The sequence below is a fragment of the Hemiscyllium ocellatum genome, chromosome 15 (assembly GCF_020745735.1).
Source record: "Hemiscyllium ocellatum isolate sHemOce1 chromosome 15, sHemOce1.pat.X.cur, whole genome shotgun sequence".
NCBI classification, from domain to species: domain Eukaryota; kingdom Metazoa; phylum Chordata; class Chondrichthyes; order Orectolobiformes; family Hemiscylliidae; genus Hemiscyllium; species Hemiscyllium ocellatum.
Genome location: NC_083415.1, coordinates 37,738,060 through 37,984,907, shown reverse-complemented (window position 1 = coordinate 37,984,907; position 246,848 = coordinate 37,738,060). Strand labels below are relative to the sequence as shown.

General features: G+C 40.6%; 1 protein-coding gene across 1 annotated transcript; it reads left to right on the top strand.

Moving 5' to 3' along the window:
• The first annotated feature begins 19,787 nt into the window (after positions 1 to 19,787).
• On the top strand, positions 19,788 to 217,930 carry LOC132822752 (sodium/potassium-transporting ATPase subunit beta-1-interacting protein 3-like). The gene is made up of 7 exons (XM_060836053.1): positions 19,788 to 19,869; positions 87,226 to 87,363; positions 94,868 to 94,948; positions 162,926 to 163,123; positions 187,797 to 187,857; positions 214,121 to 214,205; positions 217,844 to 217,930. Exons 1-7 carry the CDS (start codon positions 19,816 to 19,818, stop codon positions 217,851 to 217,853), a joined length of 627 nt encoding a protein of 208 aa, XP_060692036.1. The 5' UTR covers positions 19,788 to 19,815; the 3' UTR covers positions 217,854 to 217,930.
• The last annotated feature ends 28,918 nt before the right edge of the window (positions 217,931 to 246,848 follow it).

Genomic DNA, 246,848 nt, shown 5'->3' with positions numbered 1-246,848 from the left:
AGAAGAAAAGAAGACACAGGAAGATTCAAGTAGAAGAATCGAAAGCTGCCTAGTTTTGAGATAATAAGTGTTGTTCTGTAACTCTTAATTGGGAGTTTTATTGGACTAGTATTATATAAAGGAAGGTAAAAGATAGGTTAGAGTAAGGACTTGTACATAGTTGTTAGTTAATTATTCTCTGTTATACATGATGAAATAAAGTTGAGAATTGTTACTTTAAATAGTTTTTGGCCACTCAATTTTTTACAGATTACTGCATGGGATAAATCTCTTCTGTGTTGCTGGTTTTAAATTAAGCAGGAGAGTTTACCCCTAGGTAGGTAAATGAAGCCATAGTTACTAGGAGCAGTTTCTTCTGTCTTTGTCTCTGATGTAATATTTTTGAAACAGAAAAGAATTAAACGAGAATAAATGGGAGTTAAAAAAAAGCCCCATACATCACCAGCTACAAACACAAATGTGGCAATGGCACCCTACACAGCAGTGAATAGCAACTGAGTGAAGATTCTGGTGACAGGGAATGTCAGGTTCACAGATGTGTCCCTGTAACCAATCCACCATCATTGCAGGACTTAGCAAATCGACTCTGGTAGAAGCCTGCATGAGACTTCATTTAACATGGAGACCTTAGGCACCTTCATTTTACATGTAATCTTAACAGGTTGGCGGTCAGATATTTTACCCAGTCAGATATCAGTGACATGTTAAGCCGTAGTTACTAGGAGCAGTTTCTTCTGTCTTTGCCGTCAGCAAAATGCATAATGTTCCAACACTTGTGATGGGACAGAGGAGGTTTTGGGCAGCTGCATCTGTGATTGAGGATATCTCTTCAGCATATCCTCTGACCCACGTTTTCCTGGAACCCACCTCCAGCTGGATCATGAACTTTATGGTCAAAGAAATAAAACTCTCCATTTTGAACCTTGGAATGTTCGAACATTCATGGATGACTCTGGTCTGACCATCCAAAAAGAAGGACTGCAATCTTAATCACACCAGATATCAACACCCAAATTGACATTACTGCCTATAGTGACAGCTGTCTTTCTGGGCAGGGGCAGGTGGAAAAACAGACAATGGGATATACCTTTTATTGAAATGGTAACACTGACAGAAACTCTCATGTTCATGCAGATGATTTTGCCATTGGTAGTTGGACCTTGCATGCATTGTCAAATTCCCCAACTGCATAAATGAATGGCACATAACACCTCGGCTCCAGCTTAGTCCTGATCAATATGCCACAGTCATCTGCACTTATGTTCTGATACTGGACTCAGATGAAGCTATTCAGGATAAGTACTATTTTGATCTTGGTGAAGTTTTCACTGCAATCCTGAAAGAGGGAAAGATCATCCTCCTGTGGAATTTAATGCCAGGGTTGGCCCTGACTCTAATGTTTGGTCAGGAGGTAGTGTGAACATTGGCGAGGGAAAGGCCAATGCAGATGATGTCCGACTGATGACAAAGTGTGCTTAGGATTGCTTCTTTATAACAACCTAGTCTTCCGCAAAAAGGACTGACATAAAACCACATAAAACATTCTAGATTAAAACATCAGCACATTCAGTATTGTGTTTTTTTTCAGTCAAAGTACTGAGTGATGTCAGTATTACTCAATCCGTGCAGAGGACTGATACATACTGGTCAGATTATCTACTGAGCACAAAGACAATGCAACAACCAAAGGTAAGAGGAAGAACATCAAGGTTGCAGCCTTAAAACAGCTCACAACTAATATGGAAGATCTTCATGCACCCTGCGCAATTCACTGTGATCAAAATAAGTGAGTTGTACTGGATGTCTGTGTCCAGATCATTGAGTTTGGGCATTGTCTGCACCAAGACTTGTTTGATAAAAATAATGCAGAGATGTGTCACCTCCGGAAAAAGAAGCAAGCAGCACCTTTTGCCTGTCAGACAACGCAAGATTGCAATTCAAGAAGACAGCATTCCAATCACTCAAAGCAGACACTCAAAGACTCATCTAGAACATGAAAAACAAGTGGTGCAAAGAGAAAGCCTGAAACATCCAACAGTAAACTGTCCACTATAATGTGTAAGGCTCTATGAAGTTCCAGGGCTATTTATAGACCATGGCCAAATGGATGAATCCCCTTTGCTTGCATGATGGGTATCTCCCTCTCTTAGGCTTACAATGCTGGAAAAATATTCCAACAATTCTTTAACTGTGAATTCACAGTGACAGTTGTTATTCCCCATTTTGTGTCCAATTATCGTGCAGTAGAATCTGTGGGTGAACCACCATTGATAGGGGAGCTGCAATAAGAAATCAAACTGATGGAATACAACAAAGCCTTCAATCCTGATGGTTTTCCAGCTGAAATCTTAAAAAAATGCCATTTACATCAGAATTCCATGCACTCATTCTAGGGATTTTGGAGGAAAAATAGTTATTTCCCAACTTCAGAATTATGTCAATTCAGATTATCTTCAAGAATGGAGATAGACCATGCTGACAAAACTATTGAGGCATATCCCTGCTGTCCATAGAGCAAGGCAAATGTTGACATAGGTTCTCCAGACTTGCCTACTCCCTGTGGCTGAGGAAATCCTGCAAGGTACACAATGTGGCTTTAAACCTTTCAGAGGAACCTACATTATGACCTTTGTTGCTGGGCAAATGCAATAACATTTTTGAAAACAAGACTATGAACACTTCATGGCACTTATTGATGATCAATGCATTTGATTAATCTCCTGTCTCTGCAGACTCTACTGCAGAGATAACAGTGTCCAAGAAAATCCATCGCAACCCTGCCAATGCCTTGTAAAAATTTGACTGCAACCTTCAATAGGAGATCTGAAATAAATGCCTACATATTCTGGACTAGTGTCAAAGAAGACTGTGTCAAGGAATCATTCAAAATGGTGACAACCTGTCTATCGAGCTGCATCAAGCCTCAAGTCCAGTTGCTTTAAAGATGAGGCAGGGCAGCAGTGGGGAACGGAATAAAAGGAAGCAAATCCTGCATTTGAGATACTGCTACCTTGTGATTTGAGGTTCAGGAATCAGTTTATTCAGTCACATAAAGATCCACAGCAGAATCTCAAAACTCTGTGCAAATGTCATCTTGGAATCAAAGGACAGACTTTGATATGAATATATATTCCTGTGCATTGACAATGCCATTTGGCCACTTTTATGCAATGACACACTTATCAATGAATGGAAAGAAATAGCAGAAATCAATTTACCAAATATGAAAGAGAAAAATTGAAAATGGTTAATATCTACATCCTTATCCAATCTCTGTGGTTTCTCAATCTCACACTGATGTGTGATTCTTCATTGTTCTTGAAGTGTTCTATAAAGCATTTGGTTGCAACAAGAAGCTACAGAAAAAATATGTTCTGCAGTGGTCTAAGAATGTGACCATAAATTTCTCGGGTCAGTGAGAGTTGGGATAATAGATTTTGGATTAGTGGTGCTGGAAGAGTACAGCAGTTCAGGCAGCATCCAAGGAGCAGCAAAATCGACGTTTCAGGCAAAAGCCCTTCATCAGGAATAAAGGCAGAGAGCCTGAAGCATGGAGAGATAAGCTCGAGGAGGGTGGGGGTGGGGAGAAAGTAGCATAGAGTACAATAAGTGAGTGGGGGAGGTGATGAAGGCGATACGTCAGGGAGGAGGGTGGAGTGGATAGGTGGAAAAGAAGATAGGCAGGTAGGACAAGTCATGGGGACAGTGCTGAGCTGGATGTTTGGAACTAGGGTGAGGTGGGGGAAGGGGAAATGAGGAAACTGTTGAAGACAACATTGATGCCCTGGGGTTGAAATATTCCGAGGCAGAAGATGAGGCGTTCTTCCTCCAGGCATCTGGTGGTGAGGGAGCGGTGGTGAAGGAGGCCAGGACCTCCATGTCCTCGGCAGAGTGGGAGGGGGAGTTGAAATGTTGGGCCACAGGGCGGTGTGGTTGATTGCTGCGGGTGTTCAGGAGATGTTCCCTAAAGCGCTCTGCTAGGAGGCGTCCAGTCTCCCTAATGTAGAGGAGACCGCATCGGGAGCAACGGATGCAATAAATGATATTAGTGGATGTGCAGGTAAAACTTTGATGGATGTAGAAGGCTCCTTGGATGGAGGTGAGGGAGGAGGTGTGGATGCAGGTTTTGCAGTTCCTGCGGTGGCAGGGGAAGGTGCCAGGATGGGAGGGTGGGTTGTCGGGGGGGCGTGGACCTGATCAGGTAGTCACGGAGGGAATGGTCTTTGCGGAACATGGAAAGGGGTGGGGAGGGAAGTATATCCCTGGTGGTGGGGTCTTTTTGGAGGTGGTGGAAATGTCAGCGGATGATTTGGTTTATGCGAAGGTTGGTAGGGTGGAAGGTGAGCACCAGGGGTGTTCTGTCCTTGTTACGGTTGGAGGGGTGGGGTCTGAGGGTGGAGGTGCGGGATGTGGACGAGATGCGTTGGAGGGCATCTTTAACCATGTGGGAAGTGAAATTGCGGTCTCTAAAGAAGGAGGCCATCTGGTTTGTTCTGTGGTGGAACTGGTCCTCCTGGGAGCAGATACGGCGGAGGCAGAGAATTAGGAATACGGGATGGCATTTATGCAAGAGGTAGGGTGGGAAGAGATGTAATCCAGGTAGCTGTGGGAGTCGGTGGGTTTGTAAAAAATGTCAGTGTCAAGGTGGTCGTCATTAATGGAGATGGAGAGGTCCAGGAAGGGGAGGGAGGTGTCAGAGATGGTCCAGGTAAATTTAAGGCCAGGGTGGAATGTGTTGGTGAAGTTGATGAATTGCTCAACCTCCTCGCGGGAGCACGAGGTGGCGCCAATGCAGTCATCAATGTAGCAGAGGAAGAGGTGGGGAGTGGTGCCGGTGTAATTACGGAAGATCGACTGTTCTATGTAGCCAACAAAGAGACAGGCATACGTGTGCCCATGGCTACCCTTTTGGTCTGGAGGAAATGGGAGGATTCGAAGGAGAAATTGTTAAGGGTGAGGACCAGTTCGGCCAAACGACTGTGAGTGTCCGTGGAAGGGTACTGTTGGGGACGTCAGGAGAGGAAAAAAATGGAGGGCTTGGAGGCCCTGGTCATGGCGGATGGAGGTGTAGAGGGATTGGATATCCATGATGAAGATGAGGCGTTGGGGTCCAGGGAAACAGAAGTCTTGGAGGAGGTGGAGGACGTGGGTGGTGTCTCGAACGTATGTGGGGAGTTCCTGGACTAGGGGGGGATAAGACAGTGTCGAGGTAGGTAGAGATGAATTCAGTGGGGCAGGAGCATGCTGAGCCAATGGGTCGGCCAGGGTGGCCAGGCCTGTGGGTCTTGGAAAGGAGGTAGAACAGAGCAGTGCGGGGTTCCTGGACTATGAGGTTGGAAGCTGTGGGTGGGAGATCTCTTGAGGTGATGAGGTTCTGTATGGTCTGGGAGATGATGTTTTGGTTATGGGGGGGGTGGGGTCATGATCGAGGGGGTGGTAGTACCTTGGGATAATAGATGTCCATCTTTCCTATGATCTTTCTTGCAACGCGAGAATGATTACGTTGAGAAATATCTTTAGGGATATAAGTAAACATTTCATGTTCCTGAATTCAAGTTGCTGAGATCAAAAGATATTGGTGCTCGAGTTGAGAATTGAAGGATAAGATAGGATTAAAACTAGACCATTCCAACTACATGTCTGAAAAATTCCCCGTGGGAAGTCTAAGCACGAATAGAATCAAATTGTGTGGAATTTGAAAACCAGTTGTCAGAAATCATAGCTTCATATGATCCATAAGCTGCATTAGGGATCACTAGGATTCAGTATTCATTGGTAGCTAGTTGAAAACTTTGTCTTCTGCCAGTTAAAAGAACAACAAACAAAATGGTTACTCCTGGAAAGCCAAGAGACGCTTTGGTCCAGTAGTGAATGAACATCTGTTAAAGTGTGAGAACAAGTTCAGGCAAGCAGAAATGTACAGTTGAGGTTGATCTGGCTTCTATTCAAGGAAGAGACTGATTTGTCAAACTTTCCTTATGGGTTCTAATGCTGGAGGGATTGGACATCCGTGGTGAGAAAGAAATAGTGAAGGCTAGGAAATTAGAAACTGTTAAAATGATGAAAAATGTTGGAAGTGGCATGGATGTAGGTGGGAGGGGATTGAACATAACAAAAATAAATCACTTTTCTATTTACTCATTCTCTAGAGCAGCAGTTAGCGATGAATTTAGTTTCTGCATTTACACCCTCAAGATTTTTTTTTCTTTTTTACTTATCACATTGCCATCTCCCTTTGCCTCACATAATCACCCCTTCTGTCATTTGAATACTTCTACCTGACACTCAATTACAGACATAATCTCTTTTCCATTACGCATCCATCCACAGCTCTCTCAGCCTCAGTACTTGCTTGAAGACTTGTTTTACATCAAGCATTTTTCTATTCTGATCATCTATCTGAAACATTAACTGCCTTTCTCTGTTACACAGTATGACCTGGCAAGTATTTCCAGCATTTTGTGTTTTCATTGGCCTGGTGTTTACTTAGGTTAGCTAGTGTTGTTTAGTTCATGCTAAAGAATGTATTATTAGATTCAGCTCTTTTGGACCAATGCATAGAAAAATGTAGAAGTTACATTAAAAAAACAGAATATATAGTCCAACCAAGCCATGTCAACATTTGCAATAACGTTCTAAGCACATTTAACTGTCCTGTTCCATTATCCAGAGATCTCCAATTCCTTAAGTATCTGTGTAATAGATTTTGTTTTGGTTCGTTGTAAATGTTTTGCATTTAATCTTGAATCCATGTCTTGAGCCTTTCATTCAAGACTTATCAACCACTGGAAACTGTCTACTTTTATCAACCCTGCCCTGCCCTGTTATAATAATGAACAATTACAATTACATTTCCCTCAAGGATTGAATGAAAAGAACATGGTTTTCAAGTCATGCTTTACATTTGTATTATCATATGTCAGGCCGTATCTTCATGAATCTACATTATGATATCTGCAAAGCTGCAATATTATTCTTATTATAGGAAGTCCAATACTGTACAAAATATTCTCACTGAGGTTTTAATGAGGTTTGTGTAATGTTATTATTATCTAACGAATTTTATGTTTCAATCAGCTTGAGATGAATTCAAGTATCCATCAGTTTTGCTAGGTCTTTGTCAATCTGAAGGGATGCATTTAATATTCACTGATCCTGTACCCTCAAATTCCCCTGCATGAGATCTTCTTCCATTTAGAATAAATTATTGCTGATTTTTTATCTTCAGTAAAATGTAACCACACGTGAATTCCACCTGTCAATTTTAGTCTGTTACCTTATTCATGTTCCTCTGCAGTTTCCTGTTGTTTTACCAAAAATAAAACTATAGATTTAATCTGCGCCATCTAAAATCACCTCCTCTAGGGCAATATCCAAATGAATATTGCCTTTAATTCCAAACTGTTTGTTCAATTTTTCTAACCAATTTTTATTCCTAATTCATTAACTTTAATTCTTCTCCAGTAATCTCTCATATCATACCTCACATAGAACATAGTCAAAAAAACTTCCTGGAGATCAATACACACTATAACATTTTTCATGCAGATAAAAAAATCACGCCGCCATATTATAGTCCAACAGATTTATTTGGAGGCATTAGTTTTTGAAGTGCTGCTCCTTCATCAGGTGGTTGCGAAGCAGGACCGTAAGACACAGAAGTTATCACAAAAGATCTTTTGATATAAATTCTGTGTCTTATGGTGCTGCTTCACAACCAGCTGATGAAGAAGCAGCACTTCAAAAGCTAGTGCCTCCAAATAAGTCTGTTGGACTATAACCTGATGTTGTGTGGGTTTTAACTTTGTCCACCCCAGTCCAACACCAGTACCTCCAAATCTTTTTTCATATATATTAAGTTGGTTATCTCTTCAAAGCTTTTAAGCTTCATAAAGTATGATCATCTCTTTTGAACTATGCTGGCTGTTTCAAACTATCTTCTCTTTATCTAGAAAATTGACAGTTACAATTAAAAATACTCAACATTCTCTTTACCATGCTAAATTAAATGTCTTGAACTAGTTTTGTTATCCTTTTCAAATATGGATCTTTTGTTGGTTACTTTTCACACATCTGTCATATTTGTTCGTTCAATTAACCCCTGAACTGTAACCTATAGGGCTTCCGCATTTCCTCCCTCAACTCTTTCAGTGTTCTACAATGTACTTCAGTAGGTTACAGAAATTTGTCTTCTTTTTATTTATTTAATTTATCAGTTTTTTTTAAAAAAATCCAAATCCACCAAAACTTTGTTCATCACAATCAGTTCAAAACTTACCTCCTTCCTTTTTTAGCCAGGAAAAATGTGAAGCGTCTTTTAGATATTTTTTATCATTTTTGATCATTCTCACATTGACAACTATCTCAATTAATGGGTCCCATTTAACTTTTAAAGTTCTCTTTTACTGATATGTTTGTAAAATCCTTTACGTTTTTGATACCTTTGTGAATATCTTTACCTCTCTGTACTAAGCATGTATGCTTTGTATTCTGGTTGTTTTGTAACTATCTATCTCTGATTTCTTCTCTGTAAGTATAAAGATGATTCAACCCTCTCAGCTGAACAGAAACCAGATAGATGGGTCATTAAAATGTCCCTTACTTACTTGCATGTACGTTACCCAGATTTCACTGATGAAGTTTCTGGTCTCTGGATAATTGAAGATCGGAATATCTGGCAAATTCCCATGAGAATGCTTCAGGAAGGCTTGCTCACTGATCTCATGGGAATTGCCCAGAAAGTTTTAACTACTAATGAGCAATTATTCCATATCCTGAACCCTCCAAAAAAAAGTCTCCAACTATGAGTTCGGGACAGACACCCAAGAGTTCCAATTTATTATCTGGATAGTCACCCAGGATATGTTAGCAGAATTAAAATGGAGGACACCTAACCAAAGCTAAGAGAGTTTATTTAATATGCCAAAGTCTGAAAACATCATTGGGTCCTGACTTCAAATCTAACTTACAGCTTTATCTGCCAGTCCAACAGAAAAGAGAAGGGGGAAATGGTATATTTTTAAATTTCCTTTTACTTAGTTTTATGGAGCTAGGGGAGCAACAATGTCACCACACGTCACATCATCACTATTTCAAGTACAAACTAATAAGGTCTGGAGACTTTTAGTGATTTAAAAAAGAAGAAACACAGAATGAAGGATTTTTCACAGATTATGGAAAAGGCAGTGGTGTTGGCTGAAGACTGTCTACTTGCTGAAGAATGAGACATAGCATGACAGAGGTCCCTCCCCAGCTGTTTTATGAAACTGATGAAATGGAAAATATTTCAGTAGCATGCCCAGGTGGATAAGTCTCTTGTGAGATGCAGGCAGTTGATGCACTGCAAAAGATTTTCTGTTCTACAGACTACCGCGAGCAGCATATAACACCAGCATCATATGAAAGCTAGACCACAGGCATACATATGGTAAGCATAGTTGTAGTGTCTGTTGCAACTGCACTTACTGATGTTGTTCAGTATTTGGAGGTAGAATGTGAAGTACAAGGGGATGTGGGATGTGTGTTTGTGTAGGGACATTAAAGCTCCAAAAATGGCATCCAGTCAGTTACCTAACATGACCATACACTCTTCCAAATGTAATCTGGGAGGCTTTACAGGAAAGTGGGGAACCCTTGTGGAGCTGTCAGGCAAATAATTAAAATACTCAAAAGAGGCAATTAGCTCAGAATTTATCTCAGCATTTGGACTTTATGGGTCAGTGCAAAGGTTTTCTGAATTGCGTGGAGATTGCCAGATCCTACCAAGAGTACAATGCAGGGAGTGCTACTTCAGTGAAACTGACAGACTTTAAATGGTGAAACTGAATAATTGCAGTCACCCAGAGGTGAAAGGCTGCTGATCAGAGCACTTCTCTAAGAGTATGCATTTACTGTGTGACATGATTTTTCCAAAGGTTTGGAAGTCAGTTTATCTGTCTTGCACTTAACTCACCCTGATCTGCATTTTCTTCTGTCATCCTTTATTATAGTGTGGGAACAACACATGCAAAAGTCCTTCGGCCTCTGATAAGGATCAAGAAAAGCAGCAACACCAATGGAGTAGAGTCCGTAGTTCTCATTTCCATTCTGTTATTCTTGAAGCTGCAGGAATTAATGTACAATTCAAATCTAACTTCTATTACAGTCCCTTGGACTAGAAATCCTTCCTTTGAATGGTATGGTGTATTTTTCTGCCTGTTTTCTAATTTATTGGGGAACCTCAAACCTGTATTGTAGAGCCATGGCTTATCTGAACAAATAGGTTTATAATCCAGACTTGTTCGTCCAACTCTGTGTGCCCATTATGATAAAACTTGTTTCTATGTTCTAAAATTGTCTTTTTGATCTCTCTATAGTTACTGTTATTCACCAGTGAAAGGACAATAATACGTTAATCACATCTCCTATGTTTCCAGGAGCTTCCAAATTTATCTAAACTTTGGTATTTTATTATGAATACTAATGTAAACAACATCATAAAATGAGCATTTTATATTAATAATGATAACATAGATGCATAGAGAAATGCAGCATGAAAACACAGTCTTTGGTCCAACCAGTCCATGCTGAACATAATCCCAAACCAAATTAATCCCACCTACATGCTCCTGGCCCATATCCCTCCAAACCTTTCATATTCATGTACTTATCCAAATGTCTTTTAAATGTTGTAACTATACTCATATCCGTCACTTCCTCAAGAAGTTCATTCCACACATGAGCCACCCTCTGTGTAAAAAAAGACCCCTATGTCTTTTTTAAATCTCTCTCCTCTCACCTTAAAAATGTGCCCCCTCGTCTTGAAGTCCCCCAGCCTAGGTAAAAGACAACTACCATTAACTCTATCTATACCACTCATTACTTTATAAACTTCTATAAGGTTGCTTCTCAACCTCCCATGCTTCAGTGAAAAAAGTCCCAGCCTATCCAGCCTAAAACTGGGCAACCAGAACTGGACACAGTATTCCAGAAGAGACCTCACTAATGTCCTGTATAACCTCATCATGACTTCCGAACTCAAAGAACTGAGCAATGAAGGCAAGTGTGCTAAGCACCTTTTAAAACACCCTGTCTACATGTGATGCAAACTTCAAGGAATTATGTACCTGAACCCTTAGATCCCTCTGTTCTACAGGGCTTGAGCTATAGGGAGAGGATGAATAGGCTATGGCTGTTTTCCTTGGATCATCGGAGGCTGAGGAGTGACCTTACAGAGGTTTATAAAATCATGAGGAGCATGGACAGAGTAAATAGACAAAGTCTTTTCTCCAGGTTGGGGGAGTCCAGAACTACAGGACACAGGCTTAGGGTGAGATGGGAAAGGTTTAAAAAGGAGCTAAGGGACAACGTTTTCATGCAAAGAGTGGTGTGTGTATAGAATGTGCTGCCAGAAGAAGTAGTGGAGGCTGGTACAATTACAACATTTAAAAGGCACCTCGATGGGTACATGAATAGGAAAGGTTTAGAGAGATATGGGCCAAGTTCTGGAAAGTGGGATAGATTAATTTAGGATATCTGGTCTGCATGGACGACTTGGACTGAAGAGTCTGTTTCCATGCTGTACATCTCTGTGACTCTATGACTATAACACTATCCAAGGCCCTACATTAATTGTATAAGTCCAACCCTTGTTTGATGTACCAAAATGCAATACCTGACATTACATATATGACTTTACAATGGGAATAGGTCTCCTAACCTGAATCTAATGTGTGGGTATATAAACCACATTACCTTCCAGGTTTGTTTTGCCTCAAATAACAACCATCAAAACAAAGAGATATTTAAAAACAAATATATATATTAAGGATACCACTCATCTCCTGCTGGTTTTATTGAGTTGACAATAGCTATACGTCTTAACTGAAAACCTCATTAATTTACCAATCTAGAGAAATATCTAACAGGGAGATTAATTAAAGAAATAACTTACTTGCATACAGCAGCATCTTGGCCCTGGTTGAGCAATCATTGACAAATGAATGATGCATGTTATTCCTTACACTTTTTATTTTGCAGTTACTTGCAGTAATTAGAGACACAGAACAGTGTGGTGCCCTCTACAAGTGATGTTGAATCTGAGAGAAAAGCAGGCAACATTGTGTCTTGTTATTCGGTAACGTTGAAAAATCATTACTGAGACAAGCAGAGTTTAAAAAGGAAACATACCTGAGAATATTTAATTCAATGCCAAGTCAAATAGAGAAAGTGGAACAAAGGAGGAAAAGAAAGGGAAGGGATGGAAGGAAAAGATCATAAACTAAACATTTCACTTTAATTGTTGAAAATCTCCAACATTCATTAAAAATTGAATGAATGAGATTCCATATTTGTAAACGTTAACTTCCAGTGTCAGAGAGGTTGATTGGTAGTAATTAAAACTTTCCACATGTTTAAAGCTCACTTACAGTTGAACAATATTTTTCGGCATGATTGGGGTACACTTAGTGGCCAAGTCCAGCAACTTCACAATCTTTCCATCCTTGAATGTCTTATCCCTCACAAAATATCCCTTGCAGTAAGCATGACATCCCAGTCACAAACCACCTGATTTCTATGTTTATCTGCACTTATATGGTCACTTGGTGTTGGTATCTGATTAATTCCTCAAGAACAATGAGAGATTATAGTCTGGATTTAGTGACAAAATAATGGTATGACTACTTCTTCCACAGAATGTGCTGAAGTGTTTCACTAATAGAAGTATTTCTGCAGTTAGCCACATCATGAATAAAAAATAGTCTCTAACTTCAGGATGCATTTCATTACCACTTCCCCACAGGAAGTACCTGAATAACAGCCATAAGTAAACAGGCGAGATTAACAACTAAAACATATACATATCATCAAATATTATCAAAATTCTATTTGTTGAAAGAATTTAAACACTCAATTGGTAGTTAAGAAATGTATTCATTAAGATGTATTTCCATACAATGGAGTTAAGAGATTGGTATTTGTCATCATGCAGTTTGATTCACTGTAGCTATGAAGTCCACAAAATAAAGTTGGAGTTTGTTTTATTTAACTGTGTACACAAATACAAATCTCCAGTTCCATGTTCTGTGCTGCAGAACGTTCACTTTTTTGGAGATAGGCTGTCCATAATCTGTTGGTGGAATAATATAGCAACAACTTTTTAAATACTGAATGTATAATGCTTGAAAAATGCATCACAAATAACTATTTTAATGCAATACATAATTGAGATACAGGCTTATTGTAGGGACCAGCTTACTCTGTTGAGTCATCAATATCTTGTAGTCTGCATGTGGGTGAATTCCTTTTTGTGTGTGTACTGAACATATTTGGATGTACAATTAATAACAGCTGTCACATTCAATAGCCAAAATTCTTAACCAGCCAGTAAATATGTTGCTCTGCTGCTTCACTTATAAATTAAAGTATGCTTCACCACCTGCACTGACAGCATGACCAAAATCTACCTGGCATTTAGATAAAAAAGCAAGATGGGTTTCTTCAGCTGGATATCGTACCATCTGTTCTGCAGCTTAATTGGGTAACAGGAAGGACAAAAAGTATGCAAAAAATAGTTTAAAGGTTGTTGGGTTTTGTATTTGTGTGCACAGTTAAATAAAACAATTTGTAACTTTAGTTTGAATTCTCAGTGAATGGGACTGCACTATGACAGTTCCTTAGCTCCTTTGTATGGGAGTACATCTTAATAAATCCATTTCTTAACTTCCAATTAAATGTTTAGATCTATTTTTGAAAAGTAGAGTTTAGATGATGTTTAAAGTGTTGATATGTGTATCGGATTGGAAGTCAGTTGCTCAGAATGAAAAGGAACAGATTTTCTGAATAGCATAGCAAAAGTAAGAAGTTGTTACTGATCACGGAAAACTACAAGAATAATATAACCATGATTATGTTTTAAAACCTTGCAATGTGTCTCACTCTGACTAACATTTTAACATTTTGAAATTTATCCACATATCATCCAAACACATTAGAACAATTAAGTGTTGATTTGTACCAAGTGGTTCAGAGTCTTTACTTAATACAATTGTATAAGAAGCCAAGAGCCATTAAATAGATAAAAGGATCATTATTTTTGGAAACTGTGAGAAGGAGTTCTTACAATGGTGTTATTGTATAAGTGAAAGAGAATGCTTATCAGTCCAAGTACAAGGCGAAAGAGATCTTACGTTATATGTTTTAATCGCCATGTTAATCTGCATTTGTAGATGTTGCAATTTCATGGGAACGCAATGCTGTCCCTGAATAAGTAGCTATTGCTCATTAAGGGATGATGTTAGCTTTCTTTGTTTGGCAAAAAGGAGGCCATAGCAGAATTAAAATGATAGCGGTGGATTTATTACACCAATCCTCCACCCTTATCATCCAGTGCATGTCACTCATGGAGTTTTCATGCCCAGGCAAAGCAAGTGCTTGAATCACATAGTTGCTTATGAATGTTTGCAAATATGTTTCCTTTGAAATATATAGTGCTCCAAAAAATTTTGATGGCTTTTAAGGTGGATTGTATGCTAGCAACACCCTGTTTTGCAAAATCTGGGACATCTGATATCGTGAAAAACAATAAAACTAAAGCTGTAATAGCTATTAAACAGTGTCAATTGTGTTTAGTTTTGTGCTAAAAATGCCAGAGGGAAACATTGAGCCCCCGAACAAAAACACACATTCCAACCTGAAGGTGTTTAGTTGATTTGAAATTGGATTTTGGGCCTCCCTTGCTATTTCTTTGCATGAACTGCTAGCACCTGTTATGCTTCTATAACACTAAAATTAATATTTTAATAATATCCTACTGACAACAGCATAACGGTGAGCATGTGAAGGGGGTTGAAGTAGCGTTGGGCATGCACTAATTATGGGAAGGGTGGAGGCATTGCTTAGACTGCGGGTGAAAGCTGAGGGGAGGGAGGTTCACCATTTCAGTCAATCCTAACTAACCTCTGCAATCTACGCATGAAAATAGCATAGACCTATCTTAGGAAGCTGAGGATGCTTGCAAACCAACCTTTGACAAATGCAGTGCCACCTGCTTGAGCGCTTTAGACACCAAATAGACATTTGGTTCCTCCACTATTGATGCTCAGAAGCAGCAGTGTACCCTAGCTACAAGATGCACTGCAGAAATTCACCTTAGACAGCACCTTCCAAATTCTCAACCACTGCCATCTAGAAGGATAAAGGGAACAGATACACGGGAGGAACACCACCTGCAAGAGTTTTTACAAGCCATTCACCATCCCAACTTGGAAATGTATCACAGTTCCTTCAGTGTCGATGAATTGCTATCATAGAAAACTCCCCCGAATGTGATTGTGGGTGTACCTACATCAAATGGACTGCAATAGTTCAAGAGGCAAATCATTTTAAGACCACCATTTTAAAGGCAACTAGGAACAGGCAATAAATGCTGGCCCAGCTAGTGATGCTCATATTCTGTGTATGAATGAATTAAAAAGAAATATAACATTTATTACCAAAAATTATTCTTTTTGCTTTTGTTTTCCAAAGAAACAATAAGATGCAGCAAGGATCAATTTCTACTCTCACTTTTATTTGGTAAATTTAATCATTCAATTTAAGAAAGGAAGCAGGGAGCAAAACAAAATTGTACAGATCATCAAACCTGTTTCCCAATGCAATTTATTTTATAGTGGTTACTATCAATTCTACGGTGATTTCTAGTGGGACCCAACCCAAATGCAGGCAAGATTTTCAAAAAGACCGCTTTATTAAATTTATCCCAATTCCCAAAGACAATCATCAACAGTGTGTTATTAGTCCACATACATTATTCAACTCTGATCAGCTGTAGCCAACAGAAGATTATAGAGATGAAAGTGGTAATTATCCATGCTGTGTGACTCTATAATTCTAATGCTTACTTTGGACTTCAGCTTTATACAATGGTGAACATGTTCTGAAGGAAAGAGGGAAGGGAAAACTGTTGAATAGATTGCAACTGGTCTTCAACTAAAATTACTAACCATCTATTTTCACATTTTGATGAGTTTGCCCATACATGGTAGTGTGGTATGCTCAAGCACCTTAGAAAACAAGTGCATTAATTTACTACATGATATATTCTCTTTTCAGCCAGCATTCTCTGTTGCAGTAACTATTGCTGTCACTCACTGAGGACCATTGATTGTTGGTTTCCATTGGTGAGGGATAATGAAAACTATTTTTCTCACCACAGACTGTAGATGTTATTACTATTTCAGATGAACCATCTAAAAAACCTGTTCATTATTAAAGCATCATAGAATCCCTAACTGTGGAAAGAGGTCTTTCAGCCCATTCAGCCTGCTCTGACTCTCCAAGAGCATCCCACCCAATCCAGCCCTTTCTCCATCCCCATAACCATACATTTACCATGACTAATCCACCTAGCCTGCACATCCCTGGACTATTATTTATACTACATTATTGATATATATATACAGAATGCAAAAGTTTCTGATATACATTTGATTATAATTTATTTTACTGCTTAGTAACTTAGTAACATGTATTTTTAATTTAAAATTAAATATTTTTGTTAAGGAACATGCTTTGTGTGCAGGGGAAGGATTAATGATGTCAGAGTTATTAATATAAGCTTTCCTCTAAGTACTGAACAGAAAACATTCTAACGATTCCAAAATATTATTTGAAAGATCACACAAATCCTGAAATTGAAGAGCAATAAGTTAATGTGAGAATGTCTATTTGATTAAAAATGGTCTTCCTACTAATTTATTAAAAACATTAAACCATTTGCTTTAGATAGGTTAACACCACCAAAAAATTGGCAGAGACAGGAATTTTGGATGAGCATATTGGCTAGTAAACCAGATTTAATTTCAGTGCCAGAGTATTTAGTGCCAATTTTGTTTCCTATCTCGTTCAATTGACATTGTCACTAAGGGAGTGATGGAAGAACTGGGAAAATATTTTCATGCAAAGGATTGTGGAGCAAGGACATTTTATCAGGGATAGTGCATGATGCAGGAAGCATATGCATATGATGGGCCTCAGCTACACTGCCATGTTAGCTAGCAATTAGTTACAATTGTGTTTAGCTTCAAGTCTAGTTTACTGTTCAGTCAACATTTATACACAAAATTCCAACTACTAAAAACATAACAAACTAAAACCCATATTTAACTTAACTCTAACCATCAATTGCTTATTTTAAATACTTCTCTGTGTCTCTCAAGTTCCATCCTTTGCACCAGTTGTGATGTCAGTATTTATGTATGAACATTGCACAGGTCATTTTAATTAGTGAGTGGATAGTAGAGTGTCTTAATTCAGACAAACAATAAAAGCTTGCATTTATTTATTGTCTTTATAGTGTAGTGACATTTTTACTTTTAAAGGAAGATATTCATTTTGCTTTTTAGATTAGGCAAAGATTCCAAAGTAAGTCTGGTATGTAGCAGAAAGTATGCATGTGACACACAGTGCACATGTAATTTTGTGAAGTTGATAATTTAATGTGAAAAAATGATTGGGGAATAAACTCTGAACATGTCTTGTATCAGTTTATTTGTATAGCATAATAGGAAAGGAAGTTGCTGCAGCATGCTTAAGAAGTCATTAATTTTGAATGGCCACAATAAAATGATATCTGTGCAGCATTTCAGTTTTCCTTTATTTGAAGAGACATAGACACCAAATAAATATACCATCCCTCCAATTATTCTCTCAAATTAACATGCCTGGCAACCAATGAATGCTAAAAAGCTGCTGAACAGAAGGCAAGTTTCTATTGCCCACTTCATCAAGCCTGACACTAGTCAGTGACAGAGAACTGAATAAGCCATCAAATTCTACAGAGCTGTAGAATTTTCAGGGGTTTCAAATTGACTGCATATATATGGCTATTAATTTAGGACTGGTTCATCCATAGGCAGAATTAAAGCCTGTACCCCCCAAAATTTTAATATAATTTTATTTTGAAGTGTTCTGCTCATGTGGGGATGGATGGGGGAGGACTGACCCTTCTGCTTTCTGTTCCAGCGTTCCCTCCTGGGGGCATATCAGTTGTGAGCACCTTGTATATGTGCTAGAGAGGGCGCACAACTGGCACAATAGTAAAGGGCATTCACCTTGATCCCATGAGCTATGGCAGTGCCAGTGGCAGACATATGGAGTAGGGGACTATCCGCATTTATGTCTCCTGATAGATTTCTGGGCTCTCCATATTTATTATGGTATTAGGTTGGTGTTACAAGGATTTCTTTCTTATTTTCAAGTTGATGTATAATTGACCTCAACAAACCTCACAAAACAGACACTAATGCTCCTTCTTCGAGAAGGAATTTCTTCACCCAGAGAGTTGTAAATCTATGGAATTCCCTGCCCAGTGAAGTAGTTGCCACTTCACATTTTTAAGCATTTTAAAAACTAAGATAGGTTTTTTCTGAACAATAAAGGAATTAAGGGATGCAATGAGAGTGTGGGTAAATGGAGTTGAGTCCACGAAAATATCAGCTATGATCTTATTGAATGGAGTAGCAGCTTTGAACGGCCAGATGGCCTACTCCTGCTCCTAGTTCTCTTGTTCTATGTTCTTAGGTCTACACAGTGCACCACATAAGAACAGGCAATTGTTGCAAAACCATGAGAGTTATTCCTGGGCTGAATTATTACACATTACTCTATGTAGGGATCATTGAGTAATGAAAGCCACCAGGGGGCCTCATGGGTATACTTTAAAATCCCTATTATTAAAATATTTTTGGAAGGATAATCAAAGCAGCATCTCAGAAATCTTCAAATTTGGAGAAGCTGTGAAGCAGGATTCTTCAATGTTCAGAACGTACAAATGAGGAGAAGTACTTTTGCTTTAAATGCATTTACCCTCTCGGGCTACGGTTGCTACGGTGACCATTGTCATTAGGAATAATAGGGAAGTAATGCAGAACACTGGAACTTTGTAAATCATGAATTTACATATGTCGAAAGTTTTAAAAAGTATAAAGGAAAATCCTCTGATATCTAAAGCAGGAAGATGCTGCAAAACAAAACCCACATTTGCACACTGAAGCTTTGGTGAATGTTAAATTTGAAACCCCTTCAGGCTGTATTTGGTAACTCAACAATTTTTCTATCCTTCAAACGAGTTTCTGAAAAGGTTTGGTCAAAACTCTATGCTGCATACATGACCAAAGGGAGTCTTTCAAGAAACATGCGTCGCGATTGGAATTAAATCAATCACTGCAGAAATATCCTGGCAAATGCAGGAAGCCTCTGTCACTGGCAACACTACATTTCCACTCCCAGTTACCTTGACATTTAGATTTGCTGGATCAAGTTTAAGCGAAATACTTCCTGAGCTGGTTAGAATTCAAGAGTTGAGAAAGCATATTCCTTTATTTCAGGTGACGTGGGTTGAGAAAAGTTTGGATTTTTTTTAAGTGAGGTGGTGAAATCAGAATAAACTGGGGTCGGGGCGGGAGAGTCTTTGAAACAAAACTTGGATTGATATCGATAATAACGGGGTAGCTGGTGATCTCATCTTTCTCCAGGAGATTGTTGTCTTTAACTGTACAACATCCGTCCGTTAGTGACCCTCCCTCTCTCTCTCCCTCCCTCCCTCTCTCCCAGCCTGGCACATTGATTGAACTGAACTTTCTCATCCACAAGACAAGCTCCAAGCTCTCCCTCCATTGAAAGCACCTTCCAGCCCAGCACTGGAAACTGTTCACGTTGTATTTATCTCCCCATTTTCGTTATGCTGCCGGACCAGCCTCGCTGACTGCTCTGTGTATCAACAACAAAGGGTTTTTTTTGTTCATTATTTCATCTCCGTTGTCCTATTATTTGAGGATGAGCTGTTGTACGGGACGGTGTACCCTCATCTTCCTATGTATCCTTCAGCTGGTGAGTGTAAAATCATTCTAAAAAAAAATCAACGTGGAGCATTGTCTCCTTGAGTAAGTTTGTCTTGGTCGGTAGATTGTTTTAATATTTTTCTGATTTATTTGTCAGAACTTTCAGACATTTGTCAATGTACTTAATGCAATTTCTTTAAACATCGCGATGAAATTGCAGTAACTCATGGTAAGGTATAAAAGCGGGTTGGAAAACAGTGGAAAGGTTTATTCATGCCTGCATATAAAAGTCTGAGTATGCCAGTGGGAAGCATTGTGTTACCAGAACCTTTGCAATACGATATACAGAGCCCTGTGTATCATGCCGTGGGTCAATGCAATGCAGCGGGTTATTGTGGCACAGCCAGTTGGGGTTAGTGCTGTCTTGTGTCTGTCCCGAGTTTGTCCGGGAGATCTGGCGCTTCTATCGAGTTGGTTGTTTCTCTCTTTTGTTCTGGCGAACCGAAAGGGGTGACGCAAGGATCCTTTTCAGCGAGAGAGGCAATAACAAACCCCGTTGGCAAGGCCGTGTCCGACTTTGTTTTGAAAGATCAACGGCATAGTATTTCAAATTCGTGCAGTTCACTGAGCTGACATGGCAGGATAGGCTCAGAGCGCAGCCCAGTGTACGGCAAGGTGCCTGCCTGGTCAGCGGCTCAGGCTTGGCCATTTGTCATTCCAGGCAGCGTGAGATAACACACGGTTCCACGCGTTTGGTACCAGGACTTTAATCACTGTTGCTCAGAGAGTTCATTCCTGCATTTACCTTCCCCCAACAACCACCCAAGAAGCATTTCAAACCCCACCTCGCACGATGCAATATCACGGTTCTCTCCCAGCGTTTCAAACCATCTGTAGCCACTTGGCCTTCCCAGGTTAATTTCACATCTTCAACACTAGCCAACGCTTTGAAGTGAGAATGTCATTCAATGGTCGGCTCATTGACAGAGAGCGATCTCAAAACCAAACTGATCACAAGGAGGTGATGAGAGAAATTGAAGAACTGGAAGTGAAAACCCTCTTGTTTAGTTAGTGTCTGTGGACAGAAAGGGCTTTGAACTGTTTTCCAAAGGGTCCTGTTCCCTGCTGTAAGGGCAGTGTCCTGGGAGAGACACATATTGGAAAGCACGGGAGTCTTTGAGAAGAAGAGGCAACATGAGCCACTTTGATTTGTGCCCTAAATATACCAACATTCACAGAAATAATGCGGCACCGAACTTGAATTCTCACTTGGAGAAACCATAAAGATGGTTACTGTAGAAAATGAAAATGTCACACCAATGTGCTGTGAGGTAAAAACACAACGTGCTGGAGAAACTCAGTAGGTTTGGCAGCATCTGTGGAGAGAGATAAAGAAGAGTCCGTTTGGACTGGAAATATTCATTCTGCTTCTCTCTCCACAGATGCTGTAAGATCTGCTGAGTTTCTTCAGCATTTTCTGTTTTTCTTTCAGATTTCCAGCATCCACACATTACCTTTATTAGAATGCACAGTGAAGATTTCATTTGTCCTGTCTAGAGGAAACTTTATACCTGGTGCTGGCCTTGACCTGGAAGTGCTTGATGCCACCAGTGGGTTCAAAAAATGGAAGTTGTGTTGATTTTTAGCAGTAACTTGTTTTTAACTATTTGATCATTAAGAGATATTTTTGTTAAGTTCATAAGATAGAGGAGAAGAATGAGGCCATTCAGCCCATCGAATCTGCTCCACTATTTGATCATAACTGATATGCTCCTTGCCTCCACTCTCCTGCTATCTCTCCGTATCCCTTCACCCCATTACCAATTAAAAATCTGTCTAACTGATTTATTCACAACCTCAGCATCGACCAGACTGTGGAGTAGTGAATTCCACAAATTACAGACCAAACCAATTCATGAATATATTCTGCACATCATCCTTGTATGTTCAATAAATGCCATATTCAGCAAAGAAATGTGTTGGAATTTAGTCATACTTCAAGGATATATGTACATATTATCTATAGTCTATAACTAAATTAATATTTAGCTAACTTTGTTAAACATATAATTTTATTGGGTAGTGTTGCAGTACAGATATCTTGAACACTTTCCTCGTGTAAAACATCTACTCTGCAGAAGACATTGGTTGCTACATTAAAATAAAAGTAAGAATGCACAGCCCCAAAATATTTTGGGGTAAAAAATGAGGTCTGCAGATGCTGGAGATCACAGTTGAAAATGTGTTGCTGGTTAAAGCACAGCAGGTCAGGCAGCATCCAAGGAATAGGAAATTCGACGTTTCGGGCATAAGCCCTTCATCAGGAATCATTCATCATCCTGATGAAGGGCTTATGCCCGAAACGTCGAATTTCCTATTCCTTGGATGCTGCCTGACCTGCTGTGCTTTAACCAGCAACACATTTTCAACCCAAAATATTTTGGTCATGAAATTAAGGCTGGAGCTGGATGACCATTTTTTTTAGATTAGATTACTTACAGTGTGGAAACAGGCCCTTCGGCCCAACGAGTCCACACTGACCCACCGAAGCGCAACCCACCCATACCCCTACATTTACCCCTTACCTAACTCTACGGGCAATTTAGCATGGCCAATTCACCTGACCTGCACATCTTTGGACTGTGGGAGGAAACCGGAGCACCCAGAGGAAACCCACGCAGACACGGGGAGAACGTGCAAACTCCACACAGTCAGTCGCCTGAGTCGGGAATTGAACCCGGGTCTCAGTGCTAACCACTGTGCCACAGTGCTGCCCAAATTTAATGTGTTTGAAATTCCTGTGAACAAAATTAAGTTATATTGTTTATTATTTAGCATATTATTTGTTTCTTGAAGTTTAGCAAGGCACATTAAAGGATTAAAAATGAATTTCATTAGCAGAAGAACATGTCTTTTAATATATTAGAAATTTTATTAATATTGTCTTAGATATAGCACTTCCTATTAAATGGATTAAATCGATTTCAGTTCAACTTCAGTCATCTTTTAGGATTTGTTTAAACATTAATTTTATTGATCTTTTCTGAACTTGACAGTTGCCCTGTGCTTAAATAAAGGCAATGTTCAGGAATGCTGGAGATCTGAAATAAAAATCAAAAATGTTGGAGAAACTCAGTAGGTCTGACAGCAACTGTGGAGAGAGAAAGAGAATTATCATTTTGAGTTCATTATGACTCTTCAGAACATTGCAATGTTAGCCAAACATGACGATTTTGCCATGCCCTAATATTTCAGGATTTGTTGAGCCCCGTAATATTTTCTGAAAACTTAATTGTCAGTATTCTGTGATCTGGCAGCCTGCTCTCATCAATAGTGATATAACACATAATATTGGGAGTCTGAGAGAATTGGAAGGAGATGAAGTGGAAAAGTAACTGATCAAAAGTCAACCAAGATTATTGCTGAATTCATTGGCTCATTATTACCAGGCATTAGTGGGGAGTCCACAATCAAGGGTCACATTCTAATGATACTGGGCAGGCAATATAGAACTGAGATGAGGAGAAGTTTCTTCACCCAGAGAGTGGGGTCCTTGCGGAATTCGCTGCCACAGCGAGTGGTTGAGGCCAAAATATGAAATATTTTCAAGAAGGAGTTAGATATAATTCTTAGTGTTAAAGGGATCAAAAAGAAATGAGTTGGATGACCTGCCATGATCATATTGAATGGCAAAGCAGATTTGAAGGGATGAATAGCCTACTCCTCCTCCTATTTCCAATTTTCTATCTTTCTATGTGAGCTTGTTTATTGTGTAGCTACATATTCTGGGTTAAAATTGCTCTTTTTCTGAAGGATATAATTTTCCCCTCATTACTATTGAACCTGCTAATAAAATTACATGACCAGAAATTGCATTTTGATTTTAATTAACGGACTGATTTTAGTGGAAATGGCAGGTTGGCAGTCCCGTTCTCTATGTCAGTGTCTCGGTCTGTGTTGAGAGCCAAGCCTCATTATGAACATCATCAAATCTGTCCAGTGTGAATAATCCACCCACTCCAGGCAGATGCAACATTTGGTAATCTCAGTGGTAAGAATTATGGGATAAGAATGTATATAAAAGTGCTCATGGTTATGATTGATGTACTTGGGAGGTGGCGTTGTTAGGTATTTTGTAGGATTCTGAAGAAATGCTCCTTTTCTACCTGTCCTCTGCCTCAGCAGTCACTTGACCTCAGATGTTCAGAAGGCTATTAAAATGATATATTTTGAAGGATCGAACGTAAAACAACAAGTTCTCTGTTACAATTTTATGTCCATTACTACTTGACTTCCAGGGGTAAGGGTCTGGATTGAGAACTAAAATTGGTTGCTGTAGGTTGCAAAACTATTTGTTATTATAAATCATTTTCAGGTTATTAATGGCAGAAAGTAAAATGGGCAATATCCCATATTCCAGTAGAAGATAGCCCTCACTGACCATTCACATATATTTGTCAGTATTTCAATCAATAAATGTTTGCCTTCAGTCTGGTGAAATATGTAGTTTGATACTGATAAATGTGCAACTATGTGTAAGTAAGCAAGGGATATCTAGGGCATCTCTGGGATTTGCAGTGGGAAGGAAGAGAAAGATGTCAGAATAATTTGGGGCAGGCACTTCACTATGGTTATGCCCATGACCAAAGAGAGTTCTTCAATATAATTTGTAAGTTGATTTATCTTCACAGTGTAGTCTTTCGTAAATCCTTCCAAATCTTTGAAGTGACTATGATGCTCAGTGATGAAATAACAAAAGCATAACATTGTGCACTATAAATATTGTGGTATGGCACAGTGAACATGCATGTCAGCATACATCATTGTCAAAAACATAACACATCATACAAACAAAGTTAAATCTCACTATTTCAAACTGCAGCACTTGGGTGACTATTGATCTTATTAAAATATATGGTTTCAAGAAATGTGAATGGTATTTAATGAAGTTGATGGGGGTCTTGGACTGAGTTCTGCCAGAACTCTACCCATTAGAGGCCCAGGATCATTGTGGATCCAGGCCACAGGTGGGTGATGGCTGAGGGGAATCATGGGGAATAACATGGTGAGGTTGGCAGCAAGATGGTTCAGAGCAGTTCTTCCCTCTCCAGGGCATCAATGTGGACTTCAATAGTTTCCTCATTTCCCCTTCCCCCACCTCACCCCAGTTCCAAACTTCCAGCTCAGCACTGTCCCCATGACTTGTCCTACCTGTCTATCTTATTCCTGATGAAGGGCTTATGCCCGAAACGTCGAATTTCCTATTCCTTGGATGCTGCCTAACCTGCTGTGCTTTAACCAGCAACACATTTTCAACTATCTTCTTTTCCACCTATCCACTCCACCTTCCCTCCACTGACCCATCACCTTCATCCCCTCCCCCACTCACCTATTGTACTCTATGCTAGTTTCTCCCCACCCCCACCCCCACCCCCACCATTCTCTCACTTATCTCTCCACCCTTCAGGCTCTCTGCCTGTATTCCTGATGAAGGGCTTTTGCCCGAAACGTCGATTTTACTACTCCTTGGTTGCTGCCTGAACTGCTGTGTTCTTCCAGTACCGCTAATCCAGAACCTCCCCATTCCATTGCTGAGCCTCATCTTCCTGTTGCCAGGTTCCTCGATCAGGCCAAGTGCCTTTGAATGAGAGACTCCCAGGAAGTCTCCAATAACTCAGAGAGGCTTGTGTCATGAGCTCCCAGCTTAGAGTCTGCCCTGTCTGCTCCTGGGTGAATATCAGCAGGAGTGGGCTGAGGACCTTAACAGGATAATTGATGGCAGGGTGAGAAGGCTGTCTGCTGAATGTAAATGTATTGATAAATACTTTTTTGTTATATTTTGTGTTTGTACTTTTACTAATCTTTTATAAATTATGACCTGTTTTAGAAACCAAATGCTATTAGAATTATAACTCTTTTAAAAGAAAGGTTTTGATTGTTATGGACTGAAATCATGTGGCTTATGATTAAACAGTTTACTATGTTTTCTGCTGTGTCTCTTCGCTGGGAACAGATCAATAATAGATCCTTTCTCTCAGTGGTGTATTGTCTAAGTGTAGGCTACAGCCTTATTCTAATTAAACAGAACAATAGGTGCACTTGCTTCAACCACGTCACTGAGTTAACACCATGTAAATACCTTGTGAATGACTCTTGCAACTGTCAGAATGATTCTTTCACACTGCCCTTGCTTATGCAACCCTAGAAAACCAATCTAATGAAACAGCGGAAAAGCTTGGATTCAAACAGCATCTGTCATAACTTCAGGAAGTCCCAAATGGATTCATAATCAAAGAATTTCTTTGGCTGTGAAATTACAATTGTAATTGAATTTTAATATTTATGCATATATTTTATTCATGGTTATCATACATCTAATGATGAGGGAAACATAGCATTAGCATTAACGTCTTTCACTGCAAAATCATGGGATATTGGAATTATTGGCAAGGGTACCCCTAATTATTTTTGCAAAGTTGGTGGAGAACCACTTTTATGAACCACTAGAGTTCATATGCTGTAAGCTTACCCATAGTGCTGAGAGATAGGGAGTTTTCCTGGATTTTGACCCAGAGATGATGCAGTATTGTGGATAAATTTTCAACAAGATGTTGTGTGAAATGGAGGAAAACTTGTAGTTGGCAGTGTACCCATCTATCTGCTGCCTTTGCCCTCCTAGATGATAAAGATTATCATTTTGGAAGGTCAAAGGAGCCTTTGAGGCTAGTTGCAGTGTGTCCTTTAGAAGTTACACCCTGCCATTGTATACATGGTGAAGGGAATAAATGTGATTGTATTGTCTTGGCTACTGGTGAGCCTTGAGTGCTTTTTGAGCTGTGTTCATTCAAAGAATATGGAACATATTCAATCAGACTCTTGACTTGTACCTTATAAATGGTGGAAAGGCTTGGGAGAGTCAGGAAATGATGTAGAATTCCTTGCCTCTGACCTTATCTTGCAGGTGCATTACGGTCAGTGTAATTAAGTCTTCTGGTCAATGTTGAGTTGTAGGATGTTGATGCTATGGAATCAGGAAATCTGTCATTGAATTTCAAAGGGATGATGGGCTGAGTTAGACTCACACAGAATGAAAATTGTCATTGCCTGGTGGCACTTACTTGCCATGTATCAGCCCAAGTCCAAATAATGCTAAGCTCTTGATTCATATAGGCATTGACTGCTTCATTTTCTGAGGGGCTGTTTTAAGCATGTATGATAAACCTGAGGTGTGACTCCTTGAAGAATTGACAAAAAACAAGGAAGTAACCAATAATGTACAATGTTCTCTTGTTTAGGGGTGGAATTTCTTCTTCTTAACCTTCCTGAGAGATAAACACAGGGCAAGCATTGCATCTTAACTAAGAATGACAAGACCATGGCAGATTCTAACTTTAACTGGTGGCAGTAAACAGACATTCCTGATGAAGGGCTCCGGCCCAAAACGTTGAATTTCCTGTTCCTTGGATGCTGCCTAACCTGCTGTGCTTTAACCAGCAACACATTTTCAGCAGTAAACAGACAGTCTAAGATCATAAGAAACTTAAGGAAAAGAAGTTGGCATTATGCTCCTAATGCCCACTTCACTATTTGATAAAACCATGGCTGATCTTTTATTTCCCAACCCTAATGTACATCTACTAGTTGGTTGTTAACTTGAAATATGTCTTGGTCAATTTATCTTCCTGCTATCTTCATTGGAATTCTACAACTGGTCACTTTTCATCACTTCTCAATGAAATAACTCCACAGAGGCTGAAATCCCATTATCAAGTCACCTTTTGTTCACACAAGAACAGTCTTTGACTCTAGTACTATCTCTTCAGAGACAATTCTCAGAGTGCCAAAATCTTTGACCCTCAGCCAGGCCTTCCTGATTTGACCAGATTAACAATTCCAATCAGGGAACTCATATTCTATGCTGGATGACCTCATTACAATCACTCTGAGTCCAAGAACATAGGCCAGTCCTTTTTCTTGGAGAGCCTCCTGGGGTGTTTTAGCATCGGGTCAGACTCCTCTGACTTGGCTTCCAAACAGGTGGTATCTACGCTAAGGAGCTCACCCCTTGCGTCAGGAGCACCTTGGTAGAATTTCACTCTTTTCTTCCAGTGGCAAAGGCATTGAGGCAGATACTTCCATTGTGTCCATCTCTGATGGAGAGGACTCATTAATGCTTGACAGAGGGGGTGAACTCATGGCAGCCTTTCCGGTTGTTTTGAGGAGTGGAGCACATTTTGCTCCCACACTGTTTGGGTATTCGTGGCTTTTATATCGTCCACGTGCATGTTCAGAACTATCGTATTTACCATCACTTTATACGTCACTGCTCTGACCTTGCGTCAACCATGCCTCTTATCCATGCAGGGCCATTTCCATGATTCTTACACCAAACTTTGTCACCTGTATCAAACTGTCTGTTCACTTCTCAGAGCGTTGAGTCCAGCATTGGCATACCTGATGTCATTGCATCCTCCCCACACCTCCGGGTCTAGAAAGATCAGACTTAGCCTGGTGCAGAGTCCTCTACTCATTAGCAACTCTACTGGTGCTATCCCCCTGTAGTTGCATGCAGACTGGTCCTATAATCAAAGAAGACAGGTTGATATTTAGTGAGGTGGTAGGCTGTTTCTTCAAGCCTGTCTTCAAAGTTTGGACTGCTGTTTCTACCAGGCCATTGGACGATAGGTGGTATGGAGCTGTCCTCATATATCAAACCTTATTTAGCTGAAATATTCATAATGAAATAATGAGATGTTGGAGCACTTCTTTACAAAATGCATAATTGGTATAAAGTAAGACATTTTTATTCCATGACGGCTTTAATGCTTCCTTTTGTAATGTTTTCTGAATTGATGTTTTGTGCATTATGTTTGCAAGTATTCAATAACAGACGAGTGAAGCTTTCTCCAGTCTGTCTTACTCAAAATTACTTGGTTGGAAAAAAATTATTTTTAATAAACAAAGCTAAACTTGTGTAGGAAATAATCATCGTTTGTTTTATTTCATAGTTGCTTCCCTGAGCTCATTACAGATGTTGTATTCCAAAAACTTTTCAGCATTTACAAAGTTACAAACTGTGTGTGACAACAATATTGGTTTAATCTTGCCTATCAAAACTAAACTGTTTTTTTACATGGCTTTAGAACTGAGCAGTAAACCAATTAGCAATAACAAAAAAGTTCAGAAGTCTGAAAAAAATACAGTAATCTGGAAAGTTTACATGAAACTATTTACACTAGTTCTCATTTAGCATAACTCAGTTGACATAAAAGCTTAGCACGTAGGGAAGCAAATAATTAGGAAAGTGGATAGCATATTTTCATTCTTATGGTTGGAATTAAAAACAAAAGGTATGGAAGTTATGCTTCAGCTATCCAGGGCATTGGTGATACCACTAAGGTACTATGCACGGTGTTATCCACTTTATTAAGAAATTTTGTAAATGTCACAGAGATACCTGGAATAAGGAGGTTGTCTAATGAGAAAAGATTGGATAGGCTAGGCTTGTATCTGCTGGAATCTGAAGGAAGGAAAGCTGACTTGATTGAAACATGTAAGAAGGGTTTGACACTGTAGTTGTGGAAAGGATGTCTCTCTTATTGGAGAATTAGGAATAAGGGGTCACTGTTTAAAGCTCAGAGGTTGCCCATTTAAAACTTAAATGATGAAAATATTTTTTCCTGAGAAAATGGTTGAAGCTGAGCCCTTGAATATTTTGAAGGCAGAAATGGATATATTCTTGTTGAGCAAAGGGTTGCAGGTTATCAGGGATAGGCAGGAATGCATATGTGAGGATACAGTTAGCTCAGCTGTGGTGAGTAGGCTCATGGGGCCTGAATGGCCACTCCTGTTCCTTGTTTGTATATAGGAATGTTCATATGTACAGTATATATATATTGAGACCAGGATTAATATCCAGAGCAAGTTAGTCCATGCAGATCAGTGCAAGATATGGCAAGGTCTTCCATGTTCCTTTCCAGAAAGCACTAATCAGACCAAAGCTGGATTACTGTGAACAGGTTTGGGCCCCTTAACCTTGGAAAGATGTACTGACACTGGACAGTCCAGACAAGGTTCACTGTTTGACTTTGGGCATGGAGGTATTATCTTATCTTATCTTTTGGGCTTGTACTCAGTGGAGTTTAGAAAAATGAGAGGAGACTTTATTGCAAGATATTAGATTCTTAGAGAGCTTCATAGTGTGGATGCAAAGAGGTTGTTCCCCCTTGTGAGAGAGTCTTGGACCAGAGGGGCATAATCTCAGAATTATGGATGACACATTTCAAACAGAGATAAGAAGGAATTTCTTCTTTCAGAGAGTACTGAATCTATGCTCCGAGGTTGAGACATTCAGTATATTCAAGGCTGAGACAGGTTTTTAAGCAGTTCAACAGTTATGGGTAGAGAGCAGGAAAGTGTGTTGAGGATTATCAGATCAGCTATGAACTCATTGAATGGCAGAGAAGATTTGATGGTTTGAATAGCTTCTTCTGTTCCTATGTCTTATAGTCTAACAGTACGGATGTACAATGCAAGAATAATATATGACTGAACATAAACCTGCAATGTGTACTTAAATAAGCAAGGTCAGCCATGTCAACTATCCCAACAAACTAAATGCAGTGGCCTTGAAGTTACATTGAATGAATATTAATGAATGCACTGTAATCAGTGTTATCTGTTATTTTGTTAACCTAAGTTAAAATAAGCAGAAAAGAAACATGGAAACATTGAATGGCTGTAACGCAGAAGGAGTCTCTATGGCCTGCCATGTCTGAGCTGGCTCTCTGCAGGAGCAACGCAGCTAGTCCCACCTCTTCCCCTGTGACTGCATTCTGTTTTTTCTTTTTATGTGTCTATCCAGTTCAATTTTGAAAAACACAATTACATCTGCCATCACCATAGTCTGATGTAGAGCTTTTCAGTTGATAACTCTCTGTAACAAGGGTTATCCTGTTATCACAGTTGTTTATTTTGCCAATCAACATTTTTTACATTAAGACCTCATCTCAGTTTAACATTTTAAAATGTGTTGCTTACATTTAACCTGTTGTCATGCTGCAAATAATCTCTCAAAACTTCATCAATAATCAATTGTACCATTATTGCAATCATTTTGTATTTTGATTTGGAACATAAAACGGGGAACAGTGCAGTACAGGAAAATGCCCTTCGTACATCATTCTATTCGACCATGTTGCCATTCTAAACTAATCCCAACTGCAAGCACATGGCCTGTTTCCCTCTATTCCTTGCCTGTTCACATGTGCTATAGTACCTGCTCCTACTACCTTCCCTGGTAGTGAATTCTAGGCATCCACCACACTCTGTGTAAAATAAACACTTTCTTCGCACATCTCCCTTCAACCTTTCCCCTTTCACCTTTAAGCTATGCCCCTGAGTACTTGATATTTCCACCCTGCAAAAAAGACTCCAAGTATTCACTCTATCTATGCCTCTCATAATTTTATATTTGTCTACCATGTTGCCCATCTGTCCCTGATGTTCTAGCAAAAACCATCCCAGTTTAACCAACCTTTCCTTACAGCTAATACATTGGAATCCAAGCAACATCCTGGTAAGTCTCTTTTGCATCCTCTATAAAGCGTCCACATCTTTCCTATAATGTAGAGACCAGAACTGCATACAATATTCCATGTGTAGCTGAACTAAAATCTTAAACTGCTGCAATATGACTTGCCAACGTTTACACTCAGTGTCCCAACTGGTGAAGACAAGCATGATGCACACCGTCTTTACCATCTTATCCACTTCTGTTGCCACTATTAGGGTGCAATGGACTTGAACCCCTTAATGTTCTTAAGGGTTTGGCCATTTACTGTATACTTTCCTCATGCATTTGACATCCCAAAATGCATCACTTCACATTTGTCTGGCTTAGCTCCACCTGCCATCTCTGTGTCCAACTTTCTAACTGATCTGCGTCCTGCTGCATTCTTTGAAAATCTTCCTCATGATCCACAATTCCACCAAATTTCGGGTTGGCTGAAAACTTACTAATCAGACCACTCACATTTTCATCTAGTTAAGTTTTGTATATTACAAATAGCAGAAGTCCCAAAACTGAACCATGTGGAACACCACTGGTCACAGACTTCTATTCAGAAAAACAAAAATTCAGTCAAGGTTGTGAGACAAGATATCTCCTGCGTAAAGCCATGCTTTCTATCACTAAAAAGTTAATTCTGTTTCCAATGAAAGTAAATGTTGTCCTTAAGAATCTTCTCCAATAATTTCCCTACCACTAATATAACGCTTACTGGCCTATATCCCTGGATTATCTCTATTGCCCTTCTTAAACAAAGGAACAGCATTGGCTATTTACCTTGCCTGTAACTAAAGAGGATACAAACCTCTCTGTCAAGGCCCCAGCAATCTCCTCCCTTGACTTGTTCAATTTCCTGGGATAGATCCCATCAGACTCTTAATTTTTTTTTAAGATACTCAACACCTCCTTCTTCTAATATTGACATGTCCTAGAATATCAACATATCCCTCCCTCATCTAGCTGTCATCTATGACCTTCCCCTCAGTGAATACCATTGCAAACTATTCATTATGCATCTCACCCACTTCCTCTAGCTCCACATATGAATTCTCCCCTTTGTCTTTGAGTGGACCTAACCTTTCCCTAGTTACTCCCTTGCTCCTAAAATATGCATAAAATACCTAGGGATTCTTATTAATCCTACTTGCCAAAGACATTTATTTGCATCCTTAGCTCTCCCAATTTCTTGTTTAAATTATTTTCTGCTTCCTTTATACTCCTCAAGGGCATTCATTGATTTCAAATTCCAAAAACTTGCTTGTGCTTCCCTTATCCTTTTGGCTAAACTTTTAATATCTGTTGTCATTCAAGGTTCCCAAACCTTGCCATCCTGGTCTTTTATGCTTACAGGAATATGCTAGTCCTGAAATCTGATCAACTGGCCTTTAAAAGATTCCCACATGTGAGGTGGGATTTACCCTCAAAAAGCCAGTGCCAATCTAATTTCTCCAGTTCCTGCCTAATACTGTTATAATTAGCCTCCCCACCCCAGCTCAGCACTTTCACTCTTGGACCAATCTTAGCTTTATCAATAGCTATCCTAAAACTTATAGAATTGTGATCATTGTTCACAAAATGTTCCCCCACTGAAACTTTGATTACCTGGACAGGCTCACTCCCCAACACATGACCCTTTTGCTAGTTGGACTATCTTCATGTTGTTTCAAGAAACTTTCCTAGATGCACCTAACAATTTCTGCCTTATCTAAGCCCCTGACATGAAAGGCATCCAATCAATGTTGAGGAAGTTAAAATCACCCACTACAACAACCCTGGTGTTTTTACATCTTTCCCTGATCTGCTTACATATATTTTCCTCTATGTCCTCCCACTGGAAGCTGACAGTATAAATGCGTCATAGTGATAGTCCTGTCCATTGTCCTCTCTTAGTGCAGCTATGACATTCTCTTTAATCAGTAATGCAATTCTTCCACCCTTTTTACATTCCTCTCTATCTCACCTGGGAACTTGAAACCTTGGAACATTGAGCTGCTAGTCCTACCCTTTTCTCAATCAGGTTTCTGTAATGGCTACCACATTGTAACCCCGTATATTAATCCAGGCTTTAAATGTCTCTCTTTTATGTGTTATAACCCTTGCATTAAAATAAGAAGCCAGTCCCACTGTGTACATTAACGTCTTCCTGCCTGTGCTTCCTATTAGACTTACTTGATTTAGCATTGACCTTCTCTTCAATCCCTCCACATGGTGACCTATTACTCTGTTTCCCACACTTTTGCCGCACCAGTTTAAACTCTCCTGAGTGGCAGTGGTAAACCTCCCTGTCAGGATATTGATACCCCTCTATTTTAGGTACAACCCATCCTTCTTTTACAGGTCCCACCTGCCCTGGAACTGATCCCAGGGATGCAGATATCTGAAGCTCTCTCTCTCCTACACCAGCATTTTAGCCACACATTCAACTGTATTATATTCCTATTTCTGGCCTCACTAGCACATGCCCAGGGAATAATGCTGAGAATACAACCCTAAGTATCCTGCTTTTCAATTTCCTACCTAACTCCCTAAATTCCATTTGCAGGATCTCATCTCTGTCTGTCTATGTCATTAGTACCAATGTGGATCACAGCCACTGGCTGTTCCCCCTTCTTAATATCCTGTGCCTGCTCATATAACATCTTTTACCCTGGCGCCAGGCAAGCAACACACCCTATCCATGCCTCAGACTATAGAGTCCCCTACCACTACCACTCGCCTGCACTCCAGCTCTCCTCGCTGTACAACAGAGCAAATCATGATGTCACGGATTTGGCTGCTGCTGTTGCTTTCCCCTGAGAAACCATCCTCCCCGACAACATCCAGAATGGTTTATCTGTTTGAGAGAGGAATGACCATGCGCATGCTTTATAGTTTTCTTGGTAGTCACTCAGCACTTTCCTGTCTGTCTGGTGGTGTGATCAACTTGTTAAATGTGCTATTCACAACATTCTCAGCCCCATGTAGCTCCATAATGAGTCCATCCACTCCATTAAAGTATGGGATTTAAAAGCTGCAATTAGTTTGAACTTACATGTACTTTCACAACAATTGCCCGTTTTCTTGTAGAAACATTAAAAGATGTCTGGCACAGAAGGAGCCATTTGGCTCATTGTCTCCATGCAGGCTAAAAAGTAATGACCCTTCCTAATCCACCTTTAACTTTAAACAATACCTCATAGGACCTTGAATGCATATCTAAATGTTTTCAAAAATGGTAAGGGCTTCTTCCTCAACTTCAGTAGGTCAGCATCTCCTTGTCTAGATGATTTGGAATTTATTTTTGTAAAGAAAGTGATGAGTTAGGTAAAATCACATGATCGTAAGGAACAATCTGATGTGAAGAAGATCTGATTACTTATTACATCCTAATGTGTATTTCAGATGAAATACTGGACACCTTTTCTCTGACTTTGCCAGGTAAACAGCACAGTTCCAGTCCTTAATAAATGTTTGTGCTCTGTTGATCTAATTGGATATTTAGCTGCCTGTTTATGAGTTTCCAGGCCTTTGCATTTAATTTAATTTTAGTACAAATATATTTCATTATGATTCTCTGCTCAGCTTTGGGATAACATTAAATTCAACCATAACAAGCCATCAGCTCATCATTATTGAATTGTATGTTTGACTCAGTAGGCAGTCCTCTTGTCTGGGAAGTGTGTAGATATAAGCATCAGTCAAGTGCTTGAGCACGTAATCTTGCCTCGCACTTAATCACAATACCTAATGAAATGCATCATTAAAGCTCCTGGCTTTCAGATAACCTGTTAAACTGAAATTATAATTTACATGATCCAATGGTTCCGTAGCTCAGTTGATAGCACCCACGGTTTTGAGTCAAAAGCTTGTGTTCAGTACTTTATCTTGTTCTATAAACCAAAACTGCTCCTTGCACACCGAGCCACTGGTCTAGAATGTATTGGGCTGCGGGTGTTTGTATGTATATTATTCCTGAGACCGCTTGTTCCTTATCTCTAACTTTTTATGTTGTGTAATGCTCCTTTATTTACATCTATACACAGTAGTTTCCAAATACTGTTCACTAATGTAATGTCTAAGACTTTTCACATCATATGTTCTTTTTAGATTGATGTCTTCCCTTTTGCTGATATTAGAGTTATGTGATCCGTTATATCATCATGATTTATGTGAATATCATTATATTACATTTAGGTCCTACTCCACTACTTGAGCACAAAAGTCCAGGCTGATGCTATAATACAGTACTGAGAGAGTTCTGCACTGTCAGAAGTGCTTTCTTTAGAATGAGGTGTTTAATCAAGACACTACCTGCTTTACTTGACAATTCCATGGCACTGATTTGAAGAAAAGCAGGGAGGCTTCTCTTGGGCATCTTCGTGAATTCTCATTTGTCAGTTCAAGGTCACTGAAGTGGATTATCTAGTCATATTCACACCGCTGTGTGTGGAAGCTTGTTGTATGCAATTGGGTGCTGCATTTCCTGTATTTCAACAGTATTAAAACTTCAAAAGTATTTCATCGGTTGCAATGGACCAATTTGTGCTCCAGGAGAGAATTTAGTAACATTGATCCTAAGTTAAAAGTGCTTTTGCACATTTAATTTTTGAAAAGAAAAAATTGTGTGGCACATGCTGGAAGTGTAAACTGATGATGCTGCAATGAGAGAACCAGCACACCTGGGACCTGAGTGACAGAGCAAGCAACTTTTGATCTCCTTAAGCAGATGGATTGAAAGATTGTCAACTTACTTGGACAAGGATAGAAAAAGAATGATAAATTACATCAAGTGAGGTAAGAAAGAGCAAGAGAGAAGATTGGTTTAAGAGTGAAAGACGAGAGATGAAAAGAGGAGAGCTTGTTTTAAAGGCTTTAACTTGCAAATCTTGAAAGAATGAAAACCCCACACTTAACACTAGTTACTTCGTAGCATCAAAAAAAATGTGGTAGTAATTTAACACTTACCGCATTGTTAAAAGAGTATTTTAATAGAAATGGATAAACTGTAACTGTGGTGAACTTGGTTCTTATTTATGGTGCAACTAAAGCAACATTATGTCATTCAAACAAAATGAGAAATTGCTGGAGAAACTCAGACGTCTGACATAATTTGTGGGAAGAAAGCAGAGTTAACATGACTCCGGACTCAAAACATTAAGTTTGTTTTTTCTCCGCAGATGCTACCAGACCTGCTGACTTTCTCCAGCAATTTCTGTTTTTGTTTCAGGTCTCCAGCATCTGCGGTTCTTTGTTTCATTTTATTATACCTCTCAATGTATTTTGATCGTGAGGTGGACAGCAAGATGCCAATTCTGTGAAATTAATTGTGGAATAGAGCAACTTCTATAGCTGTGTTTCGATCCCTGTGTTTCACTGTGCAACTACCTTTTGTTTGAACTTGCTGCATCATTTACACAGAAATAATAATGTATGCTATTAGCAACAGTGCTAATTTAACACTGCTTATCTGGCTATACATCTCATTTGGTACTTACAGGATCTTGCAATGTGAAAATTGACAACCATAAGACTTCAAAAATAATTAATTATATATATTTAGTGTTGAGGACATGATATAGGTTCTAGTTCTTTCTACCGTTACTTTAATAACTTCAGAAGCTAAAATGTATGATTTTTATTCGTAATTCCTCAGAGGAAGTGAAAAATGAGTTCTTACCTGTAGCTGGACATGTTTACCTTCCTTCTAAAATTTTGCAGTCGATAAAATGTTACTATCAATCCAGTTAGATGACAAACTCTCAGTATCAAATAAGCATGCTGATTATGTTAAGTAATGTATGAAATATTTCTTCATAAAGCAACAGCGTAGTGTGTTTAGAAATTACTTTTCTGCATAGTACCAGTCTTAAGGCAGATGGATTGAAGGATTGTAAATTTACTTGGACAAGGATAGAAAAAGAATGAAAAAAGCCTAGTTATCATATAAATCACTGAATGGCACTGAGTACAACCGTTTTCCTAGGATTCTATGTTAGACATTCAACAAAATTGTGTTACTTGTATTTGGATCTTAATTGAATAGAATAAAATAGAATGTCACATGTACTCAAGTACAGTGAAAAGTTTACAATGTCACTCCACAGGACACCATCTTCGGTACAAAGTACTTAGGTACAGACCGTAGATACAATACACAGAAAAAAGGGAAAAAGAAAGGAAAAAACAGTTATATTACTTACAGTTGTTCAAAGTATAAGTTAGAAAAATGAGAATGATGTTAAAAAGGTAAGCATTATAGTCTTTTATAGATCAGTGTAGGGGGCTTCCACACATGGTCGACCTGGGCTCACAAGCTGCTGGCTACCTGCACCAGTGCCCACTCGAACAACCGGCCAACTCCGCTCAGATCGTCAACCAGTTGGCCATCCCTGTATCGATCGGATCTCCAGCCTGTTGGCCATCCCTGTATCGATCGGATCTCCAGCCTGTTGGCCATCCCTTTATCGCACAGATCACCAGCCCGTTGGCTGTCCCTGTATCACTCAGCTCTCTAGCCCGTTGGCCATTGCTGTATCGCTTGGATCTCCAGCCCGCTGGCCGTCCCTGTATCACGAGGATCTCCAGCCTGTTGGCTATCTCTATATCACTCAGATATCCAGCCCAATGCCCATCCCTGTATTACTTGGATCTCCGGCCCACTGGCCATCCCTGCATCACTCAGATCTCCAGCCTGTTGGCCGTTCCTGTATCGCTTGGATCTCTAGCCAGTAGGCCATCCCATTATCACTTGGATCTCCAGCCTGTTGACTGTCCCTGTATCACTCAGATTTCCAGCCCTTTGGCCATCCCTCTATCGCTTGGATCTCCAGTCCATTTTCTGTTCCCGTATCACTTGGATCTCCAGCCTGTTGGCCGTCCCTGTATCACTTAGATTTCCAGCCCTTTGGCCATCCCTGTATCACTCAGATCTCCAGCCTGTTGGCTGTCCCTCTCTCACTTGGATCTCCAGCACGCTGGCCCTCCCTGCATCGCCCAGATCTCCAGCCCGTTGGCTGTTCCTATATCGCTTGGATCTCCAGCCTGTTGGCTGTCCCTGTATTGCTCGGATCTCCAGCCTTTTAGCTGTCCCTGTCTCTTTCAGATCTCCAGCTCATTGGCAATCCTTTTAGCATTCAGATCTCCAGCCCATTGGCCATCCCTCTATCGTTCAAATCTCCAGCCCGTTGGCCATCCCTGTATCGATTGGATCTCCAGCACGCGGGCCTTCCCCTCACTACTTAGGTCATCAGCTTGCTCTGTTCCATGGCTCCAGCTACTCTATCCTAGGAGAAAACACCAAGAGGGAAAAAGGGGAAAATGAGAGAACAAAACCAGGAAATAAATAGAAGGAGCAGAGGAGCTCCCATCGGTCACTTCAATAAGCCACGTAGCAACTGTTATCATCTAGTAGGGTCCAACAGAGATGCCTGAGAGCAAATGAAACTCGGGAACAACTGCTAATTATGCTTATTAAGAATGAATTCGGTGGACACTTGACTGAATGTAAAGGGAAGAAGTAATCCATGTGGTTGAAGATTTGTGATGTGTAAGCTAGAATAAAAACAAAGAACAATACAGCACAGGAACAGGCCCTTTGCCCCTCCAAACCTGCGCCGACACATTTTGCCCTTCCATACTAAAACAGTCTTCACTTACAGGATCTGTTTCACTCCATTCCCTTCCTGTTCATGTATTCATCTAGGCGTTTCTTGAGTGCTGCTGCTGTGTCTGCTTCCACCACCTCCTCTGGCAGCACGTTCCAGGCACCCACCACTCTTTGTGTGAAAAACTTGCCTCGTACATCTCTTTTAAACATTACCCCCCAACGCCATGAATCTGTGTCCCCTAGTAATTGACCCCTTCACCCAGGGGAAGAAGCCTCATACTTTCCACTCTATCCGTGCCATTCACAACTTCTAACCTTCTATTAGGTCCCCCCTCAACCTCCTGCACGCCAGTGAAAAAAAAACAGTTTATCCAACCTTTCTTCATAGCTATAATCCCCCATAGTAGGCAACATCCTGGTAAACCTTTTCTGTACCTTCTCCAAAGCATCCACATCCTTCTGGTAGTGTGGTGACCAGAACTGTATGCAATATTCCAAGTGTAGCCTCAATACAGTTCTATAAAGTTGCAGCATAACTTGTCTCCCCTATACTCAAGGCTCTTTCCAGTGAAGGCAAGCATGCCATAGAATAAAACTCGGACTAGAAAAGTATGTGCCTGGACTCTGTCTAACCATCGTTTAACCTCTGGTGGTTTGACAGTGTAGATACTAAGTTACAGTCCTCTTTATGACTTCACAGGCAGAAGAACTTTTCTTTCCCCAGAAGCCCCACTACATTCTCCTTTCTGGATGTGATAAAATCTTCAATAGAAGCAGATCAATTTCCAGCTTACATATAAAACAAATAAAACCTAAGCAATGCAAAGCATTCAATTTTTAATACAATTAGGATTTGAGGCTTTGAGCAAGCATGCAACTCAGCCTGTCACGGGCATTAGAGGCATGAGATGTTAGCAGCAGCTGAACTCAATGCTGTAAGTTTATTACCTGCCTGTTCATATATAAATGATTCTACATATTCCAATCATCATGGATCTTTAACAAAAGAATGGCTAAATGTATTTTATAGACGATGTCTTTTGATCTTCTGATGATTTCCCATTCAGAGCATTTTAAATAATTTTAGCATTTAATGTCCTCAGTATCTTGTGTAAAATGAAATAAATGGTAGAGCAAATTTCTGGATTTAAGTAAGAGTTTAATTTTGGAAAGAAAATCATTAGAAGAGGAAACACAGAATAAATGTTAATTTTCCCAATGACAAATGTCAGTAAATGGAAGTAGACTGAGAAATATTTTACCTTTAAATAAAAGTCTAACCTGTTATCAGAGAGCTGACATTTTACTGAGATTGAATGAAAATTAGGAAACAGACACATGCAACCTCCTATAATGCCTGTGAAGTCTAATGACTTATTTCATTAAACAATCCCATATATGAGAAATTTATGATGTGGTGGGGAGCGAGCAGACAGGAAATTATGTCCTTGTATTAACTGCAAAGTCACCTGAAGAGTTCAATACTGTAAGATTTTTTAGGAGCTGCATTTTTGCAGGCCAAGCCATGACTGTGACTAGGAGAATTTAGGGGAAAAAATAAAACACTTCATGTTGATTATGAATAGGACAGCACAGTACCATGAATGATATATCTTGCATTGTAAAGTTAGAGATTAGCATGGATTTCACAAATAATTTTAATCAAAACTTGTAACTGTTAATTAAACAATTCATATTTTGATGATTTAGTTAGCATAAATGTGCTGTCATATTTCTTAATATACAAACTTAGATAAATAGATCCAGCTTGTCCCCGGGAATTTAGCACCATTATATGTTGTGACATTGTTTATGGATAGTTTGAATACTTGAAGTGGCATTTTTGATCATTTCTGTAATCTTTCTGTAACCTGAACATTACCGTAATTTTTCATCTCTTTACTATGCAAGTGTGCTAAAACATATTTTTTTAGCATGTTAAAAAATAGATACAGACCTCACATTATGATTGTAATATAGTTAAAAATCACACAACACCAGGTTATAGTCCAACAGGTTTAATTGGAAGCACTAGCTTTCGGAGTGCTGCTCCTTCATCAGGTGGTTGTGGAGGACACAATTGTATAACACAGAATTTATAGCAAAAGTTTACAGTGTGATGTAACTGAAATTATACATTGAAAAATACTTTGATTGTTTGTTAAGTCTCTCATCTGTTAGAATGACCATGATAGTTTCACTTCTTTCATATGTAAAAGGAAAAACATCTTTTATAAATTACATTCTCAGGCTAACTGTAACAATTGGTGTCAGCCAGATAATATGTTGAAGATGTTAGCCCCCTGTGTTCCTTTGTGCCATAATGTTTAGACCGATTCTAATCTAAAAAATGAGTTAACAGAGTCTTACATGGATTCATGCTGTTTTAGAGCAAGAACAAATTCACCCCACAAACGTATATGTGTATGTTTTAGATCCCTTTATAGTCACACACATACACTTTCTCTCACAGACACACATAAGCCCCCACCCCAGACACACACACACACACACACTCCTACAGACACACACACTCCCACACTTACAAATGCACTCTCTCACAGACTTAGACCACTTTATGCTCACACACATATACACTCACAAAGCCCACCCCAGACACACACACACAACAAACCCACATGCACACATACACATATACGTTTGTGGGGTGAATTTGTACTTGCAGAGTTACATTGTACTTTGCTCAAAAACGGCATGAATCTATGTAAGACACTTTTTTAGATTAGAATCAGTCTAAACATTATGGCATAGAGGAACTAAGGGGGCTAACACCTTCAACATATTATCTGGCTGATACCAATTGTTACAGTTAACCTGAGAACGTAACTTATAAAAGATGTTTTTCCAGTTACATATGAAAGAAGTGAAACTATCATGGTCATTCTAACAGATGAGAGACTTAACAAACAATGAAGGTATTTTTGTATGTATAATTTCAATTACATCACACTGTAAATTTTTGCTATAAATTCTGTGTTATACAATTGTGTCCTCCACAACCACCTGGTGAAGGAGCAGCACTTCAAAAGCTAGTGCTTCCAATTAAACCTGTTGGACTATAACCTGGTGTTGTGTGATTTTTAACTTTGTATAGCTCAGTCCAACAGCGGCATCTCCAAATCAGATTGTAATATAGTTTGCATACCACTGTGTAAAATTATGTTAAAGTACTGTTGCATTTATTTATTCCTTCCCAAAATACCTTAGTTGCTATTCCCTCTTGGTTAACATGGAATACTTGATGGAGATGCAAGTATATTATTGATTTGTTTATTCTATCGCCTTTTTTCTTAAAACCTTCTCTTCTATCAGTCTCACACATACTAGTGAAAAATATTTAATGTTCATTAATTGCAGCAGTGAATTTGATGTTTTTGCTAAAGCTGCTTTTGATGTAGTGTTGTATTATGAAACTTTTATGCACTTGGACACTCCAGTAACCAATGCCTTGAACATGTGACCTTCAGCATGCTTCTATCCTGACTGGCTCTGGTGACAATGTTCAGGTTCCTGATGAAGGGCTTATGCCCAAAACGTCGATTCTCCTGCTCCTTGGATGCTGCCTGACCTGCTGTGCTTTGCCAGCAACACACTTGACTCTGTTGACAATGTCCAAGCTTAGTATCAAAGCTACTCATAACTATTCCTTTCAGCATAAATATTTTGTGAGATGGGGTGATGCTCATTCATTGCCACATGTGTGATTGAGATCTTTAAAATAATGAAGGGACTAGAAGATGTCGTGACTTTGAAGCACATTTAATATCATGCTTAGCTTTTCTATACTGTTGCAACAAAGCTCACTAAATAGTACTTGCCATATATTTGTACTTGCTGCAAAAGCCAAAAACTTGTTCCAAATGTCCATAATTCTTTACAAAAAGAGAAATTCCCTGTGTAGGCCATTTCCAAAGGCTTGAAAAGTCAGCCCCACAGTGTGAACTAGAATGTTAGCAGTTAGTGATTATCATGCCCAAGTGAACCTGAAGGATCTGAAACAATAATCTGGGAATGTTAATGTTCATTTATCCATGATGTTAGCTCACAAATTACCAGGTTTATTGAATTCACTTGACATATTCGAAGGATATGAAATGATGGCTTATGAGTTGTAATTTCAGTAGCGTTCCATATTATGTCCATTATAGGCACACTAGATAGTGAAATTTTGTGATCACCAAAGTAAGTTGTAACATAAAAGCAAAACACTGCAGACGCGGGAAATAAAAACAGAATGTGCTATAATTACTCAACAGTTCTTGCAGCATCTGTGGAGAGAGAAACTGAGTTAATATTTCAAATTGAATTTGATCCTTAGAGTCATATAGCCATAGACATGTACAGCATGAAAACAGTCCCTTCAGTCCTACCCGTCCATGCCGACCAGGTATTCTAAATTAATCTAGTCTCATTTGCCAGCACGTGAGCCAAATCCCTCTAAACTCTTCCTATTCATATACCTATCAGATATCTTTCAAACATTGTAATTGTCAGCCTCCATCACTTCCTCTGGCAACTCATCCATGCACGCACCACCCTCTGTGTGAAAAAGGTGCCCCTTACGTCCCTTTCAAATCTTTCCCCTTTCAACACCTAAACGTATGCCCTCTATTTCTGGGCCCCCCCCACCACAGGGAAAGACCTTGAACACAAATAAAGTTGCTGCTGGAGGATCCCGGAATTATTTGGAAAGGAGGTTTCTGAACTTTGAAGCAAGGGGAAGTTCTTGAATGAGGAAGAATTGGAATTATGATCCAGCAGTTTAGGACTATGGAGAAGGGGCTGTGAGGTTTGTTGAGTGGAGAGACTGATTTTCGAGCTTTGGGGTCAGAATCAGTCAGTGTTTGGTGTTGGTGAGATCTTCAGTTTTCAATAAAGTAGAGTCCAGATTGTTTGTGATGATTGAGCATCCAAGAGAATACTGAGAAATATGACAGAAAAATCCCAGGACAATGCTACAGAATTCCACAACCTGTGACTTGCTTACTCCAGGAATCCAGAATCAGAGCTTTTACTCTTTTGTGCAATATTAGTGAGTGTGCCAACTTAGAGTCTTCACAAAACATACATTTCCATAAAAGAAACTTGATGAGAAGCTCAGAAATATATTGCTCACAATCTTTTTTCCAGACTTTTATGTAAAGTAACCTTCCATTAATCATCACTCAGTGGTTCAAAGTAAGGCATTTTGATAACAGAGTTTGCAACACCAATCAAGAGCAATCCATATTGGATATATAATCTTTGATTTCCATTCTAGTTGTGAGCTACAAGCAAAGGAATTATGAATGTAGCTGTAATAACACATAGTTTTGCCTCATGAATTTTGTCTGTCTCAGCAGTTTTTGATAGGAATTATTTGACTGGGTGACTTTTTAGCACGGTGTGGATGGAGCATTTGAGTCAATGTCCAGAGTGATTCCAGCAGTCCTAACTTCACAGAAGCTCTTGCTTATCTTCATGGACACTTCATCCAAGCCCTCCCTTAATATTGTCATTATCCCTTGCAGCATTTATCAGTGCTTCAATCGGTGCCATTTAGGCTCTGGTTTCTTCCATTTCCATACAATAATCACACTAATGAAGACTTCGAATGTGTCACAGATCTCCTAAAGTTTGCTCTTCGGTGAATTAATGGCGGTGATAAGCCATAGCCCAAAGGAAGTGGAGGAGGCTTTCCTTGCTCAGGATAAGAGAACATCTGCTACCTTGCCACCCCTTCAACTAATGCCCACTATGATACCAGACAGCCAAATGATTAGTGCATGATTGAATCACAATTAATAATTTTGACTTCCAGCCAATAAACTACAAGACATTTAGATGTATGAAATTGGCAGATAATTATCCCATGCCAAATGTAATGACAGACTGTGATGCAGGAAGTGAAATGCTCTTATTGTAGGAATTGCATGCAGATGTACCATTTTTTCAATATCTAGACTGAGGAGAAAAACTGTGAAGTTTAGCAAATTTATCAAAAATATTTGCCAATTAAAAGCTGCATTGTGTATATGCAATATTGTAAGGCATGTGGAGCTTACAGAAATATATACAGCATTACCACTGCTTGATGCAATTGGTTTAGAAAAATATACATAGGATAAAGTATCTTACTTAAAGAATTTTGCTGACATTGAATTTAATGTCTTTTTTGGTTTGTCTAGTTTTACTAATTTTGTACAGCAGCAACCACTTGCATTGTATGGTGCTGTAAGATATTTTTGAAAAGGCTTAACATGTACAATAATTGACTGAAATTTAAGAGATTAGATGAAACACTGAATTAATAAGAAATATTTTGAGGTAATCTTTTCCAGGTGGGAAGGGAAATAATAAGTTGATGAGGATTATATTGGATGTTCCATGAGATAGGACCTAGAAAACTGTATGATTTGCCACCATGGATTTTCTAAGCAATTGTGAGTATAATCAGTATACAATGTACATCCCAGTAATGTATATTTAAACCAATGGCAGATTTTGGATAGATTCATTGCACATACCAAAGTTTTATGACATTTTCCTCAGATGTTGCTATAGCTGATTGATGTTGGAATGATTCCTGGCTGGAATCTAATGTCATAAACAACTTTTCGTTCATCAGTGCTGTTATCAATCAAGTGAATGTATTTTGTCTGTCTATAGTAGTCAGTGAAAAGATGCTGATATAATATTGCTGAACTTTATATGTGGCCTAAGGGTTTAAACCTGGAACAGACTCTCCAGGTAGAACCACCATCCCGATTCAATAAAAGACACAGCTGAACATTTTAAACACATATTGATTTTGTAACAATTGAGTTAGTGCCTGCCTTGCACACCATTAAATTTGTGGTTTGAATTGACACATTGCCATGCATCTGTGCTGAAAGCTGCTGTGCTGTCTGATAAGATTAATCAGGAATGAACTGACTATGAATTTAACACTTACCGCAGATGAGCATTTTAAGGAGATACTTTAATATATGCTTTCCGTCTATATTTTTGTGTGTGTGTGTATATGGTCTTATTAATATAATTTTACAGCAAGGATAAATGGGGAAAGGCATTGACTGGATTGCTCATCAGAGAGCTGGTATAGATGTAATGGACTGAATGGCCTCCTTCTGTGTTGCAGTAGCTCTATGACCTGATGTCCTTTTGGTCCTTCAGTCTTTCAAATAGAATAAGATTATATACTGGGCACGTACTTATTCAGCATCTCAATCAAGTGAAAATTCCTCATATGTAATCAAAGATTCACTGATAGAGCTAACAACTATGCTTGATCCTCTTTGTAACTGAGTATGCTTTTGAGCAAGGGCCACTAGATAACCACTAGGAACAGGGACCACATGTTTAGGTGTTCAAGTTAGTTGAAGGACCTCGACAATCATTCTGGCGACATTGTGGAGAGTTACCTGTTGACATACTGTCCTAATCCGACAGACTACTGCATTAACCTGCTCTTCTGATTGAATGAAGAGGTCACTAGCTGGAATCCCAGCCTGCCTTGAATTGACTTGATCAGAAATTGAATTTACAAGGATATATTTGCCAATACATTCCTCTGTTGTATTCCTGTAAGCGTCTGTATCTTCGTTTATTGCTTTCTCTATTGTATAAATATCTTCATACTAAAGCTTTTGTATTTAATAATGCATTTCTTCAGAACTGAAGATGCATGGAAGGCTGATGGGTTTTATACCATAGGAAGAGGTGGGAGGAACAAGCGAAGGGCAAATCAGGAAAATGTATCATGCAACAAAAAATGAGGGTGTGCTCATAGTTGTGCGGAAGTGATACAGATCAAGTGTAGGTGTTCATAGCAGAATATAGGTCAACATTTCTGAAAGCAAAACAATACAAACAACACACTGGGGTGGGGCTGTTGGTATCAGTATGGAGGACAAAGTTCATGGTCTGAAATTGTTGAACTCTATAGGGAGCCCAGAAGGCTATAAATACCAGAACAGAAACTAAGGTGCTGTTCCTCCAGCTTATTTTGGGTTTCAGTGCAAGACAGTGGCAGACCGAGGACAGAATGTCAGTATGAATCATAGCGTGATAGACTCATTCGACATGGAAACACACCCTTTGGTCCAACATGTCCATGCTGACCAAATCTCCCAAATTAAATCTGTCCCATTTGCCTGTGTTTGGTCCATAGCTCTCTCAACCTTTCCTATTCATGTACCTAACCAAATATCTTTTAAATGTTGTAAGTGGACCTGGATGCAGCATTTCCTCTGGCAGTTCATTCTGCATACAAACTACCCTCTGTGTGAATAAGTTGCTCCTCATTGCCCTTTTAAGTCCTTCTCCTCTCACCTTAAAATATTCCCCATAGTTTTGCCCTCCCCCACCCTAGAGAAAAGACTGTTGTTATTCACCTTAACCAAATGTTTCATGATTTTATAAACTTCTATAAGATCACCCCTCAACCTCCTATCCTATAGTGGAAAAAGTTCCAGCCTATCCTTATAACTCAAACCATTCAGTCCTCAAAACATCCTAGTACAGAGGAACCTGGTACTCAATTATCCGAATTTTGGATTATCCGGCAAGATCGCATCGTCCCGATGCTTGGCTAAAGTATGTTACCCAGCATTCGATTATCTGGAATTTGATTAACCGAACAAAATACTCCCTCCCTGTAAATCTTTTCTGAATCCTCTCCGACTTAAAAATATCCTTCCTATAACAGGACCATCAGAACTGTACACAGTACTCCAAAAGTGGCCTCATCATCGTCCTATACAACCTCAACATGACTTCCCAACTTTGATTCTAAATGATCTGAGCAATGAAGTCAAGTGTGCTAAATGCCTTCTTAACCACCCTGTCTACTTGTGACACAACTTTCAAAGAACTATGTACCCGAACCCCTCGGTCCCTCTGTTCAACAACATTATCCAGGACACTATCATTAACTGTATAAGTCCGGTCCTTGTATGTTTTGACCTAATGCAATAATTCACATTCATCCAAATTAAATTCCACCTGCCACTCCTCAGCCTATTGGCCCAATTTGCAATCTTAGATAACCTTTTTCACTGTCAACTATTTCACCAATTTTGGTGTCATCAGCAAACTTATTAACCGTGCGTCCTAAATTCTCATCCAAATCATTTTATTAAAGACAAACAACAGTCGACCCAGCACTGAATACTGCAGATCACAGGCCTCCAGTCTAAAAAACAACTCTACCACCACTCTCTGAATCTACTATCAAGCCATTTTGTATCCACTTGGTAAACTCTCTCTGAATCCAATGTGATCCAACTTTACTAATCAGCCTACCATGTGGAACCTTGTAAAAGCCTTTCCTAAAGTCCATGCAGACAACATCTACTGCTCTGCCTCACCAATATTTTGTTTGCATCCACACAAAACTCAAATCAACTTTGTCAGGCACAATTCCCCATGCACACATACATGCTAACTATCCCTGATCAGTGTTTGCCTCTCGAAATGCATGGAAATCTTTTCTGTCAGAATCCCCATCAGCAACTTACTCACCACTGATGTCAGACTCACTTGTCTGTAGTTCCCAGGCTTCCCCTCACAGTCTTTCTTAAATGAGGACACAACATTAGTCACCCTCCAGTCCTCCACAATCTTACATAGTTCTAGATGAGAGAATTATCTCTGCCAGAGGCCCTGTAATTTCTTCCCTAATTTCCCACAATGTCCTCAGATGCATTTGATCAGGGCCCTATGATTCATCTATCTTTATGTTTTTAAAGACCTCCAGCTACACAGATATCTTTCAACGGTTTTGTCACTCATCAGTTGGGGCTATTCTTCCAAGCACAGAGGGTGGGCCATAATCAGTCCTGGGCGGGTGGGGGGAATCTGCTGACTATAGTCAAGGAAGGAAAACCATGGGCCACCATTGTGGTAGGGAAACTGGGGAACTCAATTGTGGGGATTGAAGTCAATATGCTGGAAAGCAGAGGTGACAATCACTGTGGACACTCAACATATGAGAGTGAGAAATAATAGTGCATTGGAGGACATTAGTTACTGTGGGGATGGAGGACAGGGAGTGTAGTCACTCACCACCTTGGGACCGTGTATTGCAATATTTGATATGACTAAGCTGCAGGACTTAGACTCAGGGGATAATATTGGAATTGAGGATATAAATGGAAGGGTTGGGTGGGAGCATGTAGAAGCTCAGAATCGATGACATTGCCAGCGAGTGCAAGGAAGAAAGGAACATGAAGTGGCCACTTAGATTATTGTTGAATCTGTGACTCACTTTGCGAGTTACCTTCCATTCTCATCAGAACTTCAAATGTGTAATGGAAATAGAAATTTGTTGCAAGTACATCTGGAGTGCACAGATTAAGTGTCTTTTTTTCTCTGTCCAATCACACGGTCTTCACTTGTGTACAAAGTGAGGGCTTTCAAGGGATAATTGCGTTAATCTGGCACTTAGGAAGTACAGGGTGAATTCAGTTATAATCACAGCATCCTACATTGTGTCCAATGATACAAATCCTGCTCAAAGCAATCTTGAACATGTAATTGGTCATTTCAAATTGATCATAGTCATCTTTGTGAAGCAGAAGTAATCACAGGTGAGCATAAAGCCCTCACTGCAGACCATAATTCACACAGACGATCCATGGCCTGATAGGCTGTACAAAGTCATAGGACTGATTTCCTTTCACATGGAAATGAAATATTTCCCAAAAGATGTAACATGCAATGCTGGCTTTCTTGGGGCTGTGGCTAGGACAAGGAGGGCATTTAAAAAAGACAACACATTAATCATGGGTGACTTTAATATTCATGTAGATTGGTAAAGACAAATTGGCAGATGTAACCATGAGGAGGAATAATATATTATGGATCCAATCACATATCAGGCTGCTTTGGATCTGGTGTAATGAGGCAGGTATAATAAATAATCTCAGATTAAAAGATTCCTTAGAAAACAGTGCCCTTAAATTGGTATAATTTAACATTCAGATTGAGAATGATAAACTTGGGTCTGAAACAAGTAGGCTAAGCTTAAAATAAGGGTTTTTAAAAAGAAACAAGGGCAAAGTTGGCTGGAGTGGACTGGGAATGGAGTTAACCTGCAAGCATATTTGATGAATAATGGCAGATGCTGAAGAAAATAGTTCATGATTCACAATAAAGATGTTTCCCAGTGAGAAAGAGTGATTCTAGGAAGGAAATAAGCTAACTATAATTAACTGGCAAAGTTAAGAATAGCTTCAAATTGAAAGAACCAAAGCATATAATTGTAGTAAAGATTAGTGGTAATCCAGAGGTTTCAGAACATTTTAAAAACCAACAAAAGATTATTTAAAAAAGGGAGAAAATATACTATTTATGGTAAACTTGCAAGTAATATCAAGATGGACAGCAAGAGCTTCTTTAAATATATAAAAATGAAGAGAGTTCAAAGTGAACTTAACCTCCTCAGTGAATGGTGCTGAAGAAATAATAGGTAACAAGGAAATAGTGGAATAGTTGAATAAGTACTTTAAAATTAGCCTTCTAAGTAGAAGACACTCTAATACTAGCATTCCAAAAATACAAAATAATTACAGGAAACGTAAAAAGGCGTAGGATATAAATATAACAACTATCACCACAGAAAAGTTCAAGGGAAACTAATGGGGTTAAAGGCTAATAAGTCTCCTGACGGTTTGCATTCTAGGATATCAAAGGAAGTAGCTACAGAGATAGCGGAAGCTCTGGTTGTAATCTGCAAAGAATCCTTAGATTTTGGCAAAGTCCTGTGGCATTGGAAACTGCCAATATATTATCCATATTCAAAAAGGAGTACTCATTGACTCTTTCCATTGTGCTGCAAATTGAAGGGATACAACGAGGAAGAAAATGGCAGTGCCAGGAGGTACCCAGTCAGAGGAGAATCCACACATATGCCCCTCAGAAGGCTTCTCACTTGACATTCCAGAGGTAGTCAAACCCTCACTCCCCACCCTGCCAGCCTACTTCCAAACCTTGGATGTTGCAGCCATGGAGGATTCACTTGCTTGTGACAAGATGACCCTTAGCTTGTCAGGGCTGTTCTGAACAAACAGCCAGGGTTTCCCAACAAAACCCAGAGCCAAGACGCTCCCCTACCGAGCACATTCCCTCTCCCTCATCTGTAGAAACAGTAACGTAATGGAAAAGAGAAGAAGGAAACCTATTGATGCCACTTTGGTGGTAGGGTTAACAGTGTATTTACATTATTTGATACGTTTCTATAAATTTCACTGTTTGGACCTTACATCTGTTATATTAAGTATCTGTATAGTTTTGAACAGAACTTATGAATATGTCAAGTTTCCCCATGCCCCTGTCACCATGCCTTCTGTTCTGAGGATCAGTAGCTAGGGAGATGGGAGTGCAGCCGTGTGCTCCTCTCCAGCAGACCTTGTCAGTGCTGGGCCTGAGTCTCCATGGCAGTCACCAACCTGTTCATGGAGGCAGCCAGACGGTTGCTGACCCACTGCCCACTGCAGCCTCTGGGCAATGAAGCCTGTAGTGACCCACATCCCTGTCTGCTGCTCCTGTTCCTCCCTGTGCACGTGGATGAAATCCCTGACACCACAGGCTCCTCTCTGGCCTGAGGTGGAGCAGGTGTCTGGTCTTCTCCAGTCCTCTAGTGCCAGCAGCCTGGGGTGTTCTTCCTTTGCCAGCTGCTGAGGCGCTATACCAGTGAGGTGCTCACCAGCTTATGCCCCTAAACTTTCCAGGACTGACATTCCCACCGAGTGTGAATCTGAGGTGTAGGTAACCTCGCCAATGTTTCCTCTGAGGCTTTGGCACTCTAGTCCTCAGAGTTGAGAAGGTAATTGCTGGGGCTGGAGGGCAAACTGTTTTTCTTCACTGGACAAGCCAGTGGTACCTGCACTAGAGAAAGAAGGAGTTACTGCCAATGGTCAGCAATGGTGTGCAATGATTAGTTTGAAAGTGGGATTAGTGTGATAGTTGCAGTGGGATGAAGAGTAATAGCACAGGAACAACCTGGCCTTCTCATGGGAGGACAAAGATTTTCTCCTTGCAGGCCTTTTGGCCCTATTGTAGGTTGTCTTCTGCTGGCGTGAGCAAAAGGGAGGGATTGAGTGAGCTGAAAATGGTTAGCACTGCTGTTAGTGCTGGGGCAGGTGGGGGAAAGGTAAAAACAAGGACTGCAGATGCTAGAAACCAGAGTCTAGATTAGAGTGGTGCTGGAAAAGCACAGCAGTTCAGGCAGCATCTGAGGAGCAGGAAAATCGACATTCCGGGCAAAAGCCCTTCATCAGGAATACAGGCAGAGTGTCTGAAGGGTGGAGAGATAAATGAGAGGAGGGTGGGGGTGGGGAGAAAGTAGCATAGAGTACAATAGGTGAATGGGGGTGGGGATGAAGGTGATAGGTCGGGGGGGGAGGGTGGAGTGGATAGGTAGAAAAGAAGATAGGCAGGTAGAACAAGTCATGGGGACAGTGCTGAGCTGGAAGTTTGGAACTAGGGTGAGGTGGGGGAAGGGGAAGGTGAGTTCTCCAAGGTGAGTGAGTAGGCAACACAGCATTAGAGGTAGTGCAGGAGATTGGGGATACAGAAGTGAATGAGGCAAGATTAGATTAGACTTACAGTGTGGAAACAGGCCCTTCGGCCCAACAAGTCCACACCGACCCGCCGAAGCGCAACCCACCCATACCCCTACATTTACCCCTTACCTAACACTACGGACAATTTAGCTTGGCCAATTCACCTGACCCGCACATCTTTGTGACTGATATTGCAGGTAATAGTGACAGTGGCAGAGCATGAGCCTGAGTGAGAGGCAGGCACAGCAGCTGTGGTGGAGTAAGTGTGAGGTCAAAGAGACAAGAGTATGACATTTTACCAGTGGGGCAGTGAAGTTACTAGATCATCTTTCACCACTGCTGGCTATTCCTCCGGACTGAGACTTCAGGGTCTTGTGGCACAGCTCCTCTGGGGAGAAGGAGCCCTCTCCTCTGCACCACTCCAGGTGACTGTTAGAAATTGTTTGGCATCATCTTCCTCTTCTCTGACACATTCAGATTCTGTCCATTCCTGTGCAGGCAGCTTCATAATGCCAGTGCTCATCCGGGTGTACAGCAACCTTTTAAATGGGACACATGCACTAATGATGCCAACCTGTTGGCTGATATCCAGTGAGTGACACGTGATAAAGGTGGATAGAATCAGACATGAACGATGGTATCAGGTGGGATAGGTAATTCGTGAGATGCGTTTGGTAAGATACGGCAAACATTTCACTTGGCCTCATGGCAAGAATCACTCCAAAACAAAACTCAACACAACGCATGCTTAGTCAAAAAAATGTAAGATTCAATACTCCGATTCAGTAATCAGATGCAAGATTTTGCTGAACTTTTCAGCATTTGCTATTCTTTTTTCCAATCAATGTTAGTTCAGTGAAGTGATTATTTCTTGACTGTAAATTTGTTGCTTGAAAGGCAAGCAATTACGGTCTGTTCCCAGAAGCAAACAGAGCTATTTTTGTTTGCTTTTTCTCCACTCCTGCGGTTCAAAAAAAGTTAATGTTTTCAACAATTTGAAGGTTTTCCAGCATGTGACACTCTCACATTGGACAATGGCAAGTCGTTATACTACACTGGGTGTTAGGGAAAGAGTAGCTGTTCCTTAAACAGCGTTATAACATGCTAAGAATGGTAGTCAAGATTAGAGAGGTGCTGTCCATTAGAGCCTCATTCCTGATGAAGGGCTTTTGCCCAAAACATCGATTCTCCTGCCTGACCGGCTGTACTTTTCCAGCACCACTCTAATCTTGACTCTTATCTCCAACATCTGCAGTACCCACTTCCAGCTATGCTAAGAATGGGAGCCTATGTAGCTTGGTTCTTGTGACTATAGTTACTAACAGTTATCAGACAAGTGATAATGTAAAATAGCAATACATTTATGTATGGGAGATTCTCATAACAATGAAATGTCAACCATGCTACCCATGTGACCTCAGAAACTTTTCTTCTCATTACCCTCTCACTACATGTACTGTGAAGGCTATACGTGGATGGAGTGATTGACTTGGTGCACAGCCGGGCTTTAAATGTGGCACCAGTGGCAGGAATACCAGGCATTACTAGCATCGGCAAGTGGCACTAGAGAGGTCAATGAGGTGAGCAGCAGAGACTTGTGTAAGGTTTTTTTTTAGATTAGATTACTTACAGTGTGGAAACAGGCCCTTCGGCCCAACAAGTCCACACCGACCCGCCGAAGCGCAACCCACCCATACCCCTACATTTACCCCTTACCTAACACTACGGGCAATTTAGCATGGCCAATTCACCTGACCCGCACATCTTTGGACTGTGGGAGGAAACCGGAGCACCCGGAGGAAACCCACGCAGACACGGGGAGAACGTGCAAACTCCACACAGTCAGTCGCCTGAGTCGGGAATTGAACCCAGGTCTCTGGTGCTGTGAGGCAGCAGTGCTAACCACTGTGCCACCGTGCCGCCCACAATTTGCTAGAGCTCACAGAGACAAACCCTCTGTGAAACTCCCAAAATTGAGGCTTGGCTGATTTTCAGTAAATTTCAATCCAACGAGTCTGCCACGGCACTCCTGTTTGTGGATTTCGGGGAGCGGGCAGAAGTTGGCTATACAGGGTTAGTAGGAGAAAGTAAGGACTGCAGATGCTGGAGATCAGAGCTGGAAATGTATTGCTGGAAAAGTGCTGTAGAGGGAGGAAGAGCTTTTCCAGCAACACATTTTCAGCTCTGTACAGGGTTAGTGACAATAAGTGGTCAGCTGTGGTCAGTGCCAGTCCAATTGTGGAAACAATGGCATGATATTCACTCGTGGGGTCCTGCTGCCTTATTCATTTTCACTTTACAGTTTACTTCCATTCCATAATAGGGCATGATAGTAATCTTATTGGCACTCATTTATTTTGTTATTTTCCATGAATCAGGTATTTGTTATTGCAAGGAACATGAGTTTTAACAATTTTCATCAAGTTCAGGTGGATAGTTAAAGGAAATTTGAAAATTGTCATATATATGTGGAATTAAAGTACGATCATTTTAATGTGTAGATACCTACTCAACCAAAATCTTTTAACTTCCAATAAAAAAACTCTACAATAGTTAAAATATTACATTTCTAGGTATAATTGCAAGTTTTATTACCATGCGTTATTCTGCAATCAGTGGTTTTGTGACCTTTTTGAATTATTTAAGACATTGACAAAGTATTACACTTATTACATTTTAAAGAGTTACATCTGCACTACTTCTAAAACAAATTGTTGGAAAACTGGTATGATATACATAAAGTAGTAAAAAATGAGGTCTGCAGATGCTGGAGATCACAGCTGCAAATGTGTTGCTGGTCAAAGCACAGCAGGTTAGGCAGCATCTCAGGAATAGAGAATTCGACGTTTCGAGCACGAGCCCTTCTGATGAAGGGCTCGTGCTCGAAACGTCGAATTCTCTATTCCTGAGATGCTGCCTAACCTGCTGTGCTTTGACCAGCAACACATGATATACATAAATGCAACATTAAACAAGAATAAAATGAAAGATACCTAGGAATGTATGAGTAGGATTCACATTTACTTGTGGGGTTTCCTCATCTTCTTTTCCTTCACAGGATAAAGCTCTATCTGTAAGCAATTGCTCATTAATGGCTTCCATCTTGACAGGTGATATATACCAGAAAGTTGAATCTCAGTGCTATGTCATATCGACATGAGCTTCTTTTTATCACATTGATTTTCTTCCCTACACTTGTACTGTAAATTGTTTTATTCGTCCTGGCGAGCGTATTGTTCGATCTTACAGAGACATTGACCAGTTTTGACAAGTTTCTGGTGTCCACTTTTTCTTTCTTGTGCTTCAAAAGAAAGGCAATGTAAAAATGAAACATTATTTATTCATCAGCGCAGATGGGATAACATAATCCGAGAGTAGAGACGTAAATTTATAAAAACATTAAATGTACTCTTATTAATCATTGTTGAAGTCTTATCAAGGGGAAAAAAAGTTTTTTATTTTGACATTTATCTCATATTTGTACCTGCTCTTAGGTTACAGAAGAAGGACAACATTTTCGGTGTTTTCTTTGCAAGTCAGTTGTTGAAATCTTGCCCTTGAATTGGTGGCTGTTGTGGTTCTGTTCGCCGAGCTGGGAGTTTTTCTTGCAAACGTTTCGTCCCCTTTCTAGGTGACATCTTCAGTGCTTGGGAGCCTCCTGTGAAGCGCTTCTGTGCTGATTCCTCCGGCATTTATACTGGTTTGAATCTGCCGCTTCCGGTTGTCAGTGGCTGTCCGCTGCAGTGGCCGGTATATAGGGTCCATGTCGATGTGTCTGTTGATCGAATTCTTGGATGAGTGCCATGCTTCTAGGAATTCCCTGGCTGTTCTCTGTTTGGCCTGTCCTATAATGGTGGTGTTGTCCCAATTGAATTCATGTTGTTTGTCATCTGAGTGTATGGCTACTAGGGATAGCTGGTCGTATCGTTTTGTGGCCAGTTGGTGTTCATGGATGTGGGTTGTTAGCTGTCTTCCTGTTTGTCCTATGTAGTGTTTTGTGCAGTCCTTGCATGGGTGGGAGCTCCAAGGTGTGCATTTTCACTTCACCTCCCCACCTGCCGTACATCACCCCACCCCACCCTACCCCACCATGCAAGAGTCTTCTTCAAGTGATCCCAAGAAGTGTCCCATTGTTCAACAACTCTGGAAACTGAAACAAAGTAACATGCTTGAGATATACAAACAATGCAAAATACCAGTTCCTCTTTCCAGTGCACTGTACTCTCAGGAACATTCCCAATATTATTTACTGAAAATCTGGTAACTTTTCTCTTTCTAACCTCCAACTCATGATGAGATCAGCTAGTATACAAAACAAAAATCTTACAGTAGAAAAGAAACGGGGCTACTATGAGGCAATGGGACTAAAGTTAATTCCCTTCAAGCTCTTTGCCCAATGGAATTTTGCATAGAGCACCCAAGAAAAAAAACAATTTTTAATGAGTGGGTTCCTCTGTCTCCTTGAAAATGAATTGCAACTGTGAATTACAGCATGTCTATAAGGGAACGGTATTTAAGCATTGCTGCATTTCAAACTTCCTTTCAGTGCACAGTAAGGCCATCAATTCCTTCAAAATCCTGAAGGATGTAATCCCAGCAGATTCGCAGCTGCTACTGCGCTCCTTGATCGGAGTTTGCATGGGGTCATGAAAATTAGATAAGCTAAGTAAAAGTCTACAATGCCCCTTTGCCCATTTAGCCAATATTTGGGAAGTAATTGTCTATGTGTTCCTTCCCCAAATTGGATAATGCTCTATCACTGTCTCTTGGGTCAGGAGGGAATTCTATTTCTTTCAGTGCCCGCTTTTTTTGGTTTCTAAGTTGCTGCTATCACTGGAACCCTGCCCTTCCCTTTGAGCTTCCTGTGACCATCTGCAAATTAGTGTCTTTCAACTTAGAACCAAAAGCAGAGCAATGCAAAGGAGCTGAGTACTCTTGAGCCAACAGAATCTAAACGATTTAAATTAAGAAAATCCATTATATGCATCAACTTTAGGGTTAGGACATTTACTAATATCTAGGATGGGAAGCTATTTGTTCATGTTAGTAAATCAACATGTGCAGAAATATTTTTACAGATATTAATAGAACAGAAATTGAGAACAGGGACAAATTTTCTTTACTGTAGAGATATATATGTGAAAAAGTGATGTACATAATGGGCTGGATTTTCATAGAGTTGTAAAGACTTCTTTTCTAATCGATTCATTGTTAGCTGGTCTGGGAAAAGAGCGATTCACACAGAGGGAATCCTAAAACTCAGCAAGACCAATTGAACTCAGAGCTGCGTTCAAACAGACCCAACTTTGGTTTATTTAAGAACTTTCACCCAGAATATGGCAGTCCCATATTGTTGGGAGTACATGCAAACACCCCTGAAGGGCAGTAAAAGTTTATTCATGATCAAAAGATACTTAGATGTCTTTAGACTTGTATAAATCAAGCTGCAGATGACAGTGAAAGTATTCGCTAGAAATTCTTCCGTTGGAGTACTTTGATTGACAGACACGGGATGGGCAAATATATTAGCATTTGGTTCTTTGTTGGTATTTCCCATTGGGCCATTGTCATGCCATGATGAATACTTATGTAAAAAAAAATGACTGCAGATGCTGGAAACCAGATTCTGGATTAAAGTGGTGCTGAAAAAGCACAGCAGTTCAGGCAGCATCTGAGGAGCAGGAAAATCAATGTTTCCAACAAAAGTCCTTCATCAGGAATATAGGCATAGTGCCTGAAGGGTGGAGAGATAAATGAGAGGAGGGTGGGGGTGGGGAGAAAGTAGCATAGAGTACATTAGGTGAATGGGGGTGGGGATGAAGGTGATAGGTCAGGGAGGAGGGTGGGGCAAGGTAGCAAAGAGTACGATGGGTGAATGGGGGTGGGACGAAGGTGATAGGTCAGAGAGGAGGATGGAGTGGATATGTGGAAAAGAAGATAGGCAAGTAGGACAAGTCATGGGGACAGTGCTGAGCTGGAAGGTTGAAACTGGGGTGAGGTGGGGGAAGGGGAAATGAGGAAACTGGTGAAGTCCACATTGATGCCCTGGGGATGAAGTGTTCCGAGGCAGAAGATGAGGGGTTCTTCCTCCAGGCATCGGGTGGTGAGGGAGCGGCGGTGAAGGAGGCCCAGGACCTCCATGTCCTCGGCTGAGTGGGAGGGGGTGTGCGGTGAAGGAGTCCCAGGACCTCCACGTCCTCGGCTGAGTGGGAGGGGGAGACATGGAGGTCCTGGGCCTCCTTCACTGCCGCTCCATCACCACCTGACCCCTGGAGGAATAACGCCTCATCTTCTGTCTCGGAACACTTCAACCCCAGGGCATCAATGTGGACTTCACCAGTTTCCTCATTTCCCCTTCCTCCACCTCACCCTAGTTCCAAACTTCCAGCTCAGCACTGTCCCCATGACTTGTCCTACCTGTCTATCTTCTTTTCCACCTATCCACTCCATCCTCCTCTCTGACCTATCACCTTCATCCCACCCCCATTCACCTAATGTGCTCTATGCTACTTTCTCCCCACCCCCACCCTCCTCTCATTTATCTCTCCACCCTTCAGGCACTATGCCTGTATTCCTGGTGAAGGGCTTTTGCTACTCTTTGCTACCTTCCCCCACCCTCCTTCCTGACCTATTACCTTCATCCCCACTACCACTCACCTATTGTACTCTATGCTACTTTCTCTCCACCCCCACCCTCCTCTCATTTATCTCTCCACCCTTCAGGCACTCTGCCTGTATTCCTGGTGAAGGGCTTTTGCCCGAAACGTCGATTTTCCTGCTCCTCAGATGCTGCCTGAACTGCTGTGCTTTTCCAGCACCACTCTAATCCATGATGAATACTTGCCTGAATTTTAAAACGTGAAATGATCTGAGCTGTAGGTTCTGAGTTCACAGTTTGATTACAAATTTTAAGTATCTATTAAAGGATTCGTTGTCTCCGATGTGGGGTTCGAATAGACATTTGTTCTTGTATATCAGAAAAATCACGAGATTTAAAATCATAGAATGAGTTCTTTGACTGCAAAGATAGTGAGAGACAGAAGCAGCCAGTCTTTTCATTACTAAATGTAGGAGTGTGTACTGTATTAAGTTGTTAGAAGTTGCATTCTTTACTCATTTTTACATGGCTCCTGAGGTCTGTCTATAGTGAATAACTAAGGAAATTATATCTGGAGCATAAGAAGCCATTAGGAATGTGTGTGGGGCATGAGTTGACATTGAATTGACATGGTTGATGTGAGGGACTATGGGGTGAGTGGCTTGTATGTTGGTGGTAACATGGCTCAGAAGGTAGGATGAATCATAGGGGAAAGTGGATGGGTGAGGGAGTGTTAGGAGCCAGAGCTGGAGGGCCTAACAACTTGCAAAGTAACTGAGACAGTAATCCTGAGAACCAAGGCAAGCTTTACAGCTAACCCATCTTGGCATTCTCCACTCTCATGAGCCCTCACAGTCTGGGGTCAGTGGGATAGAGCCCTGCCCACATCCTCCCCCTGAGAAAACGAAGTGTCTCAGGGCATTTTTTAATGCAGCCAGGTACAGTTTGTTGGGTACCCACTTTAGTGGACAAAGTCTGGTCCAATGTCTCATTAAAGGTGAAACAAATGCAAGTGTAATCAAACCAGAATAGGTTATTCTGTGATAAGCATTACGACACATTTAACATTGACAAAATCTAGCAGGTCAGGCAGCATCCAAGGGGCAGGAGAATCGATGTTTCGGGCATGAGCCCTTCTTTAGGAGTTCCTGAAGAAGGGCTCATGCCCGAAACATCGATTCTCCTGCTCCTTGGATGCTGCCTGACCTGCTGTGCTTTTCCAGCAACACATTTTCAGCTCTGATCTCCAGCATCTGCAGTCCTCACTTTCTCCATTGAAAAAGTCTATCCAAGCACCACCTACAAATGTATTTTCCCAAAGGAGTAAATATTCACATGAAAGCTATTGATGAAACTCATGTGAAAAAGATGAATTTAATATATAATGAAAAAAAACTGTGAATCTTTTTAGATTTTAGAGAGCTTTGAATTGAAGTATTCGCAACAAATAAAAGTATGAATTTGATTTATGCCAATAATACAGAATTCAACTTGTAGTCATCTGCATTTGATTTTACATTGCATCATTAATATGCCAATGGACACATTAGCATTTAATTTCTCTTTACCTTTGCATCCTCATTCAACTCATGTTTTGGCACATGCATTCTTATTTTGTTATTCTATTCTCTTCTTTATCGCCTTGCCTTTCCTGTTGTCCATTCTCAACCAGGTATTTTATGCAGTTTGACCTCACACTCTGGAACACTGTTTTCTACATTGTCATCCCTCTCTTCTTTCACAAACTATTTTATAGTATTTTCCTTAATTCTGATTTGATCATCATTCCTAACTTTATTCCCATCACTGCTTGGCATTCTGAGTATCTGATGCAATTGAGATGCTATATTATGTTAAAGTCCTGGATTATTGCTGTCATTGTTTGCATTTTTTTCTTATTAAAAAAAAGCAGATTGCAAAGATGACCAGATCTATGTTAGAAATGTGAGGTTTATAAAATTATGATGTTTTGGTTGATATTTTTTGATTTATAAGATTATTAGAATTTGGGGCTCTAACTTTAAATGTAGAGTAAATAAAGGGGATCATGAATTTTGTTCTGGAATGTATCTGACCATAATCCTGGGTGGTTGTTAGAAATCAAAGGTGGACTCAGCTTACTGAGAGGGAGGTGCTAGGTATTTATGTTTGGAGGCAATGGTGGTAGTTTAAGAATCTACAATGAGTAGACCCTAAATCTCCCAAATTCCAGAAAGATGCTTTGATATAGAGTTATAAACAGTGTGCTGTAAAGTATATGTTTACTTTTAATATGAAAAGAAGTTGGGATCAAGGATAATCAATTAATATTTCTATTTAGGTTAGTGTTTCATATTGTCAAAAAGAAGAGAGCAGAGGAAACCATTTTTGAGGTGACCTTACAGGTTTCCCATAATCCCATGTATATCACAGACAGATGGCAGTGTTGAGTCTTGCCTGTGTCATCTGAAAGGTAGGTAGTGAGAGAGAGAGAAGCAGCCAGATCTGCACTTGCAGCAGAGAAAATGCAAGGAATACAGGTAGGAGCTCATGTTCAGGATGAGGATCAAGTTCATGAGTTAAAGGACGCTAGAAGATTTGTTTAATTTGGACCTGGAGGAGGGAATCTGCAGCTAATCCTCACAATATTTCTGAGATTAGAATCACCCAGCTAGGAAAGTCAATGGCAAGTATCCCTTTGGAAGCTGGGACCAGCTGTACCTGTTTGCAGTATGACCTGTAACTCTGAACAGCGTCAGGTGTGATAAGTAAAAATGGGGGTATTTAGTTAAGAATTTAAAATAACTGTTGGTTACTGATAATTCATAGTTATTTGTAAAGTAAAAGTTTGAAACCATGAAATCTTGGTGCAATCCTTTTAGATGAAAATTAAAATTTGTCTTTAAACAGTAATTGGTCTTAACAGAGATTGTACTGAACCATAAAGTCACATGACAGGAATAAGAGTAGACCATTCAGCGCATCGGGGTGTACTCCAACCTTAAATGAGACCATGGCTGATCTGATAATCTTCAACTTGATGGGCTGAATAGTCTAATTCTGCTCCTATACCTTATGGTCTTATGGCCTACTTTCCTACTTTTTTCCCCATAACTCTTGATTCCCTGACTGGTTACAAAGCTACCTGTCACAACCTTGAATATACTTAACGAACCAGTCCTCTGCAGTAAAGAATTCCCTCGATCCTCAAAAGAAATTCCTCATCTCTGTTTTAAATCGGTGACCTCTCATTGAAAGATTATGCTCTCTGGTCCTAGACCCTCCCATAAAAGAAACAACTTTTCCATATCTACTCTGTCAAGACCCCTAACAATTTTACATGTTTCAATAAAGTTGCCTCTCGTTCTTCTTAACTACTTGGTTGCTAGTTTTTTGTGATTTTTGTATAAAATCACCTGAATTCCTCTGTGCTGTAGGTTTCTGCAGGCTTTCTCTATTTAAATAATATTCAGCTCCTCTATTCTTCTGCGTAGTCTCACATTTTCCTACATTTTATTCCATCATCCAAGAGTTTTCCACTCACTTAACCCATCTATATCTTTCTGCAGACTTTCCAGTCATTCTCACACTTGTCTTTCCATCTATTTTGTGTCATCTGCAACCTGGCTATAGTGTATTCACTTTCCTCATCTAAGTCATTAAAATTTGTTGTAAATAATTGTGGCCCTGCCACTGATCCTGATGGGACTCCACTAGTTACAGGCTGTCAACCTGAAAATGCCCCCTTATCCAAACTTAGTGAACCAATCCTATATCCATGCTAATATAATACCTCTAACACCATGGGCTCTGACCTTAATGTGATATGCTATCAAATATGTGATATCTGATCGGGGTGACTTAACAGAGACATATAAAATCCTTTTGGGGTGGTGAGGGAATGACTCTTGACTGGGTGGATGTCAAAATAATGTTTCCTCTTGTGGGAGAATCTAGAAACAGTGGTCATAGTTTAAAAATAAGGAGCCATCTATTTAAGACAGAGATTAGGAAACTTTTTTTTCTGTCAGAGGATTATGTGTCTTTAAAATACCATTTGTCAAAAGGCAGTGAATATAGAATTGTTGCATATTTTAAAGCAAGGGTTTGATACATTCTTGATTACCAAGGGGTGAGAAGTTATCAGCAGCATGCGGGAATGAGTTTATTGATTGGTGGAGCAGGCTTGAAGGGCTGAGCAACTGACTCTTGTTCCTTGTTTGTATGGTTTGTAAACTTATGTTTCCCCTCTCCCAAGACCCTCTCGCCCCATCTAATTAAAACCCTCTCTGTAGCTGTAATTATTTCAGTCATAAGGTCACTGGTTCCAGCACGATTCAAGTGAAGCCCTTCTGACTGAAACAGGTCCCTTTTACTCCAGTAGTGGTGCCAGTGCTCCACAAGCATTCTTCCCACACCAAATGATGAGCCATGCATTAAACCCCTTGATTGTATTTATCCTATCTCAGGCGAAAGTGGGGATTGCAGATGCTGGAGATTAGAGTTGAGAGTGTGGTGCTGGAAAAGCACAGCAGGTCAGGCAGCATCCGAGGAGCAGGAGAATCGATGTTTTGGGCAAAATGAGGAAGGGTTTTTGCTCAAAACGGCGATTTTTCTGATCCTCAGATGCTGCCTGACTTCCTGATGAAGGGCTTATGCTCGAAACGTCGAATTCTCTATTCCTGAGATGCTGCCTAACCTGCTGTGCTTTGACCAGCAACACATTTGTCCATGCCCAGGCACTAATGTTGCATGTTCTACTTTATATTTTAACTACTACCTGTTACGAATCTTACAGCAGAACCTCTTTTCTAGTCCTGCCAATGTCATTGGTAACAATGTGGATGACACAGATACTACCACATACGTTACTGTATGCAATGCACTTAATATACTTTATGTACTCTAGTATCTATACTTACCTTATAACATTCCCTTATGTGTCCTTTCAGATTTATGACTCTCTGTGAGGATCTGTAATCTCTCCATCATGAATGTCTACCTCTGTTTTTGGAGAGTAAATATTTCCAACAACACTAACTAACATTTTCCTTGTGGAGAAACAGTCTTATAAAGTCTGGAGACTTATGCAGCAGAATAAATATTCAAACTATTCTTAAAAGCATTGAGCTATGTGCATGTTAAATTTATGATAAGAATTTTAAAATTTATGATTGCATGTTACAAAGCAATAACATTTAATCTAATTGTGTAAACAAGCCTTTCTCAAGCAGATGTTGCTTTCTGGAATTTATGCAATAGTTAATCAGTACCATATGGGAATCTAACATTAAGATTAACCAGATGTGGAAGTACCTGAAAAAAAAATCCTATTTTCAAGTAGCTCAATCACTAATATTTACTTCTCTGTGTTATTGTCACTGAAGACTTCATCATCAAACTGCAAGCAAACTGACGTGATGATAGCAGCAGGAAAGTCCCAGAGCATTAAAATATCAGAGCATTATTAAAGCATGTCAAATCCCAGCCAAATGGATAGAAAGAAACATGAGTAGATTAGATCAAAAGTTGAAGTTCTGGAATCAAAAGGATTGTGAAGTAGAGTTAGAGAGAAAAAGAGATAGCAAAATCTTTTCATATGGAAAGATAAATGAGAAAGTACAGACATTGATAAATAAGGCTCAGAAACCTTATCCTAGTAACAATTGAAGGACAACTTGAAGATAAAAACAGAAGCGGGAGAAGAAAAACCAGATGGATGGATAACATTGATAACATTGAGAGGTGAACAGAGAAAGGCTTGACAAAAGCTAGAGAAGAAGCAAGTCAATAGAAAGACCTCCACAAAAGCTATGTTGAAGCAAATGAATAATCATGTTAACTTTCAATCCGGTCTGTTTATAATCGGCTATCAGAATGGGTTGTAACAGTGCCAATATGTCTTTTTAATTTTTTTTGCAGGATGTGGACATTGCTGGTTATATCAGTGTTTGTTGTCCATCTCTAATTGCACTTGAGAAGTTAGTGGTGAGTTCCAGCTGAACCGCTGCAGTCAATGTGTTAGAGGTTCACCAACGGTGTTGTTGGGAAGGGGGTTCCAGGATTCTGACCCTGGAACAGCGATGAAACGGCAATATAACTTCAAGTTACAATGGCGTGTGGCTTGGAACCGGTTTGGATCCCATGACAGCAGATGGTGAAATGTGACTGCAAACAAAATCAAGAATTAGAATTTAAATCATAACCATGAAACCAATCTCAGTTGTCAGAAAAGCCCATTTGTTTTACTAGTGTGTTTTTGGGAGGAATATTGCTGTCCTTACTTGGTCTGGCCTATGTGTGACCCCAGAGCCACAACAATATGGTTGACTCCTAACTGCCCTTTAAAATGGCCGAACAAGCCACTCAGTTCTACCAAGCTTCTTAAAAAAGTCACAGTAAAGGAATTAAGGAAGGAGTGCCTGGCATTGACTGAGGCACTTAAAAAATGACAACAACAAACTCAGCAATATCCTCCTTACTAATAGGTAGGTGCCAAACTGTTTTCAGTTGAAGCAATCAATAGACTGACACAGCCATATTCACAGATTTATACCTTACAGATTATGTCCCAGAGAATACCATCACCATCTTTGGATATGTCCTGTCCTACAGGCAGGATAGACCCAGAAGAGGTTGTATAGTGGTATACAGTCAGTAGAGAGATTTTGCCCCAAGAATCCTTAATGTTCATTCTGGATCCCATGATGCGTAACAGCATCAGGTCAAATATGGACAAGAAAATCTCTTGTTGATTAATATCTACCCCATCCCACCTCAGCTAATGAACTAGTGTTCCTTGATGTTGAGCATAAGCAGCAAGTGGTATACAGAGCTAAGTGATCCTACAACCAACAGATCACCTCTAAGCTCTGCAGTCCTGTCACATCTAATCATCAATGGTGGTAAACACCAGCAAATTGCAACAGAATATATTCAAAGGATGAAACAATTTTCAAATGATTTTTCTGACCTTGAGACAGTGTTTGATCTTTCCAAGAAGAGGAGCTTGCATCAGGATATATTTCTAACAGGAACAGTAATTAGTCTCTCTTTGATTGCATGGTGTTCCTAATAAAACAGTTCCTTACAGAGTATCTGACCAGTGGTCTAAATGGAATAACCTTAATTACCAATTAAACATCTTAATTATGCTCCATCACTACTGGAAATGATGTCACCACTGGAAATGACATCACCGACCCAAAGAAATCCAAACATATTAATAGAAAGCAGGAATTATCAGCAGTGCTTCGCCTGGAGGCTCACTGAAGATGTTACCGAGTAGGGTGATGAAATGTCTGGAAATGAACCTTGCAGCTCAGCAAGCAAGCCTACATCCAGAACCTCAACCTGACCTACAAATCTATGCTCCAATCCTTTGATTGGCTATGAACAATGATAGAATCTACTGGCATGAACAAAACCATAAGGAAAGAAAATGAATAATATCATTGAAGAATTCTTCATTGCAGAACTCATGCTAATTTTTAAGGTTCAAAAGCAGTTCTACGTTTGCAAACATAAACATTATAATAGAATTTTGTACATAACAATGGTTTGCAAGTGCCAAATTACTCAAGGATAAAATATAACTTTTCTTTGGGTTTAGTATAAAAGATTATTGAAGATTTAACTTTATAACTTTAACAATATATTTCCATTTGCAATTTTATCCCATTGTTGTATGCCAAATATTAATTAACAGATATGTTCAATGATGTCCAGAGAAATGCTGCATTAATTCAGCTAAAGATACACCTCCCTTCTCAAAACAAAGGTGTTCAGGGTAATTAGAGTGACATTAGGTTTTAAGCGCTTAACCTATATCTATGTGGATAACCCAGTAGATTTGTCAGGAAATGTTCATAGGTACATTGTAATTATCTGAAGAAACCTTATGATATATTTGCATGTTGTAGGATAATTTCCTCATGAGGTTCAGTCTGGATCAAAATGAATGTTCTCAAAAATCACTGTAGCAGCTTTAGAACTGACTGAGCCAGCAGCCACCAATTGGCTTTACTTTTAGTTACTGAAGAAGATAAGGAAAGAGCAGTTTAATTGATGCTGAAAACTGTCAAATGTCCTGTTTCTATGTATAACATTTCATTAAACTTGAAGTTAGGAGGTCTTTAGTTTATAGCTTATCTTTTAGAGGAGTTGGAATTTATACAGTCAGCTGACTCTTAGTGAATTGGAGGTTCAGTGGAAGAATGGTCCTTTTATTTATTCTGCATTCTCCATTCAGTACTAATCTGGAACCAATGGCTGGAGTTTGGCTTTTAGTGAGGTGGAGAGAATGTTTATGGCTTGGCTGGAGTTCTAAGTCCTGTTTTGAAGACAGCACGATACATGCTTGGTTCACATGGGTAGTAGTTCAAAATGTAAAGAATTAGAAAGGGAGAACCTTTGCTTGTTAAATAATTAAATTACGGCCAGGTTGGTTTTTAAATTGTGGGCAAGTTTACAGAGTGACCTGGTGGGTCCAAAAAGCTCCTGAAGCTTTGGAAACCAAAGCCTCATTTCACACCATATTGAATTTAATGCCATGTTATATCAAACCCAAATACTGTGAAATTATCTCTCCAAGGAGCTCCTTACTGGAATCAGGTCAGATTGTGGTTGAACGTACATTGTGTAAGCTTAGTATTTATACAAAGCTGGAATCTTTTTTGTGATCAGTCAGCTTACAGCTGAATGAAGCTACATCTGCAAGTCTTGTTTGATACCATAAAATGTGGCGAGAAGTGCACAAGTAACAGCTCCAGAGTTACCTCACCTTCAATGAAACTGTTGTTTTTGCCTGATTTATTTGATTTTTCTCTGGGTTTCTGGGGGAGGGAGTCTGTATTCTATGCACTGTTTCTTATCTAATTGGACTGTCTTGTATGTATTTGTTCCTGCTTCTTTTGTGATGACTGAAAGTGAGATTTGAAGTTTATCCTCATTTCCTTGAAAACTGTTTGAAAGGTGGGATTTGGGGCCTGGCTTTGCCACTCCTTTCCCTTGTAAATTGCTGTTTCTCTGCATACAGCTGTTAACATGCTTCTAATAAGCATGTTATATTGTTATATTACTTGTAGATTTTCTGTCGTATCATGGGTTGGGAAGTGGAGCAGGTCCATCAGCAATACAGTCTTTGTATGGCTGCAAATCAATGTGTCAGAGAATGTTACATGGAGCCAAAAGGTGGAGCAATTGAACTAAGTAGGACTAAGTAAATAAAGGCCAAATTGGGGCTGTCCTAGACCTGGCTGGAAGATGTGTCAGGGCAGACCGAGAGCTGAATGGAGCATTGGGGGGACCGAGAGCCAAAAGGAGTGTAGGGGCAGGATGCCTTAGAGTGGCAGAATGTGGGAGTGACAGGTGGTTTGTTGGGTTGCCGGTGGGAGGGGATCTGTATTCTATGCACTGTTTCTTATCTAGTTGGACTGTCTTGTATGTATTTGTTACTGTTTCTTTTGTGAAGACTGAAAGTGGAATTTGAGGTTTGTTGTCATTTCCCACTTCCTTGGTGTACAGAAGCTGAAAATGCCACAATCAATGTTTCACGGTGGGTGGGTACATTCCAAAAGATTATGTCGTAGGCAAGGATGTTCTTAAGATGAGGACATGAATGGTAGTATTCTTGGGATAGAGACTGAAATAGAAGCCCTGGGGAGCAACAGGTCAGTTGTTGGAATATGACTTCAGTATGTTTTTTTGATGTAATGGATAATGAAAGTGCTGATGGGACTGTCATGGACACTTTACTGGAGAATTATATCCCAAGAATCAAAAATTATATTCTGTAAAAAAAAAATTGAATTTTTTTTATCATTTGCTGAATTTGTCTGGTAGTATCAAAACTGAACTGAAAGATTCTGTTTCATTTCTACTTGGACTGGATGTAACCTGCAATACAGTATTTTTAACATTGCCCAGTCAGTGCCTGAGCTCCATTAGTGAATATAAACTTTGAACTGAGAGAAAAGCTGTTGGCTGTTTGGTGAGTTGTGATAAGATCTCCCACGTGTTTCCAAGGTATTCACTAATGAAATTTGATGCTGTAAGGTTTGAGCTCAAACTGACCAAAGTAGTCTTTATCAGTACTGTTGGTCCATCTGCCCTGACTGGTATCAATGCTGACTTCATTATGTAGATTGGGAAACAATTGAGTAAGATAGGAAGCGTACTGCCCATCTCCTCTGACAGTACAATTCAATGAGAAACTTTGCTCAAGAATGTCAGTGACAATTTATTGAAAAGGTGGGCATGAACTTGTAAATATATGGTCTTGATGTTTTGATAGCCCGATTCACGGAAGCAGTATGGACTGGCGCTGTGCGTTGAGACTAAACTGAATCTTTGATGTGGCTGATTCCATGGGAATTGCATGGGAAATTCAATATTCTGATGAGCAGTCCCCATGCCTCTGAAACCCTCCAAAAGCATCTACTATAGGTGGAGAATTCTGAGTGTTCTGACTAATGTAATCTTAATAGTAATCCAGGAAAAGTTAGACGATTATAAACCTGCTGTAATTCCTGGGCAACTAATTTAGCAGGACAGAACTTGTGTATTCTGAAAAAAGACACAATGAGTTGAAACTTACTTTTTTTGACTAAATGCAAGTTTCATTGACTGTTTTACCAAGATTTCTCACTGTGTCTTGCCAAGATCACCTCCTTAATTACCAATCACACCTCACTGATGTCCCTCATGTTCAACTCTGGCCCCATAGAGCCACAGAGTCATACAGCACTGAAACAGAATCTTTGGTCCAACCAACCCATGCTGAACATAATCCCAAACTAAACTAGTCCCACTTACCTACTCCTGACCCATATCCTCCAAATCTTTCCTTTCCATGTATCTATCCAAGTATCTTTTAAACATTGTAATTGTACCCATATTCACCACTTTGTCAGGAATTCATTCCATACAAACCACTCTCTGTGTAAAACATTTGCCTCTCGTGTCTTTTCTAAACCATGATCTAAGAATAACTCACCGCTCAGTGAATGTTCACTGAAAGACCAACGTCACTTGCACTCACACCAATTTTAAAAGCCTGATGTGCAGTCGGCCTGACAGTTCAGAGCTGCCTTGGCAAAATTTCTGACATTTGCCCCAGCTGTGGCCAATGGGGGACATCTGGTGCCCTGCTTTTTGGGAAGGGACCCTGAAATCCTGTTGGATGGGGTGGTACACTGATGGGTCTTTCTCTTCTTGTACTGGAAGCATGATACTAGACCATTCTAGCAGGACATTAGCCAGGATAAGAGCAGCATTAGCTGTTTGGAGGAATGCCCAGCACTGTAGAAAGAAGGCCAATATCACTTTCACTGCCAAAGTGCTGCCATCTTGTCTCTAATACCTTACATTCCCTCTGCTACTATACCAACCTCCCATCAATGATCATCCTCCCCAACTCTCACCCTTACCTGCGGTGTCTTCCCTTACAAACCTGTCACAGTCCCCCAGTTCCCTGACACCATTAACACTGCATTGCTTTCTGTGCTGCTGTGTTCAGCTGATGCCATAACCTGCAGCAAAAGCTACGTCACCCACTTTCATCTCCCTTAATACCTGCCTCCCTCTCATTCCCAAGGAGGAAAACAGCACGTGTAAGGGCAGAAAGACTGAAGATGGTCAGTGAGTATCCTGACCGAGAGGGCATCCTGACTCTGACTGCCCTAAGTAACTGTGTTCAACCCCTGGGCTGGTGTCAGATGCTGTCCTTGAGTTACTGTGCCTGGGCTCCCTGAGCAAAGGCTATTCTTGTTGACCTGACTGAAGCCTGCTGACAACAATAACAAGCTTCCTGTCTATGTGTTTGAGCTAAATAGCAAGGCAAGTTGGAAGTAATGTGAGCCTGGTGTTTTTAACGGAGAGGGCAAAGTGCACAAAGACAATGCAATTGAAGGTAGCAATACCGTGGACATCCAGAGAGTAGTGAGCACTGAGACAGAGTGAAGACCCCAGAGAAGCCTGGTCCAGTACATGAGCTGGATGCATGTCCCTGAGCAGTGATAGTTACCGGTGCAGCATTAAAAGTGCAGAAGTGTCTGGGAAATGGACGAGTGATGTGCCATGAAAGTGGTACATATCAAATGCCGATGTCTGTGGCCATACAGTGTGTATGCGCTGAGATGTTGGTGTGCAGTATCCAACATGGAGGTTCTTATGAGCAAGCAGCAAGCTGAGGGCTACAGGTACCCACTCCACTCTGATTTCGATGGCTAGATTTCTTCATTTCTGGTTTGTTTGAAACTTTTGGTAAGATGGAAAGCTGAATATTAATAAGGTGTTTAACAAGCAATAATCCCCTGACTTGGCAATTCATGGATTGCTGCCTGGCAAGAAACTCATTACCCTGCTCGGCAAATCATAAAACATAGTGTCAGATCTTTTCACTGTCAAAGTAGGATGTCAGACTTGCCATCTGATTTTGCCACAAATCTCCCCATAGCTCACTTTACTCAGACTCCTGTAAGATTCATATATTTTGTTGAAATACTTCATCTTGCACTTAACAGGGCATTGTTGAAGAATACAAGTTTGAAGGGAAAACCAACATTTGCACTGCATGAGAGAAGTGCATTGGAAAGTAGGCTATGATTGGTAGAGGAGATAGTGAGGTCCTGATGAAGGGCTCCAGCCCGAAACATCGATTTTCCTGCTCCTTGGATGCTGCCTTCTCTGCTGTGCTTTTCCAGCAACACACTATCAACTATGATTGGCAGAGGCATTGCCATGGAGAATGTACCCATTAATGTTGATTTCAATTAATAGCCAGGTTTGTTTTAAAATTTTAAATAAAGCAGATGATTCTGATTGGTCAGGGCATTGCCTTGAGACCTGACCAGCGAATCACCTTTATTGCTGAGGTGAAACAGACAATGTGCAGGTACATGTTTTTTCTGATTGCAAGGAACTGGGTGCTTGTATTAATATGTTGCTTCCAGTATGCACAAATACACCACACTGCCAACTTCATTACAATCCTAACATGGTTGTTAGTGTAATTCCTTACACATTCAGGATTATCCAGAAAATGCTGTTCAATTGCAGCATCACACCTAATATTAGACAGTGTGTTGTGAATTTACAAGTGTGGGCTGGGTTGGGTGCTTGTTGCGAACAGATGAAGGGACATGATGTTGATTTGATTTGCCAGGCTATGGGACGTATGGGCTGCATACCTGGCACTGAAATTCATACACCACATTACTCATATTTATGAAAGGCAGAATGTCTTTTTGGCTTGACTGCATTATCCTGTTACTAATGAGCACAACTTTTGTTGCTACTGTATAGCAGCAGTATGAAACCTCTAACTTCAGCAGTTGCTCAAACCTTTCAGATAGATTACCCTAGAAGGGTATGGTGAGGTGGACTGGACCCTTGTCTCAGGGCCAAGAGTGACCACTTGCCTTCATTGGTAAGGAGACATGTTGGGAATCCTATAGTTTCATGCATTCCAAGATTGACTTTATCAGCAATCTTGTAAATATGGCCAAAGTCATTTCTTCACCATGCAAACCTGATCCTGAAATAGGGCACATCCAAGCCATCTGAGCGAAAAATGGCCACCCTGTTCAGATCATTTGTGACAGTATATCACGCAAACTCATGGAAGGTCTGAGGATGGTCACTCTTGGTCCCTCCTCTCCCAGACATGACAAGAGCCAACGTCCTCACACTGATATGACCCTCCAGAACCTGATGCTACCTGTCAGATCAGTGAACAACAACCCAACCCACTCATTCATCTACTTGGCATCTTATCCACTTGGCACACTACCTACCTCACCTAGCTGGTACAAAACCCACATCACCCGCTGAACATTCTAACCCTTCACCTACCTGGCACTTTAACCCATCAGCCTTTTGCTACCCTAACCCAACACTTATATCCTTCACCTTTCACAGGAGCTGTCAAAGTGTTTGGCTGTGTTATTGAACATTTAAGTTACTGAACACAACATACTGACTGCTATCAAAGGAGATGGGATTCCTATGAAAATCTTCTTTGTTGCTGGACTCATGGAATCTTTGACAGGTTTCTACTGGGACAAAAAGGAGAAAGTGAGGTCTGCAGATGCTGGAGATCAGAGCTGAAAATGTGTTGCTGGAAAAGCAACATCCAAGGAACAGGAAATTCGACGTTTCGGGCATAAGCCCTTCATAGCCCTTCTACTGGGACACCCCTGTCCAGGAATCACTGGCACAGAAGATACCAAAAGATAATTAGGCAAATTTTAATCACATTGGGGTAGGAAATGGCAACAATCCTGATTGGAATATCAATATATTGATTTTATCTAATCCAATGCATTAAAGTATTGGCAACTTACTTAGCTGTTGAAACAGTTAATGCCTGTTATGCAAAAATTGTGGACTTTGCGAACATGTGTTTGCCAAGCCAGAGAAAAAATATTGTAGCACTTTTTCATACTGCTACACCCAATCAGGTACTTTCCTGGTGCAAAAAAAGTAAATTAGACAACTTTTTACAAATCAAAAAATGAAACTTGGAAATAGGATCTACTCTTTCTTACTGATATTATTAGTTCTGTGAATGATCTCCATGTGAAACCTCATAGAAAAGAATTTCAGGCAAAGCTGAAACTAGTCTTTCCTTAAATGGAAGAGAAATAATTCCATACTTTCCAGGTTAGCTGCTTTATGCAGCTGACTATCATTTAAAAAGAAATATGCTGCATAGCTTTAAAAATCTTTGGAAAAATTTAATGTTGGATTTGCTGATATTGATGCTTCAAGCCTGACCTTTCAGCTTATGAGAGATCCATTCCCCCTAATATTGTCTGTTTGTGGAAATTAGTGGAAGAGGTCTCTGTCATCAGGCCTGGAGTGGAAATAGACCTGGCTATTCAGCAAAGTAAATGGCTATGGCTAACTGTGCTGAAATTTGGGCCTAACGTCCAAACTGTGGTCAGATATCCTGTTTTGAGAATTGATGTGAACAACTTACGCCCCATACTTAACCATTTGATTTAATATTTTCAGCAATTAGGTAAAATCTAGGTGGTGCTTGAAGCGGCTAAACAAAATTCTAGGACTACCCAAGGTGGAAAGTCCAGAGCTAGATATAGTTTAAAAATTAGAAACAGCACATTAGTACGGTGAGGTATCGCATCTATGTGCAAAAAGTACAGTAGTAATTTGGAACTCTCTTCTACAAATGAAAATTGATGCTAGAACATTTGTTAATTTGAAATCTGATATTGGTGAGATTTTTGTTTACCAAAGCTTTTAAGGGACACTGCCTATGTAGATTTAGGTCAGAGAGCAGTCATCATCTTATCGAATGCCAGAATATATTTGCAAGTCTAAATGGCTGACTCTTGTTGGTTTGTTTCTGAACTAACATGCTGTGTTTGAAAAATCCAGGCCAGAATGCTAAAGTCTCTCACTGAATGCTGTTAGTTCTTTGTTGAGTAAATATATACATGGGAAATATGTTTATCTGTATTCAATTAGTGTATATAAAGCATGGTTAGTACAATTAATGTGTGGTTAATACAATGTCACCAATCCAATGATTAGTCAATGTTTTCTATTAGACAATACTAATTTTAATGATGATTTATCAATTTTAAATGTAATCTAATGGTGGTTACCCATGGCTTTTTTGTACGATATTAGATGCTATTAATACATTTTCTATAATTTTACTTACAATTCCTTGTGAATAAAAAGTACTTGTAATTTTTTTAACGGCTTTGGTATCTTCAAAGTTAGTGTGAAACATTGTTTTAAAATCAACTAGTATGTTTTTCATGGCGAAATAATTATGTTATGTACTCATGTGAAAATCAAGTTTCTGTGAGCACATTTTTAGTGAAAAGGTATGAGGTTGACTTTTTCAGGAGTAATACTTTTGTGGGGTTGAAAGTCACCCTTTCACCTTGTCTGACAACACAGAGTTGCCAGGCCAGAAATGTTTCTTGCCTGCTATTCTTCACAAAAGTAAAAACAGAAGGAATCAAAAATATTTTTGTCACTGAATTTTCATTTAAGCAATAATAATTCCCTTGAGACATAGGCAATTTTTGTATGTTAAATTTAAATGTATTAAGTTCAGCAAAAGCGATATTCAAAATTTATATTATTGCAATTTTTAACAGAGTACAGATAAAACATGCTACCTAGCAGTAGAACATTCATTAAAAACAATAACATCACCCTCCTCCTCAATTTATAAACCAAACGACTTATCTCAATCTGCTTCTTCATATGAATCATTAGCATCGCCTTCATCAGCAAATATTTTGGAATCACATCATTCCACAAATAGTTACCTTCTGTCCCATTCTGCCTTGGATATCTTAGATTTCTTGAATAGCTTAACAACACTCTCCATATTGTGGAGGAGGTTGGTTAGCTAAGTTAGTTGGACAGCAATACTGTGTGATGCCAACAGCATGGATGCTATTCCCCTATTCACTAAAGTTACCAAGAAGAACTCTCCTTCTCAAACTCTCTCTTCACTTAAGGCATGGCCACTGTCAGGTTAAGTCACCACAAGCTCTCTGGAATGAAAGCTGCCCTGTGATCTGCAGACCTATGGGGACTTTACCTTACCTGGGGTTGGAAATTCCATAAAGCCATCTTCATCCATCCTTTATAGTGAACATGACTGACAACTCCTTTTTGGATTGCTGTTTTGGAACAGTTTTGAGGTGGAATATTACCATTGACTTCAGCTTCATCTCATCAGGCTTACATAACAGCACAATGTTAATCTACACTTTTCATGGCCAATTGTATTCACCATGACTGTTTTCTTTCCAACCTTGCTTGCATTTGACTAGCTGGCTTGCCAAAATTCATGAGTGTCTCATTGATGTTCCAAGTACAGTTTATGTGTATCCATTATTTTGGCAATGCTTGATTATAAACTGCTGAAATGTGATAAATGTGACATCAAGTTTTTCTGGGAAATCTTGGTCTTTTGTCACAGCACAAAATTATTTATCCTTACAAATCAGATATAACATCTAGGGGTGGCTTTGAAATCCACAAAGCCTATTTTTCTGGTTCGTTTCAGAATAATGACTGTGATAGACTTGTAAGAAATGAATCAAGTCTAGTGATTATTATTGAAGCTTTTTGCAATTTCATCTTCCAGTTGTTGTCACTTGCTGGACTTACCCCTCATTGTCAGGCAGCATCCAAGGAACAGGAAATTCGATGTTTCGGGCATAAGCCCTTCATCAGGAATCAGGCTTACCTCTCATTGTGCTTAGATTAGATTACTTACAGTGTGGAAACAGGCCCTTCGGCCCAACAAGTCCACACCAATCCTCCGAAGAGCAAACCACCCAGACCCATTCCCCTACATTTTATCCTTTCAATTGACACTACAGGCAATTTAGCATGGCCAATTCACCTAACCTGCACAAACACACTCCTTAGCAAAAAGGCAAATTCAGATACAGATTCTCACATGCAGTTCTCCAAACCAGGAGGACAAAATAAAGTCAAGAGAAATTTCAGAGGAAGTAGCTTCTAGGAGACATTCACTGAAGCTCCAACTCTTTTGAGAGGCAAAAGACTTCTGCTTAAAACTAAGCCTAAAGAAAACCAGAAATCCAGAAATCCTGTGAGAGATCTGTGAGAGCTGGCCACACACAGGCTGCTTTCATTGTTCCAACTTTAAAAACAAACCCAAGGCCTCACAAATTGTTTACTTCCTTAGAGACAGTTTGGTACCTCTGCCTTACAACCTTTCTTCAAAAAAAAACTTAGGATAAAATGACCTTTTACAGTGACAGCATTGTCACACATTGGACCGTGTTTGGGACCGGATCTCCAGCTGGTTTCATGATGCTGCTAGGAACAAACATATAATCTATTTAATGTTGAAACTAGGGTTCATCCCTGGATTTTGACCTAGATTAGATTCCCTACAGTGTGGAAACACGCCCCTTGGCCCAACAAGTCCACACCGACCCTCCGAAAAGTAACCCACCTAGACCCATTTCCCTCTGACTAATGCACCTAACACTATGGACAATTTAGCATGGCCAATTCACCTAACATGCACATCTTTGGACTGTGGGAGGAAACCGGAGCACCCGGAGGAAACCCACGCAGACACGAGAGACTGCAGTGCTAACCACTGAGCCACTGTGCTGCCCCGACCTACATTGTATTAAAACTGCCAGTGCAAGTATCCTTTTCAATCACCTTCGAAGTGGGCTGAGGAGGCAGTAGTTTCAATTAAATAAACATTCTGCCAGCTAATAGTACCAACATCAGTTTTGCCTACTTCTTCTGAACTAACCTGACACTGCTGCTGGCAAATAGATAACTACAAACACTAGAGAATGAATAATGGATGACATAGCTCAGAAAGGATGAATCGACACAAGGTTCCTCATAACTAAATTGAATGCCTGCAGTGTATCAAAGTATAGATGTTAGTGAAAATGCAACTATGACGACAAAGACATTCAATTTTACTTTTCACTCTGTTTAAAACATCAGCCTAATATAAAGTTCTAATGAAGTATGCACTTCTAGGACTCAAAATGACAGTTATAATAGAATAAAGAGCTGAAGATCTGAAACAAAAACAGAAATTGCTGGAGAAACTCAGCAGGTCTGGCACCATCTGTGGGGAGAAAGCAGAGTTAATGTTTCCAGGCTGGTGACTCTTCAATAAAACTGATCAGAACTTCATGAGAAAAAGTGGCATTTATATTGAAGGTGAGGTTGGGGGTGGTTGGGGGAAAGAGGTGAATGCATAGGTGGAGTTGGAGCCCTGAGATCGAGAGATACAAAAGGGTTAGGCATTCAGGGGATTATTGATAGTAGGCCAATTCTATCCTTCGATGTTTTTTACTCACTCCCCCCCCCCCCCCCCCCCCCCCCCCCCCCCCCCCCGCCTGCCACCATAACCTTGGTCCCATCGTGACTTGAGTTTCTTTCAGCATAGCCAACCTATTCTCATCCACCCTTAGTCCTGTTATCACATGATGTGAATTGCTTCACCACAGCCTACTCATTCTCTCCTGCTCTCAGCTCTCATTATCACTTATTCAGCTTCTCTTCTGTCCTGACCAGTTGTCAATAATCCCTTTGCCAGCCTACGCTTTTCATATCTCTTTCTCTCTCTCTCTGGGCTCCGTATCTACCTATCTGCTCACCTCACTACCACCACTTTAAGCATCAGAGTTTATTATTTTACCCAGTGGGGAGAAATTCTCTGGGTAGAGCAGTGACTTCTCCACTTAACAAAGGGAAACATACACTTTGGATACATTTGGTTTATGCCACTTTTATCTGTTACAAGCCAATTGTATTATTAATTAATTACATTGACATCCAATCAGATTAATCATGTGACTGCAGATCAGTGCATTGACAGCATTTGGCTGACTCATGTTCTCTAATGTTTACCAGATCTCCTCATTATTTATCCTTGGGCCTTCACAAAACATCTTATTCATTGAGTTTCCAGGCTTTAGCTCCTGTACTAGTTATTCTGTACTCCCCTGCTAATACCAAAGGGGACTTCCACTACCTTAGGCTGCATATCCATGGGAATGCAGTTAAATTCCTTATATTCTTCCCTTTTCTTCCATCCCATGACTTTGGACCAGCCTGGTACGGAGGCTTCTATCAGTCAAGGATATTCTTTATCAAACTGTCTTTATACAAGCAGCAGCTGCATTTTTGCATCGTGTTCAACAGGGATTCTTTTGTATGTGTTTCACAAGATCCTTTGTGTGCTGTGCTAATCTTGTTACCTTGGACACACTCAGAGTCAGAATCATACAGCATGGAAACAGACCCTTCGGTCCACACTGACCATGTAAACTAGTCCTTCTATGAAGGCATCTAATTACTCTAGCTTATAGTTTGAATTGAAACAGCAGACTATGGAAGCTGCTATTTCAGATAAAAATCTTCCTTGGCCAATTTACGGTGCTTCTAGCACAGGCAGCCCTCACACTCCACAACATCAACTTCACCATAAATACCACTTTCTTGCTAGCTGCTATCAGCTCCAATGAAGAGTCACCGGACTTGAAACTTTAACGCTGCTCTCTCCCCACTGATGCTTCCAGATCTGTTGACTTTTGCCAGCATTTTCTTTTTTTCAAAATGACAGTTGTTGGTATTACACTGTAATGTCCCTTCGACATTGCTTTTAATGCCGGAATTAAACTGCTTAGTTGAAATGACTTAACCATTTCACAGAAATAAAAGATTAAAGAAATATGTACGTAATTTTTTCCATTGGAAATATCCCCAGGAGTAATTTATAGATTCATTAGTTTGGGGGATCAAGGAAGTAGCAGAGGAATTAAACAGATATTTTGCATCATTCCTTATGGTGGACGATACTTTGATCATTCCATTAATACTAAAGAATATCAGGAAGGAATTAAGCAACATCACCATCACTAAAGAAGTAGTATTAGGCAAGCTATTAAGGCGAAAGGCAGAAAAGACCCCTGGCCCTGATGGTTTACATTCCAGGATCATTAAAGAGGTAGCTACAGAGATAATGAATTCATTAGTTTGTAATTTTCCAAAAATGTTGAATTCTGGGGAAGCACCAGAGGATTGGAAAACTACCAATGTGATATCCCTATAGAAAAAGGGAGAGAGGGAGGCAAGCAATGTGTAACTATAGGCCAATTAGCCTCACATCAATTGTTGCAAATTATTGGAATCACTTATGAAGGATGTAATAGCAGAACATTTTGAAAATCATAATCTAATCAAATAGAATAACAATGCTTTCATGAAAGTAAAATTATGTCTGACTAATTTATTAGATTTTTTGAGGAGGTCTCAACCAGACTGGACAGTGGAGAATCAATGTGTAGGTTGTATTTGGACTTTCAGAAGGTGTCTGATAAAGTACCTCACAACAGTTAAACCATAAGATAAGAGCCCACAGTGTTGGAGGAAGTAAATTGGCAACGGATAGAGAATTGGCTTAAGGGCAGGAAACAGCACGTGGGGAATAAGGAGTTCTTTTACAGGTTGATTACATGTGACCAGTGAGATTTCACAGGGGTCACAATTGTTTACAAAATAGTGACTTAGGGGAAGGAAGTGAATGTAATATAGTAAATATGAAATTTGCAGTTGATAATAAATAGATAGAAAGACAGGTTGTGAGAGATTACTTTAAGAGATTAGATTACTTACTTACTTACAGTGTGGAAACAGGCCCTTCGGCCCAACAAGTCCACACTGACCCGCCGAAGCGCAACCCACCCATAGCCCTACATTTACCCTTACCTAACACTACGGGCAATTTAGCTTGGCCAATTCACCTGACCCGCACATCTTTGGACTGTGGGAGGAAACCGGAGCACCCGGAGGAAACCCACGCAGATACGGGGAGAGGGATACACACAGTTTATAGAGATATATTGGTAGGTAAGTAAGTGGGTAAAAAAATTGGAAAATGGAATATAACATGGGAAAATGTGAAGTCGCTCATTTTGGAAAGGAAAAGTTGTAATATAAAGAGATTTGGGGGTACTTGAACACAAAACATTGTGAGCTAGCACATAGGTGCAGCAGGTAATCAGGAAGATGAATGGAATGTTGGCCCTTATTTCAAAGGAGTTGGAATATAAGATTAGGGAAGTCTTACTGCAAAGTGTTGGTGAGACCACAACTGGAATACTGTGAGCTGTTTTGGTCCTCTTATTTATGGAAATATATCATTGCATTGGAGGCAGTTTAGAGAATATAGTAGAAATTAGATTAGAATAGAAATATATTGTCATGTGTATTTCTACATGAAAAATACAATGAAAGATTTTATAAATCACCCCGCAATGGTGCCTATATCATTTGCAGAAATCATACATAATAATTGTAAAAAAGTAAAACTAAGATAAAGTTCATCACAGTTCCTGGGCTTTGCAAAAGCCAATTAAGGAACTATAGAATATCCTGAAGGTGCAGCGGGACAAGACCGTCACGCCAGGTCACTGGAATACTGGGCTGGAAGCCTCCACCAAAGAAGACCGTCATGCTGGGCCAAGACTGCATTTCTGGATGAGACCACCTGCCAGGCCTCTGTAATGCCTGGACTCTGAAGATGAAGAAGCCCTCCACATGGGGGTGAGACCGTCATGGTGAGGCAAGACCACCATACTGGGCCGAGACCACATTTATCATCCTTCAGGCACCTGGGCCTAGCTGCAGACCTGGAGCTTCAGCCTAGTCCGCAGATTAGGATCTGGGTAGTCAGCCTAGGAATTGTACCTTGCTCGCTGGGAGACCCTGGGCTGGGGTGGAGCATTGTCTGGCTCGTCCTGGCATTGATGCTGCTTCACCCACCACTCTCCCGGCTTAAAAGAAAATAAAACTAAGAAAAAAGAATACAAAAAAAGAACAAAAGCAAAAAGAAGGAAAAAAATAGAAAGAAAGCCTAAGGAAGTGAACAAGTTCCAGGCTTAGCCTCCTCCTACCCTGCCACCATCTTGAAAGATCCCTAGGATGATCCCTAGTATGGATAGATTGTCTTCTGAGCAAAAGCTAAACAAGTTAGGACTCTACTCAGTAAAATTCAGAAAATCGAGTGGTGATCTCATTGAAACTTATTGGATTCTTAAAGAGTTTTACAGGATAAATGGTGAGATGATGTTTCCCCTCAAGGGAGATTCTAGTATCTAAGGGTACAGTCTCAGGATAAAGGGACACCAATTAGATGAGGAAGACTTTCTTCTCTCAGAGGGTTGTCGGTACTTGGAACTCCTTGCCATAGACAGCTGTGAAGGTAGAGTCCATGAATGTAATTGAGGCTGAGAGAGCTAGATTCTTGATCATTAGGAGAGTCAAAGGTTATGTTTGAAAGGGCAGAAAAGTGGACGTGAAGTATGTTGAATCATCAAAGAGCCTACTATTTCTATTTCTTATGATCAAAGGCTTGTCCACCTTTCCACCTCTACCCTGTGTGTGGCACGTAGTTCTATCAAACATACTCTCCACCGATAGTGCAGGATGGGTAAATTCATCCACACACTCATGAGGATCCAGGATCTCAAACTGATGCGTGTTGATAGTATGTTTGAGCTCACACTGAACATTTTGATTTCCCAATGGCTACTTGTCAGCTTGTATGAGGCATTTTGCTGTGTCAAGCCCATGCTTGTTCATTGGACTTGCCTCGGCAGATCCAGTTCTGTGATGCATATTGGAATGAGTTTCTTGATTGATAGAGTGCTCCCAAGGCTGTGTTTTTTTATTTACCATCTTCACCAACCACAATTCCACAGTGGATTCTTTGGATGTTAAAATTGCATCAGCCATCAGTCTTATCTAATTATTCTGTTTGACCTGAAACAAACCCATATCATCAAAGTTATTGGAATCAGTCATTCAGATCTGTATTTACACCTTTTTGAAAATTTCCCTTACTGAGATGAAAGTTGTTTAGGGGTTATCCAGTTTAGGGAAATGAAAATATGCTCAGATCTAGGAATATTCAAAAGAAGTGTATTTTATGCATTTGGGAAGAGAGTGAGAAAGAGACAGAGAATTGATGGATTTGTAACTGCAGAATTGGAAGGATTCCTCTCTCTTTCTCACTCCCTATCCCTTTGTTACTCTCAGGCTCTCAAAAACAGCACCTGATGACTTACTGAGAACTCGAAGTTATCTATAAATTTTGCTACTTTAGAGGGTGCAAGTCATCAATTAATAAACTGCAGTTCAGTTTAAACCTTATTCCTGAGGGACTCTCAGGACTTTTAACTGTATATTCTTGATTTTCCATTTTGTACTGGATGGTCCCATGTTTTTAGATTTTGTACTGATATTTGTGTGTGTGTGATTTTGATGTGTTTTTTTAAAAGTTTTCTCATGGTTAGTAGACAATAAAACTTTCTGTTTCTTTCACTCAAGAAATGCTTGTACTGAGCTCCCTCATTCTTGGATGAGCAACCTGGGTTTCATTTGATGTAGGATGTGTTGTGTGCTAAAAATAGTTAGAAACCTAGAGCTAGAAACTGAATGCATTAAAAACAGGGGCGTCAATTGACCTCCTTGTCTGGTTGTGACAATTATTCAACGATCAAGAGAAATAAATGGGGGTGGCATGGTAATTTAGATATTAACACTGCTGCTTCACAGTACCAGGAACCCAAGTTAAATTCTGCCCTTGGGTGTCTGTGTGGATTTTGTACGTTCTCCCTGTGTCTGCATGGATTTCTGCCAGGTGCTGTGGTTCGTTCCACAGGTTAGATGGATTGGTGGTGCTAAATTATCTGTAGTGTCCAGGGATGTTAGTTGGATTAGCTATGGGAAATGGGAGGTTATGGGGATGAGGTAGGGGCCTGTGTCTGAGGAGAATGCTTTGTCTCGATAGGATGTTATTTGGAGGGTTTGTGCAGACTCGTTGAGCTGAATGGCCTCTTTCTGCACTGCAGAGATTTTTTTTATTTCAAAAATATACTTTATTCATAAAATATTCATAAAATAATTTGATGGACTGTACATTAGGTAATGCCATACATATGTCCACATTTACATACACAGCTCTTTCCCCACCGTGCCTTGGCGGTAGCTGCCCCAAGCTTCAGCACGTCCCTCAACACGTAGACTGGACCTTGGAATGTGCCAGTCTGCAACACTCAGTCAGTGTTAACTCCTTCAGCTGGAAGATCAACAGGTTTCGGACCACCCAGAGAGCGTCCTTCACTGAGTTGATGATCCTCCAGGTGCAGTTGATACTCGTCTCGGTGTGCGACCCGGGGAACAGGCCATAGAGCACGGAGTCCCGCGTCACGGCGCTGCTCGGGACGAACCTTGACAAGTACCACTGCATTCCTCTCCAGACTTCCTCTGCATAGGCACATTCCAGAAGGAGGTGTGTGACAGTCTCGTCCCCCCCGCAGCCGCTTCGAGGGCAGCATGCGGTGCGGCAGAGAGTCCGGGCGTGTATAAATAATCTCACAGGTAGAGCCCTTCTCACCACCAGCCAAGCCATGTCTTGGTGCTTGTTGGAAACTTCTGGCGATGAGGCATTCTGCCAAATGGCTTTGACAGTCTGCTCAGGGAACCACTCAACAGGATCCGTCCTCTCTTTTTCCCGAAGGGTCTCAAGGAAGCTACGTGCTGACCACTTCCTGATGGACTTGTGGTCAAAGGTGTTTTTCTTCAGAAATTTCTCCACGAAGGACAGGTGGTACGGAACAGTCCAACTACTTGGAGCGTTCCGCGGCAGCGAGGCCAGGCCCACCCTTCGCAACATTGGGGACAGGTAGAACCTCAGTACGTAGTGACACTTGGAGTTTGCGTACGGGGGATCCACGCACAGCTTGATGCAGCCACACACAAAGGTGGCCATCAGGGTGAGGGTGGCATTGGGAGTGTTTTTTCCCCCATTGCACGGCATAGTGTCAGTAAATTTGAAACAAGTTTGGTATGGCTTTATAGACAGGGTATATCCAAGTGATTAAGCAGCATGTTATATAGGGTTATTTTAACACAATACCCAAATGCTAAAATTGATTAACAATAATGAGATCATTGTTAACAAACATTCTCTAGGTGTTGAAGTGTAATTAAACACATTCACCCAAGTGGACTCAGAGTGGAAATATAGCAACAAGCTCTGTCCGAAGCACGTGAACCAATGAGAAGGAAGGGGATGGTACCTCCTTTGGGAGGTGCTCTCTGTGCATTGGAGATGTCCCCTTTAAAATACCTTCCACTTTGAGCCTCTACACTTTTTCTCCCAAATTCATCCCACCCCTGCTCCTGCCAGCACTTTGTCCAACCCTCAGCTTATTAAATCTACCTGCAGTATATTATTGTTTAAAGTTGATTAATTTGTAACAGACCTCTTTTCTGCAAGGTTGAGATGAACAGTAGAAACTCAAAAATTCAGTCCGTATCTACAGATTGTGAAATGTTCTATTTTTGTCTGCATTTCTACATTCCCTTGTGGCAGAGGACACTATTTTGCTTTTTGAAAATGGATGTATTTATCAAATAGCGATCAGTTTAGATTTTTATTGATCTGATTTACTCTGTAATTTGAAATGGTATTACAAAGGTGCACATCTATAGTTTTCATTTCAGATTACTCAAACCAATTTTGTAACTCTGGAATTGTTTATTGTGGATTAAATGTGTCATCAAATATAAAAAGCCGATTTAATGAATATCTACAAAAATTTCTAAAATTGTGTTAGATGAGGCTTCTTGAGTAGAGTTCAAAATCTTAATTTTGTCTCTCAATCATGGGTATGTGTCTAACCATTTTAGGGCCTGGTAATGTTACAGAGCCATAGAGATGGTCAACAAGGAAGCTGACTTTCGATCCAAATTGGCCATGCCATTCAGATATCCCAGTGCACGATGGCTCAGTGGTTAGCAGTGCTGACTCAAAGCACCAGGGTCCCAGGCTCGATTCCAGCCTCGGATGACTGTCTGTGTGGAGTTGGCACGTTCTCCCTGTGTCTTTCAGGGTTTCCCCTGGGTGTTCTGGTTTCCTCCCACAGTCCAAAGATGTGCAGGTCAAGTGAATTGGCCATGCTAAATTGCCCACAATGTTAGGTGCATTAGTCAGGTTAATCTTGGGAGGGTCGGTGTGGACTAGTTGGGCCAAAGAGCCTGTTTACACACTGTTGGGAATCTAATCTAATCTAGTCCCACCTGCCAGCACCCGGCCTCTATCCCTCCAAATCCTACCTATTCATATACCCATCCAGATGCCTTTTAAATGTTGCAATTGTACTAACCTCCACCACTTCCTTAGGCAGCACAGTCCACACACACACACCACCCTCTGCGTGAAAAAGTCACTTGGGTCTCTTTTATATCTTTTCCCCTCTCATCCTCTATGCCCTCTAGTTCTGGACTCTCCCATCCCAGGGAGTCTAGAATTTACCCTATCAATGCCCTACATGATTTTATAAACCTCTATAAGATCACCCTCAGCCTCCAATACTGCAGGGAAAACAGCCCTAGCCTATTCAACATCTCCCTATAGATCAAATCCTCCAACCCTGGCAACATCCTTGTAAATCCTTTCTGAACCCTTTCAAGTTTTATAACATCCTTCTGATAGGAAGGAGACCAAAATTGCACACAATATTCCAAAAGTGGCCAACCAATGTCCTGTACAGCCGCAACATGACCTCCCTACTCCTGTACTCAATACTCTGACCAGTAAAGGAAAGCATACCAAACGCCTTCTTCACTATCCTATCTACCTGCGACTCTACTTTCAAGTAGCTATGAACCTGCACTCCAAGATCTCTTTGTTCAGCAACACTCCTTAGAACCATACCATTAAGTGTATCAGTCCTGCTAAGATTTGCTTTCCCAAAATGCAGCACATCACATTTAGCTAAATTAAACTCCATCTGCCACTGCGCAGCCCATCAGCCCGTCTGATCAATTTCCCGTTGCAATCTGACGTAACCTTCTTCGCTGTACACCTCCAATTTTGGTGTCATCTGCAAACTTACTAACTATACCTCTTATGTTCACATCCAAATAATTGATATAAATGACAAAAAGTAGTGGACCCAGCAATGATCCTTGTGGCACTCCACTGGTCACAGGCCTCCAGTCTGAAAAACAACCCACCACCATCACCCTCTGTCTTCTACCTTGAGCCAGTTCTGTATCCAAATGGCTAGTTCTCCCGGTATTCCATGAAATCTAATCTTGCTAAGCAGGCTCCCATGGGGAACCTTGTCGAACGCCTTACTGAAGTCAATATAGATCATGTGTACCGCTCTGCCTTCATCAATCCTCTTTGTTACATCTTCAAAAAAAAATCAATCATATTTGTGAGACATGATTTCCCCTGCACAAAGCAATGCTGACTATTCCTAATCAGAGCTTGGCTTTCCAAATACATGTCCCTCAGGATTCCCTCCAACAACTTGCCCACCACTGATGTCAGGCTCGCCGGTCTATAGTTCCGTGGCTTGTCCTTACCACCTTTCTTAAATTATGTTGTATTTAATGCACTTTGGGATAGTTTTTTGAGAGATGTGATACTGTATAACATTGATACAAGTTCTTACTTGTTTTTATAAAGAGTGGTTGATAATAATTGACTCATTTTTGTTCTCTCATTTCCCTTTAAGCTTGCTGCTTTGGAGAGACAGATCTTTGATTTCCTGGGCTATCAGTGGGCTCCCATTCTCGCAAACTTCTTGCACATCATTGTTGTCATACTTGGCCTTTTTGGTACAATTCAGTACAGACCTCGGTATATTATGGTGGTAAGTAAAGAACATCCAAATTTTCATGATGGTGAGAACTCCAAACAGCCACCATTACATGGACAATAACATTATTGATCTTAGTGTAGTGTTCAATGTATTAGATTTGTTATTCATCACCTTAATTTAGAATTCCTACTGTGGAGTCAATCCAACAAAATGCTTTATCTCTTGAAAAAGCATACCAATATGCAGGTAACATGTTGCTTATAACTATTTGAATGGTTGGAAATTTTACGCATTCAAATTTCTGATGTGTGCCCACAGAAACATGCTTTTTGTATCCCTTTCCTCCATGTCAATAGTTGATGACAATTTATAACAATCTTGTGCTTTTATGACCATCAGTACTAATATTTGCTTTCCATTGAAAATTTACTAAATTGATTACACTTGTTAGGCCTCAGTTGGAGTATTGTGTACAGTTGTGGGTGCCACATTATCGGAAAGACACTGAAGCACTGGAGAGAGTGCAGAAGCAATTGACCAGAACGATTCCAGGAATGAGTAACTTCAGTTATGAGGATCGATTGAAGAAGTTGGGACAGTTCTCCATGGAGAGAAGAAGGTTAAAGGAGATTTGACAGAAGTTTTCAAAATCATGAGCAATAGATTAGATTAGGATAGATTAGACAGGGAGATGCTCTTGCCTATCATGAAGGAATTTATGTTTGGAAGGGCATGGGTTTAAAGTAAAATAAACAGCAGTGATGCGAGCAAAAATGTTTTCACACAGTAACCAGTTAGGGTGTCATATGCACTTCCTGGAAATGTGATGGAGGCAGGTTCAATTGAGGCATTCAATAAGGGTATTGAATAATTATTTGGATGGTAATGGTGTTCAAGGATATGGGAAAAAGGCAGCAGATTGGTGCTAGGGAATAGAACCTGTGTAGGCATGATGGACCAAATAGTGTCCGCTATATTGTAACAATTCTGTCATGTTGTGAATTGAAATGGGATTATAAGTGTTCTGCTTGATGTTCAGTCAATGTCACTGGATTACGAGCTTGATAATGTAATCATAATCTGGCATTTTTCAGATTGTGAAATCCCTTCTCCTATCACTTCCAGTACTCTTGTAATTTATCTATCTCCCTCACATCTTTCCCAGACATTGAGGAATCAGTCCCAGAAGGCAGGGACCTCTCATAGTATTTTGGAAAGTTGTGAATGCCCACTCACTTGTCAGTCATAATTACATTTTCCACAACTCCCATTTCTGTCCACCCCTCCCTATCTCAATGCTCTCAGTCCAAAAACATTACTCCCAACAACAAAAGCTCCCTTGTAGTATTCTTTTTATATGTGAAGTGTCACCTCTTCTATAATGTCACACACCACATACAATCTTCCATCATTATTACTACCACATTTCAAGAACCACAGAAATCTTCCCTCTGCTCCTTCCCATTTCCAACTCTTTCTCCTATTCACCCCATATCCCCTTCCCCCTCATTCCAATTTCCCCACTCCCTTCCCAACTCCCTGTCATCCTTTTTCCTGTCTTCTGCCTTTTCCTTCGCACTGTCCCTCCTTCCCTCCAGCCTTATATTCCACATTCCAAGTCAATGATATATCTACATTGCTAATCCCAGACTACTGAAGTGAAGGGAAGACCAGCACATATGACGGACGACCTTATCTAATATTCTTATATAGTTATAAAACAATGGAGCAAGAGGGAAAATCTAGAAAAGAAAATGCCTAGAGATTTTCTATTAAGAAATTAAAGTGATAAATGTAGAGCCAATGTGTGAAGGCAAGAGATTTCAATTGATGTGTTGTTCAGGGTTTACTGAATTACTAAAGCAGTTTGAGAAAGTTCCCAATTGTGTTTTAATCATGAAATGGCTGTTTTTAGCTGCAGTTTTCCTCCCATCAGTGGGCATCAATGATTGTGCAAAGCAACAGTTAAATGACTTAAACAGGCCAGACACTTTCTGGATCATTTTCCTGTTGAATGGGGAGTGAGAAGGGGCTGGAGAGCATCAGCAAATGAATCCCTATTGTAAAGAACTTCCTGTCTCCTAAACTCTGCATTCTACATTTTTACAACCATTCATTGGCCTAACGTTTCCGTTCCGTGAAGATGGGGTTTGATGGTTTCACTGGGAGGAAATTCCCAAAATGTGCTGGTAGCTATGTCAGCACTAGGTCACATTTCTGCAAAAGATCCAAAGGAATTTGGATGTTAGGAATCTAAAACAAAAACAGAAATTGCTGGAAAATCTCAGCAGGTCTGGCTGCATCTATGGAGAGTTAACATGTTGGGTCTAGTGACCCTTCTTCAGAACCTGAAACAGCAAATACAAGAGCAACATTTTTGCCAAGAGAATGATGAGTGTATGGAACTCCATTCAACTAGGAATAGTGGAACCAAATAGAATTTAATTGGAGAGTAGATAAACATATGAGGAGAAGGAAATAGACGGTTATTATGAGGACACAGTCAGATCAGGAAAGATGGGAGGAGCCTCATGTGGAGTACAAATGCTGTCACAGACCGGTTGGAGGATTATGTACATTCCTGATGAAGGGCTCCTGCTCGAAATGTTGATTTCCCTGTTCTTCAGATGCTGCCTGACCTGCTGTGTATTTCCAGCACCACTCTAATCTCACCCTTTGAGCCTGCTCCATCAATCAATAAGATCATCTTTATATGGATTTAGCTCCACCTAGGCACCCTCCCACCGTATCCCTTAATTCCTTTATTGTTAAAAAAAAACTATCTTAACTTTACTACTTCACTGGGCAAGGAATCCATAGATTTACGACTCTCTGGGTGAAGATGTTCCTTTTCAATTCAGTCCTAAATCTGCTCCTTCTAATTTTGAGGCTCTGGCCTCTTCTCTTAGTTTCACCTGCCAGTGGAAACATCCTCTCTTCTTCTATCTTCTCTATTCCCTTCATGATTTTATATATTTTGAGAAGATCCCTCCTAATTCTTCTATATTCCAATGAATATAATCCCAGTCTACTCAATCTCACCTCATAAGCCAACCGTCTCAACTCCAGGATCCTCTGCACCATCTCTAGTACTAGTACATCCTTTCTCAAGTAAGGAGACCAAAATTACACGCATTACTCCAGGTGTGGCCTCACTAGCACCCTATATAGCTGCAATGTAACCTCCTTGCTTTTAAACTCAATCCCTTTAGCAATGAAGGACATAATTCCATTTTCCTTCTTAATTACCTGCTGTACCTGCAGACCGACCTTCTATGATTCATGCACAAGGACACCAGGTCCCTCTGCCGAGCAGCATGCTGCATCTTTTTAACCATTCAATTAATAATCCTTTTTACTGTTACTCCTGGCAAATTTTGTGACTTCACATTTATTAACATTGTATTCCATCTGCCAGACCTTTGCCAACTGAGTTAAAGTATCAGTCCTCTATAAACTTTGCTCTGCCTGTCATCTTAGTGTCATCTGTAAGCTTTTAAATATTGCACATGGTCCCCAACTCCAAATCATCTGTATAAATTATGAATAGTTGTGGTCCCAACATTTATCCCTGAGGCACACCACGAGTTACTGATTGCCAACCAGGATAGCACTCATTTATCCCTACTCTTTGGTTCCTGTTAGTCAACCAATCCTCTATCCATGCTAATATTTTACCTGTAACACCAGAATCTTTGTCTTATGTAACAGCCTCTTGTGTGGTACCTTGTCGAAGGCCTTTTGGAAATCTAGGTACACCACATTTACTGGGTCCCCATTGTCCACCATGCTCGTGATTTCCAAAAGGTTAGTTAAGTATGACTTGCCCTTCATGATGCCATGCTGCGTTTGTCCAACGGGACAATTTCTATCTACATGCCTTGCTATTTCTTCCTTGATAATAGACTCAAGCATGTTCCCCATTAGAGAAGTTCGGCTAACCGGTCTATAATTCCCCATCTTTTGTCTATGTTCCTTTTTATACAGTGGCATCACATTTGCTGTTTTCCAATCTGCTGGGACTGCCCCAGAGTCCAACGAATTTGGAAAATTACCACAAGTGCAGTTGCTATTTCTCCTGCCATCTCTTTTAGTACCCTAGGACGCATTCCATCAGGGCCAGGAGACCTGTCTACCCTAAGCTCCATGAGCTTGCCCAACACAACCTCTTCCATAATAATGATTGTTTCCAGGTCCTCACATACCTTGGTCTCTTTGTCAATTACTGACATGTTGTTCGTGTCCTCCAGTGTGAAGACCGACACAACATACCTATTGAATGCTTTGGCCATTTCATCAGACTCCATAACTAAATGCCCCTTCTCATCCTGTAAACAACAAACATTTACTTTAGCCACTCTTTTTCGTTTTATATATGTATAGAAACTTTTGCGTCTATCTTTATATTCAAGCTGATCGGAGATGTCCTGCATTCTGGATTAGTGGTGCTGGAAGGGCACAACAGTTCAGGCAGCATCCGAGGAGCAGTAAAATCGACGTTTTGGGCAAAAGCCCTTCATCAGGAATAAAGGAGATGTCCTGCACCCTGGCACCGGGCAGGCAACACACCTTGCAGTACTCCCAATTTGACAAAGGATATTATCTATTCCCCTAAATATAGAGTCTCCTACTATATATAGAATCCCCTATAACTATCACTTGTCTTTTTGCTCCTTCCTCTTGAATGGCTTTCTGCACCACAGTGCTGTAGTCAGCTGGCTCATCCACCCTGCAGCCCTTTTCCTTATCTACACAGGGAGCAAGCATTGCATAAGTGTTGGATAAGGTCAACAGCTGAGGCTCCTCCACTCCTGAACTCAAGATCCCCCTACCTGCCTCACTTGCAATCATACCTATTGTCCCTGATCAATGACTGAATTTGAATTACTTAATCTACCGGGTGTGACTGCCTCCTGAAACAAAGTATCCGGGTAACTATCCCCCTCCTGGATGTGCCACAGTGTTTGACATTCAGATTCCAGCTCATCAACTCTGAGCTGGAGTTCCTCCAAGAACAAACACTTGCTGCAGATGTGGTCTCTGTAGTTTCGCAATGGGATCAGCCAGCTCCCACATCATATAGGTACAGCACATCACCTGCCCAGCCACCTCTACTTAGTTAATTTATATAAATTTATGAATTAATTAGTTTCTAATACTGCTCTGCTATGCTCTTTTTTCAAACTTACTGCAGATTTCCTACAGCCAATCAGGTCACAGCTTCCCAGTAAGTTTTATACTCAGTCCCCGAGTTCAGTGAGTTTTATACTCACTCCATGCTGCTGCTGTACTGCCTTCCAACCAATCCCTGCAGACTAGGCCATGCTCCCTGAGTTCAGTGAGTTTTATACTCACTCCATGCTGCTGCTGTACTGCCTTCCAACCCTTTCCTGCAGACTAGGCCGTGCTCCCTGAGTTCAGTGAGTTTTATACTCACTCCATGCTGTTGCTGTACTGCCTTCCAACCCTTTCCTGCAGACTAGGCCGTGCTCCCTGAGTTCAGTGAGTTTTATACTCACTCCATGCTGCTGCTGCACTGCCTTCCAACTACTCCCTGCAGATTGGCATATTCCACATAGCATACCATATTCCACATGAGCCAGAGTTGTCATATTTTGTTTCAGTTTGGTTTGTTTTTCTACATTCAAATCCTTACCTGCTCTTCCACCAGATTTAATAATGGGGTGCCCTTTTGCTTCTTATATTTTGTGGAGACGTACACATTGAAAATGATCAATGCCCCAGTCTACAAATCCTGTGCCCAGGGGCCTCAGTCAAACTTGGAGCCCCTAGTGAAACTCACAATTACACAGAAAACATAGCATACCAGCTTGGATCAGGTCTATCTATGTCTAGCACATTGGGATATGATTTGTTTTATCATTAATGCAGCGTGCAAGTGTTCTGCAATCATGTTTCTTGGTATATTTTTACAATATGTTTGAGTTGTAAAGGATTGGAAGAGTGTTGGGTGAAGATGAGGAGCACCTCCATGTTCTTGAGATTAAGAGTTCTTCCTCCAGCTCTGGATGTAAAGTGCCCCAATAGACTTCATGAAGAAGAGAAGGGAGTTTTCCCAATGACCTGGCCTGTAACATTTATTAACTGAAACCACTAAAAGAAATTAACTATTCATCTATTTCTATAGTTTATATACAATTTTCCAATGTATTTGCACCTTCATGCTTGCTAAGAAGTGAAAATGACTACATTTCGAAAGTAATTCCTTTGTTGTGAAATGCTTAAATTCTTTTGACAATGTGAAAGGCACCAAATGAATGTGTTAATGTGGCTTCTATCATCTTTCACATAAACCAGAGTTGTCATATTTTGTTTCAATTTGGTTTGTTTTTCAACATTCAACACCAACCCTTTCCAGGTATGCAGAAAACATTTGCATTGATTTTCTTGTTAAATTTGTTAAGATTGAAAACCTTAAATCCATTTTGTGAAGTTCTTAAAATCAACATGAAAGTTTATTATCAACCATGATAATGTTACTTATAAGATTTTAGCTCAATACTTGAGCATCTACTCCAAACTCAGGGAGAGCTGTTATTGTTCCATTTTGAATGCTGAAAACAAAGTGCTTTTGATTGTATTTTAATCTGTAGGCTTTTGTCAAAATAGCCACAGTGAGGGCCAGAACAACACAGATCAGCATTTCTCCCAATGGAATCAGTTTCATTGCAAGATCAGAAATTTGCGCAGATTTTCTGACACAATTACTAAGTGTAAAGAAAATTTATAAACTGCAACAGAAAAAGAACACACCAGCTTTCATTGTAATGAGGAATGTATCTTATCTTGAATCTAGAAAAGCACAGTTATAAATAATTGAATGATGTTATGAACATTTGGAATTAAAGTCTAATTTGGGCTGCTTTTGTTGATGAAAATATAAAAATGCAAACATTCTTCTTATAATCATTGAAAATGATGTCTTCCATAATAATCTACAACTTGCAAGGAGAGTGATCCAGTGATATTGTCATTAGACTTTAACCCAGGCTAATGCTTTGGGGGACATGGGTTCAAATTCATTGTGCCAGATGGTGAAATTTGAATTCAATTAATAGACGTGGCTTTAAAAAGATTGGGTGGCAGGCAGAAAACTATTGAGGTTCACTAGCATTTATTTGGGAAGGAAAATCTGTCATCCTCACTTGTCTGGCCTCCATGTGACTCCAGCCCTCCACGAGACTCTTAACTGCCCCCCAAATTTGCCTAGCAAGCCACTCACTTCAATTACCTCCAGACAATGAATTGTTGGTAGGACCACCTTCCATAAACCAAAAAGCAAAAGAGAATTTTGAATTGAATTTTCAATGATTGCAATTCCAGCTGAACAACATTGACAATTATCCAACTCAACACTGCAGTACTAACTTTGCAATTATCATGTCTTTCAGATCATGTCGGATTACTGTACACCTGAGTACAAATGAATAATCATTATTTTCGCACCCATAAATGCAGTTGAACAATTTGATTTGTGATGTTCATTCATAAGTCTGTGAACATAACGCCAAACGTTTTGCTTTTATTTCTCTAGTACGCAGTCTGGACAGCACTGTGGGTCACCTGGAATGTATTCCTCATCTGTTTTTATTTGGAAGTAGGAGGTCTTTCAAAGGTAGGTTGCTTACTTAATCCTAGGCTAGAAGTATTTGAAGATTGTAGCTCACTATCAAACTCTTTAAGCACTTTGTAGCATAAAATGAAGTGATTGTGCTGTCCAGTTGGTAACAAAAGGTAAAATTAAATGCAAGATATTTTGAGTAATGTAGCTGTTGGCACCAACATGTTGTCTTTGCACCGTTAGATTTGGGTTTGAATCTACTACAGACTGACCTTAAACAACCATACATATTAGTGGATTTGTTTCACAAGCTTGAATGTTGGATGATTTCACTTATTTGGTGAAATATCAGCATGTCTTTTCTCAGAAATTGAAATGGGCTGATACAAGACTACTGCTTTTAGAAATTGGGGTTAAAGTGTACATTCACTGATCCTACCATCCCAGTGCAGAGCTGTGTTTGAAGAGGATGTAGTTTGAACTCAATATAGTGCTGATTCTCTGTTCTTCCAAGCCTTTGAATGCAACAATATGGGATTGATAAATGTATCTTAAAATTGCCCTACAGAGTAGGTGGAGTTTTCCCCTCGTATTGAATCTAATCTGATGATCATTCATACAGACACTTGACTATATTGAATAAATAGTCTGTTTTATTAATAGCTCTCCTGAATAGAGAGAGTAGCCAAAATTAATCAATTAGAAATCAAGTTATTTTAATTATGCTCTGCAATAATGGACAAATAAATGTTAACCTTTGTAATATCTCATAACTAACTGTGAAAGAAAAGTAAGTACACACTGAGCTCATTTAGAGCTTTATTGATCATCAGTGGGAAAAGCTTGTGTGAATTAGGAATTGTTTGTGAAATTCTATTTCTGTGTCAGGAGGGAGAGTTTCAGGTACTTAGGCTCATTCTGGGGAAGATGGGACCTGTACAAACAGGATGGTCTTCACTTGAACCAGAGGAGTACTAATATCCTGGGTGGGAACTTTGCTGGTGCTATTCGGGTGGGTTTAAACCAACTCAGCAGGGGGGAAGGGATCGTGAGGTATAGTTACAGTGCACAGGAGGATGAGAGTAGGGAGGACAGGAACAGGATTTCACAGTCACATGGATGTGCTGGCAGACAGCAAACTGGTTTGAAGTGTGTCTACTTCAACGGCAGAAGTATCCGAAATAAGGTAGGTGAACTTCTAGCATGGATTGGTACCTGGTACCTCGATGTTGTGGCCATTTTGGAGACATGGATAGAGCAGGATGAGGAATGGATGTTGCAAGCTCTAGGGTTTAGATCTTTCATTAAGCACAGGAAAAGGCAGTAAAAGAGGGAATGCATGGCCTTGTTAGTCAAGGATATTGTAACGGTGGCTGAAAGAACTTCTGACGAGGACTTGTCTACTGAGGTAATGTGGGCTGAGGTTAGAAACAGGAGAGGAGAGGTCACACTGCTTGAAATTTTTTATAGGCCTCTGCAGAGTTCCAGGAAGGTGGAAGAGAGGATTGGCAAAATTATTCTGGATTGGAGTGAAAGGAACAGGGTGGTCATTATGAGGGACTTTAACGTCCCCAACATTGACTGGAAATGCTATAACTTTAATACATCGGATGGATCAGTTTTTGTCTAATGAGTACAGGAGGGTTTCCTGACACAATATGTTGAAGGGCCGACAAGAGGGGAGGCCACACTGGATCTGGTACTTGGTAATGAACCAGGCCAGGCATTTGATTTAGTGGTAGGTGAGCACTTTGGACAGTGTGACCATAATTCAGTTACCTTTAGTTTAGCAATGGAAAGGGATAGGTACATGCCACAGGTTAAGAGTTATCAATGGGGCAAGGGCAATTATAACGCATTTAGGTAAGAATTACGATGTATAGAATGGGGTAGCAAAATGCAGGGGATGCAGACAATGGAAGTATGGAGCTAGTTTAAGAAACAGACATTGCGTGTCCTTGATAGGTATATCCCTGTCAGACAGGGAGGAAGTGTTAAGGTAAGGGAACTGTGGTTTACTACAGAAATTGCATCTCTTGTTAAGCAGAAGAAGGAGGTTTATGTGTTGATGAGATAAGATGGTTCAGATGAGGTGATGTAGAGTTACAGATTAGCTGGGAAGGATTTAAAGAGAGAGTTAAGAAGAGCAAAGAGAGGACACGAGCAGTCTTTAGCAAATAGAATGAAGGAGAACCCCCAAAGTTTTCTATAGGTATGTAAGGAATAAAAGGATGACTAAGGTAGGAATAAGGCCAGTCAAAAACAGAAATGGGAAGTTGAGTGTGGATCCTGTGGAGATTGGAGAGGTGCTAAATGAACATTTCACTCAGGAAAAGGAGAATATTGTAGAGGAGAAGAATGAGATACGAGATATTAGACTAGAAAGGATCGAGGTTAGTTACGAAGAGGTGTATTAATTCTAGAACGAGTGAAAGTAGACAAGTCCCTTGGGCTGGATGGAATTTATCCAAGGATTCTCTGGAAAGCTAGGGAGGAGATAGCAAAGCCTTTGACTTTGATATTTGAGTCGTCATTGTCTGCAGGTTTAGTACCAGAGGACTGGAGGATTGCAAATGTTGTGCCCTTGTTCAAAAAGGGCAGAAAGATGACCCTGGTAACTATAGACCAGTGAGCCTTACTTCTGTTGTAGGAAAGGTTTTGGAAAGGATTATAAGGGGGAAGATTTATAATCATCTAGCAAGCAACAATTTGATTTCAGATAGTCAACATGGTTTTGTCAAGGACAGGTCGTGTCTCACAAACCTCGTTGAGTTTTTTGAGAAGGTGACCAGGCATGTAGATGAGGGTAAGGCAGTTGATGTGGTATACATGGACTTCAGTAAAGCCTTTGATAAGGTTCCACATGGTAGGCTGTTGGAGAAAATGCAGAGGCATGGGATTGAGGGTAATTTAGCAGTTTGGATTAGAAGTTGGCTTTCTGAAAGAAGGCAGTGAGTGGTGGTTGATGGAAAATATTCAGCCTGGAGTCCAGTTACTAGTGGTGTGCCACAAGGATCTGTTTTGGGACCACGGCTGTTTGTCATTTTTATAAATGACTTAGACGAAGGCATTGGTGGATGGGTTGGTAAGTTTGCAGATGATACTAAAGTCGGTGGAGAAGTGGACAGTGTGGAAGAATGTTGCAGGTTACAGGAAGACTTGAATAAACTGTAGAATTGGGCTGAGAGGTGTCAAATGGAGTTCAATGCAGCTAAATGTGAAGTGATGTACTTTGGGAAGAATAACAGGAAGGCAGAGTACTGGGTCAATGGAAAGATTCTTGGTAGTGTGGATTTGCAGAGGGATCTTGGAGTCCATGTGCATAGATCCCTGAAAGTTTCCACCCAGATTGATAGTGCTGTTAAGAAGGTATACGGTGTGTTAAGTTTCATTGGTAGAGAGATTGAGTTGCGGAGCTGCAATATCATGCTGCAACTATACAAAACGCTAGTGTGGCCACACTCAGAATATTGTGTACAGTTCTGGTCGCCATATTTCGGGAAGGTTGTGGAAAAGATACAGAGGAGATTTACCAGGATGTTGCCTGGTCTGGAGGGAAGGTCTTATGAGGAAAGGCTGAGAGACTAGGGTCTGATCTCATTGGAAAGAAGCAGGCTAAGAGGGGATTTGATAGAAACATACAAGATGATCAGAGGATTAGATAGGGTAGACAGTGAAAGTCTTTTTCCTGTGATGATGATGTCAGCTTGTATAAGTGGGCATAACTACAAATTGAGGGGTGATAGATTTAATTCAGATGTCAAAGGCAGGTTCTTTACTCAGAGAGTAGTAAGGACGTGGAATGCCCTACTTGCCAATGTAGTTAACTCAGCCACATTAGGGAGATTTAAACAATCTTTGGATAAGCACTTGGATGATGATGTGATAATATAAGGGGCCGAGCTGAGAATAGTACACAGGTCGGCACAACATCGAGGGCCGAAGGGCCTGTTCTGCGCTGTATTGTTCTATGTTCTATGAAATGATTGATTTGTGTTTTTATTTTCATTTATCAGATGCTTTTAAAGGATGAAGGATGCCACTAAAATTATTATTTTAGTAGATTAATAATAATTTCCGGTGGATTCCGGTCTGTTCTTTGACTTTTGAAATCTGATTTCAAATCCAATCCAGAAATAGGTGATGCAAGTCTTCCTCTTCTGCTTATTAGCTTGCAGTTAAAATGAGTTAGAGTTTTGGGACAGTTGCTCAAAGCGGCCCTAAAGTTGTCATTGATTGCAACGTTAAATAATGTTGTCACAGACAAGGAGGAAATTTTGGGACTAAGACAGATTCTTGAGGCAGAGCAGATTGTGTTGTCATGCTCATCATTCTTGACCTGGAAGTACTTGGTGCCTGAAACATAATCACAATGAGTTATTCCATTTTCCAACTAGTCATCTTGAAGGGAATACATAAATTTTAAGAATTTTTTTTTGTCCTCCTCCTCCTCTATTTATGTTGTCCTGTATAATTCCCCATTATTTGATATGGAGAAAGAAGCACTTTGCATTTGATTCAAGTCTGCATGATATTATAACCATTAGTTTTGAAGTGTAGCCACAAGCTGTTATTAGTAAGGTGAACAAATAATCTGTCCCACATCATCTGCTATAAATTCATCTGTGAACAGATGAATTTGTTTTCAGTTGGATGTCCTTTGTACATTAGAGAATCCCTGTATTATACTACACTTTACCAATGTACATTGATAAGTCACTGCGCTCCTGCTATCAGCCTGCTTTGCTTTTCTGTTCTTGTGCCAAATAGCTTGATATTAAATGCTACTATAGGTAGGTATACTGTGCCATTCCTGTTTAGTGATAAAATATGCCTGAGCAATAGAACAATTATCAAGTAATTAAAGTGTAACGTGTTGGTACAGATTAACTGCAAAGAGGTGATTTTATGATATTGGGTTTGTGCTATGTAATTATGTCCATTTATAAAACACATCATAAATGTGGATGTCACTTGCCATGATCTTCTGATCAATAGAATAAAAAATCATATGTTCTGAATTGCTGAGTTCCTAATATCTACTCTCAATGGGTAACCCTCCAAGCTGACAGCATTAATTCGTAAAATTATCATTTTATTCTTTCAGCCAACTGCTTATCTTAGATAATTGGATGTGAACTTTCCATTAATGTGAATGAAACAATGAAACCAAGGTTTAATTATATGTTAAATAAAAGTAATGTAATATGCAAAGATGGGGATATTGAATTCCTATTATTAAAAAATGTCAGTGCCACAGTGCGGTAATCCTATGCTACAATGATTTCTGAATACATATGATTGAAAAAATACAACCAAGAGAAGCAAGCTGTTTGATGTTAAAGCAACAGGATTATTTTTACTGGGTAGGTAAATACTGACAGTTCTAGCAATGCAGCTGTCCTGACAAAGCTATGCCTTTATTGAAAGACCTTCTGTCACTCATGATACTTATGCAGTTCCAGATTCTGTATGCACAATAGCTGGTGAATAAGGATCCTGTTTCAAATAGATTAGTGATCACAAATTTCCTACCTAAGTTATAATACAATATAATACAAACGATACCTGGGCAATCCTGTACTTTGGCATCCTTTCTTTGAGTTTAAATCAACATTGCATTAAATATTCATTTCCTCAAACCGTAATAGACTCATAGAGTTATACTGCACGAAACAGTCCCTTCGGTCCAACTTGTCCTTGCCGACCAGATATCCCAATCTGATCTAGTCCCACTTGCCAGCATTTGATCCATATCCCTCTAAACCCTTCCTATTCATGTACCCATCCAGATGCCTTTTAACTGCTGTAATTGTACCCCCTCCTCTGGCAGCTCATTCCATACACCCATCACCCTCTGTGTGAAACAGTTGCCCATTAGGTCCCTTTTAAATCTTTCCTCTCTCACCTTAAAACTATGCCCTCTAGTTTTGGACTCCCCTATCCTGGAGAAAAGATCTTGACTATTCATCCTATCCATGCACCCCATGATTTTATAGATGTCTATAAGGTCACCCCTCAGCCACATTTAAGCAGTCTTTTGTTTTGTAGCTACTAACACACCTTCTATGATGTTAAAGCATTTAACTGGAATCCATTTGTGAAATTTTCTTGGTTACTTTTTCTGGAAAATGACCTGGCATTGTAAATTCCAGGTGTATGCCTTGATTCTAATTCTGAAACTGCTGGACTCCATATTGCGATTTTTGCATCTCTCCATTATTGGCAGCAGCTACTGGGAGTAGTGGCTGCTGGCAGTGATGTACCTGAACCTGTGTCAGGGGCTGTCATTGAATCCCTGGTGAAAAGTAAGTGAGGGTGGGATAGGAGCTGTGGTAAGGTGGTGAAGTGCAAGACAAAGCAGAGAAGGCATGGCTATTGAATACTAACAATGGCTGCATGAGCTCTAATTGGGCATTAAGTGCTCATTTAAGGGCCTCAGTTGATTACCAGGCTGCACACACCAGCCAGGATCTTCCTGACAATCATTATCATTGCCCACCATTTCCAAATTCACCTCTGAGCAGGAGGCATTAAAGTCCACCCATTGTACACAACAATAGGATAAATGTAACTTCTCTGGAGGCAGAGAGCTTTTAGTCATAACATATTTCTTCAAATAGAAAAGCATTCTGCAATATCCTTTGTTGTCAAAAGAAATTGTAGCATTCAGCCATCAACTTAAAAAATCCAGCAAAAGACCTTGAATCTATCCTTGTATATTAACTACAGGAACAACCCTGATAGTTTCACTTGTATTCATTCAATGTATAACACAAATTAATCTGCTAAACACAGACAAAATAAGACACTGCACTATTGTTCTTCACAGACAAAACAGTTCTGTTCATCTTAAGTATTCAGTGAAACAGTTAACTATTTTGCTGCCTTCTTGGTGCCAGGACCTTCTGACATTCTCAGTTAATACAAAGAAAAGCGTTTTGTTTCCTTTCAACAATCAAATGGGGCTAAATTACCATCTATTCAACAAATACAAATGGGGTGGTTTCAAGCATTTGATATATGAGAGGACTTTTATTGACACTCAACTATAATTCAAATAGTTTGCTTCCAGGGCAATATATTTAGCCCTTGTTTAGTCATTTCCATGTTAGGCAGGGAGAACATATGAGCAGAACCTGTTCTGTACTTTTACCAAGAAGTTCATTTGCCTCAAAAACACCAGGAATGCCACTCAGAAATTCTTAAAACACTCTATAAGAATTGTATGTCAAATTGCTTACTCAGTTAAAATTTTGATGTGAGTGTTGAAAGATTTGCATCTTTGTTTGGATCATTAACTGTGAATTTTATAGGCTATAATTTTTTTGTCACTTCCTTAACAGGATGAAGATATTATTGTAATGGTGAGGCTAAGGGCATTTCTTATTAAGGCACAAATCAGTTAGCAATTTTTGGTGGGTGCACCTAAGCACTAAAATCCACAATTGCTATCTGAGACGTGCTGCACTTCAAAATGACACAAAAATAATATCCCAGCATTTTCGTTTCCTGTTCAAATGTACTGGATGTATGGGCTTCCTGTATTGATATTGTAGCTACAAATTACATGCACAACAAAAATTTTTGTTTCTCCATTCTAGTCTAAGACTCCTTCAAACAGCATAGTAAATATTCATTACAGTGCACATGAATATATGTAGATTGAGTTGATGGCAAGGCATCAGTGATAAACAATGCAAAATACAGAACAAGAACTTAATATGTTCTCACACAACATGTCATGCCTGCAGAGGTTGGACTTTTCAGACAAGAAATAATGAACACCATTGTTAGCAGAAAAAAAGTTTTCTTTATCTGTGATTTAGTACAGGTATTAACCTATTACAATTTAAATTAATTAGTACTTCTGCTGAAATACAGGACACATAATGCTGTATGACCACATTAAACATTGTCTTCTAAATTGTTAACAATGAAATCAAAGTTTTAGATTTAAGTTTATTTGAATTTTAGAAAATTTTATCCTGAGACTGACAAAGTTGTTCTGGCATAACATTACAGAGCTCTTACTGGGATATTTACATGAACCATAAAATTTGATAAAAAGTTAATTAATTTCTTTTCACTGTTTATAACAAACATAAAGTAATTAAAATGATTGGTTAACCATATTTGATGAAAGTCCTGAAATTTCAATAATTAAGTTGAAATTATAATAGTTACTCAGTGCAGATGGCTGCCACTTCAATTGTTAAGCAATTGATGGATTTGTAGAACAGTATTTGAATTTGCAATGTCCTCTATAAATTTCTATTACTCCCACACTCCTATGCCATTCACAAGGCATATTTTGTATTGTGAACTTCATTAGTTAGTTCACAAAACACCACAAACCATGAACAGTTTCATGGAACTGATTTTGTTTCTTAATGAAGTGCAACAGAACATAATGCATATAGCAACATAAACACTGGAGCCAGACTTGTCAACACCCACAATTATGGCAGCAAGGTACTGTAGAAGATGCAAATTATTTTTCTCTCCTGTGTTTCTGTACAATATTTTGCCTGTACAAGGAAGTGTGTTTTAAGTATAAACAAAGGTTCTAAATTATGCAGGGTTGTTTTTTTTTAAAAAGATGCTTGCTGTTCTATAATAGCTTATCTTGCCCTCAAAATATCTCAAAGTACTGGTTATCCAGTCAAGTAAAATATATCTGACAAGCAACCACAGAGAAATGATGACTTGGATATCAAGGAACTTCCAAAGGTTTGTTTAATGAGTAACAAGGGGTCTTTTGCATTCATATAAATGGGGAAATATGTAGATTAGATTACTTTTTTTTCAGTAGATTAGGTTACTTACAGTGTGGAAACAGGCCCTTCGGCCCAACAAGTCCACACCGACCCGCAATCCAATCATACCCCTACACCTAACACTATGGGCAATTTAGAATGGCCAATTCACCTGACCCGCACATCCTTGGACTGTGGGAGGAAACCAGAGCACCCGGAGGAAACCCACGCAGACACGGGGAGAATGTGCAAACTCCACATAGTCTGTCGCCTGAGTCGGGAATTGAACCCGGGTCTCAGGCGCTGTGAGGCAGCAGTGCTAACCACTGTGCCACCGTGCCACCATATCTGTTACTGAAGCAGTTTCTCATTTATATACTGAAACTTGATTCTATACACTCAAATTCTGGAGCAAGAGTAAATTCGTAAGGAGAGAAATTACAACGTTTGTGAAACTGGAGCAAAAAGATAGTTTTTCTGGGTTATGTCCTAAACCACACAAGAAGCTGAAGTATGTCAAATGCCATTTTGGCTTTAGAGATTTTTCAGTGCTCCTCATGGCCTCGACCCCTCTAACATGATACTGAGTAGCCTAAGAACTGTTTAAGTATTCCTTTTGAAAATTGGCAAGTGCCCTGGCCTCCAGCAACCACAACCATCTTTGTTTGTGCTATCTATGATTTCAACAACTGGAGACTTCTCATTAATTCCTATTGAGTTCAGTTTTGCTAAGGTTCCTTTACAGAACACTTAGTTAAACGTTGCCTTGATGGCAAGGGAAATCACTCTCACCTCGCTTCTTGAGGTCAGCTCTCTTGCCTATGTTTTGATCAAGGCTGTAACAACGTCAGGATCCAAGTGGCCTTAGTGGAACTCACATTGAACATCAGTGAGTTTATGAATGTGTAAATGTCACTTGATCACTGTGTCACTGATACCTTCCATCACTTTACTCATGGTCAAAAGGAAGTAATTGGCCAGATTGAATTTGATCTGTATTTTGCAGACAAGACATAGCTGGGCATGTTTCCATAATGTCAGGTAAATGCCAGTGTTATAGATGTAATCATTAGAGGCATGGCTAATTCTGGAGCTTAAGTGTTCAGCACTACTCTGAATTGTTGTTCGGGCCTCTCACCTTTGCATTAATAGTGCCTCCAGCCATTTCTTGACATAATATAAATTGATTCGACTGAAGATTAGCATCTGTGATGCTGGGGAAGAGGTAGCCACAACCATCATCTGGCTAAATGTGGTTGAAATGCTTCATCAATCTTGTCTGTTGCGCTCACGTACTATGATCCCCTATCTTTAAGTCTTCCGTGAGTACAGTGTGTTGATGTCAGCCTGGAATTCCCTAATAAATGTCAGCGAGGAAAGAGGATGAATTCAGCCAGGGGTAAATTTAGAAATGAGGGAAATCTACTGCTGATACTCATCAATTATAGATGTGGCAAACTAAAGGAGGACCTGAGTAGGTTAGCAAATGTGTCTCAAAAGTGTAGGAAAACAAAATAAAACAAAATAAAATTTTATTTTAGAATTAAGATCGTGTAAAAGAATTGCACCACAAATTGTAAGGTATTTAAATGAATTAGAAAATATGCAGATATGTAGGTCAAAATGCGTGAGAGCAAAGTAGATAAGGTAAGTAATCTAACTCTTAGATAACTGCTAAGGTCATCCTCTGAGTCACGTCACTCACTCTCACAACCCCCCTCAACCCCAACTCCCTTGTTCCTTACAACTTCTGAACTCCGAAAAACACCCCCTACTCCTCCACCACAACTAGACTCTACCAATCCAACATGATTTCACACCCTCCCCAGATCTGACATCATCCCCACTGGTGCTGTTGGCTTGACACCGCACCCTTGTCACCTCCTGATGGCCTCTCCCACATTTCATCCCATGCTGGCTCCAAAACTCAATACCCACCTAGCAACCTTGATACTGTACTCACCTGGCACCTTCACCCGTTAACTAACTGCCATTCTAACCTCACATTTAACTTACATCTTTACCTTTTCACAGCAGCTGTCAAAGTGTCTGACAGTGCTGCTGGATGTTTAACTCTCAGAAGATAACAACTGACTGCTGTAAAAAGGGACCTAGTTTGACTTCCATTGTCTATCCTGTATAAGTGGGAACTATTTGATTTCATGTTCTGCAATTCTGAGGAAGCCAGGATCTGAATTCCTGGCTAGAAATGTGAAGCTTGTTTTTAATGGAATAAAATAGGCACCGAGTGGCAATCTGACTGTGATTGCAATCTAGGCCTTAGTTTGGAATTGCCAGAAAAGAATCTTCAAAATGCTTCAGTGCAGAGGGATCTGGGTGTCTTTGTGTATGAATCACAGAAAGCTAGTATGCAGGTAAAGCAGGTAAGTGAAATTTTTGCATTTATTACAAAGAAATGGAGCATTAAAGTAGAGAAGTGTTTAGATTAGATTCCCTACAGTGTGGAAACAGGCCTTTCAGCCTAACCCGACCCTCCAAAGAGCAACCTAGCCAGACCCATTCCCCTACGTTTACCCCTGACTAATGCACTTAACACTGTGGGCAATTTAACATGGCCAATTCACCTGACCTGCACATTTTTGGACTGTGGGAGGAAACCCATGCAGACATAGGGAGAATGTGCAAACTCCATATAGACAGTCACCTGAGGTGGGAATTGAACGCGGGCCCCTGGCACTGTGAGGCAGCAGTGCTAGCCACTAAGCCACCATGTTGCCCCAATGCACAAAGCGTTGTTAAAACTGCAGGTGAAGTACTGTTACAGTTTAAGTCCCCTTACATGAGGAGGCAGTTTAGGGAAGTTTAGAGATATGTTAGATAGAGACAATTAGGATCAAATGAATCTCTTGAAGAGTATAAAGAGTGTGGGGCATCATAAAATGGAAATCAGGAAGACAAAGAGGGAATATGGGATAGTCTTGCAGGTAAGGTTAAGAATAATCCAAAAAGATTCTACAAGTATCGTAAGGGCAACCAGAGGGAGAGTAAGGCCCCTTAAAGATCAATGATGTCATCTTGATGCTAAATCTCAGGAGATGGGAGAGATACTAAATGAATACTTTGCATCAGTCTTTACTGTGAGTAAAGAAATGGAGGGTAGAGAACTCAGCGAAATAAATATTGATGTTTTGAAAACCATTCACTTTACAGAAGAGGAAGTACTGGAAGTCTTAGAAAGCACAAAGGTGGATAAATCTCCAAGACCTGATTAAGTGTATCCCAGGACATGGTGGAGAAGTTAGGCCAGAAATCGCAGGGGTCGTTGCAGAAACATTTATAACCATGGGTGAGTTGTCAGAGGACTGGATGGTGTCTAATGTTGTGCCTTTATTTAAGAAAGACTTTAAGCAGAAACCTGGGAACTATAGACCTGTGAGTCTGATAAGGGTGGTGGGTACGTTGTTGGAGGTGATTCTGAAAGATAGGTTTCACATGCATTTGGAGAGGCAAGGACTGATTAGTGATAGTCGGCATGGTTTTGTGTGAGGGAAATCACAACTTGATTGCGTTTTTTAATCAAGTAACCAAAAGCATTCATGAGGGCAGAGCGGGAGACATAGTTAACTTGGACTTTAGTAAAGCCTTTGATAAGGTTCCACACGACAGACTAATTATTAAAGTTAGATCACATGGAATTCAGAGAGAGCCAGCTAAGTGAATACATAGAGGGTGTGGCAGAGGGATGTTTTCGGATGGAAGGCCTGAGACCAACGGTGTTCCACAGGGATCGGTACTGGGTCCACTTTTGTTTGTCATTACTCGAACTGATTTGGATGAGAATATAGGAGGCACGGTTAGTAAGTTTGTGAATGACACAAAATTGTTGGTGGACAATGAAGGATGGAAGGTTTGAGTTATAAAAACAGGCTGGATAGGCTGGGACTATTTTAACTGGATCATAGGAGGTTGAGAGGTAACCTTATTGAGGTTTATACAATTATGAGGGGCATGGATAAGGTGAATATCAAAGGTCTTTACCCTAACATGAGGGAGTTCAAAGCTATGGGGCATATCTTTAAGGTGAGAGGAGAAAGATTTAAAGAGGATGTAAGGGGCAACGTTTTTACACAGAGAGTTGTTAGTGTGTGGAGTGAGCTACCTGAGGAAATGGTGGATACAGGTACAATTACAATGTTTGAAAGACATTTGGATAAGTACATGAACAGGAAAGCTTTGAAGGGACATGGCTGAAATGCAGGTAGGTGGGATTAGTTTAGTTTGGGAACATGATCTGTGTGGACAAGTTGGACCAAATAGTCTGTTTCCATGCTGTATGACTCTATTAATTCCAGCGATGAAAGGCTTGTCTTATGGGGAGGCGCTGAGCAGTTGAGGCCTATACTTGCTAGGGCATAGAAGGGTGAGAGGAGATCTAATTGAGATATACAGAAGGGGATTGGCAAAGTAGATGTAAAGTAGATGTTTTCTCTTGAGGACAACCTAGAATGAGAGATCACTGTTTTAGGATAATTAGTGGCAGATTGAAGTTCAAGATGAGGGGGAATTGCTTCTCTCAAAGGATTGTGAATCTGTCAAATTCATTACCCCTGAATAAGTTAAAAGAGGCAATAGACAGTTATTTAATTATTAACAGGTTAAAGAGTTATGGGAAGCAGGCAGGAAAGTAGAGACTAAGATGAGATCATTCATGATTGTATTAAATGGTCTCAGAGGACTGGAGAAGAGCCAGAGTTGTTCCCTTGTTTAAGAAAGACAATAAGGATAATTTATGAAATTATAGGCCTGTGAGCCTTACGTCAGTGATAGGAAAATTATTGGAGAAGATTCTTATGGGCACAATTTACTTTCATTGAAAAAGACTGGACCTATTAGGGATAGTCAGCATGGCTTTCTGCAGGGAAGGTCTTGACTCACACACTTGATTGAGTTTTTTTTAAGGAAGGGATAAAGATGATTGATCAGAGTAGGGCAGTGGAAGGTGTCTACCTGGATGTTATTAAAGCATTTGATGAGGTCCCTCATGCTAGGCTGGTCTAGAAGATTAAGTCACATGGTGTGTTGGTAAGTTGGATACAAAATTGGTTTGGTCATAGAAGATAGAAGTAATTGTGGAGCGGTGTTTTTCTAATTGAAGGTCTGTGACCAATGGTGTTCCACAAGGATCAGTGCTGGAACCTTCACTAGTTGTAATATATATATAAATGACTTAGATGAAAATATAGGTGGTCTGATTAGTATGTTTACAGAAACATGAAAATTGGTGGAGTTGGAGATAGTGAAGAAGATTATCAAAGGATACAGCATGACACATATATACCAATTGTAAGATTGGGTGGAGAAATGGCAGATGGAGTTTGATCATGACAAGTTTGAGATGATGCATTTTGGAAAGTACAGTGCAAGAGGAAAATATGCAGTAATGGCAGGACCCTTTGGAGCATTGATAGAGGGATTGCGAGTGCAAATCCACAGCTCCCTGAGAGAGCCAATACAGGTGGATACGATGATAGAGAAGGCATATGCCATATTGGCTTCATCGGTCATAGCGTTGGGTATAAGACCATAAGACCATAAGACATAGGAGTGGAAGTAAGGCCATTCGGCCCATCTAGTCTCCTTGCCTAATGGAAACAATTTCCTAGCGTCCACCCTTTCCAAGCCATGTATTATCTTGTACGTCTCTATTAAGTCTCCCCTTAATCTTCTAAACTCCAATGAATACAATCCCAGGATCCTCAGCCATTCCTCATATGTTAGACCTGCCATTCCAGGGATCATTCGTATGAATCTCCGCTGGACAAGTTCCAGTGCCAGTATGTCCTTCCTGAGGTGTGGGGACCTAAACTGGACACAGTACTCTAAATGGGGCCTAACCAGAGCTTTATAAAGTCTCAGTAGCACATCTCTGCTTTTATATTCCAACCCTCTTGAGATAAGAGACAACATTGCATTTGCTTTCTTAATCACGGACTCAACCTGCATGTTTACCTTTAGAGAATCCTCGACTAGCACTCCCAGATCCCTTTGTAATTTGGCTTTACTAATTTTCTCACCATTTAGAAAGTTGTCTATGCTTTTATTCTTTTTGCCAAAGTGCAAGACCTTGCACTTGCTCACGATAAATTCGATCAGCCATTTCCTGGACCACTCTCCCAAACTGTCTAGATCCTTCTGTAGCCTCCCCACTTCCTCAGTACTACCTGCCTGTCGACCTAACTTCGTATCATCTGCAAACTTCACTAGAATGCCCTCAGTCCCCTCATCCAAATCATTAATACATAATGCGAATAGCTGTGGCCCCAACACTGAACCCTGCGGGACACCGCTCATCACCAGCTGCCTTTCTGAAAAAGAAGCTTTTATTCCAACTCTCTGCCTTCTGTTAGACAGCCAATCCTCAATCCATCCCAGCAGCTCACCTCGAACACCATGGGCCCTCACCTTGCTCAGCAACCTCCCATGTGGCACCTTATCAAAGGCCTTTTGAAAGTCTAGATAGACCACATCCACTGGGTTTCCCTGGTCTAACCTACTTGTCACCTCTTCAAAGAATTCCAACAGGTTTGTCAGGCATGACCTCCCCTTACTAAATCCATGTTGACTTGTTCTAATCAGACTCTGCTCTTCCAAGAATTTAGAAACCTCATCCTAGGTGATGGATTCATAAAAGTTATGGCAAATGTTGTAGCTGTATAAGACCCTAGTTAGGGTCATATTTGTATTGTGTGCAGTTCTGGACATCACACTATAGTGTTATGATGATGTGGGTGTACTGTACCTTTAAGAAAATTAAAAACTAGCAGAACTACCTAACAACACCAAGTGTTTTGAACAAGATACAATGTAACTTTTGATCCAGCAGCTAGTGTAGCTGGTTGCCCAGAGACAAAAACAAATTTGAATTAGGCCAATTAATTAAAAACCCCAAAATACCAAACTCCAATCAATTTTGAATTTAGTATATTGACAATATTAAAAGCCAATGACACAATCTGATGCTTTGGGGGTACAAGACCGGGAAAACATGAGCAGTTGAGAGAGAACTGCCAAGCCACCAACATCTGCAGACTGCCCAGAAAATTAGCTCTCTTCAAGGTGCCTTTATTGATTAGTAACCTGTGAAACAGAAATCCCTGAGAAGAAGAGAATCTGCAGAGGAAGATATCAAGAGAAGATTCGACAGTTGCCTGGATTTGAAATTTGGATTTTTGGTCAATCTTACTCGGGATTTTATCGGGCTAGTATTATAGAAGGGGAAGTAAAAGAGAGGTTAGAGGAAGGATTGTAAATAGTTGTTAATTAATTACTCTTGGTTATACTTTAAGAACTAAAGTTGTTAATTTTACTTTAAGTGGTTCTTGGCCTCTCACATTTTCACAGATTACTGCACAGGATAAATATTTTTTGTGTTGCTGATTTAAATTAAACAGGTGGGATTACCGTATTGTAACAGTTTGGGAACTCGTCACTGGAATTTGAATGGTTTGGTTGCGGGTGGGGCGCTTTAGTCCATGATTGGAAGAGTTTAGGTCTTGGATTTGTGATTTGAACTGGTTTAGATAGATTTGAATAGATTTGGGGGCATGAAACATCCCAGCAGGTTTAAGCACTTGCAGGTGGGGGTCCTAGATCTTTAAATAAAACATAGGTGAGACAATTTGTATAATTTCAGTGACTTGTGGTTGGTCAAATTAGAAGTGAGAGAAATAGCTCTTAAAGTTGCTAAAGATGTTCTGGGATTTAAAGGTGATTCTCAAATTTGACAAGGAAGTTTAGAAGGAAAGAAAAAGGCCATACTTTTAGAATAAGCAAATAAAGTAGATTTAGGTTTACCCATGGATAAAAGTAAAGCTGAAATTGTAAGGGAGGTACTTAAACACTTAGGTTTGTCAGAGAAACAGCCAAGTGCAGAAGAGGTACAAAAACTTAAATTACAATTGAGCAAAATGGAGATAGAAGATAACTAAATGGAGAGAGAAAGAGAGAGAGAAGATTCTTGGCTGAGCAGAGTGAAGAAAGGAACAGAGAGAGAGAGAGGGGAAAAAGAAAAAGAAGATTGTTAGCTGAGCAAAAAGAGAATTTGAACTTGAGAAATTGTGACTTAGTCAGCAAAGTCAAGTTAACAGTTTGGAGATTAAAAGAGAAAGCAGTGATAAATGTTAAAACTCTGCCACACTTTGATGAAAAAGATGTTGAAGCCTTCTTTATTTCATTTGAAAAATTGGCGAGACAAATGGAGTTGTCCGATGGTTTATGGGTAATGCTGGTTCAGACTAAATTGGTGGGCAGAGCTAGGGAGGTATTTTCTGGAAGAGCACAGTAGTTCAAGCAGCATCCAAGAAGCAGCAAAATCAACATTTCGGGTAAAAACCCTTCATCAGGAATAAAGGCAGTGAGCCTGAAGCGTGGAGAGATAAGCTAGAGGAGGGTGGGGGTGGGGAGAAAGTAGCATAGAGTACAATAGGTGAGTGGGGGAGGGGATGAAGGTGATAGGTCAGGGAGGTGAGGATGTAGTGGATAGGTGGAAAAGGAGATAGGCAGGTAGGACAAGTCCGGACAAGTCATGGAGACAGTGCTGAGGTGGAAGTTTGGAACTAGGGTGAGGTGGGGAAGGGAAAATGAGGAAATCGTTGAAGTCCACATTGATGCCCTGGGGTTGAAGTGTTCCAAGGTGGAAGATGAGGCGTTCTCCCTCCAGGTGTCTGGTGGTGAGGGAGCGGCAATTCCATCTCAAACATCAAAAACTGTAAGTACAACAAACTTTTATCTACCCACCTCCATAACCAGCGCTCCTCAAACATTCCAGAAGATTCCCCTGGCCTCGGAAACTACTCAGATGCCATTAGCCATGCGGCTGATGCAGCTGCCACCCCCATGCTGATTGATGATGTCACTTCCACTGCCCATCATGGCCACTCCCACAACCACTTCCACCCCTCACAAATCCTCATGCATCACACGTGACATCACTTCCACCCCTTACATCATCGCTGATGCCACACACTCAGTGACTTCTGCCACCCCTACTGCCATGGTCACCACCACTTCCGTCTCCACCAGTGCCACTCACCTGCATTCTGCTGACACGCCCCCCCACAGACCCAACTGTCACTATCCCCATCCCCCAGAACCCTGAGGGGGACACTACCTCTGCTCATGACTCCACCCCCATTCCCCCCCACCATCACACCCACTCCAGTTACAGGTTCCGCCCCCCCTCCCAGTTCCACACCCACACCAGATCCCAGCTCCCAGCCCTGCCGAGTTTTCACCATCCCCCCAGACCTCCCCCTCACTGAGGATGAACGATCAGTCCTCAGCAAAGGACTCACCTTCATCCCCCTCCGTCCACGCATCAATGAAATTAATACATGCCGGGACGTCGAACAATTCTTCCGTTGCCTCTGCCTCCGAGCTTACTTTCACAGTCAGGATTCCTGCCCACCTTCCGAGGACCCCTTTGCCCACCTCCAACACACTGCATCCATCTGGACTCCCCGCGCTGGCCTATTACCTGCCCTCGACCTCTTCATTTCCAACTGCAGCTGAGACATTAACCGCCTCAATCTGTCTACCCCCCTCCCCCACTCCAACCTCTCACCCTCACAAAGCACAGCCCTCCAATCCCTCTGCTCCAATCCCAACCTCACCATCAAGCCAGCGGATAAACGGGGCACAGTGGTAGTCTGGTGCACTGACCTCTACACTGCTGAAGCCAAACGCCAACTCAAGGACACCTCTTCCTACAGCCCCCTTGACCATGACCCCACCCCCCCCCATCACCAAACCACCATCTCCCAGATCATACAGAACCTCATCACCTCAGGAGATCTCCCACCCACAGCTTCCGACCTCATAGTCCGGGAACCCTGCACTGCCCGGTTCTACCTCCTTCCCAAGATCCACAAGCCTGACCACCCTGGCCGACCCATTGTCTCAGCAAGCTCCTGCCCCACTGAACTCACCTCTACCTACCTCGACACTGTCCTATCCCCCCTAGTCCAGGAACTCCCCACATGCGTTCGAGAGTTCAGCTCCCCACACATGCCCTCCACCTCCTCCAAGACTTCCGTTTCCCCAGCCCCCAACGCCTCATCTTCACCATGGATATCCAATCCCTCTACACCTCCATTCGTCATGACCAGGGCCTTCAAACCCTCCATTTTTTCCTCTCCAGACGTCCCCAATAGTACCCTTCCACCGACACTCTCATTCGTTTGGCCGACCTGGTCCTCACCCTTAACAATTTCTCCTTTGAATCCTTCCACTTCCTCCAGACCAAAGGGGTAACCATGCGCACACATATGGGCCCCAGCTATGCCTGTCTCTTTGTTGGTGACGTAGAACAGTTGATCTTCTGTAATTACACCGGCACCACTCCCCACCTCTTCCTCCGCTACATTGATGACTGCATTGGCGCTACCTCGTGCTCCTGCGAGGAGGTTGAGCAATTCATCAACTTCACCAACACATTCCACCCTGACCTTAAATTTACCTGGATCATCTCTGACACCTCCCTCCCCTTCCTGGACCTCTCCATCTCCATTAATGACGACCGACTTGACACTGACATTTTTTACAAACCCACCGACTCCCACAGCTACCTGGATTACACCTCTTCCCACCCTACCTCTTGCAAAAATGCCATCCCGTATTCCCAATTCCTCTGCCTCCACCGTACCAGTTCCACCACAGAACATATCAGATGGCCTCCTTCTTTAGAGATCGCAATTTCACTTCCCACATGGTTAAAGATGTCCTCCAATGCATCTCGTCCACATCCCGCACCTCCGCCCTCAGACCCCACCCCTCCAACCGTAACAAGGACAGAACGCCCCTGGTGCTCACCTTCCACCCTACCAACCTTTGCATAAACCAAATCATCGACCAACATTTCCACCACCTCCAAAAAGACCCCACCACCAGGGATATATTTCCCTCCCCACCCCTTTCCGCCTTCTGCAAAGACCGTTCCCTCCGTGACTACCTGGTCAGGTCCACACGCTCCTACAATCCACCCTCCCATCCTGGCACCTTCCACTGCCACCACAGGAACTGTAAAACCTGCGCCCACACCTCCTCCCTCACCTCCATCCAAGGCCCTAAAGGAGCCTTCCACATCCATCAATGTTTTACCTGCACATCCACTAATATCATTTATTGTATCCATTGCTCCCGGTGCTGTCTCCTCTACACTGGGGAGACTGGGTGCCTCCTAGCAGAGCGCTTTAGGGAACATCTCCGGGACACCCGCACCAATCAACCACACCGCCTCGTGGCCCAACATTTAAATTCCCCCTCCCACGCTGCCGAGGACATGGAGGTCCTGGGCCTCCTTCACCGCCGCTCCCTCACCACCAGACGCCTGGAGGAATAACGCCTCATCCTCTGTCTCGGAACACTTCAACCCCAGGGCGTCAATGTGGACTTCAACAGTTTCCTCATTTCCCCTTCCCCCACCTCACCCTAGTTCCAAACTTCCCGCTCTGCACTGTCCCCATGACTTGTCCGGACTTGTCCTACCTGCCTATCTCCTTTTCCACCTATCCACTCCACCCTCTCCTCCCTGACCTATCACTTTCATCCCCTTCCCCACTCACCTATTGTACTCTATGCTACTTTCTCCCCACCCCCACCCTCCTCTAGCTTATCTCTCTACGCTTCAGGCTCTCTGCCTTTATTCCTGATGAAGGGCTTTTGCCTGAAACGTTGATTTCGCTGCTCCTTGGTTGCTGCCTGAACTGCTGTGCTCTTCCAGCCGCACTAATCCAGAATCTGGTTTCCAGCATCTGCAGTCATTGTTTTTACCTAGGGAGGTATTTGCCTCACTGTCAGATGAAGGATCAAGAGATTATGAAGAGGTCAAACAGGATATTTTAAGTGCGTATGAATTGGTACCAGAAGCATGTAGACAGCGGTTCAGAAACATAAAGAAGGAACCAGGTCAGACTTATGTTGAGTTCGAAATAATTAAACATATTTATTTTGATAGATGGGCATGTGCTTTAAAATAGATCAGACCTTTGAAGCTCTACGAGAGATTATTCTGCTGGAGGAGTTTAAAAACTTACTTGCAGAGATGGTAAGAATTCACATGGACGAACAGAAAGTTCAGGAAGTGAGAAGGGAAGCAGAATTAGCAGATGAATGCATGTTGGCGCATAAGGTATGTTTCCACTCAGAATTTCGTCCTGTGAGGGATAGAAGCTGGGAGTAAGCAGATGCTATGCTACGAATTCCAGAGTAGAAAACATTGGTAAGAGTTTACCACAGGTTAATAAAGATGCCTAAGAGGGTAGAGATGAGTTGAAAGGCCTCAGGTGTTTCCACTGGAGTAAAGTGGGACACATAAAATCACAGTGCTGGTTGTTAAAGAAAGGCACCATGGGAAAAGATGTGATAAAAGAAGCTAAAAGATGTGTTAAAAGTCCCGACTCAGGCGACTGACTGTGTGGAGTTTGCACATTCTCCTCGTGTCTGCATGGGTTTCCTCCGGGTGCTCCGGTTTCCTCCCACAGTCCAAAGATGTGCAGGCTAGGTGAATTGGCCATGCTAAATTGCCCGTAGAGTTAGGTAAAGGGGTAAATGTAGGGGAATGGGTCTGGGTGGGTTGCGCTTTGGCGGGTCGGTGTGGACTTGTTGGGCCAAAGGGCCTGTTTCCACACTGTAAGTAATCTAATCTAATCTAAGTGAGTGAAGGTAGTAAAGGAGATTCCAAGAAGAGTTGAGGAGCTGCAGGAGAGTGCACAGCCTAGGCAGGGGCTGGGAATGGAGTTAGTACCTGATACCTATAAAAACCTCATCTCTGTGGGCAAGGTTTACTCAGAAAGAACAAGAGAGAAGGACAAGAAGTTATAATTTTAAGAGATATAGGATCTAACCAGTCACTGATCATAAAAGATGAGTGAATATGCACTCTTTCTGATTTGTTACCTGAGAATGTGGTAATTTGTGGGATAGATGGACAGAAATCTAGCATTCCCCGATGGAAGATCAGGTTGGAGTGCCAACTCAAGACTGGGGAAATAGCAGTGGGAGTGATTGGCAGAGTGTCAGTTCCAGGAATTCAGTTCATTCTTGGGAATGATGTGGTAGGATCCAAGGTAGGAGTGATAGCCCTTGTTGTGGAGAAGCCCAAAGAAGACCAAGAAACTGAGGAGTTAAAACAGAAATATTCCAGTATTTTCCCAGACTGTGTGGTAACCAGATTGCACTATTATAAGTCACAGCATGAAGCGAAAAGCATGAAGAGAAAGATGAAGGAGTTGAGGTTCAGTTAGCAGACACACTGATGCTTTGGGGGTTAAGACAGGGAAACATTGAACAGTTGAGAGAGAACCGCCAAGCCTCCAACATCTGCAGCCTGCCCGGAAATTAACTTTTTTAATGGTGCCTTTATTAATCAGTGACCAAAACTGAAATCCCTAAGAAGAATATCTCCAGAGAACGATACCAAGAGAAGAATCGACAGCTACCTAGTTTGGAAATTTGAATTTTTGGTCAATCTTACTCAGGGGTTTTATCAGACTGGTATTATAGAAGGGAGAGTAGTAGATAGGTGAGATGAAGGAGTTGTAAATGGTTGTTGGTTAATTACTCTCTGTTGTACTTTAAGAAATAAAGTTGTTAATTTTTACATTAAATAGTTCTTGCTCTCTCAAATTTTCACAGATTACTGCACAAGGTAAATCTTTTCTGTGTTGCTGGTTTACATTAAGCAGGAGGGTTTACCCTGTGTCGTAACAATAGGCAGGATGTGGAGGCCTTGGAAAGAGTGCAAAAGACATTTACCAGATGTTGCCTGAACTGGAATGTATTAGCTCTAAGGAGAGGTTGGACAAACCTGGACTACTTTTGCTCGAGTGTCAGAGACTGAGTGGCACCTGATAGAAATATATCCAATTATGAGAAGCATGGACAGGATAGATAGTTGGAGTCTGTTTCCCAGGTTGGAAATGTCAAATACTGTTTAAAGGAGATGTGCGAGGTAAGTGTTTTTGCACAGAGGGTGGTATATGCTATAAACATGTCACCAAGGGAGGTTGGAGAAGCAGGTAGGATGGCAAAATTTAAGAGGCATTTAGAAAGACACATAGAGATATATGGAGCACATGCAGGCACATGCGATTAGTTTAGAATGGCTTCATGGTCTGGCATGGAATGGAATCTGGAGAAGCATCACTGAACCAAAACATTAGTTCAGCTTTCTGTCCACAGATGCTGCCAGACATGATGAATTTTTCCAGCTTCTGCAATTCTTTAATTTTTTTTGTTAGAATGGCATCAGAGTCCGTACAGACATGATGGGCTGAAGGGATTGTTCCTGTGCTGTACTCTTCTATGTTCTATGTTTTAGAGCCACTCTCATCCTGGATTCTGGAAGATCAACCAGGAATGTGAATTCTTAAGGATATCTTCAACTCTTCCCCCTTCCATATCTAAATGCATTGCAACATGAATCACATTGGTATTGTATCCTAATGTTGATGATCTATTCTTTAGGTAATGTGAAATTTGAACATGTAGACTGCCAAAAGGTCATGAAGCAGGGATTCTTTATCACACTGATATCAAACATGAAAGGAAACTAAGGTAAAACAAGGAAAATAGAGTATTTAGATGGAATTAAGCCTGTGGTCTACATCCAATTGAGGAATCATATGTCTCATTCTTTCCTGCTTTAGGCCTCCTTCCCACAATGATACCCTTTCCTCTAGGAAAAATTGTTCTGCTCATACTGCCTTGCCCTGTTGTCTTTTACTGTTGCCATTTACTACAAGAATTAGGGGGCATAGTCTCAAATAAGGGGGAACAGATTCAGGCCTGAGTTGAAGAACTTCTTCTCTCAAAGGGTTGTGAATCTTTTGAATTCCCTGCCCAATGAAGCAATTGAGGCTACCTTGTTTAATGTCTCTAAGGCAAAGATAGATAGACATTTGAACAGTAAAAGAATTAAGGGTTATGGTGAGTGGGTGGGTGGGTAGGTGGAGCTGAGTTCATGAAAAGATCAACCATGATTTAATAAATGGCAGAGTAGGCTCAAGGGGCTAGAAGGCCTACTCCTGCTCCTGTTTCTTATGTTCTTATGTACTGGAGGTCCCAGCACGACGGCTCGAGCTCTGCTGCCTGGTGGCCCCCATCACCACTTACTGTTGGAGTTCTGTTACATTGAGTCAGTAATTCTTTTTTGTGCTCTTGGAAATAAGTATAACTGTTGACAGCCTGACCTTCTCAACTGTTTTCTGGGACTTTCATGACTCAAAATCTACCCACTGTTAGAAAAGAGGCTTCTGCCATTGCAAACACTTACATCTCCTTCCCACTATAACTTTCTGGACCCCCTTTAACCTGTAAAAATCAAAGCTGTCAAGCTTGATGCCTGGTAGACTTGAGATCACATAACCCAACCCAATGCCCCTCCACCCTGCTCCCCCCATCCCACCCACCCTATACATTGTACCTTAAATTAAAGACAGGGTTCCAAATTATACCTTTACCAGGTTTACAAGATTTTTAAAATAGCATTTACCTTTGATGTTGTCTTTTCATAATTCTCAATACTTGGATCACATGTCACATGGCTCTTTTCGAGCTCTTCCTGTATATTTAAATTATTTTCTGAATAGTTCAGGAATTTATGTGTTTTGTATCACACGCAACTATATATGTTACATCATTTCCTATTCATGTAGGTAAAACTCAATATAGGTTCAACTGATGCAGGCGAAAGTGAGGACTGCAGATGCTAGAGATGAGAGTCAAGGGTGGGGTGCTGGGAAAGCACAGCAGGTCAGGCAGCATCTGAGGAGCAGGAGGATCAACATTTCTGGCAAAGGCTCTTCATCACAAATGATTCGAAATGATTCCTAATGGAGGGCTTTTGCCCGAAATGTTGATTCTCCTCCTCCTCGGATGCTGCCTGACCTGCTGTGCATTTCCAGCACCACACTCTTTACTCATCTGATGTAGGTACTATGAATGTCTTTGTACAACTCAGTCTTTAATATTCTTTTGTGAATGCTTGCTATACCAATCACATTCAATTTCTAGTCATTTATTGCAATCGCATTTTTATTCATGATGCACCTATTTTAATAATATATCCTTAATTTGAAATCACATTTGCTGTTTTTAGATCAATGTGCATTATTTTACAACTCTCAATATTAAACACCATCTGGCAATGCTGGATTAATCTCTTTAAATTTTCTTCAAAAAAATTTGCATTTCCACATGGTTCTCATCTCTTACATTTGCATATATTATACTCAAAATCTTCAGCATGGGCATTTCTAAAATATTTGGAAATCATTGGAGTGCTGTATTGGTCTCAGGAATCAATTCCAGACATTCACTACACTATGAGAAATGAAATTCCTTTGCTGGTCAGTTTTGAATGAGTTACTCTTAATCTATCACTATGTCTCCAATTTGAGGTTGCTCCAACAGTGGGAACATCTTCTGAACATTTACCCTGTCAAGCCTCATTAAATTCCTGTATTCTTAAATCAGGTCACCCCCACATTCTTCTTAACTCGAGTGAATAAAGACAGAACCTGTTTAGACATTCTTGATCGGTTAATCCCCTCATCCCTGGAATCAACTTAATGAATCTCTTTGGAACAGCCTCCAATGCTTAAATACAGGGATTAAAACTGTACACAGTACTCCAGGTGCAGCCTCACCAATTTCCTGCATATTTCTCACACAGCTTCCCTTTTATAAAATTCTAGCCCCCTAGCAATAAAGACCAAAACTCCATTTGACTTCTTAATTACTTGCTGCACCTTCATGCTAACCTTTTGTTATTCCCAGAGCCAGAGCCCTGTGCGCTGCACATTTTGGAGTCTATTTCCAAGTGTGCACTTGATTTTTCCCAACAAAGTGTATGAGCTCTCCTGCCCTCCTGTTCCAGAGCAACCTCAGGTCCCTCAGTGCTAAGCAGGGAGTGAGTTGTCATTTCGTCTCGGTCACGTCCTTGTTGATAATAGCTGAGCACACAGAGTGAGGGCTAGTTCCTGATTTACATTATCAAAAGTGGTATGCAAGTGACCTTTAAGGTAGTACCAATGGCATGAATGCAGGTAGGCCTCAGCAGTAGAGAGCAATTTTGCCCTTCTGGGTATGCAGTTCCCCAGGTAGGGTGATCAAGAGGCCCATTGCATAATTTCTGAAGTGATGGGCAGAAGATTTTTTTTATTTCGAAAATATACTTTATTCATAAAATACTTTGATCTGTACAATTGATTATCTCTACAATTGGTCATGCCATACATATGTAAACATTCCATTTCTTTGCATACTGAGACAGAGTAATCATTCATATTTAGGTCTGTACGATTACTCTCCACATATTTAGCTGGGGGGTGAGCGGGGACCCCTTACTGCGTCGGCCCCCTGTGCTTAGGCAGGCAGATGTTAACGGTGGTCTTTTCCCACCGCGTCTTGGCGGCAGTTGCCCCAAGCTTCAGCACGTCTCTCAACACATAGTCCAGGACCTTGGAATGTGCCAGTCTGCAACACTCAGTCGGGGTCAACTCCTTCAGCTTAAAGATCAACAGGTTTCGGACCGCCCAGAGAGCGTCCTTCACTGAGATGATGATCCTCCAGGCACAGTTGATGTTCGTCTTGGTGTGCATCCCAGGGAACAGGCCTTAGAGCACGGAGTCCCGCGTCACGGAGCTGCTCGGGACGAACCTTGACAAACATCACTGCATTCTTCTCTATGCAGACTTCCTCTGCATAGGCACATTCCAGAAGGAGGTGTGTGACAGTCCCGTCCGCCTTCGAGGGCAGCGTGTGGTGCGGCAGAGAATCTGGGCATGCATAAAGGATCTCACAGGCAGAGCCCTTCTCACCACCAGCCAAGCCATGTCTTGATGCTTGTTGGAAAGTTCTGGCAATGTGGCATTCTGCCAAATGACTTTGACAATCTGCTCAGGGAACTGCTCGATAGGATCTGCCCTCTCCTTTTCCTGAAGGGTCTCAAGGACACTACATGCTGACCACTTCCTGATGGACCTGTGGTCAAAGGTATTTTTCTTCATAAATTTCTCCATGAAAGACAGGTGATATGGAACGGTCCAAATACTCGGAGCATTCCGCGGCAGCGAGGCCAGGCCCATCCTTCGCAACACCGGGGACAGGTAGAACCTCAGTACGTAGTGACACTTTGTGTTTGCGTACCGGGGATCCATGCACAACTTGATGCAGCCACACACAAAGGTGGCCATCAGGGTGAGGGTGGCATTGGGGGTGTTTTGTTCCCCCATTGCCAAGATCTTTGTACATTGTGTCCCTTCGGACCCAGTCCATCTTTGACCTCCACATGAAGTGGAAGATGGCCCAGGTGATTGCGGCGTCACAGGTTTTGGGGATTGGCCAGACCTGTGCCACATATAACAGTACTGAGAGTACCTCACACCTGATGACCAGGTTTTTCCCAGCGATGGAGAGCGACCGTTGCTCCCACCTGCCCAGTTTCTGTCTCATCTTCCTGATCTGCTCCTCCCAGGTCTTGGCGCACGACCCAGCCCCACCGAACCAAATACCCAGCACCTTCAGGTGGTCGGTCCTGACAGTGAAGGGGATCGAGGATTGGTCGGCCCAGATCCCGAAGAGCATGGCCTCGCTCTTGCCTCAGTTTACCTTGGCCCCCGAGGCCTGCTCAAACTGGTCACAGATGCACATGAGTCTGTGCACGGACAGCCATGTACAGGGAGGCCTTAACCTGCAGGCCCGTGCTGCTGGGAATAGTCACCCTTCTCAGGCTCGCATCCTTCCTGATGGATTCGGCAAATGGCTCTATGCAACACACAAACAAGGCAGGAGAGAGAGGGCAGCCCTGCCTGACTCCAGCTCTTACAGGGAAGCTATCTGATTCCCATCCATTGATTGAGACTGCACTGACAATGTTGGTGTAGAGCAGTCTGATCCAATTACCAATTTCCTTCCCAAAGCCCATTTTGGAGAGGACATCCTCATATATGTATGCGATATCCTGTCAAAGACTTTCTCCTGGTCCAGGCTGATGAGGCAGGTGTCCACCCCCCTGTCCTGCACGTAGGCAATCATATCTATGAGGAGTGCGAGACTCTCAGCGATCTTCGTGCCCGGTACAGCACAGGTTTGGTCAGGGTGGATCACCGATCCCACAGCAGACCTAACCCGGTTGGTGATGACCTTTGACAAGATTTTGTAGTCTGTGTTTAACAGTGAGATTGGTCTCCAATTTCTGATTTCCTCTCTATCCCCTTCTGCTTGTAGATGAGGGTGATGATGCCTTTCCTCATGGATTCACTCATAGCATACTGACATACACCCCCAGCAGGTCCTGGCCAATCAAGTCCCACAGAGCAGAATAGAGCTCGACCGGTAAGCCGCCGCTTCCAGGAATTTTATTCTTTTCAAAGGACTCGAGGGCCTTGGTCAGCTCGTCCAGGGATAGCAGCTAGTCCAGCCTCTCCCGTGTTCCATCGTCGAAGATCTCCGTGATAGAGACAGGAACGACTGGGACGCCGCGCTGTCGGTTGGCTTCAGGCCATATAGACTGGCATAGAAGGATTTACTGATCCTCATGATGTCGGCCTGAGATGACGTTACCGAGCCATCTTCTTCCTTCAGGCTGCTGAGCACGGAGCTCTCTTTGTACACCTTCTGGAAGAAGAAACATGAGCACGTCTCATCCTGCTCCATGGAGCAGACCCTGGACCGGAAGATTATCTTGGAGACCTCCGAGGCAAAGAGCGAGGCTTGCTGGCCCTTCACCTCCTTGAGGTCCTCCGTGACATCGACCCCCATTGTCTGCAGCAGGAGATGGTTCTGCATACTTTCCTGGAGTTGGGACAGTTTTCCCCACCTCTCTCTCACCTCCTGAACACCTTTGAGGATGAAGAACCTCTTGATGTCCCCTTTTCATCAGTCCGCTGGAGAGTCAAGGAGGTGCTTCACGGTTTTCTAACCTGTGTAATCCCTCTTGAGCTCCTCGATGTTTCCTGGGGTCAACAGCTTAGTGTTCAGTTTCCACGTTCCATTACCAGCCTGCTGCTCATCCTGTAGGTGACAGTTGGCCAGCAGGAGGCAGTGGTCCAAGAAGAACACCAACTTGACGTCGGTGGTTCTGACCGAGAACGCTTGGGACACAAACAGGTAATCTATCCTTGAGCGGATAGACCCGTCTGCCCGTCTGCCGTGTATCTACGCTGCGCTCCGTCTGCAGGGGTGCTGAAGCCGTTGTGCAGCATGGCATCTTTTACTGTGTCCATCAGGGCTCTGGACATGGCGTCCAGTTTACTGTCTCCCCCCCCCACCGGATCGTCCATCTGCATCAATGATACAGTTGAAGTCTCCTGTCAGAACGACTGGCCTGGATGTAGCCAGCAACAGTGGAAGTTGCTGCAGGACAGCCAAGCGTTCACTCTTACTTGCTAGGGCATACAGGTTGATTAGTCTCAGGGGAGCGTTTTTGTATGTAACATCAGTGATGGGGAGGCACCCGCCCACCACCTCCTTAACCTCGGAGATAGTGAAGTAGCCTCCTCACAACAGGATACCCAGGCCGGAGGCGCGGCTATCATTGCGCCCCCCCCCCCCCAAACAAACGTCGGTGCGGCACGGTGGCACAGAGGTTAGCACTGCTGCCTCACAGCGCCAGAGACCCGGGTTCAATTCCTGACTCAGGTGACTGACTGTGTGGAGTTTGCACGTTCTCCCCGTGTCTGCGTGGGTTTCCTCCGGGTGCTCCAGTTTCCTCCCACAGTCCAAAGATGTGCGGGGCAGGTGAATTGGCCATGCTAAATTGCCCATAGTGTTAGGTAAGGGGTAAATGTAGGGGTATGGGTGTGCGCTTTGGCGGGTCGGTGTGGACTTGTTGGGCCGAAGGGCCTGTTTCCACACTGTAAGTAATCTAATCTAAACTGATGGCCCATGGGCCCACAAGCTCCAGTAACTGCTGAGGTGTGGTATCCCACACTCCTGCAGAAACAGGACATCAGCTTTGACGTTAGCCAGGAAGGCCAACGTTGAAACACATCACGCAGCAGATTTTATGTTGCGCACATTAATACTTGCAATTCTTAGCCCCATTTTTAACAGGTTGCGAGGTTACCCATGTTCATTTGCCACTGGTCCTGCCCCTCTGGGGTAGCTGTCTGCATCCCCATGGTGAACACGAACTGCTGGACCCTCGCGGGGCTGAGGTAGCTGTCCAGCTCCTCATTGGGCCCATTTGCCTGCTCCGGTGTCATCGGACCGGGACCAGAGTCCACGCTGTCTGATTCTATATCTGACAGCGGGGCTGTCACAAGGTCGCTGCTCCCAGTAACCTGAAGCTGTATGGAGGTGGGGCCCTCCTGGATTTCACCTGGTGGGGGTGGTCATTTCCCATTGCCTCAGGAGGTTCGTCCTTTCTTGTTTGGCAGGTGTTGCCCTTCTTTCTCCCCGCAGCATTCTGTCTCTTCTTTTGGTGACGACCCTCCTTGTGCCCATCCTCACCCTTCAAAGAGCTGTCCATGTCTTCCCCGTGCAGCTGCTGTTTCCCCCTTTTCTGGGAGGTTTTGGCGGCCTGGCATTTTTCTTCCTCCTGTTTTGTACCGGAATCCATTCCTCTGCCTCCTTCTTTCCCTTATCCTCCTCCTCCTTCTGTCCTGTCGGAGCTTTGATCGGCAGCTGTACCTCTCCGGTGGCTGTCATCTGCTCCACTCCGGCCTGTCCTTCCTTTTGCGTGCCCCCAGACACCGTTCCCTTGATGGTTAGTGGTGCCTTGCTGTCTTTTTGCAGCACACCCCCGGCCATCTGCACGTAGTTGGCGGCCCCTCATCTTGGGCAGGCCTTGTATATGTGGCCCGCTTCCCCGCACAGATTGCAGTTCTTGGCCTCCCTGCATTCTTTGGTCGGGTGGCCCTCCTTCTTGCATGTTCTGACAGATCGTGACCTTGCAGTCTGCCGCCATGTAGCCTGACCTCCCGCAGATTCGGCACACTTTCATCTGCCCTGCGTACGTCAGATACCCTATGCTCCCTCCGATAGCAAAGCTGGAGGGTGGGTGGAGGATGTTCCCACTGGCATCAGCCCTCAGGGTTACCTTGACCTGTCATTTGCTGGTCCAGATCCCGAAAGGGTCAACCACATCTGTGCTTTCTCCCTCAACCTGCACATATCTTCTCAGGAACATCAGGACATCGGTTGCTGGAACAGAGGGGTTGTACATATGAATCGTAACAACCCGACTCCTTTGTGCAGGAAGCACACACAAAGGGACTGCCGACAAGATGGAGAACAGAGGCTCCTCATCCTTTTCCTTGAAGATCTTTAGGAGCTGCTCGCATTACTTCACGCTCCTGAAGGTGACGTCAAAGTATCCTGCCCCAGGGAAATCCTGCAAGTAATACACGTCCACTATGGTGAACGCACAACACTTGAGCAAAATCTTCTTGACAAACACCATCCGATCGACTGGTGTAGGCTCCTCCACCTTCTTGACAATCACCCTGACTATGTTGCAAATGCCCTGGCCCGGGTTGCGGGCAGCTGCTGTGGCCATAGCTCTGAGGTTGTCTGGTCCCTGAATTAGCGTTAGGCCGAAGCCAGCATGAAGATCCACCAATAGCAGGTCAGCACAACCAAATGATCCTCCAACGTCCGATCACGATCCAGCGATGATCTCCACTAGCTCTGATGACTCGCAACTCGACCCCTGTCCTGATAAGAACAGACACTTGATTTAGACAAAAGGAGTGATGAGCAGAAGATTGCATGAGAAAAGCTGCCGTGAATCTTACCTAACAAAGCACCTTAACTGCATGAGGGAAAATACCACTCAGGACTAATCTTTCAGGTTAAGTTTTTATTAGAACTAGAAACAGATTGACATTCAAATTTCTTTAAAACAGTACATGAATGAGGGGGCAGGAAAAACAAAGGAGAAGGGATGTGATGGATGGAAGGGTGGGGAGATTAAATTACAAAAGATTTTATAATGCAGCATCAAAAAGATGGATAAAGTAAAGAAATAAAAGGTGTGTCCAAATGAGGTGTGAATTGCTGCCAAAAAATCATTTGATCACATGACGAAATGTTAAAGAAACATATAAGTCTGACCAACCTGTTGTCGAGTGCCAATTCAAATGCTATGGTTGTTGTTCCTTTAGGTTTAATAGGATTGATTTCTTTTTGAAGATATGGATGAATTCTTCTCGTCCTGCTTCATTGTGAGTTCAAACATCCCATAAATCAACGCAATACAGAGGGTCATGTCACTACATGACTGCATAACCTAATAAAAGAGATGGTGAGAATGAAAAAGTACTCACATGGAGGGAGAGAAGTAAAAAAATACCTGTACTTTGAAATGAATGTACTGGAGTGCTGTTCTGATATGCTCGGCTAGTCAGGCTAGTATACATCATTTACGCATTTTACTGATTTCTCCTTCTGGGTATCCCTGAAAACCAGAAAATAGCTTCTAAAAATCAAAAGGAGTCATCAAGATAAAACTCCAGAGAAGCCCCTGGTAAAGAAAAAATATTTTGTGCCCCACCTTTCAACTATGCTGGGTGGAAAACCTGGGTGGTTCAATCATGCTGGATCACACCTTAAATAACAAACTGATGTCTTTGTAATTGTGGGTTTAAGTTGTGTTTCTTGACCTGATGAAGAAAGCAGGTAGCAGGAATCAGTGGGGGAGTTACAAATATGCCTCGCATACCTCCCATTTTGTCCTGATGCAGGTTTGCTCAACATTGGGAGATGAAGATTCAGCCTTTGGTATTTATATCTGGTGAAGGATTTACTTGCAGCAGAGGTAGTACAGTATAAATCCACCAGCTTAGTTCTGGTGAAATAGTTGTCCTTTGTTGAGAGGCTGAGTAAATTTGACCTGTGCTCTTTGGAGCTTAGAAGAATGAGTGGTGACCTGATGGAATATTATTCTGAAGGAATTTGACACCGAAAGTAGACAATGAAAGGGTTGAATCTAGAACATGAGACTACTGTCTCAGAATAAGGGTTCAGTAAGTTAGGCCTCAGGTACAGAGAATCAATTCATTCAAAGTGTCACGAAACTTTAGAATCATTCAGGTCATTGTTGATGCTCCATTGTTCAACATTGAGATATTTTGTTTGTTAGGGAATCAAAGGAAATGAGGAGTGGGAAAATAGCGTGAATGGGAAATGGAAAGCCAAGTTATGGTTGAAGATCTGCGATGGTCACACTGAACAGCAGAGCAGGTTCAATGGGCTGTATGGTCTACTCCTGCTCCTGTTTCCTATGGCCTTATCCAATAGCAGCAGACAATTCTGATCAAGAATTTCAAATTCAACATTGTATTGGATATGAAAAATATCGTGCTGGAAAAACACAGCAGGCCAGGCAGCATCCGAGGAGCAGGAGAATCGACATTTCGGGCATAAGCCCTTCTTCAGGAATGAGGCTGGTGTGCCAATCGGGCTGAGATAAAAGGTAGGGGGAAGGGAATTTGGGGGAGGGGCGCTGGGAATACGATAGGTGGAAGGAGGTGAGGGTGAGGGTGATAGGCCGGAGAGGGGATGGGGCGGAGAGGTTGGGAAGAAGATTGCAGGTCAAGAGGGCGATGCTGAATCTGGGGGTTCGGACTGAGATAAGGTGATTTATCAGGTGCAGAGGATAGAGTAAATAATGTGTGTGGAGGTGCAGGTGAATTTGCGATGGATATGGAAGGATCCATTGGAGCCTTGGAGGGAGGTGAGGAGGGAAGTGTGGGCGCAAGATTTGCACTTCTTGCGGGTGCAGGGAGTGGAGGTTGGGTTGGTGGGGGGTGTGGACCTGACGAGGGAGTCGCGGAGGGAGTGGTCTCTCCGGAATGCTGATGGGGATGGGGAGGGAAATATATCCCTGTTGGTGGGGTCTGTTTGGAGGTGGTGGAAATGACAGAGGGTGATACGATGTATCCGGAGGTTGGTGGGGTGGAAGGTGAGGACCAGTGGGGTTCTGTCCTGGTGGAGATTGGAGGGGCGGGTTCAAGGGCGGAGGTGCAGGAAGTGGAGGAGATGCGGTGGAGAGCATCATCGACCATGTCGGAGGGGAAATTGCGGTCTTTGAAGAAGGAGGCCATTTGAGTTGTTCGGTAGTGGAATTGGTCCTCCTGGGAGCAGATGCGGCGAAGGCGAAGGAATTGGAAATATGGGATGGCATTTTTACAGGGAGCAGGGTGGGAGGAGGTGTAATCTAGGTAGCTGTGGGTGTCGGTCGGTTTGTACTAAATGTCTGTGTTGATTCGGTCGCCCGAAATAGAAATGGAGAGGTCTGGGAAGGGGAGGGAGGAGTCTGAGATGGTTTTATTGGTTTAGCGGATACAGTAAATGATGTGTGTGGAGGTGCAGGTGAATTTGCGACGGATATGGAAGGATCCATTGGGGCCTTGGAGGGAGGTGAGGAGGGAGGTTAGGGATTGGTGTGGGTGCAAGTTTTACACTTCTTGCGGTAGCAGGGAAAGGTGCCGGGAGTGAAGGTTGGGTTGGTGGGGGATATGGACCTGACGAGGGAGTCGCGGAGGGAGTGGTCTCTCCGGAATGCCGATAGGGATGGGGAGGGAAATATATCCGTGGTGGTGGGGTCTGTTTGGAGGCGGCAGAAATGACGGAGAATGATACGATGTATCCGGAGGTTGGTGGGGTGGAAGGTGTTTTTATCGGGTGCAGCAGATTCTGTCTTGGATACTAAACCTTAACACATATAGTTATAATTTTGTAGAAGCTCCATCTGGCATAGTAGACTAATGAAATAAACAACATTAAAAACATGTTAGATATGCAGATTTAGAGTTTGCATACTAACAGACTCACTTCTTATAAATAACAAACCCATGAAAAAGACTGGAAAATGTCCATGTCCAGTTTCAATATGAAAGCGCCTATAACTTAATTATTTCAACTAGTTTGCTATTTCAAATGACAAATTAAAATGTCATGTTTCATTAATTTCTCAGACACATTTAAGAATAAAGTAATCCCTCACATTGCTGTGCCAGATTGAGATTTGGTGGTTTGGGAATTCTGGCCAATGTGAACAACATTAAAGGGAATTTTATCCCTCAAATTCAGCAATATGTTAAAACTTTTAAACACCTCAGACCCCATCCTCAACCCATTTTAAACCCACCCATTTTGGCTTGAATGAAAATGTGGGAAGGAAATCCACACTCTTAGGGATTGGTTGGCTATTTAAATATTGCAGAGAGGCTGTCAATGTCAGCGGTAATCTGCCATACAGGCTCAATTCTGGTTGCTTAGTACCAGTGAGCAGCTGAAGGGAGTTGAAAACAGCTTTTCTGAATAGATAAGTGCCTCACAACACTGCTGGAGGGCCAGGAATATATCTCCCTAGTCACCAACTCCTGCATACAGTAGGATCTATAGCTTCCTCTGAAGTGCTCCCTGACTGGAGGCAAAGCCAGGAGCCATCAGGCTAATGCCCAGTAGGAATCCTGGCAATAGAATTCAAATGTTTTGGAGTTAAAATTCAACAGTATAGGGGAAATCCAAACTCCTTGGATTCTGCCCCCTCCCAATTTCCTCTAGTTGTGTTCAGCTCAATATCTTATGGAGACTCGTCTTAGTGGAATGCAAATATGTGCAGCAGGTACTGGTGGTTGGTATGTATGTAGCTATATGTATATAACCTGTATCAGATTTTGGCTTTGGAGGAAGGCTATTGAAGATTAATTACAAAAATAATAAGATTAAACTATAAGGGCAGGAAACAAAACAATGCAATAATACTATACAATATAATGCAACACATGAACAGACACTTCGGCCCACTAAGCCTCATCCTTATTTAGACCCGCTACGTATCACCCATACACAGTTTCTATCCCTCTCTTCACCTTCTATTCATGTATCTATCAAGATACGCCTTAAGCATTGCTAATGTGCCTGCTTCCATCACCTCCACAGGCAGAGCGTTCCAGGCACATACCACCCTCTGTGTGAAATATTTTCTCCACACTTCTCCCCTAAACCTTCCTCTCACCTTGAACCTGTTCCCTGTTTTAGCTGACTTTTCCACCCTGGGAAAAGCCTCTGACTATCCACCCTATCTATGCCTCTCATGATTTTGTAGAACTCTATTAGGTTGGCCCCTAGCCTCTGCCTTTCCAGTGAAAACAATTTGAGTTTATCCAACTTCTCTGCATAACTAAAATCCTGCAGACCAGAAAATATCCTGGTAAACCTTCTCTGCAGCCTCTCCAAAACATTCATGTCCTTCTGGTCGTGTCTGGCCGATGAAGCCAAACATGCCGTATATCTTCCTGACCACCATTATCCACCTCTGTTGCTAATTTCAGGGATCTCTGGACCCGAATACCCAGGTACCTCTATATGTCAATGCTTCTAAGGGTTTTGCCATCTATTATATAATTTGCACTTGATTTTGACCTTCCAAAACACATAACCTCTCATTTGTCTGAATTAAATTCCACCTGCCATTCCTCTGCCCAAATCTGCAGTCTATCTATCTCCTGCTAACCCTTTGACAATCCTCCTCACTATGTGCCACTCTGCCAATTTTCGTATCATCCAGAAACTTACTAATCAGATGATCTACATTTCTTCCACATCTTGTATATATATTACAAACAAAAAAGGTCCCAGCACTGATCCCTGCAGAACACCACTAGTTACTGATCTCCATTCTGAAAAGCACTCTTCCATGGGTACTCTATGTCATCTACGACCAAGCCAGTTTTGTATCCATCTAGCCAGCTCACCTTGGATCCCATGACACTCTACCTTTTGTACCAACCTGGCTTGAGCTATCTTATCAAATGCCTAACTAACTCCATGTAGGCAACATCCACTGCCCTTCCCTTATCGATCATTCTTGTCACATCCTCAAAAAACTCAATCAAGTCGGTGAGACATGACATTCCCTTCACAAACCTGTACTGCCTGTCACTAACGTTTTCAAAAGTGAATGAACCCTGTCTCTTAGCATTTTCTCCAACAGATTTCCCACCACTGACATCAGGCTCACCAACCTGTAATTACCTGGATTATCTCTGTTCCCTTCTTAAACATAGGAACAAGATTGTCCATTCTCCAGTCCTCTGGAATCTCACCTGAGGCCAAAGAGGATGCAAAACTGTTTATTAAGGGCCCAACTATCTCGTCCCTTGCTTTCCATAGTATCTTGGATAGATCCAAACTGGCCCTGGAGACTTGTCTATTTTAGTACATTCCAAGATACTCAACACTTCCTCCTTCATTATGTTGACCTGCCCAAGAGTTTTGACACACCTTTCAACAACCTCAACATCCCTCTCTTTGGTGAATACTGATGTAAAGTACTCATTAAGGATCTCACCCATTTCCTCTGGTTCCACACATAATCTCTCTCCTTTATCCTTGGGCAGGTGTACGCTTTCCCAAGCTACCCTCTCACTCATAATAAATGTATAAAATGCCTTGGGATTCTCCTTCATCCTGCTGGCCAAGGACATTTTGTAGATTGTTTTAGCCCTCCTAAATCCCTGTTGTAGCTCCTTCCTACTTTCTCTGTATTCTTCAAGGACTTTGTCTGGTTTTAGTTGTCTAGACCTTAGGTATGCTTCCTTTCTTTTAACTAAGCTGATAATTTCACCAATCATCCAAGGTTCCTGAATCTTGCCATTCCTGTCCTTCATTTTCACAGGAACATGCCTATCCTGCATTCTAATCAAATGGTCTTTAGAAGACTCTGACATCAACTGTTATACTTCTTGCATGGAAGCAAACACAGGCCAAGCCTCTAGTTCTGTGGAGATAGAAGGCTTTTCTGAGGATAAAGATCTTACTGTTGTGCTTAAAATGATGAAAAGATGCGATAGGGTAACAGAGAAAATATTTACGTCGATGGGAAGGTTTCCAAAAAAGGTGTCGTAAATTAGAACTAGTCCCCTTCAGAAATGATGTCAGAAAGCACTTCTTCACACAGAAAATTGTGAAATGTTTTGTTTTCTGTGCAGTACAGGCAGATCATAGCATACAAGCAGACACAGATCATAGGAGGGGTTGTGAAAGTCTATCGGGTTGTGAAAGTTTAGAGCTCTCTTTTGTCTCAAAAGCTGTTCATTCTACCTAGTGGAAGATGTTGAGATTGAGTTTTTGATAGACAAGAGCATTATCTATTGACAATGCTCCATCTTAGCCATGATGCTCAGATGAACCAAAGAACTGAATGGTTACTCATATTCCGATGCTGATTCTACAGTACAGGCAACTCTGTTAAAACTGAGGCTGCAAAATAAGACACAAACACTTGAGTTTGAATTGCGCCCCATTACTTCCTGGTTCTACAGATAAAACTGGGTGATTGTAGTTAATTGGTTACTTAACAACATCCTGGTTATGGTAATGTAACAGTTATTTTGTTGGCTGGTGACTCAGAGATTTTAAACTCAAATTATTCCATAAACAAGATGTATTTTTGTCACATAAAAACCCAACCTGATGACTCATGTCCTTTTCAGAAGAGAATCTGCCGCCCACATGTGCCCTGGCCCACACATGACTCCAATACACAATGGACTCTTAATGTCTTCTGATTACCAAAATGATCTTAAGAACCTTCCTTCAGCAACACATGTAGCTTTCACATTTAAATTTAAAACTGAAAACCCAAATTCCAAAAGGCTTACGCATTATTGTTAGGTTGTAATAGACATGGCAACTGCCTCATAACAGGCATACATGATAACAATAGGTTGATGCTCCCACACACCTAAATACCTAGACTCTTTGGTTAACAGTAAAGATTAATTAAATTAAACTTTAACTTTGTGTCAACAATTTGGAGTATCAATATAAAGAGCTGAATCTTACTTTATTTTAGGTAAGTACAAGTTGGATTGAGTTTCTGGAGGAATTTCCATCCTGAGGGCGAGCAGACTTTCTCACCACATCTCATCAAACTTGTCTCATTGTTTATCAACCCACGCCTACGGCATTCTTCCCAACCAGGTTCAGTCCCATCGTAGCGTGTATGTTCCCAGAACAACTTGCCATTTGGATATCCTAGGACTGATTAGCATCCCTTGTACCTGAGCCATCGTGGATTGTCAATTGTGCACATGGATAAGCAGTGTCACTCTGTCGCTCCCCTGCACAATTCCTGATATTTCTGTGGATGTGGCAGGCAGGGGGAAATTGGCGGTCTGTTATTTTTTGGGAAGGTACCTGGAGGTTTTGTTATTCGGGATAGTGCAGAGGTGGACCTTCCTCCTCCACCAGGACGAACAGACGAGTCTATGACACAAGACCGTGCCAGCCTGGGCTGAAGTTGCCCCCCAGTTTGAGCACTGTCAGCTGTCTGGGGAAATGCACATTACCCTAAGATGAACTTAATTACTTTTTCCATTCTCAGTGTAAGTGCTGCCAACTTCTCTCTGATACCTCACACTCTACCTCTGCTACTGTAATCAGCTTTCACCAACGCTCAAGCTTGACTATTTTCGCCATTGCCTCCAACATCTTCCTTCACTTACTGTTACTCACCCTAACCCTCAACTCCATGCATGCCCAGTGCATGGCCTACTCTCACTCGGGACAATTCCCAACTGCACCAATAGCAACAGCCAAAACAACCAATTCCATTTCCCTTGATACATGCCTCTTTCTCCTTTCAGGAAGGAAACAGACTCCAATAGGGCAGAAAGAAGCAATACATATGATGGGCAACCTGACATTCCTCACATCTTAATGTGGAAAACATCCTGACCTCCAAATGGCTGATTGACTGTTTCCAAGCCCATGAACTGACATCAGAGGCACCTAGATCAACTGTGCTGGGACCCCTGAGTGAACGCTATCCCTCCTGACTTGACTAAGGACTGCTGATGACCATGACAAACTTACTTTCTTTGGGTCTGTCCCAGATGGTAAGGCCAGACAGAAGTAATATGACCCCTGTGTCTTGGCTAAGGGGGCAAAATGTATAAAGGAAAAGAAAACAATACAAGGCAGGAATGCTGTGACCGTCCAAGTAGGGCTTGTGTGAGCAACAAATAGCCCAAAGATGTAGCCTGGTCCAGACCATGGGTACCTGTCCCTGAGCACACTGTATCCTTGCCAACGGATAATTGCCAATGTAGTCTGAGGTGCAGCTCTGAAGTGCAGAAGTTTTCTATCACTCAATTGGAGATTTGCCGTGAGGATTTTCAGAGGCTAGCAAATATCGGATGCCAATGTCCATGGACATGGAGTGCGTCTGCTAGTGTGTACGGAGCATACCCTGCGATGATGGTGCCTGATGTCCAACACTGAGGTTGCTCGGAGCAAGCAGTGAGTTGATTTACCAGATAGATGCTCTGATTTCCATGTCGAGCTTTGTGGATGTTTAGCTTGCTTAGTGAGCTTGGTAAAACAGAAAGCTGAATATTAATATTAGGGGCAGCATGGTGGCTCAGTGGTTAGCAGTGCTGCCTCACAGCGTTGGGGACCCAGGTTCAATACCACCTTCAGGTGACTGTGTAGTGTTTACACATTTCCTTGTGTCTGCGTGGGTTTCCTCCGGGTGTTCTGGTTTCCTTGCACAATCCAAAGATGTGCAGGTTAGGTGAATTGGCCATGCTAATATGCCCATAGTGTTCAGGGATGCCTAGGTTAGGTGCATTAGTCAAGAGTAAATATAGGGAAAAGGATCTGAGTGGGTTATTCTTCGAAGGGTCAGTGTAAACTTGTTGGGTCAAAGGGTCTGTTTCTACATTGTGAGATTCAATTCTATTAATGAGATGAGTTGCGCTGTGAACGTGGCGTTTAACAATAATAATCTTCCTTAATTGGCAACTCACCACGGCCTAGCAAAAGATCCCACTGTGCCATTTGTAAAAAGCATAAAGGATGGAATGAGTTGTTCCTGACATTTAGATAGGCATTGCCAGGATTCCTGTCCAATTTTACCACAAATCTCCCCATAGCGCACATTATCCAGATCCCTCTATGATTCCACCTATAATGTCAATGTATGTTGTGCTACAGGTTCAATGTTTACATTCTGCTGAGTTCTGCTGTAAGGACGATTTCAAGTAGTACCATATGGCAGATTGTAATAGGGCCCTGAATGATATGGACCAAGACAATAAATCTGGGACAACCATGTAATAAGTCCAGACAGGCCTTTCTCTAAGTCAACAGAAACAAGCTACATTTTCTAACTAAGTTCAGATGTTGAGATGAGGTTCTCGTTAGGCATTGAGAAGATATCTATTAACAGGGATCATCACTAGTTACTGGTGCCATCTAGTGCACATGTCAGTGCAGTAATATGCAGCTTTCTATCCTACCACTCACCACAAAGAAACAAGACTCAGAAAAACATCCTGACAGGTATCTGGTGATTCAGCTCATTACTGCACACTGCCATCTTCGACACCTGGCATAAAAATCTCAGGGCATGCTCCAGAGCATTGACTGCACTCATCCACCTATCCTGCCAGCCTCAGGACCTCTTTGTACCTCTCTGATCCAGAGATAGGAGGCTTCTGCATTTTAAAGCTGCATTTCAGGATAGATTAGCCACTTGCAATGTGGCTAACATTTGCAAGGAAATGGTGTTGGAGAGACTGTTAGGTCTGAAGGCTGATAAGTCCCTGGGACCTGATTGTCTTCATCCCAGGGTACTGAAGGAGGTGGCTCTAGAAATCATGGATGCATTGGTGATCATTTGCAAATGTTCTATAGATTCAGGATCAGTTCCTCTGGATTGGAGAGTGGCTAATGTTGTCCCACTTTTTAAGAAAGGAGTGAGAGAGAAGACAGGGAATTATAGACCAGTTAGTCTGACCTCAGTGTTGGGAAAGATGCTGGAGTCAATTATAAAGGATGAAATTACGACATATCTGGATAGCAGTAACAGGATAGGTCAGAGTCAGCATGGATTTATGAAGGGGAAATCACGCTTGACTAATCTTCTGGAATTATTTGAGGATATAACTCTGAAGATGGACAAAGGAGATCCAGGGGATGTAGTGTACCTGTACGTTCAGAAAGCCTTTGATAAAGTCCCACATAGGAGGTTACTGAGCAAAATTAGGGCGCATGATATTGGGGGCAAAATACTGACATGGATTGAAAGTTGGTTGGCTGACAGGAAACAAAGAGTAGTGATAAACGGCTCCATTTCGGAATGGCAGGCAGTGACCAGTGGGGAACCGCAGGCATCAGTACGGGGACCGCAGCTTTTCATAATATACATTAATGATATAGATGATGGTATTAAAAGTAATAGCAGCAAATTTGCTGATAATACAAAGCTGGGTGGCAGGGTGAAATGTGAGGAGGATGTTAGGAGATTACAGGGTGACCTAGGTGAATGGACAGATGCATGGCAGATGCAGTTTAATGTGGATAAATGTGTGGTTAACCACTTTGGTGGCAAGAACAGGAAGGCAGATTACTACCCAAATGGAATCAAGTTAGGTAAAGGGGCAGTACAAAGAGATCTGGGTGTTCTTGTACATCAGTCAATGAAAGCAAGCATGCAGGTACAGCAGGCAGCAAAGAAAGCCAATGGCATGCTGGCCTTCATAACAACAGAAGTGAAGAGGTTCTTCTGCAGCTGTACAGGGTCCTGGTGAGACCGCACCTGGAATATTGCGTGCAGTTTTGGTCTCCAAATTTGAGGAAAGACATTCTGGCTATTGAGGGAGTGCAGCGTAGGTTCACGAGGTCAATTCCCGGAATGGTGGGACTATCTTACGTTGAAAGATTGTAGCGACTGGGCTTGTATACCCTTGAGTTTAGAAGGCTGAGAGGGGATCTGATTGAGACATATAAGATTATTGAAGGATTGGACACTGTGGAGGCAGGAAGCGTGTTTCCGCTGATGGGTGAGTGCTGAACCAGAGGACACAGTTTAAAAATAAGGGGTAGGCCATTTAGAACATAGTTGAGGAGAAAGTTCTTTACCCAGAGAGTGGTGAGTGTGTGGTATACTCTGCCCCAGAAGGCTGTGGAGGCCAAGTCTCTGGATACTTTCAAGAAAGAGTTGGATAGAGCTCTTAAGGATAATGGAATCAATGGTTATGGGGATAAGGCAGGAACAGGATACTGATTGAGGATGATCAGCCATGATCATAATGAATGGTGGTGCTAGCTCGAAGGGCAGAATGGCCTACTCCTGCATCTATTGTCTATTGTCTATTGCTGAAACAGGGAAACGCACCTCGCTTAGGCTTCAACTAGGCTATAGCTCAGGGCTGCTCACTTGTTCTCTTAGTATTTACCTGTTTTAAGCATACCTTGTTGCTCACAGCATGTCTGCCTTATCTTGCCTTGGCATTTTGTGCTTTTTTTCCTCCAGCCAAAGGTAACAGACTCAATCGTACTTGTATCTTGCATTGTTGTTTCTTGCAGGCACAAAGCAGGAAGCTTACTGTGATTGTTAGTAGTTCTCAGTTAGGTTAAGGAAGACAACTTTCAGCCAGAGAGCTCCACAACAATAAGCCAAGGGCAGTCTCCAATACAAGTTCAGCTGACAGAGCCCAATCTCTTGACTACTCGGGATATTTAGAGTTGGAATTCCAGCCTTGGAGGTGAGGAGTTGAATGTTGGAAAACTCACCACACATCTTGGTTCTTACTACCATATAGTGGGCTGAAATGAGAGCAAAGGAGGGATTGAATGAGATGAAAGTGCTGGCACATCTGTTAGTGCTGGTGCAGGTGAGTAGAGTCTATACAGAGTTAGGAGCGGGTAGGGTTGGAATGTGACAGTGTGTGAGGGAAGGTGTTGCTGTGGATGTGAGAACAGTAGAGAATGACTCTTAGTGGCAGGCGGGTACAGTAGCAGAGATCGACTGAGTGTTGAGTTCTTTCATTTATGGTGAGTTGCAGAATTGAGCTAGTATTGGATGTGAGGGGTGCCGTTGGATCAGGGTAGGGAACTGGATTTGATTCACTAGCAGGAGAAAACATGTTAGGCCTTATGGAGAGAAACCCTCCATGAAACTTGTTAAAAATAACGCTTATCGAAAAAAAAACTTTTAAATTCAGCCTATGGGAAAGTCATTTTAAAATTATAAATAGTTAATAAGTTAAAAATTTAAGAATACTAATCTAAATTGTAAGGACTGGAAGCATGCAAACTGAAATCCATGGCTCGTCCAAAGTAAGAGAATTGTGCCCCTTTAACATATGAAGATTGTTAGGGAAAAACAGTGATTAATGAACTTAGATATCTTCCACACTCTCATTCATATCTAAAGAGGTATCAAAGATGCAATACATTTTTGAGTTTCTAGTCTGCAGAATATGTGTGTTTAATGGCTGTTTGATGTTTTTGCTAAGAGTTCAAGCAACCAACCAACTAAAGAAAACATATTCATTTGTCGGAAAAGATGCTCATTACCCTCCTGAAGGGTGTGTAGTGTGTCTTTGGGAAATTATTTAATTTTCTAAGTGGATAATATGTTATATTTCTGTAGCCAGCTGCAACTAGACTAAAAAGGTAAGGATATTTCCTGCAAATTCACTGCCCATGTAATATGATGTCTGTATTCTTCTCATTGGTATTCAGACCCCAGGTAAAACACGCACGGTAGGTTTTCATGGACTGTGTTGTGAATAGTAATGGGTTATTTGATGAATTACATTTACTAGAAAGGTCATAAGAGGTTGAATGCATCTGAATTCAAGGAGACTGCCACACTGTTTGGTGGTATTCCACAGTCTATCACTTGTATTAGAAAATATTAGATTGATGTCTATTCTTGCTTTGACAGTGGTCCTTTCAAAACTCATTAAATTATTTTCAATCTTCAAACACATGCTGTACATACCAATATGTGATGTCAGCCCTCAGAACAAAGAAGAGGGTATCTTGTCTGTAGTTCACATAACTTTGCTCCAATTTTGAAAGTTCCTGTTTCCTGTGTCATTTTATAGTCACAAGAACTGGCAAACAAATTGTTCCCAGTGATCTGCTAAATAGATTAACCCCTCATTCCTTTCGTTGGTATATGTGTGAGCTTGCGGAAGGTGATTGTTACATTTCCTTGAATGGCTGTTATTCTCCTTCAAAGTAGTTGGGTCTATGTTAAGCTCTTTCAGTGTTTCTATAAGGCATTACACCCTTACTAAGATTCTGCTTTGACTGAGAGAAAATTTTAAGACAGCTTCTGTTTTGCAGTAATTGTTGCTGGACATTTCAAAAGTATTAAATCATTTTCAGTTCCTAAAATAGATCATCAACACTGTGGGACGAATCTTCCCATTCCTCGAATGTCATGAGCAATGGCAAAATAGTTGGGAAAATATGGGAGAATTTGGAAGAAATGTAATTCTCAATATTGAGAGAAAGAAGTCCAATTCTAAAATCAAATTTTGAACAACAAGATGAGATTCTAACTAGTGAGCAGCAAGAGAGCAATTGCATGTATTAACGTACAATTAATACTCAATCTTGCCTCATTTCTCTGCATGTTGTGGAGGAGCTGGTGTTGGACTGGGGTGAACAAAGTTAAAAATCATACAACACCAGGTTATAGTCCAACAGGTTTATTTGGAAGAACTAGCTTTTGGACACTGCTCCTTCATCAGGTGGTTGTGGAGTAGGACCATATGACACAGGATTTATAGCAAAAGATTACAGTGTCATGCAAGTAAAGTTATATATTTAACAAACCTCGATTGTTGTTAAGCCTTTCATATTTTAGAACGGGTTACATGTTTCAATTCATTCTTTTAGATTGGATTCCCTACAGTGTGGAAACAGGCCCTTCAGCCCAACAAGTCCACACCAACCCTCCGAAGAGTAACCCACCCCCTCTGACTAATGCACCTAACACTATGAACAGTTACATGGTCAATTGACTAACCTGCACATCTTTGGAATGTGGGAGGAAACCCACACTGACACAAGGAGAATGTGCAAACTCCACACAGACAGTCGCCCAAGGCTGGAGTTGAACCTGGGACCCTGGTACTGTGAGGCAGCAGTGCTAACTGCTGAGCTACCGTGCAGCATTCTCAAGATAAGTTAAGGTTTTACAAAAAAAGGTGACATCTCAGCTCAGACAATGCCTTAAGGGTATATCCCAACCTTGACTCTGACTGTTCTATTTCCAATGTGGAAATTACAAAATGTTATATGGATATAATAGAATAAAATGTATCTGTAAATGGAATTCTGCAAATACAAATTCACCCTATAGACTTATATGCGTGCGTGCGTGCAGGAAAAAGAGAGAGAGAGAGAGAGAGAGAGTGTGTGCATGTGAGTGTGTGTACATGTGAGTGTGAATGCATGTGAGAGGGTGTGTGTCTGTGTGTGTGCAAGTTTGGTAAAGTGTATGTGTGAGTGTGATGGGGTGTAAGCCTGTGAGAGGGTGTGTGTTTGTGTGTATGCGAGCTTGGTAAAGTGTATGTATAAGTGTGATGGGGTGTAAGCCTGTGAGAGGGTGTGTGTTTGTGTGTGTGTGTGCGAGCTTGGTAAAGTGTATGTGTAAGTGTGATGGGGTTTAAGCCTGTGAGAGGGTGCATGTGTGGGTGTCAGTGTGGAGTGTGTATGTGTGCATGTGTGAGAGAGAGTGTGTATGAGAGAGGTTCTGCGTGAGTGTGTAAATATGTAAGAGTGTGTGGGACCGATTCTCACATACACACTCTCTCACATGCACCCACACTCACATGCATACTCTCTCTCTGTCTTGCACACAGTCAACGCAGCCTTTCGTACTTTGTAAATTCCACTTTGGAAATAGAACCAGGCAGAGTCAAAAATGGGAAGCAGACAGACTCACACTCTTAAGGCATTGTCTTGTCTGAGTTGAGATGTCACCATTTTGTTATAAAACACTGTAATCTTTTGCTATAAATTCTGTGTCTTTTGGTCTTACTCCACAATCACTTGATAAAGGAGCAGCGCTCCAAATCTCGTGCTGTTGGACTACAATCTGGCGTTGTGTGATTTTTAACTCATTGATATGCAATTTTCAATTTTTTTGTGTGTTAGAGAGAAACTAGAGATGAACAATTCCTAATATGTAAGTCAGAGTGGTACATGGTGACTCCGTGTCACTGCTTGCTCCTCTGAACCTACGTTTTGGTCAATAGTCACTGACATCTGAGGGCATGTTCATGGGCACTGATCACTTGCATGCCCTTATCCACAGAGGTTGGCATTGGATAAATGCCAGTCTCACCAAATAATCATGGCACATTTTCAACCAACTTACAATACAGCCCTTCACTTCAATGCTGTACTTGGTGCACACTGGCACTTTTCATTGGCACACTGCTGCCAGGATATTTTGCACATGGGGACAGGCAGCCAACTCATGGATTGGACACGGGTACATCTCAGTGCTCATCACTAACTCCCCTCCATTCATTCATTCTGCAGCTACTTGGATGAGCATGGCATCTCTGCCTTTGCGCTTTGCTCTCTCATTCAGAGTTGAAAGGCTCACAGTACTTATGTGTTGCCCTGTTGTTTAGCACAGACACAAAGCCAGGCAGCTTCTCATGGTTGTCTGTGGTTATCAGACAAGAGGATGGATATGGTACTGTGTTGAATCAATGTTACACCTACACCATGTGGCAATGATTTATATGGAAACCACACAGCATATACATCAGCCAAATAGCTATGTGACAAAGTCTATTGGAATAGTGTTCAGTCAAGCCAAGGAAGAAAGCCTTCACTCAGGGTGTTTTGGAAAGTAACATAAAGAGCAGCATCCAATATCAGGGCTTTTATACAGACAGAGGGCCATTTGGGGTGTCCACAATATGAGGGTCTCAACCAGCTTGCCATTGACAGAGGAGCTTGAGGTAATGTTCGGAGATTAAACAATAATTCAAAGAAGTGTGAGGAGGTTCAATACTGATTGGCTGACAGGGAGTGCAAAGAAGAAGGGAACATGGCGGTTCGTGTTGGGCCTTTTGTTAAACATCTGAGCCAGTGACTCATTGTGAGTGCATCCTTCACTGCTTTTCATACTTGTGTGTTTTGTAAATGTGCAATGGACATGGAAAATGGCTGAGACAACACCTGGTATGGGTGGAATAAGCAATTCTTCTCTACCTTAGCATGAAGGCTCTACCTGTCAGTGATATGAGACCCTTGGGGTCAATTGCATTAATCAGGCACTTACACAACATAGGTCAAAAACATCTGTAATTGTAGCACCCTGCATGTATAACTCATAGAACATTACAGCGCTGATCTGTGGAACCAATCTGAAGCCCGTCTATCCTACACTATTCCATTTTCATCCACATGTTTATCCAAAGACCATTTAAATACCCTTAAGATTGGCAAGTCTACTACTGTTGCAGGCAGGGCATTCCATGTCCTTGCTACTCTCTAAATAAAGAAACTGCCACTGACATCCGTCCTATATCTATCACCCCTCAATTTAAAGCAAGGCCACATGTGCTAGCCATCACCATCTGAGGAAAAAGCAGCCCAGGTCTGCAAATTATCTATGTCCCTCTGTAACCTGAAACATCCTTCAGTACAACTCCACTGACCTTAGTGTCATCTGCACATTTAGGAACCCATTGTTCTACGCCTTCATCCAGGTAATTTATAAAAATGACAAACAGCAGTGGCCCCAAAACAGATCCTTGCAGAACACCACTAGTAACTGAACTCCAGGATGAATATTTCCCATCAACCACCACACTCTGTCTTCTTTCAGCTAGCCCATTTCTAATCCAAGCTGCTAAATCACCCACAATCCTATGCGTCCATATTTTGTGCAATAGCCTACCATGAGGAACCTTATCAAATGCCTTACTGAAGTCAATATACACCACACCAACCACTTTACCCTCATCCACCAATTTGGTCACCTTCTCAAAGAACTCAATAAGGTTTGTGAGGTACAGCTGACCCTTCACAAAACCATTTTGACTCTCCCTAATCAAATTATTCCTATCTGGATGATTATAAATCCTTTCTCTTATAACCCTTTCCAACACTTCTCCCAGCAAAAAAGTAAAGCTCACTGGTCTATAATTTCCAGGGTTGTCTCTACTCCCTTCTTGAACAAGGGAACAACATTTGCTATCTCCCAGTCTTCTGGCACTACTCCTGTACACAATGACGACATAAAGATCAAAGACAAAGGCTCTGCAATCTCCTCCCTCTCTTCCCAGTGAATTCTAGGATAAATCCCATCCAGCCCAGGGGACTTATCTATTTTCACACTTCTCAGAATTGCTAACACCTCCTCCTTATGAACCTCCATCCTGTCTAGTCTAGTAGCCTGTATCTCAGTCTTCCCCTCGACAACATTGGTATTTTTCCAGTGTGAATACTGATGAAAAGTATTCATTTAGTGCTTCCCCTATCTCGTCTGCCTTGACGCACAATTTCCCACTACTGTCCTTGATTGGCCCTAATCTTACTCTATAATTTCTTTTATTCCCGATATACCTAAAGAAAGCCTTAGAGTTTTCCTTGATCCTATCTGCCAACAACTTCTCATGTCCCCTCCTGGCTCTTCTTAGCTCTCTCTTTAGGCCTTTCCTGGATGACTTGTAACTTTCAAGCACCCTAACTAAGCCTTCATGTCTCATCCTAACATAAGCCATCTTCTTCCTCTTGATAAGAGATTCAACTTCTTTAGTAAACCAAGGCTCCCTCACTCTGCAACTTACTCCTTGCCTGACAGGTGCATACTTATCAAGGACCCTCAGTAGCTGTTCCTTGAATAAGTTCCACATTTCAAATGTGCCCATTTCCTGTAGTTTCCTTCCCCATCCTAATCATCCTAAATCTTCCCCAATCGCATCATAATTGCCTTGTCCCTGGCAATAACTCTTGTCCTGTGGTATATACCTTGCCCTCTCCATAGCTAAAGTAAACATAACCAAATTGTGCTTAAAAATGTGTTGCTGGAAAAGTGCCGCAGGTCAGGCAGCATCAAAGGAGAAGGAGAATCGACATTTCAGGCATAAGCCTTCTGCTTTGATGCTGCATGACCTGCTGTGCTTTTCCAGCAACAAATTTTTAAGCTCTGATCCCCAGCATCTACAGTCCTCACTTTCTCCATAACCAAATTGTGGTCACTATCACCAAAGTGCTCATCTACCTCCAGATCTAACACCTGGTCAGGTTCATTACCCATTACCAAATCAAATGGGGTTCACCTCTTATTGGTCTGTCTATATACTGTGTCAGGAAACCCTCCTGCACACATTGGGCAAAAACTGACCCAACTATTTGGAGGTCTATAGAAAACTCCCAACAGGGTAACCTCTCCTTTCCTGTTTCTAATCTACTCAGTAGACGAGTCCTCAAATATCCTTTCTGCCACCCTAATACCGTCCTTGACTAACAATACCACACCTCCCCCTCTTTTACCATCTTCCCTGTTCTTACTGAAACATCTAAATCCCGGAACCTGCAACTACCATTCCTGTCCCTGCTCTATCCATGTCTCTGAAATGGCTACAACATCGAAGTCCCAGGTACCAACCCATGCTGCAAGTTCACCCACTTTATTCTGGATGCTCCTGGCGTTGAAGTAGACATACTTAAAACCATCTTCCTGCTAGCCAGTGCACTCTTGCGACCTTGAAACCTTATTTCTGACCTCACTACTCTCAACCTTCTGGAACTGGACACTACAACTTAGGTTCCCATCCCCTGCTGAATTAATTTAAACCCTCCCAAACAGCAGTAGCAAATCCACCCCCCCCCTCCCAGAATATTGGTATCCTTCTGGTTCCGGTGTTTGTAGAGGTCCCAACTACTCCAATTATCCAGGTATCTTAAACTCTCCCTTCTGCACCATCCCTGTAGCCATGTGCTCAACTCCTCTCTCTGCCTATTCCTTGCCTCGCTAGCATGTGGCACGGTAACAAACCAGAAATAACAACTCTGTTTGTTCTAGCTCTAAGCTTCCACCCGAGCTCCCTGAATTTCTTCCTTAAATCCCTATCCCTTCTCCTACCTACATCATTAGCGCCTTTGTGGACCACGACTTGGGGCTGCTCCCCCTCTCCTTCAAGGAACCCGAAAACATGATCCAGGACAACATGAACCCTGGTACCTGATAGGCAACACACCAACCATGAGTCTCTCTTGTTCCCACAGAACCTCCTTTCTGTCCCCCTAACTATGGAGTCCTCAATAACTAATGCTCTACTCACCTCCCCACTTCCCTTCTGAGCAACAGGGACAGGCTCTCTGCCAGAGACCTGTACCCCATGGCTTACCCCTGGTAATTCATCCCCCCAACAGTGTACAAAACAATATACTCGTTATTGAGGGGAACAGCCACAGGGTATCCCTGCACTCTCTGCTGGCTCCCTTTCTGTCCCTTGACTGTAACCCATCTGCCTTTTTCTTGTACCTGAGGTGTGACTACCTCCCTGTAACTCCTCTCAATTACCCCCCTCCCCCTCCCGAATGATCAAGAGTTCATCCAGCTTCAGCTCCCTAACATGGTTTTCAAGGAGCTGGAGTTGGGTGCACATCCCACGGATGAGGTCAGCAGGGTCACTAGTGGTGACCCTTACCTCCCACAATCTGCAGGAGGAACATTAAATTGTCCTAACTATTCTAAATTCCTAATGAGATTATCGAAAAATAGTTACTTTATCATTGTGGCGCACAGAACTCTTTTTTTGGTTGGAGGAAGAGGATGGGTGGGAGACACTACTTAAGTAGTGTTTCAGTATTGCAATCACCCAAAAATATTATTTCACTTACTCAGCAGTCCCATGTCCACTCCTGCTCAGCGTGCGCTTCACCTATTCATGAGGTAGTCCCCTGGTCAGTGTAGGCATCTCCGTGAAGCAAATATAATCAGAGGTGAGCATAAAAGTGCCACCTGCCAGTCATAGTTTATGAAGAGAATCCAAGATTTCAAAGGTTAACCAAGGAAACGGAGCTGAATTCCCCAAAGCTTGAACACTAAGTTTTCACCACTGTGGTTTTATACGCAATGGTGCCTTTCTTGTGTGATGTGGAATAGGGGGAGACGGGAGGGTGTCAAAGAAGTAGTAATAATACAGCACCTACAATTTGCTATTGTATTTGTGCAACATGGCATATGCTTCATTCATTGGAATAAGGTTCTTGTGTCAAAAATCTATGTAGCCGAACTTCACCTCTGGTCAGAGCTTGCAGCACAGTCCAGTCACAGTAGTCTAGCTTGCTAGCAACGAGGGATATAATAATCTCTGAAGAGCTGGGATGGTGGCAGCAGTCTTTTGAGGAGGAAGGTAAGGACATTAACATCAGCTTCAACTTGATAGAATGATGCAGAGCAGGGTGCAACTCACAAGTCAATTCCTATCTGTTCATAGAGCAGATGTGATTTTTGTTTGTTTATTCTTTATTTTGGCTATTGTTGAATAAGAGTGAATGTTTTGAAGGTTTTTCACATATTGAACAATGAGAAGATGTGAAGCTACAATGGACATTGAGGTAAAGTTAGCACTCCCTTAGATAGGGTTCTGAGATGGGATGACGGTAAGGAAGGGTAAATCATAGAATCCCTACACCTTGGAGACAAGACCTTCGGCCCAGCAAGTCCATACTGACTCTCAGGGGGTATCCCACCCAGACCCAATCCCCTATTATTCTACATTTACCCTGACTGATGCACCTAACCTACATATCCCTGAACACTATGGGCAATTTAGAATGGCCAATTCACCTAACCTGCACATCTTTGGATTCTGGGAGGAAACCCAGACATGGGAGAATGTACAAACTCCACACAGATTGTCGCCTGAGGCTGGAATTGAACCTGAGTCCCTGGCACTATGAGACAGCAGTGCTAACCACTGAGCCACCATGCCACCCCAAACTGTAAACTGTATAACTTGGATTTTCAACAGCAATTTGTTCAGGAATGTGCACTTACATTTGCCGTGAAGTGTCAGCTGTGCCATCCATGTGCCCAAGAAACATTTCTTTCTGGTTCCCCTCCCACTACCTTCACAGTGAAAGGCTTGGTTACATTGACCAAAGTGGCACCAGCTCTGGGAATCCAAATCCAGTGAAAAATACTTCTGTCTCCAGATGGTGGTAAAATAGGACAAGCATGCTGCCATAGAGTTGAGGTGCAAGGTTAGTGAGGCGGGTTGAGGAGAATAACATGAGAAATTTCATTAGGGCTTCTGGAGAGAAATGATCCCTGAAACCTGCTAAAATTGATGGCTGATTTCTGATAAAATTCAGCTAGTTATGACTAAAGGTCACTTACCTGAGGCATTAAGTCTATTTCTGCAACCTTCAGCCTCTGTATAGTTTACCAATGTAATTATGTAAGGGATACCACCATAAATGGCACAAGGATGACTCATCTATAATGTGTATATACAAGATTATCAGGGTTATCACTGAAACATTCACTGTATTGTCTAAAATTTAACTACATCTATATACTGATATGAAAATCAGATTGTTACTTATCACTGAACAGTGGTGATAATCCAAATTGATTGGAAAGATACCTGTCTTTACAGTCAGTGGGTGTTGTGATCAATATTTTTGAGTCGCCTCAGATGTTAATACATATAGTTTGAATCATTGTGTAATTTAGATATCCTGGATCATAATTAATGTCAATGTGATGACACAGTAGTTCCACTGATGTTTAATTAGATTCCCCGAATATTGAGTTCACAGTTTTGCTCAATCTTTGAAGTGGAACTGTAATTAAGCTGAGACTAGAGACTGGAAATGAGTATGGTGCAGAGATTGTTCTCTGTTTCCAGTAAGGTTTTAAGAAAACTTATTAAGATTGTACATTTTGTAAAAGAAAACCTTATACTGTACAGATTAAAATAAACAAATAATTAAGCGTTAAAAGAACGATCTTGCATGGAAGTAGTTCCTTATCAGATCTATCAAACATCCCAGGGTGCTTCATTTGGAATGAATTACATTATGAAGTTATTGTTGTACAGTGAGTAACCTTAGCAACTAATTTATGGACGCAAGGTCTCACCCCTAGCAAAGAGATGAATGACCAGGTAATCTGTTTTTTATCGAGTAAGGAATATAGGTCATGGTTCCCAGTACTTCTTCAATTAGTACCATGGGATCAAATGCATTAATTAAAATCAGAAGAACAAGAAGACAGCAGATCAGCATAACCTCCAAACTGAACGACAGCACTTCTAATAGTGCAGTAGTCCATTGATTTGTCAGCTAACATTCTGTTCTCAAGTACCAAAGCCGTCCTTGATGCCAAATTCCAACTGAACTAAACCAACATTTACTTATTTTTAACTTGTATGGCCTTTCTGTATATTTATTGAAATCTTGTTGAGTGCTGCCTCAAATCATTAAAATGAAGAAAATTTAAATGCAGGCTGTTCATATTGAACTGGAAATGGCAATACAGTTTCTTCCTTACAAAGATGAACATTCTGAGTCTCTGGGTATATTTGAACAACAGGGTGGTTTGTGTCACAAAAATAGAAGTTGCTGGAAAAGCCCAGTGGATATGGTAGCATCTGGTGAAGAGAAATCAAAGTTAATGTTTCAGGTCCAGTGTCTCTTCCTCAAAACCCCTCAGGACTCGAAATGTTAACTTTGATTTCTCTTCACAGCTGCTGCCAAACCTGCTGAGCTTTTCCAGCTACTTTTGTTGTTGTTTCTGATTTTCAGCATTCGCAGTTCTTTTGGCTTTTATGAAAATAGTTTGCGTTCCGCTTTCCAGCTTATCCACAGATTATTTAAAATTAATTTGCTAAAATTCAAAAAGGCTCAACCTGAAGATGCTGGTAGGTTCAGAGAGATGATATTGTTGCTGGCCATTTCTTTGTTTTTAACTTCCAAAGGCCATATTTTCTGGTGTACATCAGAGCCTTGATGCCAGATCTGCAGAAGGCACTAGCGTCTCTCCATGGCACCTTTATATGCCCCACTGGCACAACATTTCAGGAGGTGGTATCCTAATTGTCTTCACTGTTAGATTTGACATATTAGTGATAGCAGGCAGGCTTCCCAGGCTGTAGACACAATCAGAGTGCCCACTACCATATCAGTCAGAAACAGGCTGGGGAGTGGGAGGGTATCTAAACATGGAGGCACATGTGATTGCTCACAGTGAATTAGTGAAATAAGGAGGTGGGAAGCTGGTAGGAACATTGGGATGGTAGGTTTGCTTGCCTATTAACTAAAGATTAGTGGATAAGGCCGTGGTGTTTCTGTATTGTTCTGATGACTCCATGGTGTGATGCCGAGACTATATGAAATGGCCTCAAAGTGTGTCTTTAATTGCACCCTGTGGAATGGAAAACCAGCCCTGTTTCCAGTACAGCCAAGGGAATGCCTCCAGTGTGTGAATGCATTGGGGAGTCTTTCTAACCCTGCTCCCTAACCCACAAACAGCCTCCAATCCCATCTTCGTGAGGCTAGGCCAATCCAGCCCAATTGTCCTGATGAAGGGCGTATGCCCGAAACGTCGAATTTCCTGCTCCTTGGATGCTGCCTGACCTGCTGCGCTTTTCCAGCAACACATTTTAAGATCCAATCCAGCCCAATTGTCTAGTTGTAACAAACACTAAACTCAACAAGAAAATGCCAGGAGAATCCTTATTACTTTCGTTGTTATCTTAAATCACCCAACACAATCTTAAAGAAATTGTAAAATTGAATATGTTTGACTTTGCAAACAAAGGCAGCATTTTCCTTTTGGACTGTTTTATCTTTTTGAATTTAAACTGGCATCTTAATGTGATCTATTTTAACTCTGGTATTTTTAAAAATACTCCTTCCTTATCAGCATTGTTCTTTGCATGTTTTCAATCTTTCATTCTGGTGTTTAGAGCAATTTCCAAAACATGAGATTCTTTTTGAAGAGAGAATTTGCATTTTGACAAGTATCTTATCAAATGCTCAGGATGTATTTCTCCTGAAACACTTCAAATCCTAAGGATTAATGTTTCGATAAATATCAGTGTAAACTGGTTTTGACACAGCTGCTATAGTTTAGCATCTGCTGGTTTGTTATCAATTGAACATCTGGTTTAAGATAATCTTGAGCAGAAAGTCTTGCGATGCCTGGCTGTTAAGATTGCAGAATGCTGGAATTTTATTGCATGTGCCCCGGCTTTCAGTGCTACAAAGCAATTGACTTTCTCAGTTGGTCTTTTCTACCAGTAGAAATTTCATCAACTGCCAAAACCTGCCAAATTAACTTTGTGTTTGCCTTTTAATCAATGGTGCTGCTGTGGATCTCCAGCACCTGATTCAAGGTCAGCAGTAAAATAGTAAGACTGAGATGGTCATGTTTTATTGTGAATAGATCGTTGGCAGTCCCATGGAAGCTAGCTGATTAAGGAAACTTAGAATGTTATGTTGTAAGCTGATTGATTATGCTTAGAAAGTTATCTTAAGTATTTTATTATAACCAGTAATGCTGATTTCTATACATATTTTAAAACATGAGTGATAATATTTGTGTATATTAGTACATATATTATGACTAATGTAGCAAAATGTTTTGCAGCACATCCATGTGATTCATGTCTTTTTATTACCTGCGGCACAGGCAGGGTTACTCCATGTCTTGTATCAATTGCAGTTATAATGGTTACTGTTTAAAAAGTGGAGTTGCCGTATTCATACTGGACCATAGGGCTGTTCTGTCATTAGAGAGAAATGATTGGTGTGGTTTAATCTGTGGGTCACCATCCCTCAGGCAAAAGACAAGTTGAGAAGGACCTTTGTGGTAACCTCAGCCAATGCAGGAATTAAGTCCACATATTGGTGTCACTCTGCATTAGAAACCAGCCAATCAGTCAATTGAGGTAATTGGCCCCCTTTTTGCCTGTAAACGTATATTTATAACACAAGTTTAAATGTGAGCATCAAAATTGCATTTGTCGGCAGAACAAAAAAAATCCTTTAACATGTTATCAGTCCAGAAATTAATAAGGTATTTGTGAGCGAATGTGAAACACATTTATTTAAATTTGTCTGTTATTTTAACTTGAGTTTGCTTTAAATCTGCTAATATTGATTGCCATAGTTTATAAGTTTGTATAAGTTGAAAAACAAGATTAATACACGCACTAAGTTTTAAGGTATGATTGTTGTTGTAATTTAAATAGATTAATTTTAATGTATGGTTGTAGAGATAAGTAAAAAAAATGTGCTTCAGTCTCATGGAAGAGTCTCAGTTAGGTAGACACTGACAAAACATTTGAGGAGTGAATCAGTTCAGAGCAGACGTTGGAACCATGGCAAATTTCTTAGAAGTACAGACACAGATTGTAACACACATATTTTCTCTTTGCTGTTCTCACTCCATATGAAGTTGCTAAGATATCAAAATCGTCCATCTGTTCAGTGATTATCTGAAGACACTGACAGATGCCCTCTTACGCCTAATTATTCATCATATTTCTTGCCAGCTGCTCAGTCCAAATGAGTTTTGTTAATAATTCAAGGACATGTGGCTTTACATCGGCTGTCATAAAATATTACAATCTTAACAAATTCTTAACAACATATTATGTTGAGAAAAGTTGTAATATGTTTTCATGGTTGTATCGTCAGTCCATTCTGCAAGAGAGAAATTAGTTTGGAAATGCTGGTAAACAAAGCTGCAAAGTAATCGCTGTTTATTTTTTAAAATTCTAACTGATTAGTTTAACTAAAATCTATTTTGAGCATTAAAGATAATGAACTCTACAGTGTACCTCCCTTGAAACCTGTATTGCTGAAGGTAAATCATTAATTAATGCATTGTTTTTCTAAATAACAAGCAGTCTTAGCTTACAGAGCATGCTCCCCAAGCAGGCATGGAAATACTGTTTATAATTCCCATGAGTGGGCCTGATATAATAATTCATGAGTGAAGAATTCATAAGTGAATTTTAAACTCATGCTCCCCAGAAAAGAGCAATTTACTTTTCCAAAAAAAACATAAGTATAAAAATGTATTTATTTAAACTGACAAGAGTGTACAATATATGCAGGTTTATCGAGTCAGTGAAGCAGCAGACATAGCTAAGCTTCTTTGTAAGTTGGATGGACGGACTTAGCCAAATAAGCATGCGTAGGAGGCTGAGAAATTGCCTGTATTGTTGCCAGGCAGCAGACTTTTATACAACACAAATTATCCTCTTCTCCCAACCATTACAAAAAGAGGTTAATTTTAACCGTGGTGCTTTTTCTCTTGTGGTTAAAAAAAATGTTTGCGAACACTTTATTTAATTCCTTATTAATCTTCACTATCATCGCTTTATTGCATGTTGCCATCCACGCGTTACTTCCTTCAGTAAAAAGTACTAATAAAGTTGTGCATTTAACCCCATGCAAAATGTCGTGTGGCTGTAAAGTAGCTATTGACAACTCATTGTCTTGCTTCTGTCATTTCCACCTGCTTCTCTTTAAAGTTTGAGTAACAAGCTTCTTAACTAAATCCAGTTTCATATTGCTAATGTTTGATTCTTGGTTTTGATGTTGTGTTTGCTGATTGGATATTACAAATGGGATGTTGACAAATTCTTTTTCCTGGAGTTCTGCAACAGAGTACGAAATTGACATTTAACTTGGAAAGACCTTTCTTCATTTAATATTATCTTACCTTTTGCTGTGTTAATTCTTCTTTATAATTAATAATGAATAAAAATGTATTAATATTTTGAGCCTAAATAAAATGTACTCTCGTGTTCCACTATAATTCATTAGTTTCTAATGCAAGAAACAAGAATATTTTAATTAATGAATGACCAGGAACTGCACAACACCTGATCTTTGGAATGCATTGAAGTTCTCATCATTCAGTTGTGTATATATTGTAAAAATTCCAAATACAGAGCTATCCAGGCTCATTTTTCACGGTATTATTCAAGGCTGGATTACAATTTAAAAAATTTCCCCTGGTGATTTATTTTATTCTTTTTTTACTAGATTATGTAATCTGCTGTTGTTTCTCTGTGATTTTTTTTGTGGGTGAGTGCCAGTGAACACAATAATGTTTAAAGGAGTGTATTAAACATTTGAACAGGGAACTTTGTAGAATAGAATTTTTTTAAATCTCTCTGGTATCCTGACAATTTTTCCTAGTATTACCCATGTATTCTTGCTCCAATGATTAATTCTGCAATTATTATTTTCTCCATGAATTATTGTTATTTTCTTTTTTGCTTCCTATCAAATTCTCTTTCCAATTAATGATTCTTGATTTATCTCTTATGATCCATTTCTGTTTTGCATTTGCTTTTATCTCCTGTATAATTTCTCCTTTACTGTCTTTAATATTTCATTCTGCCCATGCTCTCTCTATTTATGGATGTCGTATTCTGTAATATTCATTTGAATCTTTTTGATACCTTACATTATGATCTGTTCCTATTTCTTTCCTCATTTGTATTCATTTCTTAATGCCTGTCTTTCTTGTTTTCTTCAGTTTGCTAAATCCATTAATCCATCAAAATTGCATCTTGGCCTCTCCAAAATATTTTATTGCGCCAGCAGACTCATTGGGGTTATTACAATAAGTGATGGAAAGGGAGGTTCAAATGCAATATAATACATGTTTTAGAAAGGGTATATAGACCCAGAGAATGATTGCAGCAGCCCTGCAGACAACAAATTTGCTTTTGTTTTATATCAAATGCCAGTTGAGTTCTTGCAAGAGATCAAAGCCGAACCCAATCAACAGTTTATTTCTTCATTTGAAGCTCTTGCTCGACTGAAAACAGTGAGGGAGGGATTTTAATCCTACCCTGCTTCAGCAGTAACCAGAAGGGTTGACAGTTAATAAAACCAGAAAACGTTGGAAAAACTCAGCTGATCTGGTTGCATCTATGAAGAGAGAAGCAGAATTAACATGTTGTGTCTGACTCAGCCATTGGACTTGAAACATTTACCCTGTTTCTCTCCTCAGGTACTGCTAGATCTGCCAATTTTTTCCAGCACTTCCTGTTTTTATTCCAGGTCTCCAGTGTCTGCAGTATTTTGCTCTTATTTCAGGTTGACTGTTAAAATTGCCAATGCCTCTTACCTACCCTAAAGTCACTGATGAATTTAGATTCTAAGTGGCTGAACTAAGCAGACACTAAGTTCATTTGTCCAAATCCTGGTGGCGGATAATTTTACATTACTGTATGTATGTTTAGTCCAAATGATTTTAATGGAATCTGACTGCAATTTTAACTTGCTAGCTTGAAATGGCCAGACCATTCAACAACAAAGTTGATCAGGTTGAAAGATGCCCATAAAAAATTAGTTGTTTTATTTCATATTTATTTATTGCTAATACTACACTGCATGCCACTAGGAATACTTTACCATTCTGCTGAATACTCATTTCTCAGCTCCATTCTCAACCACTTCCTCACAAATGCAAATACTGGTGTGACAAATTCAAATGAGAATTAACTGATCTCACCTAGGACTCTCCAGCTTGTACAGATTTCCACCATTTCCCTATGAGTTTTCAAATCCCACCACTGCTCTCCCATCCCAGTCTGGCTTCGAATTTATGGCCCATGTTTTTTAGATTTATTGCTTACTTTTAGAGCCTGTTTTCTAGAACTGTTGGACATCGTGCAGTCTTCTTGTTGAAAATGAAAACAACTTTGGAATCCTTAAAAATAATAAATTTTGATAGTTTGGCTCCTGATTGGTAACTTTTCAGATTTTTAAATGTTCCATTTCAGAGTTACTTAACAGTCAGTGGAAGAGGTTGATCTTGTGGACTTGAGATATGTGTATGATTCATTTGTGAAAGGGTTCAAGTCTAATATTATTTTTATAGGGCTATTGAATCATGATGAAATTTAAGCATTCCATTTGACATACATGAAGTTTTTATGTCTTTTGCTTTCCAATGATAAGAAAATATTGCTGAAAAAAGGACTCACCTTTGTCAAAGTTTTCGTGTGCACTTATTAGTGCAATTCATGAGAGTATCAATTCAAGGGAAAAACATATATACTGCCTGAGGTAAATGTGTTGATTGGTGGACTCTAATTGTTTGAGATATTGCCATGGAGAAAACACCAATTAATTTTAATTGAAAGTTATCTGTCAGGTTTTGTTTAAATTTAAACCAGGCAGGTGTACTCTAATTGGTTAAGACATTGCCCTGAGAAATGTACTAATGACTAACTGCAGTTTATTTTGTTGAGTTAAAGCAGACGTGGTCTGCATACATGTTCTTACTGCCAGCAAAGAACAGGGCCCTGTATCTTTCACACTATGAGCCTAACTGATTGATTGCCAGTCTAATTCTTTACACATTCAGGATTTTCAAGCAAATGTTGTCCAATTGCAGACTCACATCTAATGTAAACTATGGTATTGTGAGTTTCATGCGCGTGGGTGAGTTGGGGACCTCACCAATGCTTAAGTTCTTCACTCCCAACAACTATTTGAATAAAACAAATATTGTGGAACAACCTCTCACTTTATGTGCTGCAAGTGCTCTCAGGTCTATAGAGCATAGCCTTTGGGCACTGCTAGGTTGTGCTGGTTTTCCAAGTGCATTTCTCCTGAAAATAGCCAGATCACATCATAGATCATGACATTTTGAGTAGAAGTTGCATTGAGTATAGATTGAAAAGCTGATTCAAAAATTCACTTGCAAAGTCAACCTCACACACAAATTGGTCATGCCCCAGATCAAAATACCAAGATTGACATGTTTCTCCTGATTTGCCTGTCTAGCAGCTCGAAGAAGTCTCAAATTAAGCTTGTTTTATCTTATTTCAAAGATGCATTTAAAGTTTTCAAATATTAAAACATATTTAATTCATAAAGGAGCTAATGAGTGTACACTATTGAAATTAATAAATCAGCATAGATTTTTAAAACTATATTCAGTGACTTAATACCAGATTATTTGCTTGGTGGACTAAACATGTTTATTAAAAATGATTATTTTTGGTAGAAACATATTTTTCATGGTGTTAATTAATCTGCACAGGTTATCACTCTCAATACACCAAGGAATATTTCTTAATGTTGAATAACAAAATCAAATACATCCAGAAAAAAAGAACCTTATTTCTGTGTAAGAGATGATGCAAACATAGTGATTTCAGTTCCAGTAATGATGCCTGTGAGACTATATTTTTCACATAAATGTTGAACATACAGGATAGGGAAGTGATTTGGTAAGAGCACCAATGATAGATAATTAGTTTAAAATGACAACCATTATATACGTATTTATAACCATTGTATACTTAGACATAGAACATAGAACATTACAGTGCAGTACAGGCCCTTCAACCTTGAAGTTGCACAAACCTGTGAAATCAATCTGAATCCCATCTAACCTGCACTATTCCATTTTCATCCATATGTTTATCCAATGACCATTTCAATGCCCTTAATGTTGGCAAGTCCACTACTACTCTCTGAGTAAAGAACCTACCTCTGACATCTGTACTATATCTATCAACCCCCCCATTTTAAAGCTATGTCCCCTTGTTCTAGTGATCACCATCCAAGGAAAAGGGCTCTCACTGACCACCCTATCTAATCTTCTGATCATCTTGTATGCCTCTATTAAGTAATCTCTTAACCTTCTTCTCTTTAATGAAAACAGCCTCAAGTCCCTCAGCCTTTCCTCATAGGACCTTCCCTCCATACCAGGCAACATTTTAGTAAATCTCCTCTACACCCTTGCCATTGCTTCCACATCCTTCCTATAATGTGGTGACTAGAACTGTACGCAATACTCCTGGCTGCACCAGAGTTTTGTACAGCTGCAACATGACCTCATAGCTCCGAATCACCAATCGATCTACCAATAAAAGCTAACACACAGTACGCCTTCTTAACAACCCAATAACCTGGGTGGCAACTTTTAAGGATCTGTGTACATGGACACCAAGATCTCTCTGCTCATCCACACTACCAAAACTCTTACCATTAGCCCAGTACTCTTTATTCCTGTTACTCCTTCCAAAGTGAATCACCTCACACTTTTCCACATTAAACTCCATTTGCCACTTCTCAGCCCAGCTCCGCATCTTATTTATGTCCCTTTGTAATCTGCAACATCTGTCTGCAGTGTCCACAGCTCCACTGACTTTAGTGTCATCTGCAAATTTACTAAACCATCCTTCTATGCCTTTATCCAGATAATAAAAATTGACAAACAGTAGTGGCTCCAAAACCGATCCTTGTGGTACACCACGAACAACTAAACTCCAGGATGAACATTTCCCATCAACCACCGCCCTGTGTTTTCTTACAGCTAGCCAATTTCTGATCCAAACCACTAAATCACCGTCAATCCCATGCCTCCATATTTTGTGCAATAGCCTCATGGGGGGGAGCCTTATTAAACGCTTTACTGAAATCTATATTCAACATGTCAACTGCTTTACCCCCATCCATCTGTTTGGTCTCCTTCTCAAAGAAGTCAGTAAGATCTGTGAGGCATGACCTACCCTTCACAAAACCGTGATGACTATCCCAAATCAAATCATTCCTATCTAGATGATTATAAATCCTATCGTTTATAATCCATTCCAAAACTTAGCCCACAAAAGAAGTAAGGCTCACAAGTCTATAATTTTCAGGGTTGTCTCTAGTCCCCTTCTTGAACAAGGGGGACAACATTTGCTATCCTTCAGTCTTCTGGCACTATTCCTGTAGACAATGACGGCATAAAGATCAAAGCCAAAGACTCTGCAATCTCCTCCCTGGTTCCCAGAGAATCCTAGGATAAATCCCATCTGGCCCAGGGAATTTATCTATTTTCACACTTTCCAGAATGGCTAACACCTCCTCCTTGTGAACCTCAACCCCGTCTAGTCTAATAGTTTACATCTCAGTACTTTCCTTCATTTTGTGAAACTTTGCTGTTCTTTGAACTCAACAAAGAGCCAGTGAAATTACATCCTTAACCATTTTGTAGATATCTTAGAAAGTGACTATTTACTTTTTTGAAGTGTTAAGTTGATGGATTTATTGATTCCGTCTGGATTATTATCAGGTTTCATAATACCAATTCATGTGAACTACTAGCGGAAGATATGTCCCCATAGTTTAGTTTAAAAAAAGCAGTTTGGTGTCCTTGATCAAGAGATGAAGGAGTGAATGTTTACACAGTTTTATCTTCAATATTAGTGAATATTTGTAAATTAAAATGTAACCCTCATATGCAGCAACTAACTTACATTTTCATGAAAACATTGGGACTTCAATTTTAAATGTTAAATATATTCTGGAATTAATTTTACCAAATTATTGGGCATAATTAGCTGGAGTAAACTATTATTTTTAATTTTACTGTAGAGAATTTTCACTAAGATGGGAATTTAAATGATCACACGCAGTCATGGAATAAATTCTTAATAATGTTCCGAAGTAAAGGCGGTTGTCTGTGTATGTTACCTTAAAGCAAGTTCACCCTTAAGGACTCTATATGCTGTATGTACAATGCTATTTCTCTCCTGGCAGTTGTTTTCTCTTGTTTGAAAGTTACACTCAGAAATCAGTTCTTTGCTGTAATGTCTGCTTCATACATTTAATGTGTCTTACTGTTTTAAATAAATTAACTCACCAATTTAATCAATCCCTAATGATCAATTGATGTTTAGACTATTATCATTTACATGATATTAACCTGCTGTCTTCACAATGTAATAGTGATAGGCTAATCTGATATTCAAATAACAAATTGAAGCAGCAATTCATAATTGACAGGAAAAACCTGGAGCAATTGTTATGGCAAAATGGCAGAGCTTTGTATTTTGAGGTTTACTGCAGAAGCAAAGATGTTTGCAACATGCCAAACAATTCATCCTTTACCTTCTGATCTCAATATTATCCATACTGAAACATTAATATTGCCATTTTGAAAGATTAGGGTAAGATTGGACTACTGTACTTAACACTGTGAATCCTGTATTTCACCTCTATTGTTGCTATGTTGTCATGTTGCTATCAATCCTAAATATAAATGACACTAATTGTGAATGATAAGTCCCATAATTTAGGATGTAAACATCTTTGTGTAATGTACTGATCAATAAGATTAAATTGAGGTTGTTGTTCTATTGTAGCAGGAAAGAACTAGGATTAGATATTTCCCAGTAGTAGTCTATTGGCTATCCTTCTAATAATCCCCAGAACATCTAAAGTGGTTCTCTGGACTGGATGCGTTGGCCCTGTTTCCTCTCCATAGATGCTGTCAGGTCTGCTGAGGTTCTCCAGGAATGTCTGTTTTTGTTTGTTTCAGATATCCAGCATTTGCAGTTCTTTGTTTGATTTATTTTTATCTAAGAATCTTGAAGGCTAGGACTCATTAGCACTTGGCCATAGACAACTTGCCCAGGGCAATTTGCCAACTCCCTACCATTACAATATTGAAAAGTACACTAACCTTCAGCCCTGAAGAGAGTAGAGCAGTGACAGACAAGGGGTAACATTTTTTTAATGATAAGGCTGATTTTATGGAGGTCAGAAAAGTTCAGATAATCCACTTCCAGCTGTTCTAACACGGTGCATTTGTGTATTACGTTTGTCTCCTACCTAATTCAATGTGGATTCCTGCGGTCGGCTAGGGAATATGCAACAGCCATAATGAAAGAAGAATGGTATCATAAAATTCTTCCCACCATTTCAGAGCACTGTAGTCCTATTCCTTCCCAGTGAGAAGCCTTATAATTTGTAATCTTTAGAAGAGTCATTAGTTTGACCTGTGACTAACAGGTGTGATGATACTGAGAAAAGTAATTATTTGAGTCATAGCTGATTAATTTAAATGCAGTTCTGAAATACTGTCAGAATTGCAGTGCAACAAGTAAACTAAAATTACTGAAATAGAATTTAAGTTTATTCTCAGATCTAATCAATGCAAATGGAAAAGGAACACAAGACTAAAATTCGCAATTGCACATGTTGTGTACAGAATATCCTGTGCTAATTAATCAATGTAATGATGTTTAATAAATTGTTAGGCTATGCTACCTTTTCTGCCTGTGTGCAATTATGTGTGTTCCCTTATTTCACTGAAACACTGAAATAATGGTGAGATAATAAGTGGGTTGGGAGTACTGACAGGGAACCTCACTGCGTTTTTCCACCATTAACTCAAAACTTTGTGTTTGAATTTGGTGGAAGTTTGAGCAGCTCATGGTATAATGAGGCAGTGAAACATCTGGGGAAGCAAACTGGAGGAGCAACAGGGTTTCTTCTTTACTAATGAGATTTCAGGATTGAAAAAAGAAAGCTAGAAAGAATGGAAAAGTAAATGCAGAGTGAATTAGTCAAATTAGGTAGTGTAATAGAGGGAAAGAAAGATTGAATTATGATGAACAGAAAGGAAAGTGAAGTGAAAAGTTTGACTTAGCTTTTTTAAAAATCTCTAGCAATAATTAACTACAAGTAGGAATGAATTTGAGTCATTCAAATTGACCCAGCCTGGACTAAAGATGTTGTCAATACATTAACTACTCTCACATTGGCTTTCATAAAAAGTAGTTGCAATCCATTCCATACTTACATTTCAGTAGTGAATTTACTGAATATTTAATACGAAATTCCAACAAGTTCTTAAGAATTACTGGAGGATAAGAGCAAGGTGTGGTTTGTGTAAAGCAAACAGTGGAGAGGCATTAAGTGACCAGTTTAATGCTTTGAATTTGCTGATTGGTTTGCATTGTTAGTAACAGTGTGCATTTTTAACCTGATGTTATTCTTTCTGCAAAATGTTGCCCCATTTCTCCAGTGTTTCAACATAGTATGGCATATGATTTGAAGAAATTGCATAGAAATTGCTGGCATATATTTCAGTGATATAATAACTAGATTTGTTCCAGGTCTGATCTCAGGGTTGTGCTGTAGCAGATGATCTGAATTGGGGCATGGCAATTGGCCACAGTAGTTCTGTGTTTTCACTTGTGCTTGCCATACCGTGACACGTATGGCAAGCTGTATTTTTATAGATAATGAAGGGGTCAGCTTTGGAATACTCCACAGTTGGATAGCCTCCCTGTCAAGAATCATACATGAAAACTGATCACTTGGGTAAAGCATTGGACGGGGAACATCATTTCTTAACTCCCAAAACAGAGTCATTTGCTTCAGAAGAAGAGGATGAACCTAGGAAAGCAATAAAATACTTTGTATTAATGATTTCTGCCATTATTCATTTGATACTGTTAACTCCTTAAACATTTATGCAAAACTAATATAAAGAGGATTCCTAAACCATGTTTATTTTTACCAACATTTCCTACTCTTGTTCATGGATTCATTTATTTATCACTATTTGGATACTTTATATCAGTTGGATACTTTATATCAGTTACATGTTTTATTATATTCACAGCACATATATAAGGAGCATCATCTGCTGAATGACAATGCAGCAAATATAATAGTTTAAAATACTTTATATTTTGGACGATATTGAATTGCAATTAAAAGCATGTAACTAAAATCATTATTAGTAGTTCACTCTGAATATTAAATTAGTGAACCCCTCTGTCAAATTTAGCATGAACTGACTGCAGCATCATTGCTGAGGCAATGAGTGTGCTTGATATAAAAAGCTGCAGGACATTTGTGCAACACAGCTGACAGCAGTAACACAGTTAATGATGCCATCTTTTGATTGACAGATCTGTTTTGGTCTCTGTGAGTTTTTTTGTTGCTGGAATGTACAAGTCATCACCAGTTATTTCAAACATTTTTGTGAAGTTTATTATAGAAACCTAAACATTTACATAATAACCATCTTCCAGTTAGTTACAATGGCATGGAGCATATATAACCAAATGTAACCAAATGGTCTTGAAATGGCATTGAGGTTCTGAGTGAATATTTATAACACCAACTGAGGAAGCAGTTCATGTATGTATTATTAATCTTATTAGATATTTGTGATTCAAATAATATAGTTCACAGCCATTTAATGGACTCAGAATTAAATACTATATCTGTGACGTGAGACATATTAATAAAAAAACTTATGTGAAATTAGCAAATAAATCTCACTCATTAAAAAAAAACATTTGTAACATGCACCCACAATAATTGGTTGGTAACAGTTACAACATTAACTTCATGCTTGTGGATTGTAGTTTACACAATGACTACTGGCTGTGTTATGGAGGCATAACTTTTTTTTACCAGATTTATCTCACTTTATGGATTGAACCTATTGACATTCAGTATGTGCTTAGAATGTTGGAGGCTGCAAATAATTAGATAACATATTTGCTGTTGTTCTGGTAAAGGGTCATATGTGGAGTAAGGACTGATTCGACTATCAATATAATTTTTACTGATTGTAACCAGTGTTGTTCATAATTTTTATTACAATAATTCAACTTTTGTTATGTGTTTAATATCCAAATATATGCTTCTTTTTATACAGGAGAGTGACCTACTGACATTCAATATTTCTGTGCACCATTCCTGGTGGAGTGAACACGGTCCTGGCTGTGTTAGAAGAGAGATGCCAACTGCCTATGTGAAAAGTTTGGATGGCCATTCCTATATCTCTGTGATGGGTTGCATTATTGATTATCAATATATCGAGGTTATTCACAGCTCCTCTCAAATATTGTTGGCAGTAAGTATGGCACTTGATGACTACAACACTCTCAGATATTCACACATAGCATTGTGCTGCTAAGTAATGTGGTAAAATCTCTGTGATCCTCTGAACAGTGTGAGAAATATGTTTTCCATGCAGTCAGAACTTTACCAAATCATAGAAAAATATCAAGAATTCTGTACATCCTCCAAGTTATCTGTCACTATACAGTCATACTCCATATATGGGTGGCTCAGTGGTTTGCATTGTTGCCTCACAACACCAGGGACCAAGGTTCAATTCCAGCTTTGGGCGACTGTCTGTGTGGAGCTTGCACGTTCTTCCCATTTCTGCTGGGTGCTCCAGTTTCCTCCCCACAGTCCAAACATATGCAGATTAAGTGAATTGGCCATGCTAAATTGCCTCGCAGTGTCTAGGGATGTGCAAGTTACGTGGATTGACCATGGTAAATGTGAGGTGGGTCTGGATGGGATGCTGTTTCAAGGGTTTGGTGCAGACTTGATGGGCTAAATGGCCTTTATCTGCACTGTAGGGATTCATATGAAGTCCACATAATAAAGTGCACTGTATAACTATATGATTCCATTGCATTTTGTTATATTATTTATAAACATTCTAAATCATAAAACATTTATAGCAATAGTCCTGGTTTCTTATATCCAATTTAGTTTGATCTATCTCATTGTGTCAGATTCGTAATTAAATCAATACCTAATTATAACTCTGCTTACTAAATAGTTCCTGGCAAATAAATAGATGATAAGCAAGAAATAGATTATTTTCTATTTTGTTAGTGACATCCCTGACAGTTTGAAGTATGCACGTTTAATTGCCAGCTTTGCCAGTTTATGCTACAATTTATCTTACCGTTAAAATATTTCTACTTACCAAGAGAACAATAGTTAAAATTTTAGCAAAATACTGTCTCAGAAAAGAAATTGCCAATGGATTAATTTTCCCATGCAGCTTTCAGAAAATTACTCTGAATACATAAACAGCTGAGTATATAAGTTAGTTAGCTGAGCTTTGAAGGTTTGTTTTCAGATGTTTTGTCACCATACATCATCTGTGCGAGTCTCCGGTGAAGCACCGGTGGTATGTCCTGCCTCTCTGTTTATAGGTCTTGGTTTCTTAAGGTGGGTGATGTCATTTCCAGTTCTATCTGATGTACAAACAGGAAACTTGCCACCAGGATACATGAACACCAACTGGCCACAAAAAGACATGACCCACAATCACTAGTATCCTTACATACAAAGAAGGACACCACTTTAAGTGGGACAACACGCACAACTTAGGACAGGCGAAACAAAGACATACATGAGAATTCTTAGAGACATGGCATTCTAACCAGAACTCCATCAATAAACACATCGATTTCGATCCTATCTACCTTCCCTTGAAAAAATGAACCGGAAATGACATCACCCACCTTAAGAAGCCAAGACCTATAAACAGAGAGACAGTACATGCCACTGGCACTTCATCAGAGACTCTGACTGATGATGTTGTCTAGTATGGTGACAAAACATCTGAAGACAAACATACAAGCTCAGCGAGCTAACATACATACTTATCGTCAACCTGAGCTACAAATCTTCTCGAAAATCGCTAGAAATAGCTCTAAGTATTTTATAAAAATCATATCACAACTATTTAATCCCTAATTAAGACATATATTTGTATTCAATGCAAATACCTTATAAATCTTGACTGAATGGGAGTTGTTTGTCAAGCTGTGAACTGACAGCCACCCCATTGCAATGATGATAGTTTATGAAATGTCATGCAGCACAAATCCAAAGCAGGGATGATGGTGAGCATCAACATTGATGCTAAGACAGCAAGCAAGCAGCCCTCAAATCTATGAGGTGGGGATCTGTCCCTGCTGGCAAAGTGTTCTGGCAGTGGCATTCCAATGAGAGATATCAATGTGTTCTAAGTACAGCATTGAAATGCAAAATGGTACTGTCAGTAATTCAGAGATATACTGTGAGGGTGTGGTGAGACTGCTATGCCTTGGATGCCAAAGTTCCCTAATGAGGGGTCCGGGTGGTTTATGCCCATTGACCATTCTCTGAGATATTGGTGCCTAATATGCATGATTGAGGTCCAGGGGAGCAGGTGGTGGGCTAGAATCATCAGATACCCATTCTGATTTTGATGCCACGAATTGTCGTCATTTAGTTTCTATCCAGTAAGTGGGAGAATGTGAATCTGCATATTAATGAGATTAGGTAAAAATAAGTCATTTGCTGCTCACTGGGTTCGAGAATCTCAGTCAGTACGTGGTTAGAATATTGGGTTTGTTTTTCTCACTTGGATGCTTTTCACTGATCATCTCAGATGATTTTCCAAACTTTCTTGCCAATGCCACACTATTCTGGGGTTGGGAAAATCCTGCATCCATGTGTCTGATTTTAATTTTTTTCCTGGTAGCAATTGAATGCCTTTATAATGTATACAGGACTTTGCCAAAATGTACCTTAATTCATCACTGAATACTACTGAAAATCAAAATTTATGCCTTTGCTGGTTATGAGATCTTGCTTTATGCAAATTCATGATGATGCTTGACCTAGTCCAATAGTAAATTCAAGGACATTGTTCCAATTTATGACAAAAGCAGATGATTTCTGTTTGGCAAAGTAAGCCAAGAATTAACTTGAAATCTACTATCATTGAAATATTGGTATTTTCATTAATTTTGATTCAAACTTACTGGAAATTAAATACTAACATGGAAAATCTACGGTTTTGAATCAGGCCATTTGACCCAACAAGTCCACACCAACCCTCCAAAGAGCATCCTACCCAGACTTATCCCCTTACCTTATCCATGTAACCCGGTGTTCCCATGGCTAAAAACCTCCACATCCCTGGACACTATGGGCAAGTTGACTTGGCTAATCCACCTAACCTGTACATCTTTGGACTGTGGGAGGAAACCAGACCACACAGACAAAGGGAGAATGTGCAAACTCCTTATAGACATATGCCTCAAGCTTGAATTGAACCCAGCTTGCACTGTGAGGGAGCAGTGCTAACCACTGAGCCACCTGTAATCCTGAAAATGGGGTTGGGGATCAGGATATGTGATGAACCAAGGCCCATTCACTTTATTGCAAGCATTACATTCAATTAGAGATGACATGGGCACAGTCTGTAGCCAGTGTTATCCAGTGCTATTCACTGGCTTGATATTGTGAGTGGCTAGTGGTACTTAAAGGCACTCTTTATCTGTTAAAAGTAAGCTATTTGCCACTGTAAAAAGTAGTGGATCTCTTTTGTGAACTGGGCAATAATGTATGGCAGATTGGTTGTATGGGTGAGAGAACAATACCAAAGTTTTATAATAATGCACTAGAGGTCCTGGTATATGTGTTGAGCATAAGAAACAATTTATGTATCAGCTAGAGGGCTGGAGGCTCTTGGGATGAATGCTCAGAACAAATGGGTAAAAGTAACAAGAGTGGCCAATCCTAGACCTCTCCAATAACAAGGATGCAGTGCAGGGAAGTGTTTACTGCTTTGCCAAAGTGATTGGGTTCAAACATTAAATGGCATGTCTTACCAACTGTACATAACTGTCAATCAATCTGTACTCCAGTAATTACCAGAATTGCTGAGCCACCACCCTGGAGGAGTGCCATTGGCTTCATGACGCATGAATCTGTTGTCTTCTGTCAGGGTGGCAATGTTTCTGCTTCACCTGTGCTGCTTTAGCAGATCAGCCCAAAAGCTGCAGTTGAAATTATCCTTCAAAATTATCTGCAATTAAAGCTGGAAAGTCATCTACCTCGCATGATGCAACCATTGAAGAAACAACTTCTACAAACACTCAGTATTAGGGTGCTTGTAGTAGTTAAAGACAGTCTCCTTTAAAGTAAGGTGTTGGTTGCTGTAAAAGGTGGTAGATGTCTTTTGTGAACTGAAACTGTGCTGTAATGTATGGCTGGATGGTTGTACATGTAAGAGAGCACACACTCAAATACATAGAAGAGGTATTGAGGAAGTGCACAAGTGTGTTTAGTGTAGCAAATTGAAAGGCAAATATCTTACAAAAGCTGCCTGGTATCAACTGGTACTGAATAGCATTCAGGGCCAGGAGCTCTTGTGCAGTGTAGTGTCCCTACCTCTGAGCAAGGTGACCCACCTACCACCTGCTTGAGAGGTGTCTAATAGCATCTCTGAGCAGGTTGAGTAGGAAATACCTTCAAACCACAATGTGTGAAACAACCCCAGCAAAATAAGATAGAATTTAGGGCCACCTTTAGCACTCACCTTTGAAGGTCTGAATTGCTCTTAATGTGCTTTGCATGTAAATTAATCAACTGGAAAACACAGATGATTCACTGGTGGTGGTTTGGTGATTTGGTGATGCAATGAACCGATGAGTTGTGGTAAGAACATCTGGAATCTAATAGACCTTGGGGCCAAGAAAAGGTCCTTGTGGCACAATGGTAGTGCTCTACCCTTGAGCCAGAAAGTCTATGTGCAAGTCCAACTGCTCTCGAGCTATGTCATAACATCACTGAACAGATTGGTTAAAAATGTCTAGAATTGGTGATTTGCATTATGATTGAAGTGATATGTATTTGAAAGCTTGGATTATTATTCCAAGTAGTTGTAGAATTGCTAACACTATGATTCTTACAGTGGAAATTTTGCAGGAATAGACTTATCATAAAGAACCAACATCTATTACATGGCACAGTCCATTGTATCTTCAAATCCAGCAGAGGGCAGATCCCGTTTCCATCCAATTAATGTACTTACGGTTGCATTTGGTTCAATTCCATGAGTTATGAAGGAGTATTATCAAATGTTATTTCTTTACTGTAAGTCTTAGATCATTTATAACAGCAGCATAATAACTTGAACGTATATATCATTCTTTACATTCAAAGAGAGATATGGAAACAGTAATACCTATCATTCAACTTTAATTTTAAAAGCATAAAGCTCCAAATTGGAAATTTGGCTTATGCCCGAAATGTCGATTCTCCTGCTCCTTTGATGCTGTCTGACCTGCTGCGCTTTTCCAGAAGCACATTTTTAAGCTGTTCCCCAGCATCTGCAGTCCTCACTTTCTCCTATTCATTTTATGTTAAAATATTGGATTTTAATGTTATAGATTCCTTTTATTGATATGTGGAAAATTAGTCTTTTTCCCATTGATATCATTTATAGGCAAGCACTTTTGAATAACTAATGTGTAACCTTTTTCCTTCTGTATCTCTACGTCTATGCCAACAGTTTTTTGGCTTTCATGGTCCTGTTTTCATTACAATTCTTTGACATAATATTGGATTATATTCAGATCATTCTCAAGGTCCAGAATCTCACCCCAAAAATTTGACACCATCTAAGAATAATTTTTAAAGCTTGATGCTGGATCGCAACAAAGCAGAACATAAAGCAGGAATACTCCATTAAGCTCCTCATGCCTGTTCTGTCATTTAATTAGATTGTGACTGATCTGTATAATCAATCCATTTGTTCCACTTGACTCCTATCTCTTATTACCCTTATCAAACAAACATCTAACAATCATTTTCAATTAACCTGCCTCTGACCAGTAGGGGAAAGTTCCAAGCTTCCACAAACTTCTGTATGGCAAATACTTCCTGAATCACTTACCTATAAATTTAAGATTTAGAACCCTGGTTATGAAAACATCGACCATAGGAAATAATTCATCTCTATCTATGCTTTCCTATCCTATTATTATAATGGGTGCATAGCAAAGGATCTGGTCATTCAGCCCAAGCCAATGTTGATGCTTCATTTGAGCTTCCTCCTGTCTTTCCTCTTCTAAATGTTTCATCATAAACATTTACTCCCTCTCCTTAAATATTTGTCTAGCTCCCCCTTAAATACACCAATGCTATTTGCTTCAGCCATGCTCTTTGATAGCAAATGCCACATTTTTACAGCTTTTTGTGAGTTCCTCAATGATCTCTTGCTAACTGTCTTATACTGATGGCCTCTAGCCATGTGCTCCTCCACATGGAGGAAACTTTCGTGTTGACAATCAAAATATCTTAGAATTCTAAAGACTTCTATTAAGTCATCACTCAATCTATTTTTCCCCACAAGAACATTGTTGAATATCCCTTCATCTTTTTAAACAGAGTCATAGAGTCATAGAGATGTACAGCACAGAAACAGACCCTTCACTCCAAGTCGTCCACGCTGACCAGATATCCTAAATTAATCTAGTTCCATTTGCCAGCACTTGGCCCATATCCCTCTAAACCCTTCCTATTCATGTACCCATCCAGATGCCTTTTACATTTGCAATTGTGTCAACCTCCACCACTTCCTGTGGCAGCTCATTCCATACACGCACCACTGTCTGCAAGGAAAAGTTGCCCCTGAGGTCCCTTTTAAATTTTTCCCCTCTCATCCTAAAACTATGCCCTCTGGTTCTGGACTCCCCCACCCCAGGGAAAACACCTTGTCTATTCACCCTATCCATGCCCCTCATGATTTTATAAATCTCTATAAGGTCACCCCTCAGCCTCCGACACTCCAGGGAAAACAGACCCAGCCTATTCAACCTGTCCCTATAGCTCAAATCTTCCAACCCTGGCAACATCCTTGTAAAGATTCTGTTTTCTGAACTGCTTCAAGCTTCACACCATCGTTTAGATAGGAGGCAGACCAGAATTGCACACAATATTCCAAAAGTGGCCTAACCAATGTCCTGTGCAGCTGCAATTTGACCTCCCACCTCCTATAATCAATACTCTGTCCAATAATGGAAAGCATACCAGATGCCTCCTTCACTATCCTAACAACCTGCAACTCTACTTTCTGCACTCCAAGATTTCATCATTCAGCAACACTCCCCAGGTATAGAAATCCTGCCCTGATTTGTCTTGTCAAAATGCAGCACCTCACATTTATCTAAATTAAACTCCAGCTGCCACTCCTTGGCCCATTGGCCCATCTGATCAAGATACCATTGTACTCTTCACTGTCCACTACACCTCCAATTTTGGTGTCATCTGCAAACTTACTAATTATACTTCCGATGTTCACATTCATAACATATTTAACTATCTTAGGGGAAATAGTGGTGTTGTGATGATGTCACCAGACAGATACCAGGGCTACTTCTCAGTGTAGTGCAGGTTCAAATCCTGCCATATTAGTTGGCTGAATTTGAATTTTGATTTAATTCATCTGGAATAAAAAGATAATCTCAATAATAGTTGACCATGCCAACGATCATCAACTTTTGTGAAACCCGTCACCAATACCCTTTAGTGAAGAAAATCTGCTAATTTTATGTACTATGGTCTTACTGTGACTCCAGACCCACAATAATGTGGTTGGTTCCTAACCACCAACGACAATAGCCTAGCAAGCCATTCGGGATCAAGGGTGGTTAGGATGGACAACAAATGTGGTTTTGCCAGCTATGCCCCTGTCTCATCAAAGAATAAAGAAAAATAATTCGTAAATTTAATTACTTATTTATCTTCTATACTTGAGGGAATACAAGCTTATAATTTAACTTTATAGTTAATTTACCTTGACTTTATAAGTCTATGTAACATTCTGGTGAACCTGCATTATGTTTTTTCCATGGCTAAAATATTCTTTGTCACAGTACTGGCTCTCTTACAGGGTTACTATGCCCTTGATTTTTTTCAAGGGCTTGTAAAAAAGCCCAGGCTCCGAAACGGCTGAGTTGGTGCAGAGATTAATGATTTATTGGAGCCCTTGTTCTTTATCCCTAAACAGATGATATTGCAGGCCAAAGGCTTTCATGTTTTTGAAATAGCTTGCATACTGAAAGGGGAGTAGCCAGTCCTGGCAGCTGAGGGTTTTGGGGCAATTATGTGTGTGAAGAAAGGCTGCTGGAATCAGTCACAGTTGAGACTGGAACTTTGATCTCTCCTTCTGCCCTTCTAACTTCGAACTGTAAGCCCCTGTTTCATTTTGACTCTGTGTTTAAGGGGTTTGTTTATCGGGACTGTTGCATTAATTTTTTGGATCAACATAATTAAGCTGGGTTTGGATAGGATAGGTTAGGTGGTATTCTGTTTTTTGTTCTTTGTGTTTCATTCCATAATTTTGTAAATAAACCTTGTTTGTTTAAAACTGGCAGACAACCCAACTAATGTACACTGGGAATATCCTAGCTAAACAAATAACAAAGTTATGGTCTGGGCTACCTGCTTAAAAAATGTTTTGAGGAGGTCTGGCCCTAGTCCATAGCACCTTCCTGAACCAAAGATACTCCAGAGCTGCTGAAAACAGAACTTGCAACTGCAGCAAAATGTCCACCTTGTTTATACCCAGCATCCTTGAGATTAAGGTGAACATTCCATGTGCCATTTGTATAACTTTGTATCTGTCCAACAATTTATTTTTGATCATGGACTCATAAATTCCTCTACTCATCTATGATTGAACGGTTCAAAAGTGTAAGTGTAAACATCCACTTGCTAGCCATTTAGCTGACCTACACATATAAGATATGGGTACAATGAAATCGAAGTCTGTCCCGTCCCTAGATCATTTGTTAGAAAGAAAATTCAGCTGGAGCTGAATTTGTCACAATTACAGCACATTGGAAGATGCTGAGTCTTCAATTTGGTACCTCTCCATCTGGTCAGAATATCTGACAGGTAACATGGCAAGGGAAACCTAAAAATAGTACCTTGTTTCCCAGATTTCCAAATGGATCTTTGAACCTGAAGTTACCTGTCTATACACCATGTTTCTAACCATATTTTTCAATGCAAGGTCTTATCACTGAATGGACCTTCATGAAGGGCATGGCTGGCTCATCAAAATCAAGACTGGACGGGCACCTTCACCTAATGCTGCATATTGTATTAGTCCAAAGCCCGCTCAAAGGGCAAGACATGTTAAGGTGATATTGTTGTAATCATACTTCAAAGTGTTACTTTATTTCTATGAAACTGTAGCAGAAGACAGCTACTGGCAGCTGTTAGACTACACATTGAGTAGCTTACCTGTAATAGAAAATGGATTATAATTAATAGATATTTGAACCAGAAATCATTACAAAAGAATGCTACCTTGCTCACGCTATGTTATAGTACAATCTGGAGGAAATCCTAGCTGACACATGGGTTCATCATATCAAATGAAGCTCAGTTGTCTCATTTCAAGAATTAAAATATTCTAATAGTTTAAAGTCTTTAGCTTTGTGTCATCTGATGTGTAGTGAGTTTTTTCCCCAACTTTTTTCTGCATTTTTATTTTGCAGGAACCACTAACTTATGCCACAGTACAGTTCCAATATTGCTTGTAAGCAATCAGCATTTTGCCCAAAGGATATGCTTTATGTAGAGAATACCTAGATAAGTATGGAAGGTATTTGTCTGGCTGGAAAGCTATAGTGTTTCAGTGGTGGTTTACTTATCTCTGAGCCAGTGGACGTAGGTTCAGATCCCACCTGTTCTGGAGGTGTGTAGTAGCATGTCTGAACAGTTTTATTAGAAAGTATGTTATTCCTCTGGCTGGCGGGCTGTTGTGGCACAGTGGTAGGGCAACTACCTCTGAGCTAGGGGGTCTGGGTTCAAGTGCCACATGTTCCAGAGTTTGTGATAACAGTGCTGAACAGGTAGATAGGAAAGTATCTATTCCACTGACTAAAGGTTGACCCATCATCCTCCTTGTAGCCCATGACACCCAAGGAGACAACTTATAGTTCTTCAATAATGAGTTGATTGAACTCAGCTAATTTAATACAACATTTTTGATTAATTCGAGGATTGTAGGCTTTGCTGGGCTTGCATTTATTTCCCATTCCTAGTTTTCTTTGAGGGTGGTGGTGACCTGCCCTTTGAACCCCTACAGTCCATTTGGTATTGGTACATCCACACTGCTGTTCCGAAGAAAATGACTGCAAGATTGAAGGAACACGACATATTTCCAAGTCAGGATGATGAGTGGCTTGGAGGGGAATGCGCAGAGGGTGGTGTTTCCATGTGTTTGTTGCCCTTGCTCTTCTAAACAGCAGTGGTTGTGGGGTGGATGGTGCTGCTAAGTAGCCTTGTTGAATTTCTGCAGTGCATCATGTCGATGATAGAGTCAGACTGCCTTTGGTCGAGGAAGTGAATGTTTGCAGATGTGGTGCTAATTAGGTGGGCTGCTTTGTCCTGGATGGTATCAAGCGTCTTGAGTGTTGGAGCAGCCTAATTTCTGACTTGGGCAAAAGTGAGGACTGCAGATACTGGAAATCAGAGTCTAGATTAGAGTGGAGCTGGAAAAGCACAGCACATCAGGCACCATCTGAGGAGCAGGAAAAAATTGAGAATACCTAAGACAGCTTATTAAGAGCTCAGCTACCATTCCTTCATCATAGGGCAGGCATCCCAAGAGATGATTGAATTGCTGTGTATCCATTGAATATTTAATTGATAATTATACAGTTGAAATGGAGGAGTTACCCTACAATAAAGTACCTAAGGAATCCTTGGTAATATAAAATGATGCACAGAGTGTGTGAAATGATTTAGTTATCTTCAATAAATATATTTTATCTGCAAATTTACAATTCTTAAATTATACAAATTGTTTCAACAGAGTAAGGAACATTGACCTAATATAAAAGGTATTGTCATGTCTGGTATTTAGTGACATGATACATTGGCTGACCTAATGTATAATTTTATTTTTTAATTAGAGAAAATAAAGATCACCTGGCATCTCAAGGTGTTTGAAAGCTAGTGGAATATTTTTGAAAGGTAGCCTCTTTATACCTCATGGTATATTGTAGCACAGCATGCCCCCTTAGTCTAGAATGTGTTAGTGCCTGGGTAATCTGCTTTTATGAAGATTGTTTGCTTGATAAATGTTGGCCAGGGAAAAATAAAAGTGGACCATATAGTCAGTATGAAAAAGTACCTTTTTAAAATCAAATTCCTTTGGAGGGCAAGTTACTATGATGTGAAAAATTTCAATGCTCTCCTACAATCATTTGCAATTTTTTTTTATTTTAGCTGTGCACAATCAATTACTCATTTTTACGAATGCACATTTGGCTTGAAGCTTTCGATAAAATACTTAATTGCTCCAAATAAGAGCATGTTGCCTTTTGGAAGAGTTTTCACGGAGGTGTAATTGATTCACTGCTTGTACCCAAAGCCTCTTTCATCATGATCACTCAAGACTTATACAAAATGCAGCAGACATTTGTTTGCAGCTGAGGAATTTGTGGCAAGTCAAGTATCCACCCTGAGTCACATTGTGCTGATTTCCTCGTGTGATTGCCTGCTGGCATTGTATTTTCTTGTACACAATGTGACTTCATTTTGAACACAAATACAGTGCAAATCAGCTGGGAAATTTCAGATTTCTTTCGATCCGATGCTATGAAAGGGTTTCGATTGCAACAATGACCACCAACATCATAGTATATAGGTCAATGCTAGCTACCTAGGCAACAGTCACAATGCTTTCATTTTAAAGCGTTTATATGTGCAGGTTCGTTTTGAAGACAAAGGTAGGTGAGAAGGTTGCTTTCTAAGGGAGGAATGTTCCCCTCCCCTGGGCATTGAGAATAATGGAGAAGATAATGAGTTAATCAGGCAAGATTTCAGAAATCAGATTCATGTTGTTGAGTTAAACTGTCAGAATTAAGTCCTCCCTCCTTCAATGGAGAAACCACTTTCTCATCATCAGGTGGCGAGAAGTTTATTTACATGTATTTGCATCTCATTCATTATCCTACACATTGGAATTAACTTCCCGTTCCAATAAATTTCTTTCCATGGGAGATACTTGGCACTTCAGAATCTCGATTGCATAACCCAAGCTTGTGCCTGTCGAAATAAAAACAGAAAGAACTTTGGAAAGTGTAAATCAGAAACAAAAACAGAGATTGCTGGAAAGCTCAGCAACATCAGTGGAGAGATGTGAGAGTTAACGTTTTAGCTCCAGTGACTCTTCCTCCGAACTGCCTGTCAAAGTGAGTCCTCTACTTCCAGTCCAGGTAGTGGCATGGTGTCTCAGTGGTTAGCACTGCTCCCTCACAGCACCAGGGACCAGGTTTCAATTCCACCCTCAAGTGACCGTCTGTGTGGAGGTTGCACATTCTCCCTTGTCTGTGTGGGTCTTCCGGGTGCTCTGTTTCCTCCCACAGTCCAAAGATGTGCAGGTTAAGTGGATTGGCCATGCTAAATTGCTCCATAATGTCCAGGAAGGTGCAGGTTAGCTGGATTAACTATAGGAAATGCAGGGTTACAGGGATAGTGTAGGAGGTTAGGTCTGGGTAGGATGCACTTTGGAGGCTTGATGTGGACTTAATTACCAAATGGCCTGCTTCCACACTGTAGGGAGTCTATATGCATGAAATTTGCATGACCAGGCTCCTTTTCTTCACTTACACTGGAATCACTTCAATTACATGAGGGTCTTCCATGTTGACTGAGGCACATTGTCTCTATGGACCAGTACCCCAGCCAACTAGGTGACCGTATTCCACTACTGCCAAGCCCTTGGGTGGCCCTTCAGTGGACAAGGCCAGGCAGCAACTGTTCTCTCCCAGGTAGCAATTAATCACAGAAGGATATCCAGGAGCATGTGGCTGTAGGCAACGGTGAAGAGTGAAAGTGAAAGGGGAGTGAGAGGGTAATATGAAGGTACCTGGCCTGGTGCTGTGACAGTGTCAGCAGTAGTGCCTGTGCCAGCAGTGTACATAGCAAACACAGTGCATGTGCTTGAAGAAAATGTGATTTGTATGTAGCAAAATGGAGACATGCTTTTTGAAGTGGAGGGAAGTTGATTCTAGTAAGTTAGATAGTACTGCCACAGTCAGTTCAGGGGCTGGGCAACCTCTGGACTGGGGGTTTGGTCTTGGTCAATCAGACAACTAGTCCAATGTAAGTCTGTGGATTAGTGATGTTTCTGTCCAGAGATTGGGCCATGGTCAATCCTGGCAGTTAAATAAAATCAGTCGGGCTTTGTTGGTTGCTCAGTCAGGATCCTGTTGCTCTGGCTGTTTGGGGTTCCACACCTCTGGCCTGGTCTTGTAGCCATGGTATTTCTGTGGCTGCTCCAGTTATACTTCTACACAATAATACTTCAGTCATTGATAATGGGGGATTCAGCAATTGTAATGTATACCATTGATAGGTTAGATTCTCTTTTGTCACTTGGCATTTACCAGCCAAGTTTGAGTATTGTCCAGGTCCTGCTGTATGTGGACAGACTGGTTGGACCAAAGGATCAGTTTCCGTGCTGTATGACTCTAAGACTTTTCATTATCTGAGAAATTGTGAATGAAACTGGACAGTGCACAACCATAACTGAATGTCCACACTTTATGACCATTGTTTGGAGTGTAGATCTTTGATAAAGCAGCGTAAGGTGTTTGACCCGAGAACACTACTCTGAAGAACTCCAACACCAATGTCTAGAATTGACTGAATTGGATCTGACAACCCTAGCCATCTTTCCTTGTACTTTATGTGATAGTGGAAAGTTCTCCTCCTGGCTCTCATAGATTTCAAATTTCCTAGTTGATGCTACATTCAATTAAAGGCTGCCTTGATGTCAAGAGCAGTCACTCTCATCTCACCTGTGGTATTTAGCCATTTTGACCTCGTTTGGAACAATGTTATAATGAAATCTGGCACTGGTGATCCTGGGAGAACCCAAAATGAGCGTCAATGGGCATGCTACTGGTGAGTTTGTGCTGCTTGACATCATTATTGATGACACCTTCCATTGCTTTGCTGATGATTGAAAGTGGACTGATGGAGTGGTAATTGGACACATTGGAATTCTCCTGCTTTATGTGGCATGATTGATTGCATTGACTTAACGTGTTGAGAAAACAACTGGTGCAAATATACAACCAATCAATCCATGATACGTATACTGAGGCTCCAAAGCACTGTCCTTTTCTATCACTAACTTCACATCATTTGATGCAAGAGAAAATTAAACAGTGTCTATTTCCAGATTTTATAAGGGTGCATCAGAACCTGTCCCCTTGCTAACAGTAAAATACACTTGCAGCAGTGGTATTTTTGCCACTGTACCAGGCATTGACCCATTACCTGAAACTATCAATTCAATTTTAGCCAACTAGTTAATGCATTTTTTAGCTTGAAATTAGTATGCATTCAAGTTTTAGTTGGCCTTTTATAATTAAGTCACCATCATTAGCAACAAATTCTGTTCTGCAAAATTTATCAAGTTTGAGGTTCTACAAATACAAAGAAAACAAATCTGTAGCTGAAATGCAAAAGGAGACTTGAGAGTAATCACAATAATTATTAATAAGTAGAACATTGGATTAGAGATTCATGTGACGGGCCTGTAATTTATTTGGAAGATCAAATAATATAATTGTTTCAGTGCCATGATATATATTTCCGGGTAGTGTTGGAAATGTGCAATTATGGCTCAGCTGTCACTACCTTCTTTATTCTGACTTTGTGGAAGTGTAATCCATGTCGGGAAAATGTAAATTGGCTAGAGATCAGATAGGAAAGGATGCATAGTAGTGATACAGCTAGGACTAGACAGCTTGATATAATCAGCTGCAAAGCAACTTGATGGTTTCAGTGGTGCCTTTGTGCCTTTAAAAATATTTTAGCTTTATTTAAATTTCATAGATAGCAGTAGACCTTATGGGTAAACTCTTTGGATAGAATCATCAAATTTTACAGTGCAAAAGGAGGCCATTTGGACCATTGTGTCTGGAAAGGTTCCAAAAAAGAGCGACCCAGTCTCATTCTCCAACCCTCACTTTCAAATATATAACCAGCTCTCTTTTGAAACCTCCTATGGAATCCTCCTCTGCCAAGCAGTACATTGCAAATTCCTACAACTCTCTGAGTAAAGAAATTTCTCCTCATCTCACTCCTAGTTCTCTTGCTGGCAATCTTGAAATTGTGACCCCTGGTTACTGACATAATGTAATATAGGAAATCTAATCATGGAACAGGTCATGACTAGGTAGCTTTACTTTATGCTTAAATTCTAATAGTCACCGAGGGCACCATGTCAAGGAGTGAATATCAAAGGAATAAATGTGCAAATATACACCATTGATGATGAGACTTTCATGCTCGACTTGCACATCTGGAATTACTGCCTACAACTTTCTGCATTTGAAAACTGCTGGGGTGGACAATCTGGGCAGAGGCCCTGTGGCTCCCCAATATATGTTGCTGGTGCTCTCCAGTACACAGTCATCACACACATTCATAGAATCTGAACTTGTGGGCCAGATTTGCAAAGTGGGTTTCAGTATCCGACACCCGCAGGAATTCTAGTTCTCCCACCCTCAACAGCGTCACTCCTGCGATAGTATTTTTACAGTTAATCAGTGTAATTGCCACAAAGGTAAACTTGGTTTCAAATGTGAGAAGTTGAATGTCTCCCAGAGGCAGGAACTATGCCTGATACCAGTAGCTAAACCAGACAGCAGCCATTTTGAGACCTGTGGCCACCTTGCCAATGGGAGCAGATAGTTCTTCAGAGAGTCAGTCAGAGTCAATGAAACTGGTTGGGGCCATACTTAAACTGGCGGAAGTCAGTCCCACACTAGTCGAGGGAGAGAAATAGGGGCTCTTTTATGTATATGCAATGTGAAGGAGTTAAACTTAAGGATGTTTGTCCAGATTATCAGTATTGTGTTATTTTATCCCTGAGTGCAAGTGACCCATTGTGGGTCCAAAGTTATGTTTTTTGGGATTCCTGATCCATTTCTCCACCCACTCCCCCCCAAAAAAACACACATTCCTTTAAAAATACTACTTAAACTATTGGTGTGAACCAGATGGGCCAAATGGCCTGCTTCTATACTGTTGGGATTTGATGATTCTACGAGGAAAGGATAAAGTTTTATTTAATCAACAAGTCCCTTCTTTCATAATGTTCATCTTGTACTGGTCTTTTTCAAATGTTATTGTAAATAACACACAATTTAACAGCAACTGGGGTAATTCGAGTTTCAGAATAATTCTGTTTCCTGATTTACTGCAGTGAGGAAACTTACTGTACCACAGTTCTTAGTTCCCTGGCAACTGGGAGCTAGACTTTGTGCTAGGTATGACAGCACTTATTTCTTTTTGTGAGTTAAGAATGTGTCGTTTCAGAGGTCAATATTGAGAAAAATTTTGGCTTTCTAGAGTACCTAGATTTAAATTGTCATGAACAAGTGCAGAAAATAAGCAAGAAAGCTAGTGGAATGAAGGCCTTTGTATCTACAGGACTAGAGTTCAAGAATGCCGAAGTGATGCTGTAGCTTTGCAAAACCCTAGTTAGGCCCCACATGGGGATCTGGGCACCACACGTTGGAAAGGATACATTGGCCTTGGAGGAAATACACGATAGGTTTACGAGAATGATAGCTGAATTCCAGCAATTACTTTATGAGGAGAGATTATACAAATTGGGCCTGTTTTCTCTAAAATTTAATAGATAAGGAAGTAATCAGATCGAAGTTGTCAAGATATTAACAGTAAAAGACAGGATGGATAAAGGTTTCCACTGGTCGAAGACTTTAGAAATAGGGAGCACACTCTGACAATTAGGGCCAGACCATTCAGGAGATACATTAAGAAACACTACTATACATAAATGGTGGTAGATGTTTGGAACTGTTTTCCACAAACAGCCGTGGATGCTGGATCGGATGTTAACTTTAAATCTGTGATAGATACATTTTTGTTCAGCAAAAGTATGAAGAGATATGAACCAAAGGCAGGTGCATGGAGTTAGACCACAGATCAGTCATGATCTCACTGAATGGTGGAACAGGCTCAACGGGCTGAATAGCCTAATCCTGTTTTTGGAACAAATAAACTTTAAAAAACCCACAAATTTTAATGGACCCTGTAGGAAAACTGAGAGCTTTGCATAACATGTGTCAGAATATTCAGGTTTGACAAATTGAATTTTAAAAATTCAATTCTGTTCTGGACACACCCCATATGAAGCTTCTTAAGAGGTTTGAGAGGTGTTAATTGGCACGTGTGTTTTATTGTTCAAGTGTAATTTGTAGAGAGTTTGCAAGAACTACACCTGATGTTGCCACCAGTAAATTAAACAGCTACTGTTTATATAAAATGTATAAGCAATTCAAAAGTAAAAGATTATAGGTTAGCAATCAAAAATTCTTGAGATTGTTAATAATAGTCTAAATGCTTCCCAGAAGTTCACTTTACTTTTTCTGTTGCATTCCATGGGTTGGGGTTTATAAAAACTCAATTTGGGGAGTTTCGTAGATAGTTTGTCTCCCAATTCTCTGCTGCTCACCTTATTAAGTATGTACCATCCTTTCATTGTGCTTGCATTCTCTTGTACTGAGCAATGGCAGAAATATTCAGTGCCGCTAGGATCTTCCTGGATTCCTGGTACCATATTTAAAGCCCAGCTGCACACTGTCAGCCATGGAGAGCCCTTCACAGTGTACATAATGGGAGGGAAGTGAAAAAGAACAGCTTCTGAAAGTTTATCAGTGACATGAGTCACACTTAATTGGAAATAGATGTTCACGTTTGTAAATGTATTGCCACTTTACATTAGCAACTGCCTGATTGACTGTCATTGTAACTGTAACAGCAAGAATCAAGCTAAGAATCCACCCATCCTTGATACTATAGCATGTGTTCTAGTCTGTTGTGCTGAGGGTGATGTTCCTTCTGCTCAATGTCCATATGTTCTTCCTTTGTTTCATTGCATCAGAGGATAAGAAATAGGTCCAAAGGCAGGCAATTCAGCCTCACATCATTTAATGAAGCCATGGCTATCCACATCTTGGCCTCAACTCCACTTTCGCTCCCACTTTCCGTCACCCTTTAAGTCATAGACAGATTTTTACTCAGCAATCTCTTCCTGAATTTATTCAATATCCTTGCATCCACTGCTCCCTAGGGTGGTGAATTTCACACATTCATGATCCATTTTAGAGAAGTAATTTTTTCTCAGCTTTTTTTATGTCAGCCACTCATGAGTCTGAGCCTATGAACTGTCATTCTAGATTGACCCATAAGAGGAAAACATCCTCTCTATTTCAAAATTGTCAATCTCCTTTTTCATTTTATATGCCTCAATTAGGCTTCCTTTCATTCTTCTAAATTCTAGATGGTATAGACTTAAACTGCTCAGTCTCTCCATCACATGTTTTACTTGACCAAACGTTAACTTATGATTCTTATATTTTTTTAAAAATTCACTCATGGAACATGGTCATCGCTGACTGGCCAACATTTATTGCCCCTCTCTTTATGCCATTGGACAATTTAAATCATTTAATTGGTCAGGATGAAATTTCAGAATCTTGGTCTTGAAAGTCCCCCTTGTGTTTGCTTTTCGCCTTCCTCAGGAGATAAAATAGATCAGAAAGAAATTCTGAAAGAGGTGATCCAGTTTGACGCACTCTCAATGCCATGTGCATCGTCTTTGGCATCCTGCTTTTGAGAATCTAGTTATTTGGCAAAACCTCATCATGGGAAAATGAGACAAAGCTGTACAATCTGTCACAAATTACATTGGCAATAGTCTTAATACATTTGTGGGTTGAAGGTTGAGAAATTCCAGACAGGTCCGCAGTGGAACTTTGGATGCAGCCAATTGCATAAAAACTGAGAGCAGTTGTCACCATTATGATCGTCAGGATAGGATGGCCATCTACTCCTTCAGGTCACAGGTCATAGGTCCCACTCCAGGGAGGTGCTATAGTTCTGTGATGGAACATTCAGTTATGGACCAGGCCAGAGCCCCTCAAAACATTTCTAGAAGGTAGCCCAGACCCTAACTTTGCTCGTTATTTTAAACAACTGTAAGGTGGATATTCCAGGAGAAATGTGGCTGGTCAAACCATTCAGTTTTAAACAAAACTAAGAGTTCATTTGTAAGATTACTGAATGAAACACAAGCAACAGAAAGCAGAATATCGAATAACTTAACCTCTCTGAAAACCCAACAGATCATCTCAACTTAATGTTGCTGTTCCAACTACTTGAAACAATCCCCATAAACCTCCTTGGCACAAAAGATAAAAATCAAACACAGGTTCTTACAGGAAAGAGGTCAGGGAAAGAGTATCAGCCTGGACCTGCTTCTTTGGGTCCAGCAATGTTTTTTTCACAATACTGTTAAAAGTCAAACCAAACCAGAAAAAAAGACTGAGCTGAGAGAACTGGCCACTCCCCTTTTATTGTACAATTGTTCGTTTTTAACACTTGAAAGCCTACTGCCTGAGGCAGTGTCTATTAGCTATAAATAAATTAGCCCTAAAACCCTTCATCCCCAGACTTTTCTGAGTCTGTGTTGATTATGACCTCCCTTAAAAATAAAGCCAAGAACAGCATAACCTTGTTAAAGAAGCAGCTTTGTCACAATCTTCAGCTTGTGACAACAATGTGTTTTGATCATGTGGAGGAAATGGCATTAAGGATGAGAGACTCTGAGCCTTCTGCACATTGTCCACACCCTGAGCGGTCTATCAGCTCTTTCTGTGGAGGTTGTCTGACTGTTGCTAGAGATTGCTGCTGGTCTTGGGCTTTCTTGTACATCTGTTACTGTATTTCTCTGCAGCTTTGTGGCACAGCAACCCACAGTGATAATGAATCCATATGGCTGAATCCATTGGTCACATTTCCAATGAGACTGTTTAGGGAATATCAGAAGCAGAACAGGTTCTTAATAATGTGAGCAGTCAGCATTAACATCATTCACACTGATGGTTTAGTGTAATTCTCCCTGCAGTGGGGAATGCCTCTACATGGAGTTTTGACATAGGCACTTCATTCTGAAGTCTAAGCAATACTGTATAAATACTGTAGGAGGTTAGAAGGGTTATGTAGGATTAATTAGACCTTGTTCCCAAACACCCCACCTCCATTCCATTTCACAGGAAGGCAGAATTTCATATAAGGGTATGTCGTCAAACACATACAGTTCAAGATGTGAGGAATTCAGCTCCAGGCTTCTGAGCAGCCTAAGACACCTTGAATTGGCTTTGAGAGTTGTGATCCACAGGAGCCTGCAGTTACTTATACATCCCAGAGATGATAATGATCAATTTTTAATTAACTAAGACATGGTCAAGACCGTTGGTGTCCAGGATTTGTATCCTATATTGTTTCGTACTGCTTGCATTTCACATGCAGCATTCTATGGTTATAATTGTCTACAGTTAGTAATTTGTAAGTGCCAATTATGTGATTGTCCCTCGACAAGGCCTCACACGGCTCACAAAGACAGCCTGTATGCTCACACAGGAACCCACTCTGAGCTTGGTGACATCCATTTTGCATTCCCATTGTATATTTGTGATTTGGATCAGAATGGAAGGCAAATAGGTGTGACATCGCAGAGTGAGTTCCAGGCTCAGCCTGGTAATATAGATGATCTCTCTTCACCCCTCCCCCCCACCCACCCCACTACTTCTAAAGTCGTCTTGTTCCTTTCTTCCTTGCATTTTTTGTTAACCCCATTAGTTCCAAGCTTCCATACCTTCCTACCCAACTCTTCCAGAGATGTCCTACTCTTCCAGTGGTGTACCCTGAGTGCTGGGCACACAGCTTAGCCATGCCAAACACCATGGTTCACTGTCCTACCATCGAAACCAGAGTAATAGTGGCCATCAATGATTCGTCCTCTCATAGTAATCCATGAGCTCCAATGTGCTATTGTCACCTACCCTGATATATTGAGCTGTTGTCTCTCATGACTGTTGTTCCTCTGCATCCCAGCTTGCTACTTCCAATTTCTAAAATTGGCTCCCCAACTTGCTTATCATAGTCTTGGACTCTGATTACCCATGACCTTCAGGAAACAGAGTCCCAAGATTGATTGGGACTCACTCTCTGACTGACCACTCCCCTTAGACTATGAGACATTGCCATTGGTTAAAGCACATGCAACATATTTGCTGTGTAGGTAGCAGGCACATGCTATAGGTGTGACATTGATGTAGCATGTTGCTGTACATCGACACATTCTTCCATCCCCTCTTGACTGATGATTGTTGACAACTATGACAAGCTGCCTGGCTCTGTGTCTGTGCCAGAAGGTAAGGCAAAACAGGTACTTTGAGTTTGTATGTTCTGAATGAGGTAGCAAAATGTACAACGGCAAGGCAGAGAAGCTGTGAGTATCGAAGTGTGCACAAAGCACGGTGGCTCAGTGCTGCCTCATAGCACCAGGGTCCCAGGTTCAATTCCAGCCTTGTGACTGTCTGTGTGGAGTTTGCAAATTCTCCCTGTGTCTGTGTGGGTTTCCTCTAGGTGCTCTGGTTTCCTCCCACAGTCACAAAGATCTGCAGGTCAAGTGAATTGGCCATGGTGAATTGTCCATAGTATTAGGTGCATTCGTCAAAGGGAAATGGGTCTGGGTCTGGGTGGGTTACTCTTCAGAGGGTTGGTATGGACTGGTTGGACTGAAGGGCCTGTTTCCACACTGTAGGGAACCTAATCTAAAATAATGGATTGAAAAAAAAGAGGTGCATTAGTTAGGGGGATTGGGTCTGGGTTGGTTACTTTTTGGAGGTTCGGTGTGGACTAGTTGGGCCGAAGGGCCTGTTTCCACACTATAGGGAATCTAATCAAAAATAAGTGAAGAGCCCTGAGGTGCACCCCTCTGAAATGAGATGGATACATGACCCTGGGTGCAAAGCATTCTGACAGTAGCATTGCAATTAAAGGTATTGATGCACATCCAAACTGCAGTAATGAAATGGAAAAATATTTCTTAAATGAGTCAGAGGTGTACCATGATATGGTGGTGAGATTAGTGTGTATCCGATGGCAACCTCCATGGAGAGGGAGGATTCCATACAGCATTCCCTGAGACATGGCGGACTACTGACCAAGTTATAGGCTCCAAGAACAAGCTGGAGCCACTAGGGACCTGTTCTGACTTTCATGTCAGGAATTGCCACTGTCTGTTTTTTTTCTGTTTTATCGGAGAATATCCAGTGTGATAAAGATAGGCAGTAATAAGATATCAATGCTTGGAAAGGAGCCTCTCACCACCCACTAACAAGATACTGATCTCACTGTACAAAATTGGGTGCAAAACCTTTGTTCCTTGATGTTGAGAAGGTCATTGATCAGACTTCAACACATTTTCCCAACTGGCATGACATTGTTCAGGGGCTGGGAGAATTCCATCCACACAGACAGATAAATGCCCCATATATAACAGAGTGGAGCGGACATCCAAGAAGAAGGAAAGGAGGGGCATGAGGTAAAAGCCTAGTTAAAGGGATGAGTTTTTTGGTGACTTTGAAAATATGGAAGGAGGTGAGGAATTGCAGTGTTGACATTTGAGGGAGTTCCAGAAGGCAGGGAGTAAGGAGTGAGTACTAATGGTGGATATTAGTGATAGGCCAGTGATAGATGAGCAGAAGGTGCATGGCTGGGCTGAGGCTGATGCCAGGAAATGGTGGCATGTCCTTGTCTGTCTGTCCTTTGAAAAAAGTAACTCCTCTCCTCTGCACTACCCATAACCAGGAACTCCAGATCCCTGCCAGAGAATTGTGGCCCCATTTTCGTTTTTTCTGACATGTTCAGACTCTGTCAGCAAGCCGGGAAATTTTGGAATGCCAGTGCTAGTCCGAGTGGACAGCAGCCTTTCAGAGCTGAAATGCATGCCAGGGATGTTGGTGTTCCAGCAGATTTCTGCTGAGTGGTGACTGGGGGCGAGAAATGGATGTGAGAAATGCCAGAGTGGTGTGATAGATGATGAATTCAATTAGTTTGGTAAGCTGCTGGATGAGAACTTGATAGGCCTTCAAAAAACTTAATACAATGCGGACTTATCAAAAACAAAGTAAGATTCCACCCAATGTTACAGTTGCAGATCTCTTTTCAAAAAAGAACTTTCTGTTTGCAGTCACAAATTTGTCCTTTGATAAGTCTTGTATTCTTACTAACAACTTTGGTTGCCCAGATTGTCCTGCTCAGAGCAGCACTATCATCGGGAAACATTAAAAAGCACAGACCATTTTAGCAACTAAACTGTGTACATTTAGTGCAGATCTTAGGCTGTAAGAGTTAGGAGCCAATTTGTGGAAGCTGCCATGGACATTTACACAAAATAATCAAAAAGGCTAATGAATGCTTTAGGTCTGGAGGAATAGAATACAAAGGTATGCTGCAAATGAGCAAAGTCTTAGTAAGGCCACACTGGAGTATTGTGAATGGTTTGGAGGACCACTTGTAAGAAAGGATATATAGGCCTTGCAAGGAGTGTAATGTAGATTTACTGGAATGCTATCTGATGCCAAGGGTTCAATTATGAGCAGAGCTTACACAGGGCATTGGTGAGGCCACATCTGGAGTTTTGTGTCCAGTTTTGGTCTCCTTACCTGAGGAAGGATATTTTTGCTGTAGAGGGAGAGCAGTGAAGGTTTGCCAGTCTGACTCCTGGGATATCAGAACTGAAGTATGAAGAGAGATTGAATTAGTTACAATTGGATTCACAGAAGTTTAGAAGAATGAGGAGGGCTCTCATAGACACCTATAAAGTTCCAACAGGACTAGACAAGTTAGACGCAGGAAGGATGGGGGAGGCCAAACCAGGGGTCATGGTTTAAGGATAAGGGGTAAACCTTTCATGACTGAGATGAAGAGAAATTTCTTTACCTAGAGAATGGTGAACTTGTAGAATTCACCACCACAGAAAATGTTGAGGCCAAAACATTAGGTGTTTACAAGAGGAGATAGCTATAACTCTTATGACTAAAGGGATGTGGGAGAGAGGGCAGGTTTAGGCTATTGAGCTCAATGATCAGCCACCATCATATAGAAAGGCAAAGCAGGCTGGAAGAATTGAAGGGCCTACTCCTGTATTACATAAACTAAGGCTGTATTCACTGGAAGTTAGATGGTTAAGACGTGATTTGATCAAAGTTTTCAAAATATTAAGGACAACAAATTGAGTAGATAAACTGTTTAAGAGTCTAGGATTGGGGGCATTATTTAAAAATTAGAGCCATAACTTTCAAATGTGGAATGAGGAAACATGCAAAAGGTGATACAAGTTTGGAAACTCCTTCTTCAATAATAAACGATGTCCAATCAATCACTAGCTAAAAAGCTGAGATTGATAGTTGTTTATAAACTACAGATATAATGGGATTGGTGAAATTGTCTTTTCAATCATTTATTGAATAGAGACCTCATCTGTTCTTTCAGGTGCACATAAAAGATTTTTTGAAGAGCATGGGAATTATCCATAATGGCTTGACCAACATTTATCCCACAATTCAGGAGCAGCGATTAAAAATCATGAGGAGCCCTAGTGTTGTTCCTGGTCCCAAACCAAATGCAATGGGCCCCAGTTGTTGAGGCCTGACATATCCAAAGGCCTAGATCTCAATGAATATCATGGAAACAAATTGTCAGTATAGCAGTGTCTCGCTTTGTGAAACTTGTGTGCGAATCGGTTGCTGCATTTATTACAACAGTACTTCAATACCACTTCAATGGCTATGACTTGCTTTGGGATGTCTCAGATATATTACCTATGACTTTACATTGATAATAGAACATTATGAAGCACTTGAACATAACATTTGTGAAATTTTTTTTTGCTTGAGAATATTTTTATTGAGGATATTCCATTGTACTGTTCTGATATTAAGATTGGCAGGAGGCAGATTTAAGTCTAAATGTACAGTTAAAAAGAGTTTGCAATTATTTTTAAGCTTCTCTTTCTTTTGCAGCTCATTGGATTTGTCTATGGATGTTATGTTATCAGCGTCTTTACAGAGGAAGAAGACAGCTGTAAGTAGTGGTGTGTGAAACTGTTAACTGCTTAATTAGAGCGAGACAGGTTATGTGTGAAGTGGGCCAGCTGTAACAGCTTTCAGTGAGAAAGTGAAGTAGGCTTTCCTTTTTCAAACCCATGTGAATTATAGGTTTCAGCTTCAATGACTTCTGGCATTAAGGGAGAAGATCTAGCAGTCACAGTGCCATAGCAGCTGCAACAAATACATCACTGATTTTCTGTGTGTAAAGCATGTGACTTGAATGTAACAAAAAAAAACTGGAGGGACAGGATTCCTGATCAAATTAATTCATCAAAGCCAAGTTAAAATATTGTCAAGAGTTAAAACATTGAATTATTGGAGCTGAATTAAATAGAAAAGAGATTGTCCATTACCAAGGTTTCTAGCGTTTACAGTTTTCATTGCTGATTTTGCCTGTTCACGCTAGGTCTGTGCTTGAGCACTGCCTTTTGTTGTACTTTTATGTGGAAAGAGAAACAATGGATGTAAAATGTAATGGCATTATTGCTTCACACATGCAAGTCAGTTTCAGTACTGTTTCACAGACAGATCAACAACTGATAACATTATTACTGAAAAATGTTTGTATTTGGAGAAAGCAGTGCTATCATAAAGGTAACAAGCAAATAACTGGCTGGAACCAAAACTTCAAATGCAGAAATATGCAGCTGACAGTTTTCTTTAGTTTGGTTCAGCCACCTTCTCCCACACTCTAGAACTCTCTATGATAAACCTTTCCACATTGTTTCATCTCTCCAACTGCTTTTAGATACAGTAATTTTTCAGCTGCACCCATGGCCACCTTCTCAATCTCTTGCTGACCAAAGTCTGACGACAGGTCATGAAGCAGCTTTGAATGTCTTGTTAAATTTAAGTATGAGAGTAAATAGATAAAGCTGTTGAAATGAACAAGATTTTAGACTTTTCCATGATAATGATAGTGGGGATAGGATGGAAAGGGAAATCCCTATCCATTCAACCTATTGTGAAGGCAGCATCAGTCCTAATCATAATGTTAAGACAAAGTCCCTCTTGTATGATCACAGGTGAGGAGGGAGCAATTTGGCTCCCCTTTATTTGTTCAGCCCACTTCCTCTCAGTCGTAACAAGGTTAACTTATATCTTTCCTTCTGGTTAACGTTCTCAATTCCAATATCTTTATGTTTTTGAAAGGAGTATAAACAGGCATTCTTGAGTTAAAGAAAGATTGATGTTATTAGTTACTAATGTGAGGAAAAATAAAACATGGCACATATGCATTCAGATTAGAGATGAGAAGTGAGTAAAAAGATAGCGTTTATACTAAAGGTATACAATGTATTGTTCATGCACAGTAGATAGTGAAACATTGCAGCTTATCTTTCATCTAATTTGTTTCACTTCAGCGTGGATATCCAAGGTCTATGAATGAGATCAACTTCAAAAGCGGTAGTCAGTACTGGGAATGGTGACATTAGATCCTTGGAATGACTAGCTTTGGAGGAACATTGGTTGCAGCCAATAAATTAGATGATTTGGGTGGCATTGATCTGACACTTGAGCAGTTGGGTTGGAGATTCTTGGTTTTACAGGTTAACCATATTGTTCAACTATGGCTTTTGTTTCCAGCATTCAGAGAAAGAGTGCCATTCCATCATTTAACTTTTTACCTGTGAGTGCTGACATGTCTCATAGATGTCTTTCAGCTGTAACATTCATAGCACATTCCATCCCAGAAGTATTATAACACCAGTTTAGCACTCTAATACCATATTACAAGAATAGCGCACTAGCATTAGAACAGCATACCAGCACCCCAGCACCAGAGGTGCAGATGGGTTTTAACTCCTCTTTTGTGTATTCTTGAAGGGCAAAGACAGATTTGGCTCTTTCCTAGACTACTTGCTACTACATCTCTTCATGTTCATGGTCTGGGGGCTATAACTCACGGAAAGTGATTCAGGTTTTTTTGCATTGTATTTCTTCCTTTAAAGTATTGCTCTGAAATCCCTTGACACCCTCCTTAGTGTGACATTCCAGGATCTCTCATGGGGCTGAACATAATCCACATGGGAATTTGCCAGACAGTCACTGAATTATATTCTCAGGCAACTCTGGCTTGTATGTCCCGCCTTAAAAACAATGCAACCTGCCTTACTTAAGTTCTGTGTGCCTGGAAGTAATTCAGGCTATGGCCCATTGTCAAGACACTGTCATTAACAATCCTACATCTAAACCAAACTGCAATAAATTCACCCCAAATGGGATTTTCCAAATCCAAGACTTGGCTTATAAAGGGGCATCTTCCTGAGAATCTTTTATAAGGAAGAAAGTATTAAGACCATTTGAATGTAACCACAAAGTCGACTGAATTTTAGCTGAAATGTTTTACATTGCATTTCAACAAGAACAATGCACCTGCTTCTATTAAATTGTGCGTGAACTGTTATTATGAATGATTTTCTGCATATTTTCAATTCATAACCATTAATTTCTCACCTGGAAAGTGGGTAAGCAGCAGTTGGATAAATGGAGTGTATATCACTGCTTCATTGGTGTCTAACTCTTGCCTTATGCTCTTTTCTTTGAAAAGTAATTGCAAGGTAGTCTATGCTTGGTAGTATTTTAAATAAATTGAGCTACTTTAGTTTGTCTAAAACAATTTTGAAAGCAGAGACTAAAGTGCTCCATTAGAAAAATGGCGTGGCTCATGACTACGTATTGCAAATAGTTCAAAATATGCATATATTCATGAGTGTGTTCATGCAATTTAAATGTAGAAAAAATTCGCTTGTTTCATTTTTTTTCATAAAATATGCTACCTACCTTATTTGGTGAGTCTACTGATTTCCACGGAAATAAAAATGGATCATTATATAAATATAGGAGCCAATCCACCACCGGACAGTTTCCACCCAACAGTAAAAGTAAACATAAACACCTGATATCTGTGCGAAGTTGGAATAGGTGCCCTTTGAAATTCACCCCACAGGTCGTTAGAAAGCAGGAGAATGTTTCCTAGCTTCACCTTTACTCAAATAATTTTTAATTTCTCACCTAAATTGGTGACATCAGTTAGCAGCAGAGAGATGTTGCAATGGACTGATAACTGCTTGTCAAATTCTACTTCTCTGGTTTGACCAGAGGCCAATTTGTTGAAATAAAAGGAAAGTAGCAACAAACAATTGGCATTTGATGCTTAAGCATTGTTACTTATCACAAAATGTTTAGAGTAGTATTAGTAATGATTAAAAAGTGAATATACAGAGCTCAGATAATCAATGAACATGAATCAAGCCCTGAAATAAAGTTTACACTTTTAATTATCATTCTTTAATATGTATTAATGTTATTCATTAGGCTACTTTTGGGATGCAATTTCACCTCTCTGGAAGTGGAGAGAGAGAGGTCACTGGAAGGGGCAATAATTGAATGATTGGCCTTGAAGCGATTCTTGCTATCTCACAAATCAAGTGTAGTGCCAGAAGGTCCAGTGGAAACCGCCATGACTCACCAGCAATTAAGGCCATTAAATGGTCAAGTAATGTCTCATTAAAGGCCTCAGCTCACCGTCCTTCCAATTATATGCCTTCCCAATAGGTAAGAAAAATGGCATCCCGAATGGGTCATTAGAGTGACATCTGGAATGGAAATGGTCAACACTGGTGCATTCAGAGTGTCATATAACAGGAAAATGGGTGCCTCCTGAAAGCTACTCTTTACCTTAAACCAGCCTCTCACCAGCCACTCAACCACTCACTTCCTATGAGAAGCTAAAGGAAATGACCTGCCTTCTCTTTGTTGATGCTCTTAAAAAGTAGGCCTCAATAATGTCATTAGGACCAACGAGTTGCTGGTTTCTGGCTGGGAAGCCTGAGAGGGATCAAGAAACTTGCTAAAGCTCGCTGGTTAACACTTTACAAGTTGATTAGCTTATCATGTTGCAAGCTTTCTCAGTGGTTTCAGAGGCTTGTCAATACCAATCATAATCAGTCCCCAAACTTATTCTGGAAAAAGAAAAATTGTGCCCTTGGTTCTTACGCACAAGAGAGAGAATCTAATCATTTCTCTTCGACATTCAATGGCATAACTATCTCTCGATGCACCATTGTTAACATCCCTGGGGGGATTGCCATTGACCAGAAATTAAACCGGAATAGCCATGTAAATACAATAGTTACAAAAGCAGATCAGAGACTATGAAATTTGCATCAAGTAACTCATTGCCCGTTTTGCCAAATTCTGCCCACCATCTACATGGCACATGTCAGGAGTGTATGGAATGCTTTGCACTTAACTGGATGATTGCCATCCCAACAACAGTGTAAGCCATCTAAAAGATATATCACAGTGACTCACCAAGGCTCATCAATAGCACCTTACAAATCTGTGGCCTGCACCTAAGGGCAGAAGATGCATGGAAACACCACCACCTGAAAAATCCCCCCTGATCCACAACAATCCGGACTTGGAACTTTATTGCTGTTTCTTCACTGTTGTAGGGTCAAAATCCTGGAAATTCCTTCCCAACAGCATTGCAGGTGAACCTGCACTAGATGGACTGTTGTGGCTCAAGAGGTTCGCACTCTTATCACCTTCACCTTAAGGGGAGTTAGGCATGTGTAATAACAACTGACCAGCTTGTTATAGCTGTTTCTCATAAAAGACTATGATAAAGATTATATTTGGTGAGACATCTTCAATTTTGTCTTTTGTTTTGCTATTTTGCAGCAATATGAGTAGCTTTTATTTGTAGGAATGTCATTACCATGCACCCAGGGCCTTGCAAGGTAATTCTATCCTTAGGCTTGGTAGGTTTTGTGTGTATCTCTTGAAATTATTTCCTAATGCATTTTGATTAAATTCTCTTGTTTTATAACTGACTTATTGGTTTTATTGTGCAACCATTGAAATGGCCATGGAGAATTCCATTTCCTAGTTTTGTTTCCACCTCTGTCTTTTAAAAAGTAAATTCTTCAAGAGGGAAAATAATTTCCGCTTAAATGCGATATTTCCCTGAATGCCAGTTTACATGCAAATGTACACTTTTCATGCAGGATGCAAACCATTGAGTTTATAGATCAATTCAAAACGGAATTCATTATTTATTAATGTATTAAAATAATGAGGTGGCTCGCTTTCATTTACCCTTCATCTTGCTGCTGCTTTAAACCTAATGGGCTCCTGTTGACCCTCCAGCTTTGAGAGTGGTACTGCCACCCCAATTGGTTATGGGAGCAAATTACTGCAGATGCTGTAATCTGTACTGAAAACAGCAAAATGCTGGAGATCACATTGGGTCAGACAGCATCCAAGGAGAGAAAGCAAGCTAATGTTTTTAGTCCAGATGATGAGATGATTGGTTGTGGTTCTGCCCTCTAACCTTTGACTCACAAATTTGAGAAAAACCATAGGTGAGTGACCTATTTCCCTCACATTTGAGCGTGATGGTAGGATTCAGAAAGCCTCTGCTATCTCCAGGCAGCTTGTTCAAATCGAACTTGAAAATCAAGGTATTGTGCTGATGGCAATGGCTCCTAGATTAGATTTTGAGGAACTTGGAAAGAGGTTGAATGGATTGGGGAGTTTATCAGGAAGGAAAGTCGCAGTCGCTGAGTGTGAGAGTAGAGGAAGGGTGAGCTGCCTGCTCCTCCAAACTCCATGTTCAGGAAAATATGTCTTGAACTCCTGCCTTGTTTATTAACGACTGCACCAATGCTTTACATGGCCAAATTTAGAAATGGTTGAGTCCAGGGCAGGCCAATAATAACACCTTATGCAACTATAAGGCTACTGATTTGATTATGCAAAGGCATGGCTTTTCTATCAGGCACAGGTCATGGAAGCTCTTTTATTGTTTGTAATAATATTTTAAATTTTAACTTTTAATTAGTATGCCCTTCTTTCCAGCCATACTGAAAGTATTTTGCAAGGCCCTAGATACACGAGAATGCCATTCCTAAACAATAAAATATTGTTTCAAAATAGTAAAGAAGAATAATAAAATTGAAAATCTACCAAAGATTGGCTGCATAGCATTTGAAAACAGTGTGGCATCTCCCTCTTCCAATTTTAGGCTGATAAGTTTTTGCCTGGTTTAGATGCAATTTTACTTGTAACACGGAATACAGGTTTTTTTTCTCATTTTCTATTGCTTTTCAATCTCGTTCCTCTTCCTCACCCTGTTTTCATCCTTCGCTCCCCTCTTGCCCTCTCTTACCTTCAGACTTGCTTTCCCATTTCTCTCTCTCTCTCTCTGTCCTTCCTTTATCGCGTTGTATTGTCTTTCTGCTCACCCTTTGGTTTATCTTTCATTTCTCTTGTCGCAGTATCTCTCCCATTTGAGAAGGTTGCAGATTAAAACAGCTCAGGTGAAAGGATTAATGAACGGGGAAAGAAGACAGATTTGACTGATTATATCACAATTAAGTAAATTGTAGAATTTATTACCTTCTCATGAGGTGTGCAGCATGTACTTCATCAGCCTGAGGCCCTGAATCACATCAGTATGATACTTACTTCCACAGGAACTGTCAATGTATCTTCATTATAAATATAGTTCCTGTGACAGGAATCCTTTCATAGAAAATTTTAAATGTAGGCTGGATTCTCAGTTTTTGCCCACAATATATCCTGTCACATATCTACTGTTTTGCAATGCCAAAATCTTCTGGTAGTGCTTTTTAAAAATAAATTGCAATTTATGCCATGGAATTTTGTGTTATATTTCCTGCACCCTTCAGTCTGGTTTATGCCACACAGCAAGTCTTAAATGATTAAGTACAAGTGCATTGGACTTAAATTGCAGAATTCTATCATGTTCTATGAAAGAAGGTAAATATATCTTGTTAGAGAACATTACTTCCATGACTCTGTCAATGTGGATTACTTTTATTTATGCATAGATTTTCTGTCAGTCACACCTAGTTTATTCCCAAATGAATTTGTTTATTTTAGCATGTAGTTGAACTGTAGTTGTTCAATGTTTTAGTGCCCAAATGCAGTTTTTATTCTTTCCCTTATGCCTGATGTACAATTTGAACTAATAACTTGTGACATGACATCAATAGTTAATGCTGTCTCCAGCTAACATGGCCACTGACCCAGATTACTGTATTTGTGCCTAATTTTGATTATCTTGTTTGTTTCAGTCATTTAAAAAAGTGGTTGTAATCATTAGTATGTGTCACATTCTGAAGTTTTCAGTTATTCTGATGGATTGAAGTAAATCTTCCTTTCAGAGCTGTTTAGCAAATCTATCAGAATTTGAATTCTGGCACTTTTTAATTTTCAAAATGCATACAATATTGGTAATTTTTAAGGTTACACAAAGAGTCACCCAGTAGAGTATCAGTGTGATCAGTAGATCCAGAAGCTACAGGAATATTTACAATCGGGATGATTTCACATTACTTACTTATCTGATGTTATTGAGCTCTTTCCACACCATGTACACGTTCTATTCTTTAAAACCATACTCACAAACTACGGAATTTATTCCCTTTATATCATCAGCTGAGAAAACCATCACGTCAGAAAGATTTGGGCTCAATTTTAGCAATGTTGTGTAGATTAGGAAATGCAGTGTTATTTCCCAGATGGACAATTATGCTTGTTAGCGAATGATTGCTGATAATTGTACCTATAGATAATGAAGGAAGTATGGTCTGGTTAATTTTAGTTATTGGGTCCAACATAAATTCTTCAAATCTGGCTGCTGATGGGAATGATGTGAGAGAAGCAGGCACCAAGGTAAGAGACTGGAAATGAATGCTGAAGGGGAAAGAGAGAGGGAAAGTAGAGGGATGAGGTGCTGGGTAACGTAGGCAGAAGTGGGTATTGCAGATGCTGGAGATTAGAGTCAAGATTAGACTGGTGCCGGAAAAGCACAGCAGGTCAGGCAGCATCTGAGGAGCAGGAAAATCGATGTTTCAGGCAAAATCCTTCATCAGGAATGAGGAATCATGCTGGGTAACATGCTAGCTTTTCCTAGTCCACAAAATGTAATAAATCTTAGAAACATTATTTAAAAACCATTTCCTTATTATATCCTGGTTATGTAATGTTCTGTATTTGCATTTACTGAGGTTGTTTTAGATATTTTCTAATCAGCCTGTTCAGAAGCCATGCTACACACCTATAGAACAGATGGGACTTGAATTCAGGCTTCCTGGCTCAGATGTAGAGACATTACCACTATGCTCACAAAAGCCCCATCATGAGATTGTTTTAATGCATTCCCTACAACTTGTCTTCAGGCCTGTCAATTCAGATCTTTGAATTAGTTGTTAGTTTGGAAAGGAAAAGATGATTTGTTTGAGGACCTGGTCTGATTCATTTATCCTTAACAGAAGATACAAAGATACTGAACCTTGAGTGCTTCAGGACATCAGCCATAGCTCCAGTGAAATATTTGTAAATGATTACTGTTAGTTATAAATTAGTTGAATGCTTATTTGTATTCAAGAAGTTTAGGGCACTTCTACTTTTTCCACACAATGTGGGCATCAACTGGGGATTCAAGTAAACTCAAATATGTAATGGGAAGGAGCCGGTGTAGGACTGGGGTAGACAAAGTTAAAAATCGCACAACACCAGATTATAGTCAAACAGGTTTATTTGGAAGTACAAGTTTTCAGAGCGCTGCTCCTTCGTCAGGTAACTAGTGGAGTTGGAGACACAGAATTTATAGCAAGAGGTGATAGTGTCATACAACTGATGCGATATTGCTGTTAAGTCTTTCATCATTTAGAATGGGCTGCAGGTTTCAATTAATTAATAAGTAAATCCCAGAACTTCTTTCAGGTCACGTTCCCAAGATAACTTAAAGTTTTATGAAACAAAAGTGACATCTCAGCTCAGACAGTGCATTAAAGGTGTGAGGTTAGAATCTGTATGTATTCCAATCTTGAGTCAGGCTGGTTCTATTTCCAAAGTAGGAATTTATAAAATGTCACATGGATCATTAAAAAAAAAATGACTTTCAATAGATTGTGTGCTTTTTGAACAAAATCAAATGTATCTGCAAATACAATTCTGCAAATGCAAATTCATCCCATAAACTTATATGTGTATGTGCATGCGATATTTTGGTTGGATTTAGAGGTGCTTGTTTGTAGTATGTATCTTTGCAACTAGGAACATTTTCAATGTTTAAAGACAAGGCAGTAGTTCTACCCTTCATCTTTATGCAACAACCCTCTTCTGCCATGTTACATTTCTCATAGCCAAGTATTGAAGGATAAAACTAGAACCTAGGGAGGAATATTGTAGGGGGGTGTGCAACATGGGATGTGGCAAGGGTTGTGGCAGAATTGAATGAGAAGCCCAGCAAGGACCATCTTGATGTTGAGAGCTCTTTTTATGCTTTTGTGATGTGGAGTATTGAGATTCTTATCAGACAATGGGAAGTTGCCTACTACAGGTGATTACAACTTGTTAAAAATCTCATAATGCTTGACTTGCCTCATTAGACCATAAAACCATAAGACATAGGAGTGGAGGTAAGGCTATTTGGCCCATCGACTCCACTCCACCATTCAATCACGGCTGATGGGCATTTCAACTCCACTTACCAGCGTTCTCCCCGTAGCCCTTAATTCCTCGAGACAACAAGAATCTATCAATCTCTGCCTTGAAGACATTTAGCGTCCCGTCCTCCACTGCACCCTGTGGCAATGAATTCCACAGGCCCACCACTCTCTGGCTGAAGAAATGGCTCTGCATTTCTGTTCTGAATTGACCCCCTCTAATTCTAAGGCTGTGTCCACGGGTCCTAGTCTCCTCGCCTAATGGAAACAATTTCCTAGCGTCCACCCTTTCCAAGCCATGTATTATCTTGTACGTCTCTATTAAGTCTCCCCTTAATCTTCTATACTCCAATGAATACAATCTCAGGATCCTCAGCCGTTCCTCATATGGTAAACCTACCATTCCAGGGATCATCCGTGTGAATCTCCGCTGGACACGTTCCAGTGCCAGTATGTCCTTCCTGAGGTGTGGGGACCTAAACTGGACACAGTACTCCAAATGGGGCCTAACCAGAGCTTTATAAAGTCTCAGTAGCACATCACTGCTTTTATATTCCAACCCTCTTGAGATAAGTGACAACATTGCATTCGCTTTCTTAATCACGGACTCAACCTGTTTACCTTTAGAGAATCCTTGACTAGCACTCCCAGATCCCTTTGTACTTTGGCTTTACGAATTTTCTCACCATTTAGAAAGTAGTCTATGCTTTTATTCTTTTTGCCAAAGTGCAAGACCTCACATTTGCTCACATTGAATTCCATCAGCCAATTCCTGGACCACTCTCCCAAACTGTCTAGATCCTTCTGTAGCCTCCCCACTTCCTCAGTACTACCTGCCTGTCCACCTAACTTCGTATCATCTGCAAACTTCGCTAGAATGCCCCCAGTCCCTTCAGCCAAATCATTAATATATAATGCGAACAGCTGTGGCCCCAACACTGAACCCTGTGGGACACCGCTCATCGCCAGCCACCATTCCGAAAAAGAACCTTGTATTGAGCTTCATGTTTTACCAATTGTGTCAAACAAGCTAGATGTCAGGAATTCTTGACATGTAAGTCAGAGCAAGTACCTGGTGGCTTCAGCGTTGTGATGGCTCTGAGGAGCATCTATATTGCTCAGCACCAAACAGCTCAATGCATGGTCACCTGCTGCACACACTCCTTGTTCAAGGACATTGGCATCTGCTAGTGGCTCACAACTATCAAAGCACCATTGCTGGGTGCATGGCAACAAAGGTTGAAATGCTGCTGCAATGATACTTTGTGTGCATGGACAGGTACCCGGTTAACAGATTGGACCAGGCTGTGATCTAAGGTGGCTCACTTGCATTCAGCACTGGTCCCTTAGTACCTCTATGCCAACTCCCAGCATCCATGCCTTGCCTTGCCAAGTTAAAAGCTATTAGTAATGCCATTCTGGCATTATTTAGTGCAGACACACAGCTTGTCAATAGGTATCTGTTTGTAGGGCAGCAGCATGTTGTGTGATAATCTACCACCAATAGCATGTGCCAGCTGCCTGTGTAGCAAATGTGCTGCACATTTATTTAACAGCCTGGTCCTGTTGGAAAGTGGGCGAGGGCAGTCTTCTGTCCAGTGAAGTTGGGGTGGGGGGGGGGCTGGTCACTGTCTGTTGGGTGATCAGTTTTGGCACACTCTGCACACAGACCTGCAGTTTGGCCAGGTTCATTCATCTGACTTGGCCTCTCGTAACCAGAGGATCTCTCTGACTGTAATCCAGGGATTGGGCAATGGTCAATCCTGCAGGCCCAAGATTCGAACCTAGGTTCCCAGAATATGACCTGGGCCTCTGGATTGACAGTCCAGTGATCATACCTCTAGGCTATCACTTCTCCTTGTGCAATGTGAGGGCTCAGTGAGGACAATTGGAGGTGAAGTCCAATATTGTGGCTCTCCACATGAGGGGAATGGGTGCAAATATGTAGTTGTGATAGTGTGAGGTAAAAGGGATCATGGAGGTTCAGGGGGATAGGGGGGTGGTAACCTGGTGACCAGGCAAAGCTCCTGTCCATGCCCAATGTTCCCTGCCATCACTTGCCATTCTCTAGGTGCAAGATGCAACTGAAAAATGGGTGGGGCAATGCCCAGAATAGGCAGAGTCAGCATCTCTTTAATGTGCAAAAATTGCAGGAGCTATGCCTGATGCTTAATAGGGCATTGAAGGACCAAATACATAAAGTAGGCATTTACAAAGTCCAGCTACAGTTAATTTGCAATTTTTCATCATTCAAATGCTGGTGTTTTGCACCATGCCATTGTACAGATACAACTCCTGTGGGTGTTGTGCTTCATTGCTTCATCATCATTTAATGATTCGCTACTGAATGACAAGTTGAATGATTTAATGTGGGTCTGGGATGGAAATGGAGTTAGAATACAGCAAGCACTCCCTTTTAGAGGTTGTGTTGGTCACACAGACAGCATGACACATTCACCAAATTGGTGCATGTACTGAGGCTGGAGCAGAATAAATCATAGACCCTCAATAGTAAGGTGCAATGTATGAAGGAGTGTGTGCAGCCCTCATCTGCAGGATATGCCACCACTGAATGGTCTCTGATCTAAGAACCTCTTTCACTCTTTTTGTTTCCACTGTTTGCCATTTCTACCAAGAGTCCTGTGCCCAGTCACTGGGGGATGTTAGTCACTGTGGTTCAAGGGCAGATGCAGGGTCCAGGGTCATTGGCATACCCAGGAGCAGCAGAAGGTTGCTGCAGAATATGGGAAGGGCCCAGTTCAGGAATAAGTCGCAGCCACGCACCCCCTCAGGACGTATGGTGTCACAAGAGGCCCCATGTGTTCTGGCTCAGCTCCACTTCCTGGGGACGAGAGAGAGAGAGAGACAGTCTTAGCACAGGTTCCATAACCTTGGTCAATGTGAGAGAACAGTGCTGGGTTCTAGAGTGGGGCTGAGGGTATCAGGATTGGAAAGCCATCCTCTCCTGGTGGCTGTGAAGGTCACTGCCACTCTGAATGTCTGTGTGACAGGCTCCGTCCAGGGACTGAATGGGAGATATCTCAGTCACACGTCACCAATGCATCAGTACTGTAACTGACATCATCTGTGCAAGATCACATCGGTTGAATTTGTGTTCCCAGTACAGGTCGGTGCTGCAGCCTGGGTAACAGGATTCACAAACAAAGCTGGTGACTCATGGCACTGAGAGGGTCAGATCATAACACTGTGGTATTCATCATTAGGAAGGAGTCCATTTGATTAGTATTCAGGTGATCCTGGAGGTGTGTGCTCGCCATCCCCAGTAGCTGCCATGACGCATGAATCCTGGAGCACTCTCGCATACCTTTTGCATTCAAGGGTCCATGTACAATACAAAGCTGCTTACTGGCAGACTAAGGGCTACCCACTGTGAATGTAACTCACAACAGCATTGTGCAGTCCTCTGACTGATGCTGAGTGTATTACAACGCTGTCCATGCTTCAACCAGACTTATGATGGAGCAAACATTGGGGCTGCTGAAAATGTGGTTTGGACTGGTTCTAGGGCACCCTCCAATATGGTGTGGATAGAACATGCTACATCATTCTGATGCACTGTGCTCTGTGCTGGATGCAGAGGATCTGGGCGAATGGGACCAGTCTTTTGAGGGGAAGGACGTTGGTTTGGAGGAAGTTGATGTTGTTCATGATGAAGCTTGGCTACATTGAGTGTTACAAGCCAGACAGAACCTCATTAACAATTTCTTCCAATAGATGAGAGCTGGTTGCAGCAGTCAGTCAGACACTTAATTATTTGGTCATGATGCCCAAATCCAGTTGATATTGTAGGAGCAAAGTTCACTTTCTGCTGCTTCATTGCTGTTTTCTTTTTCCTTCTGTAAATAAAAGCTCACATCTGTGTTTATTTTTGTTTGATTGATTGTCAGTGTGTGATGTTTCCTTACTGGACCAATGACAAGGTACAAGTTGTAAAGATCTTGTCTTTATAGTTTTGTGTTATTTTTAAATTGTGGATTGAAATGAGCAAAGAACTGTTTGAAGGGATTGCTAGGATTGCTACTTATTCATTGATATTCATTGTTTACATAGCTATGGATTACCACAGTGATTACAAATGAACTGGAGCTGAAAAGAAGTGTAGAAATTGAGCTTTGGTTGGCAACATATAGTGAATTGGCTTGTGAACTAGTGACCAGTTACCAATGACAAAGGTCTTCTGCCTCCCAATAATGTGACTGGATTTCAGGTAGCTGAATAGCTGGGGGCTATGAGCAAGCTACAGTGAAGCCTTTATTCTGCCATCAGTTTAGGAGCTCTTTCTTTGTCTTCTGCTGTAAGCCACGTGAACCCAGTTTATATTTCCTACAAAATATGTTTCCATGCTAATTAAGGGGTACCTCTGTGAAAGTCATACAGCAATAACTGTTTCCCCCGGCCTAGATATAGCCTAATTTCTGAAATCAGTAAGTTAGCTTAGCATTTTGTCTTTTAAAGTAAATTATTGAATTGCAGACAAATATGTGGTATTTTCTACATTTGTCTGAGTTTTATTTTCTAAGTTTTTATTAGTTTTTAAGTCTGCTGAATGAAATTTATTTGAAACAATCAAAATGTATCCCTTAAAATACCTTGTGTGATATTCTCATGAGTGCTTAACGTAGACTCTGAAATTCCTCTCCCTGTCATTTTAACAGAGGAACTAATCCATTTAGAATCAATAATTCAGGCTTTCAGGCAGAAAACTAAACCAAGCATGTGGCACAGAGTTCAGCTTCCTGGTTCAGGACTGGAGAGGATCAGTTAGTCAAGGAGCTTAGCAAGTTGAGTTGATAGCCTGGGAATTCAACCCACAGTATTCTGTGATTATGCCCCAGTAGTAGAGGTGCCAAAATATTTGTACAGAAATCGTCTCTAGCTAATTCTGAACAAAAACATTTAGGGACAACCTAGTTTGTGGAATTAATGACAAAGAAATTAATGCACTTCAGAGTTTATTTGCATTTTTGACAGTTTGTTCCATAACAATATTGTATTCGGTTTACATTGAATTTCTGATATGTCATATAGTCCAAGGTTTTTGAACACATGTGGATGGTGAGCAATCCGACCCACTAGTCTTACATATTGCAAACCATTGGCACATTGCCTACAAATTCCCAGGGAGTACTGGTGCTGGCCCAGGTGTCTTGCTGCTGCTGAAAAGCTGCTTCCATATGTCAGAGTGGTACTTAACTATATCTCGTTGCAGAAGGATAGAATTAAAAAGCTTTTTTTGTTGAGCTTCTATAGCGAGTTAGCTGAAGCATACTTCATGTACCGAACACATTTCAAATGTCCATTTTACAAGAGATGGAGGCTTTGGAAAAAATGCAAGAAGGATTCACAAGGATTATACCAGACTGAGAGGTTATTCTACTCAGAAAGATTAAACAGGATAGGACTGAATTCTCCAGAAAATAAAAGGCTGAGGGGTGACCTGATTGGTTGTTTTCTCATTGTAAAGTGGTTTAATGGCGTGTCATAGTAGAGAATATGTTTCTATGTTATGGGGCAGACCCAAACTGTGGAGCATAGATATAATATAGTCTCTAAACATCCAGGAGAGAAATCAGGAGAAACATTTTTACCCAGAGAGTGGTTAGAATGTGGAATTCACTATCACAGAGGGTTGAGGCAAATAACATTAACGATTCATAGAGAAATCTAGGTACAGAAAAATAAAGTTAGATATAATAGGTTGGGAGTAGGCGCATGTGGGCATAAACACTGGCTGTTTAGATCAAATGATCTGTTTATATGCTGTATACAATTGCTTCTGTCTGTGACATAATTCATTTCATCACCTTGAAGTAAACGTGTAGCTTCTGAATTGAAAATCATTTTGGAGGATTTCCCTTTGTTGTTGGCTATGATTTGTTGGGCTCCATTATGAGCACCAATAGCTATTTTCATATTAAACTGTTTATTCAGGATAATATTACATTAAATTATGCATTATATCCTATCTGCTTATCCAGATTACCAAGCCTTTTCAACAAAAAAAAACAGGTTTCTGCAGCAAACGGAAATACAGAATAAATCTAAAAAAGACATTTTTAGCAATATTTTCTCCATTTTGCTACCTCTCCTAATCTGCTTTAACTAAAATGACCAATACAACCTATTCTCTTTTATCCTCAGATAGCAACTTTTGATCCTGGCCTGCTATGGGTTATGCAGCTCTCAAATCATTTCAAGGCTGAACTGTTTGAATGCACCATGTTATCATGTCGCCTCTCAGGAGATTTTATTGCAGTTTGTATTTCTAACAAGCCTTGCTGTCACCAAGATGAGGGATGTTTATGCTGTGGAATAGATTCTTCCAGTATTTTCACATTCTGTCAACATAAGCCCTTCCAGGCACTGTATGGCAGGGGTTAAATGAAGTTCCCTGAACCCTATTTAAAAAAAAAATCCTCATACTGTACCTCTGTGATATTTTCAGCTTTGAGGAGTTTTGTGGGCTTGTCCCAAATCTTGGCAGCTTGTGAATTAGGTTACATTTATATAGCATCCTAACACTTGCTAAATATGTTCCAGAGTGTATTGAAACTGCTGAAATTGCAGTGCAGACATTATATGAGCAAACAAAATTTACAGATACCACCAACAAGCAGAATGTTTCAAACTATGCTATTGGATGAAGGAATATCGGCCTTGAAAATGGGACATCTCCCTGTATGTTCTCAAAAAGTATAAAGGGGTAATTACTAGCACCATGTTAACATGCCTTGAAAAGATTGAATTTCAAAAACACAATGCTCCTATGGTCCTGCACTGAAGTTTCGAGCTGTGCATTGGTAGTCTGGAGGAGGTCAGATGAGAACATGAGGCATGCACTTAATGCAACTTATGTTCATGTAGGGGCCAAGAGTACACCTTGAGGATTGGAGAGGAAGCATTAGAGATTGAGGCCTGAGGCATTGAAAGCAGGTATGGGGAAAAGTGCCTAGCTTCTGAATCCGGGATGGCCGTATTTCCCAAATGTCAGTTCAGTTGTTCGGTTTACCAGCTGGCTTTGGTTAAATTCAGTTAGTTGAATAAGAATAAGGCACACTGCCACAATATAATAGTTAAAGCACCAGTTATTACCCTTCTCCCTCTCCATCCCCCCGCTTTGATTTGATTTGTTGTTGTCATACAGTGAAAAGTGTTGTTTTGTGTGCTCTAAGGCAGATTGTACAAAGTGCATCAAGTAGCAGAACAGAATGTAGAGAAAGAGGTCAACATTAATGTTTGAGAAATCCATTCAAAAGTCTGATAACAGCAAGAAGCTGTCCTTGAATCCATTCATACACTTATTGAAGCATTTATATCTTCTACCAGATGGAAGAGGGTTGAAGAGAGTATAACTGAGGTGGGAGGGGTCTTCGATTACGCTAGCTGCTTTCCTGAGGTAGCAGGAAGAATAGATGGAGCCAATGAATGGAAGGCTGGTTTACGTGATGGTCTGAGATATGTTCACAACTCTCTGTAGTTTCTTGTAGTACTGGGAAGAGCAATACCATGCTGTAATGCAACCAGATAAGGCGCTTTCCATGGTACACCTATAAAAAATGGTAGGAGCTTTTGTGGATATGCCGAATTTCTTTAAACTCCTGAGAAAGTAGAGACATTGTTGTGCTTTCATGACATTGTGTTGATGTGGGTGGACCACGACAGATTGTTGCTGATCATCACTCCCAGGGACTTGATGCTGTCAACCATCTCCACCTCAGCACCACTGATAGAGAAAGGGGAATGCCCTCCACTCTACTTCCTGAAGTCAATGACCAGCTCCCTTAATTTGTTGACATTGTTGGAGAAGTTATTGTCTTTCCACCTTGCTATTAAGCACTCAGTCTCTTTCCTGTACTCTATCTCATTGTTGTCCGACATCCGTCCTACAACAGTGGTGTCGTCAGCAAACTTGTTAGTGGGGTTGAGGCAGAATTTGGCCACATAGATGTGAGTGTATAAGGAGTATAGTAGGGGGCTGAGTACGCAGCCTTGTGGGGCATAGGTGTTGAGGATTATCGTGGCAGAGCTGTGGTTGCCTATTCTTTTTGATTGTGGTCTATGGGTCAGAAAGTCAAGGATCCAGTTACAGAGGAATGAGCCATGACCTAAGTTTCGGAGTTGGAGATGAGTTTGTTTGGAATTGTGGTGTTGAAAGTGGAGCTGTGGTCAATAAGTAGGAGCCTGACGTAGGTATCCTTGTTACCCAGATGTTCCAGGGATGCTCCTTGAAGTGTGTGGGCTATCTGCCACACACCTCTTCTACAATTTGAATTGCAAAGGTTGGGGTAGGGACATAGATTTTCCCAGCCTATCCAAACTGTGGGTTGAAGTTCCTTCCAGACACTTAGTACAAAAACACTGTTACAAAATTAAAATAGCACAGATACTAGAAATCTGAAATAAGTGGAGGGTGCTGGAAGTACTCAACAAGGCTAACAGATTCTGTGGAAAGAAAAAGAGTACTGGTCCAGTTTCCACACGTGCTGACCTGCTGTTTTTACAGCTTTTTTCTGTTTTTCTTACACAAAAACTACTCACTGAAATCAGTGAGTATTCTCACCTCTCATTATTGTATACTTACATTCATTTCGAGCTGCCTTAAGATTGCCCACATTATTTCATTTGAGACTTTTAGATCTGTCACAAAGCAGACTTATACGCAATTGTTTGATGTTGAAATTAAACTCGGAAAAACTACTGCACCAAGAAATGCTTTTAAAATAAATTAATGGTGGCATAGAATTTCTAAATTCTGCTGTTACTGAAAGATGAACTTGTTTTTCAGTACTTTCTCATGTTTCAGAATCATCTAAAAGCACTTTGTATTGAATAATTTACCTTGTAATGCAGTAACTGTTAAAGGAACAAATGCAGCAGACATCTTACGCTGAGGAAATGGCCAATTACAACAAACATTTCAGTGCACTCCAGCCATGGCCTAGATACTGTGAATAGTCACCGCTGAGAGGTAGAATTGGTAATTGTATGTATACATTCTTACTTACCAAGCTGTACTGATGCTTTCATTAGAATATTTTTGAATTCCTTTCGATTGCTTCTTCTATGAAATTCAGAATTCCAGTTTCAACTTGTCCAACCACCTCCAAAGATTTGTGAATGTCCAGATCTCTGATACTGTATCCCTTCTGAAAGTGTAAACTAAATAGTTTAAATGGAAATAGCACTCATAGAATATTGGAGAAATATCAGCGTACTAAAGTTTATTGTATGCTATTCTTCAATAGCATACTTTCAATGCCTGTGTTGTTGAGTATAGTCTTGTGATTCAGGTTCAAGCTATATCCCCATTTTCAAATTGATGGGCAATAGTTTATGCAGTTAGGTCTCCACTGTGCAGTAAGAATATTATTGCTTTAAGAGGTGTATTTTGCCCCAGTTTGTTTTATGAAAAGAGGTTGCGTTACAGGTACCAAATGGTCTGTTCCAAGCCAATAAAGTAAACAGCTTGTGAGGCCTTGGTTTTTTTTAAGTTGGAACAATAGGGACAGGCTCCCAAAGAACCGGGGTTTTAGTTTAGCTTTCAGCAGTTGTTGGGGTTTTGAAGTTGGCTGCTACAGCTAAAACCTTAGGTTTTCTCTCTACCAGAATTTTCTCTTGATGTTATTTCCTCCTGGATGGAGAAACATTGCATGCGAGACAATCTATTTTTTTAATTTGCCTTTGCCAAGAGTGTTTCTGGGGTGTGACTATATTGAAACAGTTGCTGTTTAGTGGTTAAATAATCTTTTATTTTGTTAAGTTTTCCAATAGAGTTAAAGTTATGCCAATTCTTCTTTGTTTGTATTTAACTACAGGATAAGAATAAAGTGTGTTTGGCTTAAAGCCAAGTAATGTAGCCAATCAAATTACATCTGAAACACACCACCTTCCATTTGCCTTTAAATAAGAAAAAGTTAGGGTCTGGGTTATCTTCTTGATATATTTGAGAGGGGTTGGTCTGGTCCACAATAGTGTTCATAGAAGGAAATAATGTGAGATTCTCTGAGGAGATCATTTGCTTTACATTTGGGTTTGAGACTAGATAAAGTGTAAATCTAGGGCAATGCCAAGTTAGATAAGAACTCAGTGTAACCTGGGAATTCTTTTCAAGTTTGAGTATGGACTCCTACTCCGTATTCTCTCCAATTATTTGTTGTGCAGGGCCTAATAGATTAAGAGCGCAGATATGTGCTCCTGCACACTCAAGGTAGCCTGAAAGGGTCAACTTGCGCATGTCTGCACAGGATCTAGCCTAGTGGGCATGCTTCATCCTTTTTCTGATGGCCATATAGTCATTGGAGTAGCGCGGGCTGAAGTTGCAAGCTGTAACCATGCAATATCACCAAAACAGCTGATTCCAGGGAAATTGCCCAGGAAATTGAAAATTCTGATAGGCAATTCCTCTACATCTAAGAGTTCCTTCATGCCAGAGAATTTACAGGACTCCAAATTGCCCAGAAAAGATTTGAAGATTAAAACATGCTCTAACTCATCACGGACACCAAAGCTACACCCTCTGATCACTGACAATCTTAACTCCTGGCCCCACCATCACTGGACCTGATTTGACCTTGGTGACTGAGTCCCTGTCCCTCACCCCTCCCTGAAACACATGCTGAATTGAACCCTGGTGCACCTGACCAATGCCACCTCCAAACATTGCTGTACTTGACACCCACCACCATCCCCCAACCAAAAACTAGACCAAAGTGAACCCAGTGAATCTGGTACTATCCCAATCTGAACCTCCCAGGGGCTTCTGGCGGTAGAGGCAGCAACAGCAGCAATGATGCCAGGATAAGCCGGATATGGCTCCATCCCAGTCTGGGGTCTCCTGATGAGTGAGGAACAGGTCCGTGGCTAACTCCCCTGGCCTGGACCCGCAGGCAAGGCAGTGGCTGCAGGTCCACAGCTAGGCTCAGGTGCCTGAGGTGGAGAAAAGCGATCTTGTCCCAGTGTGGTGATCCTGACCCGGTGTGGCAATCCTGTCCCGGTTTGCCGATCTTGGCTTGGCTCGGCAATCTGTCCCAGCATGGCGATACTGTCCCAGTATGGCGATGTTGTCCCAGCGTGTAGTTGTTGTCCCAGCATGGCAATCACGACCTAGCATGGCAATCATGTCCCGGCCTGTCAATGTTGTCCCGGCGTGTTGATGTCTCAGCGTGGCGATCGTGTCTCAGCGTGGTGATCATGTCCCAGCGTGGCGATCAAGTCCCAGTGTGGCGATCATGTCCCAGCGTAGCGATCATGTCCTAGCGTGGCAATCACGTCCCAGTGTGGCGATCATTTCCCAGTGTGTTGGTGTTGTCCCAGCGTGGCGATCATGTCCCAGCGTGGCGATGTTGTCCCAGCGTGGCGATGTTGTCCCGGCGTGGCAATGTTGTCCCGGCGTGGCGATATTGTCTCAGCGTGGTGATCATGTCTCAAAGTGGTGATCGTGTCCCAGTGTGTGGATCATGTGCTAGTGTGGCAATGTTGTCCCAGCGTGTTCATGTTGTTCCGGCGTGTTGATGTTGTCCGGGCGTGTTGATGTTGTCCCAGCGTGGCGATGTTGTCCCAGCGTGGTGATCATGTCTCAGCGTGGTGATCATGTCTCAGCCTGGTGAGCGTGTCCCAGCGTGTGGATCATGTGCTAGCGTGGTGATGTTGTCCCGGGGTGTCAATGTTGTCCTGGCGTGTTAATGTTGTCCCGACGTGTTGATGTTGTCCCAGCATGGTGATCATGTCCCAGCATGGTGATCATGTCCCAGTGTGGTGATCGTGTCCCAGTGTGGCGACATTGTCCCAGTGTGGCGGTCTTGACTTGATGATCTTGTTCACATGTGGAGGTCTTGTCCCTGTGTGGAAATCTTCATCTTTGGCATTCAGGTATTCCAGTGGCTTGGCAGATGGTCTTATCCAGTGGTGGTCTCAGCCTGGCATGGCAGTCTTCTTCGGCAGAGGCCTCCAGCCCAATATTCCCATGGCCTGGCATGGCAATCTTCTCCTGGCTAAATCTTCAGGGTATTCCATGATTCCTGACCTGGCTTTCCCTGAACCATGAGCCATTAACTTTGTCTTAATTTTACTTTTCTTTATCATTATGTATCACTTCTGTCATTGAGGTAGGTGTCATGGTGGGGTGACTTATAAAACTTTTCACTGTATTTTTTTATATAAAAGTACACATGGCAAATTTCAATTCTATTCAGGTCCAACAACTATCCCCAGCCTCAACCCAATTTCCCTGACCTACCCAAGCACTCATCCACTTACCTGTCACCCTCCTTATCTCACTGACACAGCACTATATCCACCTGGTTCATTGCTTCCCTACCCCATCTACCACCCTACCCTTCACTTATCTTAGTCACCTGTCTTTCCTCAGTCACTGGCAAAATAGCTTTGGAATCTTTAACTCCTGAAATACAGCAGCAAGTGCCAATTATGAAAAAGGCCGTTTCTTGGCTTACGATGTTACCCCTGAGTGGAGAGGATTTCTTCCTGCCCTTGCTCCAAAGGTCCCATTCAGGACAGTCCAGCCTCTAAATCTTGGCTGGTCTAATGTGGTCTGATGGTAATTAAAAACTAGATCGCGAAGTATTTTGTATAGATATTTTTGAATTATAATCATGTATTTTTCACTGTTAAAGGTTTTGAAAATTTCATGATTCACCATGAGCTTTGCTCCTTGATGTAAAATGTATCATAGAGAATCATGAATCTCAAATTATAATACCCAGGCAGCCTTTCGAGGAAAACACTTTTGTATAAGTGCTTGTGTGTATGTGTATCTGGATGTCTATGCTTATGTGCACATATTTCCATTATACATTTGAATAGTGTATTTGCATATATATTTGGACATAAGTACCTGGCGATAAACGAGTCTAAGCAAACACCATATCTCTAGGTAATAAGCATAAAGGTATGAACTGCATTTTGCATCAGGACAAGGCCATTAATTGGCTCAGAGTGAGACGTACACCTCTGTCTGTGGAAGAAGCCTCAGTTCTGAGAGTTGCCCGCAAATCATATGGCAAGCAGCTCTCTGGTTCCAGCAGTGCCACAATGGACTGCATCTAGTTCACAACAGTGATAATCTTTGAGTCAATTGTGAAGGTAAGTCCAGAGAGAGGAGCTCATTGCTGAGGCTGGGCTTGTGGGTCCTGATGATGGGGGCAAGTTGGGTGGGGTCTAATGCGGAGTAGGCAGGAAGGAGGGAAAAACAGAAATGGGATAGTCTTAAGGGGACTCCAATGGGTACATGGGCCCATTGTGCTCCAAGTCCCATTCAGCCAGTAGTCCAAACGGTAAAAGCTGCCGGGCATGGTGTGGGTCTCTCCATTGAGGGTTAAATCCCAGAGGAAGTAGGAGGAGGCACTTATGTGGTTATTTATTAGTTTTGATTGGTCCACGGCAGGCCTCCAAATGCATATCCCACTGCTGGCAAAAACGTGGGGACGGGTTGGGTGGTGTTGGGAATGGGTTGTGTGGTATGCAGCAGAATTTTACAACCATTCACACCCCCACTATTCCCCCATCCCTTCCACAATTGATCTGTTATTTTCATCCCTTTGCCATACTGTCTAATCCTATTGGTCAGAGCAGTACAGGACATTGGTGAGGCCACTTTTGGAGTACTGCATACTGTTCTAGTCGCCCTGTTTTAGGAAGGATATTGTTAAATTGAAAAGAATTCAGAAAAGATTTAAATGGATGTTACTGGGACTGGAGGGTTTCAGTTGTAGGCTGGGAGTGTAGGAAGTTGAGGGACGACCTTGCTAGATGTTTATAAAATCGTGAGTGACATAAGAAAGGTGACTAGCAAAGGCCGTTTCCTGAGGGTGGGAGAGTTCAAAACTATAGGGCATAGATTTAAAGTGAGAGGAGAAAAATTTAAAAGGGACTTGAGGGGCAAGCTTTTCATGCAGAACGTGGTGGTTATGTGGAATCAGTTGCCAGAGGAAGTGGTAGATGTAGGTACAGTTACAACATCTTCAAAGATATTTGGGCAGGAAAATGAATAGGCAAGGCTTGTAGGGATATGCAGGCAAATTGCATTGGTTTAGTTTGGGAAACCTGGTTGGCATGAATGAGTTGGGCAGAAGGCTCTGGTTCTGTGCTAAATTACTCTATGACTGGGGTGGCACAGTGGTTAGCATTGCTGCCTCACAGTGTCAGGGACCTGGATTTGATTCTAACCATAGGTGATTGTTTATGTGGAATTTACACATTCTCCCCATGTCTGCCTGTGTTCCCTCTGAGTGCTCCAGTTTCCTCCCACAGTAATGCTAATTACCCATAGTGTCCAGGGATATGTAGTTTGATTAGCCATTGGAAATGCAAGGTTATAGGGAATGGAAGATGGGTAGGAGGGGTCTGGATGGTATGCTCCTTGGAGGGTCGGTGTGGACTCATGTGTGAATGACTTGCTTCCATACTGTAGGGATTCTATGATTCTATGTCTCTAAGTGATGGGATATATTGATGCTGGTGTAGTTAGACAAATAAGGAATGATGTATAGACCTTGTTAAAATAATCAATAATAATAGCTTAAGTGGAGCATTGACTGTTCCTTCAGTTTCATTCTTACTTAATCACATTCTAATTATTTTTTCTTCTCTGCACCATGTGACATTTCAGCTTGTTATGCACTTTGTTAAGACCATTTTGAATTAGCAGAAATGTCTTGGGTTCACTGACCAGCATGTCTCCTCCATGCTTCTCTAATTGCATTATAGCTAATTTGCTTTCTTCACTCAACATAACAGAAGCATTTACCTTGACTTGGAACTGTCGACACCATGACATTTCCACGTTACTCAAAATCTTTTCTAGAAAGCTGATGACATTTTTTTCCATATTTTTACATAACGAGGAAAAGATGTCTTTTTAATTGGAATATATAAATTACATGGACATACAAGGAGGAGAATGCCAATAGTGCATTGAGCTATCATGTAGATTTTTAGCATGGTCTTTCTGCTACAGCATGTATTACAATAAAGATGGATGATATTTTATATTGGTTCAACTTTGAGAAATTGCATTTTTCATGCAGAGATTTAATGCAGACTTGCCTTGTTCTTTGTCAGGAAATAGGTGACCATGTTACACAATGTTTATAGCACAAAAACAGGCTACTGAGCTCAATAGGTGTTGTGTATGTTGTACATGAAGCTCATTTTACACTTCTCATTAAATCCTATTAAACTACCCTTCTGTTAATTTTTTCGTCCTGTGTTTATCCAGATTCCTCTTCAACGCACGTATGTAATTCATCTCTGTCAATACTTGCGATAGTGAATGCTACATATTCCTCCTCTCTGGACAAAGGAGTTTATCTTGAATTCTCATTTGAATTTCTTGGTGACTATCCATATTTATGGTCCATATTCCCTGTAAGCCATGTAGCAATCCATTGGTTTCACTGCAGGTCACACTCAAATCATCCCCATTAAGCTAGGGTTCAGATTTAAATCGATCAACATTGCACTCCAAACATAAGTATTTATTTATGGACCCCAGTATTGGCCTCACCTGCAAATGAAAATATCTTCACTGAATCTTCTCTAGCAAAGCATTTCAGAATTTTAAAGACCTCAGTCTTGTCACTCTTGGACTAGACATTGTAGAGAGAAATACCCCAGAGAGTTCAGTCTTTCTTTACTCAGAGAATAGTAAGGGTATGGAATGTTTTGCCTGCAATGATAGTAGATTTGCCAACTTTAAGTACATTTAAGTTGTCATTGGACAAGTATATGGACGTACATGGAATAGTGTAGGTTAAATAGGCTTCAGATTAGTATAACAGGTCAGCGCAACATCCCTGTACTGCGCTGTAATGTTCTATGTTTCCTGCTCATCTCTCAATTCTGATGTCACTCAGAACACTGATGCATATAAGAGCTTTGAAAATATGTACCTTCTATAAAGGTTGCCAGAGTGATCCTTGTTTTATCTTTGTGAAGCCACATACCTGCAAAACATTACTTCAATGGAAAATAACCTTAAATTGTAAGTAAAAAAGAGAATGAAGGCTGCCTTTTACCTTACCTTTTGCCAATTGCATTAGATCTGATTGCATTCCTGAAAAGTTCTTACAACAGTTTTATAGAACGGTTGACTTTAGACAACAAATGAAAAGTGTATTTGACCAAAGATCACTAAACTATAACTCCTTATGACTAGAAGCCTTAAAAGTAAGAAAATAACTTTGCTTCAGCTGTGGATATTAATTCATCCATCTTACACCTTCAATATGCTATTCTGGGGAACTGAGTTAGAATAAATGTCAAGCCTCGGATGCAAACATAGCCCCTGATAATGACTAACCCTGAATAGAGCTACAGGTTTCATTTTATTTTTTAAAATGGAAGTTCAAGTCAGGTGATAAACCTTCTATCACACAGGACTTCTTCAACTCTTCATGTTATTGACAGCATTTAGTTGCCTATTTGAAATTGTAAATACGATTAACTGCAGGCTTCAAATAACATTGGATTAGAATTAGTGGATCCAAATCTTCTCTCCTGCTACTTCCTACTTGAAGCAATACCTTTTCAAATTAGTTGCTAAACATGTGATTGATCTTGTATTTCAGCTATTATTTGTTTTTATTTTAACTTTATCTTGATCAGTTTGTTATAATTTTTGTTTATAATTGCTGTTTGGTTGCTTTGCTTTAACCATGGAAAGGAGCTCTTCATACATATTATTTATTTACAATTATGTTGTGATTGCAGTTGATTTTATAGGTGGATTTGATTCATTCTCCGTCTACCATGTGCCTCAGAAACCCTCTCATGTACTATTAAAGCCAGTTTATCTGTAAGTAATTACCTCCTGTCACCCTAATGGCTTTTTGTACTAGCAACACGCAATACCTTTAACCTGTCTATTTTCCATTTTAGCAACCTTGTCTGAATAAAGACATAATACTGGTACTGATTGGTCACAAAACAGAAGCTATACCGAATTCAGTGGGGATGATCACCAACATGCTTCACTGGCTTGTGGTGCAAAGTGGAAAATGGGCATGATCAAAGTTCCGAGTAAAAAATGAGGTCTGCAGATGCTGGAGATCACAGCTGCAAATGTGTTGCTGGTCAAAGCACAGCAGGCCAGGCAGCATCTCAGGAATAGAGAATTCGACGTTTCAAGCATAAGCCCAAAGTTCCCATTTGTTGCTCCTGTGTATGTGGCTCCCTTGAACTTATGGGTTCCCCATTGCCAGCCTTACATCCCATTTAACATTCAACTCCTGTTTGAGACTCCATACTGTAGAACTCTGGAGCACATACTGAATCCCAAAGGAAGAAGATTTCTGTAAAGGGATAAGCATTTTGGCACAAAGAACAATCACTCATTTGGGATGCAAAAGTAACAAGATTGATTGGATAACAAACATTTAACAATCATCATTACAGTAGTCAAGGCATTGCTTGGTACAAAGATTAGAGTCAGTATATCTTTCAGTGAGGTCTTCTCTTTGTTCCTGGAACCTGGTCTCTTAATTCATGGTGTCCTTTGAGATTTTAGCTCAGGCAACTTAACTCTAATGTGCATACAAACCCCTTCACAGCTTTACAACATAAATGCTAATTTCCTAGTTTGTCTTAACTGCTGTAGCTATACAGTTCACAACTGCTTGCTGAGTGCTTGATAAAGTAGTTGCACAGTTCACAGCTGCTGCTGAGGAAGCAGCTTCCTAAAAAGGAATTAATGCTTCCTTTCTCTTAAGGACTTTAGCTCGAATACTGATCTGGGATTTTACAACAACCCTTAACCTATGGTAATTATCTGTTGTTTAGAAATGTCCCACACTAGTGCTAACTTTCTAGCAAGTGCTTTACTACCATCTCTTAACTTTCTCTCCCACCTAGTGTTTCCAACAAGTACCTCATGCTATCCCCTGGTAAGTGTAAAGGCCCCTGGCAAGTGTCCTGTTCTTATATCCTTTTTCAGACAGATTTCACAGCATTTAATCTGAATCTGTGTACCTCTGTTTAACGCAACTAATGACCTTTCTCAAAAAAAATAGCAAAGTATAGTGGATGTGGGAGATGTGAAATGAAAATTATAGATGATGGACATATGGCAGTGATGGCAGCTTTGGCAGTATCTCCAGGACAGAAACAAAGCTAAAGGTTTGACTCCAATTTGACTTTCTTTGGAACATTAATATTTGCAATTCTCAATCTATGGGAAGAGTGCTTATGACTTCTCTGCAACAACCTAATCTTAAGTTACATCCTATGTTTACAGTTCTAATTTTGGCTTCCATTTATTGCTAATGCTAGCCTCATTGGAGATCATGTCCCAGTGATAACCTCACACCACTCCTGTTTATTTTTCTCCTTAAAGCAACATTACAATAGGTGACAATAAATTCCCAATGTAAAGACACAACATCCTATAATACATACAAATTAAAGTTTTTCATCATAAAACATAAATCCAGTATTTTTCACTAACTTAAGACTTATTCATTACAAACATGGTATGATGTCAATTGATAACTAACTAAAAGGTGATAATCAATGTACTAAAATAAAACAGCAAGTGTTTAAAAAAAACTCTTTAATAAGTAAAATAGAGATAACAACATTGTCTGTCCTGACAATGCCATTTCATGGAGTGGTTTAGTTATGGCCAGTTGTTCCTGATATATTTCATGCTGGAAATGTTTGTAATGGGCTATATCTGGAGTTAGTGCTTAGATATTTCATTGAGGTTAAATCAAAGATGCTGATCAAAGTACTCACTTTAATGATTAATAAATTTGAAGGCTAATGCACAATAGAGGAGCAGAGGCAATTATTTGCAAGATTTCCTAAAAATATTAATATTTCTTCCACAGTTCTGGGATTGTATGTACCCTTCCAATCATGAATTTACATGGAGACTCAATGAAGAATCAGTGAATATGCAACCAAAGTGCTTGTAGGCTTACAGTTTAGGATTGGTTAGATGGACTGTGAAGACAGGTATATCCTAATTCTGAGCTTTCCTAGGTTCCAAATCGATTGGAGTATATCCTCAAAATAATCTTAAGTGTATTTATTTTTCATTCATCTCCACCCTGTCGTGTTCTTCTATACAAGGTTAAGCACTGATACAATAGTTACTGGTTAGGCTGAATGAAAAGACCATGTTCAACATTCAGTATTGCATTAAAAATTAAATCCTTAATCACTTCTTTTATTCATTCAAGGGTTAGGCTTGAACTTATTGCCCATCCCTAGTTATTATTAGTCAGCTATATTACTGTGGATCTGGAGTCATATTTAGGCCAGACCAAGTAAGGACAGCAGATTTCCTTCCCTGAACGGCATTAGTTAACTAGTTTGTTTCTCCCTCTTAATCGGTAATGGTTTCATGGTCACCATAGACCCCTCATTCCAGATTTTTAAAAAACTGAATTTAAATTCCATCATCTGCCATGGTAGGATTTAAACCCAGATCCCAAGAGTATCACCTGGGTCTCTGAATTAATAGCCTAGCAATAATACCACTAGGTTATCGCAAATGTCCTGCAAATTCCAATGTGGAAACCCCCATCGGCAATGAGAATCTACGGTAGAGAAGAACACTTCCATGTTACATATTGTTTTAATTCTGATGACTTATTAGAGTAAATACTAAAGTACCAACCCTCTAAACAACTAGTCCTGAGACCCAAACATCAGGTCAGGTTTTACTAATGTATAGTTATTCTTCATAATTCCTTCTGCCAGTCATTTTTTTGGGGAGTGGAACTTGTTCGTTATTAGCAAGACCATTAAATGGAATATCCACTACAGAAAGCTTTATCTTTGGGAAAATAGAAATTTTCTGTCATGTAATAACTCATCACTCACCTGACCCCATCCCAAAGAAAGCTGTGTAATAGCTTCTTTATACTCTGGGAATTATACATAATTTAATATCAATTTCTTTCATGTTTATTCTACGTTCTATTTTGTGCTTTGCATTTGGACAACTTGTTAATAAACTCTTACTGCCACTAACAAATATTGTTGCTCCCTCATTTTTATCCCTCTTATTTCTCTAGAGCTTTTGATAGCTTACTGGATGGTTCTGCTTGTACAAGTTGTCCTTCAGTACCTCACCCTTGGCCATTATTCATGTAAGCCCTGACAGCGATGGTTGACAATCTATTTGTTTGTGGGGGCTTCAAGGCCAAACCTGATTCAGCCTTTAACAGACACCCACCCTCTTGCCATAGAGGTCAATAGTTAGTGACTTTAAACAAGGAAAATCTTTCTCACTCTAAACCAAGATCAGCAATTTAAATTTTAATTCCCTCTATCAGATCAGGAATCAAATCTTGCCTGGTATGCCTCACAAAGCTAATGTCTGTATTCATTGAGCTATTGAGCAAATGAAATGTTTTAAATTAAGTAGAAAAGGCTTTAAAAGGTGGTCAAGAATATTTATAAACTGGTTTCTTATTTTCTCTACAGGTCTACGTAAATGAACAGACTTCACTACAGTACCTCTTTATTGGAAGAAACCATTGCAACAAGACAACATTTCTTTTTTAAAAAAGCAGCTCATATGGTTCCAAGTTTATCCTTTGTGGAAGAATTAATGTTTTGCGTACTGTAACAATTTATAGTCATTTATGACATAACTGTATTTTCTTTGGATTGCCATAATTCACTGTATTTGCATGCAGGTACAAAGAAGAGTTGCTCATTTGAGATCAAAGCTATGAGCATTATACCAGGGACAATGTTGGACCAAAACCCACAATTGGTTTGCATGGTCTTAGATGCGTAGAACAAAAGATGCCCACTTTAATAATGTCATTCCATAATTTGAAAATACGGAAAGTAGATTTTGGGTTTTGAAGCATGATGCTGTGACTTTGTATCGATTAAGTGGTTTTTCGCAGAGGAGCAGTTAGCTTTCTGGAGCAGGGAAGCAGTATAGCCTTCAACTCGATTCATTTGCCATGCTGCCATACAAAGTAAGATATCTTTTTTGACAGAAAATTTGTTTTCCAGTTATCAATGTACATTATCATTTGTATGATAATCAGCCCATTGTTGACTGTTTTTTATAGTGAAATGTTTTGATCTTCGATATTACAAATTCCTCATTTTCTGTCAGGCTTGCAAGTATTGTTTCATAAACAGGAAATGCTCCCACATTACATTAACATTTCATTCAGACCTTTGCTCACATTCTTTTAAAGGGTCTTTTGACTCATCATCGAGTATGATTAATTCAGTTGCACTTACTGTACCTTTAGTTTACACTGCTTGTTATGAAATGTAGAACCTGTACCAAACAAATGTTCATATCATTACAAACATCAGATGAAGTCTGTATCTTAAAGATAGTTCTGGATCTAATGGCAAGGAGGTGTGCATATACGTAAGAAGAATTTTCACCAGCACAAATAGATTAGGACAGTAACTAATTATTTTTAAACTTACTGGATATTAGCAATTTTTCCACTCTATAGTAAATGGATAACTGTATAAAGTTGCTTTTTAAAAGAATTCATTTACTGGTCTATGTTTAATTCATAATCCTGATTTTATGAGCCTACCTGGTAATGATCTAATTCCACAATAGTGTCAGTAAGTACGGTACAGTATGCTGAAGCGATTTTCTTGGAAAATGCTAAAAGATGTCTGACTAATGTAAGAGACAACATAGTCTTAAGAAATATCATATAAAGAATGCCACACCATCCTGCAGGTTACAATAACACTGAAAGAAATACTTGATTTACCTTATACCTAGGCTTCCAGTGTGTCATTTCATGTCTGGTCAGGTGAATCAAATTAGTAATATCATAAATGCATACATTTGTCCAGGAATATGTACTAAACAGTTCAAAAAATAAAATTTTATGTTTTCAAATTTTGAATGTCATTCATAAGAGCAGGGAGTATTGGCAGATAACTGGAACATTACACAAAAATATAATTTTGTACAGAGCATCATAACTCACATTAGGCATTAGTTTGTAGCAGCATGTTTCATTTTAGACAGTGGAGGAAGTGACAGTTTACACCTGCCCTGAGTGTTTTGTTTACGTCAAGATGGTTTTGATTAATGTCTGTAGCCAATTGTCCACTGTCCAATAGTGTCTATGCTCTGAAAAATGATGCTGCCATTGCTTTCTTTTGGCAGTATAGTGATCATCTCATTTGCAATTTCTCAGTAAAAGAAAGTTGTGGATGAGGCGGGGGAAAGGAACAAATTGTAAAGTACAGGCAAAGTGTCTAAATTAGGGCAGCACGGTGGCACAGTGGTTAGCACTGCTGCCTCACAGCGCCAGGGACCGAAGGGCCTGTTTCCACACTGTAAGTAATCTAACCTAATTTCATTCTTTTTACTGTTTGGAGAAACACTGCCCTCTTCTGTACAAATGTTTACATTGAGGGCTTCAATATCCTGCCTTTTACGCTTGAATGAACATTTTACATAGAATGCTTGTCCCACACATACTGTGCAGACTTGTCAGTTGCTATGACACTAGCAAATGGCTGTCTGACAGAAAATCATTACTGTTCGAGTTATTAATAGAGGCAGGTCAATAGCAGTGGCATCAGCTATATGTCTACAGAATGTGCCATCAAGGCCAGATCAAAAGACCCAAAGCATAAATAACAACAATTCCTAATCAGTCAGCTGTGGTAGAATGCAGTACAGACCTTGAACAAATATATTTTAAAAAACTGCAACTCCTAGGCTGGCAATAAGTGCAAGTTTCAACAAAGCACAATTCATGAAGGTCGGTTGGTCTAATTTGTTTACTATTTTACTAGTTCAGTGCAATCTTTAAAGTTCCTCTATTATTGTCAGACACAAATAATATATTTACTCATCCAAAAAGAATAAATTATGACTTAGACAAAAAGGGCATTTTGACCAAGGGATGTGAGAATTAACCACAATGAAGCCTGACTAAGGAGCAACCTGGTATAGTATGGAACTTGGTATAATGCAAGTCAACATTGAAAACCTCTGCATAACACATACTTGAAAAAATATTTTTAAAATATTAAAAATATAGAGAACGTTTAACTATGTGATTTATTTCACATAGCACCTACTTTATTCATTTATTTTGGAGCATGAGAGCCAAAAACTGGAAATATTCACATACAATATTAGATCTGGCACTGGCAGGCTTGGGTACTAGACTCTCAACTATGAAATAAAACAGTCTCACCAACAACACAACCTTGAGATAGGGATCCCATGGGTTGTCTTAATAACTGAAGGTGCCAGTAAAGTGTAGCGAGAAATCACTTCGTCTAAATTGGTTAGAAGCAACACCATAATTTTGTTTTGATTGCTTCGGTGTCTACCACACACAAAAATTTCAAACCAAGCTACTGAGAAATTTTGTTACCATTTTAGTTTGCCTGCTAAGGAATAAAATCTCTCCACAAAGGGGCAGATGCCAATGCTGAGAGACAATAATCTTAACTTGTAAGAACTAAGACATAAGGAAGGAAATAATTGTTCTGTTTGTACAGCTATGTTGATTCCCCAGTGGCTACATAGTGTTCCATGATTCCCAACATGGACGCTGTTCTTTGAGAGGAAATGGTGACATAGTGATATTGTTACTGAACTTGTAATCCAGAACTCTGGGTGAATACTGCTAGTGCATGGGTTCAGTATCCTCTCTAGTTTTCTTATCGGCCAAATGGGCTGATAAGGTAGAACAGGAGCCAGTGCCAACAATTGGTGTGCCAATGCTAATTGCTGCCCCAAATGCCAGAGAAGCTTAGGAGGAATGTTGCATGGGTTCACATCCTGTCACAGCAGAAGGTGTAACTTGGTCTCAAAAAATTAACTCTGAAATTATAAGTCTATTTATAGTCAACTTTCTCAAAAACACCTACCTAGTTCATTAACGCCCTTTAGGGACAAACATCTGATGGCCCATATATGACTCCAGACCCACAGTAGCGGACTTGACTCATAACTGTACCACTCAGTTGTATTTAACTGTTAAAAAGTAAAAAGTGAAAATGGATGGATCAACTAGCATGCATCCAAGCACTGGAAATAACAACAGCGAACTCAGGCCTACTGACCCTGCAAAGTTCCTGCTACTATCATATGGGTGGTGCGGTGGTGGTGGTTTTGGGAGGGGGGGGGGGGGGGGGGGAGTAGGGGGGCTAGTGCCAATATTGGGAGAGCTGTCTGGCAGTTTAATAAAGCGATAGCATCACATACTCATACTCAAAAAGACAACACAATCACGCTTCTTGGTTTTGTCCTGTCTCACTAGCAGGATTAACACAATCAAGGTGGCAATACAGTGCTATGCAGGTTGGGAGGTTGCTGGGAGTTCTTAACATTATTTCGAGATCTATGGAATCTCAAGGTATCAGGTCAAACATGATTACTAGCTATCCTGCCTCCTCCCATTTTGATTATCACTTGATGGAAGCACTGAAGATAGCAATAGCACAGAATCTACACTGTGTGGATGTAAACATCTAGCTTTAAGAGTGATCAGCAGTACCATTACTGACTGATATGGTCCAGTCAGCCTCAGCTGCTAAACTGGGCAATGTGGTAGGTTGTGGAGGACAGGGTGACATGCTTGACCTTATCCTAATGAATCTGCCTGCAGCAGATCTATGACAGTAATGGTAGGAGTGATCACGCCGCAATTCTTGTGAAGATGAAGTCTTGTCTTCATACAAAGGATGATATTCATTGTGTGGTGTTGTCATTACCCATATCCTTAATGAGATAAATTTCAAACATATCTAGTAACTGAAGTCTAGGCATCTCTGAAGTGCTGTGGGCCATCAACCACATCAGAATTGTATTCAAACACAATATGCAACCTTATGGCTCCTGAGGCTGCCAAAGTAACGATTTCCAGACCGGACCCACCTTGTTGCCACCACTGAAGCTGATACTGATGCCACTACATTGCTGCCATAGCAAGAAAGGACAGACGAGACCCACCAAGTTGCCAGCACTGAAGTAATTGCTCAAGCCATTGCCACTTCAGTTGCCACCTGAAGCCACCAGAGTGCCACCATAGCCACGAGGAACAAACTGGAACAACCTTGCCACCTCTACTGAAATTGCCACACTGCCAGCAGGAGGTACAGACCAGACCCACTGACGATGAAGCCTTCGATAAAGGCACTGCCACTATGCCCATGAGGGACGGACATCTGGATCCACCAGGTTGCTGCTGCACCAGCAAATCCTTGCAACCAACTTCCTTCACCATAGCCACAGAAAAGACAATAAGCTGAACTTTAATACAAAAGAAAAAGGAAGAAACAAAACAAAAAAAAAATGTGGATGGCCAGGCAAGCAGGTGCATTTGGGCACGGGGTCCAAACAATTCCTACCATACTGCCACTGTCATCTTGAAATTAATCTAGAAGACACTGTTTGAGTAGTTAGAGGTCATTCATCTCAGTCTCAGAACATTTCTGCAGATATTCCTCCAGGGAGTCTTCTAGGCCCAACTGTCTTGAATTGTTCATCAGTGACCTTCATTCCATCAAAAGGACATTCACTGATGATTGAATAATGTTCAGCATCATTCAAAACTCCTCAGATACTGAAGCAGTCCATGTTCAGATGCAACAAGACATGGACAATATCCAGGTTTAGCTGACAAATGGCAAGTAACGTTCGCGTCACGTCACACAAGTGGTAGATAATGACCATTTCCAGTAAAAGAGAATCTAACCATTGCCCCTTGACAGTCAATGTCATTACCATTGCCGAAACCTCTGCTACCAACATCCAGTGTGTGCATGGTGGTTTTGGGGGTGGGGGGGGGGGGGGGGGGGGGGATGGTGGTGGGGTGGGGGAGGTGATCACATTGACCATGAACTAAACTGGACTAGTCATAAAAATACTGTGGCTGCAAGGGCAGATTAGAAATTAGGAATCCTGCAATGAGTAGCTCGCCTGCTGATTCCCCAAATTATACCCACCTTCTACAAACCACAAGTCAGGAATGTGATGAAATACTCTCCTCTTGCCCGGGTGAGTATGCTCCAACAATAGTCAAAACGGTTGACACCATCCAGGACAAAATAGTTACTTGTAATAGCAGCACATGCACAAGCATCCACATCTTCCACCAGTGACATTCTGTGGTAGCAGTGTGTACAATCTACAAGATGCACAACTGAAATTCACCAGGGCATTTAGACAGCATCTTCCTAACCCACATCCCACTACCATCTAAAAGAACAAGGGCAGCAAATATAAAGTTTCCCTCCAAGCCACTCACCATCCAGATTGGAAAATATTGACATTCCTTCAGTGTTACTGGATCAAAATCCTTGAAACAGCATCATGTGGATACTACACCAAATAGACTGAAACCATTCAGGAACACAGCACACCACCACCTTCTCAAGGGCAATTAGGGATAGGCAATAAATGCTGGTGCAACCCTCAACAGCCCCATGAATGAATATTTTTAAAAATCATTTGATGAATAAATCCCCATTCCACATCCTCACACCCTAATCTCTCCAAGAAACCAAATGATACACACAGTTTAAAATAAGTAAAGTGCCTTTTTGCTCCCTACTGTTTGACTGGCAGACCAATCGATCCATAAGGGCCTTCGTCTGCATGGTATCTAAAGCCAAGCAGGAAGAAGTTTTGCTCAGCTATCACGTCTAACCCCCCCGACCCATTAATTCATTATGCTGGCTTGTGAATGATCAACAACCTGCCTGTGCATTTATTGGATTAACAAGTCTTTCTCTGATTTGAATTTAGTTGGTAAGCATGCCATTCTTCCTTCTACCCAAAATAGACATCATTTACAGAATGAAATATCATTAAAGTTATCTCAGGATTATGTCAATGGTCAGGATCATACAAACTGTATTTTACGTGTGTGGGTGCAATAAAAGGAAGTGTAAAGATGAGTTGCTTATTCGGTTATCTCCCAGTAAATTAGGACTAATTTTTTATACTTTGAAGTATATTCAGTTAAAAGCAGTAGAATAACAAAATAGCTGGGGCAAATGAGACTGCTGATGTGAGTAAGACATAATGACAAATATTTATTAGGATAATTCAAATCTTGGTGTCATAACATTTACATTCAATAGAACTCTGTATTTTTAACTACAAAAATTAAATAGGACAATGAGAACACAAACTGAGAAAAACTACATTGAACCAATTTGCTAAGAGTTTTGTTCTTAGCAGTGTCTAGATAACAGCATAACATTGTGTAATAACAAGCAAGTTTCAATAAATCCATATGTAGCACAATTCTTCCAATGATAAATTGGTGAGAAAAGGCAGTTGAAGATACTTGTGCACAAATGCTTAAAATGTTCTGATGACATATTTCTGTCCTCCTTTTTGCTGTGTGGCCATCACTTCAAAAGTTAAATGTCTGTTTGAATAGCTGATAGTAGAATGTTGGGTGATTTGTTTCCTTTTGTTGTCAACAGTAATTGCCGGTCCAACATACTAATCTATATTACCCTTTGAAACAGGAAGGTTCACACTATTTAAAGGGGCTGAATCGCCTTTCCAAAACTTTAGTGCTTCATGCAATGTGAATTTTGCAGTTTTGGAATGATAAAAGCATTTTTGTGTAGTCATGTCACTCACTTCTGACCTTCACCTCCAATATTAGCTCCATGATGGGCAGGAGGAAAGAGCGAGGTTGGTGACATCAGCACATAGTTAACAATTATAGCTAATATTGGTCACTACTGCAAAAATGGAAACAGTATTAAAACAAATAACATCAAAAACACTGGTTGGAAATATAGCAATATTCATTGCCAGAAAACAAGGTCAGTTATGAGCTAGAGTCACTACTATTGAAATTGAGAAATAAACAACAAACTAAAAGGGTTGATAAGACGCATCAGTGGTCAGCACTGCTGCCTCACAGTGCCATGGTCCCGGGTTTGATTGCAGCCTCGGGCGACTATCTGTGTGGAGTTTGCACATTATCTCCGTGTCTGCATGGGTTTCCTCTGGATGCAATGGTTTCCTTCCACAATCCAAAGATGTGCAGGTCAGGTGAATTGGCCATGCTAAATTGCCCCTAATCTTCAGGGATGCGTAGGTTAGGTGCATTAGTCAGGTAAATGTAGGGTAATTGATCTGGATAGGATATTCTTCAGAGGGTTGGTGTGAACTTGTTGGGCTGAAGGGCCTGTTTCCACACTGTAGGAATTCTAATTCTAAAAACAAAATACTATTATAGTGTATTGGTAATTAAATTCTGGTTTTAGGGATCTTCTTAAAACATTAGAATTAATCAGGAAATGCTGCAGGGCAGGAAACCTACCAACAAACATTTAATCTGCAGATGCATGCTTTTTTGTTTGGTATCATGATTGGAAAAGCATTATTTTGATTGGTTAGTAATCCTGTCACACAATTGTGGACATATAAAGTCATATAGCCATTTACAGAGTGGAGAATATAAAATCATACAATGTGATCATTGTGTTGTAATTGACTCACGATTATACAATGTAATATAATGTATAATACATAATATTAGATTCATACGAAGTATGCATTGCAGCATTGTAGATCACAACATACTGTTTATTCATTATTTTATGTCACTATTAAAATTGCTTCTGATTTCTTTTTTTGTTTGATGTGAATAACAATGTGTTTTGTAGAAGCAAAGCCTTTAACGAAAACTTATGATTGTGAATAGAATTCTAGATAGGAAGATGTGGGGGTGATGGGATGATCTTCCTAAGCATTTTACAATTCATCTGGAAAAATGAAATGAACTGTGAAATTTCTGTTTTGTGAATAATCACAACTTTTTAATGTGTACTTGCCATTGTACAGCATTTGTAATTTTCTTCACGTATTAAACTTTGCAGTTGTTTTATATTCAAAGGTGTTAATTACTATTTTCAAAATAGTAAATTCATGTACATTTTCATTATTGCCAAACTTTTTAAAAGAGATTTTAAGTGTGGTAATTTGGTGCAATATTGTTCCATCACAAAACACTTTTTATTAAGCAGAACATTAGAGCAAACATTAATTTGATTTCTCTGAGGAATTCAATCTCACAGGGCAATTCGTGCAACTGATTGGTAGTGGGAATTCTCTTTACAAGTTATGATAAATGAATCTATTCTCGCATGCAAGAAGCCTTCAGAGTTACGGTTCATGGGGAGGCTTGAATTTCCAATTACCCTCCCCATATCAAGGGACTTTGTTAAAGTCAAAGGAATAGCCTTAAAACTTTCTAAGATATAAGATAGTCAATTGCACTGAAATCGATTAATTTGTTTGCTCCTTTAGGAACGGCATAACAATGACAATTGGACCAAATGATCAAGTCCCATCAAGTGACTATGGACTTTTAAGATTTCCATTGTCTGGTCAGAACAGACTCCTTTACAGTTGTAAACTATCTGCCCTAATTAAGGACCCAGCCTCATCGTTTAAATTGCAACCTATGTTGATGCGTGTGCACAAGTCTTAGTCTATCAGATTACACCCAGTGGAATGTATCACTGTGTAGTACATAATGTTTTAGTCCCAAAGTATTAATCTCCAACCCATTGCAGGTTCTGAAAATGCATCCATTAAGATCAGCTAAACCCTATGTCTGGTGTTATTCAAGACAAACCTGAGAGAATGGAGAAAGCAAAATTAGATATTATTAAACTAAATGTATCAGTTCATTTCTAGCTGGTTATTGCTGAGCACCTGCCAGTGTTAATCAATGCCAAAACCTCATTATCTCTGATCCATGCCAAAGCATTCAATACCATGCTCATGCTGACGCATTTCTGGTGCTGTTCTCTGTTGTGGAATAAATGATATTGTTTACAACTTCAAGAACTTCTAGTTACAATCAGACTGAACTTCTCTACCTCCCAAATGTAAAATGCACCTGAATCTCCTCAGGGCAAATGATTTTTTGCTGCAAAGTGGTTTAATGACATTTTGCTTGTATCTGGAACTTTTAAGTGCAAAATTTCACTGTTTATGTAGCAAAATATTATATATACTTCTACATTACAACATGTCCTAGGATGATAGATTCATCTGTGAAAAGAAATTAAGTAGATTAGGCCTACACCCCCCTGTGTTTAGTGGAATGAAACATTGAAATATAGAAAAAAGTCTCAATGGGTTTGAACGGATAGGTGCGGTAGGGTGTAACCCTTAGCTGGGTTAGAGTGGTGCTGGAAAAGCACAGCAGGTCAGGCAACATCCAAGGAGCAGGAAAGTAAGCGTTTCGAGCAAAAGCCCTTCATGAGAAATCCTTAGCTCATTAATGTAGAATAAGGGACTGTTATTTAGGACTTGGGGGAAAGAGTAATATTTTCACTCAAATAGGTATTGGATTTTGGAATGGATTATCCTAGAAGGTTCTATTTGGTCAGTTATTGAGTGTATTCCAGATTGAAATCAATAGACATATGGATACGAATGAACTTAAGTAATTTAGAATAGGACAGGATAATGGCGTTGATGTGGAAAATTTTATTCAACAATGAAGTTGGTTCAAAAAGCCAAAAGCTACCTCTTGCCCCTTTTCATTATGTTAAGTCATATTTCTTGTTAACTTTAAGTGAATTAGTACATTTTGAAGATAGAAAATAGGAATTACAAAACAAAACAATGAAAGTAGATAAAAAAAATTCACCATCTGCCTTAATTTTATGCAAAAGTATTAGCATCTTAAAAATGAAATCAGTTCTCCATGGTAACAATCTGGGACTTGTACTGATTGTTTTTTTGTCACTTTGTACTTTCAGGTGAGGTGGGATGAATAGTCTCTCCCCTTTTCAACCACCTTAATTAGTTAGAATAATTCATTATTTTTAGCACACAGTGTACCTTTCCCCAATTAGACTGGAATTAACTATTTTCACCAGAAACAATCAGAAGCCATAAGATTTTATTGAGTGAAAGAGCAATGTTATTACTGAAAAATAAAATATCAAGCATACAGCTTCTATGATATCATGAGGGCTCTAATACATACACACACAAACAAACAAACAATCTTAAAGGGAGATAATGTTCGGTATAAAGGAAATTTTTTTTAAAAATGTATATTTTAAGGTACATATGGTGCCCTTGAGATGAGATCAGGATTGTTTGGTTGGTGTCTTGGACCATCAATTATTGTAGGTATCCTTTGAGCTCTCAGTATCCTGATGTTCCTTTTCAATCAGTTTTGTCACCAGGAATTTTTTTTCCTTCTTGAGACACATTTACTTTTAAAGGCATAATTCAAAACAGGAGATGAGAGCCTTTTTATGCCTCCTCAGACTTGCTGGCTGATTTCATTGCCATGAATGAAAATGACAGTTTCAACTCAAACTTTCTCTTCTTTAATTCACATTATTTTCATGAAATTTTGCTAAACCCGATGGTCAGGTGTTCCCTGTAGCAGTTTTAAGTCAATAGTTTTGTTCCTTTTTAAGTCCATAAAGTCAAAGGCTTTAGATCTGATGATGGTATTCAAGACTAAACAATTTTTACATATGTGCCACCATATTAATTTTTTTTGTATTCTGTATTTTCTGTCTGACAACTTTTAAAATTCCTCTCAGACTTTGCTCATGTTGAGATGAATAACCATTTCATAATAACAAGCAATAAAAGAGTATAATTCTGCTTATACACAGTGATAGCTAACTGCACTTATCTGTTTAAAAGATGACATCTAACTGCATAAAACAGGTGACATCGAGATCGATGAATTTTTTTTTCCTGAAGTTTGGCGAGGGACATTAATAGATTGGTAGATGCTTATAATCTTCTGGCTCCTGAGCAGGAAAAATCAGCATTAAATTATTGATGTTTAGCGTACTTCTGAAATAGGAGCCATTGAAATTTTCTTTTAACCTGTAAATGTGCATTATTCATTATGTTTACATATTTTTGTATTTGGGAAATTCTGCTATTCAAGAACTTTCAATTCATGCAACTTGGTACTCTGATGTTGCCAACATCATTAAGCTTATATTCTTCTCTCAGTGATGCTCCATTGTTACTGATATAGGCCATTTTACATTTATCTAGGATATGTCATACAGATATTGTTGGCAGGACTATGATAACAAGGCAAGACTCCTGAAAGTAAAGATTCATTTGGCAAGAACACATACATTGGCAACTCCATTGGAAGCCACAATGCTTTTTAGAAATTAAAATAATGTTTCAATAATTTTAATTGCTCAAAAACATTTCAAGGCACAAACTAGCCATACTGGCTCTATTTATTCAGCTTGTTTTCAGCAATAGTAGTAACCTAGCTGACAAATGGGTCAATTTTGCTCAGTAAACATTGGCCTGAGCATATTTTAGTTTGGCTGAACCTTCAACTGCTGTTATCTACAGCATAAGTGTGCAGACGGCTTCCCCAAACTAAAAAAAGTAAAATCTGTCCCTGTTTTGTGTGGACTGTGTACATTATTCAAGGAGTGAAGACAACCCCATAAGGTAAGTAACCTTTTTTTATTGAGAAGTTGTTCAATAGTAAGAAACATATTCAAATTCACATAAATTCAGTTCAAATTTGCTCATAATTTGCTGATGCCTTGATATCTGAAAGCTGTTACCATTTTCCTAATTTGCACCTCAAGGAATCTGTAATGCTGTACTTTGTTAGAATTAGGTCAGAAGTCACACAACACCAGGTTACAGTCCAACAGGTTTATTTGAAATCACAAGCTTTTGGAGCACTACACCTTCATCAGGTGAAGTAGAGGGAAGCTATGCATGCATTGGCACTTTACTCACACCGTCTAACACTTTTGATCACCTGCAAAGACTTGTTATTCAGCCTGCCGATACTCCACTCACACCATTTGTTATGGACCAGGCCAGACGCCTTCAAAACATTTCAAGGAAGTAGCCCAGGCCTGAACTTTGCTTGTTGTTTTAAGCAGGTATACAGCGGATATTCCAGGAGTGACGCAGCTGGCCAAACCACTTAGTTTTAAACCAAACAAAATTTATTTGCAAGATTACTGAATGAAACACAAACAAAAGAGAATAGAATGTTGAATATCTTAGTTGAAAATGTGTTGCTGGTTAAAGCACAGCAGGTTAGGCAGCAACCAAGGAATAGGAAATTCGACGTTTCGGGCATAAGCCCTTCATCAGGAAAATGCCCGAAACGTCGAATTTCCTATTCCTTGGATGCTGCCTAACCTGCTGTGCGTTAACCAGCAACGCATTTTCAACTGTGATCTCCAGCATCTGCAGACCTCATTTTTTACCTGTAGAATATCTTAACCTATCTGAAAACCCAACAGATTATCCCAACTTAATTCCTGCAACAATCCCCATAAACACACATTGGCAAAAAAGGTAAAATCAAACACAGGGTCTTACAAGTGAGAGATAACAGCTAGATTCAATATGGAACACCTTCCATGTAACCGTTACTTTGACCAGCATCCTCAAAAAACTGACTGCTTGTTAAAACCTAACCAAACCAGAAGACAGTTTCTGGACTGCAGTTGCTGGAGAGCATAATGCTGGAAAAGCACAGCAGGTCAGGCAGCATGTGAGGAGCAGGAGGATCGACATTTCAGGTGTAAGCCCTTCATCAGGAATCCAAACTAAACCAGAGAAAAGCTCCCCTTTCATTATACAAGTGTTTTTTTTAACTTAAAAGCTTCTTCAAGTAGATAAACACAGACAAAATGGAGCCTCTGTTATTACAACCCCCTCAAGGGTAACCTAACCTTGTTAAAGGAGCAGCATCGTTACACCTTTCCCCTTAAAAGAAAATGAACCATCAATATTTAAAGATGGCTTCATTTTAAAATCCCCTTAATCTTACATTGTTAGTACACTACAACGTATATACACATTTTAGACAATAATCAAGCAAACATGCACACCAAATTCTATTACAGTCTGTTTTACTCCTGCCACCAAATGTCTCCATTTCTCATTCAAGTCTCAACATTGTATTGACAATCACGTTTTCTTGTCCTGCCATATGCACGATTTTAAAACTGAATGTCTGTAACAACAAGCTCCATCTAAACAATCTGGCATTTTTCTCCTTAAATTTCTCCCCAAACTTCAATGGGTTATGATCAGTTTATATAATTGTCTCAGATACATTACTGGTAACATATACTTTGAAATGTTGTAATGACAACACCCAAGCTGAAAGTTTCCTTCTCAACTATCGAATATTTCTGCTGATGAATGTTCAATCTCCTGGAGAAATACCCGATAGGTCTTTCTATCTTCTCGTAGTCTTCCTATTTTTTTGTCATCTTCCTGTAAGAGCACAACACCGACACCCACATCACTTGTATCAATAGCCACCTTGAATAGCTTTGTGTAATCAGATGTGGCTACTACTGGAACAGTGGTTAATGCAGTTTTCAGGCTGTCAAATGCCTTCTGACAGTCCACTGTCCACTGAAACTTCTTGGCTTTCTTTCACAATTCAGGAGTGGAGCACACCCTGCTAAAATTTGGTACGAATTTTCGATAAAATCCACTCAATCCCAGGAATCGAAGTAATGCTATTTTTGTCAATGGTATGGGAAATTCCCCAATTATTTTTGTTTTTACATTCCATGGGGCCATTTGTCTATGTTCAATAACATGGCCCAGGAAGATGACTTGGGCTTTGGCAAATTCACTTTTAACCAGGTTTATCACCACCAAGCCTGCCTCCAAAGTTGATTGAACAATTCCAATAAATGTTGCAAATGTTCCTTCCATGTATGACTAAAAATCACCAAGTCATTTAGATATGCACAACACAACTGGGTAATCTGGTTAGTTTCTGAAATGCGCCTAGTGCATTTTTCATATGAAATTGCATAAATTTAAGTTGAAACAGTTCAAATGGCATTACAAAAGCCAAAATTGTCTTCACCCTTTTGGACAAAGGTACCTGCCAGTACCTACTGAGCAAGGTCAACTTAGAAATATAAATTACTTGTCCCACCTTTCAACACAGTCTTCCAACACAGAATTAGATATGCATCAGTCTTTGCAACTGCATTGACTTTGCAATAGTCCACACGTAACCACTGGGTACCATCTGGTAATGCCCCATTACAATGGGCGAGCTCCAGTCACTGTAATTCACTTCACTTATGTCGTCTTGGAGCATTCATTCAATTTTCTTTCGAACCTGTGCCAACATTAGAGGGTTATGCCTACAAAAATCTTGCTTAATCAGAACAGCATCTCCTATATATATGTCATTCATAATTAGGTTAGTACTTCCCAGCTTATTTCCACATATCTCCCCATGTGATAGTAATAACTCTTTCAGGTCATTTTTTAGATTGGATTAGATTACTTACAGTGTGGAAACACGCCCTTTGGCCCAACAAGTCCACATCGACCCTCCGAACAGCAACCCACCCAGACCTATTCCCCTACATTTATCCCTTCACCCAACACTTGGGGCAATTCAACATGGCCAATTCACCTAACCTGCACATTTTTGGACAGGGGGAAAATTTGCAAACTGAGGAAGGAATTGAACCCGGGTCTCTGTCTATGAGACAGCAGTGCTAACCACTGTGCCACCATGCCACCCATGATTTTCTTTTGGAAGGTAAGTCAATAATTTATCCCAATTTCTGACAGCTTTCTCCTTGTCCAATTTAATTTGAAAATGTCCAAATCAGAATCCTCTGAACTTGGTTTCTCCTTCTGCTGTAACTAATAACAGTCTCCTTTTGCTTTCCTTCTCTGTCAAATAACTTTTGAACATATTCACATGACACACTGTGTGACATTTCTTTCTGTCTGGAGTCATTATCAAATAGTTCACCTCACTCAGTCTCCTTTTGACTTGATAAGATCCACTGAACCTTGCTTTTAAAGGTTCACCTATCACTGGAATAATACTAACACCTTATCCCGATAACAAAATTTTTGATTTCTTGTCTGCTTCCTGTTTTTTTGTATGTTGTGATACTTTTAAATGCTGTTTAGCTAACTCCGCCACTCAATTTAATTGTTCCTGAGAATCTGACACATAGTCCAAATATGTGGTCTCTGAATTCTGACTTAACAATTTCTCCTTAATCCATTTTCGAAGTCCTCTCACTTCAGGTCCAAAAACTAATTCAAATGGACTGAATTCGATTGATTCATTTGGTGCATCTTTGGTTTCAAAAAGTACAAATGGAATTCTGTTTTCCCAATCATCTGTATAGTCTTGACTATAAGCCCTCAACGTGGTCTTTAATGTCTGATGCCACCTTTCTAACGCTCCCTGTGATTCTGGATGGTACGCAGTAGATTTGAATTGTTTTATTCCTAAGCTGTCCATAACTTCCTTGAATAATTTGATGTAAAGTTTACCCTTGATCTGATTGTACCTCTGTGAGTAGTCCGTACCTTGTGAAAAATTTAAGTAACTCCTCAACAATTCTTTTAGTTGTGATACTGCACTATGGAACGTCCTCTAGAAATCTTATGGACACATCCATTATTATAAACAAATATTGATTCCCACGGTTTGTTTTAAGTAGGAGTTCTACACAATCAATTAAGAGTCTTGGAAAAGGTTCCTCAAATGCAGGATTTCGTATTAAAGGTTCACGTTTAATTACTAACTGTGGTTTTCCAATTACTTGACATGTATGACATGTCCAGCAAAATTCAACTACATCTTTGTGCAGTCCAGGCCAGTAAAAATGTTTTTGTATTTTAGCTTGTGTTTTTCATACTCCTAAATGACCTCCTACTGGTAATTCATGCGCATCTGCAACACTTGCTTTCTATAACCCACTGGAAATATGACTTGATGAACTTCTGCCGATTTCTCATTTGCCTGAATATGTGTTGGTCTGCATTTCCTCATTAAGACATCAGTTTTAAGATAGTAGCACACTGGGATACATCTTTCGAAAATGCTTTTTGATACAATTGGTTTAGTATCTCATCTTTCTGCTGTAACTCAGTTAATTTTTCTGAATTAAGATGTCTGCTTCATCATCTATCTGCTTCTGGTTGGTCTCAACCATTTGACCAAACAGTGTCGCTGCTAATTCCTCTTCAACTTTCTTATCTGTACTCTTTGATCTCTCCTGTTTCAACTGGTAATTTAGTTACTACATAGTCAGGAAAACTCCCAGGATATGCGTCTTTTAATAGTTCTGTTTCCACTGGCTTTTCAATCACAGTAGGCAACACTCCTACCTGTGAATGAGCTATATTGTTAGCAAGGAAAAATTCTATTCCTGGAGCTAAGTGTTTGTCCAGTACTCCGACCATGACTTCTCCACTCTTCACTGGACATTCTAACCTCACTGTACATAATTGAGCACTTCTTGTCTCACCTTGAATTCCTGTTACTAGCATCTTTTCTGGCAATAGTCCTTCAGAGGTACATATCTCCTTATTTTTCAACATCAAAGATTGAGAGGATCCTGTATCTCTTAATATTGTAACCTCTTTACCTGCTGCTCTTGGCCTATGCGAGTAAACTTTACCTTTGGAAGTATATGGTTTAAGAAGATCTGGCACTTCCTCCTTAACCAACCTCTGACTAGATTCTGGTGCAGCTTTTTAGCCTCCACTGTGCTTTCCATTACCACTTCAACAAAATTCTCTGGCTTATCCTGTTTTCCTATACCTGGCTTCCCAATCTTTTTCCTAACCCACCAACACTGTGATTTCATGGGGCCTACTTTATTTCAGTGAAAACATTGGAGCTTTTTAACTCCCCTTTAAGTGTTTATTTTTAACCCTGTGATAAGTTATTCTTATGATCTTTGCCGAGATCTACCTTTCCCTTCCGACATGAGGATTCCTCTCTTCCCTAATTTCTATCCATCACCGATTAAAACTGATGTTGGAAGTCAAACTTCAATTAAATGAACCTACTCATGGTCATCAGCCATGTCAGCTGCTAATGTTGCTGTTTTAACTCTCTACTCTTCCACAGGAAGTGAATTTTTGAGCCCCTCCAAAGTAATCATCTCTTGAAGAGCATCAGAGGTTTGCTCTATTTCTAGTGCCCTTATCCACTTATCAAAATTACTTTGTTTGATTCTTTTAAACTCAATGTAGATTTGACTAGGGTCCCTCCTTAGATTCCTGAAGCGCTGTCTGTAGGCTTCTGGCACAAGCTCATGTTTATGTAAAATAGCTTTCTTCACCTCTTTGTACATCCCAGATACCTCCTCTGATAGTAATGTGAATACCTTACTAGCTCCACCTACAGGTTTTGTTTGGATCAACAAAATCCACATGATCACTGGTCACTGCATTCGTTTAGCCATCTTTTCAAATGGATGCTTCCACATCCTTCACTTTAGGCAATGTTTAAATATATTTCAACACATTCTCACCAGGCCTTTGGCTACCATGGGTTTGCTCATCCTCACTCTCTTTCTCTCTCGCTTTTGTTCTGCTAAAGCGATTTTCTTTTCTCTTTCCTCTGCTTTTAATTGTAATTCAAACAGTTTCGTTTCTGTTGTCATTTCCTTTTCATTTGCCACTAACTCAAGCTGTTTCATTTTCAGTTGAAGTTTAGCCATCTCCAAAGATTCTGATGGTGTTTCCAGCAAATTTAAATGCTGAGCTATTGCTGTAATTGTCTCTCCACATTCCTCACAGAAGGAGCAGCTCCAACTGCAGCTTGTCTGCTAATTCCAGCAGCTTTGCCTTATTCACTTTTTGTAATGTCCCCAAAGTCACTTCTTCCACTCCCAGGAAACTATCCAAGCACTGTTAAACCCAACCAAACTCAACACCAAGAACAAAGACACTAACTCCTACCACTCGCTGCCTTCGAGTCCAGTCACCCTTAACCCAATTTTGAACTATAGAACAAATTCCACAAAGAGCCCCCAATCTGTTATGGACCAGGTCAGACCCCTTCAAAACATTTCAAGGAAGTAGCCCAGACCCGAACTTTGCTCGTTGTTTTAAGCAGGTGTACAGTGGATATTCCAGGAGTGACGCAGCTGGCCAAACCATCTAGTTTTCAACCAAACAGAATTTATTTGCAAGATTACCGAATGAAACACAAACAAAAGAGAATAGAATATAGAATATCTTAACATTTCCAAAAACCCAACAGATTATCCCAACTTAATGATATTGTTCCAAATTCCAGCAACAATCCTCATAAACACCCATTGACAAAAAAAGGTAAGATCAACAGGGTCTTATAGGTGAGAGAAATGGCAGAGAGATTCAACATGGTACATTTTATTCCAGGTAGCTTTTTCTTTGATCAGCAACCTCAAAGAACTGACTGCTTGCTAAAACCAAACCACACCAAACCAAACCAAACCAAACCAAACCAGAGAAAGGCTCAGCTGGGAGAACTAGACACTCCCCTTTCATTGTACAAGTTTTTTTAAAAAAATGTAAAAGCTTCTTCAAATAAATAAACACAGATAAAATGGAACCTTTGTCATTATGACCCCACTGAAAAAAACCCATGGACAACCTAACCTTGTCAATTGAGCAACATCGTTAAACATTTGTACTACCTTTTGATCTCTCTGCCTATAAATTTTGTGCCTGTGTGCTTACATCCATTTCACCCGACAAGGGAGCAGTGCTACAAAAGCTTGCAATTTCAAGTAAACCTTTTGGACTGTAACGTGGTTTTATGTGACTTCTGACCTTGTTGACCCCAGTCCAACACCAGTACCTCTACATCATTGTTCAAATTATACATTATTTAAAGATCCATTTTAGTTTAATTTGTAACGTCTTGAATTTACTTTTTATCAGACAGCTATAGTGTCATAGAATCCTACAGCTTGGAGACAGGCCCTTAAGCCCAAACTGGTCCATGCTGACCAAAATATCCAACCACGTTAACCCCATTTCCCTGCACTTGGCCCATATCCTTCTAATCCTTTCCTGTCCATTTATTTGTCCAAATCCCTTTTAAATGTTCTTAATGCACCTGCCTCAACCACTTCAGCTGGCAGCTTATTCCAAATGCGTACCATCTTCTATGTAAAAGAGTTGCCCCTCAGGTTCACTTTTATTCTTTTCTCTCTAACCCCAAACTGATGCCCTCTAGTTCTCGATTCCCCAACCCTGGGAAAAAAGACCGAGTGCATTCATCTTATTCGAGCCTCTCATGACCTTCATGACTTGGACGTGCCGGTGTTGGACTGGAGTGAACAAAGTTAAAAATCACACAATACCTAGCTATAGTCCAACAGGTGTATGTGGAAGCTGGCTTTCAGAGCGCCACTTCTTCATCAGGTGGTTGTGAAGGTTAAGATCATACTCATAGAAGTTTTAGCCAAAGGAGTCCAGTGTGATGGAGATGTGTTACAGTAAACAATCTTAGATTAAAACTTTCACTTTTTAGAATGGGATATGTTGGTTGCTGTTCTTTGATATGTAAATCCCAGGCCTTCTTTCAAATTACATTCTCAAGATAGTTCAGCTTTTTAAACAATAGATGTGAAGGCTGTTTGTGTCCTAATGCTATGTCAGACTACAAACCCTTTGTATTGTTTTACAAGGATCCATGGAGTCATTGAGCAAAATAAAATGTAATCATGCAAAAACAAATTCACTCCATAAACTTTTATATGTGCACATGTGGGAGTGACAGATTGAGTGTGTGCTTGTGTGCGTGTTGGTGTGAGTGCACATGATCGAGTTTGTGTGTGTATTTGTGTGTGTAAGCTTGGTTAAGTGTGACAGGGTATGTGTGAAAGGGTGCGTGTGTTGGTGCGAGTGTGGGGATTGTAAGTGTGTGCATATGACAGACAGCTTGTCTATGATGGAGGGTCTGCATGGGTGTGAACTCATGATCTTATACACCTCTATAACGTCCCCCCTCAGTCTCTATGCTCTAAGTCCTAGCTTGTCCAACCTCTCCTGATAACTCACACTATTGAGTCCAGGCAACATCTTGTAAATTTCTTCTGCACTCTTTCCAGTTTAATAAATTCCTTCCTTTAACAAGGTGACCAAAACTGAACACAATACTCCAAGTGCGGTCTCACCAACATGCTACATAACTGCAACATAACTTATCAACTCAATGCCCTGACTGATGAAGGCCAATGTGCTAAAAATCTTCTTCACTGCCCTACCTACCTGTGATTCCACTTTCAGAGAACTGTGAACCTGAACTCCAAGATCTCACTGTTTCACTACACTCCTTAAGACCCTACTAATCACTAAAAACTCATATCTTGATTTGACTTTCCAAAATGCAAGACTCCACACTTATTTATATTAAACACCAGTTGTCATTTCTGAGCCCACTTCTCCAGTTGATCAAAGTCCTACTGCAATTTCTGATAAATTTCTTCACCGTCCACGAAACTGCCTATTTTAATGTCATCAGCAAACTTACTAATCATGCCTTGCACGTTCTCATCCAAATCATTGATGCAGATAATAAACAATAATGGGCCCTTGGCACTTCACTAGTCACAGGACTCCAATCTGACAAGCACCCTTGCACTATTACCCTCTGCTTCCTACCATCAAGCTAATATTGTATCCAATTTGCTAATCTCACCCTGGATTCCAAGTGATCTATCCTTCCAGAGCAGCCTATCATGTGGAACCTTATCAAAGGTCTTACAGAAATCCATATAGATTACATCTACCGCACTGTCCTCGTCACTTAGTTTGACGGAATTTCACCCAACTATATCACTTTAAAGATAACCATAGAACCACAAATAATCTACTGGAGAGAAATGCATCATTCAATCCACTAGTTAATGTCAACTTTACATACCAGTGTCATCCCAATCTAATTATCCCATTCCAACCTATCTTCATGTCATTCTATTCTCTGTAGTGTATTTATATTGGCATTGGTTGATCAGGGCTTCAAGATTATTAATGAAGGTAGTTACCAGCATTTCAGATAGTTATATAAAGGACAGAGCTGATCCCTGGCAGCTCAAAATGAACATATTTTCAAACGTAGGAGCCTGCATCTAATTTCTAGTAGTGACGGAAGTGACAATGCATCTGTAACTACATTCTCATCAGTTATTGCATCTTCCAAGAGATGGCATGGCTTTGGCTGGGCTAGGGTGAAGAGTAAGCATTATGATACAAACGGTATCCACAATAGTGTAGAAAAGGCTGGATGGGTCAGAGGGCTGTGCCTTGTTTGTATATTCATTCATAATTTAGGAAGTAGTAGTGTACAGTTTAAACTCAAAATGTGTATTAAGTCATACATAATAATGATGCTGACACTACCCGACAAGGACGTAAGGAAATAAAGGTAAATTCTTGGTTTGAGTTGAGTTGACTAAATTTTGGAGGGCCAAAATATCAAAGGTAAAGGCTGGCTTATGGGTAAATTAGTATTGGTTGCTACCGTTAAAATTCCCAAGAAAAGAGCAGTGTTTTGAAGTTGGCCAACAGAGCAAACAATGAAGTAATGCATCAAAAGACGACAAGCATTCAACTTGGCAAAAAAAACTTCTGAAGTGATTTTTGTTTGCTGAATTCATGAACAGTAATGTGAAAAAGGTAATGTTGGAAATAATTCAACCAACCTGTATCAGTATCAATCATTCCCAGTGATGGACACTTAGGGCAGAATTTTCTGGGCCTGGCCAGAGCTCTCTGGGCAGGCGGGGAACTTAACTGAGCAAAAGGAAAACTTCTGAAAATTGGTTAACATCTGCTATTAAATTCTCAGAACCTTTCAAGCATGCCTTGTTTCCTGTCTGCAATTGGCGGGAACCATTCTGATGGTGGACAATAAACTCATTGGAGTCGGAAACTTCACAAACCTACCCATCTTCAACAGGAGGAGAGCCCAGCACATGAATGTACAAAAAAGCCTGAAGCATTTACAACAAACTTCAGCCAAAAGTGCAGAATGGATAAGCCATAGCCTCCTCCAGAGATTACCAGTGTCACAGATGTACTTTATTTACTCCATGCGATATCAAGAAAAGCGAGAGGCGCTGGATCCTGTAAAGCCTCTGTGCTCTGACAAGCTGGCAATAGTTATGTAACTTGTCTCCAGAACTTGCAGTGTCCTTAGTCAACCTATTCTAGCATAATTACAACACTGACATCTACCTGACAATGGTCAGAGACAAGCAATTCTGCAGCGAGTACTTTTACCTCCTGACCCCAAAACCCATACAGCACCTTCAAGGCACAAGTATTATGAAATACTTCCCACATGACTGATGAATACAACTCCAACAACAGCCATCTGCAACATTACAATACAGAACCTAATCAAAGTTCCTTTGATAGAATTTTTAAAAATTAGTTTGGTTGAAGCTATCTAGATGAATAAAGGAAGCAAGTACGTAGATACACCATCACCTATAAGCTGCCCTCTAAGCCACTCATTATCTTGACTTGGAAATATATTGTCGTTCATTGTGTTGCTGGGTCAAAATCTTGGAACTTCTCCCTAATGGCTTTGTGGGTGGCACCTTCACGAAATGGATTGCAGTGGTTCATGAAGGCAGCACACTACAACCTTCTCAAGGGCAACTAGTGATGGGCAATAAATATTGGCCCAGCCAGTAATATTTACATCTTGTCAGAGAATAAAAAATACATTCATAGTTTTCTAGGATTACATACATGGCACAATTTTGAGAGGTGAAAATGAGAATGTTGTCCATTCACACACCTAATTATATACATTAGGCATGGACCTAACTGCATACTCATTTTTGTTCAAACTCTGGTGACTACAAATATCTTCACTAATTTGGCTCCTTCGGTAAAGCTGTTTCTTTGCAAAAATGCTTAGAGTGATGAGAATGAATCTGTCCATGTTGATCAGCTCACGTGAAATCTCAGTGGTCTACAGTCTGGTTTGTTCCTGTTAAAAGCTTTCAGTATTAAGTATAAAACCTGACCAGGCCAACCAAGTGAGACAATGGCTTGGCTTGACGCCAGCAAAGCTGACTAGGGCAGGCATACAGAGCGGACTTCAAACGGGGATTCAATATAAAAGGCCTTTTTTTTCTGGTTGTGTGCTTATTCCATGCAAGCCTTTGGCCATAAAAGCTATCAGATGTGCACATTTTTCTACTTATGATGAAAGGTCAGTGACTAGACAGTGCGTGTATTGCTGCTTGTTGCATCTCATTTATTCCTAATGTGAGAAATCTGCCAATGTGTGAGACACAGAACCATTTTGCTGTATTGCAGCTGCAATGAAGTGATTGACACTGATTTCACACAAGGCATCGGATGAAGATGCCTAACATCTAATCTTATGTGTGAATGTCCTCTACAGTGACAACCCTACTCTGCTAACTCACATTGTTAGGAGTATGAAGTATTGTCTGGACAGTGGATTATCCCTACAGGACACAACACGTAATTTATCCTTGCAGCACTGGAGCCAGGTTCTGTTATCCTGCCCATTGGCACTGACCTCCACAGCCTTCTGTGTCCAGGTTGCCTTCATTAGGTGAGATAGCCTCTTCTTAACAATCATTGGGAAAAGAACTTTCCTTCTTTCCTGGACAGCTTCAGAAGCTTCAGGAAGGCATTTTTTTTTTCTGATTTGAGATCTCCAGGGGTTGGGGGGAGGGTGGTGAAGGGGAGTGGGATTTGGAGTGATGAGTAATGAAGGTCATGAGTTGCAGAGATTGAAGAGCCGATGGATGGCTAATAAATGTGGTGCCCACAGATTGGAGCCTGGAACATCCAGCGGGGAACAGAACCTCCTGCCCACCTACATCTATAATTGGGAATTTTACCTACTCAATCATAGAATCGTACAGCACAGAAATACATCAGTCCGTGCTAACCATAATCTCAAAATAAACTAGTCCCAACTGCCTGCACTTAGCCCATTTCCTTTCAAACATTTCTTTCTTGTGTACTTACGGAAATTCTTTTAAATGTTGTAACTGTACCCATGTCCACTGCTTCCTCTGGAAGTTTATTCCACATATGAACCACTCTGTAAAAAAGTTGCCCCTCATATCCTTTTTAAATCTTCTCCTCTCATTTTGAAAATATGTCCCATAGTCTTGAAAGCTCCAAGTCTAGGGAAAGATACCTACCGTTCACCCTATCTATACTTCCCAGGATTTTATAAACCTCCATAAGATCACCCTTAATTTGATTATACAATGAGCAGAGATAATGTAATTGTACAGGACAGGCCACCAGCTGCAAGTGGATGTCTCTTCTATGCTTTTGCCAATCTTAACCTAGTCTAAAAAGACGCACTGGATTTATTGAGCTTTAATCCAGCAATATCCCTTAGTTCAAACTCAGAAGAGTGCCTAACGCTACAAAAAAAATGCAAAATGCTATAATTCCTCACATGATCTCAATGAATGTGGAACAGTTTCAAAGATCTGAATGGTCTACATCTGCTCCTATTTCTTATGTTTTCATATCATGCAACTTTGCTGAGCAGAACTGAAATTAAGGAATTTTAAACTGTAGACCTCTGCCTGCTGAGACGTGGATTCAGCCTCCACCAATTCATTTTGCTCAGAAACATTACAGTTAGCAGATAAATAAAACATGAATCCTGTCAGTCTGCATTCAACTTAAACCCAGAGATAAAAGACCAGTGTCTAACCCACTACACATCTACTCATTAAAAAGTAAATACTTTTACTTCAACATATTCTTTTATCCTAAAAAGAACAAAATCCACTATCACCAGAACAAACGTTATGAAATGAAAAGTTCAAACATTTAGAACAGTTTTAAAAGGAAGAAGGTAATATATGCTATAACTGATTGTGATTTCTGTGAAGATTTGTAGCTCAAATTGTAAGTTTGCTCACTGAGCTGCATGATTTGTTCTCATACCTTTCATCACCATGCTAAGTGACATCAGTCAGCCTCCGTTGAAGCGTTGGTATACTGTCCCACTTTCTATTTGTGTGTCTTGGTATGCTGTGGTGGGTGATTTCACTTCAGGCTCTTTTCCTGAGGGGGGGGGGGGGGGGGGGGGGTAAATGGGGGTCCAAATCGATGTGTTTGTTGATAGAGTTCTGGTTTGAATACAAGGCCTCTAGGAATTCCACTGCGTGTTTTTGTTTGGTCTGTCCCAGGATAGATGTATTGTTCCAGCCGAACTGGTGTCCCTTGTTGTCTGTGTGTAAGGATATTTGTGATAGTTGGTTGTGTCTTTTGGTGGCGAGTTGGTGTTCATGTATCCTGGTGGATAGCTTCCTGCCAGTCTGTCTGATGTAATGTTTGTTGCAGTCCTTGCAGGGTATTTTGTATATGACGTTTATTCTGCTGGTTACTGCTACAGGATAATTTAGATTCAACAAGAGCCGTTTCAGTATGCTGACAGGTTTGTGGGCTACCATGATGCCAAGGGACCAGAGTAGTCTGGTCGTCATCTGAGACGTCTTTAATGTATGGTAGTGCAGCTAGGCTCTCTGGGTATGTTGTGTATGCATGTTTGAAATGGTGAAGTCCTTGGTAGCTAATCCCAGACCACAGTATATCCATTGTGACTTTGAGCAGGCAATTATCAGTGCTATGAGAGAATGTTTTCCTGAAGTTAGAATTAGGGGTTATTTCTTTCAGTTGGCACAAAGGAACGCTTCCTCCTCTATATTAGGGAGATGGGCCGCCTACTTGCGGAACGCTTCCTCTTCTATATTGGGGAGACGGGCCGCCTACTTGCGGAACGCTTCCTCCTCTATATTGGGGAGACGGGCCGCCTACTTGCGGAACGCTTCAGGGAACACCTCTGGGACGCCCGGACCAACCAACCCAACCACCCCGTGGCTCAACACTTTAACTCTCCCTCCCACCCCACCGAGGACATGCAGGTCCTTGGACTCCTCCATCGGCAGAACATAACAACACGATGGTTGGAGGAAGAGCGCCTCATCTTCCGCTGGGAACCCTCCAACCACAAGGAATGAACTCAGATTTCTCCAGTTTCCTCATTTTCCCTCCCCCCACCTTGTCTCAGTCGGTTCCCTCAACTCAGCACCGCCCTCCTAACCTGCAATCTTCTTCCTGACCTCTCCGCCCCCACCCCATTCCAGCCTATCACCCTCACCTTGACCTCCTTCCACCTATCACATCTCCATCGCCCCTCCCCCAAGTCCCTCCTCCCTACCTTTTATCTTAGTCTGCCTAGCACACTCTCCTCATTCCTGATGAAGGGCTCTGGCACGAAACGTCGAATTTCCTGTTCCTTGGATGCTGCCTAACCTGCTGTGCTTTAACCAGCAACACATTTTCAGCTCTGATCTCCAGCATGCAGACCTCACTTTTTACACAAAGTATGCATAGACATATTGCTGCAGTTGGAGCAACTCGTCAATACAACTCCAATCCTGATTATGCTTTAAAAGCAAACATGATTGCTTTGGCTTTTATTTTTATAAATAAATAGCACATAACTATCAAATAAACTAAAATTTCGTTGTTTAATATTAATATGAGATTTTACTGCCATTATAAAGATTTTTAAAACCTTTTTCTGGTTAAAGTTTGCAACTCATTTTTATATATAAACCAATAAAATGATATTTATTTTACCTCTTTTTTAATCAATATGTAGTTGTAGAAGTAAAGGGGACTGAGAAGTATGAAAGAACAGGCGGGAGGAAAAACAATGTTTTCCAGTGGCGAATAGTCTCCAGAGGTCAAACGACCCCAGTGAAGAAACGCTGGTGGAGAATTGGCAATGGCTAATCATCGGCGGCGAATCTGCCATGGTGAATCGTCACCAACCCCTCCCTAGGACCTTACCATTAAGTGTAGAAGTCCTGCTAAGATTTGTTTTCCCAAAATGCAGCAGCTTGCATTTATCTAAATTAAATTCCATCTGCCACTCCTCAGCCCATTGGCCCATCTGACCAAGATCCCGTTGTAATCTGACGTAACCTTTTTCGCTATCCGTTGTACCTCCAACATTAGTGTCATCTGCAAACTTACTAACTATACCTCTCATGCTCACTCCAAATCATTTATATAAAAAAGTAGTGCACCCAGCATGTGCCCACTTGTGGCACTCCACTGGTCACAGGTCTCCAGTCTGAAAAGCAACCCTCCACCACCATCCTCTGTCTTCTACCTTCGAGCCAGTTCTGTAACCAAATGGCTAGTTCTCCCTGTATCCCATGAGTTCTAAGCTTGCCAAACAGTCTCCCATGAGAAACCTTGTTGAATGCCTTACTTAGGTCCATATAGAGCACATCCACTGCTCTGCCCTCATCAATCCTCTTTGTTACTTCTTCAAGAAACTCAATCAAGTTTGTGAGATATGATTTTCCACACACAAAGCCATGTTGACTATCCCTCATCAATCCTTGCCTTTCCAAATACATGTACATCCTGTCCCTCAGGACTCCCCCCAACAACTTGCTCACCACCAATGTTAGGCTCACTGGTCTATAGTTCCCTGGCTTGTCATTACCACATTTCTTAAACAGTGGCACCACGTTAGCCAACCTCCAGTCTTCCAGCACCTCACCTGTGACTATCAATGACACAAGTATCTCAGCCCAGTAATCACTTCCCTAGCTTCCCACAGAATTCTCAGGTACGCCTGATCAAGTTCTGGGAATTTTTCCACTTTTATGCGTTTCAAGACATTCAGCACTTCCTCCTCTGTAATATGGACATTTTTCAAGATGTCACCACCTATTTCCCTACATTCTACATCTTCCATGTCCTTTTCCACAGTAAACACAGATGCAAAATACTTGTTTAGAATCTCCCCTATCTCCTGCGGCTCCACACAAATGCCGCCTTGCTGATCTTTGAGGGGCCCTATTCTCTCCCTAGTTACCCTTTTGCCCTTAATGTATTTGGAAAGATCCTTAACCCGATTTGCCAAAGCTATCGCAAGTTCCCTTTTTGCCCTCCTGATTTCCTTCATAAGTATACTCTTCCTGCCTTTATACTCGATCTCTTCTGTCTATACCTGACATATGCTTCCTTCTTTTTCTTAACCAAACCCTCAATTTCTCTAGTCTTCCAGCATTCCCTACAACTACCAGTCTTTCCTTTCACCCTAACTGGAATATACGGTCTTTTGTCTCGTTATCTAATTTCTGAAGGCTCCCATTTTCCTGCCCCTTTACCTGCGAACATCTACCCCCAGTCAGCTTTTGAAAGTTCTTGCCTTACACCATCAAAATTCGCCTTCTTCATTTAGAATTTCAACTTTTAGATCTAGTCTATCCTTTTCCATCACTATTTTAAAACTAATAGAATGTTTAGGTTTGTTGTGTAAGAATTGGCGGACTGTGCTTATCGGGTACCTGTTACTTTGTAGAAGTGTTTTTCTTCGACAACTCATAGTTCCTGGGTGCTGCATTGTTCTGTGGCTCATTTAAAAAATGTCCTGATTCAGCTCCGTTTGTGGGTGTTGGGATGATTGCTCCTATAGCTGAGTATCTGGTCTGTGTTTGTCGCTTTCCTGTAGACGAAGATGTTAAGGAATCTCTGGCAGGAATAGATGGAGTGGCTTGACTGTTCCACTAGGTATTTCAGTTTGTGTTGAAGTCCCTTTGCTAGTCTGTATGTTGGTGTGCCAGGAAGTGAGACTATGGGTCT

Excerpts from the sequence above, each read along its gene's own strand:
- LOC132822752 (XM_060836053.1), top strand. The coding sequence starts at position 19,816 with ATGAGCTGTTGTACGGGACGGTGTACCCTCATCTTCCTATGTATCCTT. Across the intron at positions 19,870-87,225 it reads TCCTATGTATCCTTCAGCTG|CTTGCTGCTTTGGAGAGACA; the intron begins GTGAGTGTAAAA and ends TTTCCCTTTAAG. Across the intron at positions 163,124-187,796 it reads CCTCTCAAATATTGTTGGCA|CTCATTGGATTTGTCTATGG; the intron begins GTAAGTATGGCA and ends TTTCTTTTGCAG.